The sequence below is a fragment of the Cynocephalus volans genome, chromosome 6, assembly GCF_027409185.1.
Source record: "Cynocephalus volans isolate mCynVol1 chromosome 6, mCynVol1.pri, whole genome shotgun sequence".
NCBI classification, from domain to species: Eukaryota; Metazoa; Chordata; class Mammalia; order Dermoptera; family Cynocephalidae; genus Cynocephalus; species Cynocephalus volans.
In genome coordinates, this window is record NC_084465.1 from 21,615,991 (window position 1) to 21,886,797 (window position 270,807).

The following is a 270,807-nucleotide window of genomic DNA, read 5'->3' on the forward strand; positions in this document are numbered from 1 at the left end:
TCTTCGGCCGGCTCCTCGCCCCGCCCCGAGTCCTATGGCCAAGCCAGTCGTCCCTTCCATGCGGGGAGAATAGCTCGGGAGACGCCCAGCGTCCAGCAACGGGAAGAAATTGCCATGTGGGAGTTCGGCAGCACAAGCCACACCCTCCACCAGGAGGGCAGGCCCCTCGTTACCAGGGCAACGAGCCGATCCTCGCGAGACTTAGGGCCGCCCTCGGGAATCACCTAGCGACCAGCGTGGAGAAAATGAGCCTGCGCGGGACTTTGAGGAGAGGAAGAGAAAGCCCGGAGGACGACGGGAAGTAGGGGCAGTTCCGCAAGGCGGGCAGAGAGGATCCTGGGAGGTTAGAGCTCCGAGGTCTGGCGGGAGAATTTAGGAGGGGGAAGGCGGGGCAGAAAGGTTATTCCTCCCGTTCCGCATGTCGGCTGTGTGCCAGGTGCCTTCTCAGAGAAGGCAGTCGTTCCGAATTGCTCGCTAAGAGCAATTGGTGCTTTGGAGGCCACCTGACCATAACAGTGTCACTTTGGACAAGTTAATTTTCTGGACTTAAATTTCTTTATCCGTAAAATGGATATAATAATTGTAACCACTACTTGGAGTTGTTAGAAGATTAAAAGTATGTTGATCTTTATTTGTACATTCACTGAGTTCCATTCTGCGCAATTGTGTGACTCATGATCTTTATTCAATTATGGAAAACGAGACTTTTCTCCTTAAATCCTTGATGTCATGGATGCACTAGGGTGAACTCTCAAAATTCTCATTAGCTCGGAGATTCTTTAAATATAATAATCTTTAGCTAATGAATCGAACACTCGCTGTGTTCCGGGCACTGCAGATCACTTTGTATGTCTCATCTAAGTATGATCTTCTCATAACAGACATTATTCGTGTACATACCGTCTTGATTGTTTCCCTAACCTTTAGTTCTGATGTATAATTTAATATGTTTGGAACAGTTTACCAAGTATAGCTGAAAAAAAAAAGTGCCTAGGTGTCTGGTGCCTGCTTGAGACATTATATGCCATGAGATTCGTGATGTGGAAATGGTGATAATGTACTGTAGCAAATTTGAAAGTAGAACAAAGGGCAAAGCACTATGGCTTAAACATGGAAATGGGTTAATATCTCTTTACATTTTGTAAGTTTCCAAAAATAAGGGTTTTTTTTGACGTTAGCAATTTAGAAGTTTGGATCTTCCAGATAAGACCTTGCCCTGAGAAAATAAATAGAACATATCTTAGATCAAGTTCTCTTGAAAAATAGCCTTTATAGTTCTACCTTGTTTTATACCATACATACATCACTAAAGGTGACATGTACAGAGAATCTTTACATATGGATCTATTTTTCCGTTGGATTTTAATTATTGTTGCAAGACACAGAATGTCAGATGCACAGGTGACGTGCTGAGAAATGATCTAACTGGGTTACATAAGAAATTAATGACAAAATTGTACTTAAAGTCTCATGATTTTTAGTCCAAATATTTACATTATCGTTTTTCAAATAATGCTTGTAAAGAAAAATCTTAGTGCATAATAAAAATCTTAGGGATTCAACAAAACTTTGAAAATCATATTCGGTATTTCAACAAATCTGTATTGAATGCTTATGACATGTGAGGGACTGTTCCCAGTATAAGACTCACAGGAAACAAAACAGACATTCCTCATGAGATTATGTTCTAGTGTGGGTAGACAGACAAATAATAATGATAATAATAATAAATAATGACCACTCAGGCGATGATAACTGCTATGGAGAGAAATAAAGCAGGGAAAAATAAAGGGCACAGGGAGTTCTGGGGGGTGGGTGGGCCTCTGTAGGGCTGCTCTTTTAGATGGAGTGGCCAGGGAGGCCTCTGACCAGGAGGCATTTGAGCAGAGGGATGAACCATAATAAGGATGTCTAGGGAAAGACCTTGCTGAGCAGGGGTGGCAGCAAGAACAAATGCTCTGAAAGAAGATTGTTATGAATTATACTAGGCAGTACTGTTTTGCCAAAGCTTAGCTGGAGTCAATATCATTTTAAGGAAGGAGATTTCATGAGGACTTCTTTCTTCTCCAACTAAATTTGAAATGGTTTTCTTTAGCACCTGCTTCTTTTTAACTTTTTTTTTCTTTTTTTACTTTCCTATTCCAGACAGTAGTATGTACTGGGAATGAAATTCTTTGCCTTTAAGTTAAGATGGAAGTAAGGCCTGGAGTAAACTTCTACCAAGCTCTTTCAGTCTGAATTTGTTGTTGCTCTTCCTTATGATCTAATGAGAGGTTACTGGACAGATCCCTTATATGGCCAGCTTCTGCCTTTTGGGAAGGCAGCTTTACCGCTCCAGCAAATTTTCCTTCTTTATTTTTTTGGTAGTTTACTCCAAGCATAAAAGGCAATATAAAAAGTAAGAAAAGAGGAAAAGACAACCAGAACTATAACTCAAAAGGCACAATTGCTGGTGTGGAAATCAAGAAGGAAGTTCATTTTAGCAACATGGCCAAATGTAAGTTGTGTTAGGAATATATTTTATTTTGTGTAATCATTTTTAATTTATTGAGCAGAGGTGTAACCGAGAATATGAAATGACTAGGGCAATCAGTTATTGATGACATCATAGAAATGAGTTCCTTTAGAGGTCTTGTCTCATTAGGCTGAGGAAGCCATACTAGGGCCTGGGAGGGAGCCCTGGGGTAGTCTAGAACGTGTCTTGGCCTTTTTCAGACTGTTTGGGTCTAGGATGCTCCAGTATAGGGACAAACCTCTCAAACTGTTCTCAAGCTTGTATCTTGAGATCTGTTTCAGCCAGTTGACTAACCAAGACTCAGCTCAAGGGCCATTCCCATAATGACACCTTTCCTTATCCCTCTATCAGCAGTAGAATTAATTTTATTTGGGGACTGCAGCGAATTAATCATTACCCTTAGCATTTGGAAATGAGGTAGTAAAAATGCCCTGTGCCTGCTCAACAAATAACAGGATAAATCACCTCATACAATCACCTTATACTCATGATTATGGTTTATTACACTGAAAGGGTATGGATTAAAATCAGCAAAGATAAAAGGCACACATTGGGCAGAGTCCAGAAGAGAATAAATGGTTCCCAGACTCAGAGTGAAGTCTCATGACAAAAAAATGTGAAATGGTCTCCCCCGCTCCTCAGTAATTGTCCTTGAACTGTGCAGTGGTGAAATCCTCTTTCTCACTGAGGACATACTGGCCAGATTCCATAATTTTCAACTACTTGCAACTTCTAAAACAGTTTCATTTTGGTATTAAAGGTTCCATTCTGTGATTTGGTATTTAGATTTGGTTTTAAGAAGTTCATCGTAAGGTTCAATTTCAAACTCAATTTAAAGTCCTCTTCCTCCCCATCCCCCCAGAGCAGCCTAGATCTGTTTCTAGCTCTGGTGGCTTGGGCTATGGGAGGGAGGTTGGTGTTTTGCTATTTATATTTATCCCCTCTTCTTTCTGGGTTCTAGTTCATTGCTGTGTTAGGATGAGGAGGGGCTGGGGAATGGAAAGGGCAAAGGTCTCCTTAAGTGGGCCAAGTTACAGTCTGCATAGCTGGTCTCAAGTGCTGTTCATGCTCTTTGTGAACTTCACGGGGAGAGCAGTGGTTCCTCCCCGCAGGCAGCTCTCTTCAAGGCACACTCCTAGGCAATAATCTCTGTGACAGATTGTGCGGGGTGGAGGGGAAATAATGGTTAAAAGTATGGGCTCAGGAGCCAACTGCCTGGGGTAAAATATTCTGCCCCTCAACAGCCATATATGACAGTGGGCAAGTTTTTAAACTTCTTTCTACTTCAATTTATTTACCTGTAAAGTGGGTATAATACAGTACTACCTATCTTGTAGGGTTGTTGTGAGGATTAAATGAGTGAATAACAAGTAAATTTCTAAGCACTCTCATGTTGTTCACGCATATAACATGTGAGGGGGCAGGTTGGAGCCACCATTCTCATGGCATAGGGTAGTGGTTTTCAAAGTGTGGTCCGTGAGACCAGCTGCATTAGCATCACGTGAGAACTTGTTAGAAATGCAGATTCTCAGGCCCCACCCCAGACCTACTGAATCAGAAACTCTGTGATGGGGAAATCTGTGTTTGAACCAGCCCTCCAGGTGGTCCTGGTGCACCCTAAATTTTGAGAACCACTGGCACGGGGATTAACAACGTGGTCTCTGGAACCAGGATATGTAGTTGTGTGATCCTGGGTAAGTCCTTAACCTCTCTGTGCTTCAGTTTCCTTGTAAAATGGGGATATAACGGCCCCCTACCTGATAGGATTGTTTTAAGGATTAAGACAGTTAAAAAGGTGTTAGGCTGTAGTTAAGTGCTCTCATTCTGTTGTTTCATTGACAACCTTTGAAACACACATTCTCACAAAGAGGGCCCAGGGTGAGAGAGAGACGGTGCTACTCAAAGTGTGGTCTCCAAAGGAGCAGCAGCCACTGCAGCATCACCTGGGGAGCCTATTAGAAACGCAAAATCTCAGGCCCCACCCCAGACCTATTGTATCAGAATTTGCATTTGACACAGGCATTACTTTGAGTAGCACAGGGGTATCATACAGCTCTATACCTACTGAATAAGAATTTCCTGGGAGTGGAACCTACGTATTTCCATGATTATAAAGTTCCACAGTTGATTCTGATGTTCATCAGTGATCGAGAAATCCTAGTGAATGCAGGACAACTGATTTCCATCATTTGAAAAAAAATCAAAGCACTTGTATTACTAATGTTGGCAGGCATTAGACATACAAAAGATGGCATTCGTTGTAAGAAAAGCAGGTTAGTATGGGAGAATGCTAGATAAGGTTGAAAACTAGAAAACTAACCTTGTGTTCTGTCTGATTGTAGTCCTTTTGCATAATTTTTAGTACATTCAATAAGACATTGAATGAAGGTTCCTTATCCAGGTAGAAACGACCAGTTGGGCCTTCTAAAATCCATTTTAATGAAACCTTTTTTTTGGAAATCATATTTCAAGAGAGTAAATGTCATCATCACTAAAAAAATGCCATGCTTTTTAATAGCAAAACGCTATTAAATCTAGATTAGAGTAAAGCAAGAGGCCAACATTCCTTGTGCAGCTGAGATGCAGGGTTGCCTCTTGTAAATGAGTATATGTTCTGAAGCAGAAGCAGCCCCAGCTTAAACAAGAGAGAAAAAAGTAAAATAGTAGGGGTGGCACATAGCTAGGATGCTGTTTAAGTGCAAAAATATCAGTAATTACATTAAATATGAAAGATCTAAATATGCCAGTAAAAACTCAAAGATGATGAGACTGTATTAAAACTCAAAGCAAATAATTTTAATTTTTTATTTTTAATTTTTTTTTTTGTCTTTTTGTGACCGGTAAGGGCATCGCAACCCTTGGCGTGGTGTCGCCTGCACCGCGCTCAGCCAGTGAGCTCACCGGCCATTCCTATATAGGCTCCGAACCTGCGGCGGGAGCGCCTCCCAAGCGCTGCACTCTCCCGAGTATGCCATGGGGCCGGCCCAAAGCAAATAATTTTTAAAGACACACATCTAAAACTAAAAGATACACAATTGCAAGTAAAGGGATGGAAGAGGTTATATGATGCAAGTGCTAACCAAAAGAAAGCCACTGTAGCAATATTAAGAAAAAAAAATGTTAAGGCAAAAATTTTTGCTACAAATAGTCACTCATAATGTTAAAATATTCAGTTCACTAGGAAGATGTAGTGATTCTAGGTTTTTATGCATTTAAAACATCACTTTAAAATATGAAGGATAAAATGAACAGAATTACAATGAGAAATAGACAAATTCATAATCACAGTGGGAGACTTTTCACACTCCTTTCTCAATGATAGATAAAACGAAGGAAAAAAATCACTAAGGATAGAGAATGTTTGGACAATATAATCAATGACACAGATAGACGCTGCACTCAAATCAAGACCTTGTTAGGTCATTTCCTCACTCCTACAGAAGAACACATTTAAGTTCATGAAATCTTTTTTATTATCCATTCTTTCACTTGGAGCACACGTGCAAGTAATGGTAGGAAAAACCCTACACTGCAAACCTATTTTCACATCATGCAAGAGATTATTATGTCTTTGAGAGAGAATTTATTTTTTTAATTGAAACATAATTAATTGTATATATCTGTGGGGTACAGTGTTGAATATCAACACCTGTGTACAATATTGAGAGCATATCCCAAATTTGCATATTGTAAGATTAGGGGCAAATGAAAATTTTATCAGTTAGGTACTGTACTCCAGACTGCAGTCTTTTCATTGCCTAATTTTGTAAATTGATTTTGGTGACAACTATCTTATTGTTTAGACTTATCGCCCTTCTTATTAGGAAGGAGAAGTAAAAATACTAATTATTTTTTATAGTAACTTAATTCTGTCAATCTTAAGGGCAGAATATAGGGGACTGTTCAGGAGCTCTGGACCCACAATTTAAAACCTTCATGAGAATCTCAGATTTCAGACCAATTATTGCTGCAAAACTAAGCAAAATTACTGTGAAAAAATATCTTTGGATTCAAATGTAATCCCCAGGGCCTTGCAAGTGGTAAATATTCTACAAACGAATGGTATATATTAAATGCGTGTTTCTACTATAAAAGACGCTACCTTTAGGAAAACAGTATTGTCTATCTTAGGAGCAAGAGGGGTAGTGCATGACAATACTGGCAATGAGAGAGGGGATGAAGGAACATTTGATAATTTTTTTAGGAAGAATTTTTAAAATCCCTCTTTGCAGCTTTTTCCACAGGTGCTTGGTCAGTTGTCCACATCAGAGCAATTTTCAATATTTTGATAGAAAATTACCTGTGAGAAGAAGCATTTAAATGACATGAGAATGCTTATCTTTATTAAAGAGTGAAACCGACTCAATCTGAACTATAAGTTTTGCTGTGCCATCGTCTTTATTACAATAGACACACCTCTTGCAATCAACCTAGTACACAAAAGTAAGTGAGGCAAAGACTTTGGAGGAATTCCATTTATTGTGGATGCATTTTCACAATACATTTTTATTGCAGCGATCAATTATCAGTGAAAGATATCAAGTGTTCATAAAACTTTTAGGAATGGCAGATTCACAGAACATGCTAGTCAGCTTGCAATTTTACCTCTTAAAGATAACAGACTATTGTAATTGAACAAGTAAACAAGGAATTTAATTTTAAAAAGATTATATGCGAACTGAACAAAACTCTACCCTAAAACTTATTCCATCCAAATATTGGAATAAAAGTCAGGATCAATACATTCTCTTCTCAACTTTGGACTTTCTAGAAAAATACATAGATCAGGAGAAGCGCTTGTTCAGAAGCACAACAAAGCAATGTTACCTCACCTTAGGCCTTAATTCAAACTTTGATCATTGCACTCCAATGACGGGAGTCAATGCTAGATAGGGGACTTTATGTAAACTCTGTCTTATCATAGTCTCATGTCTACTCTGTCATGGGTGGATGACTTGTGCAATCTTGGTGGCTTTTATTCCTTTGGCCCAGGTTTGCTAAAATCTAGAGGGTTCAACTACTCTTTATTGATTTATGATGAAAACAGACTTTGGAAGGCAGTGATCGCTCCTCACACCAGCCCTGCCCTGGCTAGCCCTTCTCGGGGAGTACTATAGATAAAGAAATAGATATTTGGGATGCTCCCTCAGTGTGGTAGGAACTGAGACTAAGATAATTTTGGTTAAGTCAACTGAGTTACGTGTTTATATAACTATACTACATGTATATGTCTATACTAGAACATTTTGCCAAGACACTGGAGTACTCTTTCATCATCTATTGCGAAGAATAAGATGTTAAGATTGGATATCTGGGTTGTGTGTGTAAAAATGGTGAGCCAGTAAAGACTCTTGGGGGGAAGAAAGTAGAACGAGTAAAAGTTACATCTATTTTTGAAGTTTCAACACCTTATCGACTTATGACAAGTGCCAGTGACTATTAAAGGTAGAAAAGATTAATTTAAAAAATGATTCAGAATAACATGGAGTACTGTTTCAGAGCAAGGTGGAAGTACTGTCATGCTTCCTAAATACTGACTTCTGCTCACTTCACTTCTCTGCTTCCATAAGAAAACTTCTGCCAGAGCTGGTCTTTGTTTAGACCCACACATGGAATTAGTCTGTACAATATTATCCTTAAAATTCTTGCTTTTAAATTTTAGACAAGGAAGGTATCTTAGGTATCATTTAGGTCAACCTACTGTGAACTTTGTTATGAGTAAGCAGACGCTGAGCTTGATCCAGATGGTAGATTTAATAAAATTCACACTGGACTTCAAGATTGCCTTTAGTTATAAACTAAATACTATGTCTTATAGAAACTTTCAACTCATTTTGACACTTGTAATCTCTCTTTTTTTCAATACTTTTTTCTTATAGGTCATCGGGTATTAAAAACGTATCGATACCTATCTGCCATGTTTCTTTTGGCAAATATGAAATATTAATATAATATTGTGACTTTTAACTCTTAAAAAGCTGTGATATTGGCTAGTTACAAGGACATACCACTAAATATAATAGTCTAGCACATAAAAAAGCATTCTACCATTAGTGTGTTTGTATACGTGTATGCACATACATACATAATCAGGTAATTTAAAATGTGGTTCAGGCTACCATGACTAACAAAGAAATCCACAAAGCAACCAACCTAAAAAAAAATCAGTACCACTGTCAGCTAACATAATCCGATTTAGATATGAATCAGCATGAAAAAAAGTAATACCTTAACAGTACGTTTTTTTTTTTTCAAAGACAATCATTATTGCATTATATCAAATCGGAAATGGGTTACTTTCAGAAAGTGTTACAATTGCCTCATAAGATAATTTCTTCCATGCTTTATTATAAAGTGCAGAAACAACATGACTTCTGTATTTAAAAAAACAAAAACTACGGCTTATTTTTCTAGATACTGCACACATTCCTCAGGCAATTTCAAACTTGCAGTTGGTATCACTGTTTAGACACAGAGTTATGGTGATCAGTAGAAAGTCTCTATTTCACAGCATGGGTTTCTTTAGAAACAGGCTCCTGTGCAAAGGCAGTACTTTTACCATGAACATCTCTAGACTGTGATTATTAAATATAGTGATAATATACATGGGTTTACTGGGATACTGAAAAATAAAACAAAAAAAATGAACCGAATTTAGTAAATCAATATAAATATAAAACAGAGCAAAATAGCCCTCTACAACTGAGCTGGTCCAGCGTCTTGAGCTTGGGTTTTTTTCTTGAATGTCTCAAACCTGCTAAGAGAAGAAAACTTTAAATCGGCAGCCCGCAGTGCTTCAGCAAGATGGTTTTAGAAGAAAAAAAAAAAAAAGAGAGAGAAAAGACATCATACTATGGCAGGAATAAATATTTATGAAAGGGAAGATAATTGTTGGCATATATTAAAATATATTCTTTTATTCTACCCTTTCCTCTCTTTATTTTTTCACTTCCTGCTTTCTTTCTTTCTCCTTTATGTTCCCTCTTCCCATATGGACCTTTGGCCTTGCTCGTGGCATTCAGAGTCAAGGAGATTTTTTTTAACTCCACTGTAAGGGCCAGGAACCTATAGTGTGCATTCCAGAACAAGACACACATGATTGAGTCAGGGCCACATCAATATATGATGGTGAAGTAGGATATGTTTATCTTTAGATTTCTCACATTTTTTACTTAGACATCTATTTTCCTTCTCCTATTATTACACCCCTACCCCTGAGACTTAACTGACCCATAGTCCTATTCTTATACCATTTTTTCCTCCTCAGCTAGCCGCTAAAAATTCTTGCTGAGGTATTAACAAATACTGAAGTATTGCAAATTCACATTTTCAAATGGGTTGTATATTTTCATTTTAAAGGAATGATTGCATAACAGGTAGTGAGTTTTACATGTTGGAGCAAGGGAGCTACCAATCTGCTACCTCATAAACTCAGCTCTGGGTCTAGTTGTTTTTACTGTAGAAAGAGTTTAATGGTATGGACCAGGGAGGGGAGGGTGGTGTGTGCAAAAACTCACTCTGTCCCCCTCCTATCTTGTATGTAGCACTCTTGCACAATTCCAGGGAGTACTGTTCATGTTGTATTGTGTGTGAGTGGTGTTTTCTGAGTCCTCCCCTTCCAGATCATCTTTGTTCCACTTGCCGGAGCTCTGGCTAGAAGAATGTTATCCAGAGGGACTCGATTATGTCTGTGATGATGGACTATGGGTAGCTGACATCCCTATCCAAAAAGAAGACCATATAAACACTTGGACTGCCATTTCTGAAAGGTCAGATACCTATGCTAGGGGGATTGTGAGAGCTTAGGCCATCAAGTTCATTCTTTGTTTAAAAAAGAAACAAGTGAACAAAAAATTCTTCCTCTCCCATGCCACCAAGAGAAAATTATAAAAGGAATTTTAAAACTATAATTTCTGCTGAATATGTGTCTTCAAAAGAAAATAGCATGTTTAATGGTTAACAATGCAGGCTCAGATCAGATTTCTTGAGTATCAATCCAGATATTGCAACTTATTCGCTGTGTGTCATTGGGAATGTTAATCTCTCAGTGCCTCATCTCCCTCAGCTGTAAAACGGGAGTAATAATATTACTTACCTCACATGGTGGTTGGAGGATCAAATGAGATAATGTAGGTTGAGAAGGTAGAACAGTGCCTGGCATAGAGTGGAGGCTCCCTTAGTGTTGGTGCTTTGTAGTGGTGATAATTATTACTAGGTACTTTTAATATATTTAGCAATGACTTGGAAAAACTGACTTATTTAAAAGTCACTTTAAGTAGAGAGGCTGGGCTAGTGGATTTTATTGGAATGAAAGAACAATACATAACTAACGGAGAGGATGAAGTATTATACATTGTACTTGGGCAGCTGCACCAGACTTAAGTGTGTCTAGAAAATAGGAAAGTGGAAGCAATTCTCTCACTGCAGGGAACTGCAGTGATTTTCTAGTTGCCTTCTATGTGTTCTTTAGTCCTAAGTTTGCTTAAGAAGTGCTTGTCTCTAGAGTTCTAAATCAGCCCATAAACAGACAGTTCTAATCCTACTTATTGCTGGCCTCTGATTTTCTCCCCTTTTAACTTTCCCTCTGTTAAGGGAGAAAATTGGGTCTGTTACTTGAAATGGGGAGGGGAAACAATTAGGAGCTGAATCAGCTCCTTGTACAATAAGGAGTCCTATTTGATTTCTGAGCATCATTTAGGTGTTGCCCAGAACCCTCTTTCTGAAGAATAAGCATACTCTTTGACCACAAGACAAAAAGTAAGAAAGGAATCTAAGCATTCTTAGCCATTAGTCTTCAAGGGGTAGTGAGTTTTGCCTTACTTTTGAATATTATTTTATATTTCGCCATAGCAACCTTGAGTCCTAGGCTACTGGCAATGGCAATGTAATCTCCTGGAGTGGTTCCAGAAAGCAGCTTTGGGACCACTCAGAGAGACTGATGTTTTCCTCTATATGATGTTCAAATGACTGTGGTGCCAAGCTGGGATCTTGTAAGGAAATGTAGACCATGGTTATCCCGTACAGCCTTCTGCTGTTAACATTTCTACTGCTATGGTGGATCTAGGACGTCTCACTGGGAACCATCGAACAGGTTGGACTATTTATGCTATATGACTGACAAACCTGCAATGCCAGAGGCTTCATGTACTTTTCCTTCCACTGAACTATGGACAGGTCTTTTTGATGGTCATGCAGGCAAAGATCTGCGTGTCAATGATATTTCTCATTTGACCTCAGGACACCATGCTGCAGGATACATCAGGAAAACAAATCTCTGAAATAGTAGTCCTCCCAGTAGATTACCTTAGTGGGGGAAGTGACCTTATCCACAGATTGCTTTTCCCAGAGGTTCCGCTTACCGGATACGTCTCCTGGCCTCAAGTCCTAATGGAGAGAAAGCAAAAAACATTGATGGGTGGCCATTTTATATTTTCCTGGCCAGGTCTAATTAAATTACCACATCTGTTGTTTATTTGTTTGAATCAATTTGTTTAATACACTTTATTCCAGTGATCCAAAATGGATGAAAGGACCACTAGCCATTGTTTAATTTTATACAGACCTTGACTTTTCTTATGAGAATGGGCATACCCTTTGACCTAGAGCATTTGGGTCCTTTTCCTTCACCAAGGACTTACTGGTTATTGATCAGTAAAACTGGAATATAAGCATATACAAAATAATGTAGCCTGTTTTTAACTTAACTATGCTCTTGGAAGTGAATCAAACATAGGTTATTTTAAAAGAATTCATTTGTAGTTTGGTAAGCATTTCACCCCTTGCAGATGATCTTTTGGTGTCCCATCCATGTCCCCAGCCCTTTCTACGTCAACATACACTGGCCTGACTTCCAGCTGCCAACACTACATTTCTTTGCCTTGGGACTTCTCTCTGGCTACAGATGCCTACTCTACCCAGCCAGGAGGCAGGCTAACATCCCAAAAGCAGTGCTCAACTGCTGGCCAGTGAGCATTGGTGCAAGAATGTCTCTCAGGCTCACTCATGCCTCAGGTAGGATGACTCTGAAGCATGTGTTCTACAGTGGCTTCCAGTGTTTTCCCCATGGGATTGAGTTTTAACAGCCCGTGCAGTGACTTGCTAGTAACACATTCCTCATTGGCTGCCTTCTCCCCATCTCTCTCCCTGTAGTGTTTTCTTCACCTCCCAAGTAAACTACTTGCACTGGAATCACTGTCTCAGGGTTTGCTTCTGGGCAACCCAACTAAGATTCTTTTCTAATTCCCTTCTCCTGCACTAAAATCATTTTGTGTTTCCCAAGGAACAAGTGGGTAATCCAGAAGTGAATCAGTAGAACCTAGCCCTGCAAAAATAAACATTTATCACAAATTGTACCCATAAGAGAAACTGACAGTTGATGACATAGTGTGAGAACATGTAGAAATCTTGGGAAGGAAACACTAAAATATGATCGAAAGCAGTTATACAGCTTTGAGTCTTTACTACCTCGTAATTAATTTCGTTTGGATAAGGATCCAAATTTCTGTTTCCATTTACTTTTCTTTCAGCGTTTGCTTATATTAGTACTTGGCAAAAGACAGTTTGAAGAAAATAAATGTGTTTTACTGAAATAGTAGTGCTTATTTTGGCAAACCCTTTTCTCATGAGGAAGGCAAAGCTAATAGGAATTGAATTTATGCATGGACACCAGTCTAAGCGGGTGTATTTCTGATAGATGGTATTGAGATCTCAACACTGAAGATGCACTGTTAAATGGTACCATGTGAGACATCTCAGATTTGCCTTCATCTTACTAAGTTTCTGTATTTCCTCTGTGGCATGAATTCCTGATATTCTATTAGAGAGTTACACCTATTTAACTTGGAACCATTAAGAAACAAATCAGATTGTTTTTGAAGAATTCCACTACATTTGCCAGTATAAGTAGAAGCTGCCAAATTGTCTGGAAGACTGTTTTAAAATTTTGGAAACTATATTAGGAACATGCTGATGGAAGCTCTGTAAAGTGGCTGTTATCACTTTATTTATTTGATTCATATGAGACAAATATTTTTCTTTCACATGAACGTTCTTCTACCCAAGAAATCAGATTGCATTTCCCTTAAATCCTGCCGATGAATCTTTCAAGATCACTTAAAGAGTTTAAAGAATCTGCTTTAAGAAAATATTAACATCCGAGTTGTAAGTTGGCATTTTAAATCAAAGGGGAAATATAAATGGAATTACCTGACCAGACTACATTTTAGAGAAAGAGCCACTCTGGGAGAAGAGGAGAAATGAAGGCAGGAGAAGCAGGTTTCCAGTCAACCAGAGACCAAAGAGTGAAGAACAGAAGTCAGCTGAGAAAGACATTGTCGAGTTTTTTTAAAACAAAAAGAAAGACAAATTAGCTTTTCAATTGCTGTATAACATGTACCTGAGACACAAAGAACAGACAAAGCAGCGAAAACAGACATACTCAGAACTGAATTTCAGTTACAAAGTCACGCTGAAATCCTGTAAATTCTACCCACAATTAGCAATAGATGTCCTATCAATAGGAAGGAACCCTGTGTAGATCAATGTTTAATTTCAAAGAAGTTAATTTTCAGGGACCCCAAGTAATATTTATTTGACAAACTATTCTGAGCATTTCTAATTCTTAGCAGATTTGAAAATCATTACATAATTACTGGTAGAGGTTTTTCTTAATGAATTTAGAACTCAATATTTTAATCCTATGAATTACTCTTTTCCTCCTCCTCGGGATTTCACTGGGTGAGAAACATTTTGTTGAAAGAAACTGCCCTCTGATTTTGTCTTAATGGCCACATGCCACACATCTACAAACACAAACCTAAGCTCTCTCTTCCACCCAAACATGCCAACAAATATAAACAATAGGATGAGAATAAATTGTCTCTGGCCCCAAATCAGAAGGCACCTTTGGGTGCCTCCTATTTGCTGTCATCTTTAGGTATTCTTCTGACATCCTGGGCTCAGGGTCAGTCTGGCCAAAGTCCCAAAGGTGTCAGATGCCTGCTGTGAAGGGCCAAGCTAGAAACACAAATGCCCAAAGAGGCTTGGTGTAAGAAAATAAGGAAAAGAGGGAATCAACAAATTCAAAAATGCATGCCTTCATACCTCAAAAATGTGTTCAAATTACAATTTAAAAGAGGAAAATAACACACAATGTTGTGGGCCAAGCTATACAAATCTTAGCTGCAGGCCACCAGTGTGAGTCCCAGGGACAAAACCTAGGAACCTTGTCTGACCTGTCTTTCCAAACTGCCTTCCCTGGACTTAGCTTTTTGCCTGCCAACCTCTAGGCATCTGCAGGATCCTGTCAGCCCTTTCCCCACTGCTGAAACTTCATCTCTTTTCTGTTGGACCCAGGGTGTCTGTGAATTAGCCACCTGCCTTGGGGGGCCAAGTCATGTCCTCTCCCAAGGAGACTGCCATGTTGATATCCATATGTTGACATGGTGCTGGCTCTAAAATATAGTTTACTGCTTTCACTGGAATGTGCACAAAGCTTAAAGGTGCTTAATAAGTAAACTCAAACTAGCAGTTTATTTACACCACCAATTACTATTGTTTCCTTCCAATCTGGTCATCACCGAGGAAGCCACACTAGTCTACAAAATCCAGTGAAAAGAGACCACTAAAATCCATACCAGTTGCCACAGTCTTCTTTCTTTTCCCTCTCCACCCTCTAGAAGATAGTCTAGCAAATCACTTATCAAACAGTAGGTAAAGCAGCCCATGATTCTGTAATTTTTCTGTAATACCATTTTGTCCTGCTATTTATAGGATGTTGTCAATAACCCCAGAAAATGTTTTTTTTCTTTTCTTTATGGTGTGGAAATCTTGACTCAGTTATACCTGTTGTAAAAATAACTAAATTTAATTCTTTTAACCTTCCCATTAGGATGACATACGGTTGATGGTCGGCTTTTTTATTATAATGATAAATGCAAGACAATTATCATATATATTCCATGAAAAGGTTAAAAGAACATTTTTACGGTAAGATAGCTACACTTGATAAATAAGAAAATTTTAGATTTTAAAAACAACACTCATAAGCAGTTTTTCCAGTTTCCAGTTTTACTATTTTTTTTTTTTTTATGGCTTTCCTTTGGAGGTGTTGACAACAAAATTATAGCAATTATTTGAACAACTACCCAATTACTGCATTTTTGTGCCAAGTTATAGAAATTAGCAAATTAGAAAATATGAATTAAAAATAACCAACATACACATTCTTTTGGGTATAAGTTTAGGGGTGCTCTTGACAGAGAAGTAACCAACATAATTTGACATTTCATTTTCAAATTCCTGTCCATAATTTATAGAATAGAAGCTAAAGAGATAGACCAGTAAAGCGTCTAACTTTGAAGTACTTCAGCATTCTGGCTAACTCCTCTCAGTCAGGGTGGAGAGGTGATTACTTGGTTACATGTTACCTTCTGGGTAATTACGGTGCAGCTGCTTAGGACTGTTCTAAATGTGAACACCTCCTTGTTTGTCTTTCAGCAGTGACAGCAAAGAACAGGAGCACTATTCTCCTGGGTAAACAGACCAACTGCTTTTTTGCCGCTGCTCCTGGAGGTTGGGAAATCAAAGACGTTCAGAAAAACCTGAAGTTACTTACTGAAGGTTTGGGAGCAGGTGACTTGTTTCCATCTGGGGTTTTAGTTAGCCATTCATTGATGCGACTAGAAACCCCCACCTTCAGACCAGCAGTTTCCTACAAAGAGTCAATCATCCAAAATGTTAAAGAAAAAAGTAAACTTTACCTGGGAAGGAATCTTCGAAGCAACCTCAAAATACCATTAAGTATTACTTCACATAGCCATACGTCTTAAACTTGATATTTAAAGAATATGTTATCTGGTTTTCTTCCCTCTACGCCTCACCTTACCCCAATCCCGAGGGTTGACAATTGATCTCAGGCACTTTATTTAGACTTCCATGAGCGGAGCATAGTGCATAGTGTACGCACGAACACATTCTCGGAGAGCTTGCTTTTGCAGTCATTGCAAAACAAGTATGAATTGCACCTTCTTCACTGCTTTTATTATTAACTAGTGTGATTCCTAAGTCAAAACGGAAAAAAAACCCAGCCCTCTAAACTTAAAAGACAACAATCACATGCTCACCTTATTTGGTGTGCCTGATGCAGTGGGGGATGAAAACACATTCCCTTTCTCCCACATGCTCTTGATATTGCGGACACCTTCTGCAGGAACAGGAAGATCTGAGGCTGCTGGCTTTATAGGTTTTGCAGTTTTTGTCCCCTGAAAGGTGTGAATTATTTTTAGGATTGGTGCTGAGAAGTCTGTTCTCATAAAATTATAGTGGCCTTGTTTCCCTCAACATTATCATTTTAAAACTTCATTGTGTAAACATATTCACAAAAAACGAGAGTCATAATTTGTTGTAAAACTGCAATTTGATGAAATACCCCCATCAAAATCAATCATAAGAGCTAGATCAGGTGATCTTTCTAAAGTGAAATATGGGGGGCCGGCTCATGGCTCACTTGGGAGCATGCGGTGCTGATAACACCAAGGCCATGGGTTTGGATCCCTATATAGGGACGGCCAGTTGGCTCACTTGGGTGAGTGTGGTGCTGACAACACCAACTCAAGGGTTAAGATCCCCTGACCAGTCATCTTTTGAAAAAAAAAAAAAAGAAAAAAGTGAAATATGCTTTTTATTGGGACATCATTTACTGTTAAGACGATACTCTGCTTCGTTTCTTCAACAGATACTTCTTAAGTGCACACTATGTGCAGGGCATTCTGCTAGGCTCTGAGGATACAGTGGTGCTCAAAATCAGACAGTCCACTTTCTAAGCTGCAGTGGGCTTACATTTTAATAGGAGAGAAAGATTAAGTATTTGTTTCACATTGTAGAAAGTGCTATAAAAATTAATGGAGTGCTATAAAAAATAATGCTATAAAGCATGACCAGAGAGCACAGATTAGAGGAAAAAATGCTTAGTTTGGGCGCTGGGAGGTGGTCAAAGAAGGCTATTCTGAGGAAGTGACATTAAAACCCTGATCTGGCAGAAAACTCAGAAGTGATGACATAAACAGGAAGAGCAAACTACATTCCATGCAGAGGTAACAGCATGTGCAAAGGTCCCGAGGCAGGGTAATGCTAAAAGACTGAAATATTGAGATACCACTGCATAGAGAATATACCAGAAGGAGGAAAGAATGGATGTAAGTAAGAAAGGTGTGCATTTGCAATACTTTCCAGCAGTAATGAAGGGCATACCCAAAATGGCACAAGTTTCTCTCCTGGTCCGGCCTGTGGCCTATGGTCAAGATGGTCAGCCAGGATAAGTGGCACAATCAATGGCCATGGCATAAAAAACAATCTCACTGGACTATGCAAAGTCTGAAGCCACAGTCTTGGCTTCATTAGACCTATCAGTGCTATGACCATTCAACCACAGAAAATAACTATCTGCAATTTGTGATATATATTAGTAGATATTTAATCTTGTGAATAAAAATCACGTCTTAAGTGTTAGAACTTTGGTTATGTATTTGATAAATCATCAGATCCCTCTCTTTCTTATTTCCTGTCATCATTTGTGAATTATTTTATAAGTATCTATAGAATACAAAGGAAAGGAGAAAATCATATCAAATGGATTCAATTACTTTTGATGTAGAAGAAGGTTAAAACCATTGACTAAACATCTACACAAAGCAGAAAAAACCAGGATCACATCTTGATCAATGACACCTTCCCTCTTAATGCTTTGGTACTTAGAAAGACACATTATTTCCAAATACAAACTCCCATGTCAATTGGGTAGGAAAAAAAGTTGGAGTAGCTAGAAGCATAAAACTATGCTCCTTTAGATATAAAATAACCAATTTGAAATTGATGACGATTAAACTCTGGTGGGCTATTGTGTTCATATTACTTTATACTACTACTTTTATTTGATAATAAAAGTTTTTATAAATGAAAAAGGATTACACAAGATTGTAAGGTTTAAACCACATATGGGAACACATTTTATAAGGAATTAAAGATACTGAAGATATATTTGTGAAGATATAATAAGACAGTTACATACCAATAAACCCATTCATTAAAAGAATAAACTCTTTATTAAAGAATATTAGGCTGAAAGTAGTAATCTATTTAAAACCCTTCTATAATTTATCTTTATTACTATATAATGGAACTTCAAAAAGTTCATGGAAAAATAGAAGTAAAAGATACTATGAATCTTTCCCTGAACTTTTTGAAGACCCCCTCATACTTCTTTACATCTAGTTCAAAGTGTAATAAAGCATCATTAATATTCTATCACTACTATGGCTATTGGACTTGATTATTGTCATCAGTGCTTTTATGATCTTCTATGTAATCACAGCCTATTTCTTTTTGATGGGACCATAACTCTGGAACAACTCTCACCTCAATTGCACTGGTGTATTGCTCCAGTCTGCTGTCAATCTTGGAGACTACTGCTGCTTGATGAGTTGATTTGACACCACTGCTACACAAGCACATACATGAAAATATGAGAAAGAATCTTTCCATGCATGTAATAGCTATTATTCTCAAGTGAACAATCAACCATATTTACCTCTTCTGCACAGATTTATTCAAAAATTCTGCTCGCTCTTCTATCTAGGAATAGAAAAAGAAAATAAACCCAGTTAATATTTTCATCTTATAAACAGTGTTTCTTAGCCCATGCCACTATCATCCCTGAACCCAGTGAATAAAAACACCAAAGAGCGTATAAAGGTATTAGGGTATTGTGGACAGCAGCTCTGCTAGAGAGGAAAACTACAAATAAGGTATTGAATAATGAGATTTAGGGGATGAAGGTAGGAGATGGGGCCTGTAAGGAAACGATTAAGATTAAATGAGGTTATAAGCGTGGGGCTCTGATCTGATAGGATTAGTGCCCTAATCAAGACGAGACACCTGAGGGATCGCTCAGTCTCTTCCCACCATGTGAGGACATAGTGAGAAGTCAGCCATCTGCAAGCCAGGAAGCGGGACCTCACCAGAAACTGAGAGGTTGTCTGGCACCTTGATCTTGGAATTTCCAGGCTCCAGAACTTGTGAGAAATAAATTTCTGTTGTTTAAGCCACCCAGCCTAAGGTATTTTGTTATGCTGGCCTGAGCAGACTAAGACAGACAAGGTCTCATTCTTTAAGGAGCACACAATTTAGTAGGGAAGACTAGTAGAGCACAAAAATAAAATATTTAAAAAGCAGTGGTAGGTATCACATCAAAGATAAGAAAATGCTGTATCTACAAAGAGAAATAACTATCTGGGGGAGATGGAGAAGGCTTTTCATTAGTTTTGACATTTGAGCTGAGATTGAGTTTATCCATCCACACAGTTTCACAAGTGAGTTTATGTAAGTGAGGGTGGGAGTGCATGGGTTAAAGGGGAAAGGACATTTCCAGCAAAGCAAACAAGTGTAAAAAGATTTGAGGAACCAGGAGGCACACAGAGTGGTGGATCTGGAGAATGAAGAGAAATCCAGCTGGGTGGAAGGAGAGGAGCACAAGGAGGGGGTGGTGGCAGAGCCAAGAACCCTTCTTTCTAGAACTTTCAGCATCCTTCTGACGCAGGGATCTTTCTAACCTTGGCCATCACGTTTATGCAAATTACAGAGGCTCTCAGACTCCTACTTCTTTTCTATCTACACTAGCAAATACAGCTTGACTTTTTGTCAGCACTTACCAACCATTTACTGATGCACTCGTTGAAAAATTCCTTCATTTAGTGGCTCTAAGTAATGTAACAATTTGCACTGAATTTGTAAGTTAAATGTTCTATTTAAGGAGTTTAATGAGGGAAATTGGTTCTTCTGAAGACCAAGAGGTGGCAGTGTTGTCTTGATAAAACTCAAAGCATACTACTAGTTTTAGAAAATTGGTACTCCCCTTACTCCACACGCTGCCTCACACCGATACATGAAAACAATAATAATTTTTAAGAGACCTTTATATTTGATTTACTTAAAATTTCTTTTTTGCACGTATGAGGGTACTTCAAAAACATTCACAGAAAAATAGAATTGAAAGATAGTACGATTGTTTCCATGAACTGTTTGAAGATTATGTCACAAAAATCATTCATTGCTAACGTAATTTAACAGTGAGAAACAAGGTTCAGAGTTCCACAAACAAGGAATAGAAGTTGTGAAAAATAATTGGGAAATCTATGGTACTCTATTTGCCAAATTGTATTAGGAGGTATGACCTTTGGGAAGTGACTAGGTCATAAGGGTGGAGCCCTGGTGAATGGAATTAGTGCCCTTATAAAGGAGCCTGGGGGGCCTTGTTGGCCCCTTTTCCTTCCACCATGTGAGGGTACAGTGAGAAGGTGCCCTCTACAAGGAACGAGCCCTCACCAGATGCTGAATCTGCTGTGGCCTTGACCTTGGACTTCCCAGCCTCTAGAACTGTAAGCAATAAATTTCTGTTGTTTTTTAAATTACCCAGTCTAAGGTATTTTGTTATAGCAGCCCAAACAGCCTAACACAGGACAGCAAAAAGCTAAATGAAGCAAAGGCCTTGAATCACCAATAACTAAATAAGTGGCTAAAATCAAGTTTCTATGATGTTGTAATAGAGATACTATAAAAGAAACTGTTCCAGGAAAATATACCTTGAGAGATGAGCCCTTAGGAGTGAAGCACTTGAACGGCTTCTTGTCATCTGACACGCCATCTTCTGGCATCTTTTGGCGTTTCTCGGCAGCTTCTGCCCTTCGCCTTTCAATCTCTTCCTTTAGCCTCCTCTTCTCTTCCTAAGAGAGAACAAGCAACAAGGACACTGCTGTCAGCATCGAGGCAAAGGAAGGAGTGTTGTGGGAGAATAGCCAGCCTTCCTCGAGGGTGGTCACTAGAGGTGAGCCTGAGTGCTGGAGTCCAGCTGCCTAGATTTGCATCTGGCGCTGTCCCTTCCCAACCAAGCGACCTAGGGCATGTTATTCATCTGCTCTGTGCCTCAGTTTCTACATCTGTAATACAAGAATAATAATAGTACCCGCTTAATGGGGCCTTCAGGAGGAATAAATGAGAAGCACATGCAAAGTCCTTGGACTAATGCTCAGTGTGATGCTACCCATAATGGTGATACATTATCATCAGCATCGTGTAATTCCTTTAACTTTGACCTTCCATTTCTGTATATGTAAAACGAATATGAATATCCCTTCTTCCTACTTACTAGGCGTGTTGTGAAGGCAAATAAGGTGACTTATGTAAAAAGTTATAGAAATCTATGGTACTCTATTTGCCAAATTGTACCAGACATGATTTTATGGTTCCCCCCTACCCCCACCTCAATTAAATAGATTATTTTAGAGTTTGACAAACCTGAAAGGATGGAGATATTGTGCCATAGTGGTGAAAGTGCAGACGTTTACAATCTGCCTCATTAACTCCTCTGTGCCTTCATTCCTGGCCTAGAATACTCTGCCCTGTCTTCTCCATCAGGCAAAAAATTTGGAGGTCTCATCACGTTGCACATCCTCTAGGAATGACCTCCCAAGAAATTTCTGCAGTCTTCTGTAGTTTTCAAACTGTGATATCATTATCACTGGACATTCTCAAGCAGAGACCAGATATCCATATTGCAGAAGGACCCTGTGCTTGGTAGGAGGTTAGACCAAATAATCTAGGTCCAAGCCAGTTCTAAGAGTTCATGATTTCCCTTCTGCTCTCCCTGATAACTTTCCTCCTCCACATTATAATAACAGCAATGATGACAATAATGATAACTGCCACTTTTTGAGGGCCTATTATGTGCCAGGCAGTGTGAATACAATGATCTAATCATCAGAACAATCCTGCAAAATAGATATTATTTCACAGATAAGGAAAAGAAGACACAGAGTAGTCCAGCAACTCTGCAAGGTCCCAGCTTGTAAGTGGTAGAGTTAGGATACAGGCCCTGGTATGTTTAACTCCAAACTTCTGTCACCTCAATTTCTTTCCAACCAAAGGTCATTGGCTCATTGAAAGTTGGAGCTGGAAGAACCTTGGAACAATTTATCCCAACTTTCCACAGAGTTCAGGGAAAACTTTGTATAGGATTCAAATCAGAAAGTCATCGAAGGTCTTTTTGCATATTTTGAATGATGGGAGATCACTATCTCAAAAGCTCTAGACCCAGAATGGGAAAAGCTGGATCCCAATACTGATTCTGCCACTTGTGAGTCAAGAGTCTTCAAACAAGTCATTCAAACTATTTGATTCCTGTTTTCTTTGCCCATGAAATGAGAAGAATAATGTACCTCAGGATGAAAGGAAAGAATGCACATTGTAAACTGCAGCAACATAAGCTGTAGGTGGTTAAGCATTTTTTCATATGCTGAGCCAAAGATTTCCTCCTCGTAACTGTATCTGTTGTTTTGAATTCTGTTTTAAAAGATGGAACAAATTCATCTGCTTATAATGATAGGGCTTCTGCTGCATGTCAGGCACCGTATTAGGTCCTGGGTATACAGTGAACAAAGCAGACACTGTCCCTGCCTGTTTACATTCCAATCCACTTACTCTTCCATTAAAAAAAAATCAAAAAACAAGAAAAATTTAAAAAATCTTCTCTATAAAAATTCTTCAAATATTAGAAAACAACTATCACGTAACTTAGTTCATGTAACTAATTTGTAGACCTTTATCCTTCTTGGCTTTCTAACTTTTCTCTACTGAAAGGCAATATTGGCTAATGGGTTAAGACAAGTGGGACCTTGGGAAAATTACAAAAACAACAACAACAACAACAAAACTCTCTGTGCCTCAGTTTCCTCATTTGTAAAAATGGGGTTAAGTACCCACATCAGAGAGATCTTATGCGAACTGGGTAAATGAACATGTCGAAAGGTTTTAAAACTGTTCCTAGCACACAGCAGGTTTATTATTTACAAAAAATAATATATATATATATATTATTATTTTTTTTTTTTACAAAGTAGAGTGGGGGGGGTTACAGGGAGGGGAGGCAGGATAAGGATAATTGGGTGGGGGACACGGGTACAATCGCAATGTGTGGCAATAGGCATGCTGCCAGTATGAATCTGGCTTTCACGTCTTGGGCACAAGGGGTGACGATCAGCTTTGCATCTCATGAATATTCATAACCAATAAAAACCCGTAAATAATAAACTAAAATATATTTTTGGAAGCCCACGCTCAAGAGAGCAGCGGCCCGGCCCGGCGCGGGCGCGGGCATCAGGGCATCTGGGCATCTGGGCACCAGCGCCTGGGCTGGAAGCGCCCCGCTTACCTCCTCTCGGACTTTCCGATCGGCTTCCTCCTGCTTCCTCTTCTGCTCTTCCTCCTCCAGGACCTTCCTCCGCTCTTCCCGCTTTTTCTTCAGCTCCTCCAGCTCCAAGGCCGCCTCCTGCTGCTTCTGTCTGAGCTTCTCGAACTCTTCGTTCTCGGTCTCCCCGCGGCGGCGGCGGAGCTCCTCCAGGCGCTTGCCGGCTTCCACCCGGGGGGCGCCTTCCGCCTCCCTGGGGTCCCCGCCGGCCTTCCCTCCCGGGCGGCTCTGGCTGCTGGGGTGGGGGCAAGGGAAAGGAGTTGGCACCCTTCGGCCTCGCAGCCTCCCCTGGAGGGAGGGGGTTGTCTGTCTGCGGGGGGTGCTTTGCATCCCCGGCCCAAATCGCACCCTCACACCAGCCCCAGGGGTAGGCTGGGGTCCGCCTGTTACCACAAGGTCTTAGTGGGAGCCCGTACTCTGCACACTTACCCTTGGTTGTGTCACCTGCAAAACGGTGCAAACATGCGCTGTTGGTGGGAGTGTAAAATGGTGCAGCGCTATGGAAAACAGGATGGAGGGTCCTCACCAAATTAAAAATAGTACTACCATACGATCCAGCCATCCCACCTCTGGTATTTATCCAAAAGAATTTAAAGCAGGATCTCAAAGAGATACTTGCACATCCATGTTCACAGCAGCACTACTCACAAAAGCCAAGAGATGGAGGCAACCCATGAGTCCATAGTGGAATGAATGGGTGAGAATGTGGCTTACCCACACAATGGATATCACTCAGCCTTCAAAAGAAGGAAATCCTGTTACATGCTACAACATGGATAAACCTTGAAGTTATCATGTTAATAAGTAAGCCAGTCACAAAAACACAAATACTGTATGATTCCACTTCAATGAGGTCCCGAGAGAAGTCAAATTCATAGGTACAGAAAATGGTATGGTGGTTACCAGAGGCTGGGGACAGGATGGGATGGGGAGTTGTTATTTCACAGGTACAGAGTTTTAGTTTTGCAAGATAAAGTTCTAGAGATCTGTGACACAACAATGTGAATATATTTGACACCACTGAACTGTACACTTCAAAATGATTAATAAATTTTATGTTGTGTTTTTTTACAATTAAAAAAAATGCACGATACGTGTTACAACATGGAAAAAAACTGGGCAAACTATTTTTTCTTTCTCACCTATAGTTCCTTTATTCGTAAAATGGGGATAATACACCTAACCTTCCAACTTCCCAGTTATTATGACTATTAAGAGAGATAATGAATATGAAAAGGGTTTATGAAGCATAAAGAATGGCATTTAAGTAACAACCCTAATCACACTGTATCAGAGCTAATTTAGTAATTTTAAGTACTAATTTAGTAATTTTAATTTAACTGCACTATTCCAGTTGTGTTCAATAAAATGCACATATTGAAGACATAGTTCATGCAGAGTCACTAAGAACTTTCTTGGAGCAGCTCTGTAAGAATAGACATATATTACTGTATATAGCTTTTAATCAAGAGGCAGCAGGCAATTTCATCGGCCAGTGATCGGCTGCGAGATTCAAGCTTAAAGCAAAGCTTTGGATAGACGGCTTTATTTCAGTGCCTAGCTCTAGTTCAGCCATCTTTTCCTGTTCCCAGTGCCTGAGCCTTTCTGTCTTCTCTCCTGATCTATGATTCCAGGCCGACCCCAAAAAGCCAGTAACTTATGGCAGAGGGCTACAGGCCACTCCTAGATTTCAGTAATGTTTTGAACTACATGCCTTCCTTTCTAATAACAACTAATATAGTTGATATATAAATTTATATTTACATAGTAGTAATCTCATGGGACTCAAAGACAATGTTTTTCAAGCTGCAGGTCAGAAAATCAATTTGGCAGACTGTAATCAGCATGTAAGAAAATGAAATGGAAAACATTACAGTACACGGCATAGAGCAAGAGAAAGTACCATTTCTTGACACTCTTGTTTCAGTTATAAATATATAAGTAGGCGTGTACTGGGTCGTAATGTAAAATTTATTTCTTATAAGGGCTGAGGTTAAAAAGTTTATAAATATTGCTCTAGGGTCTTGACAGTTAAAGATGAATTCTTTTTTTTTGAACTCAAACAAAGTTAGAAGGTCCCTTAAAACTATGTTGCTCTTTCACAGTCTTGTAAGTTTTCAGGCCTGTGACTCCTCTCTTAGTCAAGTTAAGGTCTTCCCATCTTCAGAAAGTCCGCTCTGTCTTTGTGTTCATGACATTACCGTACAGGAGCTGGACTGGCAAAACATGTGCTTATAGAAACTTCTCTGGATTCCACTAGGTGTCGCTCAGTCTGTTTCGGACAATCAAAGTCTCCATCATTTGGAACTGGTTACATAAGTTAGAATGCATCCACCCAGTGGAATACGCTAACATCATTAACTACAGGCTTCTATTTATTGGTATAAAAATCCCATGATACATTGCTATATGTACAATGCCAGAATCAATTTAAAATGTGTATTTAGAATTACATTCACACATATACACGCTATCTGTATATATGTTTGCCTATCTTGAATATTATATACCTTGAAAATATCTGGAAAAATGTTACTGGTAATCACAATCCCTCCCACTTTAATTACCATCTTAAAAAATAAAATACAAAAGCGTCATTTCATACTTTCTATAAACCCTCTGTACATTTTGCTATCTCTATAACTTGCTCATCTAATTGAGATTTTTATGCCATGTTTTAGAGAAAACAATCTAGCTACAAGGAAACAGGAATATCAAAGGGGCAGTACTTAAATCAAACATAAGGAGCTATGCTCAAGACAGAGCAAGAGTTTTGTCCATATCATCACTGCCTGTGTGTGCTGGCAAGCCCTCAGCATTAGGGTGCCACTTATCTGGAAATTTCTTCCAAAAAGTTCTTTCCCCTATCCTTTTAGGTTTAAGTCAAGACCAACATTGGGCCTTTGACCATTAAGAACACGGCTTGTCTTTAGTTAAGCCAGTAGGTACTCAGCTTATCTAAGCAGAAGCTCTTCCTCCCTTCCCCCCTCCTCATTTCATGAGCATATGGAGAGCAAAACCATGCTTCTCTGCATCTATCAGCATCAACTTCTAATTGAAACTAAAACTAACATACGTCGTTGGCTAAGCAGAAACCAATAATATGGTGGCAGCTTGTTCCTGTCACTTTTTCTGCCCAGAGATGGAAGAGTTACATTTAAGGGTTCTTAGTACTCAATCTGTTGCTATCTCATGACTCTTCTTAGAATTACACAGCTTTCTGGATTTCAACACAATAGGCATGATAATTATTAATTTGAGCTTGACTGAAGCTCACTGGCAGGTTTGCTAATTGTTAACCAAACTTCTTTCAGATGACAGATTTTTTTTAAACATTATTTCTCCTAACAAAAATAAAACTTAAAAGCACTTATACCTTCAAAACATATTTTAAACTATCAAATAATAAAACCATAAGAATATTAGGTAATATTCATTGAGCACTTTTCACGAACCCAACACTACTCCAGGGCTTTAAAACATGAAACTACAGGCACTTCAGCAAGCTTTGGGCTCAGCTTACCAGCCTGAACCAACCTGCTTTGTAGATTTTCTATGAATTTCCAATACACTCTTAATTTTTACATCTACTTTCTTACCAATCCCAAGTAATGTCTACAGATTCTATCCTTCTTACTCGTTCATAGTATTTAGGTCTTTTACGCACACATTTTCTTCTGCATGCATAGGTTTCTGCTCAAATTTTTGTCCAGAAAAATTGTTTTGAGGTAACTATATTTACCCATCTTAGCCTCTTAGATGAGCATGAAATGTCCATCCCAAATAACTCTACTTGCTTTTGAATGTTACAGAGGCCTTGGTGTAAGGAGCGTGTCAAACTCCTACACAATACCTGCTTGGTAACTTTCTTACTCGAAATGTTCAGAAAAACAGGGACTACAGGCAAGGCTGCTGCCAAAGAACAACCATATGGAAATCCACATTGCAGGGACCCAAGACTCTTTTCCAGCACATCTGGCACAGTAGCCAGTGAAATAGCAGAATCTGGGATTTGGCACCAGTGGTTAGAGGGAGTGTGTGTTAGAATGGGGCACAGAGAATCACGTAGCCAGGTGTCCATGTTGCAGGTGCACCTGAGTCCTTCTGCAAAACTGGCGGACTGCTCTCAGCATTCAATTCTATCTAAAGGAGAGGATTTACCTGCATCTACTGGTGTAGTCTGTCCTATAATCAATTGCCCAGATTTTTAATATTAAATGGGAGTGGGCAGTGAGGAGGGGAAGCTGAAACTATACAAGGGGATTTTCTAAAGAGTATGAAATGGAGCATTAATTCCAAATCTCTTTCTCCCACTTAGAGATTCTCAATGCAAGTGAACATTAAGCACTCTGAATGTCCTGTGGTGAAGAGATCTGATTAACTTAGTCTAACCTAATGTTTCCCAAGTCTTTGCCCACCGGACAATGTTAGCTTTATGCAACTTTTATTTACAACCGTTAGAAAATGCATTCTTGAAAATGGTACTGAGAAGGGTCTCTTAAGAAGTTGGCTGGACTATATAGAGAATGAACCAGTGATATTAACCCCAGTCATAATGTTTTCTAATAAACACATCTTGCAGGAGCATATTAGGTCAGTGAACAGAAACATGGATGCCAAGCGTGATCTGCCTTGCAAAGTAATGGGAAAACCAGATTAAGCCCTGTCTGAGCAATGACTGCTGGTCCTCTGTTGGTGATGTGAGGGCTGGACTTGCTGACTGCGTATCTCTAAGACAATGGCTAGTGACTTCACAACAAAAGTATGTTGCATGTTTAGTACGTTTCTGTCTGGAGGCACGAGATAGGGAGACTGATCTTTTTTTCTCCCACAGTTGCTGTTAACTAGTCACTGTTTCTTACCTGAAAGTATTGTCAGCATGTTTAAGTTTGTGGGTCATGAATTCTCCATTCTGTGACTTCACTTCTGTAAACCCTTTCTTTCGATCCATAAAGCTCTTAACTTCTTCTTTGGGCTCTTTGTCCTTTTTAATCTTCTCATCTTTGATCTAACCAACAGTACATATCAGGAAGAAACATAATAACAAAAATTTTATTAGATTTTGGTTGGTATCACCAAATAAGACCTCAAATTATTAGGAAGCTAGAAAACTCAGTAGAAAAACAAACCATCTGTAGAATGATGTGGTAGAACCAGGGTCAGAGGAAATTCTTAGAGAGTGCGCTGTGGTCCTTTAGCCTGTGGGCAAAGTCTTTGACCACAATTTTAGGAAGTCAAGATCATCCCTGATCTCACTGGGGTTTTTATTCTTGAGAGCAGTGGGAGTGTTACTATTTAGAAACTATTTAATTCTGGGAACTCCATGTAAGAATAGCAGCTTGCAGTTCCCAAAGGGACCTTTGATGAATGAATGGCCAGGTTGCTTGGGCAGGTTTCTTCCTGGATGGAGAATGAATCTTTGGGAGGGACACAAATGAGGAGGAAAGGAGAAGAAACCTACCAGGTTAGCTAGATCTGCCAAGCCAATTCTGGAAAAGATCACCCTTGTATTTACATCAAATGAGTATCTAGTTCCCAAGGCTGGAACACGTGATAACTCTACCTCTAGGGGGAGGACTCAGAGACCAGCGGCACCATGTTTGTGGTCATCTAAACCACTAAAGCTAGAACAGAGTAGGAAAAATTTCAGAGTTTACCTTGACTTCCATTGTTGGTAAAAATTTAATACTCTGAGAGTGGTTTTGTGATTGTCGTGGGAGACAGAGGAAGGTGATACATGGAGGGCAAGTGTTAGCTTTAATATTTTGTGGGTGTTGTGTTGCAAGTTCCTCATGGTCAATGAGACATATTATTTCAAAGTAAACTGAATTTACATAGCTTATTGGGGAGGTAAAGGAGTTCAAATTACTTCGCCTATATCACTTGTGCATTCTTAAAGATGAGTGGGAAACAGGTGAGATTCACAAAAGTTCTTTTCAAGACGAACAGCTACAAAGCACTAGCAATCTAAAGAAACCTGCGAAGGAAGGGTAGGCTGTCAGAACGTAGGGCTTTAGGGGCTGCTGCATGGCATGTTCTTCTCTTAGCTGATCACTCACCTCTTTCCAGCTATTCTCCAGACTCCCCCTGAACACTTGATCCGAAAGTGCATTTTTACAAAGCAGAGCACATTTTTTTGCTCTTTACTGGGGAGCCTTCCACAGTCCTTTGCCTGATTGTCTCCTTTGGGTGCTGATTAATTTATACTGATGGACTATTCACTACTATGTTGCCCTAATTAGTTAAGACTTTAATCTTTCTCCAAGGGGTACATACCTAGGATTTCCCTTCGATGGGCTGAAGAGGGGATCTATGTTTGGCCACTCTCTGACAGCTTTGTCTGCAAGTCAGGAAACCTGAGGTTTGGTTCTAGTGCTGTCAAAAAACTAGCTATGCTACTTGAACAAGTCACCTAACTTCTCTGGATGCTGGCCCCATGCATGTAAGAAGATGGGGCTGGACCAGGTGACCTTTTCCTGATCCTTCATCTCTTGGCTCATGATTGGTCGTGAGAGGATCCAGAGAAGAGAAGAAAGCTCATGGCCTGTAGTACAGCTGACTGGATCCTTGGTGGCTGTCCTTGCCCACGAATAAATAAGTATTCATTGGATAGGCAGGTATATTCTCATTTTGGCCTACTATTGTTGGATAAAGCCCCAGAAACAATGGACTGGAGCTTATACTCTGGTTAAGAAATACTTGGGCATACAAATGTGGGATTTGAGAGGGTCCCATTTCAGGGACTCCTGTGAAATAAATTCTGAGTCAAATCTCATGGTTTGTGGAGCACTATGCATAGAGAAATTCCCTTTAACTCATTTCTCCTATTTAGTAGTCAGAAATATTTCCATTCTCCCAAAATGTAATATTTGATTTACTGACCAAAAAAGTATTTAAAATAGTTTTGTAAGACAATACATGTCTAACAGAAGAAAACACCCCCCACCCCCATTTTTTTCAAGCTCTGCCTTTATTGGCAAAGGTTATGGTGGGTGGTATGTTCATATTCTCTCCGTAAAAGTTCCGTAGAAACATTCTCAATGTAATAATAATTTGAGTTTGACTGCATATTATTTTCTCTTTCTAGGAAAGGAATAAAGTAATTCCATTGAGCCTTTACATTTTATTTTAAGGAGCATAGTGGATTGGATTCTATGGCAGATTCAACCCAAGCCCATGGAATCATGAGCCCCTTGGGAAAAGCATTAGATCTTCTAGGTCAGAATGTCACCATGAAGAAAGTCTGTGCTGAAGGATCAATGTGTAGCCAAGTATCCTGAAAGAGTTAATGTGCTTCATACATAGATAACAATAGCATACTCATGAGAAAGGCTCTGGCCAAATGTGATCATTTAGATCAAACTCTGGATTTCTGGAGTATCCAATGGAATAACACATGGGCGTGTGGGGGGTGGCAATTCAAGCGACATGCCCTTATGCCAGAGACACTCAAAAGGTTGAGTGAGTTAAAAAGGACTGAGATCTGACTCTCTGTACCGTGTTGCTTTGCATTATTTGATTCCAAAATAGCAACAAGAGTTGGGTACAAGTTATAGTTGTTCAGACTAGGTTTAAGGTGCTTTTATTAGTTTCAGAAGCTCCACATCATTTTCTGGGTCTAATTTCTATCACATGGATGTCCTGTAGTCTCCATTCTACTGAAAGTTTGGTCCACAGGCAACACAGACCTCACCAGCAGACCTGGAGTCCGATTCTGCATTTAACAAGATTCTCAGGTGATTCATACGTGCACTAAGTTCTGGAAGTGTTGGCTCAGATGGCATGAATGTCAGTTCCAATATCATATGAGCCGCTTGGCTGGGAGCTTTTTTTTTTTCTGTTAGAATCCAGAAAAAGAAATATCTCCTGGCAAAGAACTAGGAAGAGGCTTTTTATAATTGGAGAGGAGAGAAAGAAAGCGAAATTAAGTTTCAATATTGGTGACCATCTGCGACCCATTGCCACAAATGAGTTAGACTGCAGTGGAGAAAGACAGGATTTGTGGTTTTTTTTTCCAAGGCACTGTTGTGACTTCTGGAAATGTTTTCTCTAGGCAGGTTCATGTGATGTTTGTGTTTATTTGTGGTTGACCTATCCTGCCTATGCTGCATAGATCCTTGAAAGAAAAGGTTTTGGGTTATTTTTTTAAAAAACAAAAAGGGGGGAAAAAAGGAAGAGGTTGTTTAAAATAGCTGAATCATGTAAACAAGATGTAAAACTGCCTACATAAAGCAACAGCACAACTAGCTGTAAAGTGGAAAACCTAGTCATTCAACCAGTACTTTATGTACACAATGTAAAAATAGGAATACAGAATTTTATTTTTTTTTTGAAAGCCTGGGTTGAATAATTTTTCTAGCCTTGTGGCCAAAAGTTTGGGATACTGGAATGTTCTGTAGGGCAACTGGAAAGAGTCAGGCTTGAAATTATTCTGGGGGTATCTGAGACCATGGGCACTGAACTGGGGCATTATCTGCAAAGAGGCAAAAGGATGATTTGTGTGACCAAGGACAGGTGCTTTCCAGCTCACAGACACTGTACACAGGCATAGAATGCTTTGGTCACTAAAAACAAATCACATCTTAGTGAATTAAATTAAATTTTAAACATAGAATCCAAACAGTGTTTTCTACAGCCTCCCTTCTCTGTGCGTTTAATCACTGAGTCATGATGTCGCACGCTCTTCCTTCTGTAGTTAACGATATTCACCACGAAACACTAGCTTTCTAGAACTCACGTGGGACATTGCTGTTTCAGTTAAGCCCTGAGGCAACTGTCACTTTTTTGTAGATGAATTTGTAACTTTTCTTCTGTCACAAAATGAAGACAAGGTTTCTCCACAGGTTCAACATTTTCCTTAGCTGCCTCATTAGAATTTACCTTGTTAGAGCTAAATTACTGAATGTACCTCGTTAGAGCTAAATTTAGTTTTCCAGGTATTAACATTTACTTCTTCTCCTTTAGCTGGGCAGTGCTCACGTTCAGTTTTCACTCCCAAACCTCTGCAAGTTCTACTAGAAACAGAGAGGAGCATAAATTTTAACATAAATGTAATGTGTAACATGAGCTAGGGGTTCTTATTTTTTGCATAAATCTTGTGAAAAACATTGAAGAAAATAACTCATCTCCTATTTAATCTGGTCATCTATTTTCTAAATATGGATTTTTCTGTTTAAAATTTAGAGTTTTCTTGATAAGATGCCATAATAGGCAGAGACATGTGACAAGTGTTTGTTTGGAAATGTCACTCAATGGCTACAATCACTTCACTAGTCCCATAGGCAAAGTAATTCAAGTCTTCCTACCTCTGACAATTCAAGGACTGCGAATTGATTAGACATAGTCATGATTTTTAGGACTATTTGGGGCTAACGTTAAGCACAATGGTGAAAACGAGTTCAGGCTTTCTGATGTGGCATTTTGATCATGTCAGAGCCCCATGACCTTCTACCTGCAGCAGCTTTGGTCCACTTACCTACAGATAAACACCCTGGCACCTGCTCCTGTGTGTGCCTCAGAAATGCAATGCAGAACATTTTGCCAAACTTTTCTTTTGAAAAACAAATACCATCTTCAGTTTGCCAAATTCTCTACTGAGATGTATGGAGGTGTTTTTCCTTTGAAAAGTTAAATATTAATCAAGGCCAGTTGGAAATATTTCATGATCAAAATGAAAGTAGGATGGTTTGAGGAAGAAAATGAGCACTCAGAAAAGAAAGAAGCGGGAAAAACTGATTTGAGTGGTGTTTTTCAAAGCTTTTTGACTGTGACCCACAGTAAGAAACACAACTTATATGACAATGCAGTAGAAAGCATACTATGTACAAATATCTCTGATACTTTCCATTCCATTTCATTTTTTAAAATGCCCATTGGCACATTTAACTAATTTTGAGACACTCCAAGTTGATCTGCGCATTCAATGGGTCACGAGTCACGGATTGAAAAACACTGGGTTAAAGGTTACAAATGTGAGATCATCAGACCTGCGATGTCCTAGAACACTGCTCTCTGTTGCCTTATGATCGGATTACTTCTCCATGATATTTACCTCTTCTCTTTTGAAGGTAGGCTTGTCTTCTTGGGACTTTTCTCTTTTAGCTTGCACTTTAGCTCCCTTTTCTTCTTCCTTTTATTTTCAAGAATGGTAAGGTCACTTATGTAAAAAGAAGCCCTTCCTAGTTTAACAAGAGTGAGAGCGTGCTCAGATCACTCTGCAGGGGCCACCGGTGGCTTCTTTTTGCTAACACTCCCTGCTGGGTGCCAGTGGTTCAAAACAGCCACGTGGGATAGTTTCTTCCCACACCAAATTTGTCTCGTGTGCCTGCCACTGTGCTCACTGAAATCTAGCATGGCATGGTGCTCCTGTGTGTGTTTACAAACCTCATGTGTGGTTTGGTGTGCTTTGCCCATCATCTTCTCAATTATAGCTGTGTGCATGAGCACCTTGAACAGAAGCACGAGTGAAAGACGACTTCAGTACAATGAGACTCAGTGATAGAGAGTTCGCTCTGGAAAGGTGAACATGCAAGCGTCTCTTTTCTTTTCAGGGCAGTAGTGGTGATGGTTAGGTACAGTGCTTTTAATGCAGCCTTGCAGACAGGGAAAAACATCTTTTGTAGCTTACAAACTGTACCCCGTCCCCCCCACACACTGTTTCCACCTTTCTAGGGCCACATGAATTTGTGTCACCCAGATGGTAAAAGAAGCAAAACGTGTGCTCTTTTAAACACCATTTGGTTATAAATTGCCACTACCCCAGATGAATGGTTTTCTGCAAGTCTGCATTAAGCTCAGGTCTACATGATGGCAAATCAGGGTTTTGACATTTTATAAGAGGTTCCAACCAGCTCCTTTCCCCCCTTTATAACCAGTGGATTTCGAGGAGTTTATTTTTTGCCTCCTTAAGATGCGTCTGACCACTATTCTTTATGTCAATGTCCCACCCCAGCTTTTATAATTTTTTAATTTGACTTCAAACATGAGTGAGGGGAGGAGTTATGGGCCTCTTGCCTCATGTAGACCCATATACATTTTTGATAGAGGAAAAATGTTAACAAGAATGAGTTTAGATGCAGGTGCAGAATCACAAGTCAACACAGCACCACCACGTCTTTGGGCTAATTCATTTTTTCGGTATTCATGATAACCAAGCACAGAGCAATTCATTTCTAACTGTCCCAGTACATTTGGTTGATTGACTATTTAGCCATCAATCAATTGCTTCATGCTGGCATTTTGCTATGGCCCGAAAAAACGAATAGCTGGCCAAAGGATCAAGCACGTGGAGCTGTACACATGTGGCCTCAGTTCCAAATCTGATGTGCATTACATTTCTCACAAGTCACAGGCATCACACATTTGGTGCACAATGTTTACAGTACCTGTTTCTTTGGGACAGCTGTCTGAAGTTTATCTTCTTGCACTTTCTTTTCATTTACCCATTTCCCTTCTATTTTCTCTTCTCCCTTTCCCCCTTTCATCTTTGTCTCTCGCGTTTCGTTTCTTTTCTCTTCTAGCTGCTTTTTACGTTTCTGCTCTTCTAGCTTAGCCTTCTCCTCCTCGGCCCTGTGCCTCTCCTCTGCAGCTCGCTTCTCCTCTGCTGCCTTGGCCCTCTCCCTCTCCTCTGCAGCTCGCTTCTCCTCTGCTGCCTTGGCCCTCTCCCTCTCCTCTGCAGCTCGCTTCTCCTCTGCTGCCTTGGCCCTCTCCCTCTCCTCTGCAGCTCGCTTCTCCTCTGCTGCCTTGGCCCTCTCCCTCTCCTCTGCAGCTCGCTTCTCCTCTGCTGCTTTGACCCTCTCCCTCTCCTCCGCATCCCTCCTTTCTCTCTCTTGTGCAGCTGCTTTTTCTTCTGCTGCAATTCTCGCTTGCTCTTCTGCTGTCTTTCTGTCCTGCTCGGCTTTCATTCTGTCTCTCTCCTCTGCCTCCAGCCTCGCCCTCTCTGCCTCAGCTCTTTCCCTCTCCTCCTGCTCCATCTGTTCGTTCTGGGGACTCTCCTCTGGGCCACGCTCCCGCTGCTGCTCTAGCTGAGGCTCTTCTGCACCAATTTCCCCATTTTTCAGCGGCATGACCACTGCTTCCTCTTGGGTTTCTGTGGTTTCCTCTCCTACCGTCACCTCTACCTGGTTTTCTCCAATGCTCCCTGGCTTTGGCTGCTCTTCTTCCTCCTCCTCTGTTTCCTTGTCTTCTTTCTTTGGTTCGTCACCGTCCCTCCAGTCATTCTTCTGGTAGGACTTGGTGACTATTTCGGTTTCCTCTATCTCATCTCTCTCTTGGCGACTGATGCCTTTGTCTTCCTTCTCCGCAGTTTCGTTTTCTGCCGTGTCATTCTGCATTCTTCTGCTTGGGAGCGACAGGCTTGGCTCGGTCACTGTGGGGTCCAACTCCTTCTGCCGCTCCAGAGCTTCCTGAAGGCGCTTCTGACGTCTTTCCTCTCGCCGAGCCAGGCGCTCCAGGAGCGCAGCCTCATCGTCACCTTCTACCTGCGTATTTGGGGTGGCCGTCTTGGTCTCCTCATCGGGCACACTGTACAGAGAAAGAACAACACCAAAAACAGCTTTCTGGTTCATCATCAGCTGCATTCACATAAGACTGTAACATATGCCGGGCGAACCATGCTCATGCCCCTTGGACGTCACTATGTCAGTACATGCCTGCCTGCCTTTTTCTTTTTCTGGCAGCTGGCTGGTACAGGGATCTGAACCCTTGACCTTGGTGTTATCAGCACCATGATCTACCGAGTGAGCTAACTGGTCAGCCCCCAGCCAGTTAACTGGCTTTTAACTGACAGCATATGTAAGTCTTTGCCCTTGGTCTCTTTGTCTAGCCACTGGAGTCTACACGCTGGAAGCGCTCTGGGTATAAATGTGCCCTAGGAGCAGCCTCACCTTTTGATTTGGATAACTCTGAGGTGCGTGTTCCATACTGGATCTTAGAGTTCCCCAGTGGACTTTAGCTCCAGATACCCACAGTGGTAAGCTGCCTCGTCATGCAACCTTTAGGTGGCAGCCTTCCCTTCCTGGTCTCACTTCCCAACATCCCTTCCAGTATTTCCTGGGACCACCTTACAGAGAAACTACTTGCACTCAAATCTTTGTTTCAGGACCTACTTCTTGGAAAATTCAAACTAGGACAAGGACCAAACCAAAATGAGTGAATTCTACTAGTGTCATATGATTTTCTCACATGTCACCACATTATCTAGAATTCCTGACCTGGATTGGTGGTACCCAAGGCATTTTGAGAGGAAGAGGGTGTATGTTACAATGTCGAGATCCTGCACTCATGTCAATGACCTTCATGATAGAGACATCTCAGTGTCCACCATAATTCATGTTCCTCCTTCCACAGTCATGAGGAAGTGATTGCCAACCAAGGATTACATTTCCTACCCTCCCCTCTTCCTAGCACCTAGGGAGGGCCATGCAAACAGTAATTGCCAATGAAATGTGAGCAGAAGTTATGTGTCCAAACCAAGGCAATTAAACAGCAGAGGTGCACTCTCCATCCTTTCTATGTCTGTTGGCTCGATCAGAGGACTCCAAAGCCCAAGGGTTTGATAGAGTCACAAGAGGAAAGAAGACAGGTGATTAGTTCCACCTACTAAACAGAAATACCCGCACTGATATGTGTTACTGCATTAAACGGCTAAAATTTAGGGTCTCACTGTTATGGCAGTCAGTGTTACTCTAACTGAGATAAATACCTTCTGTCTCCTTCATCAAGATTTCCACGAATAAACAGTGTATTATCCTTCTTTTCTACAGTGGACAAAGCACAGTTAAATTTGATGTTTATAAGAAAAAAAAAGTAAAAAAATCTACAAAACCAAACTGTACCATGTCCATCACTGCACTCACTATTGCAGGATGCTGGACACTGCCCACACTAGGGGCGTTGGTCCCCACTGGCAGGAAATAACCAGTCATGTGATACCAAAACTGTGACCAGAGTTGGAAGAATGTGTCTTGCAATGTTTAGAAACTCCATCAAATTTCATGGTTTATACCAAACTTGGCCCCTTTGAAGTTCAAGTTCACTTAATTTTGGAAAAACATATTTCATATTTAACAACAAAAAAATGGCAGAGTAAAGGCTAGATTTTAAACTTTCTTGGCCTTAGCTATTGCCACAGGACAATGTCTCCATGAATTAGACATATAAGGATTAAATGTCTCTGAAAATACAAAGAGTTTAGAATTTAAGGGGGAAAGTCTATTATACATAAGGCATTTGAATCGACTGAATTCTAACAATTTTTAAAAGGTACCAAAATTCCAAAGTGCTAGCCTGTTTAAAGTACTCTTAAGCTAAGAAACTAACAAACTATATTGAACCTTTCCATTTATAAATCATGACAGCAATCATCAGTGATGCTGGAGTTGTTTAGCCCCAAGAAGATGCATTCTTTTTGTGGTTAACTAATGTATCGGAGTTAAATCACATATTCTCAGACCTGAATATATATTTCTAAAAAAAAAAAAAGAAAAAATAGAATTTTGAATTCAATCAACACCATGAAATAACTAATAATAAAATGGGAAAACAGAAGAAAAACACAAGTAGAAGCAAGATTTTAACAGCAAGAAAACTATAGACCACTAGTCACTTTTTAAGCCATAGTGGACTACTCACTAATAACTACCTTCAGGAAAGACCTCAAAATGCCTCCTTTAAAACTCCTTCTGCCCTTTCTCCCTTGGCTTAAAAACAGAAAAGGCAGTGACTGACTATGCTGTGCTCCTTCTGTAAGATTCTCACAACAGTGAAAGTTTTATTGAGTGCTTACTATGTGCGAGATGCTGTGCATTTTATATGCACTATTATCTCATTTTAGTTTAACATTATTAGGAGAATGGTATAATTTTTGTTCCCGTTTAAGTGAAGAAACACAGTGAAAGGCCAAATTAGGATTCAAAGCCAGTTAGTAAACCCCAGAGATTACACTTGGCTCCCCTTTGCTGTGCTTCCTCCCCAATTAGAAGGTACTTACTAAGGGACAAGGTCTCTATTTCTCCACCTAACCAGCAACTTCCTGATTGAATTTGTCCTGTCTGCCAGCATTTTCAAGACTGCTTTCAGAAACCTTCTGATTCACTCTCTTAAACTTGGGTTAAAGATCCTTTAACCCAGGATCCTTTCCCTTCAGAACTTTCTAAACAGACTGAATTAAAGAAACTAGCAACAGCCACGTCCCAACACATACAAAACAAAACAAACTAAAACCCAAACCACACACAAAAACTTATATAGTGGTTTCATTCTATTTAATCAGTCCCTAGTTCAAAGTTAAAATTATTTTTCTCCCTTTATTCCTCCAAAATAGCCTCATCTTTTCTAGAACTTGGAGCATATACTAACCATTAGCATAATGATCTGTGTGACCCTATTTCTGTTGCAAATGCTCTTTTTGAAGAAGTTGAACCTATTAGGCATTCTCAACTTCCCTGATTTCTACCAGGGCTTGAAGAGAAAAAATGTGGTAGTAAACTCATTAAGCATGTTTGAATAATCACATTAAATTCAGCAGGATTCTGCATTTTGCTGAATATTACGTATAGTGATCAGAGAATATTGTTTCAGGCTTTATATTAGGAAAAAGAAGACATTTGCCATTCATGCCTACTTTAAAAATTCAAGTGTCACTGATAGGCATGGGGGACTCCTAAACTAATAAATCTTCAGCTCAAAACAGATAGCAACACCCTACAGAATAAATGTAAACAGTTTTTCTTACTTAAAGATATAATCCACCATATTTAGTAAATTTTAAAAATCCTAGATTATAAAATAAAATAAAAGCCTTCATCTGGGGTACATTTGGGGGTGGAATGGAAGTAGACAGACAGAAATAGTGGTGTCCTAATGTCTAAATCAGATTGGCTGTCAATCTGATTAGTTGCCTAAAATGGCCAAAAAATAATTAAACAAGTTAGATCCACTGATAAAGGGCTAAGTTGGGCTGAGAGGAGAATGCTTTGCCTGATAAATTCCATTCAACAGACAGGCTAAGACACGGCTTAGAAATTCTCCGTTCTGAAGAGGACTGTACCTGTTCTGGGCATTGACCTCCACCTGGTCGGTCACCTGTCCGAAGGATTCTTCCTCTTGCTTCTGCCGCAGCCTTTCCTGTCGGGCTCGGCGGCGCCGTTCCCGGGCCGCCTCTTCTTCATCATCATCATTTCTCTGGTAGGCGATTCTGCAACGTTACAAAGACAAGCTCCTGAGCACGCCAGCTGTCAACTATCTTCACCAAGTTCTTGGCAGGAACAGCCCTGAGCCCTTTTCTGAACTTTACTTCATGAACCACATTGGTCTAAAAGGATGGTTTGGTTCCTTAAGTTTAGAGACCCACTTAGCTAGTTTTCAAACAAGTTCTTAAAAATTTGAAAAGCATTAGCTGCAGAGGATAATTTACAAATGATCAAATAACAACTTAATCTAAAAAATCTACACAGAAGCAGGCTGCCTCCAGAGACTAGTTTAGCATATGTAGATTTCTTTACTAAGCTGATTATCAGCATGTAAGATTTAGAAATAGAAATGCAAAGTATCGAACCACAAATAATCAAAACACTTACAAAGGATTCGGCACGTTGCGTGAATTATTTGTGTAGATACTGTCACAAAGAGCAGAAAAGAATCATGTTATCTGACCAAACCAGGACTTCAGTGTTAATAAGCCCAAATTGCTAATTGAAAGCAGGAGCAGGATATCTTCTTTGGATTTTGTGTTTCCTTTCAATTCCTTTTCAGTGGAGAAAAAAGGTGTGACTGATGATTGGTAGGAGGCTTCAGAGTCACTGCATTTTGAAGGGGTGGCAGCTCCCTCTAAGGCCCCCTCTTTTGCTCTAAAATATGCTTTTTGTATCCTAGCACGTGCATGCTGGGCACATCACAGCAGCCCACAGGTGTTCGATTAGACCGAAGAGACACAGAGGGCTTCACATGTATATAGGTTATTTAGCTTTTATAGTTTCATTTGCTTATTTGGAGAAATTATACAACTGGTATCGCTATGCCAGATCCATTTCCACTAATACTTATTCCCAAATAAAGAATTGGGGCTGGGGAACTACAGATGCTTAAACTCAAGAGGAAATGGCCTGCGTGGTAACTCGGCTATTTTTGAAGATGTGATGTGGATTGAGATACAGATTGTCAGGAAGGCGTGGGTAGTGCTGGCTGGCCCGGAGGTAAGCTGCTTTGATGGGTCACAATGGGTTGAGGATGAGGATGAAGATCATGCAGTGGGCTGCTTTTTACACTGGGGAGTTAAAGTGTTTTTATTACAATGTTACTTCCTATCTACAAATAGAAATTTAGTATGTAAATGATTCATGCTAATAATTTTTTTTAATTGTGATAAGAACAGTTAACATGTGATCTACCCTCTTAACAAATTTTTAAGTGTATAATACAGTATTAACTCTAGGCACAATGTTGTATGGCAGATCTCTAGAACAAGCTTATAAATTTTTGGCTTTGCCAAATAATTTGCAAATTAAAGAAAACAAAACAACAGAACCATAGAATTTATACCAATAATAAAAACCTAATGTGGCTGATAATGGCTCATGTTAGATTTACAAACCTAAAACATTTTTAGGTTTAAACCTAAGCATTTTCAGGCTTAGATCCAGTCCTTTATTTCACCTATGTCATTTTGTAACTTCAATAATAAGAATGCTGTGAATGTTTTCTCACTTTGGTATCTTATGAAAAGCAAGACTAACAATTCTGAAGACTGGTTGGTTTGTTCTTTGCTATGTCAGGAAATCTGACTTCATACTTACTGAAATATGCTAGTGTGCAATACTCAAATGCCAATATAAATAAAGTGTCACTTAGTAATTCTATAAAACCGACTGGTTTATTTCCACAAAAATGGAGAGAAGGACAGTGAAATATAGTTAATAGATGACTAGATTAGGACTCAGAAAACCTGGTTTCTAAAACTGGCCTCTTACTAACTTGCAGCCCATTGATTAACCTGAGTTAAATTTCCTTGTCCGTAGAGTTTGTCATTAAATGAAATAATGGATGTGTTATGCAGAATGTTCTACAGTGTAATATTTTGCTGTGTTAGGAAAGTTCAATTAAGGAGCTGCTTTGTGAGGAAAGATGAGCTCAATTTTAGACCTGTTGAGTTTGAGGTGACAGCATGACATGCTTTGAATGTTCCTTTCTAATTCAGTCACATTGTAGTTTGCAGTCGAAAGCCCTTCCCGGTGGTTTGGCTTTGACCTTCAGATTCTTGGCTTATTTCTCAGTAGACAGCTTTAACCACAGCGGGGAGAATGAGCCTTTAATGACTACTTCCCAAGCTAATTAATCAGAAAGTCTTAATTTGCTCCTCTACATCTCTGGATCAGCCATGAGGTCATGGCTATTACTTGGGGCCTTCCTCTTCCAAGGCAAGCAAGAGGCGTGAAAGCTGCATATGGGATATCCCTATACTAAAAGCAAAACTCCTTCTTCCTCTTAATGGAATCTAATTTTAAGCCCTTAATTTCCCACTATACTTGAAACTTTGGAGACGCTACCGTCTTCCTCCTCCCACCTCCCCAATGTGCTTCATGGCTGGATGTTGCTGGCTTTTACCTCTGACACAAACTAGATTTGCCAGCCATGCCAGGTCACTCTTAACCATTCTCCATTTTCGATTTCTCACTGGAGAAGTGACCTAACAAACAGATCATCTCCAGTAACTCTTCTCATTCTTCTCTTAGTGCAGCTTAAACTTTATAGACAACCACTCTCCATTGGTAGCCCCTTTTCTAAGATACACAGTGACCAGAGCCAGATTTCTATCTTTTATTACTGCTAATAAAGAAACATATTCAAATTGTTTACAAGGTTAAGAACAAAAAAAGAGCCAAAATGATTTCATGGCATTTTTAATCATAACATGCCCAGTTGCTGGTTCAATAACTTATCAGTTGACTCCATACTTTATAAGTGATATTGTGTCCGTGCCAAATGACTTCATATGTGCAGAAATTCTTCAACTGTGAGACTCCCTGCTTTAGCCCTCAGCGTGCAAAGAAAATAGTAGTTTCTTTAGGTTCTAGGCCTCTCCCACAACAACCTACCTTTCATACTATTACCACAGGTTTTATTATTATTTTTTCTTTCAAAATTAGAAAAACTCAACTGTTTTTCTTATTCTTAAAGTACCATACACTTATTTTTTTTTAAAACAAGACAATACAAAATGTATAAAGAAGGAAGTAAAAATCAGCTCTCTAGGATCACACTACCCAGATATGAACATGATGAATATTTGATATACTTTACCAGACATTTTCCTATGCATGCATAGATATTTTCATTTTTTCTAAAGTGGGATCACGTTATACACATCATTTCATAAACAGTTTCTTTAATTTACCTTATATATGATGTTTTTTTGTTAGGTAACTGGTGACTTCTGGTAAGCTTGGATGGAAAAAAGTTACTGACTTATGACTATTTAAACATATTAGCAAAATACAATTTCAACAGCAGCACAGCATTCTATTTATTATATACACACAGTAATTATATGGATGCATTATAATCTATTTAACCAATTTTCTATTGATGGGCATTTAAGATTTTTTCAAACTTTATGTTTATGTATAAACAACGTGGCAAAGAACATCATTACAGATACACTTTTACCATTTGTTCAATTATTTATATAGGAAAACTTCTCAGAAGTTAGAATTTCTGAGTTTAAGAGTATGCTCATTTTGAAGGCTTTTGATATGCATTGACAAATTGCTCTCTAGAAAGGTATATAACACCAGTAATGCATGAGAGTGTTAATTTCACCACAAAGAAGAATTTGTCCAAAAAGACAGACAAATACAGAGGATCCTTAATATACCCAAACAATAGCACAGACTCTGCCTCATGCTTCAGTGAAAGACAAAATGTTAACATTTCTGACTCTCCACACCAGATTTAAATGTATTTGAAATGCTGCTGACTAGTAAAAATCATACCTAACCAGCCACTGGACTGTAATAAAAGCATAACAGTACATTTGTTCTTTCTGTGAAAATTCAACAGATGCTGATATTAACCAGTCTGCTCATATTCTACAGTTCAAAGACAACCGATGTTCCCAGATGATTCAGAAGCAGTGTGGGGTCCCGATTTTCCTCTGAATCATCTGGGAAAGACTGAACTATGTCTAGCAGAGTTTTAATCAAATACATTTTACTGTGATTTGTTTTTTTTTTTTTTTAAATGGTAATCCACAAATGATCTATAAAGCAACTCTCTGTTAAATAAAATGTTTGATTGACCAGAATCCATGAGCCATGGATTTTAGGACCCATGCTGGTCCTAAAAGGGTTTACTATGGAATATTCTGCCTTGTTTCTTGGTAACTACTTTTGTTCATCTCTTGGCACAAACACTTGCAGAAAGGTATAATCAGCCTTTCTGTAGGAAGGTCAATGTTGCTGAAAGCAAAATGGCTCATCAGATATCTGTGAGAAAAAGAGGTAGGCTATTGTGTATTTATATGTGTGTGTGCGTGTGCACACACCTAGGACTGAATGCAAACAATCTTAAAAGTCCACAATAATTACACGATGTTATTTGATTACGTCAGTGGTATGAAAAAGTAGAGAGGACTGGCTTTTCTTCCATTCACAGAACAATTGCTTAAAGGCCCTGGGGTTACACGATAAGAAAAAACAGTCCTGTGCAATGGGAAAACTCTCTTGGAACACAGTGGCTTTCACACCAAAGACATTTTAAGTCTTTGACACTAGGGCTCTGCTACCTCAGCAGGTTCAAGTAACAAGGTAACCATGTTACAGAAGTGCCTTTTAGATAGAAAGTTCAAAAAAATAAAAGTATTATAGATGTGGCAAATGAGAGAATCATTGAGGTCTCACTGTCTTTACACTTGGATGGGCCAGGGTCTGAATGCAAATGAGAGAAAGAGGAACTGGCAGAAGCTTCCCCAGTGACCCACTGGAGCACGGCATGAGTTGTCCTTTTGCCCCAGGGTCCCCCTTGCCCCACCTTCTCATCAAGTGTTTCTCAAGACGTGTGCAACACTTGCAAAATTCCCATTCTAATCTCATCTACTATATCGGTTGTTTTGTTTTGTTTTTATCCCGTGTTCCCCATAGTTTGAAGAATGTTGGTCTTATTTCCTTTCATTTTGTCTGTTTTCCATTTTGCTGTTTTCTTATTTGAGAATGTAGGACATCATCCTTAAATTTTTCAAGTAAAATGCTGGCAATAGTATTTCATTAACAGAACAAGATCTCTTACCAGAAAGCCATCTTTAAAAATTGAATGAGAAAAAATAATAACCACTTTTAGGGAGGGGGGCTGATTTTATTACATGTTTAGGAGCATTAAAGACCCAGAGAGAATGAAAAAGAAGTATAGTTACTTCTATAGTGAATACAGATCTACTTATTTTATGTTGATAATCATGGTGCTGCTCTGAGTAATTAACTGGATAACCAAAGAGTTAATCAAGTTTGAATTTGCAATCTTGCTATTCTATATTTTTTATATACATGGTATATATGACATAGCTATCATTTTGCAATTAAAAATATATAATATGTTTGATAACTTGGGAAAATCAGTTCACTAAGGCATACCTTATTTTATCATCTACTGAATAGGATCCCATAGTTTATTTAACCATTCTCCTATAGATAGACATTTTGGGTTTTCTTCCATTTTTTCCTGTTGCATACAATGCATGTGTTTCTCTAGGGAAACATTCAATTTGCATATTGAGAAGTAAAATAGCATGTGTTTGTTTAAATTTCAAAGATTCTATCAAATTGCCCTTCACAGTTGTCGTTCCAATTTGCATGCCCACATTCTATCATTTCAAATTAACACGTTGGATCAACATATATTAAGATAGTCCACTGCTAACTGATAGGATCAGAGAAAAGACTTAATTTTCTGTGTCTTGTATAGCAGTGGTTACTAACATTTTAAGAATGAGGATTCTTTTAAAATATCAAGAAAAAAATTAATATGTCATGACAACTGCTTATACTTTTGTTATGTATTAATTAATAAAATGTTCTATAATATATCTGTAAATTGAATAACGCATAAAAAGGAATCTGTAACCTATAAATCACCCATCTATACACATTTGAAAAACAGTCTTTTCTACATGAGACAATTATTTATCAGACTACTGAAAAGGCTTGGTGTGGATATGAATTTGGAAATTTCTTTCAAAAACATCACTGCCAGAGAACCACCGATGTGTTCAACGTTATTACAGGAATGCCACTGAACAGACTTTGACTTGTCACCATCAAACCCTTTTGTGTGTTTCAACATTCCCTGTGCTTGGTAAGCACGCACACGTGCACAAACACTAACGCAGACCCACAGGTTAAGTGAGAAAAGCCTCGGAGGAAAAAAAAAAAGGTTCAAGGCACTGTAATGAGGCCCAGTGATGAAAGACTTAAGGAAGATCCCATTCAGATAAGGTTTCCAAGTCTCTCTTTTCCTTAATTGTTGCTACCACTTTCCTATATTTTAAAAAAGATGCTGCACCTAAAATTCCAATAGATCGAATAGATTCGCCACCTGAAAGAATGAATCCTACAGAAGTCTGCCCTTTTTTTGTATTTATAACTTATAGGGCTGTAGATAGTTGGTTGGGCCCCAAGATCAGCTCTGATCTCTCTGCGTCCCACTGTACTTCCACTTTCATGTAGCAAGTCATTTGAGAGAAAGTGGTGTTGGCTGAAGGAGATTTCAGGCTTGTAACTAAGACAGTCGATCCAGAGCACCGTCCTGCCCCCAGCTTTCTGCAGCTGCACACTCCCCACGCAGGCCACACCCAGGAGAAAGAACCTAGGGCTCACAGCCTCCAACAAGGATGACTTTTGTCAATGACATTTCTCTGATTCCCGTTATCATTGATTCTGCCAATGTCACTGTCTTAACCTGGGTTTTAATATGGGATCCAACTTAAAGAGTTCAAACCTCATGTGGGTTGAAAATATACTCATCAACTATTTGGAAGCAAAATGACTCACACATACTTTCATTATTCTCTTTCATGTACCAAAAAACCCCAGTGATTTTCTTTCATAATATGAAATGCCAGCAGATTCTCCAAACATATCCAATCAGCTCTGTAAATTGCTCAAACACTCTTAGCAGAATCTCAGGCCATGCTGTGATCAGGAGGGAAAATCCTAAGCTACTGAAATGAGTCACATTTGCCCTGCAGATTTACTGTATGTTTGAAAGTTAAAAGAAGTTTATAGAAACATTCCATGCTCTTAAATATGATTTTGTTTATATGTGGTGTCTGCAAAATGTTGTGGTTTCATTTAATGCACATAGAGTCCAACTCTGCTTTTTTTTTTTTCCCCTTGGAGTCCTTAAAAGAAAGGCATTAAAAATTACAATGGAGAAAAAAAAATCAAGAAAATAAAAACAGGTCAGAATATGTTTAGAAATTGATGAATAGCCAATAGCCAACTGGGTTGTTAGTAATTAACATAGGATAGACTGAAAGAAAGCCCCCTTGATTTAGAAGAAAATTTTATTTTTTGGTGGTAGGGAAGGTAAAAATGTGCTGTATTATTTCATTGTAGGGTTCACTGCTATATCAGTGCTGTGCCTTTTACTGGGGTAAAGGCATGCAAGAGGACATGTGACTTTGAAGAAAATTATCCAGAAGAGAAGTATGTCCTACTTCACCCATAAGGCCTTTTCCCACCCCGTCTTCCCATACATCTACCTCGTACACACTCGCAAGTCACTAGAGTTTGCATACCGACCGTACATTTGGGTTCTCAATAATAAAACACTGTGAGCTTGCAAACTTTTGTGTTCTTACATATGTCCTCACAAGTTATCATCTCCAGTCTACCATTTGCTTTATACAATGGTGATATCCCATAATCACACGAGTTTCTATAACCACTGACCATGACTGGGGAAATGTGCTGCAGGGCAGGGTAGAAAGAAACATTAAACAGTGAAAAAAGAACCTCTTCTCCTTATGTCTACATGTATCATAGCAGGCTGATTCTTAGCATCATCATGACCGCACTGTCCTGTCCAACAAACAGATTGGGTCTGATTGATCATGTATAGTTAGAAGACACAGGGGGAGTACTGGGACTTCTGATTTGACTCTAAGTTAAAGGAGGATGATTCTCAGGATGCTCCTGCCCCAGAGCAGGCAGATCCTCAGGCTGAGAGGTTGATTTCTGAATCAATGCACATAGCCACAGGAAATTGAAAAATGATGGATTCTAATTGGGGGGTTCATTATTTTAAATTAAGAAGACTTTTATCATGAATTATATTTTACCTACAAATGTGTGTACAGTATGTGACCACTTTAAAGAATAATAATAAAACAAACACTTATGCACTATCTTCGTCCATATTGTGTGGCTATAACAGAAATACTTGAGATTGGGTAATTTGTAAGGGAAAGAGGTTTATTTGGCTTATGATTCTGGGACAGCTGCATTTGGCACAGGCCTCAGGATGCTTCCACTCATGGTGGAAAGTGGCAGGCAGCCGGCGGGTACAAGCAGATCACATGGCGAGAGGAAGCGAGCGAGAGAGAGAGAGAGAGAGAGAGAGAGGAGGTGCCAGGGTCTTTTAAACAACCAGCTCTTGCGGGAACTAATAGAGTGAGAACTCACTCATTAATCTCCCCACCTAGGGAGAGCATTAATCCATTCATGAGGGATCTGCCCCCATGGCTCAAAGAGCTTCCAGCACTGCTACATTAGGGATCAGATTTCCACATGAGTTTTGGTGGGGACAACACATCCAAACTCTATCATGCACCTACTACCCGACTTAAAAAGAATCAGCACTTTAGGGATCCTCATGTGCCCCTCTTCAGTCCCTCTCTGTCTCCTTTTAAATGTCTCCAAATAACCACTAGCCTGAATTTTAGGATACTTGAATTATTCTCTTTCTTTTCTTTGTAGTTTTACCACCATGGTATGCATCCCTAAATAATACATTTTTAAATTTTGCCTTTGAAAAACTTTACATAATAATACTGTGTGCATTCTGTGATTAGCTTCTTTCACACACCATTATGCTTTTGAGAGTCATCTATGTTTATGTGAATAACTGTAGTTTATAATGATTGATGAAGTACAGGGGTTTCCAACATTTCTTGAGATTATAGTTCAGATGGGATAAATGTCTAACTTCTTATTCAATTGGCGCCATTTTCTTTTAAAAAGTCTATAAATAGTTTGTGATAAAATGAATAAATAAATAAAAGGGATTTGCTTTTTTATGGAAGTTATTTTTCTCACATTTATTTTTAAAGAAAGAACACATCTGCCAAACCCATTAAATACAGATTGCAGAGGAATAATTCCATGACAGTTTCCTAAGATAAACTAAAATCTAGTTATTTGGTCACAAACAGGACTAAATTTGCACCAACCCACCTACCCCACCCTATTAAAACAATAAGCTTGCTCAGATACAAACATTCACTTTTTAATTTATCGATGTTGACAAAGGGTAGGTATGGAAAGAGAGGGTTGGTAGAGAAGATATATATTGCTCCTCACCTGGCTACTTGAGTTAAACTTTGGTTAAAATGAAGAAAAGGAGTAAGAGCAATGTTAAAGTGGCTGGTAAGATAATGAAAATAAAATAACCAAACATTTCTCTCTTCCCATCCTTATTTAAGATCAACTGGTATAAAATGTGGCTAACAGAGATGAGCCCAATTACAACCTGTGTTTTCATAATGTTACCTTTTCTTCACCCCCACCCTAGGGTTATGTGTCTAATAAACCTTAAATGAATATGATCCTTAATGAACTTAGGTTTTTTTAATGTTGTCAGTCAAAAGAAAAGTTTGCTTTGAGGCTATTTTCTGTTGTATTTATGAAGGGTCATCATGGAAAGATTCATATTATCTTTTGATTCTATTTTTCCATGAACTTTTTGAAGTATCCTGATATTAAAGGACAATCTTGCTTTAATGTGCATAGTAGATGTGGATAATAAACTTTGGGCTTATTCAATTTTTTTGAAAGTAAAATCATGGAAAAACAATTCAGACCCAGGTGTCTATGGATGACCACACTACAGGCTGCCAGTTCTTTTCCTTTCATAGAGGTCTGCACCTGCATATATAACCAACACCTGCTCAGAGCAGGGTACAGGGAGATTCCTGTATTTCCACTGGCTGATTTGGATGCATTACATCTGACCACAGGTATATATAAACAAGCAAATTCTTCTCATATCCAGACAGTTCATCTCTTAGAAACAAATTTCCATTTCCATCTTCAAATGTCAATAATATGAACTCATTTTAGATACATCTTATTTTAGATGGACCCAATTTAAATTAATCTAGAGTGATCTGGAAATTCAAGTCTTATCCCCAAATTTGAAATATTTGTACAATATGGTACAAAAGTCCATCATCATTTCACATGATTGAGCTTCAAATCAGAGGACCACTATCACATTGGTAAACAGCTGACAAAAAAAATGAAGTGATTGCAAATATGAAAACAAGATATCCTTAAGTGGAGATTATAAACCTGTGACTAATTACAGGGAATCCCTATAAGGGAAAGTGGTATTCCAGACATGCCGACAGAAATGGAAGATGGCATGTGGGTGCCACTAATTCCAGTCACATATCCCGTGTCAGCTGAGTGGATCCTTAACCTCCTCTTTAGACAGACAGTGCTTAATGTGGAGAAATTCATGGGTAATGGATTTTTGTAACAGGCCTTTTATGATCTTTCCCTCCCCGCAAAGTGCCCGCTGGAGCTTTTCTACTTCCACTCTCATTTTTCTTAATTGGAAAAAGATTTACTCATCATCTCCTCCTTTCCAGTCCTCCTTTCCACCCGAATGGCACAGCCTCCCGTCTTTCCCCCCTCTAGTGGCCCTCATCTCTTGCTATGACCTTGGGGCATTGCTTCTAACACTGCTAGTGAAAGAAGTGACTGTTATTCTAACAAGAAAGCATGGTGGGGGGTGATTCCTACCTCCCTCACTCCAGAGCTGTCACACAAACTTATGTACCGTCCAGTCGGCTCATCTCTACCCTCTGTGTGCTAGAATTGCAGAGTTTTGTTTACAAGTGGGAGCGAGTAGAAAGACAAGCCTTGAGTGGAGACAGGAAATGGAAAATGAAGGGCCAAATCCTGGATGTTTGGCTCTCTGGAAAGAACATTTATCCTTGCAGGGGACTTGGCGGCCAACCACCGCAAATAGATCCAACCTCCCTACTGTTGGGAAAGGAAGTGAAGGAGTCTGCTCTGCTTTTGGTGGGTCATCTTCCTAAATCAGTGGAAACCTTACCTAAGACAGGGCCCGCTCAGTGTGGAGGGAGAAAAGCAGACATCTATGAGTATTTGTTGTGATTTGGTAAAAAGCCAGTCTGACCAAAGCAAACCAAATAAAACCATGCTCAAAGACTCCCTTTGAGTAAATAGAAGACTTATAAAGATGTAAATATTTTAACAGATAGGATGATACTAAATAACTAAGCACCCACATTTATGTGTGCTAATTGAGTTAGCATCACCAACAGCTTAATACGCAGAGGACGAGGGCTCTAGAAGAGGGAGGCATGGGCATTAGAGACATTCTTGAACTTAAATGACTCTAGGGTACCTGTCCTGTACCAGCAGATTTCTATTCCAACAAGGGATAGGATTTTTACCCTAATCTATTGGTGAGATTATTAACCAATGAGGCTTATACTGTCTTCTGACTACCAACCAATGCAATCTCTAATTCCTTAAAATTGTTACCTAGTAGAGGAGGAACTGTTTCATTAATGGAGATAACTGACTTTACTCTAAAAATTACAGTTACAAATGACAAAGTTACAGCACTGGCATTGGCTTATGGGTTTCTAACCTTGTGTACATTCCTTTCCCCAACCAAGCCACAGATCCATGTGGAACTTAGACTTTAAGGGGAGGATAGTTCAATTCAGAAGGGACATCAGAGTAGTGAGCTCTGAGCAGCAAAGGGGGCTGCATGAGGGGCCTAAATTCTGAGGAGGAGGTGGGGGGCGATGTGCCAGCTATCGGGGCAGAGTCTTAATTTGGGGAGGTGGGCTGCTGGTTGGTACTGGTTGCTGCTCTGACATGAAAACTGACACCAGGTGGCTGGTGTAGTCCGTTCAACAGATACTACTTAAGCATTTACTCTGTTCAAGCCACTGGGGGTGGAAACCAAGATGAATTAACCCCCTGAAAGGAATTTATAATCTGGCAGGGAAGCTAAGACGTGTGAGAATGTCATAGTAGGCAGAATGTGGTAAATATTATAGGAAACTCATAAAGTGATTTAAAGTTTAGAGGAGGAAGAAGACAATTCTTTCTAAAGGATCAGAGAAGGCTTCATGGAGAAAGTGGTATTTGAGCTGGGTCTTTTAGGATGGCTAGGATTGGGAGCTGGGGGGATGGAAGAGAACCTTCCCACATGCAGAGAGCTCGAATAGCAAGGTTGCAGAGTCAGGAAATATGGCCATGGAAAAGCAAACAATTCAGTCTGGCTAGGGCTTGGAAGGCACGAAGGGCATTAGTGAAGCTCCAGTTGTGCTTGGCGCATTCAGTAGGAATGCCAGATGCAACTGGGAAGAGCAGGCCGACCATTTGGCGAAGCTTAAGGAGAGGGCTTCTTCCAAAGGCCAGGGCCTCATGGAAAGGAGGCCTTAAAGGGCAGCACATGCGGAGGATTTTCTAGTTTCAGTCTCCACTCCAGGTGTTTCATCTCACTCTGCAGCTTTCCCCAAGAAATAAAAGAAATTAGGGCCAGCTACCCAATATCAAGGGCTCCATAAATCTTAGCTGCAAGAGGGGACTTCAGTTCAGCAAATCCTACAATCATTTAGAACAGTAGCTCTGTGGAGGATCCCTCAAGTGCAATAAGCTGTGCCTTTCCATTTTTCAGAATGGAATTTCTGTCCTTTTTTATTCTTGCCACCTTCATGCACTCGCTTTGTCCACACAGATTTAAATGGGATTTTCACTTATTCTGCTTCCGAATCTGAGGCTGAGATCCACTGCTGTGGCAATTTGGTGAGATGGTAGGATCACAGATTAATAGAACTAGGAGGAATTTTTGAGGTTATTTTGAATTCAAGCTCCACATTTTATACAAGGTAATCTGGGGTCTAAGAGGTGAAATGACTCATAATGGTTATTACAGAATCAGTACTGACTCAGGTCTTTAAGTTCCCATGCCTGTTTTCTTTTTAATACAGAAGCATTTTTAGGGTGTTCTGTAGATTAACAAAGAGCTTTAGTTATCTAAGCCAGGGATTGGCAAACTATGGTCTGTGAGCCAAATCCAGCCCACTCCCTGTTTTTGTAAATAAAGTTTTATGAGAACACAACCATGCCCATATCATCAAGAGCCATTTTTACACTTTGATGCCAGAGCTGAGTAATTATGACAGAAATTGTATGTCTCATAAATTAAAAAATCTATGCTATCTGGCCCTTTACAAAAACGTTTGCTGATCTCTGATCTAAGCCAATAGTTTCTAAACATTTTTTTTATAGTGTACTCCTATCAATTGAAAAAATTCAGCATGCACTACTAACATTTATATATACATATATGTGTATAGATGTATTTATACATACGTGTATATTTACTTATTTACAAATTATCTATATGTAGTGCTATTTAAATGTTTACAGACATTAAAAAACGAACAAATGTAAAAGGATCGAATGATAATGAAACAAAACTATATTTAATGTGTAATTTGACTTAATGTTCATAAAACATTATTTCTGAGAAATCTTGGCATTGAGATCAGTAATTTGGAGGTCTGGCTTTAAGCTCGGTTTATTTTGGTATTTAGTTCTAAATGACAGTTATGGCTTAATTTTTTTAAAAAAAGTCCCTAAAAGATATGTAGATACAGATGGAAGAAACACATCATTGGCTCGGCGTGTTGAAGCACGATACTAGTCTATTAAATCTCCCCCACTGATCGTGCACAGATTTTTGATTCAATTTGCCTACAAAATTTATGTCTGTCCTAATGTCAATCACTTGTTCATTCAAAGTGTAAATGAATGAACATTTTAGGTGTTTTAGTTTTACATTTTTAAGAAAAATCTTCAAAATCTACTGAAATGCTTCACTTGGGAGATTTTTAAATAGATGAGAAAAAGTTATTTCCGAGGTGAAGTATAAAGGTATAATAGTCTTGGTAGGTTACATGTTTACGTCTTTTTTCGCAACAAAATCACAAAAAATGGGGCCATTTTCCAAAAGCTCCCTTCACTGCATGAGTTTCTTCTGAAAAGCAGTTACATTCCCCCTCTCTGTCTCTTTCCCTGGGTTTGCATTATTAGTGTTACCTGCTGCTGGCAGCTTCTGTAGAAATCCTGTACAGGTCTGTATCATGAAGTACAGGTCTATATCATGAAGGTTAGTTTAGTTTAAACTAGGTAAGCTATCTCATCCCTAAATCACTTCCCCTGTTACAAACAGACTGCCCTGAGTTACAGTGTGCTGAGAAGTGAAGGCCGAGCAAAGGCCCTGTGGGTCCCCCCTCTTGGGGGGTGCAATTCATGCCCTTTCCTAGGACCAGTCATGCATGGTCAGAAATATAGAATACAGGAAGGTGCTGGAGCCAGAAAGCATAGCAGACATTAGTAAAGCTTTATTTCTTTCTCTTTTAACTTCGTTTTTTGCTCTCTTGCCTTCTTTTCTCTGATTGTGCTTCTATTTAGATGGTCTTCCCTCCTCTCCATTTTTACCTAGAGCTACCTTGTCTAACCTCAAGCCCAGCTCAAATCCTACACTCTCCAACCATGGAAGTCAACTGTAAGGAATTCTCTCCCTACTATGAAATCTGTGTTGTGTTGTTCCAGATACTTATCACATATCACTTTGTTGTTGTTCTTTGTGTATCATTCTATTTCCCATATTATGTCATGTTTCTTGAAAGCAAGAGTCAAGTTTTGTACATTTTTAGTGCCCCACCCCAGTGTGCCTTGCACAAAGTAGGTATTTAATAAGTATTTTGAATAATTGCATTCAAGAAAGGCATATGGCATTAAAACACCAAGCACAATGGCAATTATGAAGGATAATTAACACATCTCTGAATATGAGGTGAACTGTCTAAATTCATATGGATTTATCTGAATCAGAACATGGAAAGAACAAGTAGGCCAACATGAAGCCATTGAAAAGTTTTAGTGTCAAATACAGGACCATAATGCTTCCCAAAAGGACAGATCCATGAAATGAGACTCAGTTCCACGTATAGGGAAAGACCGACAATTCCATAACTAGGTTTATGAGTATTTGTTGAACTTTATCTTCTCTAACCAACAGAGGTGGGAGGCCACCTTCAAAGCCAAAGCACCCATGTGCACACATGTACACGCATGCGCATTCATTCAGAAGCTCTGTGGGTGGCCAGATGAAGCAGGAACACCGGCTATGCGCACGGCCATGTTGCATGGGCTGTGAGGCTTGCTTGGTTACGAGTTCCAGAAGCCGAAGCCTGACCACCAAGGGAAGAAAGATCTGTCAGGTTTCAATGTCATTACTACGAAGTGATGGAACAGAATCATATGAAACCAACCTAGGAGTAATAGTGCTAGCTTCAAAGCTAGGCTTGGAGATAGAAAAAGTTACGAAAAAAATACAGGAGGTGGAACCCCAGCACTTCCCATTTCTTTTGATTCCTTCCTACCAACAGTTGTAAGCAGTTACTAGCCATAAACTATTTTTTGCCTTGGTAGGAACCTGGTATATTTTGCTCATTGATACAGAAGGCAAAAGTTTTAATGCATTTAGTGTAAATTTTTTCTCATTCTTGTGCTATTTTCGCCATAGATGGCATTATGTTGCAACTTGATACAGAGAATCCCATTGAGTTCAGAGCTGGAAAATGTACGTTTGCCTTGTAAGAACCAAATAGTTAAAGACAAGAAAGATATCGACTTTTGAACCTAGTCAATAATCAGAGGCTAAAGGCAAACTTAGTCAACTGGTGTTTTCCACTCAGATTATGAACTCTGGCCTGCTTCAAGAGACTGTGTGTGCATGTGTGTGTATGTGTGTGCATGTCCCATCAGCTGCCTCTTTTGTTGTCACATGATTGACCTTGGCTTGGCTCACAGAGCAGAAGTTCTATATTTTCCCACCACTCTGGTGCATGCCCCTTTTCCTCCTCCTGCATCATCTTCCCTTGCAAATTTCTTACATCCTTCTATATTCTCTCTCTTCTCACTATCAAGTCTAGTGTTGATTTTGGCCTCTTGCAATGTCTGTGGAAGTAAAAAATAATTAAGTACACATATGTAAACTAAGCACGTTTGATTTAGCCAGTCCTTTAGAAATATTTTCATGTGCTCCAGCCAAAACTAGTTCTGTAATTCAAGGGAGAAGTCATAAAAATAGCCAAAAATAGCAATTCCACCATATCATGGGCTGTCTTGTCACTTTTCCATTCAATTTCAGAGTTAGGTTTATAAATTAGTTTAACCTACTTTGTAGTTGATCTAAACTCACCTTGAAATATATCTTTGTGGGGCCAGTGATTTTGTTTAGTTCTAGACATCTTAACCACTTGTCCAGTTGATCAAAATATCAAAAGACCAATTCAATTTGGTTATTACATACCTCAGAACACTTTATTGACTATATTCGGTATGTTTGATCCAGGCATTAGTAGCCATAACTCCAAAGTGACATCATGTCATGGGCTTGTGCTCTCTAGGAGCTATACTTGGGACAGTATCCAGTGGCCCTTTATACATTCCATCTCATTTGACCTCATAGCGAGCTTTGATGCTGTGGATCAGAACTCCCTTTTTGACATTCTCTGCCCATTTATTTTGTAGTTTCTTTTGTGTCTTTTATTGGGTTTCTTTCTCAACTCTTTTCTTCTCTTACTCAGCATACTCTCCCTGGGTCATGTCATCTATGCCTATAACTTGTTTTTCAATTTTAAAATGATGATTCTCTAATTTATTTTCCTAGCTCGGTCTGCTGTCCTGAATTTCTAAATGATCTTTCTTCCTTGGTAATGAAATATCCAGTAAGTAAACTGAGAGTAATGAGTTACTCAAGACACCTGATTAATTCATGAGTCTTCCAAAATTCAAAGCTTCTCTCCATGCTTGTATTGCACTCTCGTATCCTCTTATTTTTGAAGATGGGTTGTCTTTAACTTTTTTTTTTTTTAATTTCTTGGTCATATCATCCTATCCTCACTACATACAGCAATTTCACAATTTCAAGATGTGTAGTTGGCTTAATATTACAAGAAAATTCAAATAAAGAGGCATTTATTAACTAAACTAAATGTCAAGGGATGAATAACTTGCAGGGATACAGAGAAAACATTAAAAATATAACTTCATTACTTATGACTTTGAAATGGATACACTGTTTTCAACTACTTGGCAGAGTATTTCACTCCTTACATGCATGGAAAATAAAATTTAAACAATACCCATGTGTCTAGAAGTTGATTTTGGTTGAAAGCACAATTCTCTACTGTTGGGTTTAAAACAACTGAACTGAACTGGAGAAGAAACCTGTCTAACCTGTTTCATATATATACGGTATTTTCTTTAAAGGTTTCAAAATGTCAGAAAGAAAAAGTGCCTGGCGCTTGAGGGAGCCAGATAGTACAACAGAGTATGCATTCAGAGCAGCGGTTCTCAAGGTTATCAACCTTGGCTGTACGTTGGAATCACCTGAGGGAGCTCTTAAAAATCCTGATGCCTGGGCTGTGCCCCAGACCAATTAAATCAGAACTGCTCTGGGTATGATCCAGGCATTAGAACTCTTTAAAGCTCCCCAAGTGATTCCAGTCTGCAGCCAGGTTGAGAAACACTGATTCATAATGAGAGGCTTAGGAACAGTTCAGGCCAGATGCAGTTATGTTAAAAAGCAGTGTCGACTCATTCAGAAAATAGACCTAGAGAGAGCAGTCACAGGCAAGCATTTAGTGATCATAGCAAAAGAGATGAGTAGTTTGTCCTTATGACCCTAGATGGCAGGCTCTGAAAATTTATTTTTTTAACTGAGGTCTATAAATATTTATGAGCAAAAGTAGGTGTTACTTAATATTTTTATGCAGATAATTTTTTAAAAAACTTATTAAACACTGGTTAAATGTACCAAGTGATATATCCCTTGTTCTCTCCACAGTCAAACTTGACCAAATTTGACACCACCTTCACTCATCGCCTGGTGACCGAGAGGATTTAATTTATAACCTCAACCTCCTGTAATGATAAGAACATCAGATAACCCTAAATTCCTGTCTTTTCCCATCAAGGATAAACTGTGTCAGGCTGATATTCTTAAAGCTCAGCTAAAGATCTGTGAAGGAAAAAAAAAAAAATGATTCCTACAGTCTATTTTACAGAATTAGAACTGTAAAAAGAGAGAAAACTAAGTCGGGAGCCAGCCAAACCAGCAAGGTACCTGCCAAACCACACCTTCTCCTCAATCAGCAAAAATATCATCCACCGCCTGACTCCCCTTACCTCACCAATAGGAGCTCGATTCATTCCCTTATTAGGACACTGGCAGCCGCAAGACAGACTGCTGGTGTCAGAGGGCCCAGAAGTGGCTTCCACAACATGTGCAGTTCATCAGAAATGAAAAGGGGGTAATAGGCACGGGAGGAGGTGACTGGAAAAATTAATTCTCCTCACTGTATGGAGGAGAATCCATTGTGGGTAGGCCACAATTATGGTTTTGAAAAACAAAAATTTTTTTAAAGGCCAAACCAAAAAATCATAATCTGAATTTTTTTTTAAAAAAATGCATTTTTAGGAAGGGTGTTCTTGAAACTTAGAAATGCAGTCAAGGAAATTTTAATTTGAATGCAACTAGGGAGTTGCATATATAATCCTTAAGCACCTAGTCTTAACTTTTAAGAAAGGCTGGGTTTGGGTGTTCTGCATTGGTCTGTCCCAGTTCTAGGATGTAGAATATACCCCTGAATCTAGAAGTGTGATATGCTTTTTTTTTCTTTTTTTTTTTTAAACCTGGAGCAAAATTAAAGCTCTATTTGCTCTTCTGTCTTTCTGCTCCAGGGCTACTTCTCTAGGACTAGTCCTGGTTTACCACCTTCTTCCTCTTCTCACATGGTCCTGCCACTCAAGCCAGGCTTTTTTCTATGATATTGGTGCAACTAGGAGTAGCTTCCAAATCAAAATGAGATGTCTCCCTGTTATGCTCTGTGTCAGCAGGGCTGTCTTGTTAATCCCGTCCTGTTTAGTGGCTAAGCTGTTTTCAGAGCCAACTCATGAACTCAGGTCCATCCAAGCAATAACAGATTACTAAACATTTTCATCACGTACATGATCTAATTTGATCTTCATAATATTGGTGAGATGGGCACTATTATCATTTCTATTTTACAGTTGAGGAAATAGGCTTGGAAAGGCTGGGCAAGTTGTATTCAGAGCCAGGACATCACTATAATTTTAGGCTTTTCTGACTGGTGCTCTCTCCTGTCTCCAAGATGCCCTTGTGTTGTGGTGTTCTGCTCACATAGGGAGCTCTGAAGCTTTCCGAAGAGAATTCAAGTCCTCCAGTTCCCCTAGGGACCTCTAAACAAAGGGTGCCGGAGCTCCTGAGAGGCTGTAGGAAGCCCCAGGAAGCACCTCTCCCCCCACTCCCCGGGGGTTGGGCTGCTGCTAGTCACGAACAACTAACTCTGCTAAATTTTACTCCTTGTGGAAGTTGTATGTTTACTGTTTCTAAGGGTAAAAAGCCAAATACAACAGTCATTGTCTATTTAAAAATAAACAGTAACATTGATGATTTAAAAAAAAAAAAGAAAAGAGGAATGTACAAAACCGGCCAACCTTGACTTTGAATGAGTGATTCAAACAAATTGTTTAAAAGGACGGGGAAGCATATTTAATGGTGATAACTCCCATTTGCACAGTGTTTCTTAGGTGCCAGGCAGATGCATCTCCTCTCATCCTTATAATAACAATGAATAGGCATGATTGTTCTTATTGATCTAAATGAGCAAACCTGGCACAAAGAAGTCAAATCACTTGCCCAGGATTTTTTACATAGTATTATTATTTTGTTTTTGGTCTCAGGAGGCTATACCTTTAGTCAAGGAGAGTCTTAACACAGCAGACCATCCTCATGGGAAGCCTGATTCCTCTTGTTATATGTTTGCTGTCCTCCATTCCAAGGAGATCAGAGTCCCCGACTCCACACATAGTCTCTTTAGGCAAGTGACTTCTACATGGAAGGTCAATAAACCTTGTTTTCCTGGATAAACTGCTGAGGGAAGCAGCGTGTGTTTCCCGGTGTCCTTCATGGTCCACACATAGCGTTTTGACTATCACCTGGCTGACCCCAAAGTCTGGGCTCCTTGCACTACGACATACAACATTTCTTTCCAGGTCTCAGTTCTCTGACTTTGACAGGGAAGGATTTACAAGTTAAGATATGGAAAAGTTCAAAATTATGCAAGGAATTTATTTTCTTTTCATTAGCATATGAGTCATGTGATATTTATAATAATGAAATTAGAGGAGTTGCTAGTTTCATGGAAGTCCACATCACCTACTGGGGGAAGAGGTACACTCATTTCCTCTTTTTAGGGACCCCTTAACTCGTATTTAGTTCCTGGGATGGTTATTTAAGCTGAAGAGTCATGAGAAGTCCAAGACTCTTCCCAGATTCTTCTCATCCATCCCCTCTAGCCCTGTTCTTTCAGGAGGAGAAGCTTGCTCATCAAACAGGATCTGATGTAATAATACAATTGTTGCCAGATCCACCCCCTCAAAGACCAGAGGTTAGAGCCTTGAAAGCACACACAGGGAACAGCAACGTTAAACGTTAAGCTGGAAAGAGCACAGGAGCCAGTCATTACTCACACCCAGGCAGGGAGGAAGTGGGCAAGTGACCTAACTTGTCTGGCCTCATTTTTCTCATCCTTAAAATGGAAGTGATAGTACTTAACTCACACTGGTGTTGTAAGGATTAAATAAACTAGTATTTGCAAAGTACTTAGAACAGTGCTTGGCATATAAGTACTAGAGGGTACTTCAAAAAGTCCATGGAAAGACTGCATTATCTTTTAATTCCATTTTTCCACGAGCTTTTTGAAGTACCTTCGTATATGAGTGTTAACTATTTTTGTGATTTTATTATTATCATCATCACCATCATCAGCACAGTGGAAATAGATTCTGTGCTTATAGGTCTTCCAGAGCATGCTGTTGTTTCCAAACAAGAAGGGGGGAATTGAGCAGAAAGATTTTTCTAACTCGAGGACCTCAAACTCCTTTTCATTGAAAATATTAAACACCAGAGGAGGCTGAGAAATGCAGAATAAATATAAGGGAAAATTCTTATCTCCTGTTTGTACTTCCTTGTTCCTCCTCTGTTGATTACTTTTTCTCTTTTTTTGGTGGTGGGGGGGGAGGTGGAAGGGGGTAGGGGAGAGCTGTGGCTAAAAATGTCCAATAAATGGAATGCCTTTCATCTCTTATTTGCTCTATCTCTTTCTTAATCCATGTCACTTCTCATTAAAATGTAGAAGGAAATTTATCATCAGAGAGCTTTATCTTCCCATGCCAGAAAAGGCATGTGTCCTAGTGGAAGTGGATAATCCCTTTTTCTGTTCTCTGGGGCTGGCTTAATACCCAGACTTCGTGGAGAATTGATGAATCAGAGCCCGATGCGGGGACGTTGGTCTGACTCTCACCCGAATGATCGTAGACGGGTTTTCAACCCACCAGGGAGAGATCTGGCTGTCCCTGCTGCTGCCCAACACCCATTAGCCAGCTGGCATTTTAAATGTACTCAATAATTATCCCACCTATCCCTTATGAATTAAGCTATGAAATGTCCTGTTAAAGTTTTTAAATCTTTCAGTACTTGTCATGCATTGAATTGTACACTCCAAAAAAAACGGTATGTTGACAACCTGACCCCTGCTACCTCAGAATGTGACCGTATTTGAAAACAGGGCCCATACAGAGGTAATCAAGTTAAAATAAAGTCATTAGGGTGGGTTCTAATCCAATATGACTGGTGTTTTTATAAAAGGGAGAAATTTGGACACAGAGACAGACCCCACAGAGGGTAACTATGTGAAGAGCTTCAGAAGGAACCAGCCCTCCTTATTATTTATTTATTTTTTTAAAGATTTCATTTTTGTAGAGCAGTTGTAGGTTCACGACACAATTGAGAGGAAGGTGCAGAGATCTCCCGAATGCACCTGCTTCCACAGACGCACAGCCTCCCCATTATCGCCGTCCCCTGCCAGAGTGGCCCATTTGTTACAATTATAGTGACATGTCGTTATCACCCACAGCCCACAGATTATATTGGGGTTCACTCTTGGTGTTGTACATTCTATGGGCTTGGACAAATGTACCATGACATGTATCCACCATTATAATATCCTACAGAGTATTTTCATTGCCTTAAAAATCCTCTGTGTTCTGCTTATTTCATCCCAGCCTCCCCCTTACCCTCTCTGGCTACCACTGATCTTTCTACTGTCTCCATAGCTTTGCCTTTTCCAGAATCTCACATCACCCAGTATGTAGCCCTTTCAGACTGGCTTCTTTCACTTAGTAATATGCATTTAAGTTTCCTCCATGCCTTTTCATGAGTTGACAGCTTGTTTCTTCTCAGTGCTGAATAACATTCCATTGTCTGGATGTACCACAGCTTATTCACCCACTCATTCCTCCATTCACCCATTGAAGGATAACCTGCCTGTTATTTTAAGCCACCCCACATATGGTACTTTGTTAAGGCAGCCCTAGGTAACTAATACAGTACTCAATTTAAGAACCGAATGGTTGTAATAAACATTTTTCAACAATTTCTAGCATCTTCTACTATTTATTCAGGTGAGTGGTTCATTACATTGAACCAGCAACCTATATGATTTATGAAGATGCCTTCTGTTGTAACGTGAATTTATCCTCTCCTATGCTCAGTTTTTACTTTTGCTGTGTTCCTTTTGTCCTCTGGTATCTGCGGATATTGGTTGGAGATTTACCTTTGGCTCTGAGGTGAGCTCATAAATCCTAAGCCTTCTTAGGCTCCCAGGGGTAGCCAGATCACAGAGCCACTCCATTCTCTGAGGGTTAGGGGTGTTTTACATGGTCTCCCTCCCAGCCCCCGAATCTTCAGATCCAAGAGGGATGGACTCACAATAATTCCCTGGATCAAACTAAATGTCTGAGTAAGATCAGACATTTAAACATTTACAAAGGTACTTCAAAAAGTTCGTGGAAAAATAGAATTAAAAGATAATAAGAATCTTTCCATGAACTTTTTGAAGACTTCCTTGTATACAGAGAAGAAAAAAGTGAAGAAAACTGTTTCCCATGATACTAACTTATATAGACCCGGGGCAAGACTGTTTCCCTTGGGGTGGATAGAGACTGTACATACTTCCCGGCTGCCCTTTACTCAGTGAGGTTAGAAGGAAAGCCCCTGCCTGTGCTTGGGTCTAGGGAGCCTTTTTGCGATCAGGAAGTATTCACTTCTCAGAAAGCTAACCAATATCAGAATACTGTTTTCACAGTAAACTTCTCCAGGATGCAAGAGGTTTGCCCAATTTGTGAAGACCTCAGCAAATTTTAAAATGTAGATGTAATGGCCAGGCTTGTCACATTTAATTCTAGAAAGTCTATCTACTCGAATTATTGTTGAATTGTGTCCCCCCTCCCCCCCCCAAATATGTTGAAGTCCTGACCCCAGTACCTCAGGATGTGACCTTATTTAGAAATAGGGTCTTTGCAGGTATAATCAAGTTAAGATGAGGTCATTAGAATGGGCCCTAATCCAATATGACTTTGTGCCCTTTGGACATAAACACAGACATGTGCAGAGGGAAGACCATGTGAAGAGACATAGAGAGAAGGCCATGTGAAATGGTGGAGGCACTGGAGCGATGCTGCCACAGCCAGGGAACACCTTGGGCTGCCAGAAGCTGAAAGAAGCAAGGCAGGACCCTCCTCTGTGGGTTTCAGAGGGAGCACGGCCCACTGACACTTTGATTTCAGACTTCTCGCCTCCAGAACTGGGAGACAATGAGTTTCTGTTGTTCTGAGCCACTCAGCTTGGAGGATTTTGCTATGGCAGCCTTAGGAAACTAATACAACTCATCATAGTCACTCATGCTTTTGTGATGACCTGGAAGCTCCCTCAGATTCATCTTCTACACATCCAGTTCATGCCCATGATTGTCATTGTTAATCTCCTACCACCTCTCCTTTTACGAGCATTTGCTAAGCACCAGGCACTGTGCTAACCCCTTTACATATGTTTTCCTCTTTTTGTAGATGAATAAACTGAGAAACTCAGAGAGATTAAGTAACAAGCTTAAGGACACATGGTTAATAAAATGATAGGACAAGGATTTGAATCCAAGCTTATCTGGATTTCAAAGTCAATATTCTTAATTTACACTCTCCTTACCTTTCAAGGGTACTTAAAGATCAGTGGCGTATGCTAGCAAAAAAAATTCTTACTTAAACTACATCCTGATTTTTCTGGCAAAATATAGAATTACTACTTTTGGTAGTTTGCCAAAAAAGTCAGTTTTTAGCAAGTTTCCTTTAACATCAGAGTTAGCCAAAGTATAGCAGTACAGTTTCTCATTTTAAGCAGTAAGTAAATGAAACAACTAAAACCTGAGATGAAGAGTTCTGATTTTCCTAGAAGTAGAAGGATGTTTTAATGAATGACTGCCAATCACAAGCCGAATTCCCTTGCTTTTTGCCCCAGCATCAGTCACTTCGTCGGCATAAGATATCACACCATATCTCTTCCGGGGTCTTTAGCAAGGCGAGGGCTCAGAAGGAAGGGAAAGGGAGGAACTGTTACACTGATTACATATCCACTGTGGTTGGTGCACTTCTTTGCGTAGCTGTTCCTTTCATTTTCACTAAGCCTGTAAGGCAGATAGTATACATTTTTTACAGATGGAACAATTTAGGCACAGTGAAATTAAGCGATCTGCTCAAGGTCACAAACTTAACAATGAGTGTGATCCAAATTCAGATATGGGAGTCAGGATACAGGGCCCTGGTTTCTCATCTGTCAAGAATGTGCCCATTTAGTGTTTTGAGGGCTGGGCCTGGGAATAGGAGGAGCACGGAGACTCTCCCCAGCTGTAGGGCTGCCTCACACCAGAAAAGCTACATGCCGGTTAGCAGAGGTGAGCAATTGACTTGTCTTTCAAGCCACCCCTTCTGCATCAAAGCTCCAGGGTACCTAAACACCCCCATCCTCAACTTATTCATTAAAAAGTTGTGTGATCACAGTCTTTGTCAATTAAATTCTTAGGCACATCATACAACTGTATTAAATATCTGTGGAAACTATCCACAGAGAAGCTACCACTGTCATGGAATCAGCTTAAAGCTAGGTTTTAAAAATTGCTTAAATTTCGTGCATTTTATGCATTTTTCTCTGGAAACTATGCAGGGCAGTGATGAGCTGTGGCCTTTGGTGAGGTATTGCTGAGCTGTGTATAGCATGCTTTCACTCTTTAAAGAGCAAAAGTGGTGGATTTATTTCCTTCTCTGTGGAGTGAATATCACCGTTTTTTATTTTATTTTATTTTCCCTCTGTTCATACAAACTGAAAGGTAGAGTGATTTGAGGAATGGAGTTCTAGAAAGATGAGTGTAGACATTCCTTGTAAGGATTAGCAAGCAGTCACAGAAAGGTAGAGAAAGATACAGAGAGCTAACGTAGCAGGAAGAGCTAGCCTGTAAGGGGCAAATGTCTAGAGTGGGTTAGACCCTAAAGAAGAGTTCAGCAGGACTTGTAAGAAGCATTTGTTCTAATTAATGTCCATGGGAGATGAAGTTTAGAAGCAGTTATAAAGGAAAAGTGAAAGATGAATGAGAAAAGTACCATATTTTATCTAGAAGTTTATTGTTTTAAACCCTTCTTAATAAAATTATCTCTTTACTGGTTAGTTTTGTTTAACATTAGTTGCTTTTAATAAAAAGTGCTATTAAAAACAGTGGAAATTAGTGTTTATAAATCTATAGGGTCAGAGCAGATAACATCCGGCAAAGCACACTCCTTCACAAATTGGCTCATGACTTAAAAACCCAACGACCACCTAGTTGCTTCCGTGATTTTAAAGCCAGAAAAAGTATTTAAGGGCAGAGAGGCCAGAATGACCTGGCTGAGCTTCTTAAATAAAAACCTAGTTATAAAATCACAAACAAATGTCATTCTGAGATTTTCATTTATGAAGTTGCATCGTATTACACCATGTTCAGGGATCCTTTCCCATAAACAACAAATGGTCCCTCCAAGCTGTTCCTCTGATATTAAAATTTAATTGGGAAAAATAAGGCTATTAACAGTAATGTGCGCTTATTTTGTACATAATATCTTTCTGTTTACTTTAATGCACGTTATTATACTGGATGTCCTTGCTAACCCTTTGAGTTAGGAAGAGCAGGCATTCGCGTCTCCATCTTATAGCCATGCTGCAGTGAGTGGAAGCTGAAGTTCTGGAGATCATAGTGCTGATTACTGAGGGAGCTAGACCAGAACCCTGACCCTCTGGCTCCCATCCAAAAACCTTTCCTTAAACCTCCAGGCTGACCGCTATAGCCGGCAGCCTGGGTGGTCACCAGTTAGCGAAGCTTCCTCAGCTGTTCTGAAGGCAGGAACCAGAGATACCAAGGTCATGTGATATGTTCAGTGGTTTTCAAACTTCAATTTGTGACCCATTTGCAGCTTCTGAAATCTGTTTAGTGAGTCATGAGCAACATTTTTAAATGAAATAGTAGAGAAAATATCAGAAGACATTGTACACAGCAAGTGTGAGCACTGTTTTGCAAAATTTTTGTTTCAAGTATATATATATTGTAGTGTACAGGTATTGGGTCATAAAGTGAAATGTATTTCTTTTGGAGGGTCACAGGAATAAAAGGAAATGGAAAACACAGATGTAGATAATGCTAATCACGTAGCTGTACTGCTCTGACCACGGCCACAGCCCTAAATGGATCTGGGGGTGTGTGTGTACTGGGTGGTGAGTGTAGGGGGAGGATGGAAGAAGGATTTCTGCAGTGGGTGGGAGGTTAGAAGATAAGATAACCTTGAGGCCAGAACCTGTGCTTTGTCCTTTTTTTGTGTGTGCTTGGTACCCAGTACAGCAGCACCAACTAGCACAGGAAACCCTCAATGAATATTTGTTGAATGAATGAGTGGAAATGAGTGAGGTTTACAGATTTGTAAAGACCCCTCTTAAAAATCCAGTTAGGTTTGAAATGAATCCAGGGAGCATGACATTTATGAAAAGCTTGTTTCCAAGGCCTTCATTTGTAAATTGGCTTTTGGAACTTCAAACACCATTACACACGGTAGTTGGGATCTCAGGCCAGCCCACAGCCACCTTTCTAAACCCAAGATATGTACAGTGAACTGAAGCTGCAGTTCTACGGGAAAACACATCCTCACTGGTCCAGTTAGGAATGCCAGGGGCAAACCAGCCTCCAGAGGACAGAGGAACTCCTTCCCTTCGCCCCACTCCTCTTGCCACTGCTAGCCCTGCCTCTGCAAAGCCATTTCTGACGGGCTGAAAGGGATATGAGAAGTACATACAGTGAGGACTCTTTTCAAGGATGAATAGGTCAGAGGACAGGAGAAGGAAAGAGGAAAGCAGTGCAAATAGCATGAACACAGAGGAGAGAAAGGCTGGTGGCCACCAGGAACCTAGCTAGTGTGAAATGGCCAAGTGGCCATTCATAGAGAAGACACACACAGAAAGTGGAGACCACCTCTATAAAGGTTTGGTATAATCACCACTGCCTGAGCGATATTATTTTATATTATTATTTATAGCATGCCCAGTACATGCAAAGCACCATTACCCATTTCTCTGCCATTCTTTCTTATTTTTTATCCATGAATTAATAGCAATTTTACCCTTAACCAGATAAGAGGTCCAGAAAATTCAATCATTTAAAACCATGCCTTTGAACCCAAAAGTGAACAAAAACAGTTTGTTATACAAACCAAGAGTCTCAATGCATATATCCTCTTTACTTTGCAAGAGGGAAGGCCTCTGTGTTCCTCTGTCTAGGCTATTGATTTACGATTTGAACTCAATTCTAACAAATGGCGTTTCCTGATATCCTTTGCTACAGCAAAATAAATAGTGGGACTGCTAGAGGAAAGTGCATTAACAGCAATTAGAAGAGATAAAAAAGTCAATAAGAAGACAAGACATCCATTTTTGGATGAGAGTCATATGATCTGAGGTATCACTGTTTTACAGCATGATTAAAAAACTTACGTTCATAACGACAACTCTTAGCAATTGGAAAGTCTCTCAAATGTATTGTAATATCTATTTTAAAGAAGGCAAAGAGATAGCCACCATTAAAAAATATATATATATTTTTAATGAAATTTAGCATGCTGGAAAATTGGAATGCTACATTCCTGGATCACACTGGATAAACCAGTTATTCCTATATTTTTAGAAATCTGAATATTTCTGTGTGCATTTCTTCTGTCATTTCTGCAGAATCTTATAAAATTATGCCAATCATTTGTTCATTTATCTGGAATGTTTTTAATTTGGTTCCCTTAGAAAACATGGGATGAATGAAATAATTTCCTATGTTTCCCTGATTCCATGGTTTTAAAATTTATATAACATATTTGCTACAAAATGTGACACAAGGTCACAACATTTAACTTTCATCCTCAGGATATATAAAAGCATCTTCCTTATAAAGAAGTGTAACTCAATAGACTAAAACATAAATATTTACAGGAAATCCAAAATCCTGACTCAAGTAAACTTCATTAGGGCTTTGGGAAAATGCTAAAAGTAGCAGTGAAAATATGAAGCTGCAAGTGACAGAACCTCAGTGATCTTACTAGGAACAAATTAAACACACCTTGAAACTTAAAGAACTGAATAGCTATTCACACCTGCTCCTGAAAATAACATGGCCCTTGTGCAGATCTTGGCATTCAGGAATTTTAATGTACCTCATTTAAAAAAAAAAATCACTGCCGGTCTTGCTCAGTAGGTGATGAAAATGGGATAAATTATCTGATGGAAATGCAAAGGAATTTAGAATTCATTTTGTTGGGCACCTGCTGCAGCATTTCACCTAACACTTCTTGCAAAGCAAAAGGTACAGAGGCTTTGTGTGTTCAAATGACTCAAATAAAATGTGTAAACTTAGATGAACCGAGTTTGATTTATTTAATAATAGGAAACAAAGAATTTTTTTTTAGCGTTGGCACCATTCTGGATGCTGAAGATTCAAACATTCAAAAAAATTTCTGGCCTCCAGTGAATTACCATCTATTGCAGGGAAGACAAGCATGTTCACCATGAACTTGAGTACGAGGCTAACAATGAAAGGATGGACAAAAGTAATTAGGGTGGAGAGAAGAGAGGAACTGAGGAAGGCTTATGGCGGGAGGTAGCAATTCACTAGGGCTGTGAAGGATAGGAAGGAAGCCAGAGGCAGATGAAGACAGCTGCGCCATTCCCCGTGCAGGGAACACAGTGAGCCAGTGGCAGGACGTGGCTTGCACATGATAAGTTTGGGGAGCAACGAGTGATCTAATTTGGCTGGAGCAGGGAAGGTCAGAATAGGAAGAAACATTAAAGGCAAATTGTATACAGCTTTGAATGTTGTATTAAGGAGACTGGGCTCTATCCTCAAAAGTGGGGGTGGTGAGGGGTTGGATCCAAAAGGCGAGAGAGACTAAGGCCAGGGACCAGATAGCAGGCAATTACGATCGCCCAGGTGGAGATAATAACTGTTGAAATTCAGGAAATGACAGAGTGGAGAAGAGGGAGACACAGAGAAAGTAAATTAATAGAAGAACAGGCATGATAGAATGGAAAAAAAGTCAGGACCAAGAGCTGAGAGAAAGAGAGAGGGAAAGACAGACAGATGGACAGACAGAGGGCTCTTTCCCTAGCATTTCAGGCTCTATTGCTGACCAGTTGTGTGGCCCTGGGCAAGCCCTTCACTTCCTGTGTGCCTCAGTTTCCTCATCTGAAATGAAGGCATTAAACAAGAGCAGTGGTTTCTGAACTGTTCCAGGGAGCCCTTGGATCCCAAGGAAGTTTTGGTGGACAGGGTGGGGGGTGGGGTGGAGGAGGGATGAGGAATGAGCAGGGGTGAGCCATGGGCTGTCACTGGAGAGTGTAGTGGGATGAGAAGTTCTAGACCCCAAACCTTCTATTTAACCAGAACATTTCCTTTATGTAATAGAATTCCTTGTAAGAAAATTTGATTTGAAAAAAGTGTGATAAGCACTGGACCACACAGATAACCTCTGAAGTTCCTTTTGAGCTCTGGCACTTGAGCGATCACACTTGCAGAAACAGTTATTCAAGAGATCTGCTAATATAATGGACATGGGTCTCGTTTTTAGGACCCCGTTGAGTTCCTCTGTTTATTTGATTAACTGTTGCACAAATGCTGGAGCAACTGGAACAACAATTGTCATGCTGAATCAGTGCCAAAACTTTCAAAACTGGAAAAGATTTACTGAAAGGCCATTTGGTGTTCTTACTCTTGTGTGATACCTTTTCCCAAGATCCAGGAAGTTATTCAAAGCTCATAAATGCCAGTGTGAAAGGGCTGTGGCCTGGGAGTACAAAGACATGGTTTTGCTGCTGATGGTGTCTGACTTTGGGTAAGCTGAGTTACCCTTCTGTGTTCCATTTCCCCACATATAGAACAAGAGCGTGGCACCAAACCAGCTTAGAGGCCCCTTCTAGCATCAGCATTCCAGAAGTTCATGATCCTAAAACCTTGGAGCCTGTTATCAGAACAATTCCATGATCAATAGCATATGCTCAAAGTCTTGTTCTGTCACAGTCAGATGGCCAGTATATTGAGGGCTCTGGGTTGTTTACTTTAAGGATTGGGCAATGTCTGGTTTAGCCCAAATCTCTGAGTCCTGCAAATGGATCATTCTGAACAGAGGGCTCAGTTCTAAATTAACAGCAGATCTTCAGAAACACAATGCTTTGTGGATGGGTATTTGGAATAGGGAAATCCATGCCTAGGTATAAACCCCTGTAAATTGCCTACATACCACCATGAAAAAAAAAAAAAAAATGAGGAAAACCAGCAAATCAGAACCACCATGAAGTTGAGACCAGAGTTTCATACAGGTCTGAAACTTACACACTCCCTGCCTTCCTTTCCCTCCTGGTGTCTCTTCTTCCCTCCCACAACTTCTTTTTCTTTCTTTCTTTCTTTCTTTTATTAAACAACAATTCATTTGTTTAAGAAGAAGGACAAGAAAAAGTTAGAGGCGAAGTGAGCACTCACTGGGAGAGAGCGGCCAGGCTGCGTCTTCCATGAGATCCGGATCCACCGCCGAGCATGTCGCAGCTGGGAAGGGGCTGCAGGGTTCTGGAGGTGCCAGACCCTGCCAGGCTCAGGACGCGGGCTGGGCCCACGGAGGGGCCATATTATCTGTGGCTGAAATGCAGTGTGCAGGATGCTGGGGTGTTCTCCCTTTGTGTTAACACTTTGGTCTGTCCCTGTGACGAAAGTCTGGGCTCTTCCTCAGCCAAATCTACTCCTCCCCACCCTTTCCCTCCGTATGGGATCATCAGAGAGCCGATTGTTATTTTTTACTGTAATCTCTCTAATAGAAGCCCATCATGTTTAGATTTTAAAGGGCACAGATGGCTTAGAGATTTCCAGAAGGTCATTGCTGGGTATTAGGAGCCAGGATCCACAGTAGCTTTCCTGATGGAAACTTTATATGCTCAATACAAATAATTATTCCAAGTTAGGTAACCCGTCAAAGGGAAACACTGGTGTAAATGCTCAGCCTTTTGGAAAATAGTTGATCATGGTATTACATGCATATGCAACCCAATTCTGACAAGATCAACAGAAATCAGCCCACCAAAAAGTTCATCCAGGGGCAGTTCTCAAGCCCTCATTCCAAGCTCTGTTCTCAATTAGCATTGCTGTAGGTGGCTTCCAAAGCAAACAGTTCCCACTGAGAAATCAAATCTGAGAAACTCCTCTTATCCTTTTTATCCAGGGAAAGATGCATGACATAAAAATGCAAACCAAATGCAAAGGGTGAAGAGAGACAGCCTGCTCAGTGATGGGCTGGACTTCATGGGCTCCGAGAACGAGGGTAGCCTCCCTCCTGGGAACATGTTGAAACCGCGGCCCATCTGCACCCATGGCACTCTGGTGGTGATCTCCTCAAGCCGGGCAAGGAAGCCTGGTCAGTAACAGCTTGGAAAGTAACCAAATTCCAGCCCCTGAAGAGGGGGTGGTGTTGATTCTATCTGGAGATGACACCCCATCTCCCCTTGAGTTATGAACACGTTTCTTCATCTCGAATGAGTAATGAACAGATTGATGCCCAGGTACTGAGTGACTTTTGGGCTTTCTGTCAAATGAGTAGAAAAACACAGATGTCCACAAAGTAGGGTCAAGATTATTCTTTTGGTAAGTAGCAGAAGGAATCAACTTCACATATTAAGAGCTCCTGAGATCTGCAGCTTCATATCACAGACACATTGAAACAGAGATTTAAATAACTCTCCTGATGTCATGGAGCTGAACTGCATCAACTGCTCATGCTCAACCTAAAGATGTTTAATACAGTTAGGTTAAATGCTCTCTTCAACTGGCTAGAAAGTTTTGGTTGTTTTCCTTTTTAAATACTATGCTGTTATCAAGATCAGAGTTTATAGAGTAAATATGGTTTAATGAACTTCAGAGTTATATCCATATATCATGAGGTATATACACTTAAATATCCCTCTGATTACATACACCATCATTCAATTAAAGTGCATAAGGCCCTCATAAAAATAGAGATGTGTCTGCCTTCACACAAGAGGACTTCCGTACTCACTGATTTGAGTTTATTGCTCTAGAGCTGAGATAAAAACAAGTATTGAAGCATCTTGCTGCTCTTCTTTCTACCACACTTTTCCCATTTAAGTTTTCCTCTTCAATTACTTTTTAAAAATTCAGTAGTTTGCTGTGATAGGCAGAATAACCTTTCCCCTCAAGATGTCTATGTCCTAATCTCCAGAACCTGAAAATATATTACTTCCCATGGCAAAAGGGACTTTGCAGATGTGATCAAATGAAATGCACTGAAACGGGGAGACTATCCAGGTGTGCTCAATCTAATCACATGGGTCTTTAAAATCAAAGAACCCTTTCTGGCTGTGGTCAAAGGGAGATACGACCACAAAAGAATGGTCAGGGAGGTGAAACGTTGCTGGCTTTGAAGTTCCAGGAAGAGGTCAAGAACCCAAGAACGTGGTAGCCTCTAGAAGCTGTAAAGTCAAGGAAATGGATTCTCCCCTAGAGACTCCAGGAAGGAATGTAGCTCTGCCAACACCTTGATTTTAGCCCAGTGAGACCTGTGTTGGACTTCCATAGCCCTGTAGATAAAAAGTTAGTGTTGTTTTAAGCCACCAAGTTTATTTGCTTATGGGACTCATTTGATCTTGGGAATAAATTTCACCTCCTGATTTCCTCCTTCCCACATCTCCAGCTCCAATTCTGAGGTGGCAAATATAGTTTTGGCATATTCAGAATAGGCCCTTAAAACAGAATAGCCTAGAGCAAATTCTGTCGTTCTTCCACATCAGTACTCAATTTCTCTCTCTCTCTCTCTCTCTCACACACACACACACACACACACACACACACACACACACACACACACACACCTTACCCTCTTACCCTCCATGGAAAAGAGCAAGAATTTAGTAATCTTCTGCTTATGTGGTACATTCATGTATTGCAGGTGTGCTAAAGGCCAGCTGTATAAAGGATATCCACCAAGCTATTCTCCTAGTTGTAAAGACAGGGAAAGGGAACCTGTGCACACTCTCAGCTGGCCCCTTGTTATTAATGGAATGCATTTGGGAGGTAGCAGTCTACCTTCAGCTTGTGATAGTAAGACTCACTGGTGTCATAACTTGTGCTACTGAGTGAGGTACTGACAGGGGAATAATGAACAGAGAAGAGAGTCTTGGACCTGGGTCTGGAAGGCGGATGCGATGCAGGGAGGGGCGGGGAGGTAACAAGTAAATCAGGAGGTCAGAGCAGGGCTTGGGTAGGCAATGGCTTCCAAGCAGTCCTCTGAGATTTGGTGGCTGGAGCTGGAGAGGCGAGGTGAGAGGAATTAGGAATAAACAACCAAAAGGTTATTTGTGAACAGTGTTCTGCTCCTGCGGAGACCAGCAGGCATATGTGCTTTCACGGTATGGCTCAGAGACCAGCTTCCAGAACTGGTGCTGTGAGAAATGAACTAATGACCATTCATCGGCACCATGAACAACTGGGCCAGTCATCCTTCAGCACAATGGTGGGTGTCACACATAATGATGATGCTTCAGGATTCTTTTACTAGAGAAATGAACATCTGGGCCACTTTCAAATTACTTACACCATCCTTCATTTCTGGAAGCTTTATTGTTTAATTTTTCATCAAAGAGATTCTGGGCTGGGAAGGTTTGAGGGAAAGAGGTCAGTGCAATAAAAAGGAATAGCTCGCACCACAGGGTGGTCCTTTATTAATAAAATATGATTTTTAAAAATAACTTTACTTCATGGAGATAGGAGACTGGACTACATGATCTGTTCCAGACTTTACAGTCTGCAGTGGTTGTTTAAGAACAGCTTCTACCTTGGAGCAGTTCCCTAGGGAAAAGAGAGGTATGTATGAAGTGTGTGTGCACTGCCCTAGTGCAGTTAAAACACACACGCACACACACACATGTGTACACACACACCCACACATGCATACACGCACACACACACCCACACCCCCCACATGCATACACACACACATGCATACACATACACACGTGCACATACACATACACGTATGCATACACACATACCCTCACATGCATACACACATACAAGCATACACAGATGCATGCACACACATACATACTTGCACACATACACACATCCATGCATACACACATGCATATATGCATATGCACATGCATACACACACAGAGCCATTCACTTCTTAGAGAAACTCACTTTGAACCCAAAGGACGTCTACTCATAGGGAGGCAAAAATTCAAGTCATTTTAAGGGAATTTTTGAAAAGGCTCCTGGAGACAAATTTTCTTCCAAAGAAATTCATAGACTCTACAATCTTAGAAACTATACATCTTGCCTAGATAGCTGCTCACTAAGAGGTGGATAGGATTGAAAGTAAAGGGCTTAACTACATATTTGCAGGCAGAACCTCTTTCCTTCTTTCCATTGGCCCTTTATAGTTCCCTGTCCCCCAGCTGAGAGCATCTCATCTGCCCCCTCCTCCCATGACATTGAACATATTCACTCCAACTATATCACTTCGTACCATCCTGTGATATTGCCCTGTAATGGATCTGCCTAAGAATTCTCCTCCTGAAACACTCCTCCCTTTCTCCATCTCCCTTCACAGATATTACAGACTCCTCTCCCTCATCCCCCTGCTTTCTACCTTCCAGTAACTTGCTTTCCTCACCTCTCTTTCCCCACTGTGTCTTTGCTAATGTCTTTCTAGTTTGTTAGGAGTATGTGGTGAGCTGGGAGGGGGAGTGGTGGAGGAATGTATGGATTGCTATGGAGAGTCATAGTCACCTCTCATCCTGGTCTTCCGGTGTGACTCCCTGTCCTTCACCAGAGTCCTTATGGCCTGTGCTCATCCAATTTTCTTAACTAATCTTTGCCTCATCTGCCTCTAGCCTGTAACAGCGGCACGGGTTGCTACACCCTCTGTTGCCCTTATAATGGGGCCAAACAGTTTCGTCCCAGCATGTTTCAATTTTTTGTTCCCCACTTAGCACCACTTGAATATTTACTACAAGCAAGTCATTACATTAAGTGCTGTGGGGGATCTAAAGATAAGATATATCTACAAACATTTTAATACAAGATACAAGAAAGTGAACAGAACCCTGAAAACAGTAGAGCTAAAGTACTATACTTCAAAAGGTGACATCCTGTGATCAAGGCCCCAGTGTTTAATCAGTCTTATGCTCAATTTATTTCCTTATCGAACTAGACTTCCTGTTGCTGAAATAGAAACCCACTTATCTCTATAAGGGACACAGGTATTAAGTCATCCTTTAGTCTCGTCTTTTCTAAGCTAGATGCCAATGCTATTTTCCATCCTTTTAATATCAGCCTGAAATATAACAACTCTTCAAACAGGAAACCAAAATTGGACATAATAAAGGCTTGACCAAGGCTGAATGTGCCTGGATGAAGTCCCAGTGCTGCCTGCCACATTCCTGTTAACACATCCTAACATCATTTTCAATAGCATCTCTTATAGAGATCATTCATTCATTTTTGTGCTAAATCCAGGGGTTTTTTTTTTTCTTCTCCAGATGTATTGCTTAGTTGGTCTACTTCCAGCATTTATCTGTAGAGGTCTTTTCTTTGTCACTATTATATGCCCTTAATATAGTGAACTTCATACTGTTTTCAGGGACCATTTTCAACTCTTTCGGGATACTCTGTATTATATTTTTCTTGTCATACATACATCTTAATAATTTAAAGAGGAAACTGAGGAACACAGGCCTGATTGCAAATGGGAGAAAAGGATCTTTCAAAGCACCTAGCCAAATTTCAATTTCTGAGAAGTTTAATACTCTATTTGAGACTATTTAGAGTTCAAGGTGCTAGACTGCAGCCATAGTGTGTTTATGTATTTCTGCCTCCCTTACTAGACTGTGAGCTCCTTGAGGAGGGTCATTACATCTTAACATCTCAGTGACCCTCCCCTCGCAGCAGTTAGCATAGTGTCTGGCGTGGAGTGGGCCTTCTGTAATACGAGTTGCGTAAATGAATTAGGGAACCTGGCTTCATACAGAGCACACAGTAACCTTTACCAAGTTAATTGATTTTCTCTGTGATTGAGTCAAATGGGAAGATAAGTGTATGAGTGGTGTCCTGGCCTTGAGTTCCGTTGTGCCCACCACAGGGATTGTGACACATCCGGGCATGCATGACAGATGGTAAGGTGGGCTTAGGAAGAGGATTTGCCTGGAGGCTACTGCATGCTTTGGAACTGGTCCTTTAGCCCAGCCCCATGGCTATGTCCTGAGGAAAGGGGTGACTGCAGGGGGATGCTGAAGCTGTTTGTACAAGGTGTTTGCTGAGTCTAGACCAAGCTTTGGTGCCTGCCGGACAAAGTAACAGAGGAGAGGAGAGGGTCACCCTCCCACTTCTATAGGAATAGAGGAGCAAGAGTGATTAAACACTGGGACCTTGATCACAGGATGTCACCTTTTGAAGTACAGTACTTTAGCTCTACTGTTTTCAGAGTACTGTTCACTTTCTTCTATCTTGTATTAAATTTTTTTGGTACATATCTTATCTCCCTTCTATGCTTTTGGAATTCTGGAAGACTGAAGAGAATGCAGGGCCACTTTGGCACCTCCAAACATTGTATCACAGGGCTCAAGGTAGCGTCTTTGACACAGAGGCTCAGTGTCTCAGGATAGGCTCTGGGACAGTAACAGTGGAAGGCCTCTGCAAGTGACTTCATGGCAGAGGGGGACAGGGTCTGACTGAGGCAGGGGCCAAGTTACAGAAGTCACATCAGGTTGCTCACAGTAGTTGGGCATATCATTCATGGGCGTGTGCAAGACAGCCCCTAGAGCCTTCCAGAAACAATCAGAAGGACTTTTTATTGGGAGTGGGGTGGTAGCCCTGCAGGAATAGGTAGCAGTAAGAGTTATATTATTAGTAATATCATTCTGTTGACAACCTTAGGCAGATTCTGATTGAGACTACATGAGTAACAGCTATAAGGTTTCTGTACCTTTTAAAAATTGCATTTAATTCTGAAAACTCTTAGACAAACTAAAATGAGTTTGAAATACTATAATGAGCATCTGTGTACTCATTATCCAGCTTAAGAAATAAAACTTGGTGCCCCCGTGTATTAGTCTGTTTCTGTTGCTTATAATAGAATACCCCCAACTGGGTAAATTATAAAGAAATGAAATTTATTTCTTATACTTGAAGGCTAGGAAATCCAAGGTCCAAGGAACACATCTGGTGAGGGCCTTCTTCCTAGTGGGAACTCTCTACAGGGTCCTATGGGGACCAGAGTGTCACATGGCAACAAGGGGCTGAGCAAGAAAGCTAATCTGCTCACTTGCTCTCTTTACAAGGCCCTCTGAGCCACACCCATTACTCTATGACTGGTTCGATCCATTTGCAAGGGTACAGTTCCCACAATCTAACCACCTCTTGAAAGCCCCACCTTTCAGTGACCATGATTGGATTTCCCAGCCTCTTAACACTGCTACGTTGGAGATCAAGTTTCCCATACATGAACTTCGGGGGCCACATTTAACCCATAGCACCCTGTGTGGTCTTCTCTCCCCCTGGAGGGAGCCGTTCTCCTGAATCTGTGTGCAATCCCCTTTCTCGTGAGGTAGTCCTTTGAACTTTCTCCCCTTCCCTTCTGTGTGCATCTCTGGTCCCACCCCAATTGTGCCACCATCCATGCCCGTGGAGTGTGTACTAGGTTTTATGATGAGGCAGGATGTGAGTGTGGAAGTGATACAGCATTTCACTATCTTGATGCTTCTGGCTTTTTTGTAGTGAAATGCAGGTTCCCGATGATAAGACTACTGCTCAGTTAAAAGGAGGGCATTCTTTCCCTCCCAAGGCTCAACCTCGAGTCCCAGCCTTCCTCTCCAAGTCTTCCCCTGAAGCATTTCCTGAGCTGTAGATGCACCCCACTGGCAACCTAACACACATCTTCAATCAGTGCGATGCACCCTAACAATTATTATAAAAAGAACTGACGCTCAGCGTGAGGATTATTTGCCTTTGCCTCCACTTACCCCATATTTCTTGATGCTTGCCACCTCTCCCTGACAGAAATATTCCTTCTCTTTCCATCTAGAAAAGACAGAAAGGGAAGGAATTTCATATTCCCTTTGCTAGTCTGAATTCTAGTGATTCTTTAAGAACCAGTGCCTGACCTCACCTCTGTGAAGTCTTCCTAGGTTTGACTTTATTTCTTTGTAATTTATCATTTTAGGGGCATAGACCAGAAATCCTCACTTTTGTTTGCATGTATTTGAGAAATAATTATGTTGTGATGCTAACTTGTTGTGAGGCTCTCTGTCTCTGTTTAAACTCTTCTTGCACCAATTCTTTAGGTCTACTTGCTAAGCTTTTTTTTTTTTAATCTGGGATTTTTAACCAGCTGGACTATTTGTTTTCCTAGAGAGAAAAGTTTTTGTCTTCAAAGAATCATGCCTCTAACTTCCTTCTGCCCTCCAGCTTGAAACACATCTTTAAAACAATAAAACAGTGCTTGGAAATAGGAGTAGTAGGGCTCTAACAGCAGCTTCTCGAATGAATGGTTGCTGGTGCATGTCTACAAAAGCCTGGATCTGGTCTCAGTGAAAATAATAATGATATCTACTTCATATAATTCTAGGAAAAAGTGTGTACATGAAGAATATGATTTCTACCCACTGGAAACTGAATTTTGGCCATTGTGATGCATTTTAGGATGTAGATTTATTGTACAGAGATACAATTAAGCTGTGAAGGAAGTTAAGAAATTATCACAGGGACTCTGAGGACATAATTGCAGAGCAGGAGAAAAGGTCAAATCTTCAAAGGAAGCATATTAGTTCATAAGCCACAGAATGCTCAGTGTGTATCACTCTTGTTCAAAGAATCTAAATATTTCCACAACCATAAATTTATTTGCTGGTATCCATTTTATGCATCTGGATATTAATTTTAGACATGGCTTTTATAGCTGGAATCAAATCCAGATTATTTTCATTGATACCATATAAGGTCTTAGAAACTATTGATTTCTTTTTTGGAGGTTCATACCTGGATAAAAGCACATTTGTTCCTATTGTTAGAGAAATAGTTCATTATGTGTTTTGGATACTTCGGGTGTATTATTTATATTATATAAGTGATGCTTTGTTAGAGACTGTCCCATTTTATAATAACATATCACATGAATCAGTACGTGATTATGACATCTGTAGACAGAAATAAACACACGGATACATACACAGAGTCTTATTTACTCATTGTTCTTGTGTTCATACCTTTCTCTCCCAGTAAATTATAACCTTTTTGCTGGCAGGGATATTTCCTACCATGTCTTTGCACTTGATTCAGCCTAGAATAGTTCTAAGCATATAGCAGATGGTCAATAAGTGCTTGTCATTTGCTCTCTGAGCTGAAGAGGGACTACAAGAAGGCCAGTTGGCTGGTCCTCCCAAAGGCTTCCACAGATTGGACTTTTTTGGAGTATTCATCATGGTACAGGATCTAGAAGTTCTGCTGCAGCAGAAACTGGATCATGGGAGTTCTAGGATCAACAGGTCTCAGGGACTCTGATTGACTCCTAGATGCACAAGAGACTAATATATTTGTCATAATGTCAATTAATTAAGGTAGAATGCATGATCTCCCCCTTTAGGCCCCGGTGAGCTCTCATTTCCCACCCAGGGCACCTCACATTCCCCAAGCCCGAATGACAGGAAGCTACATAGTCAGCAAAGGCTTCTTCATGAGTGTGGAGACAGAGGAAAGGGAGATGAAATCGTCATGAGGAATACTTCACCCAAGCCAAAGAGAGACATGAAGAAGCAGCTCTCACAGTAGAGAGAATATTTCTCATGGAACCAACCCTGAGATTTAAGGTCTATCTCATTTGGGTATTTCCAGATGTTCAGTGCCAATCCTGGTCTTGGACTTGGCATTCATGCAGACCCCTTCTACTAGCCTGTTCTTTTTTTAGACTTGCAAATATCGTAGAATAGATTACAGTTAGACTCCACTTGCTTAAATCTGGGAGACTTAATGCAACTTGAATTTATTAGAATGCTGAATTTATGAGAAATGTTCTTTTGTGGAATTCTTGGGTGCCTTTTTGGTGGCAGCCTGAGGCAAGAGATTAGAAATAGACTAGGAGAAGAAAGCTCTTTAACTTTAGGTTGCTGTTTTACTTTGAAGTTATTAAGCAATGAAATCAGGCTCTTATTAGGATTAAGGCAGAAAAAGCAAATGGAGCTCTTTTTTTGCTCGTTAACTTGTGGAATAGTACCAGACAGGATTTTTAAGGGAAAACACTTTTAAAAATCACATTTATTTTTCTCATTTAAAAGCCAGAAGCTATCTGGAAAGTTTTTTTTAATTTTATGACTTTCTGAAGACAACAAAGAAAATAAAATAGATGATACTTTTCTAAAAAGTAGGAGATAGTCACTTCAAATTTGAAAGCCAATGATCTGAAATATGAATTCAGCTTTCTAAAATATGTTGCAAAGTAGAGAGGGCTGATGTAATCTGAGATTCTCCTAGGTATTTTAGAATTCAGAGTCTTTCTAGGATAACTTCAAATTATCTTTCCTTCTGACTCTTGGCTAGTGGACTTAAGAATTAAAAATTAAGTTAGAAATTAAAAGACATTATCTGAAGCTGTTCTATCGTGCTTTCAGGTCTGCATGCTCTGGGTGTTCCACTTCATTAAGTTTACTTTAATTACAAATTTTATGTTAGCAAATTAACCAAGGGGTATACTTTTATAATAAAGAGACCCAGTGCCTAGGGTAGCTCATGTTGTATCGTAGTCAATGTTTACTGAATTAATCTGAATCTTAATTAAGAGTTTGGACTAATAGTTATTTATAAATACTTTTCCCCCTTCTTCCAAACAGTACTTTTTGAGGCACTTCAACTATTTATAAGAACAAAAAAATGCTCCACCACCTCCCTCTTGACTAAAAAGTCTTGGGTTCTAATGTATTGCTCTATTCTTTTTTTTTTTTTTTCTCTTTTTGTTGGTCCATTATTGAACCCTAATACTAGAAAACAATCTAAAATTTATAGAGTCTGAACTTTAGACCCAATTTGTACGTAAACACTCTCTGTTTCAGAGGTTGGCCCTAACCCTTGTTTACTTCTGCCCATTCTCCTGGGATTAACTGAAAAACTTTATTCTTCCCAACCAAACTTGGTCTTTCATTAGAGAAATTTTAGATTATACAATTTGTTTACTGTTGGACTCCTGAGGGTATGGAATGAACCCTGTAATGATGATCTGATTCTACAGTGCAAATACTAATTACAAATAGTACTACAGCAAATAGGCCAACAAAAGGAAACCAACTTTTTCCACGTTAATATCATTTGCCTCCATGATGCAACTAACGAAGCATAAATAGTCAAATTTATATGATGCAAAAGCCAAATTATCCTTAATCAAAGAAAAATACGAGATAAATCTCTTCATATTTCTACAAAAAAAGATATGAAGTCAAATTTCTAGAGGCTTGGAATTGAGATGCCTATGTGATGAATTCAAATCAGATTCACTTCTGATTTGAATTCATCAGGGGAGTGATAGATCCCAGGAAAGGTACTGATGGTGTCAGTATTCAGAGGATATCACAAAAGCTGCTAACATTTCTGCCTTCCCATACAGCTTAGCAAATATAGCACAGATCTGCCTTGACACACAGATAGGAATTGAAGTCTTAGTGCTCATTCAACACTGTGTGCTGATCTTCGGGGACATAAAAGTGAGTAAGATGTAGTTTCTGATCTAGAGTTGCTTTCAATTTGGTGGGAAAACAGATGCGTGAACAACTAAGCATATAAAATAGGAGATAATAATTAACAACCACAAAAAGGGATGTGTGAGACCCAAGGTGGGAAATCAGTCACTCTGGGGATATCTGGGAAGTTTTTCCCAATGGGTGACTGTTGAGTTGAACCTTCAAGTAAGAAGTAAGCGGATGAGGGAGGGGTAAGAAGAAATGGTATGGAAAAGCACAGAATCCCTTCAAGCCTGAGCCCTCTGCCAACTCAGAAGCAAAACCAGGCAAGCAAGTGACCAACATCAGGGTTCTCTTGGTAAACATAGCAGAGTTTAATTCTGATTGGGATAAAGCCAGTGTTTTAAAGCTTTTGAATTTTCTAAATTCACAACTAGAGGGAAAGGGAAGATAAAATGGCTTTGCTTCTTCTAATCTGCAGCTGAGATTCAAAGCCCTCTGCAGAGGTGATAGGCTCTAGGGAGAGTGGCAAGTAACATTTTACAGCATTTTCTCTGTATCTGAGTTTTGAAATACCGGAATGCCAGAGTGCCAGTCAGAGAGAATAAGGAACCAGGGTGAGAAGTTTGAAAATTCCTTTGAAACACAATATATGACCAAAATGAAACCTGCAACTCCACGTACAGTTAAATAGAAGTGAATCTGATTTGAATTAATTGCATGGGCACCTCAACATGATAACATGATAAATGTATGTCATATGTATCGCCCTTTACACTTTTGATGGCATTTTTCTATATCTCACGTGATTTTCTCAGCCACCCTCAGAAGAGTTAGCTCTGTTTTATAGAGGAGGAAGCCCAGATCTGCTAAATCTTTATCCAGTGTCCTTTCTTTTACCTTGGATCTGAAAGGTACTTTCTGTAGCAGGAACTAGAGGACATTGCATGGGTTGGTGATTATAGATAGAGAGTTGGGATACTTTTTTATTTTAAAGAAATTGATTTTTTAATTGAAATATATTGACTGCACATATTTATGGGGTACAGAGTTATATTTCAATACATGTAAGGAGTGTGTGATGATCAAATCAGGGTAGTTAGCATATTCATCACCACAAAACTTTATCATTTCTTTGTGATGAGAACATTTAATTTCCTCCCTTCTAGCCATTTAATAACATACAATAAATTGTTAGTTATAGATGCCTAGCACTACTGTATACAACTAGAACTTATTTTTCCTTTCTAGCTGTAATTTTGTGCCCATTAACCAGCTTCTCCCTGGCCCCTCGTTTCCATCCCCTCCTTAGCCACTAGTAACCACAATTCTACTCTCTACTTCTAAAGTTTCAACTTTTTTTTTTTAGCTCCCACATATGAGTGAGAACATGCAGTATTTATCTTTCTGTGCCTGACTTATTTCACTTAACATAATGTCTTTCAGACTCATCCAAGTTGCCACATAACAAGATTTCATTCTTTTTTGTGGCTGAGTAGTATTCCATTGTGTATCTATACCACATTTTCTTTATCCATTCATTTGTCGATGGACAACTAGGTTGATTTCATATCTTGGCGATTGTGGATAGTGCTACAGTAAACATGGGGATACAGATATCTTGTCAATATGTTAATTTCTTTCCTTTGGATAAATACCCAGCAGTGGGATTGCTGGATCATATGTTAGTTCTATTTTTAGTTTTTTGAGGAACCTCCATCACAATGCAGGAAAAAGAAAGCATCAGAGTTAGAGAAAGTGATAAGGTTTCCTGATTTAACCTTACCACTGACTCTGTGCTCTTGGGCGTGTTGCTGCGCAAGCCTGAGTCCAGGGATCTGGATGGACTTCCAATCCCCTTTCAGAGAATGCGAGAGAGAGTGTGTCAATTTCTGACCACATAACCCAAGGGGACACCAGAATCTGTCTGCTAGCAGTAATTCTGCACTTCAGAAAGAGTTCTCATGAAAACTGACCACTTTTCTGAAGGATATGCCTTCCTAGTTCAGTTCTCTCATAGTTCCAACAAATGTCACAATGAGATGAAAATTTATATCATCTGCCTATGATGCGAGACCCTTAGAAACTAAAAGATTGGAAATTTCTATTCTGCCTCAACCTCAAGTTTTGCAAAAGCTTCATTCTGTACAGTTTAAAAATCGCTGAGCATCTGTAGCAATGATAATCCCTGGGTAGCCAGGATATACTGTGAGGATGCTGGCTCAGAGATCATAAATATGTTTGGAATGGTTGGCTTTCATAGTTAGGTAGCAAGAGTCAAAGGCTCTTAAATGGGAGTAGCAGGAGAGAAGGGTATCAGGTTTCAACTCTTTCTACATCACAAATTTTGTTCAAGGCCCTTAATAGTAGTTCCTTTCTCATCTTCTTCATCAAGGAAGGAGAAATGATGAGGGAATATTAGATCCTCCAAATGGGCCCCCACTACAAAAAAAAATCAAAATTTGCACAAGAGTTTTGATTAGAGAAACAGAAGAACTATTCAAGGAAGGAGTGGGCTGAGTGAGGTCTATGCCTACTGTAGTTGCCAACAGTGCCGTGGGGAAGATGCAGTGTAATCACACCTGATGATGCTTCTTGTCTTTGAATCAGCATGACAACCCAGCATCTCATCCTGCCTGTCTGTTCACTCACTTCCTGAGCGGTTGTTTTTCATATTAGTCTCTTGAGTTCCTCCAGCAAAACCTGCCAACAGTGCAAGGTTTTCTGTGGGAATCAAACATGGGTTGACTGTTGTTATTCTAAGCAGGCACAGTAGAGCTACTAGCTCCAGAAATAAAGGACTCTTTCATTAACTAGTTGCTGGTGCTGGCTCTGGGAGTTATCTAGCTTTCCTTTGGAGAGCCCCAAGAAGTGTGCAAAATTCCCAGTGGGCAATAAGACCCAAGCGAGCCTTGGAAAAATAAAAAGCACATATTGAGCAATCTTCTGGAACCTACCAGTCGGATTCCTAAATGGTACAGGAAAAGAGAGGCCAATGAAGATGTGATTCAGGATCGTCCATGTCACCCACAGTGGAAAATATGAACATCGGAAGAATTTCCTATTCTAAACAATGTGGGCTTTAAAATACACTCTTGGGAGACTCTCCTGAATGTACAGGCTTATAGCTGCTATTTATAGTGGCTGATGTGTACTTGACCAAGATTTTTATTCCAACAAAGGAACTGTATGTGATGTGGGGAGTTATTAAAAATGGAAAATAAACCCTCACACTTTCATTTAGTCAATTGGTATTAATCTCAAATGTAATGTCAGATCTTACTAATCTAGACTGACTAGAAGGAAAGCCAGTATAAATTATGAAATATCTTAAAAGAAATTCAGGCTTGAAAAATGTTTTATATATACTTGGTTTTATATATACCTGGTTTTCTATATACTTCCACCAGGCTTAGAAAACATTTGAAGCTTGCTTTAAAAAATGAACAAAATAAAATTGATTTCTCATTATCAAATTAAGCTTTTAAATGTACGAGGATGTTTCTAGAGTTGTTTCAGAAGTTTTTAAAAGTTGTATTCTCCAGCGTTTAAAAACTAAGTCATGGAATGTAGCTTACATTTTTAACATGTTAACCAAATCCTTTGTTTATAAATAGTTCAAAGTTATACTTTACTACAGTCCCCAAATAAATGATTAAAAATTCAAAAATAGAAGAGTCTGAGTTAATACAGATTTATGACTAAAAACTGATTTTCCAACTGCTGGTGAGCATTGCTTATTAGATAGCAAACTAGTGAAAAGAATGGATTTTATTCATAAAATATGCACACGATTCCTCTTTAAGCTTATTCACAGATGAATGACAATACAGTTACACAGTCACGACATCGTTCCAACATGCTCATGTTTCATGCCCAGTGGTACTTTCTTATAAGACCGTTAAGGACCTCTGGGATAATGAAGGTCAAGAACTTCCCTACAAGACTTCAAAGCAATTGAGATAGATTTCCCATAACTAAGATTCTGGAATAGCCCATCATCATTCCTGTCTGCCATTTCCACCTGGCCAAATGACAGCACAAATGCAGATCTCGCATGCTTGCTGGCCAAAGGCGAGAAAACCAAAGGGCAGAAGAGAGATGCAACACAAATATTTGATAGCCTTCATTACATTTTTATTTTCTTTTGATGAGGTTCTTTGTTCACAGTACTGTATATCTTGCTCAGGCTCCCCGTTTTAGACAACATTAGGACTCCTTTGTTCCTGTGTGTTTGCAAAGGCAAGCTTCTCGCCCTCTCAGGGACATGGCTCTCATTAACACCTTGATGTGAGAGTCTGGAGAGAATCTTTGAAATTCCCTGGATCACAGCATTCTGGAAAAGCTATCACCTAAATTCATGTTACCTCAATTAGAATTTTGTTTGAAAATGAATAAATTATGGCTGTGGAGAGGAAAACAGGGTGAGAATGGAGAGGGAACTGAGGGGGCTTCAATGGTATTGGTAATGTTTTAGTTCTTAAGCTGAGTGATAAGTTTTGGGATATGCATTATGATGATTTAGAACTTTTTTTTTTTTTTCAAACTTTAAAATTCTTGTTGGGATTTTAATCACAGGCCATACACTTCACCGTTTAAAATAATACAGTTCAGTGTCTGTGTGTGTATTCCCAAGATTGTGTGACCTTCAGCACTAACTCCAAAATGGTGTCATCACCCCCCAGATGAAATCCTGTACCCATTAGTAGTCACGCTTAATTCTTCCCTGCCTCCAGCCCCTCCATAGGGTGACTATGGTTAACAATTAAGTTTTGTATGTTACGTAACAGCTGGAGGAGAGGCTTTTGAATGTTCTCACAACAAAGAAATGATAAATGCATGACATCATGGTTACATTAACTACTCTGACCCAATCATTATACAAATATATATGTATCAAAACCTCAGATTGTACCTCATAAGCACGTACAATTATAAAGTGTCAATTAAAATAAATAAATACAATTAAAAAACAAAAACTAAATGTACAAAGGAAAGAAAACCAGACAACTAAGTTTAAAAATTAGATGTTATAACTTCTATATATATTGCATAATATCATTTTGTATGTGTCAGCTTTTTCATAATTAGAATGAATAAAAGCAGCAATTTGAAATAAAACAATTCAAAATTGTTTTGTAAAAATTAGTCACCTAACTTTCTTCACATTATTAGTACAGGATTTATATACAGTGTTGGTGCCAAGAGGCTTTAGATTGCTGCTTGAATAGTATTGAAACCATGGATTATATAATGTAAAAAAAGAAATAATTCACAAGGCAAAAAAACTATCTAAAATATATGATTAATTGAATATTAGATATATATCTATTATTGAGATAAAGACCTTGATATGTACCAGACTATCCTGTATTTTTGTCTTGATTTCAAACCAGTAGGAAAAATGAAAACAGACTTAAAAGTAAGGATGTAAATTTTCTTTTCACCATGGAGACCTTCATAGGCGTGATTCTGCGTCACTTTCAAGGTGGCTGCCTAGACCGCTTTGAAACAGTAGAGATCAGACCATCTGACGACATGGGCTGTGCCTTTGTTCAGTGACAGGATGCATCAGGAGGGAGCCGCCAAGTGGCCAAGCTTCCTGGGAGATGACCCCAGGGAGGGCTATTCTGATAGCTCCTTCCTTACCGTGTCTTCCAGCCAGCGGGAAAACAGCAAGAGCAGGTAACATTGGCTGAGTGCTAATCACATCACATTTTAGGAACTATATATTCCGAGTGCTTTATAATCTGCATGAAACCTTAAGAGGAGGACTTATGATGGCCATCCTCCAGATGACAAAATAGGAGTAGAGAAGCTGAGTAGGGTTTCCCTTGGAAACGCTGCCGGGATTTGGACCTAAGTCTGCGTCCCTCTGGATCTTACTCTCTGGAAGGCACCTGTCTTTGCGTATGACTCCAAATCTGCCCCATACTCCCCGAAGATAGTAGCGATAAAGGTGAAATAGGAATTCATCTGTAAGAAATCAAGTAAGTTCTTATCTTTTTTCATATTTAGAGAGAAGAATCCTTTGATGAGTTTGAGTTGCTAAAATAAAATTGGTAAGGATGGGGAAATCCTACATAATAATTTAGTTCCATAATTGAAGCTTTGTTTAAAGAAATCATGCCAAGACAACATATTCCAAATAAAAGATTTTCAAAATTGATGGAAATTAGAGTTCTAGTTGCAAAATCACCACAGTTTTTTTTTTCCCTTCTTGACTCAGATGGCCAAGTTCGATTCCCAGTCTCGAACAATTAACTGTTATCTTTCTGCCTATCTGCTTCTCTTTCTTTGCTTTTCCATTGTACTCATCATAAAGTAATTTGACCTAATCTTTTATTTAGAAATAATGTTTATAAATGGTTTTTAAATTTTTAAAACACTCTACACGCAATACTTTGTAATATACACTCTTTCCCCAATCAATAGCCATGGCGTTTTCTTACAGACAGTAAGATCAGCGTGGCTTTCCTTATCCAGGGGCCCGCACCAGGCAAGCAGGCTCTGCCTCAGCTTAGCTGAGTGATCTGGAGGGGGTCAGCCTCTCCAGACTTATGTTTCTTCATATGTAAAATGAAGCTCTCAAAATTCATTAGATCAGGCATTCTTGGCCCAGAGTTCATGGCCCCCAGGAGGTCTGTGGATGGAGGTCCCCGATGCCACCGAAAGTAAGTGCCAAGTTTTGTGAGTGCATTTTTCTTGGAAAAGGGTCCATAGCTTTCATCACAGCCTCAAAGTAGTGTGTGGTCCAAAAATGAAAAAGTAACATTCCACTGCAGAAGATCATTGCTAAGGTCAGTGACAGCCTAAAGCTTTTCAGAGTGATGGTGTGACGAAGTCCCTGTCCTAGCGATGAATACAGTCTCACTAAGAAAAATCTGGTAAAAAGTCAAGACCAGTCATGCCAACAGCCTTCTTTGGCTTGAGGGGGACAACTTGATCTTCTCTCTTTCTATTTTTCTGTGAAATGGGAATAACACAGGAGACTTTTTTATTTTTATTTTTATTTTTTCTTCTCTTTTTGTCTTTTTCGTGACCGGTACTCAGCCAGTGACTGCACCGGTCATTCCTATGTAGGATCCGAACCTGCAGCGGGAGCGTTGCTGTGCTCCCAGCGCCGCACTCTCCCGAGTGCACCACGGGCTCGGCCCCACAGGAGACTTTTTGACGGCAAACAAAACAATCACTGTGTTTACACAAATAAGCCATTTGCCTGAATAAGCATAAAGAACAGTTCAATTAGGCCCAGTAGTCTTCGTCTAGTCTGTTGCCGTATAACCGCTTTGAATAGTTTTTTCCCATCTTTGGGAGTTATTTTGCTGTTGTAGACAGGATGGACCTTCAGCCAACACAACCAGCTGAAACATGAAAAATTCTATTGATCAATTTGTTACTGTGAAAAGGTTTTGAGATTTGGGGTAGGCAGGCAGTACCAGGTTGCAATCCCTCACCACAGGAAGTTGAACATACTACTTAAACTTTTAGACCCTCAACTTTAAAAGGGGGGTAATAACATCTCAGTCATAGGGTTGTCTTGACAATTAAATGAGATAGTGTACATTAAGTGCAACACCTAGAACCTGGCACATGATTTATGTTAAGCAAAGGATTCCTCGACTTCCTAATATTAGATAAAAAATCTGACTGGTACTTTTTCCCACTTGAGAACTATTTTTGCTAAATTGAGCGAACTTTTCAAGTAAAATTCTGAGTGAAGTTTGAGATACTATATTTAAAATAAAGGGCCTAACATTAATGAATTAGAAAATTAACCACATGTCTACAATATGTGATTTTGAAATCTTTATATAGCAATTATGTTTGTGTGGTGGACTTCGATGTGACTAAAAGGTTTAATTCTTTCCCAATCTCAGTAGAAACTTCTTAGCAAGTGTCAAGATGAGTGAAGAAGCTGGCAGTAAGGATGCAGCAAATCACAATGACGAAGAAAACAGAAGCATAAGATCAAATTCAGTAAAATTTTATTTTGGCCATGCAAAACATTAATGGTTTTAATAATTATTATTAAATAATATTATTAATAAATAATATTTAATTAATGATTTTAATAATAGTACCTAACATTCATTGAGCATATAGTATGTGCCAGTCATTTAGTTGATTTCTCTACTTGGGTCAATTAGTGTTTACAATGACTTTGTGAGGCAGATATAATTATCTCCATTTTTATAGATAAATAGAAGCAAGAGATATTTAAGTGATTTGTCACAAGCTAACCCAGCTAGTAGTTGCCAGCATCATGATTTGAACACAGGCCTGTCAGATTTCATCATCTGCACCCCTGACTACCACATTATCCTGCCTTTTCCCAGGTGACCGAAGATTGATAAATTATAAAGGTCCCATACAGAGACTATAAAGAAAAAGTTACCACTATTTTACTATGTAAATGTATTGACTCACATATATGATATGTTTTTTTTGCAGCTAAGAATGAAGCTATGGGTCAGCAAGCAAGGTCCTTAAAAATCTAGATTTTTAATTTTTTTTTGTACCAAAAGCTTACATGTAGTCATTGAACAGGTGCCACTTTGGGTAGATCCTTAACTCTTGGTCACCATAGAGTAGAATGCTTGACTGGGCACCACAGAATAGAATACTTTTAGGACCACAGCTATTGTTAGGTTACTGGAAATTGGTCAAAGTATGCCATCTTTACCTATGAATTGACAGGGGCAATAGAAGATGTCTATTTAGAGTAAGAGAGAGAAAGAACAAGAGAGGGACAGTATGCATGTGTACGTGTATTTTTATTTTTATGTGACTGGACACAAATAAAGATCCCTTACGTGGAAATTATCTACTTCATCTGGTCCCTATCCCTTCACTCCACTTGGACTAAATCTGAACAATATCAAATAGATATAAAAAACCTTACAGAAATATTTTAAAATCTCTTTCATACCAAGTACTTGAAAAAAATCTTTTAATTTAAAAGTAAAAAAATAGATAACAAATCCCAACCTCTTTTTTGCCCCCTGGAGTGAACAATTTTCTGAGAGAATAAAGGGAAGTTTTGAGCAAATCTAGCTACTTTAATAATTTAGACAGTTTCAAAGGAATATTTTATTTAACTTCCTAGTGGAAAATAATGTTCTGATTACAAAATAATAAGAACTGCATTTGAAAATATTTTTATTTAAAAATTTCAAGGTCACAATGCTAAGCATTTTGAATAAGTATTTTTTTGTGTGCATGTGTGTGTTACATAATCACTTATTGGCTGTGCTATTAAATCATGTAAAAAAGTTTTAGTGATACAGCTCTGGGAGGAGACTTCATAGACCCAATGCACTCTTTAAAAATTGCTTGTTTTTCTAGTGTAGTAAAAATATTTACTTTCAAACGTTTAATCATCAGGATATTTCAAAGGCCCATAAAAATGTATGAACGCTGACAACAGCAGGAGTGTTTTCATTCCCTGTATTTATGTCTATGAGCCTCTGAATCTGATAACACGACCCTACAATAGGGGCCTTTCTTCTGATCAGAAAGAGGCACTCACATTGGGTGTGGAAAACATATGCTGGGAATGTAATGAGTTCATGTCCTGAAAAGTGAGAGAGCGGCTGGTTGTGAAAGCAAGCCCAGCATTGGGCAAAGTACATCGACTGCAGATTTCCACGTGGATAAAAGCATCACTGCAGGTTTCTTGGAAGACACACCAAAGGTCAAAATCTTTTTGGCCAAATTTAAAAGAATAGCTCAACTTGAATTGGTGTTAACTCTTCTAGCTGAGACAACATGATCCTTCCTCAACCTTGTTTCCATCATATACACTCAAAGCTCTTCACTCAAAGCAAATCCCTACCCTTCACCTTGCCTAGGGTGCTTGTGCCCTCTGAGATGCACAAAAAAACCTTCATATATATTTTTTTCCTTTGTGTATTGCAGAGGATCAAGTTAGATGATAATAATAATTAAAAGTGAGTTTACTGAACGTTTATTAGATGAATAGCACTGTGTTAATACTGTCATGTATCAAAAGCTTAGGTGTAGTCATGGAATAAGAGCCATTTTGGGTAGATTCTCAACTCTTGATGGTCACCATAGGGCAGGATACTTGACTGGGCACCATAGACTAGGATACTTTTAGGATCAGAGTTATTGTTAGGTTACTGGAAATTGGTCAAAGTATTATCTCTTTATATCCCCACAAAAACCTAAACAAGTGGATAATTTTATTTCTCCCATTTTACAGAGGAGGAAACAGAAGGTTTGAAGGATTGAATAATTTGTAAGGTCACGTTGCCAGTAAGTGGCAGACTTGGGATTTGACACCCTAGCTGCCTAATGCTAAAGCCCACGCCCTTAGCTGCTAAGCTATCCTGCCTTCTGCCATTATGCCTCATAAATATTAATAAATTTTAATAAAGCGTTCCTTCCTTTCTATGAAACACATACATTCCATTCAGACATAACTATTGCTGGTGCTGGGATCAGTCCATCTTTACTAGATGCACATAAAATGCCTAGTACTTTTTGTACTTGCTGAATAGGAAGAGAGCTGGATCTCCCTCTTTCCTCTTTGAAAATATCTTCCTTTCCCCGTGAAGTATGTATTTCCTGATGATACAACAGACTAGACAGATTAGGAGTGTGGATGGGAAGAGACACAGAAACAAATGAGTCAAGTGTTGATGAGGAAGAACCTGGATCAGAGGAAAACATACGTGAAGGGGCACCGAGGAACACACAGACGAAGGCAGAGTGAGAGGGACTGAAACCAAAGACAGAAACAGAAAGGGAAGCAGAATGTATTTATTTAATTTTTTATTCCCATGACATTGACGGAGAATAATGAACAGCAAAACTAAATTTTTATTCATTTGTTTCAATGGGTAATTGATTTTAAAAAGTTCAATTTGAGGTGTATATAAATAGTATCTTTTGCTTAGAAACAATGCATTAAGGATTTTCACTGATTACCTGCACTTTTCACCCTGCCTGCTGAAATTGTTTTCTTCTCCTTTTGGTCAAGATTGCCCTAAAGTTACTAACCCACCTAGGATATGAGCTTCACGACTAATTGAGACACTATCTCTACTGGTGACCATTGATCTTTATGGTTCAGTATAGTATCTTGAATTTTGTAGATACTCAATATATATTTTTTTGATAACTAAATGAGCATCTCCTTTTACCAAATCTGAAGACCTCGTTTTAAGGACTCTGAATGGAAAAGCCAAATGAAGGACAAGGACAAGGTCAATAGAATAAAAGTTGCACAGGCTAAGGGGCAAGACTAAGAAGGGAAGGATGTTTTTGATTAACCAGGTTTGCAGACTAGGTTATTGGAAAGTTAGATTATTGGAAATGGACTGGACTACAACCTTCGGAATGAGGTATGTGTACGACAGAGTCCCGTGGCAGCTGTGATGCAGGAAGTAAATGCCAGTCTTGAACACATGGAAGCCAGCATGGTACAAAGTGTGCAGCTGATTTTGTAAATGATCCACTTAAAAGATCTATTTCTGAGAAATAAAATGTGTAAAGATCCAGCTTGTTTTAATTTGTGGTTATAACATCTGGTGAAAGTACAAGTTTTAAATTATCATCACTGCAAAGGGGAACTGCACCTGCTGATCAAACTCAGTAACAACTAATTAAAATAACAGGGTATTTTTACATGGAAAGTCTTTATGGGTAAGGAAAGTCAAGGGACTTTCTCTTTTCTGTGGTACCCCATCCTCCACACTGTCTGCAGGCGTTTAGTACACAAAGGGCATAAATAATCTTTAATAGATATGAACCAATACCACGGTACATAGTATGTTTGAGGATATAAAAGTATAGTTTCTTGAACAGTTCTTGGCTCTACGTAGGTTGAAAAGCAGTAAGTATACTCTTGCCAATTCTGTCATTCTGTTGGTCTGTCCTCAGCACCTAACACAGAGCCTGGAGCAAAACGAATGCCCAATTAAAACTGTTGAGAATGAATAAATGAATCTGCATCTCTGAGCCTTGGAGCCACTCTATTTTGACTAATTTATTCCACCGCCACTCCACATCTGGATTATTTCTTTTAGTTCCCTAAATCCAAAGGAAAGTTAGGTCTTCTCTGTCCCAGGTATAATGCATAGGGCCATGCAATTATTATTTTCCAAAATGGAAAATTGTCTTATGCTTATTTGGTTTTGAATGATCACTGTACAAAAGAAAAACTAGAAAATATCAAAAGCACAAGAAAAATTAAAAATGGCCACCAATCCCCCCGAGAAAACACCCACTCCTGTTACACAGGAGGAAGCCAAGGTCTGGAGCTAAAGGAAGAGGGACTTGCCCAGGGTCTCATATGCCCTTCGTCTTCACATCAAAACCACGATTTTAGACGGCGCTTGGTTTCTGGTTCTGGCCATCTGTTTCCTGTACACACCCTGCACTTTCCCATTAAAGTTGGCTGGACCATAAAGCCCGACCTTCACTATTCCCATAAACGATCAGATTTTACAAAATCCTGAAGGGTGAACAAGGACTTGCTTACCAAATTCCAGAAAAACAGAATTAGAATATTCACCTAGAATCACAGAAAAGTAAACTTAGTGCAGATATAAAGAAGTACTTATGTACTTCTCTCTCTTAGAAAGGAAGAAATACAGAAAAAAAGAAAGAAAAGAAAACAGATGGAATATAATATCACCAAATAAGTAATATAGACAGAAATGTAAGTTGAACAAGGTTAGGATAAATCTGTGTAGATCTATTTTGGTTATTAAGGGTACCTAACTAAGCTTTACACTCCTTTTCAGACTGACATTAAAGGAAGACAAATCCTTCCACACACAACAAAAAACTGGAAGAGATGAATCATGTGGCTGTGTGGTCAGTCTTTAGGCAACATCCTGGATCTGAAGAAACCTTTTTCATTTGCTCGAATCACAGCACAGCTGTAACCACAGTGAGTGAGTTCTGCCATTCCTCTCTCATTGATTCCCTGTGCCCCCATTCACGTAGAAAGCAAAGAAGCCAAAGCTACTGGCCTACCTGGTACCTACCACCCACGTCCTCATCCCTGAGTCGCTCTAGCCCCAGCTGTTAGGCCTGCCGCTACACCCTGCCTCGACTGTTCTCTGATCCTGCTCTGCTGTGTTAGCCTAGGGTGCCGTGATGTACCAAAGGCAGAAACCATATCCATTGATTTATCTCCACTATTTTCCCATCCCTATGCAGACACTGAAACCTGGCTGGTGCTTCATAAATATTTTCTGGGTGAAGATTTTTGCAGACTGGCAGGAGAACCTGGGGCCAAATGACACAGCACTGGGAAGTGGTGAGCTCCATTGGGTCCGGGCTTTGGTGGCCCCTCAGCACTTGGGTGCCCCATACTCTCCCTGGTGCCCCCTGCATCTCCCTGATATCTTATCGCCTGGGATGGTTTCCATTATGTCTTTATGACCTCTCACTTTTTCTATTTTTGCTTTCCTGGGACTATCACTCTAGCTTTTGGACTGCCACCACAATACCGAATATGCCCAAATTTACTTTTCTAATAATAATTTCTCTTCCTTTCTGAACAAAGATTGAAATTTCCTATCTCCAGGTGCTGGGAGGAAATCTCCATTTGGATGTGGTTTCTACCTGAAATTAAACACTGCTCCCATGACCTCCTAAGAGTGGAACCCTTCCCACCCTCCCTGTTGGGGACAGTGCAGGGACCTTCCTTCCACCTCCTCAAACCTATATTCTTTAGATTTGTCTTTGAGTTTTTCTCTCTCCTGAAAGGTTTGCTAATTCTCCCTCTGTAAATACTCTTACATCTGATCTTTTTTCATTTCTCTTCTCACTGCCCTGATTCAGGCCCTCAATACTCTGAGTTTAAAACTAACTCTTCTGGTGCTGGGCCCCCACGTTCTAGTGCACTGTAGACACCTTTCTCCAACACACATCACACATAACGCTTCTATTAAGTTCCTGTCTATTCCTCTTATGTGAAACACCCAAGATACAAGTCCATCCTTTTTTTCCTCAAGTGCTGAACAGGTTTCTCCCACCAGGATTCTTTTTTTTTTTTTTTAAATTGCAACACAGTTGATTGAAAATATCTGTGGGGTACAGAGCTGAATATCAATACCTGCACCAGGATTCTTGTCTCCACCTCTGGGCTTGCGCTGGTGTCTTTCCCTCACCTAGACAGCTTCCCTTATACTCTTCACCCCCATCATGACTTGCTCCATAGCTTCCAAGAAGCGTTTTCTGACAAGTTTCATTGCAGGATGATGACTGTCTTTCCTTCTCTTGGCATTAATGTTTAGTCCTGGCTATATTGCTGTTGTTTCTTTCTTGTTTAGCTAGTGATAATGGTTAATAATCATCATAATATTTGTCATTTATGGAACGCCTACTATGTGCCAGGTACTGGGCTAGGCTGTTTACGAAGTTCAATAATCTTCACAACAACCATACAAGCTATGTAGATATTATGCCTATTTTATGAATAAGGCAACTGTGGCTTAGAGAGAAGTCACTGGCTCATGGTCACATAGCTCATAAGGGGCAGAGCTAGGATTTGAGCCCACAGAGTGTGGCTCCCGTGTGTGTTGCCACGTGTAAGGGCGTGGACATTCCATGAATGGCAGCCTACCCTGACCAAGTTAATCAAAGGCAGTAATCTCATCTTCCTTTGCCTTCTCCATACAAATAAGTAAAGATAAGGCCCCCAATACTCTTTGTTATAGGTGTAAGTTTCCAGTTTTCTACTGTAGGATCGTCAGGGGATTATCATCTGCCACCATATTTTCATCTGTGTATTGGGAATATTGGGAGGCAAAACTGATTTGATTTTAAGATCATTGTTTGATTTTAAGATCATGCCTAATCTGCTTTTCCAAAAGAACATCTGATTTAAGCCACATTAAATGCCACTGTCCTTTGCTCTAAGGCCTAAAATTTTAAAATATGCATCTATGCCCCATACTTCATACAACAATGCTTTATTTCCCCAAACTGCCCTCAAAGTCACCACCACAGAAGTCTCACACAACATAACAACTTCCAACCAGACCCAGATCACCACAGTAACATAGCCCACTGGCTGTTAACCTGTACTATGCAGATTACAGAATTGGAATGTTTTTCTAAAAAGAATAAAAATTTGTCACAAGATCCAGATGAGACATTTTGCCTTTACTTTCTTTAAACTGAAGACTTTCATTTCCAAAATAGTTCAAATATTCAATATTTGGCACTTTTCAGGCATTTCAATATTATAAATGCTTTTTAAACCTGTATTCACATATCACCATTGTCATTTAAATATTCTAGTAGAAATGCATTGATTAAAGGCAGCTATTTGATGCTCCTCAAATCTATTTTTCTTGGTGCTTTTTTTTTTTAGTGCAGAATTCAGAGTCTTAACAGTTACGAAAATTTTTCATAACTACTTTTGCAAACAGTTTAGTGTGCAATACCGCCACATTTGGCCCTGCAGAGGGATGGTGTCTGAGGCCTGAAAACAACATCGTTAATAAGGGAATACAAGTATTTCTCAATCTGGATCCTTACCTTTCTGCTTCGAGCCTCATCTCCTCCCTCTTCTGCCTCCTAAGTTCTCTGCGACGTTCAAAATCATCCATGATGTGGTTTCAGGTTTAGGGAGACCAGATAATGTCTGGATCTAAAAGAGAGGAGCTAGAGTCAGTATCATAGATGAGTCGGAGTATTACCTCCTATGAATCTCATTAGTACCCCTCCCCATTTTTCATCCCTCCCATCCCCCTGCCCTTCTTTTTTTCTTTACCCTTAAGAAAAATACCTTAGAAGGCTGGTAAGGTGGCCAGTGACCAGCTGACTCCCAAGCTGAATTAAATTCAGTCTCATTCATGAAACTATTAGAGATGAGTAAGATCCAAGAATTATATTTATAAAAAAATAAATAAATAAAGACCTCAGGAGATAGATAGATTTTGAAGACTTGAGATATTTTGGTAGATCATTCAAGAGCTATTGAATGATTTTGTTCTTTGTGACTTGCTGAACCCCAGACAAAAGTTATAAAAAAGTGAACAAAGAAAAAAACAGAAGAGTGGGGGGAAAAAGTGGCAAGAAAAGGAATATGTAGGAACTAAGAAGAAAGTAAAAGAGAGAAATAAAATACTACAGTATCTAGGCATAATTTGCATATTCCAAAAGAATGTTAGCATCAGGATTTTAATAAAGATCACAGCAACAATACCATGAATAAACATAACGAAGCAGCATTTTTAAAAGTAGTGAAGTTGCAATCGAGCTGTTTTCGGAGCTCAAAAATCCCGGCTCTTTCTCCAGATGTAATCCAACCATTTTACCCTTTCCTACCTCCTCTGTGTTGGTTTTAATTCCGGAAAGATCTTCCCTTTCGAGCTGTTCAAATGAGGAGCCTGCTTCCCCTGCGTTTCTGTGCCATGGAGTCAAGTATTCCAGAATTCCCCTGCAGCCCCCAAACCCAAAATGACTACCAGAAAAGGGGAAGCGGGCTCTTTTTGTCCTTGCTTTGTTTACAGAGCTGTCAGTGGTTAGTTAAACTCGGCCTGGAATCTGGCATTTAAGGCCTGCTTGAAGATTGTTTCCTGTGTGGAGCGGGAGGCCTCCACTTCCTCTGGAATCTTAGACTCTCTGCTGCACTCGGATCACAAAAAAATTTTCCAGCCCTTTCTGTGCACATGAGACGAGCCGTTTGCCCTGCGTAAGAAAATAAGGAGCTGTACAAAACCTAAAGCCATCACCTGACGGCATCTTTGTTTAAAGGAGCAAAAAACAAAACTTAGATTTTAAAGCCAAGTTCAGAAAACTTCTTAAATACATTGCCAAATTCTTTTATTTTGAAGGGGTTTTTTTCCTCTTAAAAAAAATCCACAAAAACAAAAATAAAACCTCAGCCAACAAAAACAAAACTATACAGTGTTCAATTTTTTTCTCCTTTCTTATTCTCCATGGTATTATTTATACTGCTTATAAATTTTTAGAAATTCAAATTTTGGTGTTTATTTGGGGTTTTTAAATTTTAATCTGTTTTTCTATCTTACCCTTGTCAAGAGCACTCCTCAAGACTTTGCTAGATATGATGGAAAACAACCAGTTTTTCTTTTTATTATTTTATCGACCATAAAGAAATTTCTCTACCTTTCCCAGTCTGATCTCTCCATAATTATTAGAATTTTAAAAAGTGACTTGAGAGTCCTCTAAGAGGCCATCTGCAGATCCCCCTCCCTGGGCCGGGCTCCTGCTCTGACCACAATGCAGGTGGATGTGAGGACAGCCCTGTGGGCAGTTGAATCAAAACTCGGGTACTCAGGTACAGTGAAAAAGTAGATGCTTCTCATTTCTTCCTTCAGCACAGTCTTTTGTTGCATATAACCCCCCTCTTGAATAACTACAGCAACAGCACACAGAAATGGGAGAAAGAGTTCTGTTTGTAAGCAAATAACTTTACTTTTCTTAATCTACCCAAGTAGCTTGCAGAGCATCCTCCAAGCCTCTGGTGCTTGCTCCTACCTCATCCAGTCGAGCAGCCCGTCTGTCTGCTTGGCAGCAGCAGTGATTCTCAGCCTATATCTCTGGAGGAGGTGCTACCGAGCGGTGGAACCGATACCCCACGCAGGCCCGAGATGCACATGGTTTGCAGAGCCGGCAGGGTCTTGGAGGCTCAAAGGGAAGTGAAACTGACTGACATCATGCAGTCACTTTGGCTGGCCATCATCCCTGGCTCTCTACCCATGCACATTCTTTTTCTCCTACCCATTCTCTCCTCCTACTCTTCACCTTTTATGACTTACTCGGGCACTCTTTTTCTATCCCATCTGTGGACAAACTATCTGTCATGTGAATGCTGCCCAGTAAGCATGTGGGGCTCTGAGAGAGTGCAGCATGTACTGTTCCACGCATCTCTACAGACCTGTGCCTGTCCAGGTCATGCTGTGTGGGTGTGTGGCAGGTGTAGCTGAGGGAGAGAGCAAACACGCATCTGTGCACCATGGGTACACTCCTCTGTGTGTGTGTGTGTGTGTGTGTGTGTGTGTGTGTGTGTGTGTGTGTGTGTTGTGCAGGGGAGAGAAGGCATGTGTGTTTGTGAAAATGGCTCTTGGCTGGTCTCAAACCAGGATGGGGCTGGAGGTCTTCCTTCATCCACACTCCCTTATGTCACAGAGCTTTCATGTAATTCTCTGGCCCTGTTCTTATGTACGGGAGCCATGTCTGGGTAGAAGTGTAGGTCATTTCTTTCCCTCTTTTGAGAGCAACAGCTTCCATGTCCCCAACCAATAATCCTTCATTCCCTCCCCTACTCCCAGTCAGGGCTGAATTCTTTCCAGCAACATCGGTTATAGAACAAACTCTCAACCAATGACATGATGAACTGTCAAAGCTGGGTGACTCTGTGCACCATGAAGCTCTCGAGCATCACAAATGCACAGAATAGCATGAAAGAGATATGGATGGATGGATGTGACAGACGGGAATCTTGACAAGTTTTATGAAAATCTAAATTTTTGTGCTGGGGGGATTGAGGTTATGTTATTGAAAGAACTCTGATGTGAATCCTTTCGTGAAGTGGGGGGAAAAAAAAGCTTTGCAAAGGCAGATAAATCATTACCTACGGATATGTCTGTCTTTTCAATATGGGTTCTCACAGACTGGATTTTCTTAAAACAGCATATCTGCACACACATAATTAAGGAATAAGTCAGTGCTGCAGATTTTAAATCACTTAACACACCGCTTTTCCTTCTGGTGATGATTCTGCAAAGCCCGTGGCCCAGGGGACGAGCACGATGTGACAAGGGGCATGTCCTCCTGTATCTCGTCCCTACTTTAGGGCTTCCCAAACTCTTACCTTCTCCCTTTCCTCCTGTCTTTCCCTCTTTACTTCATTTCACAGGTAAAATAATTATTGGTATTTCTTCTGCCATTAAAAAAAATTTTTTTTTCTTCATCACTTTTTTCTTCTTTACCTCCCTCCCTATATTGGGACTTAAAGTACATTTATATTTGTTAAATCTAATTTGTGATTCTTTTCCTTCAAAAATTGAGTTTAATTTCTGATGTGTGTCTTTCAGCCAAGAATCTACTATTATGTTTTATATTCATGAGACTTGTTTTTTTTTCTCTCTGTGCATGTGACCCTATGCAGATATTTCCTGTGACTTTATAAGGAGAACTAGTCTGTTTCCACTTTTGTGTGCGACAGGGTTGGTGGCAGGTAAGATGTAGTCAAGTTAAGATGAGGTTATTAGGGTGGACCCTCATCCAATATGATGGTGTCCTTATAAAAAGGGGAAATTTAGCACAGAGACAAACACACAGAAGGGAGATCATGAGAAGACAGAGGTCAAGGGACGCCTGATGCTGCCAGAGGCATCTTCAGAGGAAGCGTGGCCCGGCTGAAACCTTGATTTTGGACTTCCAGCCTCTGGAACTCTGAGACATAATTAACTGTTGTTTGTGGTGTTTTGTTACAGTAGCTCTAGGAAGCTAATCCATGCTATCATTAACATCCTCCACCAGAGTGGGACATTTGTTACAGTTGATGAACCAATACTGATACATTGTTATTAACTAAAATCCATAGTTTACATTAGGGTTCACTCTGCATTCTACAGTTCTTTGGGTTTTGCCAGATGCATAATGTCATGTATTCACTATTCCAGCATCATACTGAAGAGTTTTGCTGCCCTGAAAATCCCCCGTGTTCCACTTATTCATCCCGCCCTCTTCATTACCCCAATCCCTGATCTTTTTACATCTCTATAGCTTTGGCTTTTAAAAATCAGAATGTCATATAATTGGAACCGTATAGCATGTGTGTAGCCTTTTCAGACTGGCTTCTTTCAATCAACATGTAAACTTCCTCCATGTCTTTTCAGGCTTGATAGCTCTGCTGAGCCATTTTAGGCATGTAATCTTATTTTATCTAAGCAATAAAACCTGTGAGGTAGCTATTATATCCTCCATTTTACAGAATTTCAAAATATGTGCTCTTAAATCCTATAGTATTTTTGGATTAATCCACTACTTCCGCCTAGGATTTGTTTCCTGTTTTAGGGAACAATTAGGAGTGCCCCAGAGAAGTTCTGGGAGGACTGTTGTCAGTGATCTCTACTTTAATTCACTGGATCACCTAAACTTAGGTAAGAAATGATCTTAGAAATTACCCATGCCTTCAGTTTCAAACCCATTTGGTTTAAATAAGAATTATCAAGTCGCAAAAGATCTCAATTATATTTGCTGCCCAAATATTTATCAAGCCTCTATTATTTTATTGTTAGTGCTTTGTAAAATTCATAAATCACAATGGTCCTATCCTCGACAGCATCAAGGCATACCTTTCTTTGATATCTTAGAGTTTCTTCTCTTATATCACATCTTTCCCATTACTTACCTTCCTCCTCTAACCCACTCTATGCTCATTCCCAACACAACTATGTCTCTGCTATTGCAAGGAACTCTAGTCTTTCCACACTCATACCCGTTATTCAACCGGTCCTTTCTGACTAGTCATCATTTTGCACCCACTGTAAATTTCATGGTTCAACCAATTCAATGAAGCCTCACAAAAACATTTATGTCATCAGCATTTGATAAATATTTACTGAACCCCTACCATGTGCCAGGTATTCCTCTAGGCACTGGGATACACCATAGGAAAGGTCTTCGCTTTCCTACAACCTCTATTTAAGACTTTCTTGCTTCCTTAAATTTCTGCCAGGCTTATCATACTCATCCCTTGGACCTCACCCATCACCTGCTTTCTGGCTTTCGTTCTTGAGATTCAGGCTTTGTGGGAGAAAGTCAGGGAGCATGTTTTGTCTATCCTGAAGATTTGCATTAATTTCAGTTCCGCCATCACTGCAGCTCAGTGATGCTTCTCTTTATCTTACAGCTATTGGGTGATTTCTGGGTGCAACAAACTCCAGCATATTCTTCACTCACCTTGATCCTTTAACTGTCCTCCTCTACAAACCCTTCGCAAACAGTGACCTGGACTCAGACTTAGGAGGCCTGGATCCTCTCTGAGCTTTTCTTCACTGTAAAATGAGGTGATTGGAGCAGATGCTGTCCAGAGCCCATCCTACTCCATATAATACTACAGTTTTATATCTTGTCTCCTGTCCAGCAAAGAGGATGCATGAAGCATGACATTTCTATGCTTCCTCTTTCCAGGTATACATGTTTTTAATATCTAAGTGTGTTCTCTTTCAATTTTATGATTTTCTATATTTCAATTATTAGAAATATAGTTTCTTTGAATCTTTAGCTGGAGGTACAGCAATAGTATACTGTTTCTACAAATATCACAATGTATTTAAACAAATATTTTTCTATCAAAAATCCTTTTGGTAAGAGCTGTGTGTTTTTATGCAACTTGTGATAATAAATGTTTTCTTTATTTTAGATATAAGTAAATAGTTTTATGATTTAGAAATCACTAACCTTCCTTTCAAGGTGATCATACCATGGCATCCTAGATAAAACATGTGCTGTTACCTCTCAAATGCGTCTTACAATTTCCTACCTCTGCATTTTTATTCCTTCTATTCCATTCATCTGGAATGAGCTCCTCTGTCCTCTTCAGTATCCATATCCTAGTCAGTCATGAATTTCTGGTTCAAATTTCACCTCTTTTGTGATGCCTTTCCAGAGGACCCAAGCTGGAAAGTGTTATCTCCTTCCTTGAACATTTATAATTCATTTTGGTAATTGATAATTCACTGCCTTACCTCAGCTCATCAACTGTTCTCTTTAACGAGTATTTAAATATTTTTACTGATATTTTACTTTCCCCATACTTTTGTTCTTAAGGCCATTTATGGAAAGATACAGTCTTTTAAAAAATTCCTTCATGATTGGGACATAGCAGGCCCTCAGGAATTGTAGCTGAATTGAGCTGATTTTTATGCTAGATTTTACTGTTCTGAGTACAGAAAATGTAACTCAAGCTGATTCATCTCTGTACTTTATTGACTCTTCAGTGTTTACAAAGTAAATCAAGGACCTTGATAATAGTATATATATGAATCTCAAAAGTTATATAAACCTACATTTGCAATAGTTACACAGTAAATCTGGCAGCATTTTCTTTCTGACTGTGGAAAATGAACTTTTGTCCTTTTTTTTAAAAAAAAATTCAATTTATCAACCTGTTTTACTCTTTTCTGAACCAAACGGTTCATTTGGGGACTTGAAAACCAAATATACAAATGGATTGTAATGTACAGTTTGGATTTAACGTTAGCTCAAGCTTCACTATTTTGTTCCAAAAATCTGTGCTACTTAAAAACAAACAAACAAACAACGCGTGATCACCAAGGCACGTTTGTCCAGAACAATAACATAGAAAGAAGAATTCATGAGATCAACCCTCAGCCTCAGGTGCTTTGTCTTCTCAAGTTCTTTCTTTTTTCTAATCATTGGGACTCCGCAACGAAAGCCCTACTAAGAGCTGGTTAATAGGTTATGATCTGTTCTTTTCCTCTCTTTCCCTGCTCAGTCTTTTATCGTTACTTTTTCTCTATTTGTATTTCTCCATTTGCAAAGCAGGAGACCTGACAGACTAAACATTACCAAAGCCAACATCTTTATGCTCTCGTTTTCCCCTTACGAGTAGTGGGCAGTTTAAGTATTTTAGATTTGTGAAATGAGGTGGGTTTTATTCATACTGACCTCAACACTCAAGAAGACAATATGTTTAGGACTTTAAGTTGTCGTGTTACCACAAATAATACTACTTTAATTCTGAGCACTTTATGTTTTTCAAAAGCCTCTGGTTGTTATTATTTGATCCTCCACGTAGGGAGAGTAGATTCATCCCCATTTAAAGAAAGGCGACTGAGACATAGAGAACTTTGTCATTAACTCCTTAACCTCAGCAGATCAGTGGAAAACCAGGACTGGGATTTAGACTGATCTCTAAATCGACTTGAAAGTTGCTTAGAAGAATGCGGACAAGTGAAAATTTGAAACGATGCCTTCTGTGCCCTTTTCAAAAGTGGAAATCCTTTTCCTTGACAAACTCAAGAAGAATTAGTCTCAAAGACGTAGGTTAATACCAGATGAGCATAGGCACGTGACCACTGCTGCTCTCTTGGCCTCTAGAGAAAAGTAAATGATATACATAGGTGTGAACTGTAAGGCAAAGGTGGAAATTCTCCACCAACCTGTGTCCATGTGAGAAAAAAAAAGCACAATCTTACTAAAAAAAATGTATAAATGTGCTTTCTAAACGTATGCCTGAATAACAGAGGCATGCACATAATTATCACATATAACAGAGGTATGGAGGGCTGGCTCCAACAGAACTGTCCCACAATGGGTAAAGCTGCTGAGAAAGTATGAATCCCTATCACTAGAAATAGTCAGAGAGAGGTGAAATGGCCACTGATTTAGGAGTATAGTGAAAAGATATTTTTTAAGATTCTGAGGCCGTACTATCTATTCCATATGGTAGCCACCAGCCACAGGAGGCAATTTAAACTTTAATTAATTAAAATCAAATTAAATTAAAAGTTTAGTTCTTCAGCTTCACTAGTCCCATTTCAAGTGGTCAGTGGCCACGTGTGTTTAGTGACTACCCTATAAGACAGTACAGACACCACATAATAAAGTTCTATCAGACAGCCCTTCTGTAAGCTCTTCCAGCTCCTAGTATGAAATGATTGTGTTGTGTGAAGTAGTGCTGTGTGCTTCAGAGGCAGAAGGTGTGCTGGATGTGGGCTGTTTTGCAAGACCTTACAGTCTCATAGAGAAGATGTAATAACATGAGGGCTGGAGTACAGGTCAGCATCTCAGAGCACGGCTGTGCTTCTTAATTCCTCCATGGGTACCTTCTCCATTCTCCTGTGGAGGTCCTCTGGATGGGGCAATGTTGCTGTGACAGGGCTTGCTACTGAGAAGGTGAAACGCTTGGCAAATGCAAAAGAAATTGAGATGCTGCCTGAAGAGAGATCACATTTCAAATTGAGTAACAAGGCCCAAGAGCAGTTTATTTGGAACAAAAGACTGGAGGCCATGGGTCTTTACCAATTGTAAACATGGTACAGAAATCACTATACTTGACATAAAAGTAGTTTTACTTGTGCGTGACCCTCTGGACTTGCTATTCATCTATAAAAATATCAGCAACTCATACATCTGTTCTTTGTGGTCGGTTTGCTCAACTAACATTTCCAGCTTGGTGATCAAAAATCAGATTCAGGTCCTTAGCCAGCTACCTTGCTAATGCAAGGCAAGAGAGTTTAGATGGCAAAATGCAAATCCATTTATACTGCTGGAAACAACTCAGAGGTGTGTCCCAGAGGTTCTTCATTCATAGAAATATTTTTGTAAATGAGAGACATGCTTTTATTAATCAGGGATTAATTATTCCCTAGAGAACTATTCAACTTCTATTCATCATAATCATCAAATGTAACTATTATATTCTGGAATTATAAGGCAAGTTAAAGACATCTTCTAAGAGTTTATAATGTAAGATGAAAAGATTTGAAATCAAACCAAGGGGCATTACCCATTATGTTCCTTGGCCATAATAGAAACGTAATTTAAACATATACATTGACATTAGATTAAATAATAAATTGAAAAGTGCCTAGGCTGCTTCTTCCTTCTTTTCACATGAGTCACTTAAATAGTAGTTTCACCCATTTGTTAGTGTGGGAATATCTGGACTTTCTTTTGTGTAAAAAGTAGCTCACAGCGGGCGCCTGCTTAAGACTAGCCCAAGGCCACAGGATCTCTGAGCTACGTGCTCACTGACGTGAGTTTATGTGATACCCACAGGATGTTTCTGTTGGAGCACTTAGTCTATAGCTTATATTTTAATTACTAAGTACAAGTCTGTCTTCTCTAACAGATTGCAATCTCCTCGAGGTGATCACTCACATTTGTGATTCCTCAGAATTCTTAACTGACTATTTTTCTTATACTCAGCACCAGCTTCACACTTGTTGAACTGGAATGGTTTCCAGGGCATTGCTTATTCATTGGACTTAATTGATAAATAGATGAACTTGGCTAAGACATTATCAACAGGCCACATCTCCAGCTGAGCTCTTCGTAACCTTGGGGAGCCCCTTACTCTGGAGCTCTATTTTATATTTTGACTTGTAGTTGTGGTGTTCTCTTCTAGTGGAAAAGAACTTTGTCTTGAAAAGACATTCTGATTTCAGGTAAAGAGGTATTAGGCATTTGTGACTGAGGGAATAGGTTTGTTATGGGACATGCAAAGAAAAAGAAAGAGAAAAAAATATATGATGAAGAAGAAAAGAAGAGAATCAGGGTTGAGCTGAGATGCTTCGAATTTCCATGGCCTTTGGGGATTCCTTGCCATTCCTCCATCATAATTAGAAAACACTGACGTTCGGAACCAATTTAAACGCTTCCATCAGTCTAAAAAAAGTGTTGCCTGATTTCTTTCTCTAACCATGCTTAGTAATTAAAAACATAAGGCACTCTTCTGGATGTTTGCTTGGGAATCTACCCTTCCCAGGCCTGGTGTCACTACCCATTGGTTACAGGACTTTTATCTTTTCTCACTATCTCTCTTAGGAGCCCCAGCCCAGGTCACAGGAAGAGTGTGAGGTTGCCATGGACATTCCTGGGAAAACTGGAGACCTCTGGCACCTCTTTGGACTTTAAAATACAGGAAGAAACTCATTCTGCCGGCCTGTTTCCTCATGGAAGCTCTAGATCTGTACTGCATTTGGAAGGCAATAGTTCAAGGATGGTGAGTTAAGGATTCAAACCAAATGAGTCCCACGGAGGATCTTTTCAAGGACCAGCTTGACATGATGTTTGTTTCTGACAACAAGAAAGCTCTTCTGACAGATGATTCTAGAGTTACTCTTGCTGGACAACCTGTGCTTTACAAGATGTGGGATTAGAATACAATCTAAGAAGCAGCATCAGCTTTTTACTTCTGAGAAAATCCACAAAGAAAATGGAAAAATACTTGCAATCAAGCACTTCAACTCAACAGTTACCTAGCTTGTCAAATTAAAACATGTGGCAACCACCTGCTAAACAGCTTGAAAAAATGATACCTTCTTGTTTTTCTACCTGACCTAAAATCTCTCTGGAGCACATTTGCATTTCCCAAGTTTTTACACTTAAACAAAAGCTGTCCACACTATGTATAAAGATGACCATGCAATTTTGTATTAAGTAACCAAAGAGAGTCCTGCCAATTTTAGAATAATTAAGTTTCTGCAGCCTAATATAAACAGTTCCAAGAACTACATGTGGCCTACCAAAAGTATATATTACAAGTAGTCAACCCTGTGGCCAGCTGGCAGACAGATCAACCTATTAAAGTGGAATTGTTCAGATTTTGGAGTATTATTTTTCTTTTCTTCCAGTGTTTTTTTCTACATCCAACTTTATTCCTTTGGGAATGTTTTCAAGTATACAAAGCAAGAAACTATTGTGGAATTGCACCTCTCATAAAAGAATGAGCTTTTTTCTTGAGATCCTTTGGAACTCAGAAATCATTCCCATAACACCCTGTCTACACAGGCAGCCAAAGCAAAACGAAGCAAATGAATCTATCTTGAAATGAATCCCACTCAAGTTGAAGTGTTCTTATTTTGCTTGATCATCAGAAAGGTTTACAGTGACCACTGGACAAGTGAATGTGGACATTAAGCCATATGTCCATTGGGTACCAAAACATCTTCTTTCTGACCCTATATAGATCCTTGCATTGCTTTTACCCGGTCACTTGGTAGGCCAGAATTTCTTGCTAATAAGGCTAAAGTGATAGATTTGATCTCAACAGGAATGAGTTAACTGTTTGAGAGAAAAAAGTCCTAAACTACCGCCATGTGCTATGATATTAATCCTGGCCAGCTATATGGCAGATGTAGCCTGACAACTTCAAGTGGAGAAAATAGAGATGGTTAGACTAACCCATCCCACCATGACCTTCAGTGGAGTGTATGGCCAAATGAAGGTGTGTCATCTCAAGGGAGGTGCTATATATTCAACTGCATTATTAGCTCTTTTGTCTTCTCCATTGTGTTTAAGTCCAGATATAATAAGAGTGCTTGCTCTACAACCATCAGCACAATGAATGCTTCAATAAATATTTATGAAGTGTCATTCATATGCTAGCTACCTTGCTTGGTGTGACAAATAAGTTGTAAACACAACTACCCCGCCTTTATGATGCTTATAGTCTGATGATGGAGACAAGCAATGAATAAATAAAATAGAAATTGGGATAAGGGTTAAGAAGGGAAAAAACAAACTGCTATGAGAGAGAGCTACAGGAATGATCTAATGGCTTCCTTTGGGTTAGAATAAGATATGGACAGTAATTGCTTTTTCAAACAGGAATGATATTAATACATGTACAGACATGCATATGGAAAGGGAGCATGAATTTGTAGCACTGGAGTTTGTATTCATTCATCAAATATAGACTGACATCTATCATGTACCAGATACTCACTCCTCTAGGGTGGGTGAATAAAACTGCTTTCCACTTTTCTCTCCTAAAGAAGCGGGTGTGCAGTAAAGTAACTAGACAGGTTTGAGGGATGCTGAACTATTCTCACCCCCTTCTTTTCCACTTAGGGTCCTACATTAAGTAATATAAAGATAATGATCCATTAGATGCTGTCTGCCAGAATTTTTGCAGACACAGGGAATCCACCTAAGACATTAACTTTACCCAGGTAAGGGAGGAGGCATGAAAGAGGGTATCTCTCTGGATCCATCCAGCTCTGTGGCCCTCTGACAATAAAAGCATGTTTCTCACCCACCATCAAGCAGAAACTTGCTGATTTAAACAAAGCTGGTCCGCTGTGTTTTTCAAACTTTGGTTCATGATTCCAAGAAACGAAGAGTCCGTAGTAAATTTATCCCAGTGGCAGAACATCTCACAACCAGCTTTTCCACTTTGAATACCACAAACAGACCTTTTATTTGTTGACACACAGCCCCTGGACATTCATGAAAACAAGATGTTCTCTTGCTGCTTTTTAAGTTAAACAGATTTAAGTCAGGGTCTCAGCCGAATTTCAAAAACAGATGTTACATAGCCAAAAAGGCTGAACTGACCCCAGCAACGGAGAGGCTATTTCACTTGAACTTGGATTTTTTTTTGTTAGCAGGAGGAGCGATCAAAGATGCCTTAAACAGGAAGCAGGAGCGAATTAAGGTTTACTACTGTCTCCAGTGACTGCCTTGGAGGTCGAGGAAGCTGTTAGGCATCCGCTTGGTTTGGGAAATAAGCATCGCTGGTGAGGGCTGGTGACCGGGAGGTTTAGGTGCCTTGGTTTTGGAGGAGTTATTGAAAAAGGTTGATCTTTCTCCCACACACCACCATCCTATTTCTCTGTCGGCCCCAGAAGCCCTCCATGAAATGGCTCCATTTTCTATGTCACATGGTTTCTCTCCCGACCCCACCCTCACATGCAAACACAACTCACAGCCAGGCCAAATCCTTGAGTCCTGCGATGATCTAGTCCTTGTTTCTGCCTCTGGACCTTTGTCCCTGTTTCCTCTCTGCTGTAACCTGAAGTGCCCTCCCTCTTTCTGCAAATCCCATATACAAGTGTTTCTCTAGAGTCTAGTTCAAGTCCTGTCTTTATCCTAGAGCCATCCTTCCTTTCAACGTCCACAGCATTGTTAACACTGTTCTTGGTGATCAGTGCTACATGGCTTTGTTATTCACATGCTTTATAACTTCTCTTTCTCTTGACCAAGTGAGAAGCTGCTCAGTGTCAGGGCCTGCAACACCTTTGATATCCCCTCACAGCAGTGAGAATTTGCTATGTGTTCAGAGATGCATGGAAATATTTGCTGAGTTGGACTTATTGCAAAATTCAAGAATCCTGGCCTGAGATTTCAAGTTCCAAATAATGCCACAGCTATGGTCATTCGTGCTATTTGCTCCATATTCTTGTTTTACTCCTTCTGGGCACAATATACAACTGTACTTGCTGGCCCCTCATGGTCAGCAGGGGCCAGTGACTAGTTCCAGGATAGACTTGCTCATGTGAGACCCTCCAGAGATCTCTTTTCTCTCTACCATGGCTGGACATGTTTTCAGACAGTAGCTGTAAGCAGGGGTCCCTGAGTATGGATGATCATGGGTGGACAAGAGATCTCTGCCTATTCAGGGTTAGTAAGAAAAGATGAATGACAAGCAAACCTTTGTTTTTGAGTCCCTGAGATTTTGGCTATTTCTGACCCAGCATAACCTAGCTTGTCACAAATGATAGGGTCTTGGTCACTCCAACATCAGAAAGTGCACCTCTCTGCTTCTACACAGGTACTCACTCAACTTTTCTATTTTCTATATCCCTTCTGTGACTTGTAGTATAGAAATGGGGACAGGTAGGTTAATGGGAACACTGTTTGCAGGTAGAACATCAGGGAGTGCACGTGGGAGATTTCACTTCCACGCTGGCCCCGTCTCCTACTCTAGTGAGCCATAAAACTGCTACTAACTTTAGGAGTGTCCGTGTACTATGTGATCATTCATTTATACAAGGCATGACAAACTCAAATGCTTTTAAGGACCAAAGAGGTAAGTATTTGGGGAGTTGTGGTCTATGGGGAAATGGAGAATGCATGCATCCCTAAGAGCATTCAAATTTAAAATTAAAAAAAACAACAACAACCAAAAAAAAAAAAAAAACATGCTGGGCAAGAGAAGCACATTTGCAGGGCAGCATGAGCCTCGGGTTGCCAGTTTTTGACCCTTGATGTATACGGTCTTTCATTAATGGCTGGTCATGTGCCAGGCTAGTTCCTGTGAGGAACTGCAAGACTGAACTGACAAGTGATCCCATAGTGGCTTACAGTCTAGATGGAGGAGTTTATTTATTCAGCCCGCAGGTATGCAGTACTTGCTACATACTGAGCACAGTTTTAAGAACTTTATAAATATCTATTTAAATCCCTGTAATGATTCTTATTTTCCCCATTTTACAGATAAAAAGGACTGAGGCCCAGAGAAAGTGAGTCATTTCCCCAAGGTCACATAACTAGTAAATGGTGGAGCTGGGGTTTACCTCCGGGCAGCCTGCCCCCAGCGTGTGTGCTTTTAATTACTATATTCTGTAATACCTCACTAGACCTGTAGGTGGATAATACAAAGTAGGCTGTGGCTAAGACCTCAATGATGAAATGATTGTGTGATTGCTGGAAGGATTTATTCACCTCTAAAGTGCTCTCATTAGGAGCCATCTCCTGTCCAGAGGATTTAGCCTGCTCGATGTTCAGATAAGTTCATGTTTAATGTTTATGAATGAAGTAAAAATGAATCTCCTGCTTATGTTCATTTGTGCTTTGTCAAACTGATTTATTATTTCACTTAAGTGGGGTTCACTGTAGAAAATAAGCTGAATTCATCCTAAAGCCTGAAAAAAATAAATTACCACATTTCAGACCTTGACCATTTCTTTGCTTTGCTCACTTAATTAGCTTTAGACATGAAGCTACAACATCTAAGTTTAGCTGTGTCAGTCTCAGGGCAGATCCAGGTTGCATGGGACCTGGAGATTATTTGGGAGGCCTTCTTTAAGAAACAGAATACAATACCAAATGTAAAAAGTTAGGCGTGGTGTTGTGGCAGGGACCTGTTCCAGTGAGCAGCCTGTGGCCTCAACTCCACTGGTTCATGGTAAATCAGCTTCTGCTCTCTCACTTTTAATCCTTTGAGCATTCCATAATAATGTCACAGCACTCTTACTTTGCTTTTAAGTTCAATTACTTTGAAACTACAGTTATTCCCCCCTCCCTGAAAAATAAAACTACGTGAAAACCAGAATTTAGGAAACAAATAAGGTAGGGGGCAATTATGCATCACTCTTCAAAGTGATTTGCGGAAAAGCAGAATTGTAGATACAGCCAGTGCACTGCAGTGTTTTGCCTATAAACCACATAATTAAGTAAGATAGGTAGATGAGAGGGCAGAGAAATTTAAAATATTACGACCCTTTGGTAAGACGTCGCCAACGAAAAATAAATAGAGTATCAGAAATCACAATTTACGTCAATGAACACATCATTGGAGTTACCAAATTTTCCACTGCATTGAATAAAAATCAGCCCCTTTTGTAGGAAAGAATACTGGACTTGCTAATGTAGCCCCAACCGAACATAGCACCTGGGCTGGAGAGGGTCTCATTCAATGTTTCTGTAGAATGAATGACTTAATGAGTGACTGCATATGTATGTTTGAGGAAGGGGCGGATGGTGATCTTAAGTCTCCCCCATCAACCCCAATTTCAGCAGCATCTTTTATTTGTAAGCCACTGGTCAGTCATCTGGGGGAGGCCATTAGGTAGGTCCCCAGAGTCTCTCATTACAACCAATGTCTTTATATTTATAAATTTTGTACTTCTGTGACAAAATCAGATTCAAAATCATGGGTATAGTATGAGGGGTCTTCAAAGAGTTCATTGAAAGATTTGTAATATCTTTTAATTCTATTTTTCCACGACCTTTTTGAAGTCCCCTTGTACACTGATGGGAGGAATTCTTTGACGAACGTGGAGAAAACCCTCCTTCCTTAAGGCCCAGCCTGTGGTTACCTGCCCTCCCCCTGCGTTCTCTGCAAATGTTCAACACTCTTTTCCCCCAAACTCAGGATGGCCTGTTCCATGATATATCATTTCTGGTCATTAAATAACAGGATTCAATATTAATGTTGGCTTTCTCCATCCTTCTTTCACAAAAGTGTTTGCAGCCAAAGATATTAAACAGTCAACCGCTCTTTCCCCCTGTCAGTGAAACAGCCAGCATCCTGAAATCACAGCTCATTTGTACCACATTGGCGTGAAGATTCAGACCCCATTTGTCTCCAGCTCTTAAAGGCTGGTGTTAGAGTGAATGATGGACATTTTGTTTTGAATTAGCAAAAGGGAGGAGAAAAAGAAAAAACCCAAGTAATAAGTTTGGTCTAAAATAATCTGTTTCAGGGAATGCAGCTCTGGCCTTTTCCTTTTGGAAAAGTCGATTTAAAAGAAAAAAAATCTAGATTTAATTTGGCATGAAGTTGGACCTGGGATACAGTGAATAGTAGGAAGGAAAATGTCTCTGTTTTTCTCCCCCACACATTGTTTGTTCTACAGAAATCCTTCTGGAGTGCTGTGCACAGAGCAGTGCAAGATGTTCACAGCTTCATCTTGTCGAACGTCCCAAGTTTGGAAGTAGTTCAGTCTGTGTCCTTTAACTATACAAATCCCATTACAGTTGGAACCTCAGGTAAGACTCGACAGCTTTGGTGCAGAGCTAAATAGCACAAGCACTCTTCTGTCTTTACTGCAGACTCACTCGTGCTCATGGGAAGAAAAGCCTGGAAATGAGTTCTAGACCAGAGCTCCTGGTGCACCCCTGCTATCTGTGTCCCCACCTCGGCTTGCCCACCCCGGAACAATCTCTTGCTGCCAATAGCCATGCCAGGCAGGAGAGTTATTTCCACAAGGTGCCTCTGAAATCCACAGGTGTGATTCCCTGGCCAGGGATGCTCCATCATTTGGCTGAGGTTACAAAATCTGCACATGGTGGTGCTGGAATGTCCTCTTGCCCTCCTCACCACGAGGCTTTCCAGAATGCTGGGGAGACCATGAGAATCTGTGTTCCCCATGTCCTCCCAATCCTTAACCAAACTTGGGCTATGCCCGGGCTCATCGCATATTTCCCTTCTTATACCTCATGACAGGGACCCTGAGAGCAGTCTCCTCAAGGGGAGACTCCCAGGGAACAGAGTGGATTCCGGACCTTCTCCCACAGGAGGCTAGCTCTGCAGCCACTACGAAAAATCCATAGGAAAGAATCTTAGTTTTAAAAAGACCTCTTCAGATCCCACCATAACAAGTTTGGGCACACTTGAACTATGTCAAGGGTGTCCAGGGAGGCTCGTTCTGTAAAACCCAAGGAAAGAGGAAGGAAAAAAAAAAAAACCCAAAACAAAAATCCCCAAACTTCTCTTTCCACTCCATCTGGAGCTTCAACTGACTCCAAAAATATTGGCCCACAGTGGTAATAAACTCTCCTACTTATGCTGTTCTAAAACAAGGGCACAGCCTGCTAGTGCTTATAACTCGAACCACTTCTGTTACATGCTCGTAGGAAAATGATCTTTCTCTCCAAGCCTGTAGCTGACTGCAATTAATGAAATGCAGTTGGAGGCACCTATGCTGGCTGCTGGCCAGCATTCATTGGAACACCCCACCTAGGCCATTCATGGATCGCAGAGCTGTTTCCTCTTGACTTCAACATTTCTCATTTGCTAGAAATAGCAATTTTTGTAAAATCACTTGATTCAGGTGTCAACATTTTGGGCAGCTTCGAGTAAATAGGCATCTTTTTCCTGGCTATTCCAGGAACACAGAGAGGAAACTGTGGAAGTGGGTACTTGAAAAAATCAGATATCTCAAAGTTCCTTTTAAAAAAATGGGTGGGATATGCAGAAAAGGACTAGGAGACTTCAGACCTCTGATACCCTCTTCTGCTAATAATCAGACAATCCACAAAAACATCAAGTGTTCCTGCAAAGGAGAACTAAGGAAGAGAGAAAAAGATTTTAAAAAAAAAGAAGAAAAGAAAAAAAGCAAAGAGAGAACTCAAAGGAAAAGAAATGACCCTGGAAAATAAAAGAGAAATGGATAAATACCTTTCCCCCTTTTATCTGTGTCACACTAAGCAGGGCAAATTGGGAAATCTAGTACTGGGGTAAATATGGCCCCATTAGAAATGCCATTTAATGGTGGGGCCCAGAGATGGCAAGTGTGTCCTGGCTGTCACCAATCATGTCCTGGCTCCTCTGCTCTGCACCAGCCCCATGCTGGCCTGGCAGTGAAGACCTAAAATACTGCCAATGCCTCCTCTAGGGAACAGGTGGAGTGGGGGACATGTGGGGGACGAAGGGAGGGGGTCAATGTAAAAGAGGAATATTTCCCCCTGGCTGGGCCCTGTACTGTCTGGACAAGATGCTCTTCCATGGCAAGTGAGTTGTCCTGAAAAAGGATCCGCCTCTGTCTCTTTGGTCATTAAGGAGTCTGATCCTGGCCACCCCTACTGTCTATTCTGATCAGCTCTGATTAGCTGATGAAGAAAAGGACCCCAAAGGAAGATGCTGTCGTATGTCCTCTGGGCAGGCAGCCTGGGGTCAGACACAGGCCCATGGTGGGGTTAACCAGGGGGGAGCAAAGTTGGGTAGGGCAAGTCCCACAGGGAAGGCTTGGAGCACAGCCCCCAAAAGAGAGGACAGAAGACGGAACAAAATAGGTCCAAAGAAAGAAGGGGAGAAATAGACACACACATTAGCCAATATGCATGTCACCAACCACTCTCATTAGAAGTAGTGTGTAGACTTCTTCCTCTTGGGAGGATCTTCTGTTATTTACAGGGAAAACTTTCTATGACAATTTCTGATGCCATTTTTAAACCACTGCTCCTTTCCCTCCCCACGGTCTTCCTTGGTGGCTTCATCCACTGACACGGGGTCACTTCCTATTGGTTATGACCGTGGAAATCTTTCTCTCTCTCTAGTTCTCACCTGAACTTCAGACTTACGTGTCTTTTGTTTTCTAGACACCTGCCCCTGGATGTCCCACAGGCCCTCAAACTCAGTAAGTCACAACCCAAACTCACCACCCTTTCCTCTGGCTTCCAAAACAGTGGTCTCACGGAAGGGTGACCTCATCTGGGGCACGTTCATGCTATTGACTGTTTCCTAGCTCTTTGAGGAGAAAGGTAACTTTCCTGCCATCAGCCAGTCACATCTGTCTTTCAACTCCTCTCCCCAACCTTGACTTATTTCTGCATTTGGGCAGGGGGGAGTGGATGTGCAGAGAGTGAAGTGAAAGCACCATTAATACTCATTGTTTGGAGATAGTCTTAAAGCAAATAAATCATAGGTTCAGAGGCTGCATCTAATTATCTATCCATTCATTCATTCAGTCGGTCATTTAATAAATGTTATTAAATGTCTACTATATACAAAACCTCCCTAGTGCTGTGAGATATGTAAAAGGCACACTTTCCAATTTCAAAAATTGTATGTCATAGGGAAATGAGAGCTATACACAAAGGACTATAACACATTGTAGAAAACCTGAATGCTCTGAGAGGTATGTGAGTGTTAAGGGAGTTCAGGAGAGGAGAATCAGAGAGAAGTCCTGATGCAATAAACTAAAAATCAGCATATTAGACAAAAAAATGAAGAAGGCCGTGTTATGGGCTGAATTGTGTCCCCATAAATTCATATGTTGGAGTCCTAACCCCCAGTATCTCAGAATGTGACCTTGTTTGGAGATAAGGTCTTTAAAGAGGTGATTCAGTTAAAATGAGGTCTTTAGAGTGGGCCTAAGCCAATATGACTGGTGTCCCTACAAGAAGAGGAAATTTGGCCCCAGGGAGACAGACGCCAGACGGGTGTACACAGAGAGACGACCACGTGAAGACACAGGGAGAAGGCAGCCATCTGCAAGAGAGGCCTCAGAAGAAATCAACTCTGCCAACTCCTTGATCTCAGACTTTCATTCCTCAGAACTGTGAGAAAATAAATCTGTTTTTAAGCCAACCAGTCTGTGGTATTTTGCTATGGCAGCCTGAGAAAACTAGAATGGGGGAAACTGATATAATTCTGAGAGAATAATTGCCCAAGAACTGTACTAAATTTCTGGAAAACTTGTCTTCCTCCTGGGACCAACCTTGGCAAAAGTGTGAATGAATGAAGTTTCCTCTGGTTTCTCCATCCTCTACCCTCTGAAATCCCCTCTTTCTACTCCCCAGGTGGTCCCTGAGCTGGTAGAAATTTTCATCCCAGGTGAGGAGGATTTGTGGAAGTGAGAGATAATTATTGCTCTTGAAATCACTAGCTTTTGGACAAAGGCAATCTTAGAGGACTGATTCATTGTCTCATATTACCTAGAATCATAAGCATTCTTCACAGGAAGTGAAAACTACATCACTGATTGGGAACTGCTCTGCTTGGGATATTATATATGCAGGAAAACCACTTTAAGAAAAGCAAAAAATCAAATTGCAAAGCAGAAAAATAATGTTTTCAAAACTTGATAGATTCTGATTAATTGACTGGTAAGTAAACTAGATGAGGCATAGCAGAAAGACTGGTTTCTCACAGTGCATCTTTAGGTGCCAGAATTGAGGAAATCAGGCAGAGAGACTGTGTAATTGCTAAGAGCAGAGCCCAAAGAAAAACATATAAACTCTACTCACGGAGAAGCAATCAGATGTCCACTTCCAAGCTTTCTGACTGATCACCAATTCTAGTGGAATTCAATGTGATGATCTTGAAATGTTTTAATGATACCTGGAAACATAATTAAGTGGAAAGAATTTTAGTTAATGTAGACAATATATTTCAAAATATCATTTCTCCCACAAGTACTGTTGTTATTTAGGATTAAAGAGGAAATAAGGCATGGATATAAATAGCTATTGTGCATTTGTATTGTAAAGAAAATAAATACAATGATTACAGAATCAATCCCTGAATTATTCTAAATAATAGCGTAGAGATGGTGGTATAGTTAATACAAACCCTCCGGCAAGGTCAGTATTTTATTTGCCTTGTTTCTCTTTTTCTGCTCCCAATTCCCTCAGTATTTTTACTTTAAAATTTGGGAATGAATAGAGGGAAAACAGAGGAAGAAAATGCCATAAGTAGAAAACTTTTTTTTTTTTTCTATAGTGTCTGTGGATGTCCATGAATTATCCTGTTAGTGGGCCAAAGACAGAAAGGCTTTCAAGAGAAAACATAAAGCAAATGGCAAAGTGACTAAAAGTGGGATTTTTCTTCAGATAAACTCTTTCCTTTCTATCTCCAGGGTTTAAAGGCCAGCAAGTTGATGAAGCTCTTACTCTTTGTTTCAAGATCTTTTCTACCATCAGTCACCATGCAACTTCAAATAAATGCCAGAGTCAACTATTCCTCACTCTGTCCCTTTAAGCTATAGCTGTTAATGCAGTGCCCAACGCATAGGTTCTGGCTGGTCTTGTTCAGAAACAGTTGCCAAAGTTCTCTTTGGCCAAGCTGTGTCTAGACTGCACTTGGTAAGGAAGGAAAAGACCTGAGGTGAAGGAAGACGGTGGGGGGGGTGGGGTGGAGGGAGCCATTAGGCACACGAGCCTGTCTTCCTTCCCCAGTCCCCATCCTGGCCAGTGGCAAACAGCCAGGTACCAAAGGTATTTCTCCTTTGGTTTAACCATCTCCTCAGGCATGGGGGAAAATGGATTTTATATAAGAACATTCACTATGGGAGAACCAAGGTGTAATAAAAGGAAGGAAGTAATCTCTCTCCTCTCGATCAGATTTCTAGTCCTCTAAGAGAAGTGACTTTCTTAGAGCCCTCGGGAAACCTCTAGCTAAAGCCATTCAGTAGCATTACAAATGTTCACTAGCACCTTTCCAGATTACACAAATAGAAAAACGTTGCCAGCACATATTGGCAAAAAATGGTTAAAATTCTGCTTTACAATTTCTACCACAAGTGTTCTCAGAAAGAAGCCATTTTCCAAAGGGACATGAAGGGGTTGAGGGGAGGGAAGGTTCTCAAATGATAACTTACAAGGCATTCCTTGTTTGTGGAAAGGAAAACTCAATATCATAAAGATGTAAATTCCCTCTAAGTTAATAATAAACTTAGTGTGATTTCAAGAAAAATACCCTGAAGTTAAAAAAAAAAAAGAATCCTTTATAAAAATGGATAACTTTATATAGACAGCAAGAAGAACAAGGTCTTAGTTAATTTAAAATTTTACCTTACACGGTTAAATGAGAGTCCCTTGATTTCAGCATTACCCTTTCTGTAAACAATCCACCAATGACTCTTTCATGATAAACTACACTTTCATTATGAAAATAATAACAACTATTGTTTATTAAATATTTTTTAGTGCTAGTTCCTGTGCTAAGCACACTGCACACGTCTATTTTATCTGATTGCTATAACAATCTTGTAAGACACATAGTCTTATCTTAGGATAAGCTCTGATAAGTTCATTGTGTTTCAGGCATTTGTCTAAATTCACCCAGCAGGTAAGTAGTTAAACCAGTATGGAAAGCCAGGGGCTGGCCCACGTGTGGGTATATTTGAAGGACGCGTGTGCAAGTCACTCATCCGCTGGGTGAGTGCTCTGCCCCAGCATAGGGCACATGGTGCAGAACGAGGACTCTGCTTCCGTGGACCTCACATCGGATGGGGTACAGACACACCCATGTTTCCCATAGTGAGTAAATCATGCAGTGGGATGTGGAGAGGGCCACAGGAGGACCCCTGGAGGAGACATCTAGGTTGGAAATACATTTCTAGGAAGGAATCACCCAAATAAAGATCTGCGGAAAGAGTGTTCCAGGCAGAGCCCTTGAGAATCCTGGAGTGATATTTTTGTGAGATGACTATGGGCTTTGATCATGAAACTCTTCCAAGTTAATTCTACCCGTATGGGGTTCGGGCTCGTGTGTCCATTAGTAGAGTGCATGATGCTGAAAGATGTGCTGAACAGTGGGTCTACCAAATAATCATCTTCAAAGCGCTGTGTTTGCTGGAAAGCATGAGGTGGGTGGTGGTGCTGGTGGCCTGTCCCTCCTGTCCACAGAGGAAGGTGCCAGGGATGCACACAGCCACCTTTGCATGCAGTGCCTAGAAGGACAGAGGCTCCCCACCCCACTTTTCACTTGGTAAACGTGAAGAGAGCTGCATTCTGCAGGTTCACATGAGCTCCTTTCAGACTCATGTGCTGGAGAATAAGGCAGAGTATTTCTTAGTAATAAAAGAATAAAAAAGTTACAGGACACAATCCTTGGAATGGGAAAGGAATGGTAAGTAGCTATTTCAGTCTTAGTTGGCAGGAAGTCACATAATTTGTGGGAATGGAAATTAAAATAAAATATTTAAAAATAGATCTATGGGTTTTAGTCAGAATAAGCCAGTAACAATAAAATATTAATAATTGTCTCTGTTTTACATTTACAGCTGAATATGGGATCTAGGAGTATGCTAGAAGGGAGGAAATGTGTGTGTGATCTTAGGGAATTTGTGTCATTTTAAAAAATACTAATGAGTGAATTGACCTTGAAGAAGTCATTTAACCACTTCTGGCCTCTGAATCTCTCCATCTGTAATATGAAGCATTTGAAATAGATTAAAGATTCCTTCAACTCAGATGGTTTATGTATAATTCTATGAGCACTTAAGGAAAAAAATTTATTGTGTATGTCTCGGTATCTGGTAATGACCTTCTCATAGTTGTGAATAAAACAAGTTCAACCAAGTTCCCCTCTTCAGCAGCTAACAGGGTGCTCAGAGAAGAGCATTGCTTTTTGGGGATATTCCCCACCCCTTTCCATCATTTCTAGAAGATAAATGTATTTTATAGTTCCAAGAGAAATGATAATATATCACATAATAATATCTATAATTTATTGAATGCCCACTATGTGCAAGGCACCTATCTGTTATCCCACTTAATTTTCACAAGAAAACTGCAAAATGAGTTGTTTTTATTATCCCCATTTGGAAGTGAAGAAACAGATTCAGATTCACTGTCATATAGTTAATAAGCGACAGAGTTAGAATTGAAACCCAGATTTGTATTATTCTGAAGCTCTTCCCATGACTGAACACATGGATGACATTTCGTTTTACCTTTTTGAGATCTATAAAAAAATGTTTTGAGGGCTGGCCCATGGCTCACTTGGGAGAGTGAGGTGCTGATAACACCAAGGCCACAGGTTCGGATCCCTATATAGGGATGGCCGGTTAGCTCAATTGGGAGAGCGTGGTGCTGACAACACCAAGTCGAGGGTTAAGATCCCCTTACTGGTCATCTTTTTTTTAAAAAAAAAATGTTTTGGAGGAGTGTTTTAATGAGTCTGTTGTAACAATCTTGTAAGATACATATTCTTATCTTAGGATAAGCACTGATAAGTTTGTTGTGTTTCATAATGAAATGGCTTGTGGTGGTCCAGTGCTCTCATCAAGAATAACAAGAAAATCTGGAGAAAATTTCAAAAAACCAAAATCTATTGGAAGCCATCAGAGACCTGCTGTAGTAGACTGAACTTGAGGGGCCAACACCTTGGAAAGAAGGAAGACCTGGAAAGTGACTTCACATTCAGTGATTTCCCCTTTAAGGCATTTGCTGATCTTAAAGACAAAGGACAGGAGGCTATAAGAGAATAAGAAACTAAGAATGTTTGTGACATGCAAAGAAAGCAAAGTTTTCAGCAGTCTCATGGAGCTGAGTAGGAAAAACTAAAATTTCAAGAAGGAAGGAACATTTTGGGGTTGATGGAGCTGTTCTATATCTTATTTGTTGTGGTTGTTACACAACCATATGTATTTGTCAAAACTTGCAGAAGTGTACACTAACAAAAGTAAATTCTACTGTGTGTAAATTATACTATGATAACAAGAAAAAAGAAGAAAGAGTTTTGGGATACGATCTCAGTTAGGACCCTTGGAGTCTTCATCCATGAAGAGGGGGCAAACCAGAGATCGAAGGAATTGCACAAAATGGCAGGTGAGTTTCAAGTCTCCTTAGCCCTATTCAACTCAAGTAAACTTCTCCAGCTCTATCAGACTACCAGAAGACAAGACAATCCCTCGCTGGAGGAAAGCAGTATCATCCAGCACCTCAACTTGATATCTGTATGGATAAAAATAAAGCAGATCTTGACCTCTATTTAACACCATTCCTCCAGATACTCCCAGATTGATTATAGACCTAAATGTGAAAACTTACACATTAAAGCTTTTAGAAAAAAAAAAAAAAGATAGGAAATATCTCTACAATCTTGGAGTAAGCAAAGATTTTGTAAATAGGATATAAAAATCACTAAGTATAAAGGAAAAAATAAATTATACTGCATTAAAATAAAAAAACCATAAAGACAGTGAAAAGCCAAGTCACAGACTGAGAAAAAAATATTAGCAATAAATATATCTAACAAAGAAGTTGTATCCAGAATATGTAAAGAATTTCCACAAATCAATAAGAAAAACAGATAATCCAATAGAAAAATAGGTAAGGATTTCAACAGGCACTTCCTAAGTGGGGATATTAAAATGGCCAACACATATATGAAAAAGTGTACAATCTCATTAATCAGTAGAAAAATTCAAATTAAAACTACAATGAACTAAAACTGCACACCACTAGAATAGCTAAAATTTAAAAGACCCAATTCAAAGCATTGGTGAGCCACTGGAACTTCATGCACTGCTGTGGAATGTAAATTGGCAAAATCACTCAGGAAAAATATTTGGCAGTGTGTACTGGAGCTGGAGATTTGTATATCCTATTACCCAGCAATGATACTCCTAGGCATATACACAACAAAAATCCATGCATATGTTTATCTGAAGACATGAGCTAGAATGTTCACAGCAGCACTATTCATAATAATCACAGACTGGAAATAATCTTTATGTCTATCCATAGCAAAATGGATAAATTGTGGTAGGCAAACAATGGAATACTGTATAGTAATTACAGTGAACTAAGTATTGCTCAGGCAATCATTCTCAGAAACATAATATTAAACAAGCTACCAATAAATTCCTATATGATTCTATTAATATAAAATTAAAACACAGACAAAACTAAACGCTTGATGTTAGAAATCAGAATAATGGTTATCCTGGAGCAGTTGTGGTGGTGGTGGTGGACATGACTCTGAATTGGCATAAAGGGGGTTTTGGGGGTGCTGGTAATATTCTGTTTCCTGATCTGGATGCTGACTCCACAGTTGTTTACTCTGTGAAAATTCATCACCCTGTACAATTATGATTTGCGCTCTGTTCTGTATGTTACAGATCATTAAAAAGATCATTTTTATAACTTGCAAATGGAAAAAGATGAAGCCTCAGTTCAAAAAGATGACAACCAAAGGGAATTTACGAGCTCAAAATATACAAAATCATGAAGGTTCAATATCTGTGGTCATATATTATACCAGTGGGAAAATAATATAATAAAAAGAAAGACAAACACTGAGAGAAAACAATAAGGTAATACAAATCACTGTAGACTGCAGGGGGAAAATTGTAGTCAGGAAGGCTGGGATCAATTTGGCCAGTTATTTCTAAATTAAAAGTCAACATTGGATTATTTACCAATGACTTAGTGAACTTTCCATATATATACTTTGGCTTATCATATCTTAGAAGGGAAATATTGAATGTTTTTGCAAGTGGCCCATACCAAAGCAATTCAAATACAAGGGCTACTTATCATTGTAAGATGCGATCAGACTTCATGGTTCATGAACCCCTTGCTTACTATCCACGGTTTCTCCTCCTAACTTTCAACCACCCACCTTCCCAAACCTATCTCTAGTAGCTCGTATGTGCACCAAGCCTTTGAACATGGTCTCCTCTTTACTTTTCAAACTTGTATGTTTCCATTTAAGTTTTTGCCTGTGTATCTTGAGTAAAATTTGTTTATAGTATGCTAGTATTGCAGTGTAAATTTTTATGCTTGTGTAACAATCTCTTGATTTCCATGGGATATGGTTTTTTGTGTTACTTATGGAATTATGCATATGGAAATATATGCAGATATTTGTATAAAAGAGGGACAAGATGTGCTAATAGGATAATGGGTCAAGAATTTAGCTCCCAGAATTGTGGAAACTGCAGGCTGGAAAGGGGAGAAGGAGGCAGGGAGAGATTGGTTAGCAGATACAAAATTACGGCTAGATAGGAAAAATAAGTTCTAGAGGTCTACCGTAGTGCTAGGCATCTATAATTAACAATAATTTATTGTATGTTTTCAAATGGCTAGAAGGAGATTAAATGTTCTCATCACAAAGAAATGATAAATTTTTGCAGAGATGGATATTCTAATTACCCTGATTTGATCATCATGCATCGTATGCATGTATTGAAATATAACTCTGTATCCTGTAAATATGTACAATTAATCATGTCAATTAAAAATAAATAAATTTACAAACAACAACAACAACAACAACAACAAGAATTTAGCTACCAAACAGGCTAAAGTGGAAAATTAAGGAAATTATTCATATAATTACAGAAAATGTCAGTTATTTGATGAAAGTCAGAATTCTCATGGCATTCTACAGCAAACAGATTTACTGGATCACAGACAAAGCTTTAAACCATTCAACTGGATTGGATATAGATCTTTCCTATTAAAGCAGCATGGAATTACAGATGACAGGCTGTAGGGCCACATCGAACTCCTTACTTAATAGAGATGTGACCTTAGGGAAGTTCTTTGTTGGATACCAGTTACTTCAATTTTAAAATGAGGATAGTAATGACTACCTCGAAGCGTTTTTCCTCCTCTAAGCCCCATGGTACTTTTTTAGTGCCTCTATGGTGGCATTGCCACAGTGGATGTCATTGTATGAATATGAGCTTCTTGATGGCCAGGACATGATGTTATCAATAATTTCTATCCCAAGTTATTCCCTGGCACATAACATATGCTTCATGAAAGTTTGCTGGGTGAGTGAGTGAACGAATAAATGAGATAGCACACACCTAGTATTAAACCTGGCATGCTATAGGCCCCGCGTGAATATTAGCTCCTTTCTCTCCCTCCTCTTTTGTTATTCTGCATCCAGAAAGTATAATGGCTCAACCCTTAGTTTACTTCTGTACTACCAGGTGGTTAGATCTAACAATGCTTGCCAGGGAAATTTTGCCCAATTTTCTTTAAAATTTCATGAAGCACAAAGGATATAGCTTAGATGTATGTTCTCAGAGAAACCAATTTTGTACAAGCATGAAGAAGAAAAAATTTTCTTTATCGGAACAGAATAAGATCATATAATAGTACAAAGGAAGGGCTTTGATATCTTTAAATGGTGACTTTTCACTGCAGCCTTTTTTATTTTTTTTCTTGGACAATCATTTAATTAAGAATAATCCATGATGCTATTTGCATCAGTCAAGATATTTCAATTGTTAATAGAAGAACGAGGATGGATTTTTTTTTACAGTCAAGATAATTTCTAATCAGAGAAGCAATAAGAATGTGTCCACGGCAGAATGAAGGTCAGATGTTTATTTTTAAGCTTTATGAAAACTTCTTTACTTGCCTAAAGCAAATAAGAAAGAGAAAGTCATTTATGACATTATGAAATTTCTGGACTTCTCATGGGAAAGTAGCTGACGTCAGTGTTTGATAAGCTTCCCGTGGCTACAAACATACAAGATGGTGACTCCTGGGAAAAATATAATCTTTCTTTGTACAGGATCATGGTGTACCTGCAGCTGGAATTTGGTATAACTACCATACTTCAAGAAAGACCTAGTGTAGATCTTAAAAAGTCCCAAGATTGTGGAGAGGCAGTGGCAGTTGTTTCCAGTGCCATCACCATCATTATCATGACCGACAGCACTGACGTTTGTCATGTTATTTGTAAGGCTTGACGTTACGTGCTTGTGTTCTCTTGAGTGATAAGAAATGGTTCACTTAATTTTTAGGAATATTGCATTTTCCAATGGGTGGAGTCTCCCTGGCTCTCTTCTGCCTATGTGTCTGTGAAGGGCATCCTCAATAAATAGAATTTATATAGACAGAGAAGCAGCCACAAAGATTAGAACCCTCATGATTGAAAGGCAAAGCCAGTGTGTTATAACTGACATCTATTTCCTAGGGCAAGAGCCATATAGATAACTTATCTTTTATCTGCAGAATTTAGCACAGCCTCAGGCATATAGGATAAATTTAATAATTACCAGCTTAGCAAAAGTGAACCCCTTTAATTTTACTAGATTCACAATTTATTGACAATCTCATCAATGAAGGTGATAACTTAGGAATTTTGGATATTCCCAAAGAAGCAGTGTCCCAATTCAGTATTTTCTAGATGAGCCTACACGTCACCAAAGCAATTGGATTATTTGTTCAATTCAGTTTACTCAGTGAGAAATTTAGGCACACTGTATTGATTTAATGAATTGATTATTCATGTTCCTATTATCTAATATGTTCTTGTTTATTTAAAATATTTTTAGATCTTTTTCTATCACTATTTTTGACTATTGATTGAAATGTTATGTACTTAAGGACAGGGCTGTTTATTACATTTCTTTTATGGCCAGTTGTTCAAGGTAAGCAAAAAACAAAGCAGAATAACTCCCTTAGCAGAATGATCCTATTCTTCTCTCCACCTTCTCACCAGCTGGTGCTGCCCACCTCTCTCCTCCACCACACAGCTGCATGCTAAGATCTAATCCAAGCCTTGAGCTCAGTTGGTGCCAAGCATGAAATGCTGACATAGGGAATCTGGGCAGCAGCAGGATTCAGGGATCAGGTAGGAATCTAGAATCATCTTGTCCTACCCCTTACCAAAGGTGAAATCAACAATGTATGTAGCCCTGAAAAAATTCACTAGTAGATGTCATTACTCAGCATTTCAAAGAAAGTCAGGCTGTGCTTCATCTATCTATGTCCAACCAAAATAGCAGCCAGTGAAGGCTGCAATCCCATGAATGAGATACAGAGGCCTCTGCTCTAGAAAACTGGTGTAACATCATCACACTCACTCTGTTTATCGTCACCCAGATATCCATCTGTTATTGTCCAAGAAGCTGTGGACATCAGCAAACACAACAAAATAACAATGCACAGGGGACCATTTTGTGCACAAGGGCCTGGGAAGGGCCAGAGGAATTCCTCTGATCGGTCTCCTTTTGACTTTTTCCCATAGACCTTGTTCCTACACTGAAATGTCTGGAATGCTTGGTAGGGTTGGAGAGGGTTGGTCACGAGGCAATTATGCCTCTACATCAGTGAGATCAGCCATTTGTGGACTGATTTCCAAGGGACTAATGGCATCACAAGTGAGCAGAGAATACAAATATATAGCACTTTATGATAAACAGAGCTTTCACATCCCTTTTCTCAAATGGTTTTCATGGCAACCCCAGAGGTCAGTAAGACAAGTATTATTGGCAACATTTTGTAAATGGGACCTAGAAAGGCCTGGAGAGGTTAAGTGGTTTACCCAAGGCTTCTCAGCTAGTGGTGGGAAAAGCTGGGTCCTTAAATCTGCTCTCTTTGTAGAACACCATTTTGCCTCTGTTTGATTACTTAACAAGTTTATTTAGCAGGAGCTGGTTATCCTTTAAGACAAATCAATCACTACATCTATTGCAGAATCAGACCTATCTACAGCTTGATTTCTAACTGCCATCATGGGCTAAACAGTTTCAAAATCACTATCTCAAGAATTAATTCTTTGTGGCCACTGTAATTGGCCTGTCTTGGCAGTAATCACATAGTGGGGAGAATTCAACAGGTGGTAAGTGATTCAAGTGACTGTCGTAACCTCAAAGCACTTGAACATCTGGATAGATCTGTCAAGGTGTGTTGGACCCCACAGCAGCTTTCCATGCGGAGTCTCGGTCACAGTGTTATTAGTGAGATGTGTCATCAGAAATGTGAGGTTTGATGTGATTCACTTTTTAAAATATTATGAAGGATTCCAAGTCATCCCTATAAACTTGACTCTCATTCAACTGCACGCTAAGCATCTTTTGTGAGTGGAAGAAAAAGGCCTGCCCATATGTGATCCTGTATGGGGGCTTTTCTGCGAATATCGTTCCTCACATGGGGAAAAATGTTTGAGGACTGCTCTTCTGCTATTCCTACCTCATGAGACAAAAAGTCAGGCCCAGCTTGGGATTCTATTTTTAGTTGTTAAATGGAAGTTGCTAAGGGTATGGCAGAGATGGAGAAAGACAGGATTCCTGCCCTCACAGAGCTAACACTCTAGTGGGAAACTAAATATTAAACCATTTGTGTTGTATTCATTTCTGTATCCCCAGTGCCTAGCAAAGCTCTGAGCACATTTTAGTTTCTCAGTAAATATATGTTAAGTGAATACATAAGTGAAGTCTCTAGACGCTGAATCTTTTCCATTTCTAAATCTTGATGAAAGCATCATTATCCAGTGCCCTTCTTCCCAGGACTAGACTGAAAACTGATAAAAAGGTTGACAAGCAGAATCTCACTGAAGCCTGGTACTGACATTTTTACTGAAACTTACATTAGCTGGTTGATGGTAATGTGGAAAGTATGCAAGCTTCAATCTCTTATAGCCACAATCTTAAATCCAGGCTGCTAGGTTTTAAAAAATGTGAATTTTTAACCAAATGGAGCATGAAGTATAGATACAGATGGGTCAATGAAACCCATTTTCATATGAATACAATATTTCAAATTGAACATCCCACAATAAGTTTATCTCTAAAAGATAGCATTTAAAAAACATAGTGATGCCTTTACTGATATGCCAACAAAAATACCAACAGAAGTCTCATTAGGTTCAACGTTTATAGCTGAGCTGATTGAATTAAATGAAAAAGATAAGTTAATTCAATAAAAACTTTTTGGCAGTTGGCACCAAATAACTATGGGAAAGCTTTCTCTCTCTCTATTGAAATTCTGGCATTATATAGGCATGATTATAGGCTGAAGATACATGGAAAATATGTCTGGCAGTTCTAAAATATACTTTCCAGAGACAATACAATGATTCTTATATGTTTGGAACATAAAAATGTGACTGTGAAAATTAATGCTAAAGAATGAAAAACAAGTGACTGTGAGTAACTTAAAACAACTAAGTTCATATACAAATGCTGCCCCAGAATCTTGGCTACAAAGGCTACAAATACATTACGTGAAAATATGGAGGCCAAAAAAAGAAAAAAAAGGAAAACATTATAATTAGCCATAATTTAAATGCTATTGAGGCTGTACGGATACTTTGGTTGTTTGGGGAGAGTTTTTTCTTCCACTCTCTGTGCCTTTCATTTTCTAACGTAGCTCAAAAGAAAAAACCCAGAGGTGAAAATCAAAACTGTCCTTATTATGTTTTTAGACGGTTTGAACCCAAAGGAAGGAAATCCAGCAGAACAGGAACTTGATCATGAACTCCATGGATAAGCAGCCACATTTTTATACTTCTTTCTATGCCCACAGTAACCTGCGTAGTGCTCAAAAATTGTTTGTTGATGGAGTAAAATACTGATGGTTTTCAAGACTACTTTCATTTCTATTTCACCCTATCGTAAAAGGTCTTAAATCACCAAATCTGTAAAGTCATACCTATCTCTGAATGCTATGTAGGTATCCATTTTATTATAGAGAGTATACAAATACGCATTTTATTATAGAACATTTTGAAAATTTGTAAATATATGTAGAAAACAATTCTCAAAGTCTCTTATGATCCCTCCCATCCTGAGATTACTTAAAAGTTTCGATATATTTCCTTCTAGTCTTTTTAAGCAAACACAAATTATTCTCTTTTAAAAGCAAATAGGTTTATTATACATTCAATTTTTTCACTTACCATCATACATGTTTTCTTGTATCATTCTTTTAACATGATTAATAACTTCACAGTTTATGCAATCATTCCACCATCACTGGACACGGAGAGTATTCCAAGCTTATGCTATTATAAGTAATGTTGTTATAGACATGCTTGTACATAAGTCTTTATTCCTAAATCTCTACCACTTTTTTTTTAATTGCTAAGTAATGTAGAGGGCTTAGTGTTCTAACAATAACTCTCAGAGAAACAAATTGATCCTATCTTCTTTCTGTGAATTCTTCTTGTTTTCAAATAACCAACTGGGGAAGATGAAACAGTAATAACAATGCCATTGAAATATTTGTAGTTGAGTTACAGCAAATAATGGCAAGGCAAACTGGTGAACACCTCTAGCATTACCCAGTCACTGCCAAGATTATAGAATAGCACACACAAAAAAGTTACCTTTAAAAACCTGATTTTTAAGATTGACAAATTTGAGCCTTGATAAATAAGATCATTCAAAGGTGTAGCATTCAAATTATTAAAGTCAAGCACATTATCTGTAGACACACACAGAGGAAGGAAGGAGAGAGAATAAGTCCTAGTAGTGAGGTAACCCACAGGATCACAGTAGAGCCTCAGGTGGTCAGAGAAAGCCCATTATGAAAATGTCAACAGTGGGTTTAACGCTTAGGGTGCGAACACTCCGAAGATGGGGATTATGCTTTAATCACTGCTCCAATCACTGCTCCCTTTTCTTTCAGCAAACAGAATATAATTGGACAGAGTTCCTGGTCCCCAAGTTTTTCCCATTTTAGCAAATGACACCAACATTCAGCTGGTTGCTCCAGCTCTGGACCCAGGAGTCACTCCAGATACTTCCTTCTTCCTCCCCACCCACTCCCCTCCACTCCCCATACAACAAATTACTAAATCCATGTGACTCTCCCATTAGGATATTTGCTTGAAATGGTCCACTTATCTTCATCATCATTGCTACCACTCTAAGCCAAGCCACCATCATCTCATCTAGACCATCCTAGCAGGTCTCTCTGTTCTAATCTTCTGCCATCTGCAAACAATTACCTTTTTAAAAATATTAATCTGATCATGTCCCTTCCCTGCTTAAAACATTTCAATAGCTTCATAGCGTATGTAGAATACAGCTCCCTCCTCATCCTGACCTATGGTACATGTGGAATCTGGCTCTGCCAACTCCTCCAGCTTCCTCTTATGCCACTACTCTCTTTTTTGATCCAGTCACACTAGCTTTCTTCCAACGTCTTGCATGGATCCAACCCTCTCAGGCCACAGAGCCTGTGGCATGCTGTTCTCTAAGACTAAAATGATTCCCCTGCCCCTACCTGGTTACACCACTACACTTCTTACTTGGATAATTTTTAGCCTCCTTAAGCCCACAAAACCAAAGTTGGAATAGTAATTGCAGTACTCTGAAAACTGATTTTTTGTGTTACAGCACAATCACAAGACAGATGGTAAAGTCTTCAAGTATCCTACCATTTCTTGCCAAGGTATAGACAGATTTTTCAGATTTTTACCTTCATGTTATCCTCCTATATAGGTCTTTGCTATTTAACTTCATGCACAATCACGATTTGCAATGATTTTTATGTTCCAGCACTTGTTTATTTGACGTTTGTCTTTCCTACTAGATTGAAAGCTCCATGAAGACATGTCTGTTTGGTTCACTACTGATTCCTCAGTACTTTGCAGTTGACTGCCTCAGTTGTTACAGTCACTCAACAAATATACATGGAATAAATAAGTGGCCAACAAACAGTCAAAATATTCGAAAGAATGTATAATGATAAGGCAGTGGGGGAAGCTTTACAGGTTTTTTATCTATCTGCAAAGAGAATATTCGTTAAGAGCTTGGCACTTGCTAAGTGCTTAATGCACTGAATAGATGAATGACTATATGGGTGAGCATTTATTAGCTGTTAAATAGGAATATGGTAATCTGAATGAAAGGCAGATAACTATACCAAAGCAACCAGAGGAAGACCAAAAAGTTATTTTCTCTGCTGCTACAACTCTTCTCCAGAAGTTGCAGTTTGAAAGGGAAAAGATGGAAATCACATAAACATGCTTTACATTGTAATAGTTGAATCATGCATTATCTCATTTGATTCTTATAAGAACCCTGTGAGATAGGTAATATATCATCCTCATTTGACAAACAATGAGATTAAGTCCAGTGTCTAGGATTACTCAGAGTGTAGTGGATCCAGAACTCAAATGCTGGCTTTCTAACCCTAGAGACTAGTAAGAGCAGCATTGGAGAATTATGGGGTAGCTGATGTGATTCTGTTCTGATTTGGCCCCCTGGATCTGTGATAAGGCTGGCTGAGCTTAATAAACTGATACAGCGTTGCAATAAGAAACGAACAAATACCCAAACCTCTGTAAGTCTTCCATTTCAAAAATCTGATTTTGGTCTCAGTTGCTTATTCCTCATTCTTTTTAGATTGGTGAGTTTTTATTTTTATTTCCAGTCATATTTAAAAATATATTCCGAGCCACATTTGTCCCATTCCTTTTAAACCAGTGAGAAAAGGCTCTCAAGAAAACTGCCCGGTGCACAGGACCTACTCATCCACCAGCTGCGATGCTGGCTTATTTCCATATAACCTAATATGGCTAAGAAAATGTTTGACTGGATCAGAGTGAGGATTGCCAAACTTAACAACTTTTTAGTAAGAAAAGTGCCACAGAGCCCTCTGTTTAGACGTAGTGTGATTTCAGTTTAGATGCAGCGCTTATCCGTTCACGTCAAGGAAACCCTAACTGTACTTCTGTGAAGAAACAAAAACCAGATACCTGCCCCCTTTGCTCACTCACAGGCAAGAAGAATAAATAAAAGCTGCCTAAATATGATCTTGGTGATAGTCTGTTGAACACGTTGCCCTTCTTGGGTTATAAAAGCCAAGTGACTGGGGGATGCCCAATTCAGAATCTGTAGACGGTCCTCTGAGTTTGTGTAAAATCAAGTAACTTGAAACAGAAGAACAGATGGAAAGAAAGTCTCCTCTTCCATCTGGGATACCTCAGCCCACCATAGGCACATGATCATCTTCCCCAGATAGTGCCTCGGACTGACATTCCTGTTTCTTCTATTCGCAGTACTCTGATTGACTTGAAATATCACCACGAATGCAACCAATAGTCTTCAGATCTGAGGATTCTACTTGGGCTCTCTCACTTCCGTTCCCACCACTGTATGCTCTTTCCTGTGCCTGGGTCCTTGCAGTTGTCATCTGGCCGGGCACTGCAAGGATTTTAAAGTCAGACAGATCTGGGTTTGAATTCTAGATCTGCCACTTACTTGCTGGGTGACTTTGGCAAATTGTTTAATTTCTCTGTTAAAAAGTGGAAAATATCTACCTTGCACGGTTGTGGTGAGAACTAAATGAGGTCACACAGCAGTATGCTTCCTGGCACGAAGAAAATGCTCAGCAAACTCCCATTTTGTACTTCTACCTTCTTCTTAATCTCAATACAGTCTGGACAATAGTGCCAGGTCGACTCTCCCAACTATGTATGTAGAAATTGAAAGGGAAAAATATACCCACTGACCCTGAAATTTGTCCTGGTCAGTGAGGAAGGGAGATTTGCCTAAGAATTCAACCTGGGCCAAGTCAAAGAAAAACTAATGTCAAAATTTCGGTTGCTTCTTAGAGTTACTAAGGGCCTAAGCCCAGGGTAAATGACTATTTTGTTTACATAAACGTCTTGACCTTGCTTTGTGATTGTAAAATGTGGATGCCCTCACCCACCCCCAAATCACACGAGAGAGAATTAAGGCAAAGAACTAAAGAGCTATTTTTTTCTCTCTCAAATTAAAATATTTAATTTTAAGCTGTGATCCAATCTGGGCTGCACTGTAGTGTCCCTCTACCACCCAAAACCCTCCATCAAAGTCCATTGAACACAGCAGCTTTGTAGGAATGAAGAAGAAAAAAGGAACTTTTCCATGCTCAAGATAAAGCCAAAAGAGATTAGACTGAGGCTATCTGGAGCACGAGGTGATAGAAATACATAAGGCATCCCACCACTTTGTCTCTTTCCTGGGGATTCTCAGAAATATTGAGATGAAGGCCCCAATCATTTTATTTGGATCTGAAATGGAAGAGTAATCCAGGAAGAATGTGAACATAGCCGGGTTAAATACTTATGAACAATCAACCAACAATATGCAAATGATATTATAAATAAAATATCTGTTGTCATGGTTAGTTTAGGCAAGTCAGGCAACAGTGGCTGTACGTGAAAAGACTGGTGTTAAAAGACCTCAAGGTTAAGTCCTGGTGACATTCCCAACTGGCTCGGTGATCTCGGGCAAGTCAGAAACTCTGCAGGCCCCAGCCTCCTCTAGTGCCCAAGGATGAAGAATGGACTCGAAACACTCTGCCATTTGTTGATGAGGTGTGCTGGAGTACGCAGGAAAGCCTTCAGAAAGAAGATCAGCACTTAAAGAGTCAAGATTCAGATAACTAGAAAGGGGTGGGGATGTTTCAGACCTGGGGAAAGAGCCAAGTCAGCTGAGCAGAAATATACAAGTTGTATTCACGCGGGGAGGCTGGGGGAGGTGGGTGTATTGATCGGTTCGTGGATGTCACTTTTGCACTGTATTCTTTGGAGAACACGGTAAGGCACTGAGATTTTGATAAAAATGGTAGTTTAGGGAAAAAAAAAACAAACACAAAATCTGTGTGTATAATGACATGGAACAAGGAGAGACTAAATTAGAGGTGTGAAGATAAGTTTGAAGATTCTTGAAACCTGAATTAAGATGATGACAGTGAAACATTGGGGAGAAAAAGATAGTCTATGAGGAATCTAGAAACGTGCATTTATTTCTCCCCAACATATCCCACTCTCCTCAGGTCAGTCTGTGGAGGGATCTCCGCTTATCTGTAACACCCTGAACTCTGACCACTGGTCTAAAGATTGAGCTGTTAATGACCAATAAACCATTTGAGAGATTAATCTACAGGAAGGACCAACATAATTTTTTGTTCTAAGTCCCATAAAATGATCTTGAGTTATTATGCGATTGGAGGCCTTTACATGGATTGCATAATTGAATATAATTTTGTAAATTGTATGAACCAATAGTCAACTCTAAATGACTTCATTAAAAGGGAAATCTTCATATTTTCCTGAAAGAATATACATGAGACTTCTACAAATCTGAAAGTTAGACTATGAAATCGTCCTAACGTAGAGAAAAAATACTAATTTTTCTTATCCCTCTTTAATGCTTAGATATTTCAGAGCAATTTAAAGACCTTGAACTACTCTAATCACTTACTAAAATGAATGCTTTGAAAGAGGAAATTGAAACTTAAATTTCTAGTAGCATTAAGGCAGTAAACAGAGCAAATTTGCTTTAATGTGTTACATAACATCCTCTTAACAACTCTATGCCTTAGAATGAGACAGAGCTGGATTTAAGGTCAGGTCTACCTGGATGTGTAAGCCCATCCTTTTCCTATTAAACTTGACTGCCGTCTTACAAATGTTAGTTCCCTTGCCCCTTTTCCCATTCACCATTCCTCCCCACTTTACCTAAATCTTAATGACTTAAGTGATCACTTAAGTGATAATTTCAGGTCAAATAATAGAAGAATCTCTTCACACTATTGGAGCATATTACTTTAAATGCTGATACCAGGCTAAAAACTGCATGTAGGTTCAAGAGGAGTTTAGAGATGTTATTGGATGATAGATTTAAAAGGGCCTCTGAAAGAAAGGTAGGGTTTTAACAGTCCCAGAGAATAACACAATTCCAGCAGTGGTCGCTTCATGCCACCGTCAGAGACATCAGGCTGTAGAGCTCAGATCTGACCCAGGGAGATGTATCTCAGGTTCCAATATACTCAACAGTCAAATGGAATGGTTGTCAAATATTCTCTTCACTTTTTGGTTGAGAAGTTGCCATGACAATGGAAAATTTAAAAAAGCAGAAGACTCTGTGTACAATTGAGGAGAAACTAGGAAAAAATGTACATTTAGTGTATGCCAAGTATGTGTCAAATGCCACAGTGTTGAATGTCCTGAACCATGAGCTGTTTTATCCCTTCATTTATAGATGAGGAAATTGAGGATTGAGTGGTTAAGAAACTTGTCAAGCATCAGATAGAGGTGGACGAATTCGAACTAGAATACAGAGCTTAATCTACCCTCCTTCCACCACTCCCAAGGGAAATTCTTATTAAAAAAAAAAAGAAAAAAGAAAGAAAGGAAGAAAGAAAAGAAAAGACTGTGCAGGTTTGCAGTTATTTCATTTGCTGCTGTATGGATAGAATCGATGTCTTAAATCCATCTGACCAACTGCACAAAAACTGGTTGTTTGAATTTTTTTTTCAAGATTTGATTAAAAACCAGTTGTTTCAGTGGTCATGTGTAGACCTGGACTTAATAAATGACCACCTTGGAGTCCCCCAGCTGGGAGAGGACAAAAGAACCCAGAGGCAAGTCAATGGCAAATTGCCACCCCAAACAGATTGCGTGTGTCAGCTCTGAAACTTGAATTACCCTTCGAGGATTAAGATTCAAGACTGTGAAAAATTAAAAATGCTGCCTAACCTAGGAAATAGCACATGAATCAAAAATATCATTACTAAGCTCAACTGCACTCTAATCTTCCACTTTCATGACATCTAAACTGTTTGGTTATTCTTAATGGGCCAAATCCCTCTTCTGGTAATGTTCTGGAAATTCTATTTCTGCGGTAATTTAAAAAATCATATGACATGTTCTTCATACTTGGTTTATGTAGGAGTTAAGACCACTTCAAACCTACTTTTCGTTCTTAGTCAGATGGCTATTTAATAGTGTGTCATTCACTGGTTGAAATAAAAGTAGGTTAATCTGCAAAAATACATGAACACCCAAAAAGGATTGAATTGTATCTTTGAGAAATGATCTTTTTTTTCAAAGTGAGACATGAAAGGCTGCATATTGCAGAAAGTTTATTTTGAGAAGCTTCAGTCAAAACAGTTTCGAAACTATGGAATGAGTCATTTTCTGCTTAAAGAAATGTAACTTTGTCTATTCCCACTGCATTTTTGGTTTGGTAGGAGACATCTTTATTCCACAGGATTTTAAGAGCATGTTTAAGATTCCATAGGTTTAGTATTACATCACTAATGGTTTCTAATGAGATCCAGGCAATAGCAAGAAGGGGAGAAAAGAACAGCACAAAAGCTGAATCCTACAACACCAGGCACCATGTACAATGTGACAAAGTCTCCATGCTTTATCTATTACTGAAGCCCTCTGGATTAAAAGGGGGAAGTTCATATTCAATCAACCAGATGTGTGGATGGCCTGATACCCAGTGTTTGTTATTCGGAATCGGTTGTCTGACAGGCTGAACTTTCTGCTTTTCATACAGATGTTTGCTGCCCTGTGGTTACGATCAAAATGAACCAGTGACGCATATAAACATCTATATAATTTATTCATCCGATCGAGCACTTAAGGACTCTTGTTTGGCTTTGTACTCATAGACACTTTTTAGATAAAAATTACATACATTTTCCTTTTGGGATAATGTCTATATATGGGAAGAGAAGGCTAAAAATAAATCTTCCCCAAATTTCCAGCAACTCTGGAATTTTAAGGACAGTAAATGAGGGGACAGCTGCAGTGGGCAGGATGCCCCATGGAGTCATTATTCTATTGACCTATCCATCAATTTTTATCTCAAGGCAATTAAACAATCGGTGACTTGAGTATAGAGCTTCCATGTAAGAAGTGCTGGATTAGTCACAGTAAAGAGGCAGGGAGTAAAAGCTAATTAAGGCATAATTTCTGCCTTCAAAGAACATACAATCTAGTCAGGGAGATAAACACAACTACAAAGCAAAAGGAGAATGTGAAAACTGCAATAAAAGCCTACCTAATTCTCTTCAAATGATGTAGAACAAATGGTTTCAGGATTTGGGAGGAAGTTTGAAAAGGAGATGGAAAGACAAGAAGTTTTAGAAATTTGAAATACTTTTATACAAGGAGTATCAATGTCTTAAATTATTTATAGTGAGTGAGTGTTAGCACTCACCGTACAGCAATTACAGAACATGTACAGCATTGCAGGAGCATGCTAGGCAGGTTGCACGGCAGGTTTCTTATGGAAATCATTATATTATGATAGTCAACTGAAGAATAAAACCTGGGTCAGCCTCCTGAATGTCTTGCTTATACTTTGCTGGGCAATAAGTTTGACAACTGAACTGATCATTCACGTCCTGTTCAGACACATGATTCTAGAAACTTTAGAAAGTCTCCCTTCTTCTCATTTACCCATCATCTTTCACCAAATAAATTGGCTGTTAGTATAAAGCAAAGAGAGATAACACTTTCCCACATTTCTGGCAAATCTGATTTGGGGCCTGGGCATTGGTATAATAAGAGATAGCTATCGTGCTACTTTATCAAACTTCTAAATTCTAAAAACGAGCATTCCTCATTTCCCCGCTCTCTGTAACTTTAACTTAGCAAGCAGCACTATGCCCAAGGTAATCTAGAGTTGCCCAAAGATTGACACTGTCTCCAACAAGAATTTGATGAGGTGCCACAAAGTTGTCAGCTGTTCTGTGATTTTAATCTCAACAGTTTTATTGATAGCTTAGGACTTTCTCCTATAAGTGTTTGAACAATGGGAGAGTTCAGTGTGCCACAATTTACCCATTTTTATAAGAATCAATTGCTAAATCTTTGCAACAAAAAAAGAAATATGATCGATATATTGGTAGATAGATTCAACTATCTCTCTACATACAGACCTACCTCTTTTATAAAAATGATGTGAACTCTTTTAAAAAGTTAAGCATAAGAAAGTACAAACATTTTTTTAAAAATTGCCTATATCCAGCAAATAGTCTTTGTTAACATGTGGTGAACATAATTCCAGATATCTCTATAAATATATAGAAGAATAGATAGATTAAAAACTTTTATAAATATAATATTTAGAAATATTACTTATAGTTAACAAAGAGAAACAGCTTCAATCTTAGAAGTTGATGAACTTGAGATGGACATTTCTTTACAAGAGATAATAGTTTTAAAAAGTTAAAATTATGAAAAAATTACAAGGCTGGTGTTATTACTGTCGATGTATTAACATGGGTGTCATCTTTAGATACTACCTGAATTCCTGCTATAAAGAATAGGGACATTTGATCACATATGTGTTTTTCATATAGCCCCTTCATTCCCTATTTTGAAAATTATATTATTATTATTATTTTACATTGTCAAAGTATATGACATTTATATTTTGTGGTCACAATTCCAACAGTTGCTTAGCCTTAGTTTTACTGTATATTTAAACTGGTTAATTATAACTCTAGTCTAAGTTTAATAGAAAACAACTGCATTCTAGCTGCTATAGGCAAGTAAATAGTTTACATCTCTTCTCTTCTCCCCCTCTCTCCCACTGGTTATTGTGGTTTCATGTTACCATTTAAAATTTTCTAAGGAATTTATCCCATTGTCTACATGTTATATTATTAGTCTTCCTTCAAATATTTGAAAATAATGGAAATGCTAATATATATTTTGAAGTCAACACTTCCTACAGTTCACTACCCCTTGCTACTCTTCTACCCTGTCTCTTTGACAAAAATATTTGGCCAATACTGCAGAGTAACCCATAATTTTTTTTTTAATTGGGCGCCTATGAACATCTAGTGTTTATGGAGAATCTCATTTTAAATGATATTAATTACTAAAGGTGCAAAGTAGTTCTTCAGAGGATCTAAGCATTTGTACAGGGTAAAGTATGGTCAACAAGCCTTTTTCCAGTAGCAGTGAGGATAATTTTTCTCCCCTACTATAACCTTCCTTCAAATATTTTGTGTATCCTATAACAGTATCTGGATAAAATCACCCAGTATCTAGACTTTCAAATATCTTTCAGCAGTCTTTAAGCCAGAAACATTTTATCTGGCAGATTAAATGTGCTCCACCCTCTTTTACCTATCCCAGATTTCTCCTAGATTTTATTGCTTCCCTTTTCGACAACATAGAACTGAGTCTTTTCCTATAGAAAACAACAGATTTGGGACTAAAATGGCTCCAAGGGCAGTTCTAATCATGGCTTTTAGGTCATTGTTCATGTATACACGGCAAGATCATCAGAGAAGCCAGTTTAATCTTATTATGGTGTAGACAGACCACCCTCATCAGTATGGACTGAAAGTTACACTTATGTCTGAGAAGTTTCTGGTTACCATCTGTGAAGACACGAATTCAAAATTCCCTTTTAGATCTGAGTTCTCGTGAGAATCAAACTGAAGTGAAAGAAGGGTAAAGGAAAGGGGGGAAAAAAGCACATTCACAAAATTTCAAGACGGTGCCTTATAATTTTCATTAGATTTATTATTTTAGTTCCTGTTCTCTTGTAGGGTAGGAGCTTGTAGGCCAGCACGTATTTTCATGGTTATCTTAGTCTTTTCTTTAAAACTAGGGGTTTCATGTGTGGTGAGCATAGGGTACTATAATGCTCTTTACAGTGGCCTCTTAGGTGCGGACTGACCTTTCCAAAGCTTGGTGGAGAGGACTTCAATACTATTGGACTGTGTTGAGGTTGTGAAAGTATTTTTTGTTAAGCCATCTGGAGTAGCCCAAACATCAAGGGTATGAATATAACTTCAGCTTCATGACATTGACTCAAAATCTACTGTGTGTGAGACACGGTGCTAAGCAAAAAGGATAAAATTATAAACAGGGGAGATATGGCCCCATTTCTAAGTAAGCATGCAGTCGATTAGGGAGGCAAAACCTATATATTACAATGCAGTTTGATAATCGTGCTCTAGAGAAAATATCAGGCATTGTTTGAATGCAGAGAAAGGTACTAAGTCAAACTGGAGTCTGCTAAGCTTTTCTGGGAAAGTGATGTCTAAGCTGGGACTTGAAGAAAGAACGGGAATGAGCTGAGTCAGAAAGGACATGCGATGGAATGGAAGGTCCTTAATTTCCCAGAGTGTCATTGGTGTGTAGTGTGCTGTCCAGTGCCAGGCCTCGTGTTCTTTCTCCTGGGCCTCACCTGGGGTCACTACTCCATCTGGCAGTGGAATCCTTGTCCTCAGTCCCTCTTGCTTTGTGCAAAATCAGAAGAGCTCACAGAGAAGGGCAGAGAGGAAATTTGGGATTTGGGACCTGGATTTACTGTCTCTCCTTTCAAAGAAAGGCCCTCTTTAGAGTGGACAGTTTGGATTTTTCTCGGTGACTGAACATGACTAAAATCTCGACCACACACCCCTGGCACCCAGGCTCCTGTTTTTTCCTCCTCAAGTTTTCCATTACAAATAAACAAAAATGTCGGCATGTGGATGACCGCCACTGGCTGACTGCTTGGTTTCCATCTCGGAGTGTGTCATAGACATCAACTTCACATTACGTCCAGCTGCCTTCTGGAGCCTGGCTGCCATCTGACCTGTTTCTGTGGTGACCCACAGAAGCTCTGGCACAACGATGGGTCATTGAGTTACATTTTCCAGAATGGAGTGATAATTGCAAGATCTACTGAGCAGAGAAATATGGCCCATTATATTCAGTCTAAAAATAATTTTTGCTCTGAGAAAGAAAATCTAATTACCTTGCTCTTCACTAAGAAAAATTGGCTTCATCTGGGTTAGGAGACATGGAACCTTCCTTTGAAGTAGACCATACATTCCAAAATATCACTGGCAGAGGCTGGGGCCTGCGTCTGATTTGGTAATTGACATAAACCTCCCCCAACTAACACTGAACTCTTCAGAAACAAAGTACATGAAAAAAATGCATATGTGCTTTAAGTAGAAGGTCTTCCGCAATAATTCGTTATCAGAAAACAGTTCACTTTTCCTTGTGTCAACCAGCACCAGGATGTAAGAAGCAGAAAGCATACTGGATGAAACTCTAGTTGAAATTTCAAATCAGTCTTAGATTGAGTCTAGATTATTCCTAGATTTAATGTTGACCTTAAGGGAGTGCTTCCACATTTATGATGTTCCATCCTATCCCTCAAAACTAAATTCATTGCTAATAAATTTTGAAGCTTGAAAGATATTGTATTCCCTGCAGAATATTTTAGTCTTTACACTCAGAACAGTATAAATACATTATAATACATAAACCCTAACAACTCAACCGTGTGTGTGCGCACGTGTGTATACCTTGCCTTTTTCTTCAAGAAATGTGATCTCTGTATATACAACTCAAAAACAGTTGACAAAGAAAAAGGGAAAAGGGGGAAACTCTTGTGGGTTCATCACAAATAAGGTTATATCTAAATGGGTTGAAGGTAAGTGTGACAAAAACTATTGTTTGAAAATTCCAATCTTGTTGCCACATACCTGTGACTTTTCAGGCACAGCCTATATGAGGAAATAAAAAACAATTATCTTTTATCTTGAAAGTCCCCTTTAATAATGGAATGAGTAAGAGAATTTCTGCTTCACTTGGCTTTCTAAATACTTCGTGCTAACAGATTTCTGCCTTCCCAGATGGTTTTATCATTTAGCTTTCTTATACTTCGTAAAAATGGAACAATGACTTTGCTCTGTCCTTAACAGGTTGGGATTTATGAAGATAATTTTGTTTACCTCTGCAAAGTGTGGGGAAGTGCTCAATAAGCAAAAAACAGGTATTTTCTGTTAAAGAAATAGCTACTAGAGGAAAGCTGTGGCTATGAATTATTTCTTGTTTTTAAAAGTTCTTTTTAACGGAATAAGGTTGTGAATAGTACCAATGTCCATTTCCTGGGCTTTGATGTTGTGCTGTAGTTATGTGAGATGTTACCACTGGGGAAAACTGGATGAAGGGTATTTGGGACCTTTCTGTACTATTTTGTAACTTCCTATTAATCTTTTATTTTATTTCAAAATAAAAAGTTAAAAAATGAAAACAATTAAAATGTCAGTGGTCAAAAAGAGCAAATGAAGAAAACAGTCCTTTCTGACCCACTCAGGAAGGTACATGTCTATGTGTTGAGACTCTGTTGAATAGAACCCTTTCTTTACTGTAGTTTTGTAGAAGCCATCTAGCAAGCCTGTCTGCCTGACATTTCTCCAGAGATGCACTCCTGACAATGTTCATCCTATATGAGAACACCAGAGCTAAAAAAATTTTAAATGAAAATAAAACTGAAGCCATCATAATTTCCTAGCATACATAAGCAGCACTTCATTGCCCTTTGGTACAACACTAACATTCTTTAGAACAAATAATCCAACTCACAAATTCTGTCTCCACTCCTCTGACAGACTCTCTTCCAAAACAAAAGACATGACGATTTATAAAGGCAGAAGGGAAACAGGTTCCACCAGAGAAGTTCAAGGAAACTTAGGTTTGTTATTCTACCTTCTGACACAGCAGAGTCTTATGTACTGAAGGCTGGGATTGTCAATGAAATGTAACCAGCCTTGGAACCCCTGGAAATGTCTCCTCTGTGTCTGTCTGAAGATATTGGTCAGACCACAGTTCACCTCAAAGTGCCCTTGCTTCCTAAATTTTACTTGTCTATTAGTAGACTCCCAAAATCCTCTGGCCAATTCAGTCAAAATAGCAACATAAACATTAATCTTCCAAACTAATTGATGGTGTATATACAAAACAGCCAACTGATAGCTTAAATTAGCCAAAGAGAAAGGGATCATTCACAAATGGGTGTTTCTGAACACGTACACAAAATCTAAGAATGATGTCATAAGCTCTTTCAAAAGTTTTGTTGTAGCTTTTAAACTATAAACTAAATATAATTAGCCAAGTTCCCACCTTCTCCAGTATATGAAAATTAATTAGTGGAAAATCCAAGGACTCTAGCAATGTCCTGCAATAAATGGTTGCTAATTGACAGACTGCAAGATTCTTAGATTGAAAGTCCCTGTGTTTCTCAACCTTACTTAGTAAATATCTGTTAATTTGAAATATCAGATTACGTAACCAGACACTGAGCTAAACTCCATTTTCATGTAAAATTTGTTTTTATTTTAAAAGTCTATATTCTGTATTTGTGCATATAAGCTCTTGCATTTTTCCAGAAAAATAAAATTTAGGTCCAAAGAATGAAGAATGAAGAAAGAAGTTGTATAACTGAACTAAATTAGTAAACACTTAGCTGAGGGAAAACAGCACAGCCCTGAGCAAAACTAATGTCCTAGACACAGTCAAGAGGAGTTCACAACTCACGGACCCTGATTAACGTGATTGCCATTTTAAAAGAAAGATTAAGGAACTGATATTCTACAATAGGAATATATGCCAACTGGAGGACAATTTTTTAAAAAAAAATTATAGTCTTTGTAGGATACATTTAAAAAAAATGTTTTATTCGATAACAGCTTTGTTGAGAATATCATATAGTATTTATAAATTATGTTAAGTATTCTGTCTCTGTTTTCATTTGATTCTAACACCAGATTTTTCAGTTTAACTAGCTCACAAGATTTGCTCAGTTTAGTCAAAGCCCTAGACCCTGCCGGCTTCTAGAAGCTAAGTAAAATTCTACAGTAGGACCTCATAGGGTAATTAAACATTCCCTCATCCTTAAAAACTATAAGAAGTGGTGAGGGTCTAAAGCAATCAGAAGAATTTAATACTGATGTCTCAGAAGGACCTGGTGAAGATATAATATAGCAGCTCATTCTAGGAACACTGCTGGTGATCATAAACCTAAGATAATGTCAAATGCCCAACAGTGAGACCTCAGGTAAGTGAACAATATCATTACAGTGCATGAGATCTGTACATCCAAAACTGAATTGGATGTACACACTGATCTGTGTGTCCCTCCAAGGACACACAGTCAAGACCAGTACCCGGGTTTCCTGACTCTTTGTATAGAATTTCTTCCAGTTGTCACCAGGCAAACAGTGACTCAGTAGTCACAGAGAGACTACTGCCTCAGTTCCAATAGAGGTGTGACTTCACCCTGTTCTCTGACCTTCTTCTGGGCACAGCAAACACTAGTAGCCCAGCCACACTGAAGCATTAAGTGAGGTAAGGAGTAAATAGCATCTTCCCTGTGGTTAGAGCACCTCCTGGCATCTCCTATCCACTTGTCTGGATATCTGGATAACAGATTCTGCCTGACTCTGGTGGTCTTCAAGTCAAGTGTCTTTTGATTGGAGGTACAACGTAAAAACAACAACAAAAAAGTGCTCATTTTTGTAATGTATAAAGATTTCACTGAGTTCAGGGATGAGAAATAAATTATAGCCAGGCCTCATGTAAACAAACTAGGTATAAGAAAATCAGGATCTGAGGCTGCTCTGTCCTCCTGGGCCACGTGGTGCCTATCATCTGCAAATCTTTTTTCTTTTCTCATAGCCAAGTTTTGCCTTATGTATCTCACATATTCCCCAGTATGGTGATTAGTCTCAACTCTACTTCAAAACCTCTCAGCTCCAGTGCCCACCATTGACTGACAGCTGGTTCCTCTGTCTTAGTTCAAATTCTCAAGAGACAGAATCTGCTAGGCTCTACTAATCCACGTTTGGGTAGAGAGCTCTTCACACAAGCCATGTCATAGGGCACTGGTTAGCCTGATGAGTTGGTCAACATTGGGCTAAGCGTCCACCTGTACTTCTGCCAACTTTGGCCAAAGGATTGATGTTGTGTGATCCATTCCTTGCTCAAGAACTAGCAGAGGGCTTGGGCAATGAGCGACTGATCAAATACTCTGCCTCAACTGATGTCTCATGGCATTTAGCCTCTTGCCTTTCCGAATTTTGGCATCTGCTCTATAATCCAATGCTTGGTGCCTCTGGGGGAGAAGTCTGGGCCATGAATGAGGTTCAAGATGTGGCCATCTCAGGATGTCTAATAAATGACTGAGTGTATTTATCAAGTCTAAGGTCAGAATATGAAACTTAAATTAAGAGCTGATCAGGGTAAAAGAGCTCTCTTTGTGGAGGCAGGGTCCTTGCTCCTTCAAGGTTGAGTTTATTTGAATGTGAAAGACATTCTTTTGCTTACTAAGCCAAGGTGGTTCTCAAAGAGATGCAGATCTTTTTAGGCCACAAGGACTGCATTGTTTGAAAATAATCTCATCATATTCAATGGTCTTAAAGTCTGTAACTTGGCAGACCACTGTAAATGAATATTATATGTAATATTAACTGTTTGCAGCGTTGTACTGTGTCACACCATCTCATACATGCAATTGGACAGTGAGGATAGAAAACACCAGACTGCTAGGTTCTTCCTGAGTGAATTGATATCTGTTGGTTTTTTCCTAACCTGTCTCTATATTGAAGAAATCCTAGTGCTTGTTTCCAAAATTAGCAGATTGGAGATTAGAGATTAGCAGAAGACTCTACATGACCAATTCACTTTGCTTTTTTGTAACCTTCTAATATTCCCCTTAAATTTGACATTCTATCTTTGAATTATTAGAACATCTATTCAAAGTTGAAATGATTATATATTGAAGGTATTATAAAACATAATACAATCAAGCATATTTTTTCTTTTATCTTTTAATATTACTTAATGACATAGCTTGCCTGCTTAACACTTACTTCAAAGAGTAAAAAATTAATGCAGATTGTTCAAAATCAAAGGATGCTAGTCACATAATCCTACACAATTTTTTCCCTGATGTCAGGGGCTTTTAAAATGTCTACAACAGATAATTTTAAATATCTATATTTTAAATTTTTGACTGAAGACACATGAGATAATATAAGTTAAAAGGGTAAAAATTTTTTAAGTCTACATAAACATAAGGAAGAACTGTTATTAATATAATAATTAATTGGCTCTAAATATGCATAATCATAATAATATTGATTCTGTTTATTTTTCATTTCTCTTTAGGACATTTGAGTTGCTTTTCAACATCTGAAATCACCTGCTGAACTAACCTCGCTATTGTTCTTTTGAGATGTCTGGCAAATTAGTAGGTAAAGATATAGAGAGAAATATCTAAATCCAGAAGAACATTTTGGAAAAATGGTTTAGTCTTTTCTAGCCTACCCATAGATTTTTAACTGATTATAGTAGATGTAATTCCACTCCCTCAGCCATCATATTTTTAGTTTTTATTCTTGGACTACTCTAAATATACAATATTGAGCTAGTAGGCAGTAGTAGAAGAAGGCAAAGAGGAGAGAGAGTTGGTAGAATGAAGAGCCAAAGAAGGGAAACTAAGACAGAAACCATGCAGAGGACCAGGTCAGAGCATGGAGCTCCAGAGCACGGGCAAACAGACGGTCAAGGTGAGGAATGTCAAAAATTTCAGGAGCGGCCAGGAATCTGAAAGTCTTTATAGATACTAGAGAGGATCAGGAACTAGAAAATACCCAAATACTGGAAGGTTGGCACACAAGAACCAGACTCAAGAGTATACTAACACAGACGTTTTAAAACAAGTTTTGGCTCACATAGCTGATATGATTCTTTCTGGGACTAATATGCTTTTTTCCCCTGAAACCTCTGACAGCATATCTTGGCCTGGAAGTAGGAACAGGAAAGCCCCATGAGAGATATAATAAAATTCACGCAGATTAGAGGAGGTGCACAGGTGGAATCGGAGGCAAGGACAAAGACAGAGAAATGCTTCTTAGCTGATCTTTTTGAGTCTTTCTTCAATCAGTCAGCATTATCAATGGACTGATTTTCTTAACTAATTGGCATGTCAAAAGACCCAAGGACATTGCTCCAGAAATTGTCATTTCTCTTCTGCATCATGAATTATCTCTCTCTACTGGAGTATTCCTATCATCATACAGGCAAGCCAAAAGATATCTCATCTTAAGAAAAGAAAAAGAAATCTTCGTTATACCCTCATGACTCTCCTGCTACTAATCCAATCCTCTGCTCCTCTTTCAACAAAAATTCTGAAAGAGTTCCCTCTACCCACTGTTCCTACTTTTCTTCCCATCCTCTCTTGAACTCATGCCATTCAGACTTTTTCTCAACCACCCTGTGACTCTCTTCAAGATCATCAGTATTTCTACATTGCCAAATCCAATGATCAATTCTCAGTTCTTGTCTTACTTAAGCTATTAGCATTTGACACAGGTGGCCAAGTCCTCCTTTCCTCCTTTCTTAACCTGGCTTCTAGCACGTGGCACCCTCCTGGTTCTCTTCCTACCCTATTGGTCATTCTCTTGATCTCCTCTGCTGGTTCCTGGTCTTCACCTTGATCTTTAAATGATGGAGGACCCTAAAAAATCATCCTGAGACTGCCCTCCTTTAACTTAACTCGCTGCCTTGATCTCATCTTGTCTCTTGGCTTGAAATACAATGCAAATGCTGTTGACTCCCAAGTACATATCTTCCTCAGAACCTCTTCCCTGTGCATCCCACTGCCTATTTAGCATTTCCAACTGGATGCCTACCTGTGATGTCAAATATAAAATGTTTGCAATTAAGTGACTGATTTCCACCCCCTGACCCTTTTTCAACATTTTTCCTGAATTTGGTAAATGGAAACTCCATTCTTCCAATTTCTCAGACAGAAAACCTTGAGCTCATTTTTGACTCCTCCTTCCGGCGGTGTGCTAGTAAATGTGCAACAGCAGGCTTTCAGCTCTGAAGTGTGGGAGGTAGGAGAAAGCCCAATGTTCTTGTATAAATACTCGCACCATTGTCCTTTTCAAGCTATAGGGATTTGGTCCCTTTGTGGTCCTTGGGAACAGCACACACACAATCAATTGAATCTCAATTGCATTCTGCTTATTCGGTCATTTTGTGTAGTTCCAGTTTTGGGAGAATTAATTATAAAAATAGGGACTGCGTTCTTCTTCATTCTTTATAGAAAATAAAACAACAGCTTTCCATCCCACCAAACTAGATTGCTTACAGAGATAGTCCTAAGAAGCAGGAAAAGGATGGTAGCCCACTGCATACAAGAAACACTATCCTATGACATTCCCAGTAACAATCTGGTCTCAGAAAAGTGGCTACTTGCAAATATTTGATAAGTGCTTAAAAGTTTTCCCCAAGTCTCCAAACCCTAGGGGAAGATAGAGTGTTCCCAGGCCAGACTAAAACCTTTTAACCTTAAGTCCCTTAAACATAAATATGTTGCCAAGATGCCGAGTAGATATTTAAATCATCTACTTCCTGTTTCGGTGCTATCTCTCTGTTTTGGAGAGGGACCAAAAATGCTTCATTCTTTTTGGCACTGCTTTCTTCATTTAAAAAGGATTTATACTTCAGGGGTTTTGACTCCAGGAGAGAGAAAAAAAAAAAAAAAAAGAGCACATATTTTGAATGTCAGATTCTGGATGTTTTGACCCTTTCAAACAAAAACGCACTACTCTGTGGCCAGTGGGGTGAGAGAACCAAATCAGGAATAGAACATATCCAAATGGGCTTCTAAAGTGACAAGCAAAGAGGGAAAGTTGGCCCACTTACAATAACTTGTTTAGGAAACATTAAAAATAGCCCATCCACAAAGCAGATTTTTACTAGACCACTTGTAAATAGTTTTGTTTAAAATGTAACTTAAGATAATCTAAGTCTTTCCATCGTGCCCGAGCGATCAGTCAGTTAAACTTCAAATGTGATGAAAACTCATCCAGGACTAGTTTTATGAGGTTTTCATTAAAATGAATGAGTAAATAGAAGATGTGCTGACTGGTGATGTATATTGGACAGAGAAGTTTCTTTGAAGGTTCACAGCCAGGATGAGGATTGGTGAGACGTGAGCAGGGATAATTTCAGAACCTGAATAGAGGTGGAATTCCAAAGGCCACCACTAGCAGTCTGTGTAGTTTGAAAATATTCCCCAGCTGATTCTAACTGTACCCTGTACCCCAAAGCCCAGTTAAGATTCCCCAGGGAGGCAGGATAACATTCGAAGTATTAATACGATGTCAGTGAACATTCCTGTCTTCAATTAATTGAATTCAATTCAGTTCAGCATTTGTTGAGCCTCTACATTGTGTTTGATGTTATGCTCAGCACTGGAATTGAGGTCAGGATATACAAAGATCAGTAAAAATTGTTCCTGCCTTGTGGTGAAGCAGTGAGAAGAGTAGTAAACCCTATTGGACAGATCGAATACACAAGGGTTTATGCTGTGGGAACCCAGGAGAACATGAACTCTGAGCAGGGCTGTAGGGCATGGTGGTGTATGAATAGCACCTTGAATTATGGATTGTCTTTCAATCCGTAGAGTGAATGGAAAAGGATCCATAACCATGGAAATAATCTTCTCAGCTGACAGCACATATGGATCGACAAGTGCCTGGGAAAGTCTGCAGGCAACCTGAATGGTTAGTCATTCCCCCACGGCCCAGGAGTTGCCGAGAGTCTTGCCCACACACAGCCCACTGCCGCATCAGCAGCTGAAAGAGGATGGGGAAGCCTTCTCAGACTCAGAAGGCAAAGGCTGAGAATAGAATGAAGGCCTGAGCAGACATCACTTATAAACTTTGGGTTTCATGATACTCCTGCTGTTTCACTTGTGTGGGTGCAGAAAAGGAGAAGATCTTCAGCCACCATGAGGGGAACACTAATGATGAAGTCAATGGTTTGATCCTCTCATTGGCCAGTTCAATGGCTGCTGTAGCTCTCACCCCAGGAGCCATCTCAGAGGACACGCTGTTGTCCTAGGGTGCTGGGCAAGAGCATACTGACTATTAGAAAACCAATATACATATTTCCCACTAATAGTGTGTTCACGATACATAGTCTTATAAATAAATCATGGTATAATTATAACAAAGTGGCAAGGCTGAATAGATCTCCCATCAGCATAATCTGGCGGCTCAAAGGTATGTCAGAAACTGAGAAAATTTAGGAAACACTCATTAAGGAAGCTGAGAGGAACCCACTGAACGATTTGTTATATCCAACCATTTGATTTATTTCCTATGAGTAGGATTTAAGTCAATTGCTGAAGATGCAGGATTAGGCCAATTGAGTTAATTAGACAGCAATTGGCAACTAGTCATAACATGTGAACTTTTAGTTAAGTATTTATGATCCTTAAGTTCACGCTACCTTTGAGAATAATATTAATCAATTTAAATACTTTTATAAAAATTCAATATCTACTAAGTGTTTTGTTGACCTCACTATTTCTGTAAGCCCTCCAAGATTCCTTTTAAAAGTTTATACTCTTGGGTTTTCTAAATATTGTCAAAAGATAGAGGAAAAAACCCTTAAATTTGAGGGTGTTCTTGTGGAATTTGGCTCCCATGTCCCATTTCTGTCTGTATAGCTTAATTTTTTTCTAGCAATGAAAATAAGTTCTCATCACGTCTGCAATACAAAGCCAAATGTTGGCTCACAGCCTTTTCTGATTGTAAGCTGTCAAGGCATTAATATTTTGGTGGCTCCGAAGTTGATTTGAGGGAGTTTTAATCTTATTTTCTTTGTTTTCTAATGTGACTACGCTAAACCTCTCTTTTTATGTTGGAAAATGAATAATGATAGACATGACTAAAACTGACAGTGAAAATGTAGACAACAACCCCTGTTGAATGTACATTTTGTTCTAGATGGAGTACTCCTGGAAGAGACATGAGCTGAAAGTAGCATATATCATCTTGGTAAAAATATTTGTGTCTACAAGAGAAAGAAACTAATATTTATTGAGCCTCAGCAGGCACTGTGCTGAGTTATTTATATTATTTCATTTAGTTCTTATGAATTCCATCTCCCCACCCCCATCTTTTTACAGAAAAGGAGATGGACGCTTGGAAGGGTTCAGTATTTTACCTAGGTTCTCACAGCTAGGACAGACCCTATGCGTTTTGTACCACATGAAAACACGGCCCTGTGCTCTCTTGTGGGTCAATTCTATCAGCTTCAGCTTCCCAGAATACTGCATTGAAAAGAATTTTGAAGGCATGAGAAAGAATGCTGCAATCCATTAGCAAGAGCCCATAAGCAAGATTAGTAGTAGGTATAATATTGGTGCCTCCGATTTTATACTAGGATGTCTCCCATGAACTTTTATTGATAATTTTAGCTTAAAAGGGGGCTAGAAGGAATATAAAATATCCACAGATTCTAGACGTAATATTATTTCTAGTAAATAAATAAATCTAGTAAATAAATCTAGTAAATATAGATTTTCTATAAGTTAGTTTTTCCCCTGGTTACACGATTTTCTTACCATTATTTTGTTTTCATCCCCAAATCTTCAATTGCTTTTTTAAAATCCCTTGGCAATGAGCCTTCATCACCTATATTCAAAGAGTCAGGTCAGTGTTATAATCAATGTTATACTGTTGGAAATTTATTTTAAAACACTTCACTGCTGGCAGTGTACTCTATACGTGTGTTTAAATTAATTTGTACCCTAGAAACCCTACTCAGGAGTACACACTCCAGAAAGTGCAAGACTTATGGTTTTAAATACCACTATTTAAACTCATACCTAAAGGTCTGTAAATTGGCATAAAGGATGGAGAAATAACTTTTCACTGGGCAAATAAGTGGGTGGGTGTTCAATATTATGTGATTGGGTTGGCTAGAAAGACTTGCACAGGCTTCTCCATCCTTATGTGTACATGGATTAAAAATCTGACAAACACAGCATTTAGAGGAATGCCATAGGTTTAGAATTCTATTCAGGCCTGTGCCCATTTAATAAAAGTCTCTGGCCTGGCTAGAACATAAATTGACCCCACCATCAGAATATTGTAACATTTGCCAGGGAGGAAACTTGTGCATAAGGTGCTTGTCACAGCACTTAAAAGGACAGAGTGTAAACTTCACCCAGTGTATGAAACAGGCTTTGCAATTGTTTTTATGCCTACTTGCTAATAAATGTTTGCACGTGTGGCAGAATTTAGTCTCTGAGACATGTTCCCATTGTAACATATCACCTGTTATTGAGGTTATTTTGGAGGAAGCAGTGCCCACATCTAAAAATTGGAGACTATCAACATTCACCATAAGGAGCCTGAAAACTGTGAACACGTAAATTAGCCCAGATCATTTTAGAAGAACCAATTATTGTGGGAAGTCTAGTATAGACCTCTTCTTCTTCCACCCTTCTCCCTTCCTCCCAGGATTCCAAAGTTATCCATTGAAACAGATGAGGGGAAGTTGTTCAAGAGCCAGAGCTCTACAACTCTAACCCAGTAGACTCTAGCCTGGGGCAGCGGGTGGAGATGAGAACAAAGCTTTGAATCACATATGAGATGAGATTTAAATTTTTAAATCAATATTTATCTTTCCTGAGTTCAGGAAACAGGCAGAGATAATTAAGAGACCCCTGTGGCTAGTAATAAAAGGATGCTTGTCATAGGACATTTAGGGGTACTGATAGAAAAAAATATAAAAACCTTTCATCTTTATACCCCCAATGAATTCAGACCCCTCCATGACCCAGTCGTGCTATTAAGAAAAAAAATGTTGTATGTTGGGCTAATGCTTTAATATATATGAAATGTGAGGTCTTTGAATCTTATATTCTTCAAATCCTCAAGGAGCAAGATTTCCATTTTTCCCATCAGGAGAATCATTCCTGTTTAAAAGGCTGAGCATGGAGAAATAGAAACAGGACCAGGAGCTAACTCTTACAACCGTAACAGCTATTGTCCACTTGCACACAAACAGAATCTTCCTCCCATCACAGCTATCATCATAGAGGGAGGCAACAAATTACTTTTCAAAATATATTCAAGGCTAAATATCCACTGGATAATTTGATTGTCTTCAATTAATAGTGCAGACTGTATAAATATGTGAAATTTTGAAAGAAAGATAAAAAAAAAAAAAAAAAAACCAGTGGCAATGGTTATTAAGATATTCCAGAGCAAACAGTTTTATCTACCAGATCTATGGTTTGGAAGCTAAGTTGTGACAGGAAAAACTACCAGAAAAATTTCTCTTTTGGTCAACATGCCACACAAATTGACAGGCATAGGAAAATAAACACTATGAAAATTCTAACAAGAATGCTTTTCACAGGTAAAATTAAAGACTAAGGATTCGTAACACATACACAAACAAATTTAGGCATTATAAATCACTAAATGCTTTCAGAGACCAGATTTAGGAATCAATTAGTTTAGACTTCTGTTCAACATTGACTAAGTGGATCCAAAAAACATTCTTACCCTGCTTCAGATGCATAAATATTGTAGAAAAACATTTAGAAACAACACTTAACATGAGCTTGAAAGCAAGAGAACGTCTCCTGATTACAGAATATAGATGACTCAATGACAGAGAAGTTAGCCTGAGTAAAAGGTATGGTAGCTGATGGAGTTTGGATGTGTTGTCCCCTCCAAAACTCATGTGGAAATTTGATCCCCAATGTGGCAGTGTTGGAAACCGACTGAGTCATGGGGGGCGGATCTCTCATGAATGGATTAATGCTCTCCCTGGGGGAGAGGGGAATAATGAGTGAGTTCTTGCTCTATTAGTTCCTGCAAGAGCTGGTGTTTAAAAAGACCCTGGCACCTTCTCTCTCTCTCTTGCTTCCTCTGGCCATGTGATCTGCTCGTACCCACCGGCTGCCTGCCACTTTCCACCATGAGTAGAAGCAGCCTGAGGCCCGTGCCAGATGCAACTGACCCAGAATCGTCAGCCAAATAAACCTCTCTTCTTTATAAATTACCCAGTCTCAGGTAATTGTGTTACAGCAACACAAAACGGACTAAAACAGTAGCATTCATCAGTAACATGGCAGAAAACTGGAACTGGGCTTCTGCAGAAAGCCAAACACTAGAAAGGTGATGTTTCATCTATGAAAAGGAACAGAAATACTCTACCCATGGTAACCTACTAATGGGGAAGCTGCCTATCAGGAAGAGGTAAACCCTAGGCTGAAGGAAGAAAAGCCCCTTTTTGTGAAAGGAAATGCAATCTGTATTAGTCTGGTTTTTTGTTGCTATAACAGAATAACTGAGATTAGATAATTTATAAAGAACAGATGTTTATTTGGCTTATGATTCCAGGACAGCTGCATCTGGCATGGGCCTCAGGCTGCTTCTACTCATGGTGGAAAATGGCAGGCAGCTGGCGGGTACAAGCAGATCACATGGTGAGAGGAAGCAAGAAAGGGGAGGTGCCAGGGTATTTTAAGCAACCAGCTCTGGTGGGAACTAATAAAGTGAGAAATCACTCACTACCCCTCCCTGCTAGGGAGAGTATTAATCCATTCATGAGGGATCCATCCAAGTGACACAAACAGCTCCCAACACTGCCACATTGGGGATCAGATTTCCACATGAGTTTTGGGACGACAACATGTCCGAACTCTGTCAGGATCCAAATTTGAAATACCTGTTTAGAAAGTCCAGCTAAGACACTGATACAAAACATTCCCTAGAAGCAATGAAATCAATAGGGATCAATGAAGGCAAATGGGAAACTATCCCATAGGGATACCTCTGCAATCTAGGTAATGCCCTAAGACTTCTCAGAATGTTGGAGCTTGGCTTACAACCCCTGAGAGGAGATTTGGAAAGTCTCTTTTGGATAAACTTATTGAAAAATAAAAAAAGAGAAAGAAGATGTAGAGATTGCCCATGGGAAAATAACTGTCCTATTTTCTGTCAGTCAATGCTCCTGCACTCAGATATTTCAGTCAGCTTTTTATTGCCTCACTCCTATATATGAACAGACAGCTGAGGATCACCAGCAGCCTCAGGAAAGAACGAAAGATGAGAGACTAGCACAAATGATAGAAAATAGAAACATAGATAAAACAGATGAGATGGGCAGAAAAGCACTTAAAATATAAATGATATTTCCAGGGAGATGAGAGATCTATTGTGTTTATGAAAAATGATCAAGATATTATAAAAAGGAATGTTCAACAACAAGAAAGACTCCTTAGAAATTAAAAACATTATGGTTAAAAACAATGTATAGTCAAAATTAAAGAAACACAGAAATTAGAATAAGATACAGAAGAGTGGAAAGTATTTGAGAAAATATAAAATGAGACAATTGGTTAGGAGGTCCAACTTCTCAGAGACAGAACATGGGAAATGGTAAGAAGGAAATTGTCACCAAAGTGATATAAGAAAATTTCTAACTAAAAAATATATTTTTTTCTAGATTGAACAGGCCCACTAAGTGTTCATCAGAAGAATAAAAATCCAAATGATACCAGGAAACATTGTCATGAAATTTTGGAATATTGAAAATGAAAAGAAGATCCTAAATACTTCCAGACAGAAAAAAAACCAAAAAAAACAAAAAAACAAAAAAAAAACCCAGGAAACATACAAATATTTGGTAATCAAAATGGCATCAAATTTGCTAAGATCAACTTTGGAATCTAGAAGATAATGAAGATAATGCAAATATGTCTCCAGAAGTTTTGGGGGAAATGATTTTCAGTCTAGAATTTTATGCCCAGCATAATAATTAGTCAAGTATGAGATAAATCAAAGACACTTAAGACAATTAAGCTCTCAAACATTGTGTCTCCTCTGCACACTTGTTCAGGAAGCTCCTAGATGATCTTTTCCATCAAAACAAGGGTATAAAGAAAGAGGAAGAATGGGATCCAGGGAAGGGAAGATTCAAATGTCAGCCCACATACAAGGAAATTCCTTTCAATCCTAGAAAGGAAATGCCTAAGATGACTGAGAAGTGAAAATTTAGGACAGCCAGCTGTGCAACAAACCTAGAAAATTCCAAGAAGTTTCCAGAAAGAATATCTTTTTAAAAAAATCACCTGGTGTATTGAAAAGGGTTCAGTGTTCCTGTCAGGGACTCTGGGGGAAGCTATAATGATAGAAAACTAAGCAGGTAAAATAAATAAAATAATCATTAAATTATGACAGTAGTGGGAAGGAAGGTGACAATATAAGAAATAAAGTATAATTACAGCATAGTGTGGGGTCAGCTAGGAGCAATATTTATAAAGTTATAATAATGTTGGAAGGGTGGGGAAGATGGTGTGTTGAAGGGGAAGGTTGTATAAAAGTACTGAATGCTTGTTTCCGACAGTAGAAAGGTAACAAGTAACGTCTAACATTAATAAAGCCACAATAATCAAGACAGTTTGGTATCAGTGTAAGACTAGACAAATGGATCTATGGGACAGAAGAGAAACTACAGAAATAGAACCACCCCTATACAGGAGGCAACCGATTTTCAAAAAGGATTCAATGCAATTAATAGAGAAAGGGAAGTTTTTTCCAATTTTGGAGAAATTGGATAAACAAATGGAAAAAATTAAACTCAACTGCTACCTGACACCATACACAAATATTAATTCTATATGAACCATAGAACTAAAAATAAAAACCAAAACTAGAAATCTTCCTCAAAAAATACAAAAATATCTTTGCAACCTGGGAGTATGCAACTATTTCCTAAAAAGGAAATAAAAAGTACTAGCCATAAAATTTAAAAGAATGATAAGTTGGATTTTATAAAAATATAAAACTTTTGCTTATCAAAAGATAGCATCAAGAAATGAAAAGGGGGCCGAGCCCGTGGCGCACTTGGGAGAGCGCGGCGCTGGGAGCGCAGCGACGCTCCCACCGCAGGTTCGGATCCTATATAGGAATGGCCGGTGCGCTCGCTGGCTGAGTGCCAGTCACGAAAAAGACAAAAAAAAAGAAGAAAAAAAAAAAAAAAAAAAAAGAAATGAAAAGGTGAGCCACTGAGTGGGAGAAAATATGCACAATACTTATATCTAACTTGTATCCAAAACATATAATGAACTCCTACAAAATAATAATGCATAAACAGTTTAATTTAAAGATTAGGTAAAAAACTTTAATCGACACTTCACAGAAGATATACAAATGTTCAGTAAGAATGAAAATATGCTTAATATTATTTGTCATTATATAAATGCATGCCCAATCTTGTCTGATCTCAGAAGCTAAGTAGGGTTGGGCCTGGTTAGTACTTGGATGGGAAACAAATCCAAAATAAATCCAAAATAAATACCACTTAACAAACACTAGAATAATTTAAATTAGAAGTACTGACTACTCCAAATGTTGTCAAAGATAGGGAGCCACTGGAATGCTAATTTACTGCTTGTAAGAGTTAAAAATGGTATAACCACATTGGAAAGCAGTTTGGCAGTTTTTTACAAAGACAAATATACAACCTTAGACCCAGCAATTCCACTTTTGCATTTTTACACAAGAGATTTTAAAAATTATGTATGTACACACACACACACACACACGAAAAAAGTACTTGAATGTTATAGTATCTTTATTCACAATACCCCAAACTGAAAATAACTTAATGATCATTATCAGGACAATTAAAAACAAATTATGTATATTACTTTTATAAAATACTATTCATCAATTTAAAAATGAACTACTTATACATGCAACAACATGGATGAACCACAGAAACATTATGTTGCTTGAAACAAACCAGACACACACAAAAAATACCACATACTGTTTGATTTCATTTATATGAATTCCGCATATAATCTGGGGTAACAGAAATCAGAACAGTGGAAGTCTAAGGTACACAATGGGGTAACAAAGATATATGTATACACATACACACATACACATACACACACACACACACACACACACATATATATACACACACACAGAAGGGTACACACAGAAAGGTACAGAACTGGGATGCCAGAAGTAAAGGTTACCAAAGAAATCAATAAAAAGTATTGGTAGATTATTGTATTATTATTTTAAAAAATAACAATAAGTAACTAATTTTTCAGTGTTTAAAAACAAAGTAGACAAATTATTAAATAATGCTTACAGGATGAACAGCATAGGGGTGAACAGGATGAACGAGATTAAGAGAAAACAAAGTTTATACTTTGTAATAGAACCAATGTTATATTTTAAAAGAATAGAAATACAACATTTATATCCAGAATGTAAAGCTAAAAGGGAATAAATAAACATAATAAAAGCCAGAAAAGGAGAAATTAAAAGAGAAAAGAAAAAGTACAAAATAAAATGTTAAAAATAAGACTAAATTACCTCCTGTTCAAAAGGTCAGAAAATAATGAGCGTTTTTATAGTGTAGGTTAGTTACATTTCAAATAATAGGCTCAATATATCTTATACAATAAGCACACTACAATACATAGGGTATAAAAATTCTGGAAACCCAGGGAAAATAGTGTATTAATTGTAATTTTTTAAGATTAAAAATTGGACTAATTGCTTTAAATTTAGAGATACTTCACTTGAAATGTCTGAGCTTGAAGAAAAATATATTGAGCAAATATTTGAATAATGTATCTAATATGGTGTTTAAAATTAAGTTTATCCGATGTTGTCAGACTTTTCAGACATTCCATATATCAATCATAATAAACTGATTATTATATATTATACTATTATATATTAACAGTATTATCTTATACTTTAAATAATAGAAATACCTGTGACTAGATTTCAAAATCTATCTGTATGTTATTTATGAGACCTACTTTAATATAATTACACAGAAATATTGAAAAATAAAATGTTTCAAATTACATAATAAGTAAATAACAATCAAAAGAAAGATATTGTAGCAATATGAATAGCAGACAAAATATGCTTTAAGGTGAATTACTTAATGATGACAGTAATACTCTATCAGCAAGATTTAAAAATCATGAGCTTATGTGTATCAAGCAACATAGCCCTGACATATAAACAAAAATAATGACAAATCTTATAAGGAGAAATAAACAAATCCACAATCATTGTGGGAGATACTGATACAACTATCTTGGAAATTAATAGGTTAAGAAATTTTTAAAAATTAGTTAGATATAAGAGATTTGAACAATACAGTTAAAATAAATTTAAAAAGTTGAAGCAAATTAAAAGTCCTAAAGTAGCAGTAGTCATTTTGTTTCATTTTAAACTCTAGCATAAGAACACTCAGCTATTTTTTTTAAATTATTTTTTAGTTTAAAAGGATTTTCCTTTTTATTTAAGGATTTTCAAGGGAGGTTTTTATCTATTTATTTTTTATTTTAATTTATCAATATACAAGATAGTTGATTTTCATGTCCCTTTATCAATTCCTCCTTTTCTTCCCTCCCTCTCCCCCCTCTGCCCATCAACATCATATCTGTTCATGTCTCAACAGAATCAAGGAGTTGTCATGATTGCGCCTTTAAAAAAAAAATCGAGACATTTGTGTTAAATATTTTATTGACCAAAAATTAACCAGCCACATTTTCACTCTTACTGTCTAGAATTTTAAAATTCTCTTTTTTTGTACAATTGTCAAAATGCTCTGCAGTTTACCAAATTAAACTTTTTCATAGCTCTGTCTTTCTTTACCATCTAAGGATATTTTCCTCTGTATCCTTTTTTCATCTTTTCTCTTGTATTTTGTTTTTTTCCCAGTCTCCTTATCAGTTTTATTCTCTTGGCTCTTTCCTATCAGATGCTGAGATTTAAAAAATATTTATGAACTGTTCCTTGTCTTTCTTGATAAATAAAAACACATAAACACAATTTCTATCTAATCACCAGCTATTCCCTCTGCGTGCAAGCTGGAACAACCTTGCCTGATCAGTGTCATGACATTTTCTACCAAGTCTTTTATGAATATTAAATGGTGCATTTTTTCACGTTGTACCCCAAGTGAAGCAGGTTTTCTTTGTATACCAGAAGGCCAATCCAAATGACATATGTTTGCTTTATCAACCTCTGTAAAAGTCTACAGGTAATTTATATTGATTACATAATAAGAAACTCCATTCCTGGCACAACATGTTCTTTCAGCTGCAGAGCCACACCTGTAGAAATGCTAAGTCACATCTGGTTCCATAAATCTGTTCTTTCTGATCCTCTGGAGAGATACTTTTATGTAAACTATATAGCTACATGTGGGAAAGGAAAGACCAAAGCAGATGGCTAAACCTAGTAACCATTTCCACACCAAACGTTGAGCTCTTACTTTCTTCCTTAACTTTGATGTCTTCCTAGCTGAGAGTTGATTCAATCATTTCTTTTTTAAAAGGTGTTTCTTACCAGCGTTACTTATGCTTAGATAACCAATTCAAAGTGCTAATATCATTGCTATTACAATGTTTTAAGGAAATTCTCTGTCAAGAACATTAGTTTCTCTTATTGATAAGTTGATTCCTCACCCCCATTTGTTTTTGATATGAAGATACCAAAAAATATACCTACATTTCCTCATCACTATATTTTTTATCTTTATTGATTCAGTTACATGTGTTAGATTGTATCTCTACACAAAATCAACTTTAAAAACAAACCAGTGTAATAAATCAAATAACTAGATACCTTGAAGGCAACCCATTGGTAACAAATATATGAACTACATTTAGCTTTTCTTTTCCCTCTGTAAAGTGATCTGTCAGTGAAAGCACAACATTAAAGTAACTTTGATAGAAAAGTCAGCCTTAGGAGGGAAAGTTATAAAGCCACAAATCCAAACAAATTTAGAGCTGGGAGAGACCTAGTTCATTATGAGTTGACACTCCAGAAGACTCAGCTGCCTGCCTGACATCATCAAGTTGCTCAAAGGCAGATACTGAATGAAGTGGACATTTCCACTGTAGTCTTCTGCTAACATATTTCAGAGAAAGCTTGAAAGCTCAGTATGTGCAAGAATGTTATTGAGATAATTTCTAGAAAGCAAGACCCTCCATAATTTATCTATTGTTACTATCAGGTATTTTTCATGAATTGTAGTATTTTAAAAATGGTCAAAACTTTTAGATTTCAAAATGTTGAGGAACATGGATCAAATGTTTTTTTTTTCCCTTCTATTAGTGTCAAAGCTCTCACAAGCAACTGTGATATGATGCAACTTTAAGAGCAGAGTTGGAGCAGTTCAACTTCCAGGTAAACCTTTTCACTCTAATGCTTCTGCCTAAAACTGTAGAATTGGGGGTGTTGGGGGTAATGCTGGATTGCTGGATATTACCATCTATTCGAGATGGCAGCAGCACTAGATTCCAACATCTGACATGACAGTGGAGTGGGCTAAGCAATCTGCTAATGGTCTCAAGGAAAACAAACCAGAGACCAGAGGAGGCCAATGGTATTACAGTAGAAATTCCTCAAATATTGCTGGCCCAGCAAGCATATGTTCCCAAAAAGGATTGGCTTACACTATTTTCAAGCATATCCTTGTATTAGAGTTCCATCAATATCTCCATAATGTGCATATTACATTTCCACATATAAAACATTATTCTCTTTCAAGGGGCTTAAAAGATGAATAAAGGACATTAGGTAAAAACTAAGGATATCCAAATAAAGTATGAAGTTTCATTAATAATAATGTATCAATATTGTTTTCATTATTTGTGACAAATGTGCCATAGTAATGTTAACAATAGGGGGAATTGGGTGTGGGGTATATGAGAACTCTGGAATATTCTTGAAACTCTTCTATAAATCTAAAAGTATGCTAAAATAAAATCTTGTTTAATAAAAATACACAGGAATAATAAAAATACAAAATTTGACCCACCCATATGATTGCCCGCACAAGGCTGGCCCCAAGCAGAGTTGCTAGGATCAAGCATGCTGCCTCTACTCTTCTCAGGTTCCTAGAGCATTTTTAAACTTTAATATATTTGGCTATGGATATTAAAACCACAGAGATTACAAAGCACAAGCACTTTCACATATGTGGTCTCATGTATTAGAAATTTAAATGCCAATAAGAGAAAATTTTAGGGAACCCAAAGGCAAAATTCTAAGATTCTGCAATTGTTCACTATCTGCTTTGGTATCAGACAAAGCTTTTAAGAAGTTTTCTGACATTAGAGAAAAAGCTTCAGTTGGATGGTAATCTGTCCTAACCATCCCTTTTCAGCACTGTGGGGTTTCAGAGTGCCTCCAAACAAGATGATTGTCAATATCGCTTTTAAAGATGAGGAGAGAAAAGAATATGCTTGCTCCAGAAGTTTAAAAAAGGAGAGAAAGAAAGGCTAGAACTGAGGTTGGGGCAGCCCCAGAAGAAGGAGTCATCTGAAGCTGTCTGCATGGGACAATTATTAGAAACCTCAAATTCTGAACTTTGAATTTAGAGAGTTTCCTTTGTAAATATATAACTTATATCTCCCCCAAAAACCGACCAGCAAAAGTGTTCATATTTCAAAGGAAAAAGAAAAGAAAACCCTGTCTATGTTTTAAGACACTTTCCCACCTAAAGTCCCTTTATATTAAAGATCTCATTGCTCCTTACCTGGGTTTGATAGAGAAGGGAAAAGGCTATTGTCAGCTTATAATTAGGAAGCCCGGGGCTCAGGAGGCCATTCAAACTCACACAGGTCAGCTGTCACATGAGGTAGAGACTGGAGCTACTTTTCTATTAGACCACCTGGAATCTGAGGCCCCTACACAATGCAAGAGCCATGACTTTAAAAGCTTAAACCTCATTGCAAATAGTCTCCAGAAAAAGAATCAGCAACCTAGAAACTACTCCTAATGGAAAGAGCAATTGTTTTATCTTAAAAGCATGCCTAAGAGCAGAAATACAGAAAGTCATGAAAGTCAAAAAAAATAAAAAACAAAAACAACTCAAACTCCTATATTCCTTGTTTCCTATTTACCCAAACACAGGTGGGTCTGCAACCCCAGGCTGATTGATACTGGTTACTCTGTCAAGTCTTAGGGCAAGAGAGAGCTCTTTGGACAGAGATTTCCATTCCACCATCACCATAACTATATACCTACCCTGCAGAGCGTGGTTGAAGTTTTTTTTTTTATCATCAATATTTGTAAAAAGATGTATCTAAGCAAGAGAGCCATGCGCCACCATGGATACAGCAGAAGGCTGCCCAAACATAAGAGGACATTTCCAACTGTATACATCTCAATGGGAGAAGAAACAAAAGGTACAAGAGAGGAATGAGAAGGAGGAGAAAGAGGCAAAGAGGAATAAAAGGAGGAAGGAACAAAGAAAAAAGGGAATTTTAACAGACCCTTATTTTCTTTCATGAAGTGTCTTATTTCTTTGTTTCTTTCCTCATTTGTTAACTTTTAGGGTACTTGAAAAAAGGAGGAGAGAAAGAAAATTATGGTCAAAACTCTCACATAAGTAAATAAGTAAAGATGAGAGCTAGTTCTTCTCACTGACGAACTGCTATATAGATGTCAGGTATCTCAGACATCTGTGGATTGGCTTCCAGTAGTTTATAAGAGGAAAATGTTCTGCTATGGTGTGAGTATTTGTCCCCTCCAAAGCTCATGTGGCAGCTGATCCCCAATGTGGCAGTGCTGAAAGGGGGGCCTTTGGAGGGTGGTTAGATTGTGGGGGCTATGCCCTTATGAATGGATTAATCCATTCATGGATTAATGGGTTAATGGATAAAAGGGTTATCACAGGAGGGGCACTGATGGCTTTATAAGGACAGCAAGTGAGCACATTAGTACACTCTTGCTCCCTCCCCATGTGATGCCCTGTGCCACCTCAGGACTCCACAGAGAGTCCCCACTAGGAAGAAGACCCTCACCAGATGCACCCCTTGACCTTGGACTTCCCAGCCTCCAAAACTGTAAGAAATAAATTTACCTTCTTTGTAAATTACCCAGTTTTAAGTATTCTGTTATAAGTGACAAGAAATGGACTAATATATCTTCTCTTCTCATTTTAGAGTCAAAGAGGAGCTTTAGGACTTCCATGCATGACCATAAGTCTAATAGATATCTTGATAATTGACTTTTCAGCATGAACCATAAGTTGCAGATGACTGAATCATAAAAAGAACTATATTGGGAAGGAACTTAAGCACATTTTTATTCTACCTTTTTGCCTCAAAGTTTATTTCTACTTATGTTAAACCTATAGCAGCCATTGCTAGGCCTTTGGTATATATTCCTTTAGAGGCTAAAAAAATCCAGATTACTGAACTTGTAACAAAGACAATGTACAGTTAGCTTTGACTGTCACTTTCTTTTTGTTTTTTAGGCCATATGTTTTCATAATTTTCAACTCTAGAGTATATATGTATGGATGTAGGAAATATGCCCTTTGAGAGCCTATCCACATACACAGGACACGCCTACATGATAGTTATGGGCATGGCTGCTTATGTGGTGTAGGGATTGTTCTAGTCTCTGGGCAGAAGTGTTGAAGTGGTGGACAGTCCAGTAAGGGCTCATCTGAGACCCAAAGCAGCTTGTAACATTTGGTGGTTTATTTTAAAGTGTGTGCGTATGCTCAGCTGTGCCTTGATCTGTCTGAGAAATGCCAGGAATATGTCCTGCATGATCATGGAAGACAAATGTGGCCTCTCTGAGCTGCAGTCAAGACTGCACCAAAAAAAGAAAAACAGAGATAAAGAGAAAAGAAGAATTCAAGTGGAGAGACAGGAGACAGAGTAGAGGAAAATGAGGGAGCGAAGAGGAGATAATGGAAGACAGAAACTCACATTGACAAAAATACATAAAGCTCCTTGGGGTGGAAATAAAAAAGAAGAATCAGAACATAAAAACTTTTAAAAAGAAAGGCCCAGAAGCAGAGTGAATGGTTTATAGATTTATGGAGGGCAGAAAACAACATCATGGACAGGATAACCATCCACACCTATTTGCCTGAACCAGTCCCAGTTTAAGAGTGTTATTTCAGGGAAATTACCAATAGCTCTTCCTTTTACTCTCAAAAGTGAACACCTCTGGGCTAAGACAGTGAGTAGCCACAAGCAGGACTGAAACTGGGAAATGAACACCAAGAAGAGCTTTAAGGAAGGGATAAAGGGAAACAAAGGCTAAAGGAAACAAGCAAACTAAAAAAAAAAAAAAAGGAGACCAGGTGTGAGGGTGGGTACTTGTAACCCACCAGGCCAAGCACAGATAAAGTTAGGAGAGCCATGGAGAGGAAGAGTGGACGCAAATGCAAGGACGGACAGAGAAGAGAGGGAAGGAAACAAAGACGAGACAAATGACTCAGAGCGCACATATGTGCAGGCTTCTACTGTGTCCCCTGCACTCGGGGATTAGTGGTTGTGATCAGCTTGTGTAAAAATGACTGGAAGTGGCCTTCCTCTCTTTCCCCCCTGTGCAGGCACGCTCTAAGTCCCATCTGTCGCTGCCTCCCGCCCTGGCCGGCTGCTCCGGAGCTGCTCACGTGTCAGCTCTCTGCCTCTCAGCCTTGCGGGCCACCTTGGCCAAGCCTTCCCGCCGAGCCCCTCCCCCACCTCTGATGGCCACATACCAGACTGTCTGCCACCGTGGTTTCACAGCCTTCCCCAGATAGGCCACAGTATGTGGAGCGGCGCTTCAGTGCGTCATTTCAGAGACCTCTTTTGACTTTTCACTGGATCAGAATTTCATATTGCGAAAGGCAGAAAGTAAATGTCAAGGGTGAGTTCAAAGGGTCAAGTGATTTCTAGCGAAGCATTCCTTAGACCCAGGGGGAAGATGGAAGACCACCAGCAGTCAGGTCTTTGGCACTTAGAGTTCCAGAAAATGCACCATATGGATTTCTACCACCGTTCTAAATTGGGACATATCACAAGTTGATTTGTATCTTCCCCGAAATTCACATGTTGAAATCCTAATACCCAATACCTCAGAATATGACCTTATTTGGGTCTTTACAGCCATAATCTAGTGAAAATGAGGTCATAGGGTGGGCCCTAATCCAATCTCTCTAAGAAGAGGAAATTTGGACACAGATACCCATACAGAGCGAATGCCACGTGAACCTGAAGACGGCCATCTATAAGCCAAGGAGAGAGGCCTGGAACTGAGCATTCCCTCAACAGCCCTCGAAGGAACCAATCCTGCTGACACCGTGATCTTGGATGTCTAACCTCCACCCAGAGCTATGAGAAAACACATTTCTGTTTGAGGTATTTTGTTATGGCAGCCCTAGGAAACCACAGTACCCGAGATGCCATCTGGTTGAAGATGCTGACTGTACCGTTTACAGTTTTTTTCATATCCCTGAGGAGACTAAGCAATGCTTTTTTGAGTTATCTGAAGTGTGGACACTCCCTCTGGCAAGGTTGGACTGGCTCAGCATCACTCAGCATCAGGGAAATGCAAATCAAAACCCTACTGAGATATCATCTCACTCCAGTGGGACTGGCTACTATCAAAAAAGACAGAGAATAACAAATGCTGGTGAGGATGTGGAGAAAGGGGAACACTCCTATCCTGTTGGTGGGACTGTAAGTTGTTGCAGCCATTATGGAAAATAGTATGGAGGTTCCTCAAACTACTACAGATAGAACTGCCATCTGACCCAGCAATCCCACTGCTGGGTGTACACCCAAAGGAATGGAAATCATCATGTCGAAGGGACACCTGTACTCCCAAGTTTCTTGCAGCTCTGTTTACAATAGCCAAGAGTTGGAATCAACCTAAATGTCCATTGACAGATGACTGGATAAGGAAAATGTGGTATATATGCTCAGTGGAATACTACTCTGCCATAAAAAAGAATGAAATTCTGCCATTTGCAGCAACATGGATGACCCTAGAGAAAATTATATTAAGTGAAATAAGCCAGGCACAGAGAGAGAAATATTACAGGTTCTCACTCATAAGTGGGAGTTAAAAGAAAGAAAGAAAAGAAAGAATGAATGAATGAATCATAATAATCCATTAAACTTTCCAAAAAAAAAAAAGAGAGAGAGAACAGAACTGTGGTTATTAGACATGGGAAAGGGGGAGGGGGTGGCAAGAAACTAGTTAAGAGTCACAAAGATTGATTACATTTTGTAATGTATCATTTTACTTTAAATGAGTAAGTATACTTTAAATGAGTAAGTATACTTTAAATGAGTATACTAATTATCCTGATTTGATCACTGCATATTGTATACATGAATTGATATTCAATTCTATACCCCACATATATATATAATCAATTATCTTTCAATAAAAAAACTGTCAAAAAATAAAAAAATTTTTAAAAAAAATTAGCCTGGCAGATCTTGAGTAAACCATTTTTTGCTCATGCCTCAGTTTCTCCTTCCATGAATTGGTTATTGAGCCTGCACTCTGAAGTCCCTGTGACTGATTCTTAAGAAAAACAGTGGTCACATGAATGTTCTGAGCTTTGGGCAAGAAGGTCAAATTTAAATGTAGCATCTTCTCACTAAACACTATTTCTGAGAGCAGCTGGCAAGGTGAGCAGACTCTAACTTCTTTAGCATGTATAGTTCTCTACTTTCCATTCAGTCCTTACAGAATAAGCTCTGTCTTGGCTTGTTAAATACCTAAATTTGACATAATCAAACACCAAAACGGCTTGAAGTATTTGTACAAGTGGTTTAATCCTTTAGTACCTAATTTGAGAATATCTCCGCTTGAACTGCTTGTTAAACTACTTCTGCTACCAGGGAGAGGAAACGCAGAAGTATCTCTGTAGCCTTCTTTTTGCTTTTTCCTAAAGCCTCTAGGCCTAGATTCTCATCCTGCCTTGAGCAATCTCTGGAGTCAGTAGCGAAAGAAATGGTGTTTAGCTCTGTTTCCTTATATGGCAGGGAATGACAACGTGCTTGTCTATTTGCACTGCAGTGTGGCTCTCTGACAAATTATAATGATCGGTTATAAAAACCTCCTGCTCTGGTTTCCTGAGGAAAGACGCAGAACAGAAAGCTCTAGAGAAACGGCAAGGGGTGGGGTCAGGGAGTGCTGTTGAATCCAGCCCTGCCATTTGCCAGGTGTGTGACTCTGGGCAAGTTATTTGATTTACTTTACTGCTCTGAGGCAGTAGTTGTCAACTAGAACAGTGCCTGTCACAGGCAGGTATGCCAGCAAGGGGGTTGAATGAGCTAGCTTATCTTCTCAACCATCCTTAACCAGCAAGGGCTCAGGACAACTATCAATCCATTGTTACTCACTCTCTCTCCCAAGTTCAGGGATTTTTTTCCAGATAAGTTCCAACCTTGTCTTTTCTCTCTCTCTCCCCTCTTCATTCTTTTCTCTCTCTCTCTCTCTGTTTTTCTTTTTCCCCTTCCCTCTTTCCCTCTCTCCTCCTAGGTCTAAAACACTGAAAACCTACAAAACAATCCAGCCTTAGGAACAATAAGACTCCTTAACCATACTAGACTAAGACTGAAAAATATTAATGTTAAGACAGCACAGATAGCATAGATCTGTTGGTAAGGGTGAGGCATAAACCTGGTTGGAGAGGACATGGAGGTCGTCTGCTTCTGAAAGCAGGAGGTCCATGCTTCAGAGACAGACAGTTGTTGGAAAGTGCTGACGCTGACCTGAAACAGGGCGTCCTACAACTTGTATCTATTGGCCCTAGGCTTATCTCCTGGAGAACCCAGACAGGAAAGAAGTCAGCTCTTTCTACTCCCTGTCCACGGTGGCCAGGAGGAGGCAACATGGGAGAGTTTGTGGCCAGGGTGTGGGGACTAAAGGCAACCCTGTGCTGACAGAGCCTCCACAGGAAGTCAGGGCTGGTAAGGAGTGATTTGTAACTTAGTGGCTATTGTGTGCAAAGCAGTTAGAGACGTCCCTTCTAATAGTTATGACAACTAGAAAATGTAGAAATCATTATCTCACATTATAAGTGAAGAAACAGTCTAGAAAGTAGTAAATTTGAGATTCAAACTCAAGTCTTCCTGACTCCAAAGTTTGTTCTGAAATAAGTCATACCTCCAGAGCCACACACAAAAGAGGAGTCTCTGTCACTTGGTCATTTGGAATAATTGGTGAGAGGCAGACAGTGCAGTGGTTAAGCATGTGGACTATGGAGGCAGACATCCAGGTTTGGATCCTGGCTCTGCCACTTACTAGCTGTGTGACCTTAAATGTGTTACCTAAACTTCATCTGTAAAATTGGCTGTTACAAAGATTATTTTATTTTTATCTAATAAATATCTTCATACTACTTAGCACATGCCAGGCACTGCTCTAAGCACTGGGTAATGATACAATTAGGAATCAATGAGCTCCACCGTGAACACTGGCTTCAGCTTTCTTATAAAGAAGAAACTAAAGACATTTATTCCCTTTACTCATTTAACTCATTGATTAATACCACATATGGGCCACAGTACTCTTTTAAGCTTAAGTCACAGCACTGAAAAAGCCAGACAAGTCCCTACTTTCATGATGCTTATGTTCTAGGAGCTTAAGAAATAGTAAACGAGCAAACAAACAAATAGGCAGTCATAAGCATACATTATAAATATGCATGCGGCTAAACAACGGAGGTGTTCTGATTGGCTCTCCTGTGTAGAGGCTCATGTCACCATTCCATAGCTTAGGGTATGGAGATTCAGAGCATATGCTGATTTCTGTGGTGTGAATACTTCCATCACGGTCAATTTCAATCTCCCAAATATGACACCACTGAATAAAGAACTGGGAAGAGAAGCTCAGAGGCACAGCATTATATAGCATTTTCATCACACAGACACAACAGGTGCAACTAACCTCAAGAGAATAAATAATGTAAAAAATAGTAGAATAACTAGGAAGAGATGGGTTTTGAGTATTTATTACCTTGGCTTTTAAGATGATGTATTTATTTGTAGGTTTATATGATTCAATTTTTATAATGGCTATTACAACTGGCTCTCAAAATTCTTGAAAATTTAGTAATCAGCTTTTGGGAGCCGGTATGAGTGGAGGGTGCATGAAAAGGGAAGGGGAGACTGATTGCAGATGGTGTCATTGCACAGATGTGGACCCCCACCTAATTCCTCTCCAGGAGGCTCTGCTTCCATGTGTGCAACACAAGCTGCGGCCCTGTAAACCAAAGAGCATTGGTACAAATATAGTAACAATTCTGACATTCTTATTCGACCAGGTCACTCATGCAGAGAAAATTTTAGCTCTATAATCTTTAGTGAATATAACTTATGTACTCAGTGCTCTGAATATGGTAGATTCTTCTGCATAACACAGAGGACATAACTCCTAACTGTTGGGTAATGGAAGAGTCTAGAGATGGATTTTCTGTTCTTCTGCAAAAGCAAATCACCCTCCCTGTCTGTGCTCCCCAAACCTCTTGTCTCTTAGGGTCCACAGACTTCTGAAAGAGCCGCGCAGGGAATCATCTTAGGAAATCATCTTAAGAAATTATTCAAAACTAAACAAACAGGCTTCTGAGGAACAAGGCCAGAGGCTGTGATGACCCCCCCTGGCCTTAGAGGAGATGTAGGGTAAGTGTAGAGGAAGCTTCTCCTTTCTTCCTGTTCAGGATTTGTACATCCTTAGTACGAAGTGGAGAATAGAGAAAAGCATCTTTAGCTTTTCCTGGTAAGTGAAATATCCAATGTAACTGATCTTCAAAACCTCCTAAGGACAGAAATCCTTAAAAAGAAAAATTTCCCTAGATCCACCCCTCCTCCTAAGCCTAAATTTCACTTAGTAACGGTGGCTGGAACAGAAAGTGAAAATACCATGAGAAATTTTATTCTTGCCACATTTCCAGTGCTTTTGCAAAAGCAAACACTGGAAATCTCATCAGAAAGTTTGACCTTATAGGGTTGATAGCTTTGTGCTTAAACCAAAAGAGTATGGGAGGCTGGAGGGATTTTCAGGTAAGTATTTTAGCTCTTCTGAAGAGAGTCTTCAGCAAAACTATTATTTGGAATATATAGCTACATCTTTTAGAAAGAAATTATTCAAAACTAAACAAATAGGCTTCTGAGGAATAAGTAGCTCCATATACCTACTATGAATTATTTTAACCATAGATACAGAACTGTTTCTGAGCCAGAATGCTTTATCAGAATTACCAGGGAGCTTTTACAAATTACAGATGTCTGTACCCCACTATAGACCTACTGAATCAGAATCTCCAGGGGATAGGTCTCAGGGATGTGTATTTTCAGAAAACTCTACAGCTGATTTGATTAAGACACTGGTTAAGATCCACCGGTATATAGGCAAATTCGGCTGCATTGTATAATCTAAATTTGTGACCTGTTAAAATGGGACATTCTTTCTTACTATGAGGAGAAGCAATCTGGTACACTGAAAAGGTTAACTGCCTGGGACTTAAGAGCTGTGTGTTCTGAAACCATCTTTGGCACTAATGAAATGAATGACCTTAGTCAAGTCACTTGGTTTGTTCTTTCATATAGCAGATATCTATTGGGCTTCTGCCATGTGCCAGACACTGGGAAAAATGAACAAAAAATTGATGTTCCCTGCCCTTATGACTCTCACTGACCAATGAGACAAGCAGACATTAATCAAAGAAACCTACAAATACATACATAATTTTACTTAGTGTGGCTAGGCGTTAGTTTTTCATCTGGAAAACCAAAAAAAAAATAGATCACGGGTTCCTTTCTTTTTTTTTGAGAATTTCTACTTGAGATCCCAAATTTTTTGTCCCAACCTTCTCACACACAATGTAAGTATGTTTTAGGTCCACTCATTAAGAAAACACAAAACTAAAAGCTACTATGAATTCAATAACTCTTTTTAAAATAAATTAGCATTTATCATCATAATGCATCTATATAATTAGAAAAATAGTAGCACATATTGTATAAGGTGTTCTCCTATTATTTACTCAGTTTGCCAAAAGCATTTGATGCATATATAAATTTGTTTACCTCTTGTAATAACTTCCTGGCCTCCCAGCGATCCAAGGCCCAGTGGTTAGGAACGTACAAGCTACACTAATGAAGTACAAAACATGGTACTTGAGGGGCCATGCCCTTTCCTTTGCCAACAGATGTCACTATGAGTGACAGCATTCTTTTCTCCCCTGTTAGCTTAGAGTCAGCCTCACAATCCTTCTTAACATACCAATTGGTTGGAGCTGGCATACAGATGGAAAATTATATGTAGTCCCTGGGCTAAGTGATCTCCTAAGGTCCTGTCCAGCTTAAAAAATCTATGAATCTATGTATTCAGTTCTATTCTCTTGAGAAACACAAGTGCCTTCTCCAATTCCCACATAAACGTCCTCCAAATATGGAAGGCATACATGTGGCCCTCCATTTTCTTTCCCGTGGGATAAACAGCTCCAGATCTCTTATCTGTTCCTCACATGTTTTGCTCTCCTGACCCCCTCCAGCCTTTGATGCTCGCCCATGGCCACATAGTTGTCAATGCCTCTCTGAAGAATGAGCCCAGAACAGAGCACGGTGCTCCAAATGTGATCTGAACTGTGTAGAATGCAGGGGATCTTTTATGCTACTTGACAGACGTTGTTACAGGTGTTCAATGGATGAAAGATCACATCGCAAATATTATTTGCACCTGAAACTTCCACTGATTAAGAGTACAGTAGCTGGTATGCATTCTTCTTCTTAAGTATTATGATTTATTTTGAGATGTATTAGTTATTTATTTATTAAGATTGTTAGATCATTGTTTATTAAATTTGAAAGATTGCCTTCATTTAGGGGGGAGCTATATCACAACTATGGCTCATATGAAGTTTCTTGCCAACAAAAATAAACTGGTTTTCTTTTCTAGAATCTTTCTGAAATGGATGATTCTTATCTTTTCGGTTATCAGTGGTGCAAACTTCTAGGTTAAACTCCCTTATGGCTGGCTCATTGGGTTATCAAGAGGGTTATCAAGAATCGTATGACCCTAATATTGGCTGTTTGCCCCTCTAGGAGTTCATTCACATCAAAATTCAAATGAGGCTGACTGGTTAGCTCAGATGCTTACAGTGCTGTGTTGCTAAGGTCAAGGTCAAGGGGTCAGATCCCTGTACTGGCCAGCCACCAAAAAAAAAAAAAAAAAAATTCAAATTATATCCATTGAGAGCTGTTGGACATTTCAGCTAATTTGCCTTAGATGCCCAACTTTTTCTTCTAAATAAATTGCCCACTGGGCTTTCTTCTCCCCGGGTAATCACTAACTGCATTAGGGTGGCTGCCAGGCCCACCAGTGTGTTATGTCCATGACCATACCAGTGCCTTTGTGTCCCCCTCCTGCTAAGGAATTTGCCCAACAAGAACAATACTAATTAGCTAAACCAATCAGATCTCCTCTCTCAGAAGCACAGAAGGAATTTTCCAGTTGATAGAACAATGGAAAAGAGCAGCCCCCCGTGCAGCAGCTGAGTTACATTACTGGAAACACCCTGAGTGGAGGGCCATTGACCTCTGCTGAGATCCTTCCACCCACCTTGGTTCTGACTCCAGTCTCTTTGGACCCTGGTCCTATTTTGGCTTCTGTTATTGGATTTCCTTGTGATCCCATCCCTTTCTTATTCCGCACGTATCTTATAATCCAGTCTCTTTACTTGGGCTACTGAAGCTGATTAACACAAGGGTCTGTCTGTTCCAAACACAGTGCCCAGTGCCCTTCCATAATTCACCTTACCTGTCTCTACACTGCCTTGCTAAGTAGCTCTTGATTTCTAGAGCTCTGACTTCTGATTTTTGCTAATTCTCCTTTACTCACCTGGCTGTAATTCACAATTTAGCTCATTTGTGTATTTTACGTCCATTCTGGCTTAGACTGTCCCTCCTGACCCATGGAATTAATATCTTTGATGCCGACTGGCCCTCGGCCCCCTTGGGCACTTTGCCCTGGACCTGCCAGTCTTCAGCAATATATCTTGAGACAGGCAGGCGGGAATGTTACATGTGGGTGTAAAAGGAACTAATTATATATTCCTACTTAAAATGCTCCTCTCCAAGTGAGATGAATTCCTTACAGTCAAGTGCTTTCATCCGCTAATTCACAAAACAATGCCAGAAGCCTCAGGAAACAATTAAAAAGCAATTTATCTTCAAGTTATCCATCACTGATAAATATTTTTAAAAGACACGTACTAAATGAGTGCTTATTAAGAACACCCAATTTACTTAAAATATCAGAAAAAAATATTTTGCTTCAACACTTCCCTCACAACTGCTCAGCAGTCCTTTAACTAATAATTCCTTGCTCTCTTAGCATGCACTTACTAGCAGCCATCCCTGAGTTTCTCTATCTCCTACAAGCTCCCCACGGAAAACTGTGTCTTCTCTAGAGATGACCTCCTTTCCTTTGAAATGGAGGCCATGTGAGGTAATCTCCTCCTCTGTGTCTGTATTTACACCATCTTTCCTTCCTTCCAGATCTGGGAAACAAGAAGGACACCTCCACCTGTGTTCTGATCTCCCATGGGAACTAGGACTTTACGCCCATCTCCCCGAGCTCAAGGTCAATCAGGAAGGGTGGGTTTACAAAGGACCTTAAAGGCTCAGAGTTTTTGCCAAATTCTCAAAGGTCTCCACAGCAACACAGAGAAGAAAGACCTGGAGAGGACAACCATGTACCCTGCTCCTCATGGCCCTGGGTCATCCTCTGCCCATCCTGTCACGACATTCACTCTCCAGCTCATTGAGAGTTTGGGGTGAGACGCACAGCAGCTCCTTCCTGCTCTCTCTGCACAACTGCCTCCCTCTGCCTCCAGAACTGGAACGGCTCTCCCCTGCCCAGAACATATCTGTGCTCGGGGCCTCCTCCCACAGCCAGGCCCTGCAAATTGCCAGCGTTGGATCAGGAAAGCTCCACATTTGGCTTGGGGTGGGGGAGCTGGGGAAACTGGTGGGGATGCCACAGGGCCAGCTACAGCTGGGAAGACTGAAGACTGAGGCAAACAGGGATGAGACGCAAGCTCCATGGAGCAGTCTGGTCTCTAGACCAACTGGAACCACAGCCATGTGCTGCTCGTTGCATCACTCTCCCCCCCAGGGCCCAGGCTCGATATGCTGGGATTGATTCCATGCTTTGGGCTGAAGGCAGAGAAGCTGGCTCACTTACTAAGGCCTTTCTGTTGTTAGCACTTTGTCACTGGTCTTCTGCTCAACTGGATCCTCCGATTTCCTGTTCCTGGATATTGCCTCATACCACTGCTGGCCTGTGTCATTCCACCTCCTGGTCTTGGATTGCCAAAGGCAAAATTCAACACCATTGGGACAGAGTAATATTCACTGGTCTCTGGGCTGAAGGTTCTGAAAAGAACTGGGAGTCAGAAGATGCCACTCAAGGGTCTCCAAATATGAGGAAGGAGGAGATAATTAGGGATCCTAAGTCAGAAGTGAAGGACACCAAGATGAGCATAATGTCCAGAAGACTCAAGTTGTGGGCAGTTCAGGGTCTATAGCCCACATCTCCCTTGGACATCTTACCCACTCACTACGGGACATAGGAGAATCAGTATAATGCCCATTCTGCAGATGAGATCAAAGAGTTGATGACTTTCTGGAAGGTCAGGGTTACTTAAGTAGAGGAGCCAGTACTGGAAATGGGAGCTCATGAGTTCAGGCTGAGCTAAGCATATCTCTTTAAATTACCCAGCTACTGGAAACCCAAGGGCAACTCTCCAACAACAAACTTGGATTAGCTTGATAGATGAAGGACTTTCAGTAACAAGCTAATGGTTCTATTTTCAGGCTCTGAGAGAATTTACCCAGAAAACCCCTTTTTAAAGTCTGAAAATTCTTTGGCAGCATCTTTCAAACCTCGTCCTTAGTGCTACCATGCTATTTGCATACCACTTTGTCAGCATTTTCCCCTGCCCCCCCCACCACGGCCTCACCCCCGTCACATTTCTGAGACATGTGATAGACGACAGGCAGATGTGGAACCAGCTTATCCCTTTTCATGCCCATCTTTAAGTCACTTTTTTGTCTTGCTAAAGAATAAGTAGTAATCATGCTACCATGAAAATGACAAATGGAGACAACTATGGGGGTTTCTAAGAAAATGCCTATTGAAGTGTGTTTTACTTATCAGAGCAGAGAATAGCCAAGCTGGATTCTGGAATTTTCCATGGCTGGACATAAAACAAGCCTGTTCCATCTGCCTGAGAGCAGGGGATGCTCAGGCCAGTCGCAGGAGCTAATTAGAATTGTTAACAGCCTCACTGTCAGGAAATGCTTTCATGTATCTCATTTAAATCCTTTACGCTGCAGTTTGAGCCCAGTTCTTCTTCTCTTAACTTTAATGCAAGAACTGTAAACTTATTTAAGGCAATCTTTTGATTTTAATTATTTAAATTACAAATTCTATTGTCTTTGAACTATGGAATCAATCCTATACTCTATCTATGGATAATCCATTGTCTGTTCCTTCTGCATCTTAAGATCTTTTGGGTGACTTTTTGTTCCAGGATTTTGACATTATGTTTCTCTTTATTAAATGATTCTAGTAAAACCAAAGTTCTTGCACTGTGGTTTCGCTGTGCTCCATTCATTTCCCTATTTAAGGAGATATGTTTTAGCAACTGTTCAACAGGAGGGAAGAAGCACAAAGAGCTGCCTAAAGTTCACCATAAACTTAAAATTCCCTTGCTCCATCACTACATATAATAGAACACTTGCAAGGTGATTTCAGAAAATGTGTTTTTGTGGTTGTTGGGGGTGGGGAGAACATGAGGGGGATGGGAGAGAGTGGTCATATCCAAGTGTGAACTTATGGGATTCGGAGATGTTGGTTTCAGAATGGAATTTATCCTCAGATCTGAAGATGATAGATTTCCTTCCAAACTGCTTTCCCTACGTGGGTTAGAGAACAGTTAAAAAAGAAATTGCTTTCCATATTTTGATTGACATTAAAAACACCGTGAAAATAGTTTGGAACTTGATCTCTCCGAGGGAAGGACAATAATCAAACTATAGCTGTTGTCTGCAGCCTTTCTCTCACACTTACTCAGAACTGTTCCAGGGAAAGAAACTCACAGGGAATTCTGTTCTCATATATCACTTCTAGAAGGAGAGGGAGGCGTTCTCAAGAAAATTATCCCCAAACTTCTAAATACAAAGAGAAAAGATTATTTAATGCATCTCAACCCAAATCCACACTCCATGGAATAAAATCAAACTGAATCAGAATTTGGACCTGGTAGCCTTTAATATCTAGCATGATTAAAAAATGACCAGATTTGCCCTTCTTGCCACATAGCACTCAGTCTTCACTTAAGTTCTAGCCGTACATGTCTGGTTTTGGCAAACACATTGGAAGGATTTTACTGTTTGAGTTTACAAGTCCATCTGCATAGCCCTGTTAACAGAAGGGATCTGTGAATACCAAGTACTTTGTCCTCACCCACTTTTTTGACCATGTATTGCCACAGCACTAAAATGCCCCCGCCCTTCACAACCAGCTCTTTCTAAAAGGAATTCCAGGCTACCACCAACTAGCTGCTTCGCACTACTGCTTAAGACGCTCAAATAAGTCTATCTCGAAATAAAAGCCTGCCTCTTTCCTTTCTGGAACACATTTCCAACCTGCATCTTTTCCAATTCTCTAGACACACTTAGATATACTTTCAAGCAGAAAATAACATTTTTAAAGAAATAGTTTGGTAGGATATTAAATGTGATTTCTAAAAACACACCCACTAGTGCATGCATTCTCTCATTATTAGGTTTTACAGGAAACAGATCATGGTAGGCATCTTCAGTCTTAACAAATATCAGATCAGTGACATTAACCCAACCAGTGCTAGGTGCTGGTTCTCTTTCCACCTCTGAGCTTATTTCCTTGCAGCTCTGGAAGTCTAGTTCTTAAATACTGGGAACAGAATAAAATAGCAATGACTTTTGGTTAAAAACTCATCACTTTTTGGCTTCTCATCAACCTAGAGAGTTGTTGCTGTTGTTTTTGAAGCAAAACTTCTTCAAATCTTTGACAATAAAAGTTGCAAGACAGACTGCTGGGGTGAGCCAACTGGCACAGCACGCCTGCTCACACTGGCCTGTGGATATCAGGTTTAATCCCATATTACCTCCTCAACAAAAGGCTGCCCTAATCAAAGCTGCCAGTGCTCCCTGAATCTGAGTCTCTATATGACCTCTCCTCTTGTCCCAACTCTAAAAACAAAACTTGAAATCTCATCCTGTTTGCCTTCCGGGAACATCTGCAGGGCAGTGAAGCCCAGTCTGGCTCTGGGAATTTACATGGTTTATTGCCTCAAACAATCTTGTATCTCCAGCTACCTTGGCCAGGAATGCTGACTGAAACCCGGAGAAAGTCCCCAGATTCTCCGGAAGAGAAAAAAGAAAGCCCTCTGTGCCTTACCTCGTAGGCTGAAACTTCTTCCCGAGGACTAAGTCGGAAAGGAAGGACTGATTTCTTTAAGCAGGAGCACAGCAAGACAGAAAGCAGGCAGGCAGGCAGCCTAATACACACTGCTCTATTCAATAAAACTCCAGACCGCCCTTCCTTGGCCCCTCCCAGAAGTCCATGCTAAGTGAACACATATCCCCTATGTTTACAGTCGGCAGTCGGTGGTATGCATTGTCCTGTAGTTTTTCCAATAGGCAGCCAATGACGACACCCCGGCCAAGGTGGATGCAGCCTGCCTGTGGAGATGCCTGTCATTCCCTAGGCATGCTCAGGAAATCACTCAGCAGAAAACCGAGACCTAAAAAGCTCTGAAACTGCGTGCAGGCTGCCAAAACCAGCCTGCTCCATGCCCTTTTTTGGTTATCCTTAGCAGGGCCTCTGGAAGTGGATCCATTGTCAGGAACAATCATAAGAAATGTTAATCTTAGAGAAAGAGACTGTCTTGTAGAACACAAATGGAGCTTTAAAAAGAAAGCATGGTCTATGAAATGAAAAGTTAACAGTAGATAAGTTTATTGGGAGTGGGGGTAGGGTAGGTTTTTTAATGGAGGGAGCCTTAATAGTGTATTTCTTTTCAAAGTGATTGGATGTACAAAATGAATTTAAATTGTTATGCAATTCTAAAACTGAAATGGGCAGGACCCAGGTCTGCTGTACAGACTAAATTTTAGTCTGAAAGCAGCACAGCCCCCTGAAATATGTCTGTGTGTGTTATAAAAACAACCAACACAGAAAAAGCTTAGGTCTTTTTTAGCAGGTAATGTTTGCCAGAATAAACCTAATGCCAGAAACTCTGCTAGGCAAGGTCCTAGAGGCTTGGGTATTCTCACTGCTTTTCCACATCACCTCCCTCTCCTGCTCCTTTTTCTTTCCTTAGATTTGGCAATTGGGAGATAGTGCTAAAAATTGCTAGAAATTGATGCACAAGTTGGAGGGCGTGAAGAGACCCAGCACCTGCTTTGGGGCTGGTGTAGACAGATGCCTATGCCCACAGAGGTGACAGTACTGTTTTAGTGCCTTCTTGAAAGTTCTTTGATCAACTCTTCACTGATAGGATGTATGCCCTGAGGGGGTTAGAATCAGGAGGTGCTGAATGAGAAGGCACTTAGCTGGCCTACACAAGCATACAATTGTGATCTTGTACTTTTCAATATGGAATTCACTCAATTAGTACTTCATTCAATTTTTCAAAAAAACAACCTTTAGGGCCGGCCCGTGGCTCACTCGGGAGAGTGTGGTGCTGATAACACCAAGGCCATGGGTTCGGATCCTATATAGGGATGGCCGGTTCCCTCACTGGTTGAGCATGGTGCTGACAACACCAAGCCAAGGGTTAAGATCCCCTTACCGGTCATCTTTAAAATAAATAAATAAATAAATAAATAATAAATTTTTAAAAATTAAAAAAACAACCTTTTTTTTGGAGCATCTCCTATATGTCAGGCCCAGGGCTAGGTACAAGATCTATGTCTCATTATTCCTATGTGTTTAGAGACTGTTTCATTATAGACTAAAAAATTTAAAAATATATTCCCTGGCTAATTACAACTTCAAAAGCTTGGTCTTTGAAAATTCGAGGATTTACTGGATATGCCTTTCCCTATTTTTGAAAACCTGGCATGGAAATGATCTCTGTTTGGGTAAAAGTCCCCACCCTTTGTGCCTCATTCTGAACACTTGAGAAGTGACTGATCTGAAACTGTGGTTTCCTCCCCAACCCTCCAGAATTCACAAGTTACCCAGAGATTTCTGTATCAACTCTCTACACTCATCTCCTTCTTGGGAAGGCTACTACCTCCCCTCTTCCCGACCACCACTGTGGCACAGCCCAAAAAAGCTTTGGCTAAAGCTACTGGGCAGAGGAAGAGGTGAGCTTCAGACATCCCAAGTTAGAACTCAGCACGCACTTTCCCAGAGAAACAGAATAAACAACGGTTGGTGGGAATAGTACAGTCCATGTGGCATTTCAAGTACAATGAGGCTCATCCAGGCATTGGTGGAACACACCATTTATAAAATCGTTCCTTTGGGATAATGTTTCCTGATTCCAAATAAACGATTTGGAAATGAACATTTGGAACCCAGCCAGTTTTGCTGCTAGACACATCCCCTGTCTGGACGGGTTGTAAAAATAGAGTAATACTTCAGAGGCTGGTAAACTGCTGAGCTTGAAGACATTGTAGGGCAGGGAGTTCTGAAAGCGACTCTACTGGTGATGTCTGTGTGGAGATAAGACCTCTGTCCAAGAGGTTAGGGGTATATGATCTCCAGGCAGTGTCATCCATAACTGTGAGGCCTGTTTGAAAGTGCTGTTTTCCACTGCCACGGCTGATCATATCCTAAGCAACATTCTCACCACTTGTATGACTAATGCCCTTTGGTTGAATAGCAACAGAGGATAACTTTGCAATCCGAGAATAAAATAAGTACCAGCATTCCAGAGGAAAGAAAAGTTGTGCTGCCAACGGGGGGGATATTATCAACAGGAAACACAGAAGAGACATGCATTGTGCATGGTTTTTAGAAGACAAATGGCTAAATATTTTGGGATTATGCCTTTTGAAAAAAGAAGTATGTTTCCTTCGATAAATTGTGGATACCTCATACACAGGATATGTGGATAAGCAACCATACAACCTGTTTTATGTATTTGAAAATAGACTTATTGTGGAGGAACTATATAGTTGGAAGAATAATTTAACAAATTTCATGTAATATCCACCACGATATAGAAAAGTTTTGTCTTCTAATTTATTTTAAACAATAAAAAAAGAAAGAATAGGGAATAAAGAGAAAAAAACAAGATACACGTTGCTCAGTCTCTACCATGGGAAACTTTGCTTTCATAGTATTTGCTTTTTCCAGAGGTCATTTGTAAACAGCACAGAACATACACAGGATTTATATAGGAAGTTTTTGTGGAATATATTTCCTACTTGGATCACCCCAGATAAAGAACAGCTTGTCTATCGTAGGATACCTAATCAAACTAGAATAAATTTAAAGAGACATTTGGAAATATCTGGATGATTCATTATATTTTTAAATTTCCATCTGAGCATTTGCCATCATGTAGATCAGTAGCGAGCAATTATATTTTGTTTGTGTGTCAACATGGGAAAAGTAAAAACAGGACATACTTTTTTCATTCAAAATTAGAATAACTCCATTTAGTTCATGAAAAATATACATTCTTCCAGCTTAAAATATCTACTTTATTGAATATAAAAAAGGATTTAAAACTTTTACAAGGCAGCAGAATACCCCTTCCCACATTCTTTTAGTCAAATGAAACCTATCTAGACACCCAAGTTTATAAAACAATAAAAGCAGACTAGTAGAATCTTGATATCGAAATTGTACAACAAAGCACAAAAAAAAAAAAAAAAAAAAAAAACCCAGAGAATTTGGACTAATTACACCTTAAACTTAGATGGAAAAAAATAGCAAATTGAAGTATACACCTAGATGAAAAAATAGCAAAGTGAACCCAACAGTGTCAAAAAAAATTTTTTTTAAAGATAAGACCAATGCAGAGATAGTTCAAAATCTGAAAATCTATTGATATTCTATACAATATTAGCAGCTTCAAAGTAAGCCACACAAATACACAAAAAAGTAGAAAAACAAGAGAAAGATCATCTCAATAAAGAATAATACTTGACACAATTAGTAATACCTTAAAGAAAAAATCTTTTAGAAAACTAGGAACAGAATCTTTATAAACACAATGAGAAAGATTTACGGGAAATCTACAGCAAACATCATGCTTAATGATGACATGTTAAAAAGCATTCCAATTTTAACCAGTGAAAAGATAAGAATGAACTATCTCTTCTACAATTAAAAAAATGTGCTGGAGGTCCTAACCAAGACAAAGAAATAGAAAAAAGAACCATTGGGATGAGAAAGAAAAGCAAATATCTTTATATGATTATAATCTATGAAATGATTATTTGTGCAGAAAATTCAAGGGAATCTATGAGTATATTAGAGTTAATTGAAAAGTTTAGCAAGATCGTTGGAATCAAGTTCAGTATGCAAAAGTCCAGAGTTCCTGTAACCAGCCATTTCTACTTGTTAAACTTAATGAAAAAATATGCTATTTATAATAAAAACAAAAAGTGTACATTATCTTGGAATAAATGTAGCAAAATATGTGCAAGAAAGTTATAAAACCTGATTGATGGACGTAAAAGATCCGAATAAATGGTGAAACATATCTTTTTCATGAATGGTAAACCTCAAAATTGTAAAGATGTAAATTCTCCTCAAAGTAATCTATGCATTTATTATTCCAGTTAAAATCCCCAAATGACATATTTTGTAGAGCTTGACAAAATAATAGTAAATATAAAAAAGTAAAGATCTAAAAATATGTAATGAGATTTTTACAGAGTAATTCTAATTAGGATAAGTGTATTGGCACAAGAATGGATAAATAGATTAATAGAATAAAGTAGACAGCCTAGAAACAGACTCAACCATAGGTTAAAATTTTTCAAATAATAGAGTAGGTATTACAAATCAGAGAGAAAACAATGGACTATTCTATTAATGATAAGGTTACAGTCGATTATCTGAAAACAGTAAACATAAATTCAAAATTCCTATTCCACACTAAGCTAAACTAGGTTACATGCAAAACAAAACTAGGAAATAATTAGAAAAAGTTGTAGGTGTATATTTTTATCACAGGGTATGGAACGTAAAAAAACAGAATTTACAAATGAAAGGACTGACAGATTTGAGGACGTGGTTAAACATGGCAGATCAAATGAGCTACACTCATTTATTTCTGCTCCTTCCTCAAACCTCACCAAAAGGATAGTAAAGAAATAAAAAAACATAAATAAATATTACAAGGCAAAGAATACTGGAAAATAATCAACAGGAGTCCAGCGGTCAGCCAAATTTTGGAATATGGAAAATGGATGGATGGTTGGTACTTGACTTAACAGAACTGAGAAACCAAAATCTGGCCCTGTGGATTGGGAGGCCAACAAGAAAGAAGCCGATTCAAGCCTCAGAACCAGAAAAAACTGTGGATTTAAAGCCCTGGGAACCTCTGAAGGTGAGGGGTAGAGCAGAAACCAGGTTTGATTGAACACTGAGTAAGGAATATTAAGAAGTCCAGATATCCTCTTCCACCCCCACACAACCAGGTGAACACCTCTCTCTCAACCAGACAGAAAACTGCAAGCTTATTCTGTTTAGTCCTTGAAAAGAAGTGCTAGGCTCAAAGGTAGCAGACAAAGGAGTGAACAGGGAAGAGGCTGTGAACTGAAAACGAATTTTCACAAAAGTGAAAGCCCACCCACTGGAGATGGAAACATCCCCAGTCCCCTCACCCTGCAGGGCTCCCAGGGCACTGACAGTTCTATATTCTGCAGGCAGGAAACTGGGGGATTCACTCTGGGGAAACTGGCATGTCCATGGAAAAAAGACCTAAAGGCACAGACATGAGGGCCAATGCACGTTGCCTAGGGCCCTTTAGTGAACAACTTCCCATTGGCTGCATAAAACCTCTCTTCAATATGAGCATCAAGTCAAGAAAGGGTTCTGAAAGAGAGATTAGAACAAGCAACAGAAGGAAAAACTCAGAAGAAAGAGAGGTAGGTTAGGAAATGGAAGAAAACTTTGAGAAAACCATAATTACCAAAAAAATTTTTTTTAATTAAAAAAACCCTATAATTACTATATAACTTCAGGAAAACTATAATAATGATTCTCACTGACATAAGAGAAGAAAAAAGAAACAAGAGAAAGATGCTTTTAAGAGGCATTTCAGAGAACAGGAAAGAGCTCTTGTAAATGAAAATTGTTATGGCAGATATTTCCACAAAGTCAATTGGAGAAATGGAAGATAGAGTTTAGAGAAATTTTACAAGAAAATAGAAGAAGACAAGATGGTAAAAAGGAAAACAAAGATAAAATCATTAAAGAATTCATTAAAAATCTAACACCTGCAATTGTTTGAGGAACCTCCATACCATTTTCCATAGAGGCTGCACCATTTTGCAGTCCCACCAACAATGTATGAGAGTTCCTTTTTCTCCGCAACCTCGCCAGCATTTATCATTCACAGTCTTTTGGATTCTAGCCATCCTAACTGGGGTGAGATGGTATCTCAGTGTAGTTTTGATTTGCATTTCCCAGATGCTGAGTGATGTTGAGCATTTTTTCATATGTCTGCTGGCCATTTGTATATCTTCCTTAGAGAAATGCCTACTTAGCTCTTTTGCCCATTTTTTAATTGGGTTGCTTGTTTTTTTCTTGTAAAGTTGTTTGAGTTCCTCATATATTCTGGATATTAATCCTTTGTCAGATGTATATTTTGCAAATATTTTCTCCCACTCTGTTGGTTGTCTTTTAACTCTGTTAATTGTTTCTTTTGCTGTGCAGAAGCTCTTTAGTTTGATATAATCCCATTTGTTTATTTTTCCTTTGATTGCCCGTGCTTTTGGGGTCATATTCATTAAGTCTGTGTCCAGTCCTATTTCCTGAAGTGTCTCTCCTATGTTTTCTTTAAGAAGTTTTATTGTTTCAGGGTGTATATTTAATTCTTTAATCCATTTTGAGTTGAGTTTAGTGTATGGTGAAAGGTATGGGTCTAGTTTCATTCTCCTGCATATTGATATCCAGTTCTCCCAGCACCATTTGCTAAAGAGGCAGTCTCTTCCCCAGTGTATAGGCTTGGTGCCTTTGTCAAAGATCAGATGGCTGTAGGTGTGTGGGTTGATTTCTGGATTCTCTAGTCTATTCCATTGATCAGTGTGTCTGTTTTTATGCCAGTACCATATTGTTTTGGTTATTATAGCTTTGTAGTATAGTTTAAAGTCAGGTAGTGTTATGCCTCCAGCTTTATTTTTTTTGCTCAGCATTGCTTTGGCTATGCATGGTCTTTTGTTATTCCATATAAATGTCTAGATAGTTCTTTCCATTTCTGAGATATGACCCAGCTATCCCACTGCTGGGAATATACCCAAAGGAATGGAAATCATCAAGTTGAAGGTATACCTGTTTCCCAATGTTCATCGCAGCACTCTTTACAATAGCCAGCAGTTGGAACCAGCCCAAATGTCCATCATCGGATGAGTGGATACGGAAAATGTGGTACATGTACACAATGGAATACTACTCTGCTATAAAAACAAATGAAATACTGCCATTTGCAACAACATGGATGGACCTTGAGAGAATTATATTAAGTGAAACAAGTCAGGCACAGAAAGAGAAATACCACATGTTCTCACTTATTGGTGGGAGCTAAAAATAAATAAATAAATTCACACACACACACACACACACACAAAAAAAAAACAGGGGGCGGGGGAAGAAGACATAACAACTACAATTCCTTGAAGTTGATACAACAAGCAAACAGAAAGGACATTGTTGGGTGGGAGGGGGGAGGGAGGGGGGGCTTTGGTAATGCGCCTCAATAATCAACCACATTGTATATTGACAAAATAAAATTAAGAAAAAAAATAAATAAATAAAAATAAAGATTTGCTGTACGAAACAAATTGTTTTGCTCTGGGCAAATTTTAAATAAATGGATTGGAATCAGTAAAAAAAAAAAAAAAAAAAAAAAAATCTAACACCTGAGTGCTCCCGAAAAGAGGACAGAGAAAAATAGTGAGAAGGAAATTATCAAAGGAAATAATAAAATAAGAATCCTCGTAACTAAAGGACACAGTGTTGAGATTCAAAGAGCTCACTGGGACAGTACAATGAACGAAAACATTTCATTCTGAAGTTATCAAGCTTTTGCGGTTATGTGCTCCATCCAAAGGGGGGAAAACATTGGAGTGGAAACTAGAAACCGAGAAGGAAGACAAGGGCCAGGACAGAGGTGAAAGGCAGTCAGATGGTGACGGTGAAAGGAAACCCCAGGACAACAGCTGCAGAGCTGCTTGGGAGAGTGACCAGCAGATATTGGAGCAGAGGACTCCAGGAAGGTTTCTTTAAGGAAAAGCCAAGTGGACAGACTTTTACACCCAATATATTCATGGGGAAAGCATTTGTGATACGTACATAGAAAATAAGATTGAGGTCATTATAACTTCAAGAAAAACAAAATGTTTGTACAAGAAAGGGAAAGTAAACATTGTACACCATACAGTTCAACTATGAGAAAAATTTACATGGTAACAATAATGCAAATACTGCATATTGATTTAACTAAAAATTGGTGACATAATTAAATTTGGAAGATAACGGGCAAGTACATGTTAGTAGGATGATCGTGGATAAGAGGGTTACAACTTTATTTTGTTTAGCAGGAAATCCTTAGATAATCTGTACTACTAAAACTCTGATAAATAGCAGAATTAGTCTATTATTTAGGAATATGCAAATAAATAACTAAATGAACAACAAAATAGTTCATTCATTCTTTTATGCATCCACTGAACAAATATTTATTGAGTTCCTACCACGTGCCTGGGCCTGTTTTAAGGTGTTGTGAACAAAATATATTTTGATGGAGAGTGACAGATAAACATTAACTAACACGTAAGTGTATAATATCAGGCAGTAGTAAGTGGTATAAAGAAAAAAATAAGAAAGGGTAACATTTAGAGCCCAGAAAAGGAGACTGAGAAGCAGGTGAGAACCATTGCTTAGGGAGAGGATCAGTTCTAGGACTGGATGGCACGAGGATGCTTGCTTTCTGTTAAAAGCCACATAATATTATCTGACTTTAAAAATAATGTAGAGAGATTGAGTTATTGTTACCAACTATTTGCTTCCTCTTGTAATGGAATTAAACACTCACATTCTTTGCCATGTGTCTTTGCAGTGCTTTCAGTAGGTGGACTTGACCATGAGATTTGCTTTGGTCAATGCAATGCAGCCCAGAGGGATGGTGCGCCTACTCCAAGTGGGGCTTTAGGAAGCATCACACGTTCTGTTTTCACTTGAGTATCTGCCCTTTGCCATGATAACATCACGCCCCACATAGTGGGCTGAATGGTTCTCCCCCACCTCTGCAATGATATGTTCACCCAGAGCCTGTGAGTATGACCCTATTTGGAAACAGGATCTCTGCAGGTGTAATTAAGTTAAGGATCTGGAGATGAGATCATATTGGATTATCCAGGTGGGTCCTAAATCCAATGACAAGTGCCTTTATAAGAATAAGATACATAGGGATTTGAGACACACAAGACACAGAGGTGAAGGGGACGTGAAGACAGAGGCCGAGATTGGAGTGATACATCTACAAGCAAAGGAATGCTAAGGATTGCCAGTGACCACCAGAAGCTAGGAGAGAGGCACGGAAAGGATTCTCCCTCGGGGCCTCCACAAAAAGCCAACACTCTGTCATCACCTTGATTTTGGACTCCTGGCCTACAGAACTGTGAGAGAGTAAATGTCTGTTGTTTAAGCCACCCAGTTTGTGGTAATTTGTTACAGCAGCTCAGGAAGTGAACACACCCCAGATAGTGGTAGCTCTTCAGTTGGGGATCCAGAATGAGAAGACACATAGAGCTGTGCTGGGCTAGTGAGCCCAGCTAAGACCAGCAGAGCTGCTACACCAGGCCTCATGTGAAGGGAGCAAGAAAGAGTCTGTTGTTATCAGCCACTGAGATTTTGGAGCACTTTTTACAAAGAAAAAGCTGACTAATATTTATAAGTATTTTGTAAGAATTAATCTAAAGAAAAAGATCTGGTTACATCAAGATTTAAAACTTCTGTTCAACAAAAGCTACCATATACAAAGTGAAAGGACAAGCCAAGAGAAAATTTGCATGGTATAAAACAAGAATTAGACTCTAGAATATCAAAAAAATGCCTGTAAATCAACTGAGAGACAGAGAGAAAGAGAATCCAATAAAAAAATGGGCATAAAGGATAAAACAATCCACATAAGAGAAAACTGTAAAGGCCCAAAACCTTGCAGTGGTGCTCAAGCTCATTAATAATTAAGAAAACACAAGTTAAAACAGTGACACTACTTCATATCCACCAGATTGGCAAAGAAAAATAAAATTTTAATCTTGAAAAACTAAACGTTGTTGATGATGTGCAGAAACAAATTCTTGTACATTTTAGATAAGAAAGTAAATTGGTACATTCGCTTTGTAGAGTGATCTAGCAACATCTAGTGACATTCAGCGTGTGCATTCCAAATCCGGTAATCCCACCTCTGGGTATGTTCTCTTGGGAAACGCTCACTCTCTTTAGCAAGGAGACAGAGCATTGTCTATAATAGCAGAAATATTTGCAAAAATCCAAATAGCAATTAGCAGGGGAGAGGCTACATAAGTTATGGTACAGAATAGAGTATTACATAGTAGCTAAAATGAATGAACTAAATGTACCTGAATCTCAAAAACAAACAGAATAAAAACAATAACAACAAAAAGCAAGTTGCAATTGGAATGATTTCATTCCTATGAATTATTTATGAATACATGTAGGAGTGGACTAGACCACATCACTTTCAAGATGGTGGTTGCCTATAAGGAAGGACAGAAGAGAATGGTATGGTCATGAAATTAAGGAATTTAAAGTGTATTCATAATGTATAAAAGATCTAAAGCAATTATGACGAAATTACTATGTTTCTTCATTCTGCAGGGCACGAACACAGGTGATTGTTATATTATTGTTATATTATCTTTAAACTTTTCATTTTATTATTTTTAAAAACAACTGCTATATGGACAAGACAATCTCTCCCCAGAGCACTAGTATGTGATCACCTGCACAACACTGGGAAAGGCCACTGCCTGTCTTTGTCCCCAGACCAGCAGTGCAGCTCACTCAGGGCTAGCCTGATTAGTAGGAGAGGGGGTCTGCTCTGACTCTGAAGTCCTCAGCCTCGTCTCACATTTGTATTAAGGGCTTTGAGAACACAACGTCCATAGTCACTCCTCTGGCTAACAGCACAGTAGGCCGCAGCCTGCCTTAGCGCCTTGAAGCCACTTGCTTTATGAGTTGGGTGTGGATGAAGGGAGAGCCTGCACGGACCCGTTTTCATGGTGTTGGCCTCTTGGGGCACCAGATGGAAGAAGAAGGCCATTGGCCGTCAGGGGTGAGTGGAAGGACATGGAAAGAGGGTGTGATCGGAGAAGAGCCAGCGTGGATGAAGGAGCTCCTGAGACAAATGGCACCTTTTCCCACTTCCATGGAACATGACTGGCCAATCCCCTCAGCCTCCCTATAGGAAACCTCTGTCTCTTTGATGTCTCTATGGTATCCACCCTTCCTGGTCTACCCTCATAGTATGCATTGCTATTGGATTTGCTCTGCCCTCAGAGAAAGCAAAAAAGTTCCTATCTATAAGAAATTCCTATCTGTCTTCAGTGAGTATCTGAGTCACTCAGAGCTGTGACTGGATTTTTCTCATTCATTCATTCATCCATCCATCCATTCATTCATTCAACCAACGTCTGAGCATCTGTTACCTGCAAGGCTTAGTGTCAGGCTCTGTGCCTTTTGTAATCTTGTAAAAACACCATGTCTGTCTTGAAAGAACTGCTGTTCCAATGGAGAAGCTCCCATGTGTGCACAAGATGGACTTCAGGGTAGCCGGTCCTCAGAGAGACCCTTGCACGTGTTTGCCCAGCTGGGCACGCTCCCCTTCCTGGCTGTGCTTCACGAAGGCTGCCCACAGTCCAACCAAGACTGTGTGGGAAAACCCAGCCTCCCCTCCCAACCAGAAAACACATCCTTCACTCATTTCAGGGGGAAAAAAAAATGCCAATCTCATAATTGGCTTTGCATTGCAGGCATACTTGCAAGGGGTGCAAATAAGAAAACATTTAAAATATTTGATCTATTTTGGGTGAGGTTCTGCAGCTTTGGCCTAGCAGACTGTCATCTGAGAGGCAAGAAGGCAGCAATTTCTCTTGGGGGGTAGGCTATTTTTAAGATCCAAAAAAAAAAAGAGAGAGAACATATTTTCAAAGAGAGTGCTGAGTCTGGTGATGATTGTGGAGAGGTGGCTGCTTGGCCAAGCAAACTGTGTGATGTAGATGCGTCTAAGCACTGATCGTGCTGTGCTGGAGGTGTGATCATTTTATGATACACACACACACAGAGCACAAGAGAGAACAGAAATATCTCCGCAGGGTCACCATCCCTCCTTGCCCCAAGCCTTTGCTGTGCAGTTCAGCCTCATCTCACCTCCTGCTCCCTCCCGCTTTCCTCTCCCCAGGGTCCCTCCCCTCTGTCTATAACATATCAAAGCCTTGGGGGGAAAATACCTTGGACTGAGTCTTATTTTCTTCACTCGTCTCTTCTCTTTTAGGGACACATTTCTCCAAACGAGGAGCTGAGGATGCAGCCCCTCCCCCACCTTCGTCCACGACCGCATTCTTGGTCTCTGGCCGTCTTGTCTTCAGTCTCCCTCCCTTCTGAGTGGTGCTCCCTCCTGGGTAGCTGGACCTTTCTCTCATCCCACTCATGCTCCCTCTGGGCTCTCTTTGTCTTTGGTGGCTCCTGACACCGTGCCCAGCCTGTCTTCCCAGCTCTCTAGCCTCTTTGAGTTTTCCACTTACATTTTCTCTTCCCTAAATGTGGACATCACCCAGTGCCCAGCCCTATTCTCTCTCATAGAGACCAATACCATCTTCTTCACAGGGCAGATGAAAGAACTAAATGAGATAAGATGAGAAGTGTGTGAAGTTGCTTTGTGAACTAAATGCTCATTTATTTACCCATGTGACAAACATTTATGAAGTACCTTCTCCGTTCCAAAACTTTTCTCAGCCCTGGGAATACAATGATATTGTATAAGACACTGGACCTGCCCTTCCCATAAATGGGCTTTGCCCTTTGCTGGCAGACGTACATGGAATCACACAAGTGCAGTCGAGTGGAACAGGGTTATGACAATTCTGTGTGCTGAGGGTCACACTGGGCAACTGAGGAGGAAGAGATCATTTCTATCTTAGCGTTTCTAAAAAAAGTCTCTCTTGTTCTTATGTTTGCAAAAATTAGGAGGTGCTTGGTTTCCTTGGGTTTGGGTTTCAGGACACACCTCTGGATTTTAAGCCACTCCCCAAGGTCTCAAGTCCCTCTTCTAGGTCCTCCCCCACAGGAGAGTTACTTTTGCTTGTTGGCCCTATTTTTGGCACCAACATGGGAGATTGAGACCACAATGGGCAGGCTTATGCAAATCCAGTATCTGAGCATGTTCAGTAAAAGGAATTTATTCAGGCTTACATGACCCGAGGGACTGAGCATGCTCAGTGGAAGGGAGTTTATGCTTTGAATGACCTTCCACTGGAGGCACTAAAGAGCACAGAACATTTTTTTTTTTTTTTTTTTTGTCTTTTTCGTGACCGGCAATCAGCCAGTGAGTGCACCAGCCATTCCTATATAGGATCCGAACCCGCGGCGGGAGCGTCCCTGAGCTCCCAGCACTGCACTCTCCCCAGTGCGCCACTGGGTCGGCCCAGAACATTCTTGAATATGTCTTGTGCATGTGACAGAATTTGACCAGTGAACATGCCCTGAAAGGAGACCAACTGAGCATGTGCAAGACTAGGTTACCTAACTGGGAACCACCCCTTCACTTGAATATTCATTAGATATAATGAATATGTATTAGATAGTGAAACTATAAAAGCTGAATCCTGGCAGAAGGCAGGGCTGTTGCTCACTTTCCTGAAGCCAGCCTCTGCTCTGCCTGTGGAGTGTGTATTTCTTTCTTTTTGTATCAAACTTGCCTTTAGCAGGCTGCTGTTCACTCTAGGGCCAGCCTGCACTTTGCAAATGTGTATTTCTTACTTTTGTGTTAAACTTGGTGTGGGCTCTGCTCAGTCTCTGGAGCTAGGCTTACTTACTCTGTGAGGTCTGTATCTTTTATTTGTTACATTAAATCTGCTCTCACTTTGTACTGTGACTCTCCTTTTGAATTCTTTCCTGTGGCAGAGTCAAGAACCTAGTAGGAGAGTGGGGTGGGTTGAGGCCGGCCATGAGGCCTCCCCAGACCCTCTCCTCCAGTATCAATACTATGCATATTTACCTCTGACATTTGGCTTTCATCATGAAGTCATTCCCTTTCTCAGAAACCTTCAATATCATCTTACTCCCAGTAGGATAAAGTCAAAGCTTGGCTGAGCATTTTAGGGTGATCTATAACCACCCCTCTGCTTGCCTTCCCTATCCCTCCCAGGACAAAGCCTCTCCCCCGCCACTCTGATCCACTCGCTCCCCCCCATCATGGCATGCACCTCCTGCCTGAGTGGCTTCAGTGTGGTTGCTTCTTCCCCTTCACACTCACCTGACACCTTTTCAGTCAGCACCAGCTCCAGACCCACCTGAAAGCCTTCCCTAAAATCTGAGCCCTCAGTTCATAACCCTTCTGGGACTACCTCTAACCCAAAGTGCTGTCAGACCCTCTTGTTTCCTCTTCATCATTTACCGACTTGAATCATTTGATCTGATTTAGGTATATCCAACCTATTTCCCTAACTAGATTAATTAATTAACACCTAGTTAATTAACAGCTGATTGAGTGATGGCTAATTAATAATTAATTAATCATTCAGTTAATTAATTAATCATGAACAAGTATTTCTTGAGTGTCCGCTATGTGTTGGTAACTCCATGAGGTCCTAGTAATTAGTAGTAAATAAGGCCAACATAAAACTTTTAGAAATAGAAACTGTATCATAAAAAAGCATTTCATATATTACACCCTTTTATATTTCTTTCTCTCTCTGTCTCCACTGGCTTTTGGGGCCAGAATTAAAAAATGCAAATGAACAAAATATTAAGGTATCTTGACAAAAATTATTTATGTCCAACTATACACAAACCCAGTACCTAAACTGAGAATTCAAACCAGTGCCAAGGGAATGGTGAGTGTGGGTTTGGGTCTAGGCCAGGAACCCTGGAGTCCTGTCGTCATTGCTACCCTAATTAAGAGGTGCAGGTGGCAGGGGGAGGGAAACCAAGGACACAGTCCTCCCACGTGCCCATGAATACCAGGCATACCTCAAACAGAACTATCCATGTATGGACTTTTGGGGACACTTTGTTCACATGATTCTTCTGGAAGGTAGGAAAGTAGTCACCATAATAATAATAATAACAAACGTGGATATTGCCCAAAGGTTGATTTAGAAACTAGAGTGCAAGATAACTAAAGAGAGAAATACATCCTGAGAGAGGAAACTGAGGTGGCCATTTGAACCAAGGCTCCTATCCAATGGGTAGCTCCCCTCCAGAAGAGGAGGTATTAGAGAAAGTTTTGACCCAGAGCCCAAGAGACTAGCCAGTTTGGAGGGATGATTCCAGCAATCCATGGTGGCTGGTAAATTGCCCCACCTTAGGGACATTTTTATCTGAAGAACTAGACACCATCGCTGAGAGAACTTCTCCCTAAAATAATACTAGGGGAATACTAGTATGTTCCTTCTAAAGGTCCAAAACACTAGCCTTCTCTTTACCCACCCTCTATATTGCTTTCAAGTTATAGGTCTCACATTTGTGTATTTTTAATTGAATACTTTTAAGTGAATATTTCCTGGTGTTCTGCATGAATCTATCTCCTTAGAAAGACAATCTCTAAATCTCTAAATCACTCTGTTGAAAGGACAATTTCTGGAAAGTTTTTATTTAAATTAATTATTCACAGTATGAGACTAGATACAGATGACACGGTACATATCTCTATATCCCACACCTGGTACAATGCCTAATACAAAATGTTATGGAATGAATGAATTTTAGAGAACTTTAACTTCTTGATCTCACTCTCAAATATGGGATTCTTCTTTGGGAACAGTTAGCTAGGAGAGCTTTCAGCAACTCTCCACCCAGCTCCTCCCCTTCCTGAGAAAAACTGATGCTAGAGACTGGCAAAGTTCAAAGAGACTGGTCTATATCGTCTAGGCACGAGGGTCTAAAGCCTTGGAGTGTATCTGTTTGGGGTCAGATACTCTGCCTTTTCCAGGCTGGAGTAGTAAGGAGAGCTGGGACTACACTTACTTAGGCGGGGCCTGGCCATCCCTGTTTCCTCCTCCTTTCTTCACACATTTCCTCTTCGTTTTACTGGCTGTGGGGCTGTGCACTAACCTTTCTTCCTTAATGGAGGGATAAGATCCAATTATAGATTCAATTGTATGCAGCCCAACTAAGCTCACTGGAGGGATGTCCTGGATTTGGGACCAAGGTTCCAGCTAATAAGTAAAGTGATCCTTCATCCAGCACAGATCTTTGTACATACTTCTTCCCTTGGGAAACTCACAGAGAAGGGTGCCTGGTGGATCCAATCTTGGAGTTTCCAGGTCCCTGTTAAATTTATCCATTTAAGATGGTTTATTAACTGCAAAGTCCTGCTTGCAAATTTTTCAAAAATAATAAATAAAAAATGCAAATGATGGTAAATGTCTATCTATCTGTCTAATTTATTTATTTAGCACTTTTCTTCCAACAAATTGTACCACTCATACTATCATCTCTTTTCTCTAACACATCCCTATAAAATTAATTGGCAAATGTTACAATGTTCACTTAGAGGAAGCAAAGACAGATTAAGAACCTGACCTCAGAACACAGGAAGTTTCAACACAGAAAGAGTACAGACTACCAGTAAAGCAACTTGAGTAAATCATTTAATCTCTCTGAGTTTTAGTTATCTCATCTGTAAGATAGCTGCCTCACAGCATTGATATGGAGATAAAACAGATTAATAAATGTGAGCGTGCTTTGTAAACTAAGAGGTACTTATCAGCACAAAACCAAGATTAAAACCCAAGTAACCTCATGACTGCCAGTTTTACTTTTTTAACTTTAAATTAATCGACTGCAAATTTTCTTTCTATGAGACCTTGAATCTCAATAGACTACAGAACAGTGGTTTCAGCAGCCACAGAACTTTTTCTGATACTTGTCATTCCAAAGACATTGGTGAAATTCCACTGAGCACAGAGAGGAAAACACTAAAGTTTTTCTTAAATGTCAAAATAGGATATCTTTTGGAAAACTGGGTTGGAGCAGGGAGTGGGGGATGGGGAGAAGCACAAATAAACTTCACTCCAAACCAGCTTTAGGTAGAAATGTGAAGGAGGTGGAATCTGTTATCAGAACTCTGTTTCTCTCACTTCTTGTACCCTGAAGGCCTAGTCCTGACCAATCCCATGATACCCACCTTTCTTGGCATGATTTGCTCAACATTCCCCCTTTTCACCATTTGCGGTCAAAGCCTGACTATCTCAACACCTGTTCTCTTACTAGACTAGACTAACTAACTGATCAGTACTGGGTTGCTAATACTCAATAATGTTCAGCGTTTTGCTCTGTCAAAAAAAATTTTTTTGCACGTTGTAGCTTTTTGTTTTTCTGATTTTATTTTTTGTAACATCCTCTGATGTCACTTCTCCCCACTGTAGGCAACCGTTTCTATTTTCTGTGCATTTTTTGTATTGCATGTCTTCTGCCACGGTTTTGTGTCATTTCGTGTGCATGCGTCTTTAACTTATGTAAATGGTATCGTGTTCTATGTCATTCTGTTTCTCACTTTAACACTTTGTTTTTAAGGTCCAAAAACAAAAACAGAATTAGCCTTAATAGATTTTTCACTTCTTTAAACTCAGAAGAGATATTGTAATAGGGAGAAGTTCAGCCAGTGTGCAAGTTGTGATAAAAAAAAAAATATTTTGGAAGCAAGGGGTAGGGCCCTTTTAGCATCCTTCAATTTCCTCTCTCTCTTCTGCCTCTACCTTCTAGCACAACCCACTGCTGTTACCTTGCCTAGGTCATCGGCCTTGCTCATTTGAATTCTTAAGCTGGTCTCCTTGCAGGCTCTGCCCCTGCATCCCCAACCCCCACCCTCAATCCATTCTGCAGCTAGGACTGTACAGACAGGGTCACGCCACATCCCTACCCCTTTCATTTCCCATCACGCTCAGTATAAAACCCTACAAGGCCCTCTATGATCTTGCCCCTCCACTTCTCAGACTTCATCTCCTACCACTCCCGTCCTCTCTCCCTCTGCAATGCAACGAGCACACTGCTGCCCCAGGCCCTCATGTGTGCTGTTCCCTCCGCCTGGAATGCTCCTCCCTTGTAAATATCTGTGTGGATCTCTGCTGAGTGCCACCACATCAGCGAGGTCTCAGTGACCCTGCATGAAATGAGGACCGTCCACCGCACTGCTTATCCCCTGCCCCGAGTTATTTTTCTTCTTGGCATTTATCTCCACTTGACATATTCTGTACCTAATTTGATTACTTGGTCATTGACTTCCCTCGACCCTTCATGTGAATAGAAGTTCCTTGAAGGCATCTTCTTTGTTTTATTTTTTGCTTTATCCTCAGCAATAGTTGTTGGCACAGGGTGGATGAATGAGTGCATGGATGCATGCATAATTCACGGGTGAAGTTTAGTCATCTAAAAGAACTTAATAATCTAGCTCCTCATTATCTTTCCAGTAGCGTCAAGGGGTGGAAACCCTCTTTCCCCCACACATGTGCACTCACCCTTCACTCTGTGCTCCAGCCAGGTTAGACCTTTTCCGTTTTCTTGAATGAGCCTGCTCCCTCTTGTCCTTAGGTTTCCACACTTACTCTTCTCCGCCTTGAACACTGTTCCTCCTTTCTTTCTGTGAGATCTTGAACCTCCACACGTGGGTCCAGGTAGCTCCCCTCAGGCCTGCCTCTAGGCAGCCTTCCTGATTGCCCACGCCTGAGTTAACTATCCATCCTAGCACATGGCACTGTGAACTTCCAATGCAATTGTGCTTATTTGCTGTTTCAATCTCCTCTTCATGTATCAGTCTCTACCTTGCACTTCGAGCTTCCTGAAGACAGAGGCAGAACTTTTTATCACCATCTCTGCAGTGTCCAGTACAGTGCCTCAGTAAATATTTGTGGAATGATTCGTGTCTCACTAGTATATTTGTAGACTCTCAGTTGCCGGAAGGCATCACTGGTAGGTAGATTCATTTGCTCTGCAAGGCTGTTAATAAATATGATGGCAGTGAACTTGGGGGCTGAAGCACATATGGGGGTCACCATGCACTAGCTAACAAGATCTACAAAATCTTTAAAGTTCTATTTTTACATTCAGAAATAGCTACATGGGGATAATGCCTAATTGGTGCCCCAGGGAGGTTTTTAACAACCTTGATTTCCACGTGACATAGTGACATTGCTGCCATCAGTGTGAAGAATCCTCGGGCTGGAAAAGAAGGTGATAGATGAGCAGGCTGAGCTGAGTGACAGAGAGCTGACTGGATCTTTTGGGTTACTTTAAGTGTATGTTCCCAGGAAGAGCATGTCAGGCTCCCCATGAACTCGGTTTTTTCACACATTAACGTGAGAATAGCAGGAAAGTCAGTCTTCTTCCCAGCATCCCTTTGAGGAATAATAAATAAATCTGATAAGAAACTGTTACACAAAATAAAACAGACTTTGGAGTAAAAAAGCGGCCAGCCAGAATTCACATGTAGTTGGAAATTGTTTCACATTTTAACCATTCCCGTCAGTCTGATGGGTGGTAATCAGTAACCTCTTTGCCCCCACGTTCTTGTACACACACATGAAGACACACGCACACATAACGATGGGAGCTGCAGATATTTAAAAGAAAGGAGAGCTGGCTTTACTTGTTTATAAGTATCTTTGGACTGTTATATCAAATGATCACTTCATTTAAAATTTAAATGTATATTAATTTTCATTTATTCACTATTAACATGATTAATATGGTTGATTATATATGTGGATATATATTTATATTTATATATAAAGTGTAAGTCAACAAGGCAGTCAACGAGGTTGACATGGCAGTCAGCCCAGTTCTAAAATGAGGTGATTGGGGCCGAGCCCGTGGCGCACTCGGTAGAGTGCTGCGCTGGGAGCGCGGCAACGCTCCCGCCGCGGGTTCGGATCCTATATAAGAATGACCAGTGCACTCACTGGCTGAGTGCCGGTCACGGAAAAAAAATAAATAAATAAAAATAAAATGAGGTGATTGGGCTAGAAGATCTCTAACATGTTTTCAGTTCTAAGGGTCTGTGAGTCTGGGAGCTTTGACTTTGACTTTGCGTCATCCCACCCATGCTTTAGGAAGGAAGAGTAGGGTTGCATGCAATAGTCTGAATAAAGCCAGTATCACTCAAAACAATCAGCATGGGAGATGTACTTGTGGAAAATTCTAGGTGGATAAATGTAGATGTAGCCTGTGCTTGCTACACTGAACAGAATCTCTGTGCTCAGCTGTGTCACGAGTTTGACTCAAGATGCACACCTTGCATTGTCCTCAAATGACGCTCATGCAGAGTTAGCAGTACTATCCCTTGTGTGAGTGAGTAAGCTATTGCCCTATATAGCTATTCCAAATGAGTTTTTCTGTAATCCATATTTTTCAAATTCATATTTCTCACAAAGGAGACCATTCGAAATCTTATAAGACAAGCCCTAATAAGAACACAGGCCTGGAAACTGCTAGAAGTCTTTGGGCTAATTACATGACTAACCTTTGCAGTTTGTGGAATGAGGTCTTCAAGGAACACAGAGCTGCAGAGTCTAGGCATCTACAAGCCAGCATACAGCAGATAGCAGGGCGGTGAGAGCCAGCAGCTATTTCTGATCAGAGAAGGAGAGTGGAGGGTGAAAAGAGGACAGTCCTGTGCACTGCCCACGACTCCAGAGGGTGGCCATTCACATTCTACTTTATGTAGACAGTGCTGTCTGGACAGAAGGGAGAGTAAAGTGGGTGTAGTTTTCCTTCAGTTGGGCCATAGGAAAAACAAATAGAATAATATTTATGATTCAGTCTTTTTTATATCCAATAACTAACAATTTAGTCTTCGGTTTAAATAAAGCCCAAAGAAAAGAATTAAATGGACTCAATGTTTTCTGGTAAAGAAAGCCAGATTTATGCCAAGTTCTGATACCATATATCTTAAAACAGTGAGAGCAAAACAGCCACTTGTAATGAAGCTCAGTAAAGTGTAGAAAAAACCAAAGCACAAATGATGCTTTTAAAATTAAGCCTATTACTACTTTTACTCATCCTGCATATATTTATTTGCTGACTACCATTTGTTAAACTATCCCATCAAATGGCATTTAAGGTTCTCAGAAGCACATGGAAAAGCTCACATGCTTACAATATCTTTGGACTCTTGTTCCAAATGATCAGCTCATTTAAAGTTAAAAGGTATATTAATTAATTTTATTAACTTACTATGAATATAGTTAAATAAAGTTCAGAGTTTTCAAGTCAAACATAATATTCAGGAAGAAATAAAAACAAGTTGGTTGCTTCACCAACTTGATGGTGCAAAAATATTGTATCTAAGAATCATGCAAGATCCACCAGGTCTAACTATGCGTTTATAACAGTATTTAGAGAAGGGTTTTCATTCAATGTGGGAGCTTCATAAAGATAGCAAAAGGTTACTGAGCTTGACTGAGGCTCCTTTCAGAAGTGAGAACTCCATATAATTTACAATACCTAGTTTACTGTAATATCAAGTTGTATACTGTGAATTAATCAATATAGAGTAGATTTTTATTTCAACATCAACTTCTCACTTTTTAATAGATAGTGCTAACCCTTGATTAGTGTAGCTCAATTAGTAATTTCTCCAAATATTATTTTAATCATAACAACAGAATACAGAGCCCCAAAATGGGCCCATGAACATAGCAAAAAACATAGTGCAATAAAAGTAGTCTTTTAGATAAGGGGAAAGGATGTCTATTCAATAATTTGGTTCAGACTGCTGGTTATCTACTTGACAAAAATAATGTTTAGATCCCTATCTTACATCAGTCACCAATAGTGTTCAGGTAGATTAAAGATATAAGCAGACAAAATAAAACTGCAAAAACAGAGGAATACAGAAAAATGTTTTATTACTTTGGGTAGGAAAGACCATTTTAAACAAGACTGAGAAGGCAAACAACACAAAGGAAAAGACTGATAAATATGACTACCAAAAAAATGATTTCTCCTCTATGAAAAATAAAGCAAGCAAGGTTAGAAGACAAGAGAGAGGAAGGATCAAATATGGACAGGTTCATCACCAACAAAATATTAAAAGCTGCCGGTTACGGGTGTGTAGGCTGTGCACTGCACACCACCAGGGGGAGCCATTCAAGTAGACTACAATGTGAGTTGTGCCCCAAAGTTGCCCTGATCAAAATCCATAATCTATAAAGCACTCCTGTATCAATAATAAGAAAAGATAGATAAGCCACCTGATAAAAAAGTGGGCGAAAGCTTCATAGAGGGGAAATCCAAGTAACAGTAAGCATATACAAAGATGTTCAATTTCACTTGTGATCAATGAAATGCAAATTGAAACAATAATGGTGTGGTTTTTACCACACCAACAATAAAAAACATTTAGATGCCAATAAAGAAATACCCTTTCAGACTGACAAAATTTTAAATATTTATGTTGACTAGAGTATGGTGAAATAGTACCTCTTGCATTCCCAGGTGAGATGTGAATTTGACAATATCTATTTAAATTAAAAAGTATATTCCCTGTGACCTAACAATTTTGCTTCTGATCTTTTCTAAAGAAAACTTCACACACACACATATAAGCTATTCATTGTTGCATTGTTTGTAATCACATAAATTGGAAACAACTTAATTGTCCATAGTTAGAGTTTTGCAGTTGAGTAGAACAAGCTCTATACGTAGAGAAATGAAAGATCTCCATTACGTAACTTGAGTGAAAGAAGTAAGTTTCCTAATGGTATGTATGGCATTCTACCAGTTATATAAAACACACATGAAGCGATATTTTAGGCATGTGTTTTTTCGTATGTGAAATGGTTAGAAGGAGTACAAATCTGTTAACAAAGATACCTCTGGGAGCCAACAGGGATTAGGCACGGAGGTCAACAGTGGGTTGTCGTTTACTTTTAATGTTTGAGTTGTTGAAGATGAGAATATATGTAATGTTTTATTGACATTTTCTTTTCAGCTTACACTTCCATTATGTGCTTATAGCTTGAAACAAGGGTGCTATTAAAAAATCATGAAGAAGACACGTAGCAGAATTTTAAAATGACAGCGGCTGTTGTATAAGCTACAGTAGTCAGCACTAACATTCATAACAGACACACTAGGTTGGCCTAAAAAAGACTGTATTACCCATTGTTCATTTCTCTTCTCCCTTCCCTTTATAAGGGTCCTTCCTCCACATCTCCGGCCCCAGCTCAGGAACCTGCCTCCCAGCCACCGAGGCTTTTTCTCTCTCCCTTTGCTGTGACTTGTTCAACCAGGATTCAAACGCAGGGGGCCCTCCTCCAGAGTTGCACTGCTGATGTCTCCCGTGACAAGAAGACAGCTCTCTAGATGGATGGGCCAGGAGCTCATCCCATCCCACAAAAGCTACAGGCTGCACAAATATGTTCAGGGGCTGCCTATGGAGAGGCCTCCAGCCTTCTGTGCCCGGGGAGGGAATGGAAGTCAGAATCTAGCTGAGGGGACTGAGTCAGATGCCGGCTTCAACTCAGTGTGGCTGGGGTAGCTCACAGAGCCGGAGTCTGCAACAGAGTGGACAAGCACTCAGAAGGAAAATACAAATCTCTGGAGTCAGATCAAGCCAGAGAGGGACCAGGAGACACTGGGAATCGGAGCATGAGGTTATAGGCAATAGATATAAGACGATCCACAGTTAAGGGCCAATACTACAAGGCAAAGGAGTAAAGAACCTGGAGGAGAAAAGACAACAGCAAAGGGGAAGAGCTCCACTGTGGCTCTGCTTGTGTCCTTGCAGATGGACTTTGGCATAGCCCTTGCCAGGCAGGAGCCACTCCCAGAGCAGTCAGCCTGGGCCAATGCTTCTCACCTAATGTGCTTTAGAAAAACTAGCAATGCCCAGGATGCCCCCTAGCTCAATGAAACTAACATTTCTTGGGTAGAGCCAGATGTCAGTGTTTTTCAAAGCTCCCCAAGAAATTCTCCAGGACTGAGATGCATTGCCTAGGTCCTACAAATTTAGAGTCAGAAACTGGTGGCACCTGGCAGAGGTGAGGAGCGCATAGGATGGAGATTCCAGGGAATCCATTCCTTCTGAACAATTTTAATTCATTACTCTAGTAAACAAGATGATACACGCATTTTTCCACAAGAAAAGAATGAAGGCGCCTGGTCTCATTATTTTCTCACATGAGAGCTCAGGTTCAAGGTTCGTAAAGTCATCATAAGTTCTGGATCCTTAGTTCCAGTTCTCTTTTCAGAGCAAGTCTCATCTTCTCCAGACATACCCCCCACTCTACCCCAAGCCCCAACAGAGTCTGCAGCATGGACCCAATAGAACATCACATGGCTTATTTTCTCTGTGGAAATAATATATTTAAGATTATAAAGTGTATTTTTGATAGCTGGTGCAAAGGCTGGATTTATAGTCCTATCTGACATAAATCAGGGTTGAAATTTATTGGCAGAAATGTAAGATGCATAATTACTAGACAGTGGTTACACATTCTTGACACATTTATCTCCCAGAGCCTGAACTCTGTAACATGCATGGACACATATGAAATTCCCCACTTGTGATGCCTCTTCTCTGGCACTTACAAATAGATTTATGAAGGTATCACTAAACAATACATAGTTTCACCCTTAGAATTTGGAGGGTTTAGGGTAGTCAAGAGAAGAAGCTGAACCTTTGAGTGCTGAAATCATAATTTATGTCTTTGAGAGTCTTGGGCTGGATGGGCAAATGCAAACACAAAATGACAAATAATTAACTTGCAAGTTATTTGACTGGTTACTTCGATTAAAAGGTTTCTTTGGCATCATGCAGATAGCTTTTATTTTCTGACAGGCTCAACACTCTCTACCCAGCCTATAAGAAATAATTATTCTGATCAAGTCACACACCCAGGATGGATTACCAGACTCTTGAAAGCTATTTCATTAAGCTCTCAGGTCTGCTCTTCCTGAATCTTCTGCCACTTGAAGATCCCTATGAATTTGCTTCTGGAAAACTTCTCCCAGAACACCCTGAGTCAAAATGCTACATGAATGATGCTATCTGAAAAGAAACTATGAGGCCTTGGGTGGGGAATGAAAGGACTCAAGAGTATAGACGATAGACTTATAATTTTCTCTACCGACAGTAAAGACATTAAAGAGAAAGGAAGATCTTGGAGTTGAATGTACAATTTAAGAGATGGGTAATAAGAAATGAGATTTAGAAGACAAAGCCATGGTTTTAGGTACTGGGATGAATGACAGGTTCTTAGCCAGGGAAGGATATTTGACCACAGTCTAGATGACCTGATTGAAGAACTTTAACTAAAGGAAAGGGAGACGATCATCTTGATAAAGTCATGAAAGTGCTTCCTATAAAGAGCAAGTATAAGATAAGAAGAAAAATAAGAGAATGAGAGATGCCTGGTGATCTGCACCCCAAACATATTGGAAGGGAGATAGGAGATAGAAATAATATTTATTGCCTCAAAATCTTTACACTAATAATAAAGATAACAGCTGTCATTATCTTTAATGGTAATAATAGCTGCCATTAATAAAAAAATAATAATAGCTGTCATTTATTGGGAATTTACTGTATGTGTATCCCTTTTACTCTTAAGGACAACCCTATAAAATAGGTATGAATATTACTTCCACTTTACAGATGGAGCAAATGAGCCTTACAGAAGTTAAGTAACTTGTACGAGGACACATACAGCTGGTAAGCAGAAAAACAAGCATTTGGACATAGATAACCTGTAGTGCTCACACTACACCGTACTGTCTCCAAAAGTACATTGTAAATAAAGTGAGCTTGAGATGATTCCACAATGTGACTCTTGAGATACGATGGGAAGGGACTCAAGATTAAAATACGGTGATGCAGGAGCATACCCTGCTTCCCAACAACAGGTCTGAATGGACTATGTATCAAGAAGGTAGTCACATGAGTAACCTGAGAATAGGAACACTGGAGAGAACGAATGAGTTAGAGAAAAACGCAAGTGACTTGCTTTGGAACTTCGCTATGGGCCACCTGGCCAGAAGGAGAAAATTAATAATATATTCCTGAAAGATGACAAAATTAGTATAGGAGTAAAATATAAAATTGATCATTGAATATGTTCTATATAGTAGTGATGAGAAACTTCAACTACTGGATATTTGCTAGAAAGTTTGGTGAACAGGTTCTCAACTTGTCTTTCAGAAGAAAGTAGGTTATTTTTTCTTTCAGTAGCTAGGAATGGAAGTGGAAGCATAATGAAGCATGTGCCTAAGACTTTAGGAAGGCAGAATTTCTAAAAATCTGGGGAGGATAGGTATGGTTCTCTCTTCCAAGAGAAGGTACCGGGAAAGGGATCAGATGGACTTCTAGCTGTAATCAATAATATACAGCTCTTACATGAAAGGACCACACGCTTTCCCAAGGAGCTCTAAGGAGAGCGTGCTGGTTCTTAAGTTGTTACCACTCAACTCCAGACCTACCCTTCTGCTTTGTGAGGCTGAGGCTAGGACCCTGCATAGCGCATTTCTGTTTTGCCAGCTGGATCCTTCTAGGCTCTATCAATAGGGGGCACCAGAGGGAGACCACCAGGCTGGATGGAGGAAGGGAAAGGGGCTACTTGTTCCTGTCTGACAGCAGGTCTTGTGATCACCCCAGCAATAGAAGTTCCTTCCTGAAGGAGCAACTGGATCTAGTTTGCACTTTTTCCACCACTTGCTGTTTCAACCCTCCACCCAGTCCCCCAAGACAGTGGGCCTGTGCTCCCTCCTCAGAAATCTGGGTCTCTTGAGGCCTTTCCTCCAAGCTCAGAAACACCAACACAGGGCCCAGCAGCTCTGAGGGAGCCCTCCGTTAAGTTTCTAAATTTTAATAACCCCAACCTCTTCCCTTGGTTCTTTCAGTCCTAGGAGTGCTGCTTCCTGTTGTCACTTTCTCCACGATACCTTAGAGTTCTTTTACCCTTTTAGTTATCTTGTTAACAGCTCTCTACCTTGTTAAAAGTTTTGTGCATATACGAGTATATTGTATTATTTTTCAATTCTATTTTTCCATGAACTTTCTGAAGCACACTTGTATATATGTATAATCCTCACTGCTTTAATAACTAGTAGGGGTTTTGTCTTCTGGATAGACCCCTAACTGTCCAGAAAACACTGGGAATACTAAAGACCTAAATGAGCAGAAAATAGCAAAAAATGCCCAGGGCAAAAAATGGGGTTTTTAAAAGGAATTTCCTAATCAAGAAGAAGATTAAGGAAACACCAGATGTTTGGAGAGGATGGTAAATGGTTAAGTTTCATTTCATTGGAGAATTAGAAACTTCTGCCAGCTCATCAAAGGGTGGAAACATGGCAGAACTCATAGATTGGAGAGGTGCCCATCTGGATGGCTGTTAGGTCCCCAGATTCTCTTTGAACTCCTCATTTGCCCAGGGTTCTGAGAGACAGTACCTGTGAAGGTTAATTCTATGTATCAACTTGATTAGATTAAGTGATACCAAGAAACTTGGTAACACTATCTTTTCAGGTGTGTCTATGATGGTGTTTCCAGAAGAGATTAGCATGAGAGCCTGAGTGGACTAGGTGGAAAAGATCCACCCTCAATTTGAATGGGTGGGAACCATCCAATCCACTGGGGACCTGGAGAGAACAAAAAACAGAAAAAAAGGCAAATCTCTATCCACTGGAGCTGGGATACATTCTTCTTTCCTGTTTGTGGACATCAGAGCTCGAGACTCTTCAGCTTTTGGGTTCCAGGACTTACAACCAAGGACACCCTCAGCTTACCTGGTTTTGAGGCCTTTGGATTTGGACTGAGCCACGCTGCTGGCATGCAGTTTGCAGACGGCCTACCATGGGACTTCTCTTCACAACTGTGTCAACCAATTCCCCTAATAAATCTCCTCTCATATATTTATAATGTATCATATTGATTCTGTCTCTCTGGAGAATCCTGACGATCCATCCTGACTCTAGAGCTCCCAAAGCTCTCACATTAGCAGAATACTTGCCTAAGTTTTTCTGGGGATGGGAGGGGATGGCAGGAAGCTTTCTCTATTTCTTTCTCATACTTCTCCAGTTCCAGAGGTTGGGGGCTATTGGTTTTCTTCTAGAGGACTTGCCTTTACTGTGAGCTGTATTCTTAAAGAGGCCTGAGAATCTGCTCTTTCTGTGAGAGTAAGAACCTCTATGTCTATCCCTGAGAAACATGTGTCTGTTCTCTAAATTAAATTACAGAAATGTAGTCCACCCTTGCACCTCTGGCACTTTGATAATATGTGTATTTCCTTGGCATTACTAAACTTTCCTTTTTTTTTTTTTTTTTTTGAACTTTGAAAAGCCCCTTCTAGGGTTGGCTAAACAGAATTCCTTCACCATATTAGCATGACCAACTGGGTCCCTGGCTCCAGGTGCATCTTGACCTTCTGCATCAGAATCCTCTGAGGCTGGATCCATTCCACATCTGCCCTCCTAGTCTTGACCCTTGAAAGTTTCAGTCCTTGCTTTGCACCTCGAGTCACTTTGATCTTTGGTTCCAGGGCTGACAGGTATTTTTTTGTACATGTGAAGAGAAACAAATGAGTCTCTTTTTTCTCTTCATTTCTTGGGCCTCATTAGACTAATCTCCAGTTCTTCAAATATTATTTCTTTTTTTTTTTTTTTTTTTTTTTTTTTTTTTTTTTTTTTTTTTTTTTTTTGTCGTTTTTTCGTGACCGGCACTCAGCCAGTGAGTGCACTGGTCAGTCCTATATAGGATCCGAACCCGCGGCGGGAGCGTCGCCGCGCTCCCAGCGCAGCACTCTACCAAGTGCGCCACGGGCTCGGCCCTCTTCAAATATTATTTCTCACCAGCTTCCTCCCTCCTCAAAAGTCCAAACTGGGTGTCTTACTCCATTCAAACTGCTATAACAAAATACCATAAATGGGGTGGGTTATAAACAATAAAAATTTATTTCTCACAGCTCTAGGGCTGGGAAGTCCAAGATCAAGGCAGATTCAGTGTCTGGTAAGGGCCTGCTTTCTAACTTACAGACAGTGCCTTCTTGCTGTGTCTTCACATGGTGGAAGGGACAAGGGGTCTCTATCTGGCCTTTTTAAAGAGGGCACTAATCCTATTTATGAGGGCCCTTCCCTTATGACCTAATCACCTCCCAAAGGCACTACTTCCTAATACCATCACCTTGGAGGTTAGGATTTCAACATGTGAACTTTGGAAGGAAACAAACTTTCAGATCATAGTATTCTGTCTCTGCCCCCCCCCCCCATTCATGTTCTTCTTGCACCCATCCCAATAGCCTCAAAAGTTTTCTTTTTTCTTTTTTTTTTTTTTTGTCTTTTTCGTGACCGGCACTCAGCCAGTGAGCGCACCGGCCAGTCCTATATAGGATCCGAACCCACGGCGGGAGCGTCGCCGTGCTCCCAGCGCTGCACTCTCCCGAGTGCGCCACAGGCTCGGCCCAGCCTCAAAAGTTTTCATCATCAACTTAAAAATACAAAGTCCAGAGTCTCATCTAAATATCACTTAAATTAGATATGGATAAGACTCCAGGTACAATTAATCATGAGGCAAATTGCTCTCCAGCTGTGAAACTTTCAGTTAAAGATGTTAGGTGCTTACACTCCAATAGGGAGAAATAGAAAAGAAGAAAGGAGTGACAGACAGGTTCTGACCAAGTTAAAAACCTTAAGGCTCAAGAATGATTTTCTTTGGCTTAATGCTCTGCTCTCCAGGCACGAGGGCAGAGGTCCTGCCTTTCAGACCCTCTGAGATGGCAGTTCCACCTCTATAGCTTGGCCTTCCCTCGCAGCTTTGGGTGGTGCCACTACCACAGTTTTGCTGGGCACAACCTATGCCACAGTTCTGATGGGTTGAAGTTGGGTGCCTGCAGTTCTTCTGGGCTGGAATTGCATGCCAGTGAGTCTACTGGTCTAGGGTCTCAGGGATGGCCCACCCCCAAGGCTCCACTGAGTATTGCCCTTGTAGGGGCTGTCTGTGGTTGTCCTGCCCCAGTGGCAGTTCTCTGCCTGGGCCCCATGGCCTCCAGGGCATCCTTTGAAATCTAGATGGAGGTAGCCATGCCCCCATGAGTTTGCTGGGCATGGGGCACATTGCACCGGAGCCACCTGAGTCAGACCTGGGGTGGTTGAGGAGCATGGCAATGGAGTGCAGGGAATAGAGCCTGTGCAGTGAGGTTTGCACTAGGCAGTGGTGGCCCCTCCTTGGATATTTTTCTGCACCCCAGGCCCTGCAACTCTGGGCCAATGATCAGAGGGGCAGCCACAATGATCTGGGAAATGTCTTCTGTGTCATTCTTCCATTGTCTTAAACTTTGTCCTGGCTTCTGTGTAGTTGAATGACTAATCTCTCAATTGTCTTAATGATTAGCACCTGGTTTCCATTGAGATGATGATCCATACTAAACCCATCAGTCTCTTGGCTACACCCTTGTTCTCTCCCAAAGAAGTTTTCTCATTTTTTTCCCAATATAGATAGACTGAGAATTTTCCAAATTTTTAAGTTCTGTTTTCCTTTTGAGTAACTATTCCATCTTTAAATCATTTCTCTCTTCTCACATATTACTGTAAATACTCAAGAGTAAGCAGGCTGCACCTTTGACACTTTGCTTAGAAATAGCTTCAGCTAAATATCCAATTTTATTATCACAAGTTCCTCCTTCAACAAAACACCAGGACAAGAACACAAAGCAGCCAAGCTTGCCTTTTCTCCCATTTTCAATAACATGTTCCTTATTTCCACCTGAGACCTCATCAGAATTTCATTTACCATCCATATTTCTAAAAACATTCTGTTCATGACCACTTAGGTATTCTCTAAGAAGATTTAAGGATTTCTCCAAAGCTCTTCTTCTCTCCTTTTGAGCCCTTACCAGGATCACCTTTGACAGCGCATTCATGACAATGTAGGCTTTTTCTAGCACACTCCTCAAAACTCTTCAGCCTCTACTCATTACCCAATTCCAAAGCCACTGCCACATTTTAGTATTTTTTACAGCAGCATCCCCACTTCTCAGTACCCATTTTCTGACTTAGTCCATTTGGGCTGTTATAACAAAATACCATAAACTGGGTGGCTTATAAACAATAAAAATGTATTTCTCACATTTCTGGAGGCTGGGAAGTCCAGGATCAAGGCAGATTTGGTGTCTGGTGAGGACCCACTTTATGGCTCATAGACAATTTCTACTTGCTGGTTCCACATATGGTGGAAGGGGTGAGGGGTGTCTTTCCAGCCTCTTTTATAAGGGCACTAATTCCACTCATGAGGGCTCTGCTCTCATGACCTAATCATCTCCCAAAGTCACCATCTTCTAATACCATCACCTTGGGGGTTAAGATTTCAGTACATGGGGCCGGCCCGTGGCTCACTCGGGAGAGTGTGGTGCTGATAACACCAAGGCCCCGGGTTTGGATCCCATGTACGGATGGCCGGTTTGCTCACTGGCTGAGTGTGGTGCTGACAACACCAAGTCAAGGGTTAAGATCCCCTTACCGGTCATCTTTAAAAAAAAAAAAAAAATATTTCAATACATGAATTTTGGGGGGATACAAACATTCAGACCATAGCATGAGAGGCAGGGGACATTTAAATGACAAAATCCAAGCTCTGAGCCCTGAAGATACCATTGCTAGAGATTCCAGCCCAATTAAGCTCTTTCCACTGACTTCTCCACAGGTTTGCTCCAGTCATCCTAAACTAACAGTAACTGCTTTATCAAACCCACCATTTATGATAGATAACACTATACATCACAAACTGAGAAATAAATACTGCCATCACCACAGAAAAAGCTTTCTAAAATCTTTCAAAACTCCTGGGTGCTAAGCAAAAAGGACAGGAATTGCTTATATACTAAGACCACCCCAGATATTACATAGAACAATTAGGAGATAAAAGGCATAACTTCTAGGACTCTAAAAAAAGACATTATATTTTAAGTTGCTATTTCTACAGAATGGCAAAGCAACACCTCCCTTCCACCTTTTAACTATAATCAAGGAACATTTATCAGAGAAAATAGGTCAAAGGGGTGAGAGCTTAGTAGCAATTGCCCCCTGGAATGTGATTTAAATTTACCCCTCTCGGGTTTCAAGATGGCGGCGGCTGCGGCGGCTGGCGCGGAGTAGCTGAGGTGGAAAAGGTGGCCACTGGGCCTCAGGCAGCCGGGAAGCTTGTGGACCTTCCTCTGGCCATCTCTTAAGGGAGGACCGCTGCTGCTGGCCGGTCGTGGGGGCTCAACGCCACTTTGCCCCCGGCAGGAGAGGCTGCCTCATTTACAGGCAACAGCTTTGAAGTGTGGAGCAGGAAAAGAACGGATTCTTAGCTGCAAAAGCGAGTCTTGAAACAGGGAACACGGCGCCAGGGCTGCTGTGGATGCAGCCAGGATCCCGGAGGCTGGGGCCGCACTGAAGGCGGCCAGCTGCCCTATTCAGGATTCGAGGTTTCAGGCCGGCATTAAAGAAGATTCCTGGGAGCGCCCGAGCGGCGCCGCGACTGAACAGCCCGAGGTGGCAGCGCCGAGAACACGGAAGGCAACAAACCAGAGACAGAGCGAGCGCCCGACCTGGCACAGCACTGTGAGTGATCCCTGGCACAGCTCTGTTCGGGGGGTGGATGTCCACGCGGCTCCCGCCTGCACCACCAGGCCACTCACTGCCCCGGTGCTGCCTCCATTTTCCCAGGTGCGGGCAGCTCCGCCCTGCTCGGCCATCACTGAGCGCATTTGCTTGGCCTGGCGCGGGGCTTTCCGGACCCTGCGGGCTGGCCTCCTCTCCCACTCCCTCCGCGGTTCTCTGGCGGGGCTGGGGGTGTGGGGCGTCCCGACCAGTGTTGGGAGGGCTAGGAAGTACGGGCGGGCCGACTGTCACTCCACCACACCCTGGACTCTGGCCCCGGTAAACTTCCTGTTACTGGGAGGCAGATACCATCTCTGCGACCACCAGTTTGGAAAAAAGCCTAACGAATTTCTGGTTGGGAATAGTGTGGTAGGAGAGTTCCCAGGTCCGCTTGAACCTGCCGGAGAGCACGCTGCAGGCGGGCACTAGACTTGGTTTATACCGGGGGGATACAAAGGTGAACAAGACCCGAGAAAGATCTACACAGTGCTACAAAGGCACCCAGAGAGACCGGTCGTCTGTGCCTAGCAGAAACCTGGTAGACTTCCTGGGCGAGGCGGTGCTGAGCAGGGTCTTGAAGGCCCCGCTGATAGACGAGGGGTGCAGAAGACACACCCCAGCCCAGCACAGTGTGCACAGAGGGGGGAGACGTGTGGCCAGGGAGGCGGAGAATCGACAGAAACCACACACCCGGTGGGGTCGCCACTGCACGATCTAACAGCCTGGGCCAGAGCACACCGAACGGGGAGAAGTCCTGCACAGGAAGTGAAAGCTCAACAGAGATCACACACCCTGTGGTACGTGATCCACCAGCCCAGCAGAGTCCAAGCTGACCAGAAAGGTGGATCCCCGGAGAAGCCCAAGACCCGAGGCAACCACACACACAAGACACTAGAGGCCAACTGAGCAGTCACGGCGGGAGCCATACCAAATTGGCAACCACAGCAACATCCTAGTTAGTCATTAGTCTCAAACCGGTGGACTGTGAAACCCCCTGCCACAATGAATAAACACCAAAAAAAAGACACCAGAAATACAAAAAATCAAGAAAGTACACCACCAAAAGTTAATAAATCTCATACTCTAGATCCTATAGAACAAGAAGCCCTTGAAATAACTGACAAGGAATTTCGAGTGATAATTCTAAGGAAACTGAATGAGATACAAGAAAACTCAGCTAGACATCATGATGAAATGAGGAAAAGTATACAGGATCTGAAAGAGGAAATGTACAAGGAAATCAATGTCCTGAAAAAAAATGTAGCAGAACTTGCTGAACTGAAGAAGTTATTCAGCGAAATAAAAAACACAACGGAGAGTTTAACCAGCAGGCTTGTCGAAGTTGAAGAGAGAACCTCTGAACTTGAAGATGGGCTGTTTGAAATAACACAAGCAGACAAAAAGAAAGAAAAAAGAATCAAGGACATGGAAGAAAATCTGAGAGAGATATCAGACAACCTCAAGCGCTCAAATATCCGAGTCATGGGTATTCCAGAAGGAGAGGAAAATGGAGATTCCATTGAAAACATATTCAACAAAATAGTGGCAGAAAACTTCCCAGGTATAGGAAAAATCACAGATCTTCAGATCCAGGAAGCTCAACGATCTCCAAACGTATTCAACCCAAAAAGGCCTTCTCCAAGACATGTCATAGTCAAATTGGCAAAACTCAGAGACAAAGAGAGAATCTTAAAAGCTGCAAGAGAGAAGCGTCAAATCACCTATAAGGGAGCCCCAATCAGGTTAACATCAGACTTTTCATCACAAACCCTAAAAGCTAGAAAGGAATGGGATGATATTTTCAAAATACTAAAAGACAAAGATTGCCAGCCAAGAATACTCTACCCTGCAAGGCTATCCTTCCGAAATGAGGGGCAAATAGTATATTTCTCAGACAAACAAAAACTGCGGGAGTTCACTACCACAAGACCACCCTTACAAGAAATCCTGAAGGGAGTACTGGGTTTGGTTCCTGAAAAATAACTACCACTGCCATAAAAACCTAAGAAAAATCTAAACCCACTAGTACAATAAAAATGGCATTCATGAAGAGAAAACAAGCTAACAAAAACACTATCTACAACCTAAGGAACCAACAAACAAAGAAACCAAACAATAAATCAGAAAGCAAGGAACAAAAGACACCTAAGACAACCAAACAACCAATAAAATGCTAGGAATAAATCAACACCTTTCAATAACAACTCTTAATGTTAAAGGCTTAAATTCCCCAATTAAAAGACACAGACTGGCTGACTGGATCAAAAAGCAGGACCCAACTATATGCTGCCTACAAGAGACCCACCTCACCCATAAAGATTCACACAGACTAAGAGTGAAAGGATGGACAAAGATTTACCATGCAAACAGAAAAGAAAAACGAGCTGGAGTGGCTATTCTTATATCTGACAAAATAGACTTTAAACTACAAACCATAAAAAGAGACAATGAGGGACACTACTTAATGATAAAAGGACTGATCCATCAAGAAGACATAACAATCATAAATATGTACGCACCCAATGTTGGAGCAGCCAGATTTATAAAACAAACTCTATTAGACCTAAAGAAGGAAATAGACACTAATACCATAATAGCAGGGGACCTGAACACCCCACTGTCAATATTAGACAGATCATCTAGGCAAAGAATCAGTAGAGAAACACAAGATCTAAACAAGATTCTAGACCAATTGGAATTGGCAGATATCTACAGAACATTCCACCCAACAACCTCAGAATATTCATTCTTCTCATCAGCACATGGATCATTCTCCAGGATAGATCACATATTAGGTCACAAATCAAGTCTCAATAAATTCAAAAAAATTGGAATTATCCCATGTATCTTCTCAGACCACAATGGATTAAAACTAGAAATTAATAACAAACAAAACTCTGGAAACTATACAAACACATGGAAATTAAACAGCATTCTACTTAATGACATATGGGTCCAAGAAGAAATCAAGCAGGAAATCAAAAAGCTTATTGAAACTAATGAAAACAATGATACATCATACCAAAACCTGTGGGATACTGCAAGAGGGGAAAATTTATTGCATTAAATGCTCACTTCAGAAGAATGGAAAGATGGCAAGTGAACAACCTAACACTTCACCTTAAAGAACTAGAAAAACAAGAACAATCCAATCCTAAAGTTAGCAGATGGAAAGAAATCATTAAGATCAGAGCAGAACTGAATGAAATTGAAAACCAAAAAACAATTCAAAAGATCAACGAATCAAAAAGTTGGTTTTTTGAAAAGATAAATAAAATTGACAAACCATTAGCATGGCTAACAAAAAAAAGAAGAGAGAAGACTCAAATAACAAAAATTAGAAATGAAAAAGGCGATATTACAACTGATTCATCTGAAATACAAGGAATCATTCGAGACTACTGTAAACAACTATACGCCAACAAATTTGAAAATCTGGAGGAAATGGATAAATTTCTGGACACACACAAGCTCCCAAAACTGAACTGTGAAGACGTAGAAAATTTGAACAGACCAATAACAATAAAGGAGATTGAAGCTGTTATCAGAAGGCTCCCAACAAAGAAAAGCCCAGGACCAGATGGATTCACAGCAGAATTTTACCAAACATTCAAAGAGGAATTGACACCGATTCTTTACAAACTATTCCAAAAGATTGAAACGGACGCAAATCTCCCAAACTCATTCTATGAAGCAAACATCATCCTGATACCAAAACCAGGTAAAGATATAACCAAAAAAGAAAACTACAGGCTGATATCCTTGATGAATATAGATGCAAAAATCCTCACTAAAATACTAGCAAACAGAATACAGCAACACATACGAAAAATTATTCATCACTATCAAGTGGGATTCATCCCAGGGATGCAAGGTTGGTTCAACATACGCAAATCAATAAATGTGATACACCATATTAATAAACTCAAACACAAGGACCATATGATCATCTCTATAGATGCTGAAAAAGCATTTGATAAAGTTCAGCACTCATTCATGACAAAGACCCTCTATAAGTTAGGTATAGAGGGAAAGTATCTCAACATAATTAAAGCCATATATGACAAACCCACTGCCAATATCATCCTGAATGGGGAAAAGCTGAAAGCTTTTCCTTTAAGAACAGGCACTAGACAAGGATGCCCACTCTCACCACTCCTATTCAACATAGTGTTGGAAGTACTAGCCAGAGCAATCAGAGAAGAGAAGGAAATAAAGGGCATCCAGATTGGAAAAGATGAAGTCAAACTGTCCCTGTTTGCAGATGACATGATCCTATATATCGAACAGCCTAAAACCTCTACAAAAAAACTGTTGGAATTGATAAATGATTTCAGCACAGTAGCAGGATACAAAATCAACACACAAAAATCAGTAGCATTTCTTTTCTCCAATAGTGAACATGCAGAAGGAGAAATCAAGAAAGCCTGCCCATTTACAATAGCCACCAAAAAAATAAAATACTTAGGAATTGAGTTAACCAAGGAGGTGAAAAATCTCTATAATGAGAACTACAAACCACTGCTGAGAGAAATTAGAGAGGATACAAGAAGATGGAAAGATATTCCATGCTCTTGGATTGGAAGAATCAACATAGTGAAAATGTCCATACTACCCAAAGTGATATACAAATTCAATGCAATCCCCATCAAAATTCCAAAGACATTTTTCTCAGAAATGGAAAAAACTATTCAGACATTTATATGGAACAATAAAAGACCACGAATAGCCAAAGCAATGCTCAGCAAAAAAAATAAAGCTGGAGGCATAACACTACCTGACTTTAAGCTATACTACAAAGCTATAATAACCAAAACAGTATGGTACTGGCATAAAAACAGACACACTGACCAATGGAATAGAATAGAGAATCCAGAAATCAACCCACACACTTACTGCCATCTGATCTTTGACAAAGGCACCAAGCCTATTCACTGGGGAAGGGACTGCCTCTTCAGCAAGTGGTGCTGGGATAACTGGATATCGATATGCAGGAGAATGAAACTAGATCCATACCTCTCACCGTATACTAAAATCAACTCAAAATGGATTAAGGATTTAAATATACACCCTGAGACAATAAAACTTCTTAAAGAAAACATAGGAGAAACACTTCAGGAAATAGGACTGGGCACAGACTTCATGAATACGACCCCAAAAGCACGGGCAACCAAAGGAAAAATAAACAAATGGGATTATATCAAACTAAAAAGCTTCTGCACAGCAAAAGAAACAATTAAAAGAGTTAAAAGACAACCAACAGAGTGGGAGAAAATATTTGCAAAATATACATCTGACAAAGGATTAATATCCAGAATATATAAGGAACTCAAACAACTTTACAAGAAGAAAACAAGCAACCCAATTAAAAAATGGGCAAAAGAGCTAAGTAGGCATTTCTCTAAGGAAGATATCCAAATGGCCAACAGACATATGAAAAAATGCTCAACATCACTCAGCATCCGGGAAATGCAAATCAAAACCACATTGAGATACCATCTAACCCCAGTTAGGATGGCTAAAATCCAAAAGACTATGAACGATAAATGCTGGCGAGGCTGCGGAGAAAAAGGAACTCTCATACATTGTTGGTGGGACTGCAAAATGGTGCAGCCTCTATGGAAAATGGTATGGAGGTTCCTTAAACAATTGCAAATAGATCTACCATACGACCCAGCCATCCCACTGTTGGGAATATACCCAGAGGAATGGAAATCATCAAGTCGAAGGTATACCTGTTCCCCAATGTTCATCGCAGCACTCTCTACAATAGCCAAGAGTTGGAACCAGCCCAAATGCCCATCATCAGATGAGTGGATACGGAAAATGTGGTACATCTACACAATGGAATACTACTCAGCTATAAAAACGAATGAAATACTGCCATTTGCAACAACATGGATGGACCTTGAGAGAATTATATTAAGTGAAACAAGTCAGGCACAGAAAGAGAAATACCACATGTTCTCACTTATTGGAGGGAGCTAAAAATTAATATATAAATTCACACACACACATACACACACACACACACAAACCGGGGGGGGGGGGGGAGAAGATATAACAACCACAATTATTTGAAGTTGATACAACAAGCAAACAGAAAGGACATTGTTGGGGGGGAGGGGGGGAGGGAGAAGGGAGGGAGGTTTTGGTGATGGGGAGCAATAATCAGCTACAATGTATATCGAGAAAATAAAATTAAAAAAAAAATAAATAAATAAATTTACCCCTCTCGCAGATGTTTTAATTTAAAATAGTTACCTTTTATTCAGCTTAACTCTCGGCTCCCATATCTTTCTGCTTTCCAGTGTGAGTACAGTGTGAGGGAGTCAGTTTACTCCAGAGTTCTTGAAAAAAGCTTGATATTTTCAGCTAAATCCAGTAGCGGAATGCAGGCTTAACTGGCCCCACCTGATTTTTCCCACCCAGATATTTTTCCTTTTTGTCCAGTAAAATTTCATCTGTTTCAATGAAAGAAAAAAGAAGAAAAAGAAAAATGTTTACTTAAACTGTTAAACTCTAAACTACTCAATCAATTCTGACCCAAACAAATTTTAAGAGCTTTTCTTTTTTTTTTTCTTTTTCTTTTCATTTTACATGTTTATGGGGTAGAGTTTCTTGTTTTAATACATGCATATGTTGTATAATGATCTAATCAGAATAGTTAGCATATCTATCTGACCAAATTTAAGATGCTCGATACTGAGTTGTGATGGAGAAAATAAGGGAGGTATTTATTTGACTAATTTAGAAAATGGAGTTTTGGGCCAGCCCGTGGCTCACTCGGGAGAGTGCGGTGCTGATAACATCAAGGCCACGGGTTCGGATCCCATATAGGGATGGCCGGTTAGCTCACTTGGGAAAGCGTGGTGCTGACAACACCAAGTCAAGGGTTAAGATCCACTTACCATTTAAAAAAAAAAAAGAAGAAGAAGAAAATGGAGTTTTAACTTTTCTCTATTGTCTTTGGTAAGAATGCTTAAGACATGGGTTACTGCTGTGCGGTAGATCTGGCTTCGGATGCATTTATTTCACACTTTTATTGTGTGCCTATAAAGTACAAGGTACTGTGCAAAAAACATAACCTAAAGATACAAAGTAAAACATATCCCGGATCTTGCCTTTGAGGAGATAGGTAGAAGAGATAAGATATAAACACAAATTGCTATGAGATGTGGCACCATAAAATAAGTGTCATGAAGAAGTGCGAGTGAAGTCCTGTGGGAGTTCAGAGGAAGAGCAGCCACTTGTCTTCTCCGGGGAAGTCCTTCTGGAGGAAGAAGCATTTCACCTGCCCTTTCAAGAGCAAGTGAGAAGGGCCTTCTAAGGCTTGGGAAGAGCAGGAGCAAAGGGTGTCATCAAGGACAGGAGAAGTTCCTTTAGAGAATGACTTGCAGATAGTTATCACAGGGACTGGACAGACTCGGGGATAATGTTTACTGAAGAATCTGAAGAATCTTGTTCTAGTGAACTTGCTTTGAAGCTTACTTTGATTTTGCCTGGTTTCAGACTAATTCCAGTAATGTCTGTCCACATACGTGGGTGAATCTCATGTGCTTCCAATATGTTCAACATTTCATACATAAAATTATGAAATCAATCTTGCACTCTCTCTTGCTCATTCTTTCTGCCCTCCCCCCCATATTTCCTGATAGAAAAGAGTAGAATAAATACTTAAAACCAACCCTAAAGAGGGAGGCCTCTGGTTTTCTCCATTAAATATCCAACCTGCATTTCAAACAGCCCACTAAATCCCATCAGAAACATCTGGAGGCAGTCCCTGGTCTTGCATCCTGGGAATAAAGTCAAAAGATTTCAGGCCTCAGCAGGCTTCAGTACTTCCTCAGCCACTTTCCTTTGCCTGGAAAAGTGACAGTTCCGTATAACACCACCTATTGTCTGCTTTAATAAAAATATTTCTCATTACTATAAAGTACAATGAACTGCTGCTAGGGAAAGTTTCCCATTGGCCAAAGGTTCAACCATCTCTCCTTGATCTTCTCTTTGCCCATGGCTGCTACGGGAAAAGAGGAATCCACTGTTTTCCAGACCTTAACACACATCACTTGTTTTTTAAAATAACTCATTTGATTGACTATTTTTCATAGATTTTTATCGGGGAACTGCAGTGAAGAGATTAAACAACTGCTGGAGGATCATATAAGAATAGACCTCAAATTATGGACATTAATTCTTCTGCCCTGGAGAACCAGGATTTCTGCTAATGCTATTGTGCAAATAAATTAGACTTAAGCCCTGTATTTGCGAAAAACTCCACGAACTCAGCAAAAAGTGAACAGAAATTACACTACAGCATTGTCACAGATTATATTAGGATGCAGATTTTTTAATAATCATTAAAATTTTTCTGATCCATTCCAATCTAATATTTTCCAGCACATGCTGCTTCTCGATTGTTCATTGACAAAATGCTGAATTGAGTCATTGCACAAACAGAGAACATCTCCATTTGGAAAGAGATGGCCAAAAAAACAGCAAGATCACTTTACCAGGCATCAGAGAAAAGAAGCTAAATATTTGCTGAGCTCTCAGAGAAGGAAATGAACTCCAATCCCCACCCTCCTTAGATTTGCTCAGGATTGTCAAGAGCTGAAAAACTTCAAAGTATAACAAAACTGTGGCTCAATTTTAGAAACATGAAGTATTCGGAGTAACTAATTTGGCCAAATATTTATGTTTTGGTGCATAGTTGAACTGCTTATCAGGCCTTCAAAAATTCTTTGTTTTTCATTTTTGTGCTTTTATTTCCTCTGCTATCTCCTCCTCCCCTCACTTGAAGCAAAATACCCTCTGGCAATGAAGGTTGAAGATGCTTCTCCATAGAGGAACCAAGCCAGGGCCAGGAGGGCTGATCCCCAAGCCTCTGCCAACCACTCTCAAAACAGTAATCTTCCCTCCCCCTTTTCTCTCTTCTGAGAAGTGCTGGGAATGCAGAAATCCCTAAGGCCTTCCCAGGAGAGAAACAAAGATCTTTTCCTTGATAAGCATACCAACCCTTCTTAAGAGCTCTTTAAAAGGCCACTGTAGAGGGGCTGGCCTTTGTGTCTTCACAAACAGGGGCAAGGAGGTAGACAGGAGAATTCCCAGGAGCTTCCAGGACTTGAGGGCCCACTTACTGTCCCTTTCTTTCCACTGCCCACACTCCCGCTTCACTGCCTAGGTCCCACCGTAGCTCTGCAGCCCTCACCTTAAAGACATAGAGGACTGCTCAGGAAGAAGAGGTTCATTTATAACAAAGAAGGGTAGGTGACAAAGTATTTCTAACTTTCAGTGGAGACAGGACTGAGGAAGGCATTTGGACAGCCTCTGTTGGAAATTATGCTGAGGTGGTGGATATTCGTAAGGAAGACAGAGGAATCACTATTTCTCCTTTTATCTCTGAGGTGACCTCAGCACTCAGGGCTGACTTCAGTGACAAGGTCTGCATTACCTACTAGTTTCTTCACCTCCCGGCCCTGGGGACTGCTGAGCCATACCAGAGATCCCAGGTAGGTCCCAATCAGCCCCCGTTAGCAGAGCCCTACAGCTCCCAGGCTCCACAGCCCACAGGGATTCCTGCACATTCCAAGACATTCCACAGTTGGGAAGCTGGGAGCCTGGAATGTCTGGAGCCCACAGAGGGAATGTGTCCTGGCATGCTTCCCCCATCCCAACCACACTTTCCCAAAGATCTCAAAGCACTCTCCAAGGGTGATCTCATTTTCTAATAAATGTTTATTTCTGTTTCATCCCTACTGTTGGGAATGACCTTTTTTGCATGAATGTCACTTTGAGTTTTTTCACACGGCCTGTCTCATTGTTAGAACATCACATTGGGAAGTAAGAGCTCAACTACTCGTTACTCTACTAATTACATATCGCTTCAACTCCTTTCCAGCACATAGACTTTTGAAATTTAACAATTTAAATTTAGCAAGGAAGGGACCGTTCCAATTCTACCCTTTGAAAGAGAAATTAGTAATGTGAGACCCAGACATATATCATATGAGGGTATTTCAGAAAGTTCATGAAAAGATTTGTATTATCTTTTAATTCTATTTTTCCATGAACTTTTTGAAGTACACTCGTGAACAACTATGTGTGTGAATATGTATGTGTATATCTATATTGATATTAATATCTCACAGTGATAGTGCTAATTCAATCTTCAGGACTTCCATTTCCTTATCTGTGAAATGGACATAACAACACCACCTTACAAAGTCCTCGTGATCTTGCTGTAGTACCTGGAATTTAATAGGCACTTAATAAGTTTTTGTTGAATAAATACATTGGTGAATAAACAAATATAACCTTTTGGGGGCTTGTCTCCTCATCCCTAGACTTGCCATGTTTAATTCACAAGGCGATTTGGAGGATTAAAGGACATCAATGTTTTAAAAAATGCTTTTGAAAATGAAAAACTAACTGTAAAAATATCAGATTATTATTATGTGTGTGACTACTAGTATAGGTGCCCAGGTGTGTTAAAATCTCTCATGTGTGTATCTCTTCTTATATGCAATGGGTGCTAGACAAGCTCCCTGTACTATTCAGGGAATAGCTCTGTCCCCCTCTGGTTCTTTCTACAACTTGGTTTCTATGTGACACTGTCCCATCCTCATTAAAATCATTGACCATGAATCAAGTGCTTGAGACTGGAGTTTCAAAGTTTGATTGGATAGATAGCATGTGGGTTAAGAATACCAGTCCTAGAGTCAAACTGCCTGATTTTGTGCCCTGACTCCATGATTTACTAAGGTACTTAACCTTACTCTGCCTCTGTTTGTCCATACAGTGGGGACACTGGTAGAATCCATTTCATAGGATTTCTGTGAAGGTAGAAAAAGATAATACATGTTAGAGAAGTGCCTTGCACATGGTGAGACCCCAATAAATGTTACCTCCAACCGTTATTGGTTCTATTATTGTTTTTATCCCTTCGTTTCTGGAGCTTGCAGTCTAGTGGAGAAGACAGACTATAGTACAAAGCTGGAGGAATGGCACAAACACTAAAGAGGTTACTAGAAGTATGCTTGGGATGCATAGGCAGGAGGCATCTTTATTCACCATCTCCATCACCTCCCCTGTGTATTCTCTAGTTTGTCACTGTTCCAGAATACACAGAATTTAATAATAATTCCCAGATTCCATGTGAGGAGTACAGAGCCTGATGCTTCTCACAATCATTACACAATGCTTCCATTAATGCAGTCTAAGTCTGTGGACCCATATCACACTGCTGGCTCAAACTGAGCTTTTGGTCAAATAAGACCCCCAGGGCCTTTTTACATTGAGTGCTGCCAAGTTACATGTTCTCCATCCTGTATTCCTATAATTCTTTTTTGGACCTAAGAATGAAACTTTGCATTTATCCTTATTACATTTCATGTTGTTGGTTTTGGCCCAGTATTGCAGCATGTCAAGATAATTTTGAATCTTGATTCTGTCAACTATCTTATGTCTTATTTATAATGCTGCAGACTTGTGTCACTGGCACATTTGTTCATCATACCTACTATATACTCATTCAAGACACTGATAAAAATGTTATACAAAACAGGCTAAGAGAACAGCCCAACAGTTCAATTGCAAAATCCTATTCACCAATCATATCAGATATGATTGTTCAAGCAGCTTTGAATTTATTGAGTGGTACCCCTATTTTACTTTGTATTCAAAATGCTTTGTCGATGTCTTCAGAAATCAACATACACCAGGTCTAGGACATGGTTGAATATTATTTTACTTTAAATGTTTTTTGGAGTGCTGGTATCTCCTTTAAATTTGATGAGAATATCAATTTTTACATCCAAGTTATCAGTAAAAAAACTTAGGGGACATCATTTAATAGATGTCATAAGAATAAAATCATGCCACCTGATTGTCACTCTTATAGTTCCAGTTTAGGCTTTATTTAAAGGGTGCTTTTGTTAAAGTCTGCCTTCACAAAAAGCCTACCAAATCTCAGTGGCTTAAGACAAGAGAAGTTTATTTCTCACTCCTGTGAAGTCAATGTGAAGTGTCCCTGATTGATGGGCTGCTTTCTGTGTGTCATTCAGAAAATGTCATTTCTATATTGTGGCTTTCCCCTCCTCTTGGTCGTCGTCGTTCTATAAATTCAGCAGTTAATGAGAAAAATGAGAGATGATGGCATGTGGAGTCCTTTTGTGGTCCAGGCCTGGTAGCAGTGCACATCAGTCACATGACCACCCCAACCTGAACAGGAGGCTAGGAAACACAGCTTATTTATGTGCCCAGAAAAAAAGAGGACTGAAAGCAAGCTTGGCTCTAAGACAGACAGCAAACAATTTAGGTGGGACCCACATTCTGTTTCAGGTCAAGTATGGCACTAAACCTGACAGTAGGGGACTTCAAGGGATGAAATGTTATAAGATCTGAATTCTGATTCTGAGTCCACCATTTAGGGGGTAAATGTAGCCTTGGGTAAGTCACAGAGCTGCAAGATTGCCATGTCCATGAGAGTAGTATCTTGGTCTATTTTATTCATTGCTGAATCCCCAGTCCTAGCCCCATACCTGGCACATAGTTGGTACAATAAATATTTGTTCAATTGTTGAGTGGATAAATGAATAATTTTATGGACTTGGTTTCCTTATCTCTAAATTTTCTCTACATCCCTTAAAGGTTGTTGTAAAGATCAAATGAGACCATAGTTATACAAATTCCTTGAAAACTAAGTTATTACAAAAAAAAAAATACAGCAAAAGCATTACTCACAATAAGACTTTCATTTGGGCCACATTCTATGGACTGATCTCTTCTGCATAGTCTTATTACACACTGTAGAAAGTAGACAAGCTCCAAAACCATTCAAGGTAAAGCTCTGCCCCACTTACATTGCTTTGATGATTTGAAGTTTAGTCACCAATATCCCTTCCACAATTAAATTTAAGAAACAAGCATTGATTTAGGGTAATATAAGGATTGATACAATCTGTCCTAAAATAGATTAAAAACACTGATCCTGTAGTTGGAGATCCATTCACCTGACAGTTTTTTATACCAGATGGTACTTGCCTAATTTGTTAATAAGAGTATTCAACCAAGAAAATTAAAAATCTCCACTGAAACTCTTAGAAAATATATTTAATTGAAGTCCAGATTATGCATGATCTTAAGTACAAGGATAAGGAATTTGTCTTTATGCTATAGGCAACATGTGGGCCATTAACAGTTGTTAAGCCATGAAGTCACGCAGTAAAAGTAGTGTTTTAGAAAGATCCATGTGAGAAATGCTATCTCAGACTACTCAGAGGCAGGTGCTTTAGAGAGGTAATGCTACGGTCTTGGCATGAAGTCATAAGGTCTTGATCTAAGAGTGTGGGGAAGAAAACATAAAGCGTAGATGAAGGGACTTCTAATTCTGATAATATGGCAGGATGACGTCACTTGAGAACTCTCCCTTCAGATATGCCTAGGATTGCAGGATAACATACAACAAAACACAGTTTTAAAGTAAAACTAAGATAACAGGAAAAAAGCAGAAGTCACAGAAGAAGGAAGACTGAAACCGAGTAAGTTAGCATGTGAACCGATGCTCCGTTTGCCCTCAGAACTGGAGAGTCAAGATCTTCATAACCCACGGAATCTGGGCTGTAATGACCACAGGAGAGAAGGCCTTGAGCTTGCACAGATGGGGGTGTACTTGAGACTCCCACATAAAGCCAAGACCCTTGTAGGCCTGAATCATCAGGGAGAATATGAACCAGGAAAAAAAAAAAAATCTCAACCAGCACAGCAAAATGACACGGAAACTCATTTGTCTCTCTTTGTGGAAAAAAATCTTTCCTGAGAATTTGAAACCCTGAGCCTGGTCTCCACACAAATTTGGTTTCCAAAATTGCACTTCTGGAATGGCCTAGAAACTTCCAAGCCAAGAAATTAATGTAAAAACTGGTCCCTGGCTAATAATATTTTGGAGTGGGTGGCAGAAGCAATTACAAAAACACTCTAGAGAGACATTCCACAACCTAGAATACAAGGTAGTTTCACAGGAACAAGCAAGCCCCACACGAGATGAGCTCACAATAAAATAAATCACACAATATTGAAGGAAGCAATCCGTCAGAAGCAACAGTCAGTGGACACTACAGACAGCAGAATCCACCAGTTCCACCTCCTGCCTCCCATGAAATTCAGGTACTAGAACAACAAACTGAAAGAGAATATACAATAAGCATGTTTAGAATGATTAAGGACATTACAGAAGGCAAGAAATCCACATGATACCATGACCGGAAAAAAAAGGAAAAGGCAGATTAAAAAAAAAAAAAGAAAGTCTAGAGATAAAATGCATGGTTATTTAAATTAAAAACTCAACAGAGGGAACAGTAGATTAGGTATGTCTGAAGAAGAATTAGTGAACAAGAATGAAGAGTGATGGTGCTTCAGACCAAGCTAAAGCAACACAGCAGAATGTAGCCCAGAAAAACACAGAGGCAGAAAAATTGGAAGAGAGGTTAGGGTAGAAAAGATAGCACGAGCGTGTTCAATTAAGTCTAAAAGGATTTCTAGAAATGAAAGAGAGAGAACGGAGCTGAGGCAATATTAGAATAGGTAATGGTCAGAAATGTCTAATGTGATGAAAAATGTGAATTTCGACAGTGAAACAGCACAATGAACACTGAGCTGCACATACAGACACTTGTCACGGACCGTCTTCTCTGTGATGTACCTACCATCAAGCTTTGTGCTTTAAGAGACAGAGAGTGGCATTCACTTTGTCCATGTGTAAGAAAACATGATTTCTCTCTCAAGTCTCTGAGGCAGGAAAGGAAAGAGAGGGATCCTGTTGCTCGGAGCCTCATTTTGCAAAGGATCAATCTGCAAGTGCTTAGAAAGGGCAGGAGCAGGAGAGAACAGGGAAGCTGAGGCCTCACATCTAAGGGTGCACGTTTTCCTGTTGCTCTGCACTCTTACAGGCGTGGGCACGCACACAAGGAGACTTAGATAGGCTCTCACTGACTTCAAGCCTCCAATAAGAGGTTTTTGGACTTCATCCTATATGTTCAGATATAGGGGAGATGTTTGGTTTGGGTTTTTGTTGTCAGTGGTGATGTTTTTTTTTTGTTTTTGTTTTTGTTTTTGTCTTTTTCGTGACCGGCACTCAGCCAGTGAGTGCATAGTGCACTGGCCATTCCTATATAGGATCCGAACCCGCGGCGGGAGCGTCGCTGTGCTCCCAGCGCCGCACTCTCCCAAGTGCGTCACGGGCTCAGCCCAATGGTGATGTTTTTTAAAGCAGAAAGTAACCTTTTGCTGCAATAGACACATAAGGAGAGGACTTACATTCCCATTTCCCAAGGCAGGTGTTATATGCAGGAAGCACGGAGGTCCCAGAACTTCTGGAAAAGGATGTTTCTTTTAGTACAACACCATATCTTGTCACTCCTCTCCACTCTTGGGTTTTGTATATGAGTAGCTCTTGTAGATTTCTGGTCAATGTCTCAGTGAGGTTTTTTTCCTCTTAGTAGTAATGTTTCCATTACCCAGAGGGTGCTAATCACTGTCCCCAAGGTATTTCTCCTTAGGGTCATTCTCAAGGACACTATCAAATCCCTCATAACATGTGCCCCAGCTGGGCTTTCAGGAGCCACAGATGTGTATGGCTCTTTCAGGGGACCTAACAGAGCTTCTAGGTTTTCATGCAGCTCTCTCCCAGCCTGGAGAGTCATCTCCTCTTGGTACTACACTGCCAGACAAAAGAAGTAGTCACACACCCATTAGCACTATCTTGCTTGAAAGGACATTCCCTTGTTATTCAGGGGTTTTCTCTGAGGGGGTTGTTATGTATCTCTACCTCCCAGCAGTGTTTAATTCCAGGTAGCCAAAAAATTTTACTAAAAGTTCCAAGGTTAACCTTAAAGTCCCTTATGGCAATAAAACAGCATGTAAATCAAGTCCCAGGAACAATCCTAGGGACCCCATAGAACTTGGTATAAGTATATAAATCTGGTAAGAATGAGTTCCCCCTAGAGCTACACACACACACACTCTCACACATGCACATGCACACACACGAACTCATGAGATAGAGGGGAGGGAGGGGGGGAGAAAGAGAGAGAGAGAAATACCATTCTCAGGACTGTTTGACCATTATCCAAATAAGTGTGCTGCATGATACACACACACTCACCATTTTATAGGCATATATGGTATTACCACCCAAGTTTAAGTCTCAAGGTTTACTTCAATATTTCACCCATCTGAACTCAGTTATTCAAATATACTGAATGGTGTTTGTTAATGTGCTGTGAGTTTTTCCATCAAGACCCCTCCAAATACACAAATGTGTCTACATGTGTCATAGCGTGTGCTATGGGGAGGTGATCTGTCGATATTAAGGCACTTCAAAGAGATACACTCGTGCTGCATCTACTTGACACCAAACATCTCAGCGAAAATTGAAAGCAGTGAATCTCAAACACCAGTTTTCTACATAGCCAGATGGTTGGCATTATACAAAGAGTCTTGGGTGGTACAAAGTGATGCACTCTTGAAAAACAAAATGAATTTCCTCATGAATTTTGGGGAAAAAAAATCTAGAAGTTTCGATATGATTTTAAGAAATAACTTTTTATAGGAAACATTGTTTTAGTTTGATGATCACCTTTAGGTGTTCAAAGAAATTAGAAGTGTGTCCACTTTCTCTATAAGCCTCTTCTCATGCTGTGGAGGCTGGAGAATAATTTGTTTTCCTGTATGATAACCAGCTTCGCCTCAGTAAGGCTCTGGTAATAGCATTGTTGCTATTATCAACAGCCTTTTCAAGTTCAACAAAATTTATTAATATAAATAACTTTATATAATATGTGCTATGTATTTTTTATAATATTATTAGAATCTATCAAATTTATAATACATAGATTATATAAATTCAATGTTATATAATTACATAATAACTTATATGTAATAATTATATTATATAATTTAATATAATTTAGCAGACATTATTAAGCACCCAATATGTGCATCATTGTGGGGGGAGGGAAGATGTACAAAACATAATCCCTGAGTTCAAGAAATCTACACTTTTGTCAGAGAGCATTTTGTGGGTCAAGGAAGCTTCTGTGGTTTCTAGAAGGAGATTTTTTTTCCCTGAACACCTTCCCAGGCTCTTCTCCCATTCCTTACTCATCCCCGGGGAGGAGTGAGTTACCTGGTATAACTTTCTGAGAGGAGCTGACCTGGATGTGCTGCTGAGCCCCGTCCAATTCCTTTTGCTCCTGGGCTCCAGCAGCCAGCAGGAGGCACACACCTCTGCTCCTCCATGCATGCACCTGTCTTCCAGGAGCAGGTCCGGAGACGGGAGGCCTGTGTCGTCCAACCCTACCTGTGACTTGGTGGGGAGTCTGTCAGACTCTGGGGTTTGCGTATTAGGAATCCTGTTATTGCAGCACAAGAAAGCCACTTTCTTCAGAACCGGTTTTATCGATAATAAAGTGTTGTTTGATCTGGTCTGCTACTCTTACCTCGCTCTCCTTTGGTTTAGAAATCAGGTAGAGAGAAGGGTGTAATTTATCGGAGGCCCCTGCAATCTCGACAGGGATGAGAAGGGTAACTGGTAATTATAACACAAAGCATGCTGTGATCAGTGCAGTGTGAGTTGCAAAGTGTTAGAAGATCATCAGCAAAGGCGAACTCACTTTTGTCAAGAGAATTGCAAAGAAGTACAATCAGAGTGGGGGCATCCGTGCCTGGAGCTCACCCTGCTTCAGAACTTATTGTTATGGGAGACAATAAATTTAGTTATTGATGAAGTAAACTTGAGTTAGAGTTTCATGTTACTTGCCATCATTGAATGTAAAAATATAGCATGTGATTGTGTGGTGGTGGCTGAAGTAAAGAATTGGTGGGAAAAACAAAAATTCATGTTAAGTAAAATTAGAGAGGTAGTCTGGGGGCAAAGGTAGAGGGCCTGTCTTAGTTTGGGCTGCTATAATAAAATATCTTAGACTGGGTAATTTATAAACAACATAAATTTATTGCTCACAGTTCTGGAGGCTGAGAAGTCCAAGATCAAGGTGCCTGCAGAGTCAGTGCCTGGTGAAGGTCCATTCCTCATAGATGGTGCCTCCGATGTGTCCTCACATGGCAAAAGGGGTGAACACATTCCCCTGAGCCTCTTGTCTAAGGACACTAATCCCACCCATGAGGGCAGTGCCCTAATGACTTAATCACACCTCAAAAGGCCCTACCTCTTAATATTATCACATTGGGGATTAAATCTCAACACATGAATTTGGAGGGGATGCACCAACATTCAGATCACAGCAGGGACCTCAATACATTGTGTGAGCTTTAGGTATTGGGTGTTCATTAAAAGTATTTGAGCAGGAAAATGATCAGGAAGACTGATATGATAGTAGTGTGTCAGGTATAAGTTGTGGCTCAGTAGGGTAAGGCTCGAAACAGAGCTATTGGGAGATTATTACGTTAAAGAAAGTGGGGGAAGTCAGATCTTGAACTAGAGGGGTGTCAGTGGGAATTAAAAGGAAAGAACAAACAAAAAAGATATATGTTTTTGAAAAAATTGACAGGACTTGACTATTAATCAGATGAACAAAGAGGGAAGAATTTAAGATTCTATCAATGTTTTGAGCTGGTGCAATTAGAAAGATTTTGATGAACAGAAATTGGAAGAAATAAATCTTCAGGAGGACAAGTGTTAAATTTTAGTCTTGAACCCATTAAGATCAACACACTGGTAGGACATATGGGTGGAAACTTTCAGCAGGGAGTTGGTAAAGCCAAACTGGGAAGAGGACGTTTCAGAAATGAGTCACAAAAAAGGAAGAATTAAAGCCATGAGACTGCATGAGTTTACCAAGAGAGCCTGTAGAAGAGAATGGAGGAAAAGGTCATGAGCAGATTCTTAGCAAAAATTTATATTTGGAGCTAGAAAAGAAGAGAAAGTGGGGGAGACATAGGGATAAATTGGAGAATAAGGAAAGTACATTTTCAGGGAAGCCAAAGGAGGTGAGAATTTCACAGGGGTGGTGAGAGGTGTAGGAATAAGGTCAATCATATAAAACAATTAAGCAAAATGAGAATAAAACAAAACACTGCATTTGGTAATTGGCTGGCCATTGACCTTTGAAAAAATGATGGTGGAACAACTGTAAGAGGTGAAGCCAGACTGCAGGGATTAAGAAGGGAATGAGGGGTATAGAATGGAAGCAGATGACAAAAATGGCTTTAAAAAAAATTTGCGATGAGGAGACAGAGAGTGAAGAAACTTGTTTGGGGGGATGGGTGGCAGACTTGAAGTAAAGTCCTTATTTGCTTGTTTTGGTTGGTTGGATGGTTTGAGGTAGGAGAAACTGGAGTGTAATTGCAATGGAGCAAGATCCAGTGGTGGAGCCAAAGAGAGAGTAAGAGAGCAAAATGCAAATTGACAGAGCAAAGCTTCAGGGCAGGTAGGAGCAGCTGGGATCTAGAGACTAAAGGAGCAAGTTAGCTGAGGAGGAGGAAGATGCTGTAACAAGACAGGGAGAATCTGGCGCGGCACTAGCAGAACCAGAGATGTCTAGAATGGACAAGAATGTAATGAGGGGAAACACAGGAGGTAGAGCAGATGCTGGAAGCGACAGTGGATGAGCAGTGACAGGTGGGGTAGGAGAGTCTGGTGGGGGCTGGGTCAGAGCAACTTTCCTTTGGGCTCACACTATCTAAATCTGGAAGTCTCCCCACCTGCTGCCACGCAAATACCACCCTGTCTGACATGGAAAATCGTATGAATCATGATGGCCAATAGTCTATTTTGATCCTAAAATTTCCTTCTACATTGCTATTTTGTAACTTGTGTTGCTTCTAATTATGGTATTAACCAGTTAATGTTTTATTTTATTTTTTTTAATTCTAAAAGATGAATAAGGCCAAGAAATGTATGAACAGACTAATCCACATTGCTAGTTTCTGTGTTTCTTCAAAAGACAGGACGGCAGATAGAAGACACTTTTGAGATATAATCTGTTATCAGTCTAAGTGCCATAAGTCTGAGTTTTTCAAGAAGCTTAAATCAGAGTGTGGTGCTTGCATTACTACTTGTGAAGACTTCTTCTGCAGATAGTACCTCACTCTTGAGGTATATCTTGCATGATGGATTTGGCAGGAGCCTTTCTGTTTTTCTCCACCGTTGCTTGAGCTGACTGGGAAACCGGAAGGATTGCTTGGTGCTTTTATTTCTTTTAGTTCTCTTTATTATGTTTCTGGATGTTTGATTTATATTTAGAGTCAGACTCTATGGATGCTGTGAGAAAGAGAGAGAGGGAGGGAGAGAGGGACAGAGGGAGACAGAGGATGAATGAAGATGGGATTTGAATCCTGGTTTGCATTCAGACCTCTTCTGTAAACAGGGCAGTCCCGCAGAACTAAAACTCATTATTCATTGCAGAGCTAGTAAATTCCCCACAAGCAGCAGCAGCAGCAGCAGCAGCAGCCTCGTGGCTTCTGCTCTCACTTCTGTGAATATTTCTGCTTATGTGGGGCTCTGTGAGTCTCTCCCTCCAGGGAAAGGGAACTGAGGCATAGAGCCCACCATCCAGGGGCATCCAGGTCCGACTCTCCACGCACAGGGCTCGATTTGGCCCCGGCAGCTTTGATTCTGTCTTATCAGTAGCTTGTCTCACAGCTGTACATGCTGCTCTCTTTGCCTCCAATGGGCAGCAAATGATTTTCCATGCTCCAGCTCCCTTTCCCGTTGCCAGTCTCCCTCCACCTTTGTCCTTAGACCTCAAGGTGGCAGAAAGAATCTGCTGGTTTTATCAGGAATAAAGGTAATTGGTGACTTCTTCAGAAGACAGCACTCTAAAGGTAGAGCCAGACTGCTCAAGAGGGCTGAGGCCCACTAGCCAGGGAGAAGAGAGGCCCTTGGCCAGGAGGTGCTTTGTGCCGTGGCAGCTCCAAATCGTCCCCACATGTCCTCCTCACAGGCAGAGTTCCCATCTGGACTCGGGCCTGCCCTCTGTGGGCTGTGTGCCTGTTGTCAGCATTTATCTGCCCTGTGCCCTGCATCCTACTTCTCTAGGTGACAGGCAGCAAAGGATGGAGGTTGAACAGGTGAATGTTGGAGACCACCTCTGGGGGTTTGAATCCCAGCTCTGCTATTTAATAGTAGGATGACCGTGAGCAAGTTATTTGACTTCTCTGTCCCTCACTTTACTCATTTTCTGGAAAGGAATAATAATGTTACCCTATGATAGGGTTTTTGTGAGGAATAATGAGTTAAAATGTGCATGAAGCACTCTGTAGTGTCAGGTAAGTGCTAGCTATTACCTGAAAAAACTCACTTCCCAAAGGTGTTAAAAGTGGTAACTCTTTTATGTGTTGTCCCTTCTATGATTTTTGTATTTTAATCAGAGCCTTGTAGAGAGGGTTAAAGGAATTAACCTTAAACGATAGAACTATAGGAATAGATGCATCCTAGAGTCTTCCCATCACTCTTAAATCATACTCATGCAATTGTCCAAAATATTGGTCCTTCAATCAGTTATTCTCTGATCTAATGCTTCCTTTTAATCAAGGATAATGGGGTGACTGCTTAAGAATCATCACAGATCAAAGACTTAGTCCAGGAAGCAAGTTGCTCAGGGCTAAAATAGGTTCAAAGTCATGCTCTACTCTGAATACCATAGCACAAAGGAATTACCTGCCAGTCTCTTTTTAGATTTTATTTTTCCCTGTCCTGTATACAAAGAAAATATGCCAGTAGCCAATAGGACGTCCATCAAGTAACTAACATTAGTAAAGAAGATCACCAAAAAGAGGTAGTTAATAACACAGACTTAGATGAAGTACTTCCGAATCATCACTCAAATCTCAAATATGTCTCACTAAAGTTTACTCATAAGGAATGTTAAATAAAATTTTGGGGAGGCCATTGATTTGGACTGAGCTCCTGCACTAGGCCCCAACAGACCAACTTCAATAGAGTCACTCATGCTAATTAATGTTCCATATCACCAAACCAAAACCCAACTTGTTTACTTGTAAGATCTGATCGTCACAGACATTAGGAGAGAGATAATAGCCATATCTCCAGACAGGCCAGTTTTCTGAAAAAATGGGAGATTCACAGCAGCCAATCAAAAAGGGCTCAGGCCAACCTGAACCGGCCTGATAAGGAAGTCCCCTCTGTTCTAACACCACAAGGAAAGCAACTTGATGTTAACCATCCTCTTTCTGCAAAATGCTGTTTTCCTTGGTCCTGCTCAAGCTACCTTACAAAAAAGGTCTGTTCTGCCATGCCCAGCGGAGTTCCTTTCGAATTTCTAGACTGGATGCTGCCCGGTTCATAAATTGCTAATAAAAGCCAATTAGATCTTTAAAATTCAATTTGTTGAAATTTTGTTCTTTGAGAGAAATAAAAAGCAGAGATTGGTTTGGGTGTGTGACAAGCCGGGTCCTGAAGAGTAGAAGATGAGTCACCGATGATATGATTGCCCATTCGCTCTGCACGCGTCTCTCACAGATGTCACTAGAATCTGACCTCATGGAATGGACCTTTATCAGTTATTACTATTGTTTTATTATTATTATTCAGCTGTTCACATTCTAGGCTCTTCCAGTTTTGAGAAGATTTCTTTTCCTAAAAACCATGATGACAGGCAAAACTCGCTTCCCTTGGTAGAAGCTGAGGACTAGCCTTCCCAGTCTCCCTTGAAGCTGAGGTCCAGAATGTGACTGAACCTCTGCCAACCAGAGGCACCCATTGCAGCCCCTAGCTAGTGGTGCAAAGAAGCAGAAGGAGGATCGTTCCTGGCTGGTGGTTAGTGGCAGCAGCGTCAACAATGTGGACTTTCTAGTGGCTGGTGACTGCAGAGGGCAAGCTGTGGCAATCCAGCACCATCCTTACTAGCTGAGCTCCGAAGCAAGACTTTGGATGTGGTCCTGGCTGCTGCCAGGCCTCGTTTGTTCCTGCTCAATTTCTAAGCCTGGTTCTGAAGTCTGTGAAATACACAATATCCTTTTATTAAATGCTTTTTTTCTGCTTAAATCAACCACATCTGTTTCAGTTGTTTGCAACTATAAAATCCTGACTAACACAACTGGTGAGACAAGTTTTTTTTACTAGGATGCCTGGTACTGCCAGCTGTCTGCCAAAGTTTTTTTGTCCTTTGGTAATAAAATTCAGGATTTTAGCTGTATCCATGGCAGCATCCAGGTCCTGATCTTAAAAAGAAAGGGTGAAGCTTTTCTGGGTCAGTTGCGATTGATTTTTTGCCTCGTTATGTGTTGTATTTTCCAGCTTTTTTGCATGCCTGGTAATTTTTGGTTGGATATTAAACATTATGGATTTCATCTTGTTGGATGCTAAATAATTCTGTATTCCTATAAGTATTCTGGAGTTTTGTTATGGGATACCATCAGTTATTTTGTGTTTTAGTCTCCTGATGCTGCTGTAACAAATTACCCCAAACTTAGTGGCTTAAAACAATAGAAATTTATTCTTTCACAATTCTAGAGGCCTGAGTCTGAAACCAAAGTTAGCAGGGCACCTACAGAGGTTGTAGGGGAGAATCCCTTCCTTACCTCTTCCACCTTCCTGCGTGGCCAGACATCCTTAGCCACATCACTCAAATCTCTGCCTCTGCCTTCATAGCACCTTCTCCTCTGCATGCAACTAGTTTCCCTCTGTTTCCCTGTAATAACACTTGTGATGGCATTCAGGGCCCATCTGATGATGTCCTCATCTCAATCACATTGGTAAAGACCCTTTTTCCAAATAAGGTAACATTTATAGGTTCCGGGGATTTGGACCTGATATTTTGGGCCACGGTTCATCACATTGCACTTGGAAATAATCAGTCATTTTAGGTCTTGTTTTAAGCTTTATTAGGTGGGATCATAGCACTGAACAGTGACATTTGAGAGCTCTGCAGAATCAAGGGGTTACATTAATACCACGCGTGATCAGGAAACTGAGGAATAGCTGAATCCTGCCCTAAATCACCCACTTTTGAAAACCCCGCTGAGAGAGATACATGTACAAACGATGAAGCAGACAAAGTAACACTTTGTCTTCAGCAGGGTTTGGATCTCACTAGACTGTAAAATCCAGGGATCTAAGCTGAACACTGGCCTCCTCTTGTTCCAAGCAAGAGAGGCCTAAGTAGCTGTGTCTCTGTCAATTTCTATACCAATGTCCAAAACACTGGAGAGGTTCCACCCTACAAAGGAAAGACTTGCTTTGAGGCCTTGAGCTGAACTAGCCCACGCTATTCACATAGGTGCCCAGGCCAGGGCAGCAGCCCCAGAGAACACAGCCTGAGGAGTGAAAGAGATGACAGGTCTTCCAGGTTCTAATAAGCAAGCCCTGCACCACCTCGTCTCACCATGCTCAGAAATGGAAGGGAAAAGGGAGTCCACAGGAGGAGGGTGTTGACTTCGCCACCCTGTGGAGCTTCTAGTCATGGAGAGTTGACTGCCACTTTGCAGAAGGAAGGAGGGGGACGCAGAAGCCAGCCCCCTAGGCAGGCACGGGTCCTTTATCTCAGCACACTGATGTCCCCACTGGTGTGCAATAGCTGATAAATGTCTTGAAGCCATCCAACCACAGCAAGGGAGCGACAGGGATGGGGGAAAGGAAGGAGCATTGAGCTCTCCCTGGAGGCCAGGGCCAAGCACAGGCCAAAGCATCATGGACTGTTCCAAGTTCACCCCCCTAACCCTCCTCTGAGGTAGTCTGATTGTGGCCATTGAACAAGCATGGAAACTTAGGCTTTCAGAGGCTAAGGATTTGGCGATACAGTGTGGTATAGAGGAAAAATCATGAGCGTTGGAGTCAAACAAACCTGGAGTGATTTAGCCAGCGACCGACCGTATGACTTAGCCAAGCTACTTCAATGTGTTATGAGATCATATTGCAGATGCAACACCAGCATTAAGTCTGGCATCTAGTAGGTGTGCAGTAATTTTAGTTCTTTTTCTTTCTTTGTCCGAGGTCATGGAGTCAGCACACTGCTAGAGGAGCGGGGTTCAGACCCTTGTCTTCCTGGGCTGGAACCCCAGGCACTCCTGTCGGTGGTGGCTTCCTCGCAGCTTCCCGGAGTATAAAAGCCAGGTTCCCCTTCTCAAAGGCCATTCCCAGTTAAGCCGGTTAATCTTCACATCCAAGAAGAGTTCCTAAACAACCCCTTTTTAGGGCTAGAGCGCTGTCCCTTCTCTACCGCCTCTTTGCTCTCACCTCCAGGGAAATGTAAACACTCCTTGGTGAGGGGCTGGAACTCCAAGGTTGGCTGGCCTTGCCCTTTCCCAGTGATTTTTCAGGCTCACAAGGGAAACCCTTGAAGGGAATCCCTCTGGGCAGCAAAGTCCATCCCTTTTATGGACAGATTCTCCTACTGCTGCATAGCAAACCCTGAGCACATTTTTGGCATGCAAGAGGCTACAGATCTTTTTGTCCAAAAGGCAAACATACTTCTCTGAATTCATAACAGCAGCTCAGTTTTAAAAGGTTTGCAGATCCCATTGAATGCCTTCTCTGTCCAGACTTTTACTCAGACTTCATAAACAGGAGGATGCTAAAGCCAAGATGATCCCCTACTTCCAAAATGATTTTGTCCATCTGGCTACCTCCAAACTGGGCTTTCTCAGCCTCAGCACTATTGACCCTGTCAATACAAATTCTTTGGATTGCGGAATGTTCAGCAGCATTCCTGGTCTCCATCCATTACATGCCAGCAGCACTGCCCCATCCTACCCCCAAAGTTGCGGTGATCAAAAATATCTCCAGACGTGCTACATGTCCCTTACAAGGCAACATTGCCCCCACCTGAGAACACTGCTTGAGGCATGAGGTTTAAAACTGGTTTTGAGCCTGCAGTTTTTTTAACCTTTTCTGCCATACTCCATAGCTCAAATCATTAGTGAGTCAAGTGGGAATTTGGGGGTATCAAATATGGCTGGATTTAATGGTGCAAAGAGCAGTGGTGCAAAGAGCAGTGGTGTACAGCACTGTATTGAGAGGCTCACCATCTTACTTCTAGCTCAGTTAATGTCAGAACAAGAACACCCAAAGGGCCCTGAGCCATACTGACCCTATACTATCCATGAGATAAACAAAGTCTTCCTAAAATATTAAAATCCCAAGCCAAGATGCAGAAACTGCATAGAAACCTCAGAGTACCCTAAACACACTTTGCATACATGATCTCACTTAATTCCTGTTGTGACTATACTAGGTGTGAGAGTTATATCCTTTTACAGAAGAACTAAAACTTGAAAGGGTAAAGTAAGTTATCCCAGGTCAGTCAGCTGATAGCTGGTAGAGATGGGCTTAATACTCAGGCTTGGATGTGGGGTGATAGTTAATATTAGAGATCAAATCAGTGTTAGTGTTTGGGACTGAGATTTGAATCCATCAGGTTTTTTTTTTTTTTTTTTTTTTGTCTTTTTTGTGACCGGCACTCAGCCAGTGAGCGCACCAGCCATTCCTATATAAGATCCGAACCCGGGGAGGGAGCGTCGCCGCACTCCCAGCACTGTACTCTCCCGAGTGCTCCAGGGGCTCGGCCCTCCATCAGTTATTTTAATCATACCATTTGGGTTGTAGTTGGTATAACTGGGAGAGAAGTCAATTCGGCCCTTCTGGTTCAGCTATGTTTTCCCTTCTTTCAGGTCAGGCAGCCCAGACACAGGATTCATCTTTTAAATCAGCTGTTCTTTCCAACGTGAGCTAATGCCTCATCATTCTATACCACAGTCACTCTGATTCCCACTTCCCCTGGCTGGTTAGAAGCCTGGTGCCTCTGCAGTCACTAGGACCCCAGGCAGTTGCTAGGTCTCAACCTGATACCTCTAGATATGGAGCAGCTGGATTCTCTGACATCAGTCATCCTCTGGAAACTCAGCCCCTGACTACAAGTCCCATTTTTCTAAACTCAAAGAGAAGTTCACTTGCCCTTCCATCATTTACCTTATTGAAAAGGCCTCCCAGCAGGTATTGTGGATGAATGAGAATAAAAGTTTGGAGGACAAGAAAAGTGGGCAGTGGAATAAAAAGTGGCAAAGGAGAAGGAAAAGCAAAATTCTGCAGAATACACGGCACAAAGTTAAAAAGAAGAGAACACTCAAATCTGAAAATTAGGAGAAGAACATTAAAAAAAGAAGAGAGAGGTAAAAAGGTAAGAGAAGGAGGAAGAGGTAAAGGGAAGAGAAACTTAGCTGGGAGAAAGGAGCAATAGCACAGAGGGAATCTGCTCCAAAGCCATCTTTGTGGCTATTGACTTCTGGTTAGCTTTTAATTTAAACACTACCTGTGAATAAATGGCAAGGTGTCTGTGTGCAAATCAGATACTTCAAGCTTCCACTTATTAGAACTCAGCCATTCTAGACTATTCACTCAGTTGGAGTGTTTTAGCTCTATTCTATTTTTAGGAGAAAGAGGGAAACAATTAGAGTAAAAATCTCCAGTGAGAGATTCAAAAGTAAAACCCTATGGTGGATCTTCAGTGTAGATTCACACATAGATAGTGCCAAATGGAAACCCAATCACAAAGTATTGATGTCGCTTTCCATAAATTACACTGCACACATTGCCCCACTGCTATAAAATCTTACCTACAGGATCAAAAATATTCTTCAAGCACTGACCCCAAATCTGTTAAGAGATAATAGTTACCATTTATTGATGACTTACCATTAGTCCTACAGCAGTGCTGTAAGGTGAATACCATCATCCCTACTGATGGGGATGAAGACACTATGGCCAAGAAAGGTTGAGTAACGTGCCCAAGGTCATACAATGAGCCACTGGGATTGACTCTAGTCCTCTCAGTGTTTCCCCATGCCACACCCACCTTTCACACACACACACACACACACACACACACACACACACACACACACACAGACATCTGGTTGTATTCAATGCACAGTTTTTGTAATAGTTGAACAGTAAACCCAGAAATTCTAAGTTTTATATCCATAAAGGCTGAAACAAAATCATGCTTTGTGCTCAATTCATAAAATTGCAGAATTCCAGAGCTGGCAGGGATGCCAGGGGAATGAAGTTCCCCACTCTCTCTCTCTCTCTTTTTTTTTTTTTCACAAATGAGCTAAACCAGGCTCCATGAATTGAAAGGTCCAAAGTCAACTACAGTTAATCAGAAAATTAAATTAACTCAAAATCTCCATTCTTGAAAATATCCTATCCGGAGGGTTTTCTTGTACCCCTGAGGGCACATTCTTCTCCCTCAGAGGATGGCTCTGCTGCTCTCACCCCCCATCTGTAGGGGGTACAGGGAGGCCACTGAGCTTCCTGGGTGTATGGTGGCCCATGAAGGACAACAGCAACAGCCCTAGTTGTCAGGCTGCAGGTAGGGAGGAGACCTGGGGTCTGTGATTGGCAGACCACGAATTTGCTAAGAAGTTATGTGGCAAAAAAGAAATCAGCAGCTCTCAGGCTGGCCTGTGGCTCACTCGGGAGAGTGTGGTGCTGATAACACCAAGGCCATGGGTTCGGATCCTATATAGGGATGGCCGGTTAGCTCACTGGGTGAGCGTGGTGCTGACAACACCAAGTCAAGGGTTGAGATCCCCTTACTGGTCATCTTTTTAAAAAAAAAAAAAAAAAAGAAATCAACAGCTCTCAACTCTTCGTTTGATACTATTACTTTTATAATCTATGGTTCCCTTTAAATCTAGTGTAACATAACAAGCTTATAATTCAAAACACATTTGTATAAAATGTGAAACATATAGTGTACGAGCCTATGAATATAGGAAGAGATGTTCCCTTCAGGCCTCCTACTGAAATCAGACAACACTTCTTCAAATAATCTGACATTTTCTTTCTGTTTGCTTTAAATCTGCATTCTCCACTCACTGTTATTTTCCTAGCAATCACTGTTAAGTTTCACGTGGGTCCTCTTGCTGGTATGGGAATGCCTGTTAAGCGCTTATTTTCCTTTAGGACAGACATTCCCTGCTGTGCTTTTCCTGGATTTGGACTATTTTTATTGTTTACTTTATGTTGCCATGGAGATGGGGAGATCACAGATGTTAAGAGTTGGAATCTAGGGCCACAGGAGACATTTATCATTTGTAGTTTGTATGAACTGGGCCCTTGTTCCGTGTTTCTGCAGAGCCTCGTGTTTATTTTATAAAGAAGTTACTAATGAGGACTTGAGCCTAATGAATAACATGAAAGTCTGCTTCACCTCCACAGCACACGTTTGCTACTTCAGTGGGTGATCTTCGTAGAGAGGAAGGCAGGGATTGTGAAAACACAGAGATTAGCAGCTGTCAGTCCTTTCCCTTATAGGAAACGGAAAGATGCATCAGAACAACAGACCCATTCATCGTTCTTTTCAAGCCCCTTGAAGAAGAGAAACTTTCTCAAATTATTCCAACCATGCTCTGCCAGGAAACAAAGAAACTGGGGGCTAACCAGGATACCATCATCGCCATTCATGAATGTTTGCAGGATACTGGTGAGCAAGGCATGAGTCTGACCAAAACAAAATACAGCGGGTGATGCTTACAAAGACTGCATACTAAAACACTAAATATATAGGCTGAAACATACATACCACCCAAGATGGGGGGTTAAAACCCACTTCTATTACTTTCAGGGCTCTGCGTAGCTCTAAGTATGACTGAATAGAAACAGAGATAGAGGCAAGGAAACAGAAAACTCACTGCAGGTAACTTTGGTGATCGATTCCTAACAATTCAGCTTTTGAACAAGTAATTCCCCAAATTCATTCCCCTAAGGACCAACCAAGGTAACTGTTGGTTGCTGGTGCTTTGTCCAAAACAGATCAGGGTGCATAATAGTCCTCTTCTGCACACGGGCAAGGCTACTGATGTCCAAACAAAATAAAACGGACAAATGCACACCCAACAGTGACCAAATGACCCCACCACACTATTCTAGTGCTTCAAGAAATCTCTCCTATCCACCCTCGCACACTATCAGTTCTCTCCCTCAACTCCCTTCTCTGTCTCACTCCTTCTAGGGCATTCTGATGACTTCCCATTTTCTTGGACGCTTGCTACTTGACTGTTTAGGTTGACAGTTTATTTAGTTGGCTATTTGGCTCCATCCAGGCTTCACCCTGGGTGCTATGTTTGAGATTTTCCATGGATCTATACCAAGTTCCTTTAACGAGGCTCACAACCACCTCCTGCTACTGACCCTTGTTTTAGGGACCCACCCTTCCATTTTCCCTGTAAGGGTATTTGGACATATTTTCCCATCCTTTTTGACTGTCCTCTATTTTCTTCCATCCTTATTCTTTCTTTATTTCTCCCTTTCATTCTGGTTTAAAGCTTACATTTTATCTTTAAACAATCATTTTTCCTTTCCCAGTGGCCTTTATAGTTTGATTTAAAAATTAATATTTCTATAGCTAAAATGTTTCAAGAGGCAACAGTATGGTTTCAATGGTAAATGGTTTCAAGAGGCAGAAAGAACATTGAACTAGTTTCAGACCATAGTTCTAACATTTACTAGCTATAGGATATTGGGAAAAATACTTAATGTCCCTGAACCCAGTTTTCTCATATGCAAAATGGGGATAATAATCTATACTGTATAGAGCAGTTGTGAGGTTAGCATGGGTGAGAACCTCCGGTTGGTTCTCAGTAAAAGGTGATTCTTTCATTCAACTTGACTCAAAGATTCACTTGGCAAATGTTATTCATCTAGATGTGATGTCTAGGTAATGGTGGCAATATTTTCAGAAAATAAAAAAATTAGATACGGTTGTCAAGAACTGCTCAGGGTCTTAGGTTTTTATCCTTCTTGTAAACTAGCAAGTTAACCTGCTGCAGCTGTGTGAATACTGGCAGAGGATACAACACTCCTGGGTCAGAGACAAAGGACTTTATTATACACAGCAATAGCAATAGTCAAAGTCTTCTAATTGCGACATAAATCTGAACAGTAATTTACTCCAATTTAAAAACAGTAAGGCCAGGATTTATGTATTTCTAATGCAAAACAAGTCTTTTACAAACCATCTTTATTTGGCCATTTGTCTCTGCTGCCATCTCGGATACATCATTATCCGAAACTTTCTTTCCTTTCCCATTAATTAAATAAATGTATGTAAATAAACATAAATATATAATTTATAGCAGTATAGTTTAGTGGTTAAGAACTCAGGTTCAGGAGTCAGCCTGCCTAAGCTCAGATCCCAGCTTAACCACCACAGAGTGACTTTGGGAAGGCTACTTAACTTCTCTGTGCTTTATTTTCCACTTTTGCAAAGTGGAATTAATAGTGTCTACTTCATAAGATTGATGAGTGGATAGAATATTATAATCCATGTAAAGTGCTTAGAACACCAGGCTTAAAATAAATGCTAGCTATTATTAATAGTGTAAATTTACACAATCTCTTGGATATAGTCTTCTTTCGCAAGTGGAGGACTTTTAAAAATGTGTTTTCAATCTAGAACCTAGGGTTTCAGGATAAATCCACGGGCACTTATAACCAAAACTGCTCCCTCACTTCTCTGCTTTTTACCACTGACCAACTTTAGGATGATTCTGTGTAGAAAGGAGAAAGAAAAATAGGTACTAAATGAAAGGTCTAACTTCTGGGAGCATTCACCCAGTTAGTATCAAGTTTTCTTTCCATTGCAAGAATACGCTCTTATAAATTTTGTTCATGTACTTAAGGGAGAAAAAGAGAATTGTATTTATGGATTCTTATCTAGAAATAAACTCTATTATTGTCATTTTCATTTTGTTTTAGCTGTAGCCCAAACATGTTATTACTAAGTAAAAATTCAAAATATGTCTCTACATTTATGTTTTCTTAGTCATTTTTTTTTTTTTTTTTTAATTCTTGAAATCTCCAAAGGCAATCAGCACTAAATAATCCTGGGGGTCAAGAAAATGTTTACCAATCCACTAAACACATCCTAACCCTGGTTATAATGATCTGTGCCTTCTTTCATTCGGGGCTGGAAAGGCCTTTGCAGTCACAGAGTCAAACCCCTCGCTGTGTGGACCAGGAACCTGAGCTGTGGACGTCGGTGAATGCTCCAGTTAGTGAGTGGCAAAGTGGCAGCTGGTCCCAGCATTGTCTGACGCCCTGCATCACATGGTGCCTTCTATCTCACTGCTGCTGTCCTCTTCTTTTTCTTTGTTCTCAGGATCACAGCAGGTACATTTAGCAGGTATTGCTTGAAATGTGTGGAATGAAATGTGCTGAATGAAGCTGAAATGTGTTTCATTTTCATTGCTGGTGCTCAATCTGCCATTGTGAGCAAGGCACAAGATTATTCTGATTTCCCAACTGGGCTTCTTCAGCTTATTAAAACTACAGTAGTCCTTCGAGCTGTGACACTATTCTGCATAAAACTGTAATGCAGACATGTGACATTATACATTTGTCAAACGCATGGAACTGTACAACACAACAAAGGGTGAACTCTAATGTAAACTAGGGACTTTAGTAATCATTTATCGATATTGAGTCATCACTTCCAACAAGTGCACCATACTAATGCAAGATGCTAAAATCAGGGGAAACTGTTTGTGTGTCGATGGGAGGGACACATGAAACTTTCTACTTTCTACTCAATTTTTCTATAAACCTAAAACTGCTCTAAAAATTAAATCTATTTGATATATATTAAGTCTATTTATATATATATATATAAAACCTAGGGCCGGCCTATGGCTCACTTGGGAGAGTGTGGTGCTGATAACACCAAGGTCACAGGTTCGGATCCCTATATAGGGATGGCTGGTTAGCTCACTTGGGAGAGCGTGGTGCTGACAGCATCAGGTCAAGGGTTAAGATCCTCTTACTGGTCATCTTTAAAAAAAAAAATCTGTTATACTCACACACACGTATATGAGGGTGCTTTAAAAAGTTCATGGAAGAATTCGTATTACGTTAATTTTTTTTTTTTTTTTTTTTTTTTTTTGGTGGCTGGTCAGTATGGGAATCCGAACCCTTGACCTTGGTGTTATCAGTACTATGTCTTTTAATTCTATTTTTCCATGAACTAACTTTTTGAAGTACCCTCAACTTCAGTGGTCCAATCTTGTTATATTTGAGAGATATAACCACAAACAATCGAAAACCAGTGATTTGTTAATCTCATTTGGCATTGGTCTTTGGTATGAAAAAGTAAACATCAAAGTTTACAGTGGAAATTTTAATAAAACTGACAATTTGCACATGAAGTTCTGAAAGCTGCTGTCATCTTATTAATAGCTGGTGCATATCTACTCAACCTACAGAAAATATTTGAACTCACTTTGGTAATGGTTTTGATATGAACTGTTCCTTCTGAGTTTTCTCTCTGCCATTGTTTTCATGCTGTCCATAGGACTTGCTTATATTTTCATCTATTTATTTGATAGTGTGTTAAAAACTGATCTAAACACCCAAACATTTCTTCTTCTGTTGTTCATATGTCAAGAGTTTAAGCAAGTACGAAATCTTTTTCATATTTGTCTGTATGAACTTATAGTACAAAAGCAAGCAAAGCAGAACTTCATCCAATGGAGCTACAAAGATTTCACAAAATCTTAGCCTTTGAAGTAATTCACTAAGCACTCTGGGTCATAATTTTTGCATTCTGCACCAGACTATTGTCAGACAATGACAGTGGTTGAATTTTTATAGTACCTAGTTTCATTGTTAATTTAACAAAATTTTCCCTGATGGTACATTCCATTCTCTCTCTCAGAGTATAGCTACTTTGAATGATGCTTCATGTGAATTTTCATTGTCAGATTTAATTTTAGTTCATAATCAGTTTTCTAGGAACAGTAAGTAAGCTCAAGCACACTGATAGATGCTAACAACCTTATTTCAGTCTAAGTATAGTCTGTTTCAAAATACCATTGTAACTTGGCAGACACCATAGAACTATTTTGCAGATTTTTACCACCAGAAGTACATCCAGTAACTTTTTTAGCACCATAAAAGGTGAACCACAGCAACAAATAATTATTAATGTTCTTGTTTTTGCATGACTCTATGAGAGTTTTCCACACATACCTTCATTTTCTGGACAGGTGCTTATTCCTGATCAGACTCGTAGTTTTTATGTTGAACCTTTTCTTGTTATAAGCATAATTATTTTGTCCCACTAGGGAAGGAGATAAATATAAATATAAACATAAACTCTCTCTCTCACACACATATATGTATAAATGTATAACATATGTAAATATGAAGGCAAGAAATACAGAAAACTTAATTTGTTAGAACTGCTGTACTAACTATGTACTATGCTATCATAATGCGTTACACGTCCCTTTGTGGTTGTACCACGGATTTTACCCCATAAGAGAGCACAGTGCCGGACATGAGCACCCGAGCCTTGCCTAGCATTTAACGGAGCATGGTCATTCTCATGCTAACGGAGGGTGCACACTTGCAGTATTTTATCACAGGGGACATGCACAGGCCTGAATTCAGAAATAGATCAGGGCAGAGCCACAAGCTTTGTTCAAAGACACATCTGTAAGACATTCAAATATATACACAGAGACGTCAAGAGAAATGCTATTTTCAGGTGGGAACTACACCAAGCTCACCCAGCAGTACAACTCACTGTTGTGGTGGTCTCTAATATGTTAAAAATCCATTGCATGTCAAATTAGGGTGTGTGTTTATTATTATAGTTTTTTTAAAAAAATAGTTGAAGTATACTTGTATATATCTTAAAATGATATATGCATGTTCCAGTACTGTCACAGCTCGGAGGACCACTGCTAGATTTCCATACTTGTGGACTCTTTGCAACAAGGCATAGCCTTGCTCCATGAGTAGCATATGACAATGCATGGAAGGAAAGGAACTGAGCCAAGCTATCAAAACAATGCAGCCCCTTGCCCTCTACCAGGCATGTGCAGCAGGCACGGATGGGGAGGGAGTGCTTGAAGAATAATGTGGGCAGAGGCAGGTATCCTCCATGGAATCCTCTCAGAGTAAGAAGTGGACAGAGACTGGACGAGAAGGGACTTGGAAACCATGGGAAGGTCCTGCCTGAGGCAGGGCAAGTCGCCGGGAGGTAAAGGAGGACGGTGATTATTTATCTCCGTGGTCTTGGGGTACCCTGTAAGCGGGGCAGACTTCCTCTCCTCTAAACCAACCCTCCCTGGTTCAAGTCATTTCTTCTCTCTACTGGTAGCAGTCATCTGAAGTCCCACCATTTCCCCATCTTTTCTTGACTTCATTAGTTTGGGTGTGCATTTTTCAAATTAGTGTTCTGTGGACTGTCATTCCACATGAAAAAAAAATTTCCCACCTGGGCTTATTATTAAGTTAAACTAGATTCCGTGAGTTTCTTTTCTGCAAGATATCAAGCCTTTACTATACTAATGTTTTGGGGGGATTTCCAAGGGAGGGTATATTTTGTCATGTTTCCCACACTCATCCAATGAAAAGAAAAATTCTTTCTCGAGTTCCTATTAATATCTCCTGACACTCATGTCATACAAAAGGCATTAGAAATTAATTATGCATAGGTTCTAGGTAGGCATTAAATAGAACTGCTAAAGGGATAGGTCTGCAGGGTGTCTAGGAACCATGGAATGAAAAGTGGGAAAGAGGAAAATGAACACGAATGCCACTTATTTCCCAGTGCTGACTTGATCGGAAGTGATTAGGGGAAATCTCCAGAACTTCATTTGTCAATATAAAAGGTAGGTTTAAAGTTCCTCTTACATTTTTGCTCCTTTCACTTTACCCCTGGTGATGTATACCTGGAAGCCTCATATATTACAGACTCTCAGTAAATACCCGAATGAGCTGCATGGAGGAGTGAGGGCATACGTAAATGAGAACGGTCCTAGGACAGATTATAAAATACGTGAGGTTTATTTTCAGACATGTTTTCTTCTCTCTCGAGTTTTAATGCCTTTCTTCTCTTCTTTCCTTCTATTATGAAAACTTCACAGTGAGGCATGCCTGATTTTATCTCAAACTGCTCTTTTTTTTCAGGGGTAGGTAGTTATTTCAATACAGGTTAAATCTTAACTAAAAGACTGATTCTCTGACCCCATGATAGGAAGGATCTCTTTGAGCATCAAAGTCTCCCCAGATCCCTGCAACTTGACCACAAAAGAGAAAACCCCTCGGGTTCTGAGGATGGACAAAGCTAATATAGGATATTGATAACCCATCACCTTTTGTTTCTGCTTTCATTCCAGGAGACCTTCCATGGATTGTCCCAGGTGGAGTGTTCTCATGGGGACAAAACCCCAGTGCTCTGAGCAGAAGTGTTGGCTGCTTTGTGGGTGATTCCACTGCATGCTGGGGACAGAAGGCAATGCGTATATCCACTGAAATCACAGGGGGGACTTCTGGTGGTCAGGATGCAATTACCCAGCAATCTGGGCATTCATCTTCTGGGTTCCATATCTCCACTAATCCATAATCAAAGCAGGGCATTATGGCTGTGCCAAGACAGATTCCAGACTAAATACTTTAATTTTACAAAAAGATATTGCTGGCTAGACCTCCAACTGATATAGATGAGAGAGGTGTCTGATGAAGCAAAAGTTTTCGGGGGAAATGGTAAGAGATATGTGCTTGTTGCTTGATTTTAAAGTATGTTGAAAAGGAATAATCTGGCATTGTTTCAAGGATTAAAAAGAAAAAATGACAACTAGAGCAGAGTCTTGTCTCAAGCCACTCTTGTCTCAAGATAAAAAGGGAATTCCTTTTTATCTCTCTTTCCCACCCTTTCTCCCTCCCTTTCTTCCTTCTTGCTCATGTGGGGGGGCAGGGGGAAGAGAAATTGAGATTTATTCTAAGGAATTGGCTCTTGTAACTGTGGGGATTGGCAATTCCGAAATCTGCAGAGCAGCAGACAGGCTGGAGACCCAGGGAAGAGCTGAGGTTGCCGCTCAGTTCCAAAGTTGGTTTGCTGGCAGAATTTATTCCTCTTTGGGGAAGCTCTACCTTTTTTCTCTTAAAACCTTCAACTGCCCACACACATCATGGTGGGTAATCTACTATACTTAAAGTCTACTAATTTAAATGTTAATCATTTAAAAAAATACCTTCACAGTAACATCTAGACTGGTGTTTGATCAAAAATCTCAGTACCATGGTCTGGCCTAGTTGACATATAAAACTAACCGTCACACAGCCCCTCCCACCACCAACACCAGGACCCTCCCTAGACTCATTTCTTCTTCCCATCAAATTGCCCTTACCCTCACAGGAGCACCGACGTTAACAATGAAACAGCTAACTTTTACTGAGCTTGTACTATTTGCCAGACACTGTACCAAGTGTTTGCATGGATTTCTTACCTAAAACTCACAACAACTTTATGAAGTAGCACTATTATTATTACCTTGTTTCAGCCAGAAGTTTAGGGACCTAGCCCAAAGTCCTATGGCTGACGTACAGTGGGGCAGGGATTCAAATCCAGCCTTCCTGACATCAGAGCCTGGTGGCGTTAACTCCTGGGCCAGGCTGCCTCCCTTAATATGCAGGACAGCCCAATCCAAGGCATCCTTCGCTTCCCTCCCTTGAAGAGGTAGTTTGACATTGTCAAAGTCCTCAGGCAAAAGAGGCTGGAGCTGGTGATCTGGTTGAAGGTATGGACAGCACATGGGGCATGCCAGTGGGTCCGGCAGAACGTGCCAGCAACTCCAAGGAACTCCCTCACCAGACATGTGCTCCCAGGTGGGGATGTGCAGACCCAGCGTGGCCCTGGTAATGGGCTTCCTGAATGCGGTGGCCAGACCACAGTAAAACCCACTGCGACAGGGTATTCTACAACCACTTCACGATCATTCTGGAGGACAACGTTAATGACATGGGGAAATACTAACTTGAAAAGCCAGTTCCTAGCAGTTTGTAAATAGAAGCTCGTGAAAAGTGTGTATTACATAAATCACACATACATAACATATAAATATATGTGTATAAATATATGCACATACATAGAAAAAAGACTAAAAAGGCTCAGAAATGAGGTAGGATTATAGGTGAGTTTAATTTTATTCTTTATGCTTTTCTGCATTTTCCAAATTTTCTACAAATAAACATTTTGTAGGAATGTACAAAATATTATACTTTTGTAATTAAACATGTAAATGTATTTTTAATTAAACACAAACATATTTTGTAGAATTGTACAAAGTATTGTTTTTTCTAATTAAAAAACAGATCAGATAGGAAGACAGATATTTAACTGTTTTTGGACAGTTTAATTCTACACGCATTCATTTTAAATGAATTAATTCCTAGAAATACAGGGCTCAAACAGATGCATATTGAGATTATTGGTTACAGATGGGATGTCAGTCCCTAAAGAAATAAGGTGCCTAGCCCGGGAGAGAGCTTCAGCTCTCCCAAGAGGAATCTAATCCAACAAAGGTGTTTGGCTTAATGACAAGAATTTTCATTGCAAAAATATTTTCCATTCTTTAATTAGAGCCTAATCCAAAAGAAACTTCAGATGCCCGTCATGGTACTTTCCATTTTAAATCTCCACCTCCCGCTCATTTCAGTCTCAATAGCATTCCTGTGCTTTGCAAATGGTAACGAAAAAGCTGGAAATTGTAAAGGTCTTTGTCAAATTGTCACCCATTTTATTAATCCCTCAAGTTATAATAGTGTGACTGAGTTTTTAACCAGCATTCCAGGACTAATGCAACAAATGAGAACTGTCCACTTTGTGAAAGCAAAAACATTCCAATTAACTTTCATGAATCCAGACATTTTTGGAAATATTTAGTTGAAGTTACTTTCATAGACTATGTATATCCCTTTAAATAGCAATAATAAATAATCGTACCATGTATCATACTATTTACACATTACTCCATTTATCCTCGAAATATTCTTGAGACTCTGTATAACTTCTGTGGCATGAAGAAACCAAGGCCCTGAGCTGGTAAGTTATTTGCCCAAGAACACACAGCTGGCAAATAAGAAAGCCAGAACATTCGGCTCTAAGTAGAGTGTTCTCTGCACCTCACAAATCGACTTCCTGTCTTTGAAGGTGGCTTGTATTAGTCCGTGTCTGTTGCTTATAAAATAAGTAACTGAAACTAGGTGATTTATAAGAAAACAATATTTATTGCTTACAGTTTCGGAGGCTGGGCAGTCCAAAGTCCAGGGAACACATCTGGTCAGGGTCTTCTTTGGTGGTGGCTTTTTCAGCAGTGCAGGGGTCTTACATGGCAGAAAATGGTGGAGCAGAGTGAGAGATATTTCATGTGCTCTCCTGTTAAAGCCCTCAGAACCATGCCTCTGGCCACCATTATTAATCCATTCACTATTGCATGGTCCTACAATCTAATCACCTCTTCAAGGCCCCACCTTTCAGTTACCACAATAGGATTTCTCACCCTCAATAGTAACAGTGGGAATTAAGCTTCTAATGAACTTTAGGGGACACAATTCAATCAACCACAGCATTCTGCCCCTGGCCTCCAAAGTTCACATCCTTCTCACAGGTAAATACATTCATTTAATCCCCAAAGCCTTAACTTGGTTTAACTCAAAAGTCTAAAGTTCAAAGTATCATCTGTGAATTCAAAACAAGTTATCTACAAAGATGGGACAAACATACAGTACATATTCCCATTCCAAAAGGGAGAAATAGGCCAAAAGAAAGTATAATAGGTCCTAAACAAGTCCAAAACCGAGCAAGGCAAGCATTAGATCTCAAAGTTGGAGAATAATCATGAACCTTGACTCCATGTTTGACATCCTCTGCACACTGGTGCAGGGGTTGGGTCCCTAAGTCCTTGGGCAGCTCCACTCCTATGGCTTTCCTGGCGGAGGCCATGCCCCAGGCTGGCATTGCACACTGGTAGCTCCACAGTTCTGGGGTCCCCATGGTGGTCCTGCTCTGACAGCTTTACTAGGCATGGTGCTGATGGAGTTTCCCTGCTGCAACTCCGACCCCACATTTCCACTCAGTGTTGCTCTAGCAAAGGCTTGAATCTACCCCTGTGACAAATCTCTTCCTGGGCCCTCAGGTGTTTCCAGACATCCTTTGAAATCATGGTGGAGGCTCCCAAGCGTCCACAGCTCTGGCATTCTGCAGGACTGCAGACACTACATGGATGCTGCCAAAGTTTCTGGCTTGTATTTTTCAAAGCTGCAGGTCCAGCCACACCTGGAGCCAATTTAGCCATGGCTGGAGCAGCCAAAGCAGCTGGGGTGCTGGTGCTAGAAGCAGCTTCCCGCAGTGGCCCTGGGCAGCAAGCCCGAGGAGGGCACCTCATGCCTGTTCCCCAAGACCATTTTGTCTCCCCAGGCCTATGAGCCTGTAATGGAAGAGGCAACCCCTGAAACGACTTTGAGGTCTTTTTTCCCTTCTCTTAATAATCCTTTTCTTCTGTACTAAAGGGCCCCTGGGCTACACCCTTACTTTTCTGGCCAGGATGAAAGTTTTCCAATTTTTTGCCCTCTGCTTTCTTTTGAATTATAAATTCTGGCTTTACCTCATGCCTTTTCTGCCATTACTCAGCATAGGCTGTTGCAAATAGCCATGCAGCTTCCTTAATGCTTTCCTGCTTAGAAATTTCTTCTGCCAAATACCCTGGGTCAGCACCTTTATGTTCCACATTCCACATAACTTTGGGGCATGGACACAGTGCAGCCAAGTTCCTTACTAGGTCATAGCAAGGGTGAACTTTGCCCCAGTTTCCAATAAGTCCCTTCTCATTTACATTTGAGATCTTCTCAAAATGGCCTTTACTCTCCATATTTCCATCAGCATTCTGCTCACCACCACATAACCAGTCTCTAAGACATTCCAAACTTTTCCTCGTCTTTTTGTCTTCTTCTGAGTCCTCCAGACTCCTTTAACCTTTGCCTAACACCCAGCTCTGAAGCCACTTCCACATTTTCAAGTATTTGTTATGAGCAACACCCCACTTCTCTGGTACCAATTTTCTGTATTAGTCCATTTCTGTTGCTTATAACATAAATGCCTGAAACTGAGTGATTTATAAAGAAAACAAAATTTATTGCTTACAGTTTTGGAGGCTAAGAAGTCCAAGGTCCAGGGGACACATCTGGTGAAGGCCTTGGTGGTGGCAATAGTGACCCAGGGCTCTCACGTTGTGGAAAATGGTGGAGCAGAGAGAGAGACTCTCACGTGCTCTCCTTTCAGAGCCCTCGGAACCATGCCCCTGGCCACCACAGTAATCTATTCACTATAGTGTGTATTAATAATGGAATTACCTCTTGAAGGCCCCACCTTTCAATTACCATAATAGGATTTCCCACCCTCAACAGTTACAGTGGGAATTAAACTTCTAATATATGGACTTTGGGGGACACAATTCAATCAATCCACAGCATGGCCTGAATTTGCGGAAACAGCTATATGTCATTCAGATGAAAATTTTATAAATTAAAGCATCATTCAATCAATGGCTAAGTCAATGAAGAAACATTGAACTCACTATGGTCCATGTATGGGACTGCTTGGGGAGATTATCAGATGAATAACTAGTGGTCTCTACTGTCACCAAACTGGGTATTGGTAGTCTTTAGTCAAAAAATGAGGTGTCTTTAATGTAGCAACTGAGTGTATGTGTGTGTGTCGCAAACCTGTTCTGAAGCCCGCCGTGAGCATCTATGTCCCGGAAGGTACTGGGAACTTTTTAGATATTGGACAATGTATGATCACACATACAAAAAAGACTGATTTCAGACTGATTTTATGATGCATCTATGGTCACATGACTGAAAAGTAATCTGAAAAACTGAAAATGCTGCTTTTGTGTGTTAATTCATTAACCTGCTAGGCAGTACCCACGGCTATCAAAATTTTGTTGATACCTGTCATTAATACCTTCAAGAGTCAAACTAGGGATTGACATTCAGGAATGCTATCCTATACTCCATTTGCCCTCTGTCTCCTTTTAAAATAATTACCTTTGGTTTGAAGCAATTTGAGGGTTTTCTTTTTTTATTTTTCTTTTCTAATTGTTTAAAGGGGGCAGCTGGCCAGTACAGGGATCTGAACCCTTGACCTTGGTGTTACAATGCTGTGCTCTAACCAACTGAGCTAGCTGGCCAGCCCCTATGGTTTTCTTTTTTTTAATTGGTGTGAGCGTGTGTGTGTGTGTGTGTGTGTGTATCTACTATATCTATATCTATATATTACTTAGCATTGATATGAAGTTGAGGACTGTTCCACTGGTCATTCTGGGACCTGAGCTCCTTCCATTCAGGGGCTCTGCCATCTTCCGGAACATGAGAAAGGAGGGTAGAAAGAGCACACCTGCTCTCAGCCACCTAGCCCAGAGCTGACATGCATGCCTTCTGCCCTCCATTGGTGGGAACTAGTCACATGGCCCCACCTAAATGCATGGGGGAGAGGCAGGAAAATGCACGTCAGCAGCATACCGTGGAAGGAAAGTATATACAGATGTTGGTCACAACCTAGCTGGAATATGTCATAGTTAAGGCTACCTATTAATCTTTCCTGGAAAAGAGGCTGTTTTATTCTTAGTGAATGAATGTACATTCTTATCTTTTTTTTTTAATGTAGAAAAAGTCCTTTCTTTTGTGGAAAACTGATGATACTGGATGGTACAATTTTTTAATGCTCTTACTTGGTGGAATAAAAAGTTGTCAACCTTTCATTGTCCCTCACGCTGCCTAATTTTAAAAACAAGTTATTCTGGCTCATGAATTCCAAAAGTCTGGAACTATTGGCTTATAAAACATTCAAATATTAGGAAGCTATTTCTTGGATCCAATGACTCACTTCATAAAACTACTTCTGTCTTTGAATGGTACAGCACTTGGCCACAGGTAGTCTTTCAAATTGCAAAACATTTTTCTGATAATTCTTTCTACAGACTGCAACAGCTGCATAAGTGCAGGAAGACCAAACAAACAAACAAAAACAAACTTCCTTTTGTGTATTGCCCTGAAATGTGTTGATGATGGCGTAAACATCACTGGTGTTGACATAGTCTCCGGTGGTACTAGGGTGAGGGGAAAGGAACCCAGAAGATGCCTCCTATGGATTGTTCCCAAGAACTGCCGCCCCCTCACACCCCACCCAGCACAGTCCTAACCCCTGTGAAAGCAGTTTCTCTGAGGTCAAGGACTGAGAACAAACTGTAGATAAAGGCATCCGTCTCCCTCCTTCACAGATGACTCACTCAAGGTCACCCCAGGAAGCAGCCAAACCACTAAATAAGGCAGCAACGGCTTGATTTGGGGCATGTATAAATTAGGAAATGTGTAGTACTAAATGGAAAAATAATAGGTAGTCTTACTTGCAGAGCTGATAGACAAATTTAGCATTGTGTGTGTTCAAACCTTTAAATATTTACAACCTAGAGCCTACAGGGGTAATGTTTCTGCAGAGTATTGTGAATTTCAGAGAGCCCTTTGCTAAGTCTTTCTGTGATTACACTCCACACCTTTTCAGTAAATAATGGCTAAATTTTCCTGGACCACCTTAGTGGCACTGTATGGTTATACTTTGAGTGCTCCTAGGTACTGAGGGCTTGGGATACACCATTTTGCAGGGGTAACTACCCTGCAAAGAAGTCCCTTTGCTCATTAGAGCAGATGGAAGGGCTGAATCTATTGAGATTTAACATTTAAAAACCGTAGGACCTCCTTGCCAATGCACTTTATTTCAGGTCAGCCCTGGAGACCCCTTCTGGAAAGTATTTTAGGAAATGTGAGAAGTGCATGTCCTCTCAGAACAACTCAAGCTACTCCTAGGGAGTCGTGAGCAAAATCCAAATCCCAGGAAGAGGCTTCCTGGAGATTTTGAGATTTGGGGCAGTTTGAGAACTTGACCTTCCCAGCGTACCCTAGAAAGGGAAGGAATGAATCAAGAACTAGACACTCCATGGTAGCACCTGCAAACCCCCTTCCTTTCAAACGCCCTCAAGCCTTACCTATGGGAGTGCTTGGCTCCTACTGGGACAACCTACACCCTAGGGAAAAGATCCTGGGAAAGTAAAGCAACTCACATCTTTTGCAAATACAATTTTATTGAAATTGCAACATTTGACATTAAATTCCAGTGGGAGTCATTTTCCCGATAATGCATTCAGATCCTGTGGGAAGCACATTGTTTTAAGTGGAGAATGCTAGGAAGATATGATTATTCCTACCAATCAAAAAATGCAGCCCTGTAACTCCCCTCAGCATGACTGGTATTTACTACATATGGCTGAGTGGCTGCGCCCAGGGCCAGAGCCATCTGGGGATCCCCCAAAGTCTTGATAAGGCTGCCCCTTTTGGAAATCCCCTTCCCTCCTCCTCCTATTCAAGAAGCCATGCTGGATTTAGGGGCTCAGCAATGAACAGAGCTGAGTGACGCTGCGACCCTGTCATCTCACAGTGACTAGACAGAAAGACAGCCTATCCCCCTGACTCCTAGGAGGCTGCTCCTCCCAGACTTTGCAGATATCTGGCTGGAGGCAAACCATAGCCATTTGCTTCTTGCTTGAGTTGTCTAGGGTCCCTCAGGGTTTTCCTGATAAAACAAAAAGTGTTCAGTCTCTTAAAAGCATCCCTCAGTTGCTACCCTTGACAACAGCACCTCATCATCAAGAGTTAGTCAATTCCATCTCTCCTCCAATATCCACATTTCCTGTCCTTTTGGAGTACGGAGACAGGTTCAATCCTGGTTTCATAAGATTGCAGAATGGTCTCCAGAACGATGTCCCATGATGACTATGTGAAGGGCAACGGGCATGAACTTCCACATACCAAAGATTTCTGGTCAGATTTCTCATCTCATCTCATCTCATCTCATCTTCCTGGGTGGATGGCAATAACAGCCAGGATTGGGAAAGCCAAACATCCATCCAGAACGTTCTGGAGGTTGTGCCATCAGGAGGCACATGGTTGTTCTAAGCCAGTCTCAACATTATGGGCCTCTGATGTTTAATTCAATGGTTAGAAACTGGGCTAAATGCTTTGATCCCTGGATGGGCGAGTGAGCATGGCTTACTTGAGTGGCCTAAACCCCACCACTGACTCTAAATTGGTGAATTTCAGTCTAATTATTCAAAAAGAAAACCAAAATGAGAGGCTGTGCCTTAACTGCTCTCAAGCTGTTGTACTATCCCAAAGGAATTTGAAATGCTGACATTGATTCTGTAATGATATGTCTGAAGGAAGTGATGAAGATCAATGTCCAAGGCTAAGGTTCCTACTTCTGTGCATTTGTTACACGAATGTCCAGGTGAAATTCCACTTCAACAATGCTGTTGCAAACACTCAAGTTTTCTGCATAACCAGCTGTTCATATCTCATCTGTATTTGTTCTTTGTTTACTTGTTACAGTATTCCTTCACAAAGAGTCATTCAGTTCAACAAACTAATCATGCTCCTTTTTAGACAAAAAGATTCTTTCTCACAAAAGTAACCAATATGGTGTTTCCTTTGCAAGAAGAGAAGATCAGGGTTCACTACAGTTGTGCCTGACCCCAGCCAGGGCTCTCCTGGTCTCCAGAAAGCAATAATTCCTTTTAATTTCTCTCGTATCTTTTTTCACACCTCAAATCCCACTAGCATACCTCAAATCCAAAATAATTCAATCATATCTTGTGCATTGGTGCCACAGGGATATCCTCTACTGAGAGGTTGAGCACAGAATCTTTTTCATGCCCTGCTCCCTTCAGACTATAAAATGATGTTTGATGGTGAATTGTTTATACATCCCACCAAAACAAGCCAACAAAAAATTGAACGAAATTGGCTTTTTTTTCAGGATGGATTCCAGAAAATTCCATTATGTTGCCAACCAGCTTCCAAAATGAATGACCAATGGCCAAAAATATAGACAGCAACATTATGTAGAGGAATATGCACTGTACTAGAGTCAAAAGAATGAGTTTTTCTTTTAGCTTTACCAGTTTAAATTTTCTCTTAACTTTACCTTTACCTAAGCTGTGTGACCTTAGGAAAGCAAACAGCCTCTCTGAGCCGGATCCTCGTCTGTGGGCTCCAAGATCTCTCAGGTCCTTCCAGCTCTCTGATCCTGTGCCTTTCCTTCGCTGCTTATTTATAAAGCTTGACTTCTCGAATAGGACATCTTTATTCTTCTGATTTCCCAATATTTTAAGATGGGAAAAATTATTTGGGGAAAATGTTTAACTGTACAATCTGCCCTATACAATATTTTTACATAATTTAGAACTGAAGAACATTTATTGTTTAGTCGGCCACACCTTTGATTTTATTTCTTTCCTCCTGATGATAATGTGGAGGAGGCAACTTTAGCTCACAGTGAAGGAGCAACCACTTCCAAAACTTAGGGAGAAGAACGTAGAAGGAAGATTTTCTGTGGGCTTCTCTTTATTTTAGTTTTTTCTCAGGAAGAGTGCCTCTGCTATGGTAGCTGCACGAGGACCGTAGGGGAAAGAGGGGCTTCACGGCCGTTTTCAGATACAAACGGGGTCCATGTGCTCATCGTCGCTCATTCCTGTGCTCGGGTGCAGCGAGTTATGTCCGAAGAGAGAAATCTTCGTGAACGCCTCCCCAGCCCGCACTCTATCCCCCACCCGGCTGTGCTTCCTGCTCGCCCGCCTGGGGCCTTGGTTGGAGGACTTGGTTCATTAGCTGGATAATAAATGATCCTTGTTAAACTGTTATCCAATTACATTTAAGGTCTGAATTTCTCCAGCACTGTGTTTGTTCAATCTCACCTAGAGGAATGACAATCTAAAGGAAGGACTTCAGGAAGTGCAAGAGGTGATGAGGTAGAAATGTTCAGAGAGGAGGTGCCACCGGGAGCCTCAGGTCTCAGCTCATGGGCTGTAGAAGCATCAAGGGGCTCAGGAGAGGGTGGCACCATGAAGACAGCAGCTGACCAGAAGTCAGAAAAGCTCCGTAACTCTGTGTGTGTGTGTGTGTGTGTGTGTGTGTGTGTGTGTGTGTGTGTGTGTGTGTGTGTTTATAATTTGAGTGCTATCCTGTCCCTTGCCTGCCTCGTGGTGGTGCCTGAGACACCTCCTTGGGAGAGGACTCAATGTGAAATCACTAAGGTGGGCCAACTCCGAGGCCCTCTCCTACTAGAACAGTTCCATGCCACCTCCGCTTCCACTCTTTGGCTGACCTTGACACCCATCCCTGATGGGAACAGCCACAGGAGAGCAGGGATGTTCTGAGTCCTGCTTGGTGCCTCCTCCCCTTTCCAGGTTCACCTCCCGCTGCTCCTCCTGACACCCAGACACCCCACCTTGGGGCACATGAGCCACTCTCAGTTGCCTGTGCAGTGCACACCTTTAGTTTCTCTGTCACTGGGACACCTTTCCTCTGGGCGAGCCTCTTCTCAGCCTTCAAAATCCAACTCAAATTGTACCTGTTAAAGTGTCCCCTCTCATACTGGACCACAGTTATACTCCTTTGTCTTAGCTTTGTATCACTCCCAAATATGGCATTTACCCAACTCATGTCTTCCTGCCTTCCCTTCTCCACTTGATTATCAGCTCCTCAAGGTCAGGGACAAGATTATATTTGTCTTTTCACCCCAGTGCTTAGTACAGTACTTGTACATGTGCTGGTTAATTTTATGTGTCAACTTGGCTAGGCTTTGGTGTAGAGTAGTTTGGTCCAACATCAGCCTAGATGTTGTTGTGAAGGTGTTTTTTAGATGTGATTGACATTTAAATCAGTAGACTTGGAGTCTAACAATTTAAAGTAAAACAGATTACCCTCTGTAATGTGGGTGGGCCTCATTCAATCAGCTGAAGGACTTAGGAGAAAAGACAGAGGTCCCCCAAAGAGGAAGGAATTCTGCCTCCACACTGCGCTAAGACTCAAGTCTGCAACAGCATCTCCTGCAGGAATTTTCAGGCTGCCAGCCTGCCCTGCAGATTTTAGTGTTGCCAGCCCCAACAATCATGAGAGCCAATTTCTTAAAATAAATCAATTTCTCTCTCTCTCTCTCTCTCTCTGCCTCTCTATCTCTCTCTACACACGCGCGCGCACACACACACACACACACACACACACACACACACACACACTCTGGAGGAGTTTTCAAAAAGTTCATGGAAAAATCCATGTTGTGTTTTAATTCCATTTTTCCATGAACTTTTGGAAGTATCTGTGTGTGTGTGTCTCCTATTGATGAGTCAAGGTTCTCCTCGACTGATACAGCACATGTTTATTATGAGTTTATTGAACTTCAGACTTAATAGCAAGGAAAGGAAGATGGCAAGGGGCGTTACAGGCTGGTTGGGGGGGAGGGAAAATGGCTGAAACTATGTGGGTAGGTTGACAGAGACTGCATAACAAGGAAAGAAACTACATGCCCCTATTTTAAAAATAACGATTTCTACATTTATTATGCACCTGGGTACCATATGTGCATAGAAATATTTTAATGCATTTGGATTTCCTTAAATTTTAGAGAGTCCCATGTAAATATCAAGCTTTAAGATAGAATAGGATTAAGATATAGAAAAAGAGATTTAGGCCAACATAAAGCATATATAATAAAGGGTATTTATGTTTTATGGAGGATTTTCTGGAATCTTTAGAATCTTCTGGGACTGGATTAAGTCCCTGAGATTCCTAAACCCTTAGGAGTCCTCAAACTATTTTCAGGATTTTAAAAAGTCGCATTGAAGTCCTACCCCTGCCTGGTAAACCTGCAAAGGCTCATTAAAATGTCAAATTTTGTTTGCTTTGGGCTAGAATCTTATTAACCCGGTGTGGTGGTGTTGGTTATCCTTTGCTGCTCAGTGTCTCTAATTGGCAATGGCACACATGTTTGAATAATTTTTTAAAAATGGAAACATGGATCAACTAACAAATGCAGGTTTGACAGCAATAGCTTTTTGAATAGAGGGGCCCCTAAAGGTGGGAAAAAGTGGGGAGGATATGAAAGGAGTTTCTGATGATGGACAGGTAGAATCCTCACACTGGAGGACTGCTGAGCTCCCGCAAGGCCCAAGAGCTCAGTGAAGTCAGTGTGGTATCTGATTAGCCGCAAGGCTTATGGTGGCCAAATGATAAATGCTCTGTGTATTAGTTTGTTTTCTGTTGCTGATAACAGAATACCTGAAACTGGGTAACATATAAAGAAAAAAGGTTTATTTCTTACAATTTTGGAGGCCAAGAAGTCCAAGGTCCAGGGGGTGCACTGGTGAAGGCTTTCTTCTAGGTGGGGACTCTCCAGAGTCCTGTGGAAACACAGGGTGTCACATGGCAGGGTTGAGCAAAAAAGCCCATTTCCACATGCTTTCTTCCCCTCCTTATAAAGACCCCAGTCTACTCCCTAATAACCTGATAAACCACTGACCCATTACCTCATGAATGGATTAACCCATTCATGAGGGCATAGTCCTCACAATCCAATCACCTCCCAAAGACCCCACCTTTCAAATACCACAATTGGATTTCCCACCCTCTTAACACTGTTACAGCGAGGATCAAGCTTAGAACACATGAACTTTTGGGGGATACATCTAAACCATAGCACCCTGGCATTGCTTCCATGCCTGAACTCAAGTTCACACACAGGTGCCATTAGGAAGACGGCTCAAAGAAGCCACCCCAGGAAGCTGGAGTGTCCAGGTGAGGTGCAATGTGCTGGAATGACCACTGCAGTGCAGTGCTCATTGAGCTCTGATGGAGGGAGGCTGGTAGCACCAACCCTCAGCCCAGACTGCCCAACTCTGAGTCCCAGCTCTGTCCCTCATCAGGCCTCTGACCTCTTTGTGCCTCAGTTTCTTCATTGGTAAAATAATTGATAATGCTGTGTTCTGGGGTTGTTATAAGGATCAAATCATTTAACATATAAAGCACCCAGAAAATGGCAGAAACAAGGAACCCTCCAATAAAAACGGATTCTTGTTCTATGCCAGGCATTGTGCCAAGAATCCTGTAAACACTTTCTTCCAATCCCCAGAACAATACTTCAAAGCAGGTACTATTATTATCTCCATTTTACAGATGAGAAAACTGATGCTCAGAGAGTTTAAGAAACTTGTCTGATGTTACCCAGCTCATCAGTGGCAGAAGCTGGACTCAGACAAAGCCTTGATATTACCAGCCACCCTTTGCCTGCCCCAGTGGGGTGGGGGGTGTGCCGGCCTGAGAATGTCTAATTACCTCACTTACTGCGGGCCCTTGGGCAAGTCACCCAGCTTTCATGAGCTTCAGCTTTTTCATATGTGAAACTAGAGAGTGGATTCCCGGTTTTGATAATATATTATGGTTATGTATGAGGTTATCGTTGGTAAAGCAGGGTTCCAGGTACACAGCAACCCTCTGCAGTAATTTTGCAACTCCTCCTAAACTTCTAAAATTATTTCAAAGTAGAAAGTTTAAAAACCACTGTAGGTTTATGCTACAAATATGCTATTTGGCAATTTTCTTGCTGTCAGGCATACAAGTGGTGCTCAATAAATGCTTCTTCATGTGATTTGTTTGATTTCTAGACACTGAAATGTGACTATACTGAGCAGTTTCTTCTGTGCAACATGAATAAAGAAATCTCTCTGTAAAGTCTCCTTATATAAATAACAAAAAGAAAGAATTTGAGATGATGGAAACATTTTATTCTTTAAAGTAATGTCTTTCATGGTATTAAAATTTTATATTAGAAAAGAAAAAGAACCAGGGGGTTGGATGCAGAGATCTCTAAGTTCCCTTCATGGGTAGGACCACTGTCTGTGATAGAACAAGCTGCTCTGGTCAGATTCCTTCCCGGCAGAGGCTGGTCCTGCCTGGTGCCTTGGGCTGCCAGTCACATGTCTCATTTCAGTGTAGATACTGACCTCCCTGTTAAATACTAGTGTGTCCAACTCCCATCCTTGAAATAATTGCTGCTGCCTCAGGAGCAGCTGGAAATCCTTTCTACCAGGTGTGTTTTGTCTGATCATGTCTGGCCAATGTAGAGGTGAATGTAGAACTAAACAGCCCTCTATATCTTGGGGAGCAGTGAAAATGTGGGGTCAGGCAGGTGGGCTTCAAGAAGCTTTCCCAGAAATAGCCACAAAGGAATTCTTAAAAAAAAAACAAAAAAAAAAACCTGGTGTTCTTCTTTTGATTTAACACCCCATAACACACCATTAGCTACTTGGAGTTTTCTTCTGGACAGAGAGATTCATGTCCCTCTTCTTGCTACACAACAATTAAGCAGAGCCAGGACATCAGTCTACTTCTCTGTGCCTCAGTTTACCTGTGTATTGTAAGTAAGCTTCTACTCTGTGGGAAGCACATTATTCATACACTGGGAGGGAGAGGATAGGAGAGGAATAGAATAGGAATGAAGGGCTTCTTTGTCTTATTCTAATCCATGCTGTATTAGTTCATTTCTGTTGCTTATAACAAGATACTTGAAACTGGGTTATTTATAAAGAAAATAAAATTTATTGCTCACAGTTTCTGAGGCTGGAAAGTCCAAAGTCCATCTGGTGGTAGTGACAGTGACTGACAGGTGTCACATTGCAAGATGGTGGAAGCAGAGAGAACACAGAGAGAGAGAGACGGACTCTCTTCTCTCTTCTTTTAAAGCCCTCAGAACCACACCCCTGACCACCATTTTTGATCCATTCACTACAATGTGGTCCTACCACTTAATCACCTCTTCAAGGCTCCACCTTTCAACTACCGTAATAGGACTTCCCACCCTCTTAACAGTCACAGTGGAGACTAATTTTCTAATACATAAAACTTGGGGGACACAATTCAAATTCAAGAGTTTGGGGAGGACATAATTCAATCCAATACACATGCCTAGACTGTAAAGCGATGCATTTCTAAAACTCAGTTGACAGAACAACCAGCAAGACCATGCTAGTGGGGCCTGGGACCAGGCTGAGCAGAAACAGTTCATATGGTCCTAGCTTGGTCCCTTCACAAATGGCTCTTGCTGGGAGCTGCTCCTCAAAGCCGGGCCTCCTGGATTGTCCTGGCCATCAGATGGAAATGATTTGGGCACAGGTTAAGATCTGAAAAATAAAAGAAGGGGAAGAAAGAAGGCAAACCGATTACCTCAAAAGCTATGTATATGGAAAGCTTGATATTTAATGCTTACCCCTTAGAGCTGTATTCCTAACTCTGGGTTTGTAAGACACAACATGTTTTTCCCCCTAATCCTTTCCAAAACTGCATTCCATAAATTGCTAGCATCTCTGCCAATGGTCTCGGTAAACTCACATAGCAGCTTCAAAGTCAACTCCTTTTAAACCAATGCATCAGTCCCTTGAGTTAGGGGATATTATTTCCAGATTCCTATAGCTGCGGGCTCCTTTTTTTTTCAAAGTTGCAAATGATCATGTTTCTTTGTAGCTGTTAATTTTTAGTGAGAAATAGACATAGTGGCAGCCATGCATGTATACAGCAGCTGTGGTATCCTCCAAGGCCCCTCAGCACAGTCTGAGATGCCCTGACACCTCCCACCTCCTGCTGCACAGCTCTTTCCTAAGGACTCAAAACTCTCCTTGTTCAGAACATCCAAGAAGTTCTCATATACGTTATGGAAACTCTGCCATTACTATTTGTTTTATAACAGAGAAGTGGTGAAGTGTGGTGGTTTAACACATGGGCTCCAGAGCCAAACTGCCCGGGTTTGAAGCCTGGCTCTACCACTTGTAACTGTGTGGCCTTAAGCAGCTTACTTAACTGCTTTGTGCCTCAGTTTCCTCATCTATAGAATGCGCATAATAATAACACCTACTTCGTACACTAATACATATAAAGTGCTTAAGCAGTGCTTGCACAGAAGGTTCCACAGAAATGCTAGTCACTATTACACAGTGTTTCTAGGTAGGGCATTGTGCCATTGGAACTGATGACTTTCAGCCATCAACACGGAAGATGGCTAGAAGGATCTGGGGACAAGTTAAAACGCATGCAGAGAATGAAGGGAAGCATGCCTAGCAGCTTTGTGACCCTTCTGGGGCCATTTAGTTTGTTTTCTTTAAAAGGCAAATGAAGGAGAGAATTTTAGACCATATGGACCAGGGGGGCCTTATAGATTGTGAGATCCCACCCCTCATCGTGGAGCCTGTCACTGATAAGTTGTGGGCAGAACTGCTGCCAGCCCCTGGGTCTCCTGGTCCCCAGTCCCCAGGCCCAGTTTGTCTCATTGCTCGGTGCTGCTTCTCCCAGAGGAAAGCTGTAAGGCCTGGCCCAGGTCCTCATCACACCACACTCGGGTGGTTGGCCTTATTTTGAGTTTTTTGTGGGAATAGCCTTGCTCAAATACAATTTTCACTCTACTCCAATGCCTAAGCGTCTGAAGGGCTTCCATCCTGTATGTGGTGAGACTTTGGAAATGACTGATTTTCACAGAGGCTTAAAAAACCAGTTTCATTTCTTCTCTTTTTTATGTCCCTTCTTATTCCCTCTACTGCTTAGTAATTTGCTTTACAAACAGTAGGCACTCAATAGATGCTTACTGCCAACAGAAGGGGCACTGTAAGGTTGCTCAACATGTACATCTCCAAGGCTGCACAGCGCGATAGTAGCAGGCTCAGGGTAAGAACAGTCTCCTCTCTGTTCTCTCTTGTATCTGATGGGAGTAGGGTGTGGAAGGATGATGCCTCTGCTCAGATAATACATGGGGTGTGTTTATTCTGACCACTTAAGTCATCTGTGATATGAAGTAGAAACACCAAAGGCAATGTGCATTATCAGGCTCCAATGGGATGGCAAAGATGAAAAGGACAAGAGGCAGCCTGGGCTAGCCAGGAGCGGCTGAATTGGAAGTCAAGAAATTATGTGATTGTTAGTAGAGGATGTAGGGAATAGAAGCTATTCTTAATCACAGAATTCTTAATAAAAATTCCTGGAACCTTTATATCTTCTGGCAGCTCATGTAGCTTAAGAAAGAAATCATCCGCCCTTTGGGGGAACCCAAAGCCCACTGGCATCAGTCACCTCTGGCTCCCATGCACAGCCCATGAGCAGAACAAGGCTCATGGGATCTACACCTCACTCTGCAACAGGACTGCCAGATTGCCAAAGCCTGACAGGCTGCTCCTCCAACTGCAGCGACTCTGACAAACTGGAGGGGACACTAGCTATCACCTAAGACAGCACAGTTTGGGTCATTCCAGGGTTCTGATGAAGCACCAGACTAGCCAGGGGAAGATGCAAGGAGCTGAGCAGGCAGGGTTCTGGGCCCCTCCTCCACTTCCATAGAGGAAGCTTCTGCTTTCAAAGAGTGTCCCAGTTCAAAAAGAAGAAAACCCTGGTGTAGAGCCACTGCTTTGAGGCATTAAGTCTCAGAGACGAAGCAATTGGCTGCAGATCGTTCAGCCAATTGGTGGCAGAGCCTGGGGTGGAACCCAAAACTTGGGTTCCTTGTGCCCAGTCCCTTTCCACCTCACCATATTATGCTGCCAATTGTTTTAGATACGTCAATATCGCAAATAACAATTTAATAGGATGCTCCAATAATGCTTCTTAAAAAGAATTTTTAAAAAAGCAACAAAATGTCCACCAAAGCATGCACAAGATTATCTATTGCCAACAGCCCAATGAGACAACATATCTTCATACCCAGCTTGAAAGTGTACTGCTGTCTCTCCTCCACCCCAGCTGAAGATAAACAAGACCAAGCCTTAGTATAATCAGCTAGTCAATAACTTTGTTTTCCAGGTCTTTCTTCAGCAGCAGTTCCTCCTCCTCTTCAGCATCTCTGTCCTCTGTCAAAACAGAGAGGAATCTGCCATTAATAATTCTGCCTGTGGTTTAATTGACTGGCTGCCTTTTCATTATGAATAAGAGTTTTCAGAAGGCTCTGTTCCTTAGTAGTACTTGCTGTTAAAATTTTATCTCTAATGATTTAATAAAGGTTTTTTGTCCCTTATTAAAGGAATTTCAGGCATCTGTGATGAAAAAAAGGGAAGACACTTTTTCTTAGTGGCTGGGGAAGATCTTGCGATCATAGTAGGTTTTAATTCAAGGGACCCTTATGGTGGCTTGAGAGCAAATCCTACTTTTAAAGGCAGGAATCCCTCCCTTGTAATCTGGACCTAGGAGTAGAACTTGAAGCATCCTCAGTTGACTTTTCAACCACAGGCTGCCTCAGAAGCCCCCACGTGCATTCTGACAGAATTCTGCCTGGTAGGGAGAGACACATAGGCCACTGTGGCGTCCCCCTCCCCCACTCCTTTCCCATTCTCCCCAAAATCCAAACTTTCCCCTGCCTCTGCCAACTCCCCTGTGGTCTCAAGTGTTCCAGGAAATGAGGAGTAATTCTTTATGTATTGCTTCATAAGGGGAGCACCATGTGACTCTTCCCTGTGGAGGGTAAGGCGTGGGGTGGGGAGGCTGAGGGAGCTCAACTGGAGCCTGCAGAAGTCCAAGGTCAGGACTCCTGGGGCAGGAGCCAGCTCTGTCCCTCCTTCAGCAGCGGCCAGCCTGGAGATTGCCTGAGTTTGGCAGAGATCCACAGGACAGTCCCCCCTTTTACCCTTGTCCTCTCCACACAACCCCCCTTCACTTACCTCTTCCCTCCCTCTGCCCCAGGGCTCCTACTTGCATTCCTTATATCTTCTGGCATTTTTCATGTTGTTTTACTTCATATTTAGTAATAGTTTCACATTCTCTTCTTTATCTGAAATCAAAACTCATACCTGTATCATGTGTTCATTTGGGGAATAAAATTTATGGCAAAGGTTGCCATTGAGTTCATTGCTTTTCATTAACCTCATACACTTAATTATTACCAATTATTTGCCCATACAAGAAACAGTTCCATCCTGTGTTCCAAATTTACTAGCCTTCAACTGCAGCCAGAAACTGGAGTGCTGGATTGCCCATGCTCGGGGAGTGAGGTTCCTGGCTTCATGCATCAGGATCCGGCCATACCAAGGCTGGGGGGAGAGGGTGGGAAATACTAGATCTTTAGACTTCAAAGCCCAGATTATGGTCCATGGGCCAAATAAAAATTGAATTTAGCTTTTCCAAGCCATAGACTGTTCTGTGTCTCAATTCCAAATCTATAAAGCAGAGTTAGGAAGACAGAAAGGCAAGATGTGTATATTTAATAATAACCTTACTTTAAAATCAGTTTTCAAAAACCTATACTTCAATATAATGAATGGGGTTTCAAAAGCAAGAAAGAGGGAAAAAGTATAGTCACCAAAAGGGAGTGGCAGAATAAATCCCAATGGAAACTTTGTGCCTTTCTGTGGTTGGAGTCATTTGGTCAAGAAATGATGAAATTACGAATTTCTGAAAAGGGTGTGTGTTTTGGAGTTACTGAGGTCCAGATCTCAGCATGATATTGAGCAAGGCCAGCATTTCAGTCCGGTGCAGAATAAAGAGAAGGAAGTGGTCATGGCCAGACCTTTGCCACCACAGCAGTGCCTCTGTGGTCTGATATTGCCCACTGGTTTCTTCTGCTCATAAACTTGGAACCAAGCCCTCCCAGCAAGCCTGTGCACCCATCATTCATTGCGATATAATTTGCCCTTTAACTCTTTAGATGGGAATGGTTGGCAAAAAAAATGAATTGCAGCTGGAGGCTTGGGGGAATTGGAGTGGTAAGACTGCACAAAAGACCCATGTATGTAGCAGCAGCAGCTGTTGAACCAAGGAGCTGGGGAGCAGTAGGCATTTCTGACTGCAGAGAAGCATTCCTGCCTTTGCTCACACCCCAGCTATTGATTTCAGGATAGTGCATTTGGTAACTGGGATCAGCCTTGAACTAACAGGCAGCCCATCAGCTGAGTTTAGAATCAGCTGCGAGGACATGATGCAAAGTTCCATTGTAAGAGAGCATGGATGAATGCAGGGGAAGAGGAGAATTAAATATCAAATATTAAATATTGCCAAATGGAATATAATATAAAATATTAAATTTTGCCAAGTGGGATAGCAGCAGCAAGTGTTCCAGCTCCCGGTGCCCACCATCGTCAGCAGGAGGGCAGTGCATGTGCCCAGGGCAGGGGCATTGAGTCCTTGCTGGGGCAGTCCCACAGTGTGGTCTGAGTCTTGTTCTCAGCCTTCCAAGCTAAGCTCTCTGGCCTTCCCAAAGAGTCTGTGAGCCACCTAATATCCTTTAATATATGCCTTTTCTGTTTTAACTAGTTGGAGTGGTTGCTGCAGTTTCTAAGGGCCCTAACACTGACAGTTTTCTAAGGCTGGTACTCTGTGGCTTTAAATATTCCATGCTGAAGACAGCACAAGTTTTTGTTTTGTTTTGTTTTTTGCAGATAAAATGTTTTGTTCACCTACTCCTATGTCTGTATTTATATAATTCAGCTAGGTTTTAATATACAAGCTCTGGACTTCCCAAATATTCAAGCAGATGGTTAGAAAAAGAAGGTAAGCAAACTCCCATTTCTCCTACTTAGAAAAGTTCACACCTAAATTTTGTATGAAAAATCTAAGCTCTCTAGCTCCACTCAGCGTCCTGTTGTACTGGTGTAGCATCACATTAATTTGTAAAAGCGTGAAAACAAAACTTGCTCACTGTAGCTTCATTGGACAACCTTATTATCTGGCTAATTTTGGATGAATATCTCAATTAAAATTTTTTCTGATACCCAAAATAGTATGGGATAGTAACCAAGAGTATGGGCTTTGGAGTTAGAGCGACCTAGATTTGAATCCTGCTGCAGCTACATACTAGCTTTGTGACTTTGGGCCTGTTACTCAGCTTTTCTGAGCCTCCTCTGTAAGATTTAAGATACAGGTGATAGAGTTCACCTCATAATATGATTATAAAGACTGAACAAGATCTAAGACCTGGATTAATTTGCCATTACAGAATGACCCACAGGAGTTAATTCATTATACCTGAATGATAAAATTTAAAATCGTTTTAAATATAGTACTTTAGTATGACTTCAATAGTCATGAAGATAGTTATTGTCACTTTCCTTTCATTGTGATGCTAGTCACATTATTTCCAGAAGTGGTGAATTTAGAAGTTTGAAAGTCTCCCTCTTAATCTCTTTTTAAATATGATAGGATTTGCAATTCTCATAAGGATTATATTTCTCAAGAGTGGAATGTATGTATGCTCAAATGGCTAATGCTCTTCAGTGGCAATGAGGGCTCAGGCTACTGGGCCACTCTTCCACTTAGAAGACCTTCCATATCTCCCATACATCCCACCATGGCCCAAACTGGCTTCTGCCTACCTTTCAAGAATCCCATCCTATGCCACTTCGGCCCTTATTGCTGGGTTCAAGCTTCAGTGACCTTACATGTTATCTGTAATGTTTCTTATACACCTTTTTCTGCCTCAGGGCTAGGGTATTTGTTATTTCTTCAGCCTGGAGCACTTGTATGTGTGCACAAACACACACATACACTATATCATTCGAGGTTTAGTATATTCAAAACCTTTTCAGAAAACACTACCATAATCATCCTTGATGATGTTTGATGGTTTTCAGTCATGTAAAATGGCTTTACGTATTTTAAAATATTTTTGTTATGAAGATATATTTTTCAAGGTATATAGAGTACATAAAAATATTTTATATAGCAGTTTGTTAGCTTGACTGGTATTTTTAAGTATGTAGACATTAGCAAAACATTGAACGCACATAATTTTTTCCTCTTTGGGACTATTCAGTTCTATCCAAATGCTGGAATAGTATTCGGCCACGGAGTAAAATTATTTGAAGCCTATGACACATGGAGAAATGCTTATGATGAAGAAAAGAATACAACATGGAATGTAAATTGAGACTACGTTTATGTGAAATGTGCACATAGAAATAAACAAAACAGTTCTTAAGATGGTAAGATTAGGGGGCCATTTCTAATTTTTTTTCAAGGTATTTATACTGCTGC

General features: G+C 40.0%; 1 protein-coding gene across 7 annotated transcripts; it reads right to left on the reverse strand.

Annotated features, from left to right (window-relative positions):
• Positions 1-7,004: 7,004 nt before the first annotated feature.
• On the reverse strand, positions 7,005-179,777 carry CALD1 (caldesmon 1). Of its 7 annotated transcripts, none has more exons than XM_063100521.1 (15): positions 179,496-179,777; positions 118,587-118,680; positions 97,920-98,031; positions 39,859-40,005; positions 35,195-36,332; positions 33,862-33,939; positions 28,673-28,818; positions 23,775-24,042; positions 21,151-21,291; positions 19,101-19,144; positions 18,929-19,010; positions 16,639-16,776; positions 16,131-16,226; positions 11,819-11,899; positions 7,005-9,269 (listed from the first exon to the last, which is right to left on the reverse strand). In XM_063100521.1, the coding sequence occupies exons 3-15, from the start codon at positions 97,988-97,990 to the stop codon at positions 9,264-9,266; spliced, it is 2,436 nt and encodes an 811-aa protein (XP_062956591.1). In that variant the 5' UTR covers positions 97,991-98,031; positions 118,587-118,680; positions 179,496-179,777; the 3' UTR covers positions 7,005-9,263. The 7 variants fall into 7 exon arrangements, with proteins under 7 accessions (XP_062956591.1, XP_062956590.1, XP_062956589.1 ...); XM_063100520.1 differs by having other exon boundaries at positions 18,929-19,007; positions 23,775-24,045; XM_063100519.1 differs by having other exon boundaries at positions 23,775-24,045.
• Positions 179,778-270,807: the final 91,030 nt, after the last annotated feature.

Excerpts from the sequence above, each read along its gene's own strand:
- CALD1 (XM_063100519.1), bottom strand. The coding sequence starts at position 97,990 with ATGGATGATTTTGAACGTCGCAGAGAACTTAGGAGGCAGAAGAGGGAG. Across the intron at positions 36,333-39,858 it reads GAGGTCAATGCCCAGAACAG|TGTGCCCGATGAGGAGACCA; the intron begins GTACAGTCCTCT and ends TTCTCTGTACAG. Across the intron at positions 16,227-16,638 it reads CATCAGGCACACCAAATAAG|GAAACTGCTGGTCTGAAGGT; the intron begins GTGAGCATGTGA and ends GACTCTTTGTAG.